Here is a 278898-nt window from a genome sequence, read left to right as displayed (position 1 = left end):
TCTCTCTCAAAAAAACAAAACAAAACAAAACAAAAAACCTTAAACAAAAAGTCACGTTGTTTCTAGAAATTGAATGCCTTTAGTCTCTAACCTGAGTCTGAATGCTTGGTCTCTCCATGACCTGCACCCCGGGCAAAGCCACTGACATGAATACGGATCCATACTGTTGATACACTCAACGGACTGGTTTGGTCTTAATCCTTTGGTGAGTAGGGGGACCTCCTCAGTCTTACCTGCTGCTGCACGCCCAGTGCACAGCGCTAGGCCTGCCAAATAGCAGCCACCCAATAAATAGCTGGGAGTGAATGAACTCCCGCCCTCATGGAGCTCCCCTTCTAGTAAATGTGGAGGGAACACCCCAGGCATTGAGGCTGTGTTGGGCACTCTGGGTCCCACTATAAGAGACCCTCCCCACTTCACTGATTACTTACTGATAGTAAGGGCATTACTATTTTGTTCTAGGAAACTATACCCCTTCACTCCATCCTCAAGAGCTGTTAGCCGCACATGATATACGGATCATTATTCCCACTTGCAGCGAGTTATATGGGGGACTAGGGTCCTCCTGCTCAGCATTCGTGCCCACCAGAACCTCAGCATGTGACCTTACTTGGAACAGGGTCATTGTAGGATCTTTTACTCTAAGAACCATGAAGTTGGCTCTGTGTACCACTCAGAGTCTGCTTGAGATTCTCTCCCTCTTCCTCTGCCCCTTCCCCAACTTGCACTCATTCTCTCTCTCTCTCTTTTTTTTAAAATCTTTTTTCTTATTTATTTATTTATTTATTTATTTATTTGACAGAGAGAGAGAGAGAGAGAGATCACAAGTAGGCAAAAGCAGGCAGAGAGAGAGAGAGAGGAGGAAGCAGGCTCCCCGCTGAGCAGAGAGCCCGATGCGGACTTGATCCCAGGATCCCGAGATCATGACCTGAGCCGAAGGCAGTGGCTTACCCACTGAGCCACCCAGGCGCCCTCAAATAAATAAATAAATAAATAAATAAAGTCTTTAAGAAAACCATCTGAAGCAAATCTATGTTCACATCTGTTAAATCTGTCTGGAGGGGAGAAAGATGTCCATGATATTTATTCTGTGTGTATGAAATACTTAATCATCAAAACTAGTAAAAACAAGAGTCCCCCTGGAAAGCCAATAGGCAAGAGGGACATGATGTTCATCACACAGGGTTCCACCAGCCTCCTATCAGATCCTGACCACCTGCTCCCTCTCTGATGGTCATGATCAGAGGTCCAGGAGCAGAAGGTGGGCAGTGGGGAACCATGCTATATCCTACTGGAGAACCTAGCAAAAGGTTCTGGAAGGCTCTTAAAAAAATCATGTTCACGGGGCATCTGGGTGGCTCAGTGGGTTAAAGCCTCTGCCTTCAGCTTAGGTCATGATCTTGGGGTCCTGGGATCAAGCCCCACATGGGGCTCTCTGCTCAGTGGGGAGCACCTTCTTCCCCCTCCCTGCCCCCACCCACCTCTCTGCCTACTTGAGATCTCTCTCTGTCAAATAAATAAATAAAATCTTTTTTAAAAAATCGTGTTCATGGTAGCACTATCTACAATTTGCCAAAAGGTGGAAACAACCCAAGTGTCCCCCAATAGATGAATGGTTAAACAAGATGTGGTAGAGTCACACAATGGAATATCATTCCGCCTTAAAGGGGAATGAAGTCCTACAACATGAAAACAAATCTTGCAAACATGCTAAGTGAAAGAAGTCAGACACAAAGGGTCCCACAGTGTGTGAGGTCATCTGTATGAAATGTTCAGAACAGGCAAATCCACAAAAACAGAAAGTAGACTGGTGACTTCGAGGGGGGGCGCTGGGGGAGGAGAGGGTGGGGACTTACTGCTCATGGGGCTGGGGTTTCCTTTTGGAGGAAGGAAAATGTTCTGAACTTACATACTTCATTTGGTGGAATCATATAACATAGTCTTTTACCTCTCGCTCTTTCACGGAGCACAATATTTTCAAGTGCCATATTTATTTTTCTCTGCTGTAAGACATGCTAACATAGGAATAGAACCCAAGTTATCTATCCATTCTCTTGCACAAACTACATTTTATAATCAGGAAACTTGCTTAATAAAAGTCTGAAAGAAAGTTGTAAGCACACTCCCCTTTCTCTTTGCCATCCCCAACTAACCATGAGACCTTGGACAAACCATTTTTCCTCTGTGTCCCACTCCTTCTGCCAGGTGCGAACCCCAGTCCCTTCTTTGCCCAGCTCCTGACAAGGGCAGGAATTGAAATTTCCCTCCTCGATCTCACTCTGGAGTTACAAGCCCACAGCACATCTTCTCCCTGCCCTCGAGGTTGTCCTAAGTCTCAGCATTGACAAAGGTCCTACAGTATTAGGCAGAATGTTCTCTTCTCTTCCCTGGGGTGTCTATTTAAAAATGCTGCCAGCTGAGAGTTAATCCTTTGGAGCAGCTGGTGGGTCCTCCAAGGGCTTGGGTCAGGTGAGGCACCCATGTTTTGCAGAAATGGATACCTCTGCATCTAAAAATAACCGTTAGGGGTTGAATTCTTTCCAGGGTCACTCTGGTGCCCTCTGGGACCATCCCAGGGACTGAGTCCAGGGAGCAGGGGGTGGGGGTGGGGCCGCAGGTAGTGGGAGTAAAGCAGGCTCCCGTGTCTGCACCATGGGTGAGTCCTGGTAGAAAAGTCACAGACCAAGGTTTGCCCCTGCTGCTCACTCTCTCTGGTGTGGCCTTGGACAAATGACTGTTCCCTGCCAGCCTCAGCTTCCTCTGCTTTCCAAAGAAGAGGATGAGAGAACCCTCTTCCCAAGTTGTATTGGTGATTCAAGGCGGTGTGGGTGATTATCAAGATGATTCTTAGCATTATCAAACTTATTTGTCTCAGCAACCCAGAAGACCAAGGTCAGTCTCCTCATTGCCACACTGGAGAAGACGGAGGCTGATGGGGGATGGGCCTGCCCTGAAGATCACACAGCAAGGCAGTGCCGAGAACCTTCTCTTTGGCTCGTTCCCTTTGTCATACTCCTTCCTGGTTTCTCTTGCTGGGTTCTGGGGGAGCATCAGGAGCCACGAGAAAGTGGGCTGCAATCCCAGGTTTGCCACCAAAGCCCTCCCCTATCGCCGGGTGAGCTTGGTTAGTCACTCCTCTCTCCGGGTTTCAATGGGTGCGTTTGTGCATAATGGGGGTGCTGTCTAGAGGGACCAGTCAGCCTGATTTGCCTGGGACTGAGGGGTTCCCGGGACATGGGGCTTCTGGTGCTTGTCTTAACAGAACCTGGGTCAGGTGGTCACACCGGTGCTATTACCCATTTCAAAGGGCGCCGGTGAGAACAAAAAGAAATTGCTTAGAGCTTAGCAATTATGCACGAGTTATTCCTGGAGCTGAACTGAAATGGAAAGTACCTGTGGGTGGAAATTTTAGCTGATGGATTTATAAAAATCAGCTCTGCCTGAGGAGGGAGGAGGAAACCCTGATCACGTCCCTAGCTCTGGCCTGGGATGGGCATCCCAGCATTCCCTCTCTGGGGGTTAGAGTCCTGTCTATGGAAGGCAGGGAAGCACTAGAAGGTTCCCCAGAGCACTTTCAGCAAAGCCATGGCTCTGCACTATTTAGTCTGAGGTCCAAACATGGGAGGTGTATTTACAGAACTTCTCAGTGACTTGAAGGAGCTCAGCTGTCTGCCTTGGTTTCTTCCCCTGTGACAGATTTTTGGAAGGTTGGAGGAAAGGCAGCCCTTCACCCTCAAAAAGCTTAGAGTTCGTGCCAGAGGTCTCAAAACAGGGCTCAAGGAGCTGTCTTGTTAGTCCCACAGTATTTTAGATGTTCAACCTGCAACCTAGATGTCTTTCAGTAGGTGAATAAGTAACTATGGTGCATACGTACCCTGGGAGATTACTCAGCAATGAAAAGAAATGAGCTTTCCAGCCACGAAAAGACATGGAAGAACCTTAAATGCATACCGCTCAGTGAAAGAGGCCAGACTAAAAAGGCTACACACTGGTTGCAATTCTATGACATTCTGCAAAAGGCAAAACTATGGAGATGATGAAAAGATCAGGGGTTGTCCAGGACTTGAGGGAGGGAGGGGGCAGGATGCTCATGGGGAGCTTGGGGGATTTTTAGGTTAGTGAAATTATCTGTAGGATAACCTACCTAACAGTGGATACACATTATACAATTGGTGAAATCCACAAAACGTACAACACCAAGTAGCCCTAATGTAAATTCTAGACTTTGGTTGATGATATGTGATAGTGATATTATAATAATAATGAAACGGGCTCCTGGATTATGACAAAGGTACTCCTCTGTGCAGAATGTTGATGGAGAGGAAGTCAAAGAGTACACGAAAATCATACTTGCAGCTTAATTTTGCTGTGGATCTAACTGCTCTAGAAAATAGCCCATTAACTTCTTAAAAAGAAAAAAAATGTTAATTGTTTTATTTAAAACAATTTTTTTAAATTTTTTTAAACAAATTAAAAAAAAATGTCTGAACAGCCGAATATATACACATAGGGAACTGCATATCGCACTTCCAGCTTCCCTTGAAACATCACTTCTGGTGGTTCTTGCTGCAATCAGGCGAAGATGTGCACAACTGGGTCTCACCTGGGAACAGTCCTCACGTGGCTGGCAGACCGCTTCCCAGACATCACCTGCCTGGTCCTTGAAAGCACTGGGCGTTTGGGACTTGGTCTAGATCACTGCTTCTCAACTGGGGGCAACTACATCTGGGGACATTTCTGGTTCTCACAACTGGCTGTCACATTCTGGTCGTCACAACTACATGCTACCAGCATCTAGTAGGCTGAGCCACAGGGATGCTGTGATATATCTTGAAATGCCTGTGATGGCCTCCACCACAGAGAATGATCTGGCCCTGTCACTTGTGCAGAGACCTGGGCAGCACTGTTTACACAGAACTGGTTCGCATCTGGGGAACTTAAAAAAGACATACTGACACTGGTAACGTGCACAGCGATTCTAATTTAAGTGGAAGGGTGCTGCGGGAACAAGAGGGTTCTGAAAAGCTCCCCAGGTGAGTTTAATGTGGAGGTATATTTGAGAACCACTGGTCTGGAAGGTTCTTGGGACAGGTCAAGGCTTAAAAGGATCCAGGACTGTCATTCATTCGTTCAACCATGCAGCCGACATCCACTGCTTTTTCTTCTCTTCTTGGATAGAACTAGGGAACCGGGAGGTGAGCCAGATCTTCTCCTCCCTGCTGTATTAAGGAGCTCCAGGTTCTAATAAGGAGCTCCTGCCTCTTTTAGTCCATCCTTCCTTAAATATTATGCAGATTCTGATTCAGCGGGTCTGAGGGTGGGGGGGAGGGTGGGCTGGCATTCTGCATTTCTTAACCAGCTCCCAGGGGCCACAGATGCTGTTCATCTGAGGACCACACTCTAAGATCTGTCCTCATTCAGGATTCTCACGAAAGCCTGACCCAGAAAATGCCTGCATCTCGGGAAACACATCCTCCTACGTCCTTACAAATAATTGTAACTACCTCTCCCAAGTGCCTTAGACCCTACTATGGAGAAAGTTCTCAATACATCTTTACAATAGCCTGGCAGAAGAGTTTGGGATTATGTTCCGACGAGCCTGTTTAACAGATGAGTGAGCTGAACCTCACCGAGGTGCAGACACCAGCCTGGTGTTCAGTGGTAGAGGCTGACTCCTAATTCAGAGATTTTCCCTAAAAGCCAGCATGGCTCTCAGCTCCACAGGTGTGCTACCTGTGCCATTGCCCAGGCCCCTGTGTTCAGAAAGGTCCCACATACACTTTAGCGCTGCTGTCACCATCTTGAAATTCTACTTTCTGAGTGGGGAGGCCCCCGCAGATTCTGTGGCTGCTCCTGTAGTCAGTACACAGATTCTAAGAAACATTCGTAGAGGCTCAGCAGGAACAACAAACAGGATGGGGTGGGGTGGGGGGCTAACAGCTAAGCCCAACCCCTCCCTTTTCTAAAGGGAAGCAAGTATCTCAGCAATTGGAGTGAGTCTTGGGGTCCAGCAGACCTGGGTTTGAGTCCCAAGGCTGCATTTACCAGCCATGGGACCACAGGTTGGGCATGTAAATTAGCTTAGCCACTATTTCCTACTTCCTCAATTGCAAACCGAGGGCATTTGAACTGGGCAGGGGTTTCTCAATCTTGAAGGCATGCAGGAATCACTGGGGAGGGGACCCTGAAACATAAGCATGCAGGGATGGCCCTATCCCAAATATTCTGATTCAGTTTGTCTGGAGTGGAGGTGAGATGGGGGTTTAAGAGCCCCCATGAGCCTTTAATATAAGCAGGTTATGAACCACTGGACTCCCCCCCCCCCCCACATACTCCCGGCCAGCCTGAAGACCTCTTTCCTCCAGACATTTGTGTCCTACATCCCTCTGAAGTGCCAGCCCTCCACAGTTTAAGATTTCCCAAGGTGTGCTAGGTTCTGTACTTGCCCAGGAATCGGCATGACCCACCAAAATCTGTCTTGGACAGGAAATGCAGTCCTGGCCCGTGCTAAGACAACACAAAGCTTATTTTGCTTTGCAAAGTAACTGATCTGCAGAATAGCTTTTAAAGAATAGGCTCTGGCTTGTGGACGGGCAAAAATAAAACAGAACAAAAACACTTGGCAAGCAGAATATGATCCTATTTGCATAAAATCGTGCTTTACCATCTCTAACTACAGGGTTATAAACGCATGGAATAGAGGTCTAGAAGGGCCTGCAATACCTCAACTGTAAGGATCTTTTTTCCTTTCTGTTTCTCAGCTTGATTTTTAAAAACAAAGAAGCACCTATTTTTACAATCTGGAAAAAAAAAAAAAAAAAGCTATTTCAGTCCTGAGAGAAGAATATAGAGGAATTTACATCTAAGTGTGAGAAACAGTCAAAAAGTTTCCAGATGATCGATCCCTTTTCTAAAGCTAAATTCTTTAGTCCCTGTAGTTGGCTGGTGTGCTATAACAGTTAAAACGCTAGGAGATGAACAAGAAATACTCAGTGAGGCTTATCTAAAAATAGACCACACTCTAAGGAGGCTATTTACCATCATCTAAAAAAAAATGCTTTTAAAAAACCCCAAGATGCAGAGTCTTTCTTCCTTTCTGAGATTCTCTGCGGGGGGTGGAGGGGGCGGTCTGGGGCTGGCTGGGTTAGCTAACCCCAAATCACCCTGCCCTAGGGCAGATTCTGCTCAGTAAGTGGAAAGGATCCGCGCCACCGCTGGAAGAATTCCCGCCGGGCGCGGGAGACCCAGCTTCGCTCTGTCGGAGGAGGAGGGGAGATTGCCCGAGGGCTGAGGGCCGCAGAGCAGCGGGGGCACCGGTGTCACTTTCTCTGAACCGGATTACTGCCCCCAGCACTGCCGGTCCTTATATAGACACTGAGCCGCTCCGGCTCTGCGCGCCAAGGGCAAGGAGGGAGGTCACGGCTGCGGGCGGCCAGGACATCTGGACTGACGGGCAGCACCGACCCCAGTCTGCGCTTTCACCGCGACCTATGCCGCTTGCCAAAATTCATGCGACCCCGCCGGGACCCCTGACCTTCTCTTCCAGCCCCCTCCCGAGCACCTGTTCCCCCTCTTCTATATAATTGCATTCCTCTCCTGCCATCCAGCCCTCATCCGCTCCTACTCCCCCAACCCCACAATCCCGAGGGCTTCTCTCCTTGCCCTCCCTCGTCTTCCCCCCGCCGCCCCCCGCCCACTCCTTGTGGAAGAACAGCACGATCCCAGCACCTGCTGCTCCCCCGAAGCAGTCCCTGGTACTGTGCCCCGCCATGATCTAAGGCTTCCCCCTCCCCGCGACCCGCAGGTTTACCCCCACCCCCCGCCCCGCGATGCCAGCCCCCGCGGACTGCTGGCTCTGGCTCACCTGGCTCATACTTGAGGTAGAGAATGGAGACGATGAAGTAGCTGAGGTCGAAGACTGGAAAGAGCGGCACCCGCGAGAAGCTGAGCGCCAGCTCACCGAGGCTCAGCGCCGAGAGCAGCTCCATGGCGCCCACCGGGTTCCACCCCAGCCCCCGGCCCCGTACGTCCCGCAGCCAGCCGCCGGGTGACTGCGCCCCCGCCGCAGGACCCGCCCCCGCCCGCCAGGCACCGCCCCCACCCGGCCCCCGCGGGAGAGGAGGGACGACCGCTGGCCCCGGGGCGGGTCGTGGGACCGTCCTGTCCCATAAAGCCCAGTAGGGTGTCCCATACTCTGTGCCTCGGGCCATCACGACCCCCTTCAGCCCAGCGAGGTAGGGGGCAGGGGTGTCCCTGTGGTGTGAGTTGGACAGGGTAGGTCTCCATGGCGGGGGGGGGGGTGTCCTTCCCGCACAGAACTCACCCAGAAGGGACGGGTCGGTCAGGACCCTGTCCTGGTGGGACTCAATTAGGACCCATGTCCTCTGGAGCCTTGGATCGGGACCTGCATCCTCTGTGGGTCTCGACAAGTGGTGAACCCCATCTTCCCGTGCCCTAGAGTGTCAAGACCCCCGTCCTCTATGGAGCTTTCATGACCCTAGTCCTCTGTGGGGCTCTGTAAGTCATGACCTCCATTCCCCACCAGGAACTCTGTTCTCCAAAGGGACAGCTCGGTCGGACCTCCGCACCCTCGTTAACTCTAGCCTAGGGGGGAATCCCTGCCTTCCATTGGGCTCAGGAGGAACCTCCTCCCCGCGGGAAACCATGCCCGGGAGAGTCCACTACAGCAGCACCCATTCCTCTGCGCAGCTCAGTGGTCAGGAGGCCGGGTTTCTCCAGAAGCCGCCTGGGAGACCCCAGCCCAGAAGGAAAAGCTATGGCACTAATTCTGCAGCGCGCAGGGGTCTCACGGCTGCGCCGCACGCCTCCAGTGCGTAACCCAACCTCGCCCGGGTTGGTGCCAGTTTTGGGTGACGTCACACTCTCGCCCCGCCCTTTCTTCGCTACCCCTGGGCCTCCCTAGCGAGAAGGGGCGCTAGTTTTTTCCTAAAGGGGCCTGGCCTGTAGGGGGCGGGAGCCTACCTGCCTTGGCCTTCGATTGGACCAGCCCTCGCCTGCGAGGCTTCGCGATTGGTCGGCTCGTGGTCTTCTCTCCTCCCCCTCCAGGACTTCCGCTTCCGGTTCTGACGGACGCTTCGGCCGTAACGATGATCGGGGACATCCTGCTGTTTGGGTAATTAGGGGGGGCCAGAAGCTGGGGTGAGAAGGGTGAGAGGGACGAGGGGCAGCCCAGGTAACCTAATTCTCCTTCGCAGGACGCTGCTGATGAACGCAGGGGCAGTGCTCAACTTTAAGCTGTGAGTAGGCCGCTTTGGGTCGCGGCTCCACCCAGGGGACCCGTAGCCCCGCCCCCGCGAGCGTGAGCCCGCCCCACGCCGAAGGCCCCGCCCCTAAGCCCAAGCTCTCCCTCTGGCCACGCCTCCAGCCTGGTCCATCCTCCTTTGACACTTTTGCTGCACGTGGGCTTGAAATAGAGACTGCCTCGTTTCCCGGGGAATCTCTCTTCTCGCATCCCTTAGAGCCTCCGGCCCGTCCCCTCGCTCCCCCCCTCCCCATATTTAGCCCAATTCTTTACCCACGGACCAACTCTACACCTTGGTGGCTGCAGGCTTGAGACTGGCAGGTAGATGATGGCTCAGAAAGGGGCCTTCAACCACCTGAGGTCACACAGCAGCTCAGCTAGAGAGCTAGAGCTGAAACTGTCTGAGGCCCTCTGAGCTGGGGTTCAGAGCCAGGGGATCAAGTGGTCTTTATGTCCCACGGAGAGTGGACACTGTCTGTTCCTCTTTGTAGGAAAAAGAAGGACACGCAGGGCTTTGGGGAGGAGTCGAGGGAGCCCAGCACAGGTAAGGCCTCCTTTCTGGACTCGGAAATTGGTCCTGTTCAGAGAGGACAATTTTTTCTCAGCCAAGCCCTACCTTAGTTTTCTTTCCAGTAGTGTGTGTGTGGGTTGGGGGTTGTTGAGAGAGAGAGAGAGAGAGAGAAAAGTGGGCCTGAAGGTATGCTATTCCTTCTGCTCACTTTTGTCATCCGCTTTCTCCTGTCAAACCTCCCTGCGTAGGTCACCACCCATATAACTTCCTACAGTCATGATTTTCCTTTATGTATGCTATTATCTGGCTAATATTTGCCCCGCACACTTGCTCTTGCTTGTTTGGGCCCATTTCTGTGTCCTTGTGGGCCCGTCCTCCAGCATGAGTGAATGAATGAACAACTAGCCATGGCTTTCAAAGTGCTGCAGACCTCTTTTAATTAGAGGCCAACGTTAGCGTTCAGATAAATCAGATGTCACATAAAAATTCAGGTGTCTGATTTATCAAGAAAAATTTGAACATTCTACAGCTCAAGGTTTAGGCAACCTCTTGGCATCTATTGGATAAAATGAAGAAAAACAGGACCCCGTTTAGGCAGGGGTCTGTGGCCTCTGCCTCATCCCAGCCCCTACCTCCTCATCTTTATATCATCTCACTGTCCTGGGAGCGCTGGAATTTATTCATATAACTGTTTGAAACCTGGTGGGACCCGCACATGACTTCTGTGTCCATGCATCATTCATCACGCATTTATTGAGCACCTGCCACATGGTGGCCACTGTCCTGAATGCTGCAGACACAGCAGAGAACAAGACAGATGCAATTCCTGCCTTGTGGGTTGTATTGTTCTGGGGTGGACAGGCAGTTCCTAAACAAGGAACAAATGGTGATGGAGGAGATGAGAGGCGAGGACAGGGATGGGATTGCTGCTCCAGCTGCCACGTGTGGAGAGAAGGACCCGTGAGAGGGTGGCATTGCAGCCAAGGTGGTGGGTGCCGTGTTGGAGCATTGCATGGGAATGATAGGAACCCCAAGGAGCAGTGAATTCGATGCCGATCAGACCACTCCCTTTTATTGGGGGCCCAGCCAGTGGTAGCTGCCTTGTTAGGTGCTTCCTGTAGGTGTGGGGCTCTGCCTCCATCCTGAAAGGTAAAGGGCATTTTCCCCATTTTATAGAGACGGAAAATGAAGTTCAGGGCTGTGGCTTGACTTGCTTGTGGCCACGTAGGAAATCCTGATTGAACCTGAGTTTTTCTGACCCTGGAGACTGTTCGCTCTCAGTCACTAGACCATTCATCCATTCATTCTTTCCTCCATATGTTCATTCAGCAGCTGTTTATATCACTTACTCACTCTCTAGAAGGTACTATACCAACTCTTGGGGCTGTGTTCTAGAGATCTAAATTGGAGGTGTGGGGGGGTGGGTGGGAGAATAGAGGAAGGGCTTGGTGGCAGTGGGGGTGACAAGGACAGTTACAACAGTGGCTTCCTTCTGATCAGGGCCTCTCTGCATGTCTCCTTCCAGCCCGTATTCTGTTCTTACTGTTGCCACTACAGAGAGTGCTGCTCTCCCTGTGCTTGGCTCACCCCAGTACTGTAGTGGGTGCATTTGTTGAGAACCATCTGCGTGCCAGGCACTGGTGTGAGGTCTTCTTAGTTGCTTGTCACCTCCATTTACACAGGAGGAAACTGGGGCATATGTAGGCTGGGGACTGAGCAAAGTCATTCTGCGTGGAAGGGCAGTAAACTCCTGCCCGTATTTAAGGTCGGAGCTTACGCAGTTGCTCACAGCTTTCTGACCTCCGATCCCCCACATGGACTAGGCTGGCACCCCACCCCCCCATTGTATGCTCCCATGGCACTGGCCATGGTGAGTAACAGTTGTCATTACTTGCTTACTATTTGTCCCGTTTTGAACTTTTTAGGAACTTGCCCTGTTCCTCCTTGTATCCTCTGCACTTGGCTGTTGCCTGGGACAAGTGGCCTTCACTTAACATCTCTTGATGGCAGGAGAGCCTGTTTTTGTGATGCTGGACCCAGAGAAGGGCCTCATCAAGCAGTGCCTCTCAGACATCCTGGGGCTGGGCCTGTGTTTGACATTTGCACTCTGGGCTGGGCTGCACATGGCTCTCCCAGTGGGTTGGATAATATCAAACTCATCTAAACTGTGTTCAGCAAGACTCTGTGTGCCCGTTGCATGCTTGGTTGGTGCAGTGGTGCCAGTAACTGTAAATTCCTGAGCTCCCGCCTCGTATTCTGTACTTAGGGGACAGCCCTGGTCTAGAGAGGACACTTTGGGTAGCTCCCTTGTAGATTACCCCACGTGGACCCATTCATTTCATTCTGGAGGATTAGAGAGGTGAGTGACTTAAAACTCTGGAGGAAGGTTCTGGAACCCATGCCTCTGGAGTCTCAACGTACCAAGTTGCTTCCTCTTGGAAGGGTTCTGTTCTGTGGCATCTGGGGACTAGAGTAAGTAACCATCAAAGCAGAACCTCCCTTTTACTTGCCTGAATTAGTATGCTTTCTCAGGTGCCAGCACTGAAAACCCAACCCAAAATGGTTGGAGCAAATGGAAACCTCAAAGGATTAGACTGTTTTCAGGCACATCTGGCCTCAGGGCTCTCTGTGTGTGACCCTCTCCAGCTCTCTTTTTCCTTCTGGGTTGGTTTTACTGTCAGGCTGACTTGTGTTGGCAAAAGATTATTCTAGAGCAGGGCTGGGCCCAGTGTTCTGTAAAGGGTCAGGTAATAAACATTTTCGGCTTTTTGGGTCGTATATTGTCTGGTCCCATTTCGGTAATTCTCGCAGCTTTTCACTTTTTCATTATTGTTGTTTTTGTGGTGATCTGTGATCAGTGAACAGGACTTGCTGAAAGCTCAGATAGTGGTCAGCATTTGTTAGCCATAGTTTTGTAATTCACGTGTTGACATTGTTTTTTAGACGTAATGCTATTGCACACTTAATAGGCTCCAGTATAATGTAAATGTAACTTTTATAAGCACAGGGAAACCAGAACATTCATTTGACTTGCTTTATTGCGGTGTTCTAGAACTGAACCCACAATATCTCCAAGGTATTCCTGTATATAAATGAGCGGGCATGGGTGTATTTTGGTTAAACTTTATTTGTAGACCCTGAAATGTGAATTTCATGTAATTTCTGAGTCTCACAAGGTATTCTGAGTATTCTTTGTAACTATTAAAACGTTTTTTGTCCCAGTAGTTGGGACAAAAGTCCCAGGACGGAGTCTCATTGGGCAGACTTGGGTCACGTGCTCCTCCCTGAGCCAGTCAGAGACTGAGTGCTTTTAGGGGTTGGTCAGTGGCAGCCACTGCTCGAGTACCAAGAGTTGGGGAGCAGAGGTGACCCACAGGAAAAGCCCCTGGAACGTGGGGCGGTGGGGTCGGGGTGGTTGGAAACTGGAAGCACCCTGCGGCCGTGACAACAGAAATGTCGGCAGTGCTTGTAAAAACACGTTCTGACTTTCCAGGTGACAACATCCGGGAGTTCCTGCTAAGCCTCAGATACTTCCGGATCTTCATCGCCCTGTGGAATGTCTTCATGATGTTCTGCATGATCGTGTAAGTCCGGCCGGCCTGTCCCTTCATTGTCCTGTTCTCGGTGGTGTTCTCTAGAATGACCCACCGGAAGCTCGTCTTCTGTCTTCTCACTCTACACTTTCATGTCACGCTTCCTGCTTTCAGAATAAGAACTCTCTCAGGCTAGAGAGGGAAGCAGGGTCTACAAAGGTTAGACTGTGTCACTGTGGTCTAGGCTGGAGCTTTGATTGGAACACGGTGTTCTCCAAGTCCTAGCTGTTCCTGGTGCCTCAGTAGAGGCTGCCAAGAGATGCCTTCCCTCGAGCCCATGGCCCTGTTCACCTTTTGCCAGCTGTGCTGTGTTTAGCCTATCCTTGGTATCTGCCAAGGTAGAAAATGTGGCTTAATGGCCAGCGTGCTGCTGGGTCCTGCTCCTGCCCTGCGGATAGCCCTCAGAAGTGTCTTCAGACTCTTCTGTTTTCATGCCCGTTTTTCATTTTCTCATTAGGCTTTAAAAAATCTAATTGGCTTGGTTTTCCTTCCAGTGTCAGGGCCTTAATGATTCTCATGAACTGTGAGACTCAAGAGTAAACAGGCTCAAGGAAAACGCTGTAGGAGAACCTGGTGTGTTATCATCTGGGCTAACCGTGCTGGGCTGGTCCCGTTCTTCCCCTAAAGAGGAAGAGAATGAAAAGTCTGCTCTCCTGAGTAATCATGGTGCTGAATTTGGGGTTGCTGGGTGGTCCTTGTGCCAGCCCAGTGGCTGTGTGAGGGGATGATTCCCGGACTTAGGAGTTTCACTGTGCCACTGGGAAGTGTTAGAGCCCTGAATGAGGACTGTGATGTGTGCCAAGAGAACCCCTTTTGGAGAGCTCGGAAGAGGCCTGTGCAGGTGCTGAAAGGGCTGGTGGAGTGATCAGGGAGTTTGCAGAGGAGGATATGGGCATAGCTAGGATTCACAGGAAGTAGAACAGTGTTGGTCTTTCCAGGTTCCGGCCTGTCTTTTCCTTCCTTCATTTACTGATTTATAACTATCCAGTGTGGGCTGTGCCTTGCGTTGATAGCTGAGACCGAGACAGCCATCGTCGTTGCCATCAGCAAATGTACAGTATAGCCCGTGGGACAGGGACAGAAAAATAAGTAGGGAAAAATCACTGATGAGGCCAATGGGAGGATCTCAGTTTAGGTGATGGTCAGGAAGAGGCTCACAGAGAAGTGCTATGTAAATCAAAACCTAAAGAACAGGAGGAAGCCTTGCCATTTTTAGAGCTGAAGAGAGGCATGGTAGCATGTGCAGAGGTCCTGGGGCAGGGAAGAACTCCTGTGTTTTCATTATCCTTTTCTGTCCATCAGCTTCATTCATGCTCTCACCCGCCTAGCTTCCTTTATGGCTCACCTGTTGGCCTATTACTGAGAGGGTTGCGTTAGGCTCTGTGACCTCCTAGCTCAGCTCAAGGCTATCATTGTTTGTAGCCTGGTGTTCTGATTTTGCTTCCTGGGAGCAGAGCCTGCTTGACTTAGCTAGGTGTGACCTAGGTCCAGTTAGATGGGGGTTATGCCGATTCCAGCATAATCCCTGAGGTCGAGTCAGCAAGCCACAGCCTGTGAGCCATATTTAACTGTTTCCTGTTTTCATGCATGAAGTTTGGCACACCCATTTCTGTACTACGGCAGAGGGGTTGAAGCCCTGAGACAGAAACTGCCGGGCGTGCAAAGCTCAGACTACTTACTGTGTGGCTTTTTTGCCAACACCTGACCTGGGCCATCCTTTTCAGTAGGTGCCGTGAGTGAGGGAAGATCTCATCAGAAAAGGCTCTGTCAGGGAGGCTGTGACTGGCTTTCCCAGGATATTAAAAAAAATCCGGAAATCACCTAAATGTCCAAGAACAGGGGAAGAGTCGGGTAACTCAGACGGACGCCCACACGAGCAGCTGTCGCAATCTATCACTGACGACGTGCTGCAGGTTCTGTCTGCACAGGGGAATGTTTCGAAAGCAAAAAAGGCTGGAGGTCGCTTACATATGCCCTCTAGCCCCGGCTGTGATGTGCTTGCAGTAAACACTGAATAAATGCCTGAAGTCTGTGGAGAAAATACTTCCAGGGGGCCTCTGGGTGGCTCAGTGGGTTAAGCCTTTGCTTTAGGCTCAGGTTATGATCCCAGGGTCCTGGGGTCGAGCCCCACATCGGGCTTTCGCTCCGCAGGGAGCCTGCTTCCCCCACTCTCTCTCTGCCTACTTGTGATCTCTGTCAAATGAATAAATAAAAAACAAACAAACAAACAAACAAAAAACAACAAAAAAACCCCCAAAAAACAAAAAAAATGACTTCCAGCCAGGGAGTTGGAAAGATCTGCTCCAGGCCATCCACAGAGGTGACCCTGTTTGGATCGCTGAGGGAGAGTCACGGGGGCCAAGGGAATGGTTTGCAGTTCCCCTACACCCACTTTTACGTTGCTTGAGCTGAGCTACTTGGGAAATTTTTGAAAAGCCACAAAAAACTTGAAACATGGAGAGAAACATGCCCGAGTGTTTAGGAACTGAGTATAGATACCTGCAAGTTAACAGTGAAATATATCAAAAATAAGGTAGCTGGATAAATGGATAGGTACACTGTAAGGCAAAGTTATTTATTATTATTTATTTATTTGAGAGAGCTTGTGCAGGGGGAGGAGCAGAGGCAGAAACAAACTCCCCACTGAGCAGTGAGTCTGATGCAGGAGGTTCATGACCTGAGCTGAAGGCAGACGCCTGACAGACTGAGCCACCCAGGCATCCCAAGCACAGTTTTTTGTTGTTTTTTAATTTGAGAGAGACAGAGAAAGAGAGAGCATGTCCACGGGGAGGAGCAGACAGAAAGGGAGAGAAAATCCCAAGCAGATTCGCCACTGAGCCTGGAACTTGATGTGGGGCTTGATCCCACCACCCTGAGATCATGACCTGAGCCAAAATCAAGAGTCGGAGGTCCAACTGACTGAGCCACCCGGGCACCCATGTAAAGCAAAGTGTTAATTACAGAATGGAGGTATATATGCTGGGGTTCACGGAACTGCTCTTGTAACTCTTTTATATGTAAAAATCTTCGTAATAAAATACTGGGTGGGAAGACACGGAGAAGATGAGGGTGTCAAATCACGGAGCAGGATTAATAAGTAAAAGCAGAAGTCAGTCTTCACAGTTAAGTATTTTGTATTATATTCCCAGGGTTGTGAAACCACCCACAATGCAATTCTAGAACATTTTCATCACCCCAAAGGAAAACCTTATACCCATTAAGCAATGACTGCCTCTTCTACCAGCCTTTGGGAGCCACTTAGCTACTTTCTGTCATTATGGATTTGCTAGTTCTGGGTATTTCCTGTAAACAGAATCGTAATGATGTATGGCCCCGTTTGTGTCTGGCTTCTTTCGTGTAGCGTGATGTCTTAAAGGTTCCAGCATGTTGTAGCGTGTATCAGCACTGCATTCCTTTCTGTGCCTGAAGAATAGGCCATTGTGTGTCTGTGCCACTGCCTGTTTATCTGCTCATCAGTTGATGGATATCTGGAATGTTTCCACTTTTTTTTTTTTTTTAAAGATTTTATTTATTTATTTGACAGAGAGAGATCACAAGTAGATGGAGAGGCAGGCAGAGAGAGAGAGAGAGGGAAGCAGGCTCCCTGCTTAGCAGAGAGCCCAATGCGGGACTCGATCCCAGGACCCCAGGATCATGACCTGAGCCGAAGGCAGAGGCTTTAACCCACTGAGCCACCCAGGCGCCCCTGTTTCCACATTTTGACTGTTGATGAACACTGTTGACACAGACGCTGGTGTTCAAGTTTTTGTGCAGACAGACTTAAGTTTTCGGTCCTCTCTGGTACATACCCAGGAGTGAAATTGCTGGGTTATATGGTTACTATATTTATCTGTTTGAGGTTCTGCCAGACTATTTTTTAAAAGTAGCTGCCATAATTTGCCTTCCCACCAGTAGTGTATGATGGTTCCAATTTCCCCCACATCTTTGCCAACACTTGTTATTGTCAGTCTTTTTCATTAGAGCCATCCTAGTGGATGTGCAGGTTGAGTAGCATTTCCCCAGTGGTTAATGACATTGAGCCTCTCTCTTCATGTACTTATTGGTCATTTGTATGTCTTCTTTGGAAGAATGTCTGTTTAGGTCCTCTGTCTTTTTTTTTTTAATAAACTGGATTATAACTGAGTTATAAGAGCTCTTTTTATATTCTAGAAACCAATCCCTTATCAGATACATGATTTGCAAATATTTTCTCCTATTCTCTGGGTTGTCTTTTCACTTTCTTGGTGGTGTCCTTTAAAGCACAAAAAACCTTAATTTTGATAAAGTCTATTCTGTCTGTTTCTCCTTTTGTCACCTGCACTTTTTTGTATTGTAGCAAAAAGTCATTGCCCAGCCCATGGTCGTGAAGATTTGGGCCTAAGTTTTCTTTTAAGAGTTCTGTAGTTTTAATTTTAATAGTTAGGTCTGTGATCAACTTTGAGGTTATTTTTGTATATGGTGTGAGATAGAGAACCAACTTCATTCTTTTGCATGTGGTGGTCCTGCACAATCTGTTGTTCTTTTTATCTTAGAAAGAGTTTAGATTTATAGAAATGTTGCAAAGATAACAGAGTTCCCATATATATATCTTTTTAATAGCTCTGTGGTCTTCCCCCTGGAAACCTCTGTCATAACTTAACAGACCCATTCTCAATTTCATGGGCATTTTTATATTTTCCAGGCCTTTCCCATTCAGATTTTCGTCAATGACCAGAGTTAACTGTAATCATCTGTTCACTCAGAAAAATAATCTTTTTTTTTCAAATTGTGAAAGTCATCATCGACTTGTAGTAATGAAGAATGGGCTAAAATAAAATGTTACAGATTCTGATGAAGTACTTTCTTAAATAGATTTTATTCTTTTTAAAATGTACCATTTATGGGGCACCTGGGTGGCTCAGTGGGTTGAGCTTCTGCCTTCGGCTCAGGTCATGATTTCAGGGTCCTGGGATTGAGTCCCACATCGGGCTCTCTGCTCAGGGGGGAGCCTGCTTCCCCCTCTCTCTCTGCTTGCCTCTCTGCCTACCTGTGATCTCTTTCTCTCTCTCTGTCAAATAAATAAATAAAATCTTTAAAATAAAATAAAATGTACCATTTTGGGGGCACCCGTGTGGCTCAGTCAGTTAAGCATCTGACTCTTGCTATCAGCTCAGGTCTTGATCTCAAGGTCATGAGTTCAAGCCCTGCTTTATAAATAAGATAAAATATACAGTTCAGTAGTGTTAAGTATATTCGTGTTGTGTAACAGAAGAGTTATTTATAGAGTCATAAGTAATATAAAATAATCTTAATAATAGTAACAAAATATTTTCTGAAAGTGTTTTCTGAGTTATAGCTTTACATCCTTCCCATCCTTATGGACATCTCTGCCCTCTGACTTTTCCAGGCTCTTCGGCTCCTGAGCCCCAGACACACACCTTCCTGGGAACCAGGAACCACCTTCCCAGATGCCGAGTCTCCCTTCCTCCGTTCCTGACAACTTCAAGAATGGTTTTGACCGGAAAACCAGCGACCTTCCCAGAAAGCCCAAGTTCGTGGTGGGTGGAAAAAAAATGTTCGCCAAGCTACACACGGCTTCCCAGCCACGTCCTTGTTTTCTTTTCAAAGATATTTTCACTTTGGTTTCTGCGTTGAAATGCTGTCTACTTAAGGAGTTTCAGGAGGGTTTATGGAAGGGGATGTAATAACATTGCATTCCCCACAGATAAAAGAACGTTGTGTAGATTGCTTTTTTAGACTGAATTTCTCATCTAGCAAGCTTTTACTAGAAACTCATTTCTGGATGTTTCTTGGTTTATTTTTTAATAACCCTTCTTTTTTGGTTCAAATTATACAGATTTTTCAAAATAATTTTTTATCCAGGGATCTGAAACAGAAGGGTTGGCTTTTAAGATTGATGCAGCCTCTTTACTGGACTGTGTTTAGGAATAACAGGCAAGTTCATTGTTGCTGGGCTTGTGTCCAAATTCCTTTCCTGTCTCGATGGGCTCTGCTCGGCCACTCAGTGCCTCTGAGGTCATGCCCAGGACTTTAAGGGTAAAGCCTCACTGATTACCGTGGAAGAGAGGTACAGAACAGTTGGCAGAGGCAGATGTGGGTGTTACGAGAAATTTTGCCCTGCCTTGCAGCCCTCTGTTAAAGTAACCCTTGGGGCCATTAAATGTGTAGTTTTTAAGAATGAGTGACTTACATGATGATAATCAGGTCCAGGTCTGAAAGCTTGGAATTTGGGGTGGTCTTTTCAAGTGAGTGATTTCAAGGTTGAAAAGCAGTGAGCCTCATTTGAGGAAATACAGCATTTTGCATAGACTCTCCTTTGGAAGGCAGGTCCTTTTTTGCCAGGATGAAATGCCGGTTGTCAACACCCAGATCCTGTTGGTGTCTGATCTGTTGGTTGTGGGTTTTGAATTCCTGATTTGGAGGTAAACCTGGTGGGAGGAGAAACTAAATATGCAGACTTTTCAGAACTAAGTAGCACTGGAAATAAAGCTCATTTCCAAAAAGGATCTTTTGTTTATACATTTTTTTTAACTAAGAACTTCCAACTGGCGTTGTTTCGAATTACACTGTGGGAGACACCAAGGAGTCATTTTGGAGGCTGTCAGAAAGTCAGAAGAGAGGCAATGTTCAATTTCCCATTTTGGATTCTCCTTAATACTTATGTCAGGCCAGAATGGGGCAAATGGGCTTTGGAACTGGCTGCTTTGGGGAGTGTTGAAAGAGTCAGGGAAAAACAGCGGGGTTTTGCAAGACCAGGGCCAAATCTACTTTTATGGCTGCTCAGCTGATGTCATTCTCCTCCACCGCTTCTGTAATTTATTCCCTTGTCAAACCCAGGCATATGGTTTGTCAGTGGCCAGGAACGTAGCTGCTGAATCGAGCTTCGCACAGGCCTGTGTCCTTGTCAGCAAGAACAGATGTGCCGAGATCTTGGCTGGTCACTCCTCAGGTCGTGTCAGTGGTGCGGGGAAACCTCACTGCGTTATTCAGACTGGTGCTGAAGTTTCAGTGAAGCGAGGCATTCGTACGTTACAGGGATAAATCATTCTCTGAGAAGAGAATGCTGTCATTGAGAATTTGTTTCAATAGTTGTATTTTTTCCCAGAGAACTGTTATCTCATTGTTAAGCCCTCTGCAAGCAGTGTGGCTTTGGAGGCTGCTGTCCGTTTTAAAAGTTGCATCTCATGGACGTGCACCTTTAGGAAGCTTTTTGAGAACTCTCGTTAACATCAAAGGTTTTCAACGTTTGAGTTTCGGGTGCCAAGGGTTCCCCAGCATTTAAGCGCTCACGATCTGGGCCAGTTAGTTGTGGGTTCAAGTCCCATCTCTGCTCCTTGCCAGCGGGACCTTGGCTGTCTGCTTCCCCATTCTCTGCCTCAGTTTCCGATCTCCAAAGTGGGTCTGGAAGTCCCACCTGCCTGGGGTTGTTGTGAGGTTCAGCACGCTCAGATGTGGGCCGAGTGGTTGACCAAGTGCACCTGGCACCCAGGAAGCGCTCAAAACCTGGAAGTCCTCCCTGCCTGCCTCTTCTGTGCTCTGCCTGCGTTCATGCGCAGAGTCTGCACACATGCCATGAAAGAGAGATGGCATTCTTTAAAAACTATAGAAATAGTTTTCCAACATGGAAAACCTTTTCTCGCCTTCCTCCTTCCTTTCCAGCATTTTCCTTATCTGTATCAGTAAACAGGCATACCTTAGAGATCCTACAGGTTTGGGTCCAGACCACCCCAATCAAGCGAATATTGCAATAAGGCAAGTTAAATGTGTGTTTTGGCTTCCTGGTGCATATAAAAGTTATGTTTTCACTGCATCGTGGAGTTGGGCCATAGCCTCACGTCTGAAAAACTGGCGTGTGTGCTGTGATTAAAAAATACTTTATTGCTGACAAATGCTTAGTGGTCATCTGACTGATCAGACGTGAGTCAGAATCACTGATCACAGATCACTAAAGCAAATACAGTAATCATGAAGAAGTCTGAAATATGGTGAGAATTACCAAAATGTGACTGAGGGACATGAGGCGATCAGACGGTGTTGGGAAAATGGCGGCAGGAGACTGGTTGCCGCAAACCTTGGGTTTGTCAAAAACTCGAGGTCTGCCTGGATGTGACATAGTTTGATCATGGTTAAGACAGCTTGGTTTCTTTTTTTTTTTTTTTAAAGATTTTATTTATTTATTTGACAGAGAGAGATCACAAGTAGACAGAGAGGCAGGCAGAGAGAGAGAGGGAAGCAGACTCCCTGCTGAGCAGAGAGCCCTATGCGGGGCTCGATCCCAGGACCCTGAGATCATGACCTGAGCTGAAGGTAGCGGCTTAACCCACTGAGCCACCCAGGTGCCCCAAGACAGCTTGGTTTCTACTGTGTTCATTTTGGCATCGTTTCCTTCATATCTTCGGCCTGCCTGACAGGCTTCGTGATGCTGGGTTTTAATTACTGCGCGGTGTCCATAGAGCTCTCTTTAACCGTGGCCCTCTTGCTGGTCCTTTCCTGTGTGCTTTGAACTTGTACTTTGCCCACAGTTATCCATGCCCCTGCATCCCCATTGTTGCGACCTTTGTTGGCGCCCTTCATGGGTGCTTCTGCAGTTCCTAGGAAGGCCACATTGGTATGTGCCGCCGTTGTAGCTTTAGTGGTTTTTGTTTTGTTTTCACGTTTCTTACTATCCGTGCATGTTCCTTATAGAAAAATTATACAGCTTTGCCTTAAGGGATAGAACCACCAATAATCACCTTCCCTCAGAGAGCATCACTCAAGGTACAGACATATCCTTCTGGCTCTTTCTCTGTGCGTGTGCACTAGGTATGGTGCACGTGTTTTCATTACGTAAATTGTCTTTGTGCCTTCTAGCCTGCTTTTCTATCCGAGAATAAATTTCTGTATTTTTTCCTACAATTACCGTTCTTAATAACATTATAATGATGTGCCATGATTAACTCCTCCCCAGGTGATGGAGACTTGCATTGTCTCCAGTGTTTGTCTATTATAAATAACACTGTGATGAACATCTCAGTATGTCATCCCTAATGAATTTTTGTAGTCCCATTTTTTTTCTTTAAAGATTTTATTTATTTATTTGAGAGGGAGAGCATGTGCGCACAAATGTGGCAAGGGGCAGAGGGAGAGTGAGAAGCAAACTCCCCACTGAGCCTGGAGCCCCGATGCAGGGCTTGGTCCCAGGGCCCGAGATTACAATCTGAGCCCAAGTCTGATGCTTAACCAGCTGAGCCACCCAGGCTCCCCTTGGGGTCACTTTTATTTATTTATTTTTTAATTAATTAAAAAAATTTTTTATAAACATAATATATATTTTTATCCCCAGGGGTACAGGTCTGTGAATCGCCAGGTTTACACATTTCACAGCACCCACCATAGCACATACACTCCCCAATGTCCATTGGGGGTCATTTTTAAAAAGAGATTCATCTTGACAGCTTTGGGCTAAGGATCCCAAAGAAAAATGCATCTGGACGACTTGAATCTGTGTATGTATGTTCATGTGTACAAGAACTGGGCTCTATATCCCCATCAGCTTTGACTGAGAGTGGTATTAGGCTATTTCGGTTTGTTTAACCTGTTAGTAAGGATGAGAATTCCAGGCTCCACCCAGATAACTGTTTTGTTCTGTAAGTAACTGCAGTTGACATCATGCCAGCTGGCTTTCGCTTGATCCTGATGGTTAGGGACCTCAACCACTGTCTAAGTACTAAATGCCCACTGCTGCTTGCCCTGGAGCACGTTACATGGAGTTGCTGCCAAGGTGAGAAGCTGCACGTTGAGAATGAACACAAGGCCACAGATTGCAGTACCTGCCCTTTGGGATTCCTGTTAGAAATCCCCTTTCGCTTCCTCCCCCTTGGCATCTCGAGAGGTGGAACATGTCCCTCCTTTGGTGGGTTTCTCATTGAACTTCAGTTCCAGCTATTCTAGAGCAGAAGTCGGAAACTATGGTTCCCAGGCAGAGCCTGGCCTGCCACCTGTTTTTGTAAATAAAGTTTTATTGGCATCCAGCCATGCGTCTTCAAATACGTATTATCTAAGCCTGCTTTAGTTGCATTCCTGCTACAGTGGCAGTGTTGTGACAGAGACCATCTGGCCCACCAAACTGAAAATGTTGTCTTTCTGGTCCATATATGTGATGCATTTGCTGACCGCTGAGCTAGGGGGTGATAGAGAATCTCGAGGGGCCCTTTCCCCGCAAAGGCACTCAAGTGAAGTCATTGGCACACCTTGTCTACATTTTAATAAACACATTCGAATTTGCTGAAAAATCAAGCCAGCTATTTTCAAGCGTGAGCTTAATAGACCAAAACGTAATTTTATTTCTCTTGATAGTTAGGGGAGAGATCTCTTCTGGGCTCCCTGTGATTCTCCTGAGTGGGAGTTCCTCTGCGTCGGCAGCACAGTGTGATAATGAGATCGGCTCTCCTCTGAAGTGGTTGGATTTGAAAAGCCAGCGTGGCTGTCATTAGTGAGGCATTTTCTTTTCATTTCAACTGTTTCATTATCTCCTTCTTAACCACATTTGTGTTTATGAAATATTTGACAAACCTCCCGATGTTTTCCCATGTTGATGAAAGACGTATGCCGTTTGTGTATAAAGCAAAAGGCCTGGTCTTTTTAAAAGGAAGATGTAAATTCTACTTGGGTATTTGTTTTCATCATTCCCTTGATTTCCATTATGGCAGAGAGAAAAGTACTTGATCTGCTTTGAGCCCCTTTCTGAGAGTTGCTGGAAATGAGAGTTTGGTAATAGTGAGCATTCCTACATGGGAAATTGGGTGGGGGAGTCTAGAGCAAGTTAGAAATGCAAAGTCCGTGTTTTTCAATAAGAAAACAGCAAGAACTAGTTCAGAGTATGGCTCTGTGGTTTTCTTTTGACCGGTGGATGATTTCGGATCAGACCAGGGGTTAACAGATTGCTGCCCACATCTGACTTGCCACCTGTGTTCATGGTCCACAAGATAGAATGGTTTTCCCATTTTTAAATGGTTGAAAAAGGATTAAGAAGAAAATGAGAGGAAACTCCAATTTCTTTGTCCATAAATAAAGTTTTATTGGAAAGCTTCCACGCCCTTTCATTTACATACCATCAGTGGCTCCAAAGGGAGCTACAAGGACAAAATTGAGTCCTTGTGACAGAGACCATCTGGCCTGCAAAACTGAACATATTTGCTGTCTGACTCTAGAGGAGTATGTGCTGACCCCTAGATTAAACAGCATTTTATTTTATTTTATTTTATTTTATTTTATTTTAAGAAATCTCATGGGTGGGTCCTGTTCATCTGTGGTTAGTTCACATTGTTGAGACCATTAGTGATAAATGTGGGCCACAAGGGTATTGGTCCGCTGGGGAAGTTGTAGAAGTTATTTTAAAGGGAATAAAGCGTTGGCGCATTTAATTCGAGTTTATTGTGTGAATCAGAGAAAATCATGGAGAAGATGGTTGTGGTAGAAACTAGCAAGATGGAGGTCTGAGCCAGATTACAAACACCTCTGTCCTTTATGGAGAGTGATCTGGAGCAGCAGTTGGCATCGCTGCCCCTCCATGTTCTCATCTGTGAAAAGGGGACAGTGAGGAAGAGAGCCTTGACACGTACCTACCGCCTGCGTAACACACAGCGGGCACTCAGTAAGTGGTAGTATTTTCGCGGCTGTCATTACTTCTATTAAAAAAATCTCCTGGATGGGGATTTGTGAACCTTAAATGAGGTAGCGTCTTAGTCTGCTCAGGCCGCCCTAACAAAGTGCCCCAGACTGGGCTGCCTAAACAACAGAACGTTTATTTTCTCATGGCTCTGGGGGCTTGGTGGACCAAGATCAAGGTGCCAGGAACGCTGGTTCCTGGTGAGGCCTTTCTGCGTGACTGACCAATGGCTGCTTCTTGCTGTGTGCTCACGTGACCTTCCTCTGTGCGTGCGCGCGCGCATGGGCTGCCTTCTTGTGCGCTCACGTGGCCTTCTGCTTGCGCATGCGCATCTCTCTTCGCGTGAGGACACCGCCATATTGTGTCGGGGCCCACCGTTTTGACCTCTGTAGAGTTACCGCTCTACAGACCTTATCAGCACGTATGTTCACTTTGGGAGTTAAAGCTTTAACATAAGAATTTTTAGGGGACACCATTCAGCCCATAATGTATGGTCAAAGATCTGTCCCGTAGCAGAGATTCCGGAGGTGTGAGTTCATGTCCTTGGCTAATAGTATGCTTCGAGGCATTAAAAACTTTAGAGATCTCCCTGTGGTCTAGCAAAGCTGATCCTGACACCTGGTACAGAGGGGTTTTGCCTCCCGATGTTCCGTAGTGCAGTATTTGCCTGGAAGTGGGGTGACGGCTTTGACCATGGTGTCCCCATGAATCCCCCAGGCAAAGTGGGGATTTGACAGGACAGGGTGGGGCACAGCCGGCAGTTCTGCATTTCTGTCAGCTCTCAGGTGATGTCCATGCTGCCGCTGGTCTCCGGACCACACTTTGAGTAATGAGACTGTCTGTTCAGTGGCCACTAGCCACACGTGGCTATTTCACTTTCCCTGTCAGGGAAATACCCTTACCAATCCCCTGAAATTAAAACTCTAGCCCCCAAGTCACAAGTCCATTTTCAAGTGCCTTTCATGGCCGAAACCTCGAATTGGGCAGCACTGCCTCTAAAAGAGAGTGGTAAGTTTTCCTTGTCCAGAGCCTGCATGAGTTAGTTGTCCTTGGCTACTGTGGCAAATGGCCACAAGCTTTGTGGCTTAAAATAACACAGATTGATAATCTTACAGTTCTGGAGGTCAGAGGTCCAACATGGGTCTCATTGGGCTAAAATCAAGGTGTTGGCAGAGCCGGTTTCTTCTGGAGGCTCTAGAGGAGAATCTTGTTTCCTTGCGTTTTGCTATTCTAGAAGCTGTCTACATTCTTGATTTGTGGCCCCACCCTCTACCTTCCAAGCTAGCAGTGGCTGTGCAGATCTTTGTCATGATGCCATCTGATTCTTCTTCTGCTTCCTTCTCCATTTAAGGACCCTTGTGATCACATTGGGCCCACCTGCTAGGAGCATCCAGAATCATCTCCTGTCTTAAGGTCAGCTGACTAGCACCCTTACTTCCATCTGCAACCTTAATTCTCTCTTGCCATGTATCATCATTTATATACAGGTTCTGGGACATCTTTTGGGATGGGCTGATGTTATCTGGCCCAACACAAGGACGGACAGTAATCACTTTTGGCTTTGTGGACCACACAGCCTTTTACTCAGCCGTGCATTTCTGCTGTTGAAGGGTGAAAACAGCCAGAGACCGCACACACCTGACAAGGCCTTGCTTGCTGTGTGACTCTTTTTCCTTTTTTTTTTTTTTAAGATTTTATTAGAGAGAGAGAAAGAGAGCAGGTGAGCACGAGCAGGGGAGCAGCAGAGGGAGAGGGAGAAGCAGACTTCCTGCTGAGCAGATAACCCGATGCAAGGCTCGATCCTGGGACGCTGGGATCATGAGCTGAGCCAAAGGCAGACGCTTAACCAACTGAGCCCCCCCGGTGCCCCATCTTTAGCTTTCTTATGGTAAATTGTAAACACACAAAAAGGGTTGTGTGTTGTGCTGTGATTGCCCATGTACCCATCAGGCGGTGGTTTTTTTTTTTTTTTTTAAAGATTTTATTTATTTACTTGAGAGAGAGACAGTGAGAGAGAGCATGAACGAGGAGAAGGTCAGAGAGAGAAGCAGACTCCCCATGGAGCTGGGAGTCCGATGCGGGACTCGATCCCGGGACTCCAGGATCATGACCTGAGCCGAAGGCAGTCGTCCAACCAACTGAGCCACCCAGGCGTCCCTCAGGCGGTGGTTTTTAAATCTTATTTTATGCGTTGCTATACTTGACTGATGGTCTGCACCAAACATCTTATTACTCTTGTAATCAGGAAGGACAAAAAACACACAAAGATGGGAGCATCAGAGCATCTAGGAAATGTGAGGAAAACCACCACCACCACGTCTTGAGGTTAAAAAGGAAAAAGCCACAAATAGAGCTTCCGGAACATGTGTGCTTTTCTGGACTCCTCTTCCATGAGCCTGGGAATTTGGCAAAGCTTGGGATGTTCTCAGGGCAAGCAGCAGCTCCAGTTAAATGGGCTGCCTTTTGGATTACCCTTTCCAAATAGGACATTTGCTTGCTCATGTCTCCTGAACTCTCTTTGTGACACTTCATTGAGAGAAGAAAATCTTGTCCAAGCAGTTCGGTGCCATCATCCAGTTCTGAGATTCATGTTAAGACAAATGATCTATGTAGTTGCCAGGACAACATGGGAGGGAGTTCCGGCCAGGGTTGGGGTGGCAGGGCTGCAGTTGGGGGATACATGGTTCCCCCCTGAGTAGGGAGCCCGACGCGGGACTCAATCTCGGGACCCTGAGATCATGACCTGAGCCGAAAGCAGATGCCTAACCGACTGAGCCACCCAGGTGCCCCTGGGGTTCTTTCTCCAACTGCCCTTTATATCTGACTACATGAACAGAAGTCAGAGTCATCATGCCAGGGCTTTACACGCATAACCTTTATGCTTTGGCACAACAGGGGGTGACCATAGTATTGCCATTATCCCGATGAGGAAATTGAAGCCAATCCAGGGAGGTGACTTTGCCCAAAGTTGCTGGGGTCATCAGCTAAGCTGGCACGAGGAGGTCCCTGACCCTCATCTCCTCTGATGCTGCCGCCCTCCCACCTGAACACCTTTATTTGGGCTCTGCTACCTCTTTGTGGACGTGGATTAGGAAAGCACATGGCTTGTGCCCAGCCCACCTGAGAGACCGGTCCAGAAGCTGGGGCACCAGAGCCAGTTCCAAATTCAGAACTTCTCTTGCTTTCCAGCAGCACGTGCTGTATATGCCACGAAGCCCCGAGGCATCTGGGCTATTCGCTCACTCTTCAAAGTGTAATAATTCTGCAGCAAAACAGCTTGACATTCACACACAACTGGGCCAGTGGAGATTTCAGATGAGCTTTGCCAACCAAATGGGTCTGATGCAAAGTGAAAGAAATTCTTCGGACTTTCCAAGCCATGGGGTTTGGGAATGGTGGGGAGGGGGTCATGGGCCTGCATGCTGAGTCCCCGCCTTGTCCCTTACTTGCCAGCGATGTTGGGGACAGGTCATCGCTCCTATTTGTGTGTCCATTTCTCTGTCTGTGACCCCGATGGCTCTAGACCCAGTGTTGCCAGGGCTTGACACTGTAGGAAATACTTTCTAGATCATCTCCCCTCTCATCACGTTGCAGAACAACACAGCCTGTTTCTGGGATTTCCATGGATGAGTTAGGGACCTTTTACTGTGGCCCCTGTCTGCTTCTGTTGGTGCCTGGTGGCTTTGGTCTTTTGGCCCTGGTCTGCTCCATGGGGGCATGGCTTGTAACCTGACTGGGTTCACGTATTTTCTCTGCCAGTCTGGGAAATCTAAGCTCTGGGCCGGGGGTTGTCATCCTGTCTAAAATCCAGTCACATGACTTGTTCCTCCTCCTCTGAGGAACAAGGACGAGGTCACCTGGTTGGCTAGTGAGATGAGCAATGTGACAGGAGGGGAGGAAACGAACTGCTAGGGTTGGGGATGAATAAGGCTGGCCAGGAACATAGGCAGCATGTATGAGTGTGACGAGCGGTGTGAGACAAAGGGGCTTCCCAAGGCCAAGGGCTTAAGTGAGATGAAGTTGGGGGGCCCCTGAGTTTTTAGAGCAGGGGGCAAGAAGATCCAGACCCATGTTAGCAAGAGCTGTCTAGAGCAGAAAAAGCTATGAGACTGATACTCTATCCTGCAGTTCTTTACTGAGGAAGAAGGGATTATCTTACCTTATTGCTATAGACTCTTAAATAAAGTGTTTATCAAAGTCATTCACTAGAGAGTTAAAAACAGTTTCTGATTTTCTATCTTTGCTTCATAAGGGTTACTGAGAGAACATAACGCTGCGCTAAGCAAAACGATACCCTCTAATCTAACAATGATTTAGATCACTTGATTGAATGATGAGATTATTGGAACATTTCAAAAAACCACTTTAGCAAGTTTTTGGAGGTCTTTTTTAAAAAAGAGGCAAGAAGAATAATTTTATGACTACAAACCAAAAACAGACAAAATTGCTTTTATAGTTTCTAACCATACTATCTGATCTGTGTTCTGAAGAATTAAGTGTAAATGAAAGAGATCCATAGGTGTGTTCCCATAGCTACTAGGAAAAAAAAAGCATGGGCTGCAGTAGGAAAGGTGGAATCAAAAGAGAGAGTGATCCTTTATTTCCTTCATGGGTATGTGTGTGTGTTAAGATGAAATGTGCTGTGTTGTCTTTATGTGTGATAATTCGTTACCCGGTACTTACCTGAAGGTCAGCGTGATAAAGGAGATAATTAAAGCTTATAAGGAAATAAGCTGTCTGGACATGTGTGGCACAGATCAGAGGAGAGAACTGTCAGCAGGCGAGATGATTGGGACAGGGCACGGGTTCAGGGGAGGACAGAAACACAGGGGACACGTGGCCAAAGACAAATGCCTGGCAGGAGGGGCCCAGGAGTTAAGGAGCCATGAGGGCTGGAGAGCATTGTCCAGACTCAGAAAGATCCAGCCTGGAATCCCAGCCGTGCCACTGTGGGTGAAGGGGCTGTGTGTGTCTCTCACTGTCTGAGACTGAGACATTAGCAGCTGTGTCTCGGTTAGCTAGCACTGAGTAACAAATGCCCCCAGTACTAAGTGGCTTAAAACCTGTATTATTGAGTCACAGTTCTGTGGGCAGGTAATTGGATGGGGCACAGTGGGGCTGGCTCTGAGCCCCAAGGGCTTCTCAGCTCACATGCCTGACACCTCCCCCAGGGCATCCCAGCCTCCTGGGGTTAGACATAGGGGGCTCCATGTTCTCTGTCATCAGGAACTGTGTTCTCCTTCACAGAGGCCTGTGGCTACTACCTCTTGCTGAGTGGCCCTCTAGCGTAGTCACTGGATTCTTCCATGGCAGCTCCCTGCTCCCAGGTCTGGAAAGGACTGCTGCTTCCTCTTTTTCATTTCTTCTCATTCCTTTTTTTTTTTTTAAAAGATTTTATTTATTTATTTGAGAGAGAGAGAGCATGAGACATGGGGAGCATTAGAGGGGAGAGGTCAGAGGGAGAAGCAGACTCCCCACTGAGCAGGGAGCCTGATGGTGGGACTTGATCCTGGGACTTCAGGATCATGACCTGAGCCGAAGGCAGTTGCTTAACCAACTGAGTCACCCAGGCACCTTCTTCTCATTCCTTCTTACGGCCGAGTGATATTCCAGCCCGTGGGTGTTTATTTCATTCATCTATTCACCAGTTGATAGACATCCGGTGTGTTGTACTTTACACCCATTAATAGTCCTGCTGTGGACATTTACCTGTACACGTCTCTGAGTGTAGTTTTCAGTTTTTGATAGGAGCGGATTTGGTGAATTGGGTGGTAACTGCTAGGCCTTGAAGCTTTAGCTTGGACCGGGCAGAACATGGTTCCACTGCATTCTCTAAAGCAAACTGTAGCCCCCTCCTTTCCCCCCACCGAGTTAAGAGGAGAGGCTGACACAAGAACCTGACTGCCCAGAGGGGTTCGCCTGGGTCCTTAGGTAAAACCCTCAGCGTGCAACCTGACACTTCGTAGGTACTCAATAAATGTTACTCTTTTTGTCACTAAGAATAATACAGAACTGGGGCAGTAGGCACAACACTGGCTGTTAGGACTTAGATGGACAGCTATCAGCAGGCCTGATAGTAAACCCCTGCTCAGGATTTTGGAGATTATGGGCACGCTTCAAATTAGCGGTATCTGAGTCCGAAGGTGACAGCTAGAGGCTACTAGAGGTCAGAATAACCCCAGCAATGAATGAGATGAGGGTAGGCACCGCGCGTTCATTCTAGAAAATGTGGAACTTTAGGGACGAGTATTAGAAGTAAAATCACCTGTTATCCTGCCTGTCAGCGATAACCACTGTAAATATTTTGGCTGCTTTCCTTCCAGTATTTTTTCAGGTGCATTGAGTAGACGTACTTGTATAAAACCAAAATTAAGATGATAATGTATATGGTTTATATACTGCATTTTAACATTTTAATATGAAATATGGGAGCATTCCATGTTGTTCAATACTGATTTCAATAGTTAAGATGATCTATCATCTGTCTCTATCTAGGTCCTTTATTTTTATACTTTTAAAGCATAGTGTCCAGCTTTGTGAATTTCTACATGTTGCATACACCCATAAGACAAGACCACTACCCAGGTGGAATTATAAAATCCCGTGGTCCCTTCCAATCCATAACCTTCCAATTTGCAGGAATCGACCCCTAATTTATTTACATACTCTCCTTTTACTGAACACTTGGGTTACTTCTGATCATTTGCCCTTATATTATAAATGATGCTGCCGTCAACTTCCCCTTATGTACATGTTTGTCTACAGTGATTGCTTTCTTTGGATAAATTTCTAGAAGGTGGGAAATACTGGGGCAAAGGATATGAACATATGGAAATGCTGTCAGACATCTTTCTTGATACTCCTGGCTTTGTCCAGGAGTGGCTTTGTCCCCCCTTTGGGGCACCTACCTGCTCGGACAATACAGTTAGAGCATTGTCTTCTTGGGTCCCCAACCTGTTTCCAGTGCTTGGAAACTTCAAAACTAGATCCTCAGGAGTAGGCTTTGTGCTTCTTTTTTTTTTTTTTTTAAGATTTTATTTATTTATTTGACAGAGATTACAAGTAGACAGAGAGGCAGGCAGAGAGAGAGAGAGAGAGAGAGAGAGAGAAGCAGGCTCCCTGCTGAGCAGAGAGCCCGATGCAGGACTTGATCCCAGGACCCTGAGATCATGACCTGAGCCGAAGGCAGCAGCTTAACCCACTGAGCCACCCAGGCGCCCCTTGGCTTTGTGCTTCTTAATGTGCATTTGTATCCCCTTACTTGAAGACATAGTAAAATTATTTTGAGTTCTCTTGTTTGTCTTTGGAGCCCCTTCATAAAAGCAGTGACGTTTCAGGGGCTATTCAAAACCAATTGAATTTTTTTTCGCATTTAAAATCAGTCGGCCTTGCTGCAAGGAAAGCCACGCGGAACTCTGAAACCCGTCTCTGGGTGCTGCTGAGCTCATCAGTAGGGTTGAATGAGTTAATTCATGAGAGTGTTTTTTAAAAATTCCCATCAGATGTTAAATTCAGAGTGAACAGATTGGTCAGAGTGAGGTGGTGGTTTCTTCGCGTTCATTTTTCCTATTAGTCATCGAAGCCCTCACATACTTTATTGGGGTAAGTCCAGTTACTTTCTCGCCTTTGAATTGCCCAACTCCCAGGGGTGTGGGTGTCTTAAGGGGTCACAGCTGCCTTTCACTTTATGAATGATTGAGTCCGCCTGGTGGGTCCCTGCTGTTGCTTCTTGCAACATATGGTGTCGCTGTTGAAGATTGGTCCTAAGCAGTTGTGGGAGCTGGCTTGCCCACAGCTTCCTCCATGATGCCCTTGCCTATCCCGCTCGAGCAACTGCCGTTCATGGAGGGAGAATGAGCCCACACCCTCACTGCCAAGTCTGGCTGAGGATGCTCTGCACCCAGGCTCTTAAAGCTACCTTTCTGCCACTTACCATGGCAAGAGCCAAGTCATGGACTCAGTGCCTCTTACTTTTTGAGGGGCCACCTCACTAGGAAGTAAGGCAGCATTGTCAGGGGCATCACAGGCACAAAATATCTTGTCCTTTCAGAACAGGGTGGGGTGGATGTTCTCTGGACCTAACTAATTTATTTATTTATTTATTTATTTTTTTTAAAGATTTTATTTATTTATTTGACAGAGAAATCACAAGTAGATGGAGAGGCAGACAGAGAGAGAGAGAGGGAAGCAGGCTCCCTGCGGAGCAGAGAGCCCGATGCGGGACTCGATCCCAGGACCCTGAGATCATGACCTTAGCCGAAGGCAGCGGCTTAACCCACTGAGCCACCCAGGCGCCCTGGACCTAACTAATTTAAAGGGCACATTGCTGGGAAAGAACCATTACAACAAGAGGATTTACCTTGAGCCCCCCACCTTTGTATAACTGATAGGAGCCATTTCAAGTATGTCCTCCTTGAAACAGAAGGTCTTGCTAGGTGAACTTCAGTATCTATCCTGGACCTAATAGAAGCTAACGTTTTCAAAACTCAAGACTCTCATTGAATGGCCATCTGATTTAATTTTTACCACTATATCTATGTTAAATGTGAAATAAAACTATATCTATATATATCTCTATAGCTCTGTGTCTATGTGCATCCTAAAGTGTATACAGTACATTTAATATTCATTTGTTAAATATTTATGGAGCCCCACTTTGTGCCAGATCTATGGAGATGAACTGCATACCTATGTCTGGGTGTGTGTGTATACAGCTGGCCATGCAGAACTCAGTCATCTTAATGTTGCTTCTTAGTTTAAAAAGAGCAGGTAAGTTGAGTGCTTTCCGAACCTTTGTCGAATGTGCTTCTATGTGATCCTTGATTAAAAAAATAAGATCTTGAACATCTGAGTTAGAAATTGAAAGAAAGGCAGGAGCAGACTATGCTTGGGGAGAGCTTGTTTATTTTGCTTATCTAAAATGAGATATCAAAAATGAGTATCTCCAAATGGGTTGGTTTCCAACCTGGACCACATACACAAAGCATCTCATTCTAGGAGAAAAAGTAAATTTAAGTATTTTGCCCGTGTTTATTTTCTGCTACAAGTGTGATGTAAAACTTTTCACATGTCCAGAAGGAAGCAGCCACAACCACGTGCAGAAACAGCCGTTTCTGCAAATAAAAATGCTTCCCAGAAGCATGACAAATGTAAGACTAACAGGTGTAGCACAGATCCAAGGCGCGCGTGTGGTTCTCATCAGCTAGCTGCCTCCCTCCTGTTTTAAATCTAGGTCTTCCTATAACAACAAAAAAGGTTATTTCTCCGGAGCTGCAGCTAATAATCTACTCAGCCTTCCTTCTCACCCCTTCCCATAACAGTGTTCCTAACAGGGCTTCCAGAGTGAGCAGAGAGCAGTAGAAGGCAGTAAGGTGGGGGTGGGGAAGGAAACTCCTTAGACTTGACCTTTAACAATTATGGGTTTGACCTAGAACTCTGTCTGAACTTGGGCCTCAGTTTCCTCCTTTGTGAAAGGTTTTGTTCAGAGAAGGAGGGTTTCATTTTTCCTGCACCTCCATGCCGAGCAGGGTGGGTCTTTTAAACCAGTGGTTCTCAACAGGGGACATTGGCAATGACTGGACATTTTTGGTTCATCTGACTAGTGGGGAGAGTGCTACTGGCGTTTAGTGGGTAGAGACCCAGGATGCTGAATATCCCCAAATGCTCAAGACTGCCCCTGCAACAGTGATCCAGCTCCAAATGTCATTGGTGCCCAAGATGAGAAACCTTGGCGTTGACACAGGTTTGCAACCCTGGGGTCGGTGGGCTCACAGGGCTGGCTTTGGGGCTTTCCTAGCTGGCGTGACGGCTCCCCCGAGAGGCGCTTTGCAGTCATGTTTTCGTGATCCCAGCACGCGAAGCGCTGCAGACCCCCCGCCTGCACCCACTCCATCTGGAAGGGTGGGGCGGTCTTCGGCGCTCCTGAGGTGACCCTTCCGCACACATTATCACAGGGCGGTCTTGTCTCCCTCGCCCCCAGGAACAGCGATCAAGGAGCTGAGAACCCTCGGCTCGGAAAACTTAGCAGCTTCTCCCGCCCGCGATTCCCGTCACCTCCGTCCGTACGGGGAAGGCTTTCCTCCTCAATGAGGAGTCCTTCCGCCGCTCCTCCCCCAACTCCCCCCACAGAGGCGGCCTCCTGGAGCGCCCAGGTTCAAGGACTCGGCGCGCACCGCGCGTTTCCGTCGGAAACCTCAGTTCCCCATGGCCCAGCCGAGGGCGGGGACTCGTAGCAGCGGCCGTTGCCCCGCCCAACCGCCTCCCAACGGCTCCCTCCGCCGGGTGGTGGGCGGAGCGTGGTGACGGACCAGCGCGCCTGCGCGCGCATGCGTGGGAGCTACAGGGCGGGGCTCGCGCGCGGCCCCGCCCAGGCCCGGCGTCTCCGCCCGCCCCATCTCCCAACCTCCTCAGCGTGGCGCCGACGCTGCGTGCGGCGCGGGTTACCCAGAGTGCTCCGCGCGGGGGCAGCTCACTGGAGTTTGGTTCTCGAGGCGGCGGCAGCAGCGGCGGCGGCTCCGGTGGCTCCTCCTCCTCCTCTGGTGGCGGTGGCGCCCCGGGCCCGAGCCCCGGCTCCCCTCTCCGCCACCCCGCGCGCCCCCTCCTCCCCCGGCGCCGCGGGGAACATGAGGCTCCGCTCCCGGAGGCCGGCGAGTGAGTGACCCCCGTCCCCCGCCTCAGCCCGCCCGCCCGCTGGCCCGGCCGCTCCCCCCCGCCTCGCCCAGGCAATGACAGCGGCTCCGGCGTCTCCGCAGCAGATCAGGGACCGGCTGCTGCAGGCCATCGACCCCCAGAGCAACGTAAGTACCCGCTGCGCGGGCCGGGACGGAGGCCGCGTGGGCCCGGGACCCTCCCCCTCCCCAGTGTCCCTCGCCCGCCGGGCTTCAGGGTACCCGCCTGACGCCCACCTACCACCGAGGGCCGCTGCCATCTCGGTCTCTCGCCGCACGGGCCCGAGCCGGGGGCAGGTCGGGCACTCTGGCGGCGCTCGGTACGTGAGGCCGAGGCTTCCGTGCGGCCTGGGCGGAGGGAGCAGACGGGAGCTGAGGCCAGAGCTTTCCCTTCTTTCTCGCTCCAGCTCTACGACCCTTGTTGCTTCTGACGGAGCTCACCCGCTTTGCTCTTCCCCGGGGACTCGCGACCCCCTGGAAGTCCTCCTGGCGTGGGGGAGGGGAGGGAGAAAGGCTGTGGAGCAACTGGTGTCCGGGGTATGACTCGGGAGCCTGTGCCGCCTGTGTCTTGGCCTTCTGGGTGATCAGGGAAGTTCTCCTCCCCTCTTCTCCCGGCTGGAAGCACCTTTCCGGTTTCAGAGGGAACCCCCCCAGGTTACTTTGCCCTTAGCCAGGTGCCCAGGACGCGTGGAGAGTCCCCCTCCTTGGTTCTGCGAGTGGACATGCCTTTGCTGGATCCCTCTTGGGATCGCTGCTGACCGTAGATGATCTTGGGAAGGGTGGGCTATTACCTTTTTGGCCCTAAATGCCCATTGCGTCTCTAATCAAGCCAGAGCCCCGCTTTTTGGTGTGAATTAGAGGTGATTATTTTGTCTCCAGTTTCTTCAAGAGCTCTCCTTTGGCTATCCCTTCCCCTGCCCGAGGGTCCCAGCTTGGTGGTTTGTCACCTAGATGGTCAGGGTTAACCCCAGAGTGTTGCTTTCTCAGATGGCCTTCCACCGAGGCTACTGTTTGCAGAGGGATCTCCTCTGCCCCCCTTCGTGTGTGTAGGGGAAGACTCACAGTGTTCTCATATTTTCTCCAAGGGATTGTTGGCAGTAGGGGTCATTTTCCTCTGTGGCAGGAGCAGGTTGAGCAATAGGAAGATGTTGTGGCATCCAGGTATGAAGTGAGCCCCTGCATTTGCTGGGAGACCAGGAAGTGGCCATTGAGATCACTTTTTAATATGTTGGGGACCGAAGAAAAACTGTCTTGGGCCAGGTAACTCAGGTTTCTCTCACTGTAGGGTTTTTGTTTTCCCATATGTGAGTTTGACTAATTAATTACTTTTAGCACTAAGCTTTAAACTTGGTGTTTTTGGAGTAATTCACATTGGCTTGTACAATTTTGGTAGAAATTCAGGAGTTATGGTCTTTGTAACACTGATTTTTGTATCATAAGTAATCCTCTTATCCCTAGTCTTGAGGCCCCATTAAGATTAACTTGATGGTAATTGTTTTTGACAAATGTTGTATACATTTTTGTTATGACTTTGGGGGTGGAGTAGGCACAAGCTATATAAAACCTTCCAGAATTTTTTGCAGTAACTGGTGCTGCTGTGGTTCCGAAGATTGAAATGTTAGAGGATAAAGCAAGTGATGTGAGAAATGGAACCTGGTGACTTTCGCATCTTTTGTCCAGAGTATAATTTCTTGAATTCTACGTGCTTGTTTGCCTTTGGGAGAATCTGAGAGGTTGCTGAGTTATTAGCACTGATCCTTAATGCCACCTAGGAGAGCTTTGGGATCAGGAGGCACTTTGACAGGCAGTAACGATGTTGTAGATTAGGTGGAGCAGTGACCTCAGGGGTTCCAGTGTTGTGTAAGGCTGTAATCTAAAGGGTTCCTGGTGGGGGAGGAGGGAGAGGAGGGAGAGGGGTTAGCCAGAAGAGGGAGAAGGAAACAAATCTCAGGTTTTTGTGTTTTAGTGTATGCAGATATTTTGCATTCGTAGAAGCCCATGGTGGTTTCCATGGGTTGGGCTTCACATTTCTTATGGTTTGTTTTGAGGAACTCCATCACTAATGGGGGTGCATGGAGTTCTGATATAAGTGTGGTGGATGGAATTGGGAAACTGTCTCTGAGATGAGGGATGAAAAAAGTGCCTCCTTTAAATGCCGCCATTGCCAGTGACCATCCGTGAGCATTGTTAGAACGTTTTGACAGGAGCCTGGCTTGGAGCAAACCACATACAGAAACTGGAGCCATGGCAGAATAGGCTACCGGCAGAGATGGTGCAGCCCTAATTCTGCAGGTTCTCTGGATTGGCCTGGACTCATGGGAGAGCAAGGTAGCTCCAAGAAGGCATTGCTGGTGCACAGCTGGTTTTCTCTACTTTGCCCAATTATGAACTCCACTTTGGGATAGTTAGTTGACACATATTTAAGATGCTCATGAAAAAAAAAATGGGGACAGTGTTGAAGAGCCAACACTAAAATTAAACCTCTTCTGAGAGAAGCGACAGAGAATTGTGTCATGTAATGCTTACCTTTATGGGCATGCAATTATGGTTAATAAACTTAGCTTTTGCTTGAAAAATCAATGTCAGGCAACTGACCTAATATCCACAAGTATCTGAGAAGTTAGTGAAGTAACAAATTGACCATCTCCTTGACAGAGGAGTTCTTGAAAGGAAAGTTGTCTCTGTTCACAATTCTAGCCTCTAGGGTATTTGAATTTCAACAGGCTCTGAGTTAATAATTTCTGCCAGCTCAGTAATAAAGTAAATCCTCTACACTCTTTTTTAAAAAGCAGCGAATAGTTTTTTCAGAACAATCTAAGCCTTACTCTCCTTGTGGCGTGTGTCCACCAAGGTGTTAGAAATCCCTGAAGCGCAGTGTGTGCCTTTGTCCCAGCTTAATCTTGGTGGATAGAGTTGAGGGCCTTGTCTTCCTGCTGCTCAGAAGTTGGAGTCTGTCCACCCAAGCACAGTCTTCCTCAGCAGGTGATTAGATTTTCATCTCTATTGGACACACTATTTCATGAAAGTTCGGGTTGTCTTCCTGACCAGAATGTGGGCTTCAGGAACATGGTTTGTTTGTTCTTACTCTAGAGCAGAAGCGCTAGGTGCTTTAGAGTGCTAAGTGCTGGTTAAAATGATGGAACCCTAGAATCTTCCTTTGGCCTAGGAAGCCCGTGTGACTTTAATAGGTGCTGAAGTTCAGTCTTGGAGTATTCTAATTCAGAACTCTCTAGAACTGTGAAGAATACAGATGTTAGTCTGGCATCTGAGAATAGGTCTGACAGACGGTGGCGTGGGTACTGCATCCTCATAACGAGTTGAATAATGGCACAAGGCAGGCCTTGCTCAGAGCAGGTGAGCATCTCTGTAATCAGACCAGAGAGAGGCCAGAGAAGGCACTGAGGGGGAAGAAGGGACTTGAACTTGCGGAAGATGTCTGTGTAAAGAAAGGCCTCCCAGTGGTCAGGATCTCCAGCAGGAAACTTCAAAAACTACATTCTTTCTCACAGTTACGAAGACATCAGGTGCCAGTGGGAGGTGGTCATAGACCAAGAGGCCTCTACGGAGAGATACACAAGGAATGATAATTTTCCTACCTGGGCATTTGAAGATTTAAGATGTTACCTAGCTTCTTTGGGCTGCAGGGTCCTTGTCTATAAAGTGGGACTGGGAACTGGTATATGCACCCATAAAACTTTCCAGAATGTGAACCAGGGTGCATGTTCTAACATGAATTGTTTTAAAAGTTTTTTCTTTTAATGCAAGGTGCATTCTGTGAACTTCTTAAAATAGCAAAATTCTAACAGAACTCGGCATAGAGATACATACTGTATATGATTTTGCAGCACTTCCACAGGGTCTTCTGCTTCCCTGCGGCTTCCCTGTAAGGGAGGTGGAGGGAGCAGCCGGTCTCCCCTTCCTGCAGGTGCGGAAGCCAATGGCATGGTGACAGTCAGTGCTGTTTAGTGGGGGCCTCCTGTGACCAGGAGAGGACAAGCTGCTTTTGTTTCTGTTGACTTCATTTGAGGTGACTGCCCTAAAGTTGGGGACTTACCCATAGTTTAACTGACAGTGTTTCTAATTCTTAATGTCACCACACTGCTCTCAAAGGTGAAGAGATGACTTCTGAAGAGGCCCGAGAGGGTATTGTTCTTGAGCTGGCAAAAAAAGATGTGGGGAGCCTTTTCTGTCCCATGTAAGTTTATATGAGATTACAAATTGGTTTAGATTTACCTGTGATAGATCTAACAGGTTGATGATATTAGCCTGTTTTGGAAACATCTAAAGGTTTCTGGCAGGGACGGAATCCTGGGCCAGAGCATACCGTGGTGTGTCAACTGCCAGCTGATAATGGAACTTTTCATAAGTCTTGCATGCCAGTTTTGTTTTTTGCTTCAAGGTTATAGCACTTATGTTAACTTGAAACACTGTTGATCCTGCTGAAAGGAGGATTGCTAAAAATTGTAAAAGGGAAGGCTGTAGGTTCTGATTCTCCCCAACACGGTAGGGGTATAAAAGCTAAATGTGTTGGTGCTGTCTCATCATTCTGGTTGCCCAGGTGCAATGACATTTCTGTCTTTGCTCTTTATATGTGGCCAGGGTGTCTGAAGAGAGCAGTGTGGCATTTTATGACTTTGGGACAGGCAAGTAACAAGTGTGACTTGTGAAGCAGGTGTAAGTCCTTGTTCTGACTCACTCTGTCCCTCAGAAGAAGTTGGATTTTACAGTCTGTCTCCGCAGAGGTCTCCTGGTGGTCCTCAGAAGTGACTTTAGTTGTCATCAGAGTATGTTGTCCTGGCTGGAAGTCACAGAGGCCTGGAGGACTGTCCCAAGATCAGCTTGTGGGAAGGGGCCTTTGTCTTGATACAGATGTGAAAAGGCTCCATGGTCACCTGGGCTCCTGGGCTCAGGATGTTGCCGTGTGTGGCAGGACGTGCACCTAAAAGGGTGCAAGCCTTGGGGTTAGGTGAAGGAGAGGTGCCTCAGTTTTGGTGTCTGTATAAGCATCTTCTCAGAGCTCCAGTTTAGCCAGAACCAGAACTCGGTTCAGTTCCTAGGGATGGGCAGTTCTATGGGCAGGTCTCTGCCCAGCCCCCACTCTGAATTGTCTTCTTGAAGCTGTGGTTTTGTCTCTGTTTGTAGAAGTTGTACCTTCCCCCACCCTCGCCCCCTGCCCTGTGCTGTCTTGAGTCTGTTTGGTCCCTTTGGGACCCCTCAGCTGGCTGTTGGAATGGGTGACTGACTTTGTGGCTTGGTGAGTGACTGCATAGGCCGTGCATTTTCAGCCTGGCCACTTGGAGCCCCCATCTGAAGCTCCTCCTGTTGACTGTCAGGGCACACATGTAGAACTGAGCAAGCATCGACGCGGTAAGTCCGTGAACTGGAGGGAATTTCCTGCGGGAGGAAGACATACCAGTATTCTGCATGTGATGCTTAAAAGTCGTCTCCAAATTCTAGGTCTGGGGAGGCCGTACACTAACATCTTAGTCACCAACTGGTACACACTGTTTATAGAGAAATACGGTAAAACTGAAAAAGGTGGCAGCAGTTGAATAAACATTTCTAGCAATTGCTTATGCTATTGGGTGTGGGGGGGTTGAACCTGGAGATGCCCAGCCCCTGACCCAGAGGGACCTGGAACAGGAAGAGAATGTGCACATGGGCAGTCTGAGGTGAGGTGGGACTTGGGGGGGTGCAGAGGTGGTCTTAGAGGGCTACAGCTCTTCAGTCCAAATGGGACAGTTCTTCGTGTGTCTTATTCAGAGGTAGTTCAGAGTTTTGAAGAGTATGAAATGACTTCTAGAACACATCATAATTTGAGTTTTCAGAATGAAAACTTTTAGAGTCAGATACAGGAAGTCTATTCTTGGTTTGTCTCTGACCTGAGGGAAACAGAATTTGGAGGGATGGCTGGCAGATCCTCAACAATTTGCCTTCTCAGCAGTGGAATGGGAAAGGGGCAAGTGTCAGGCTCTGTGAAGGGCCTGGGGTCTGCCTTCAAGTATTTGAAGAGCTGTTGTACCTTGGGGTTTGGTTTGCTTTGTCTGGCTTTCTGAGGCAAACCTAGAAGAGGAAGGCAGGAGGTCCTGGGAGACAGGCCCAGCTGCCCTTGGGGGACCCTTGATTATTGTCAGAGCTGGCTTGCGACAGTCCGGAACCACTGTGCCAGGTGGCTGTGCAGACATGCCTGGGCCTTCCATCTGGACCCCCAGACTTCTACCCAAGAGTTCCTGGAGATTATGTTCTGTGATTGTGTGAGAGGCCACTAAAAAAGGAGAAGGGTCACATCAGGTATGTGCCACTGCCAGGCAGGTGGGGCTGAAAGCCTTTGAACACTCCTGGGACTGCAGTGAGGTTTCCCTTGTCCATCCACTGGAGGCTGTAGAGTGGACAGCCGCAGCCTGCAGAGTACCTGCTGCGTGCCAGGTACCGCGTGGAACACCTTGCTTCCTGGTTTGCTCTCTGAGCTAGTCCTACACGTAGATGCTCTGTCTTCATTTTAGGGGAGGGTAGAGATTAGTGACCTCTCCGGTGTTGCAGAGGACCCTATGGGCCTATACCTGGCTCAGAGGTGGTGGGTTTAATGACAATCTCCTGCCTCCCACTTAAGCCGTGCCCAGCAGGGAATTTGGACTGCTGTGTCTTCTGAGGTTTAACCTCGTAAATACAAAGTGTTTTTAAATGTTAAGTTTTCGTGTTTCTATTTCCTTCGCAGTTCCCACAACCTTTCTCCCTTTGATATCTTCTAGCCTCGTGGCTCCTACCTTTTTGCCTGTCAGGATCCATTCCTATGATCAGAAATACGCAGTTTCCACATAATGGCAGATGTATTTCCAATAGCTGCTTTATGAGAAAATTCAAGGAAAGAAGCTACTCTTAATCTAGTCATGCTTTGAAGTGAAGTTGTGTCTTATCATCAGAGCAGCATCTACTTAAATCTGTAAGCCAACCTTTCTTGTGCGTGGCACCTGGGATGGGACCCTCGGTGGCTCACATGTGTGGCCTTCTGTCATTCCTTCCGCTCTCCTTTTCCAGAAAACATTCCCGCTTTCATCCCAGACAGTTGCCCTCGGGCACTCTACATAACTTAAAAACCCTACATTCCTGCTGATAATAGGTCTTGTTGATTATGTTTTCCTGGGATTGCAGGCTCCTTGGTAGTGGAGCCTGAGATAATCCCCATGTTTCTATGACTTCCATAGTGAGCTGGTGCTTAGAAGCTTGTTGATCTTCCTGTGAGAAGGGCTGGTCTTGGGAGCAAGACTTACCGAGCAGGTACTAGGGGACAGTACTTTCCAGCACTTTTCACGAATTGAAAACATTCACTCTGTATAGCAGCACAGGGAGGGAGGTACTACTGGTGCATAGACTGAGGCCCAGTAGACACACAGCTAGAAGGGATCACACTGGAGTTGGGAATCCTTCTCTCCCTACCCCCCACCAGGCCTCACCCACCTGCTGCCGTCGCCTCTGGCACCTGAGAGAGCATAGTCGGTACAAGGTAGGCATTCCACTTTCCTACCCGAGTGTGGATCCTCATGCTGGATTTGTCTATGGTATGTTTTTATGTCAGGCTGGGAGAAAAGTTGTACCTGAAATGCTTTGTGCTGTCTCTTGAACTGGCTGAGGAAAAGGTATGAGGCGTTTTTTTCCTTCCTGTCTCTTGGCTGGCATTTTTCACCTCTGACAGAAAAGATGACTGTTAATCTTCAATTCCTGCCTGTCTGTGGACCCTGGAGATCCTGTTCAACTGCTACCTTGGGACTCTTTTAAAAAGTCTCATGACAAACCAGACCCTTTCTGGACACCCCCTTCCCTGGGTTTCATCGGGGCCAGGAAGTGGGTGATGCTTCTTCCAGGTCGTACCCTGTGATGGGTCAGCTTGACTGCTGTGGAGATCATGATCACCTGTCCACAGTGAGCAGAATGATTTCATAGGTGGCTGGCTGTGGCTGGCCTTGACTCTGTGGCGGTGGTGGTGGTAGAGGGTGGTTCTGTGGTCCTCTCATGGAAGACTCACGTGTATGTGACCATGGCTCACACCGAGAGCGCAGCCCTCTCCCAGGCTCTAGTAGCCCCAGTGCCCTGCCCATACTTATACATAACTTCGGCTCCATCCCCTACCCACACCTCTGGTCACACTTGGTTCTGGCCAAGCTGGCTGTAGCTCTTCTTGCACAGATGGCGTCTGGGTTCTTCTTGTCCCCCCCACGCCCTCTTCCGTTCCATTAGCTCTCTTGACCCCTCTTGCGATGAGGACCCTGGGCCAGCTCAGGTTGGGGTATGGGGACTGTGGCCACGTTCTGTTTCTCCAGGTATGGGGACTGTGGCCATGTTCTGTTTCTCCAGGTGATCCCCAGGGTAGCTAACTGCCCTCCTCTTAAGGCCAGCCCTTTTGGAAACCACTTCAGGTAGACACTTTCCAACTTTATTTACCCTGTGCATCTTGCAGCTGTGCCATGCGCGCGGTTGGCAAGCCGGCCTTTTAGTGCTGTCTGTGGAGGAGCAACACTGATGTGTAGGTTATAAAATAGGAACAGTTTGCCCTCTTTCCTCCAGTTGTTTCACATTATTTCCTTCAAGTGTTCAGCTGGATAGATGCCAGCAGAGCACTCGTCTTCTGCTTTTACTACTTCTTTTGGCCAAGCCGCCCCTGGGGAGGGTCGCGCTGTGCTCGTGACAGGAACGTAAGTGCAGAAGCGCTGGTTGCCTTGTGCCGCTCAGAGGCTCGGAAGTGAGTCTGTTCTCAGGTGAGGACCTGGTTTCGCTCTATCTCTTTTGTCATGTTTCCTTCACACAGTGGGGTGTCTTCTTCCCAGCTCCCCCAGTTGGGGTTTCACCTTCTTTGACCATCATCCAGAAGAAGGAAGAGAAGGTGATGCTTTCCCAGAAGTTTCAGCAGACATTTCGTTGATGCTTTTTCTGGGCTTTGATGGAATTAGTGTTAATTGGTGCACCCCTAACTCTGGGCATGGTGTTACTTCATCCAGACCATCCCAGAATAGAGGGGAGGCCTCCAGGAAGCATCAGGGTCCTGTTGGTGGGAGGGATTAAGGGGTGGGAAACAGGCTGACAATGTTCCCTGAATGCATGCAGTTTAATCATCTCTCTCTCTCTCTCTCTTTTTTTTTTTTTTTAAAGATTTTTATTTATTTATTTGACGTACAGAGATCCCAAGTAGGCAGAGAGGCAGGCAGAGAGAGAGGAGGAAGCAGGCTCCCTGCTGAGCAGAGAGCCGGATGCGGGGCTCGATCCCAGGACCCTGGAATCACGACCTGAGCTGAAGGCAGAGGCTTGACCCACTAGCCACCCAGGCACCCCAATCGTCTCTTTGATGTGATAATACCATCAAATAGTTGGCCGTGGTACTGGCCTGGGAGACTTGGGTCCAGGCACAGAAATGTGAGTCACTGAAATGTAAGGTCTGAAGTAAGTGAAGGAGTGATTTGGATATTATGAGGTCACAGCACGAGGTTCTGAGTACCCACTCCTGGTTGAACCTGCAAACTCTGAGTTGCCTGTAGTCACACTTGGGTACTTTGCTGTTACCTTGTGTTAGTGCCTATGCTGGGGTGCAGCTTCTGACCCTATGCTAGGCTGAGGAGTACTTTGGAAGTCTAGGAGAGCCTGCCACAGTGCTGCTTATTCCCCTGTCCCCATCATTTCTCCTGGTGCTGCGTCCAGCGCAGCCAGGGGGAGGTGGTGCAGTCCCAGAGGCCCAGACTCACACAGGCCTCCTGTCCCCGTAAAGCAATCCCTTTGACTAGGTGAGAGCTGAGTTCTCCGGACTTCTTTCCCCTTGGCTCAGAGGCATGGATGGACACTGGATGGTCTGTTGAAAGCTGATCATCCTGCCCATTTCCTCTTGCCCTTGGTTAGCCTGGGTAACCGGAAACTGGTACCTGCACTTCCGGGCCTGGCTTTTCTTCCCCTTAGGTTAACTGAGAAGGGTGGGGTCAGATGATCTTTCACAGCCTTCTCCATTTTTCATTCTCTTTGTGTGTTGGGGTAGGGGTGGCTCTCAGCAAGCTCCTGAAGTTGATGATGTCTGCACCCCCCTTGCTGGATGCTGGTAGCCTAGCAGCAGTAGAAGTGGGCCACATGTTAGGTTTTAGGCATGCTCAAAGGAGGAAAGGTTTGCGAATGGGTATTTCACTTTCACTTCTATTTTAGAGGAGCTTCTCAAGCATTTACAATTCAGTTTGAAGGTTGGTGACAAGGCAGTGCTGCCACTGAATGCAGGAACTTAACTTCTTGCCAAAGGGCAGAAATAGCACCTTTCCAGGTGTTGTGTGAGCTTGTCCTGCCTTTGCTTGTAACTTCTCTCACCCCATCACTGAATCAGAATGGGGCATGTGTGTCTGTCTGTCTTTCTTATGTACAGACATCTTCTATGTGGTGGGAAATGCAGCAGGTCAAGTGTGACCTCTTGACAGGTAGGCCATTGAAGAAGAGGGGATTCACTCTCTTGTTTCCAGTTTGAAAAGTGCAGAATAACTCTGGTTTTGCATGGGGGTGAAGGAGCCCTTATAAGAAAATGGTAGTGTTGGGGCGCCTGGTGGGTGGCTCAGTGGGTTAAAGCCTCTGCTTTCCATTTGGGTCATGGTCCCGGGGTCCTGGGATTGAGTCCCGCATCGGGCTCTCTACTTGGGGTGGGAGGGACTTGCTTCCCCTCCACCCCCGCCTGCTTTTCTGCCTACTTGTGATCTCTGTCAAGTAAATAAATAAAATCTTAAAAAAAAGAAAGAAAGAAAATGGTAGTGTCCACAGGAAGTCAGGGAGGAGCATGTAGAAGCAGGGCCTGTGCTTCGGACAAAAACAGTAGGGGCCCCCAGCCTGCGTCATTCTCCCCTATGGCAGGACAGAAATGGTAAGGACACTGGTCTGGGGTGGGGGTGGTGCTGCCTTAGGGTTTCTGGTGGATTGCCTGTCAGCTCCACTTAGAGGGGAGTGGGCACCTGCTTGTCACCCTGGTGATGACACTCCGGTTAGGATTGCAGTGAACATGGTGGGGGTGGGCTTCCCCAAGTTGGGAAATAGGAAGTGGCATCATTTGCTTTGTGAGATGAGCTGACCCTGGGCACAAGAGTGTGCTTGTGTTTGTCCCTCCAGGCTGTCTTCCTGGGTCATCGTGCTGTCTCCAGTTCCCTGCTATAGCGTTGGTGCTGAGTGCACCTCTGCAGGAGTGAATGAGGCCTGATGTCTGATGTCTGACACAGATTGGTGCCCATCGTCCCCTATTCCCCTTGCACCTCGCTGTGGTAGCCATTCCATTCTCTCCAAACTCTCTGCCCACACTGCCTCCTTATCCCCAAGTGCGTTGGCTTTGCCTAGCACTGCCAAGGCCCTGTCTGCTTCTAAGGCTTTTCCCAGATACACTTAGAGCCACAGCTTCCAGGGGCACCTGAATCCCCTCTCTGCAGCTGACAGTTGTCCTGGATGTGCAAGCAGTCCATTCTAGAAGGGAGGCGCCTTCTTTCCTCTTGCCCTTGGTATGCTGTGCTGTGGTGGTTGGCAGTGCCACCACTCTGCAGGCGACCTCAGAGCTGTCCTGGGGTCCCCCTCCTGTGGCAGCTCCTTTCCTGCAATATGGGATCTCCAGGGAGGTCTGCCTCCTGCTCTCCTCTCCACACCAGCTGAAGAGTGAATGTCCCAAAACCGACATCACATCCTCTCTCTCGGGGCTGTGTGGCTGACTGAATAAAGGCTGAGTTCTTCAGGTAGCATATGGTGGAGAAGACCGTCTTTCTCTGGGTGGAAAACTGAGGCTTTGTCATTAGACATGACCGAGCTGGAATCTTGATTCTGCTATTCACCTTGCAGCCTTGGATGAGGTCCGGTTTTCAGCCTTCATTTTCTCAGGAGGATGTACATACGCAGCTTCAGAAGGCTCATGAGAATGGGATGTGGTCCCAATCCTGATGTGCCCCGGTTATCGACATACATGGCAGCTCACAGTTCCCAGGCCTGGGAGTGGGCAGCTCCCACCCTCCCCCCACCCCCAAGCTGCCAGTTCCTGTCCTTACCCTCGGGTCAATGCCGATTGGATGATTCATGACTGGGAACTAGCCAATCACGGGGCTGTATCTTCCTGGCCAGTGGTTGGTTTGAGGATGGGCCTGTGACCCATTCAGAGCCTGTGAATGTTTTAGCACTTTGCTGGGGTGAATTGGGGGGGAGACATGAATGGGAGAGGATATGAGCGGGTTGCTGCTAGGGTCTCCCACTTGGGGACGACCTGCCCAGGAGTGACACCAGGCCAGAGAGTTGAGGGAGGATTAAGACATCATGGCCTGACCAGCCCAAGGTGAGCCCTGCCTGAATTTTTCAGTTGTGTGAGCCAGTGGCTTCTTTTCTGGGTGATGAGGTCCTTTTGAAAGCTGACTTTTCTGTTACTTGTAATCAAGTCTAGAGAGAATCCAGACAGAATCAGCCAAGCACCTTATGCTCCGGTCTCTGGCTCAGGTGTCTTCGCTTCTCCTCTGCTCCAGCTGTGCTCCGGTGCACATCCGTCAGCTCCTGACCTGCTAGTGTACCCACACCTGCATGGTCCACCCTTCCTCTTTTACCCCCTCCCTCTTCACTTCCTACCTGCCTCTCTGGGCTCTGGGCTCAGGGTGCCTCCCTCAGCAAGGCCAGTGGCAGCTATACAGGAGCCCTGTATTCTGGCTGTTCTGGTGCCCTGGTCTGATCATCCCCATACTTTTAACCTGTCTGACATGACTGTATTACACACACCCCCACCCCCACCCCCACCCCAGCAACCTTGGTTCTTCTGCTAGTGCATAGTGAGCCTCTTCATTCTGTTAAGGTCAGTGGCCAGTTTATGAAACAGAGTGGGTTCATCTCTGGTTTCAAACTACAGATGAGCGCAAGCAGTGCCTGTTTGGGGAGGGTTGAGGGTAAGAGTTTAGGTTTGGTGGGCCTCGACAAGACAGCTGCTCAGCTCATGATTATTGGGGTTGGGGTGGCTGGTTCCCTGGAAGACTCTTCATTCCTGTTAGGACTTCTTGGCCTTCTTTAGACTTCTTGGCCTTCTTTAGATCTCACTCCTGGTGTCCTCCTGTGTACGTGGGTTCTCTGGGAACCCTAGTGGCATAGTTAGCACTCAGGTACCGAGCCTGTCCTCTGTGTGTCCCATAGTTCTGGGGAGTGTGGGGATTCTGGAGGCAAGTGGCAGGACCGGGGGAAGGGGGAGGGCGCCCTAGGTGTTGCTGTACTGGTCCAGCCCCTTCTATGGGTTGTGAGCCCTTCAGGTCCAGCCCGCAGGAGGGCACTAGCCTCCTCCCTCTCGTTGGGTGAGGCCCCGCCCAGGATGACTTCCCTTGTAGGGGCTTCGTTGTGAGAGCAGCACCTTCAGGTCCTTCTCCTGCTTTTGTCTGTCTGGACTTGGGGCAGATCACTTCCTGTTTCTGAGGCTCAGTTTCTCTATTTGTGGCTCGGGGCTGTTGGAGCCATTACCTGGTGGTGGTGTCCTAAGAGGCTGAGCATGTCAGTGCCTGGTATGGTGCCCAGCTTCTGTTGTCACCAAGGTGACCATGAAGGAATGAGTACTATCTGTGTGATAGGTGAACAAAAGAGGGAGGGAGGTTGTCCTTGCTGGAGGCCATGCACAGAAGGGGGAATAATCCTATCAGTGACCACAGGCCTGCAGATGGAGTTCATAAGGTTATTTTTTAATCTTCGGCCTTAATAGATATAGGAGAACCAAAGCAGCAGCTCTTAAGGTGCCCTCACTCTCTGCTAGGTATTATCCCATTTCATAGAGGAGTGGAAGGCTAAGCCAGGTGACGTAGCCAGTCACCTGGCCACTGCGTAAGTGACCTTGGAGTGCTAGCTTTCACCACGAGACAACACGGAGAGCCTGCAGAGAGAAGGGTGTGAGAATCCCTGCAGAGGTCTTTCCTTCCAGAGAACTGCTCGCTGATGGAGATGGTCTCTGTCTGTGCTGTCCCATGTGGTAGCTCTGAGCCATGCATGGGTGGTGACTAACAGGTGGCTGGTTAAGATCAAGGAACTGACTTCTAAATTCTATTTAATTTTAATGACCACCTGAATTGGACAGCACACTTCTGGGGCCTCAGATTACTTGTGCTTTGGGTAAGGTCCTGGGACTGTGTTGTTTTTTTCCACATGGGAAATAGGGGAGGGGGTTGCACCTAGGTTGGCAGAGGGGTGCAGAATGGGGCTCTTGTCCTTTCCTTGCCACCCACTCGTCTTAACCCCTCCCCAGCCAGACAGCTCTGGTTATTCCAGTGTCTCTAGAGCCTCTGAGCCATATCTGCTCCACTTGTGAGGTCTTGTCTTATGGGGAAGAAAGCCTACTTTCTTAAGTCTGGATTGATGAATGCAGTTAACAATCAAATAGAAATCCTTTGAGCCTCCCAGATGGACAGAGATGGACAGATGGGAGGACAATGAATAAAAGAAAGAAAAGTATTTAATGTGCAAGGGTTTTGGAGTGAGGCGTGGGTTCAAATCTCTACTGCTCTGTCTCTGTCTCTGTCATTGGACAAATCGCATCAGATATTTGCTGTCAGTCTCCAGTTTGCTGTTGTCTATAAGGGGAGAACCAAACAAGTCCTGCCCTACTAAAGGGCGCATCATGGGCGCTGAGCACGTCCAAGCCCTTCCCTGCCTTTCTGGGAATGGGGACAGGAGCACTCATTCCCCTGGATGAGTTTGTAGATATTTAACTTTGGTTTTCACAGATGCTGTTCTTTCTCAAAGATCGTCTTCCCTTTAGTGTGAGCAGTGAGCAGTTACCAGACAACATTGCATAATTTTACACATTTCTGAAAGCTCCCTGGGGGTGGGAAACCGGAAGAAATAGGTTGTAGAATAAAATCTCAGACTTGTAGAATGAAAGGCGCACTACTTTGGAAGAGGGGTTTTGGTTGGGACTCCCAGTCAGGATGAAAACCTGCCTGGACTTTTCTGAATCCCTTTGTACTGCATTTGCAGAGGGGGGTGATCAGAATCTGATTTTGTGAGTGAAATCACCTTTAGGAAGCAACGTCCTTTCAGTCTGGAGAGGGTTTTTACAATTAACTGTCCCAAGATCTTAGAGACATCACGGGACAGAAATGTTGATGTGATTAATAACCAGAAAGTATACCTTGTCCTTAAACGTGGGAAGAAGGCATTGGCAGGAAATCAAGACTTGAGTTAAAACTACCCTGTTGCTATTTTCTGCTTCCAAGTCTGTCTCCCACCTTGCCCGCCTCATCCCACACCGCCCTGCTGGCAGGATCCAGGAGCTACTTCATACCTCACCGTTTTGGAAAGTTTTTGTGTAGGGAGAGGCATAGCCACGTTGGTGTCCTTTGAATCTAGTCCTTTTACTCCTAGGAATCTATTAACAGGTACAGGCTGAATTTTAATAACAATGTTAATATATTCACTTAATAATGATTGTTGATGTCATTAATTTAACGGTATGGGAGAAGCTTAGGAAACACGTGCATCTCCAGAGTCAAGTAGCATAGAGCTGTGAAGAACAGTCCTGAAAGCTCTGTGGAAAAACAGACAAGTCTTGCCATGATGAAGAAAAGGAGTATTTTTGTTGGCCAAGCACAACTAGGAAAGGCACAAAAACTGGAGCTTTGGATAAAATGAGAACCACTTGCGTTGGGGCAGTAGGAACACTTTTTGTTTTTGTTTTTGTTTTTCTGTGCTCCATTGTCTTTTTAATTAAACAGTGAAAAAAAGAAAATAAAAGTAGACTACTTTAGCCTGAAGAGCACTCAAGAGCTATTGAGAGCAATCGGATATGGAGGGGGCGCAGACTGGTGTGTGCTGCCGCTCGCAGGAGAGGGTAGCATTCTTCCTCACACGCATGTGGGAAGCTCAGAGCAGCAGCGTGCGATGCTTTGCCCTAGTCGGGGCTATCAGGACAAAGAGGACGTGCGTGGACTCATGGGTTTTATTCATCGCAGTCAGTGACGCCATGGCTGTGGTTGTGTTAAACTCCTGGTGTCATCTGTGCTTCCTGCTTTTTGCCACCTTACTATTTCCGGTCCATCTCTAAGTCCTAGTGGCTGTACCGCCAGAATGTCTCTTCTCCGTCTCTGGTGTATGCCTGACCATCTCCCTGTTGGGAAACTTCCTTCTTTCTCCTTCCAAAGCAATATCAGATCTCATCATTCTGCCAGTTAAGATCCTGTGCACTCAGAACAGACATCCCATTCATTATTATCATAATCTACAGGTGTTCTGTGACTTGAACCTTTCTTTCTTTCTCCTCAATGTGTAATACTTCCCTGTCCCTCATTCATGTCCAGGCCTCCTCCCCAGGTCCGTGAGCATCAGACTCCTTCAGGTCTCTCCTGGTCACTCATTGTAAAGAGTCCCATCCCCTCCCTGCTGTGTCACACTGCCGCCAGATGCTTTCATGTCAGGGTACATGTAGGAAATGACGCTGTGCCCACAGTGCACTGGGGGAGCGGTTGAACTGGGACTGGAGGGAAAACCTCAAGCATGACATTTTTTCAGTGTGATTATAAGAGAAATGAAGTATATAGTGTTAGGGAATGTGTAAAATAATTAACTTGTTTTGACTTTCTGAATAATATTAACGTTAACTTTTATAAGAGGGAGTGCTATGTCCGTGAACCTTTTATTATGTTAGGTTGGATTTTTTTCGCTTGACTCTAACAGTTACTATAGAGAAATTCTGTTTGCATGTGCAGGTGATGAAACTTAGAGCCAATTTTTAGTAAACATTCAATAATTGGCAAGAATTGCTATATCTAATGAATCCAAGTTCTTCCCTCTTTTCCGTTTGCAGGTAATGTTGAAATACAGTAATTATGCAAATGGATTTTCATTTCATTCGAACTTTATTTCAGGTTCTTTGAAGTAATGTACTCTAATTTACTCTGTGGTGTGCCAGTAAATGTTTGGCAACTAGCTTTTCTGGAAAAAAAAAGTATGCATGCACATACACGTGTAGGTTTATACATTTTACTGATATAGAGGATGGGTAGTATACAGTTTACAAATAATAAAATACATAGCCCTCTTTGTTGTCAATTCTGTGTACCAGTTGTTTCACAGATTGCGTTCCTTGATTTTTGCTGAACTTTTTAAACTGTAGTCAGCTTAAGAGTGTAGTTCTGACATGAATGTCGATTGATAGTTTTGTTTATGTAATGTTGAATGACACAAAAGTTTTCAAATACTGGAAGGCTATTTCCTTGTTCGTTTGTTATTCTTAATGTAATGACTACAGGCATGACACACTTTTAAATTTAATCTGCATTATTAACATTTTCGCCATCACTTTCTTAAATCTAAATCCCAGGGGTTGGCAAACTATTTCTGTAAAGGGCCAGGTGGTAAATATTTTGAGCCATAGAGTCTGTCACAACTCTGCCTTTATTTATAGCACAGAAGCAGCCATAGACAGTATAGAAATGGATTGTTATAACTGTGTTCTGATAAAACTTTATTTATATAGCTAAGTTTATGTTGTTTCATCTTGATAAAAAAAAATATAAAATGAAAAAACCCTTTTATTTACAAAAACAGACATTGGACTGGGTATGGCCCAGGAGTGAATGAAGCCCTAATTTTTAGCATTTGCCAATTTTGGTGGTGGAAGTACTTCCACTGTGGCTGGTTCCCATGTCATTCCATGACAATACCACACGTGGAGTTGGGAAGAGATGCCTCAGTAGCACACCATTTACCTAGACAGTAGTAGCGGGGCAAAATGAGTAGGAAGAGATGAGTTGTGAGTATTTCATTGCCTTTGTTTTCAGTACAACTTGTGAGCCGCTATGATTGCATTTTTTACAGTGGCTGTGTTTAACAGCCGGTCCCTAAGATTCCTAAAAGTTTTACCCCAGGCTCTCATGGGTTGATGTGAGCTGGCTCCAGCACAGTCCTGGGTAGAGTCCCTCCTCCTAGCTAGTGTGGACCCTGGCTGCAGGCCACAGGTTCTTTGTCCAAGATGGCATCACTGCCTTTGCAGCCAGCTGCCAGCATGGTTCTCTTGGTTTGGAGGCTGTGGTGGGAGCCCCTCAGGGGCATGTGGTGAGCCAACTGCCTGAGGGTGGGGCGGGGCCAGAACTCTCCAGATTCTGCTCGGGTTCTGATTCTCTGTAGCCTCTGGGGCTGAGGTGCCCACTTCTCCGGGCCCAGAGGTCAGAGGAGGATTTCCTGTAACATGCCGTGTGGTTATTTTTTCATAGTTTTTGGTACACTGACATTGTCTTGTTTGCCTGTCTGCTGTCTGCCTTCCCTGACATGTGTGGAAGCCCCACAAGCTCTGTCTGCTCCCTGACTTCCTCCTTCCTCACCATGTGCGTGATATGTTTTTATTTTCCCCGTAAATAGATCACTGCTGAAGGAACGCTCATGTCTGTTCTCGCGGGCTGCAGCAGTTGGCAGTGCGCAGTCCAGATGGGTTTGGGCTCCTGCGTCCAAGGTTTTCCTGTTGTTAGAGACAAGTGTTCCTTCTCGGTGTGTGCAGGGTGCCCTCCCCATTGGAAAGGAGCAGCTCCCATCTTCTAGCTACTTTCTCCCATATCAAGAAACCACTGTTGCTAACCTCACCACCGGGCCATGGAAGTTGCTCTAGGTTTCAGCGTGGCTAATGCTGTGTTTGTTTCCACTCCCTCAAAAAAGGAAAGAGTGAAACCTAAACCCAGTGCATCTTGAGACTGCTCTGTGCGGAGGGTGTGGGCCTCGTTGACAGGGCCAGACGGCTTCAGAGTCCAGAGGCTCAGTGGGCTCTCCCCTGCTGGTCGTGGGGTGCCCCCGCATCCCTGCTTTACAGAGAGTCGCACTGCCACATCTGTGAGATGACGGGACTGGCCCAGCCTGCAAACTGTGTCATTCCTAATTAGATGAAGGTGTTTGTGCTTTTGGGGACCCAGTTCCAAAGCCATCATAGCCCTGGTCTTGTAGGGAGGAGAGCGATAGCAGCTCCAGAGAAACCAGTCCACTGCAGTATCCAGGCGGGCCCAGGCCTGTAGAACCCCAGTGACCCCCCTGAGGATGAGGTGGAGTCACCCGTATGCTCTGTCAAGCTGCCTAGGATGCTGGTGATCTGACACCCATCCCTTTGCAGGGAGATGGAAGTGAAGAAGTGTGTATGTGAGTTAGGGGAGTGAAGGAGGAGGAGAGCTTGCCCCACTGAATGACAGATTTGCTAAGGGTTGGATAAGAAGACAAATGTGAAAGGTGATTTGTTACCAAGAGCCCTGTGCAGCCTTCAGCTGTTTCTTTCCTAGGGGCTTTCATTGGCAGGGTGAGCCCTGTAGCTCCCTCCCTCCCAGCACTGTGGAATCTGGGCCGACCCCTTCTTCTGTCACACCGGGGGTTTCCCCCGCCCACTGCTCCTCTGAGCCTCTTACCTGTCCGGGAGTGCTGCCTGGCACCAGCATGGAGACTCCACTCCTGGGCTGCCTCGGCATCTTGGAGGTGCCATCTCTCAGCTGGGTGCCCCATACCAGTCCCGTCTGCAGCTGCTCTCGCTATCTCGGGGGGATGTGTGGACATGGACTGCAGGTGGCAAAGACCAGTGGAATTTCCTGGGCCGCCTCCTGTGGAGGCAGCCTCCTGGGTCTCTTTTATATCCATGTCTTTTTTTTATTCACCTGGTCGTTGTGGCCTTTAGGCTGCCTCTCCATCCGAGAACCCCAGGGCTTCACCCAAGTCCTGCCCATGCTGGTGTCTCACACTCTACATGGGCTGTCACTTTGGGTAGGAATCTTGTTTCTGCATCTCCGTTTCTGAATCTGTAAAATGCTCTATGCCAGTGCAGCTCTGGGACTTGTGGGACTGTGCCCTTATGGTGGTGGCACCGTGGGGAGCCTTCAGTAGACACAGGAGGCGGTGGTGGACAGTGTGTCAGGAGACCTAGCTGTGATTCCTTCCCTGTCCCTACAGCCAGAGCAACTGTATTTCTTATCCTCCACACCAGGACACTTTTAAAGGGAATGAGGCACTATTAAAAGTTACACTGGACTACAGGTGTAAATATGTATTCTGGCAAACCAGGTCTAGGGTCACTTTCCACACTCTGCTGTCTCTGTTTGAAAGCTGCTGTCCTTATGTGCAGTCCCTCAGATCCAGAATATCCCCTCTGCAGAACCGGCTCTGGCGACTCACAGCCCCCTGAACTTCCCCAGCCTGCACACCAGGTGTGGCCTGTGCTCTTGGGCCTTCCTTTGCCCCATCCTCTGCCTGAAATGTTGTTTTCTTTTCTTTTTATTGATCTGTTAGTACACAAGCAGTAAATACATTTATCTTTTTAAAATGTTAGGTGTTTGAGTTACAGCTGAGGCCACTTTGGCCTCTGTCACTGGTGCAGTTTTTCCTGTCACTGTGGAGGGGACCACTGTCGTGAGTCTGGAGTACGTCTTTGTGTGTCAAGATACATCCTAGAACACCATGCGTGGTTTTTAAATAAGTGCTGGCACGCGAGTCTGTCATTTTGAAGGCAGCTCATTTCCCTCAGCATGTCCTGGCTCTCTGTCTTTGTTACATATGAGTATAATTCATTTCTTTAACTGCAGCGTAATATTCTGTGATTGTATCTGTTTCATTGTCATGGAGCTGGCTCCCAGAATTTATTAATAAAACAGTGTATTTGAATATTTATGTGCATACCTGCACCGAATCTGTCGGACAGTAAAAGCGAGGAGTGCTGGCTTTCACCGTGGCAGAAGTGGTGGGGCAACTTCTGTGGGGGCCCTCCACGGGCAGGGCAGACCCAGCATCCTCCTCCATCGCTCTGCTCTGAGCTGGTGCTGAGGGGGTGGGAATGGGGAGGGGCAGCCTCCCGCACTAGCACAGGGCCCTGTGAGCACTGCCTGGAGCCTGCTGGGCCTGAGACCCTCCCTGAAGCCGGGCACCCCTCCTCCCTACTCCCTTTTTCTAAAGCCAGGGTTAGGTGCCATAGGGCAGGTGAGGGCAGAGCTGGCATTGGCTCTAGGAGGCAGGCTGGGCGGGGCCCGAGGGCATGTCTGTCCCTGACACACAAAAGCAGCCAATGTAGGGCCTCACTCTTTATCCACCTGGAGACAGCTGAAGTCTGTTGCCCTGGATCTTCTGTGGCTCCCCTCAGATGTCACTAGCATTCAGGAAAACCCTCAAGCACTCAGGAGCACACCTGGTTTAGCAGGAGTCCGGAGAGGCGGTGACTGCATTGATTCCCACTGCGCAAATCAGGACCCCCAGCTGGCCAGCACTTGAACCGTGTGCCTGGCAGATTCTCACACAATCCCATGGGAATGCGATTGCTTCCCCCGCCCCCACCCTCCCGCCCTCCTTAGAGACACAGAGGCCGATGACGTTCCAGTAGAAGGCTCTGGGTTCCATGCCCGCTTCTTCACTCCTTCGGCTGCCCCATCCAGTCGCATATGCGGCACTTGTCAGCCACAGTGCTCTGTGAGCTTGAACAGGGTGACAGGATATAGTGCTCAGTGCAGAAGAGGAGCAGAGGGATGCGGGGGGTGAGGAGGGTGGGGCCAACTGGAGGGAGGGCAGGCCCGGCAGAAGGACTTCCAGGAGCTCAGGTGTGCTGATGCTGCTTTCACTAGCGCCCTGGAGCTGTTTCTGAACGGAGCATGGAAAGATTGCTGGTGAGCTGTGGGTGGGCTGGGCTGGGAGATGTGGCATCCAGGTGTGGCAGCTGGTGCCCAGCCCCGGCAGGAGGAGAGAAGCTGTATGCCAGCCTTGGCATCTGTCTGTTCAGACATGGTTGAGGGGAGGGGGTGATTGGGGATGGCACTGGGTCCCAGATGTTACGTTGGGTGTGAGGGAGATGGCGTACCTCTGCCCGCCTCTGGGCACTCAGGGTATGGGGAGTAAGGTGTGAACCTTTCAGTCACATTTTAATGTTTCTGGGGTCAGGCCATGTTTTCCAGTTGGCACCATTTGTCTCTTAGTGGTTGGTGATACACCGGTGCATCTCAGGGTAGGTGAAACGTGCTGACCCATGAGCAGTCTGTGCTCAGAACCTCGGGCAGTGATCGAGCTAAGGGACACCTGTCACTGCGACAGTGCCAAAGTAGTTCCCTGGCATCAAGCTGCAGGCCCTCCCTTCCTGCCCTGTCCCTCTCTTCAGACAAGCCCCAAGCCCCTGGGTCCTGCCTCACTGTCCCCTTCATCTCACATCCACCCCATCTTGCCTGTCACCATCTCACTCCAGGGGGCTGGCCCACACCTACAGATTTTCTCTCTGGTTCAGCTCTGAGCTCTCTGTCAGACGGTCGGATCCAGCGATTTAAAACCGTGTTGCTTGCTGCTCTGAGCATGGGCTGGGTCCATTATGTGACCTGCCGTGGCCCCCTCTCCTTCCCATCTGGTGTTCTCTGTGCTTGTGCTACTGTGTGCCCCTGGCCCTTTGCTCCCAACTTGACGAGCCCTCACCTTCCTGGTCTGGCCTACAGACTGCGGCTCACTCTTCAGGTCTCCTCAGAGAGCCCTTCCTCCATCCTGCTCCTTGGAGGCCTCAGAATACCCTGAGCGCCCCGCAGCCCAGCCTGCCCACTGGCCCAGCCACACGGGGAGTGCCTTCAAGGCCGCGCTGTGCTTTATCTGTGTGTCTTTCTGGGAGAGGCGGTGGAGCCTGTGGTGAAGAGCCAGGTTTTGGTTGCGGGGCTGCAGGGGCCCCAAACCCAGCTGTGTGACCTCGGTGGAATAGGCGACCTTGTTGTGCCTTAACTTCCTCTTCGTGAAAAGGGACTGATAGAGCCTGACCCGTTTGGACAATAATTTGTAGAGCTATGTGTAAGAATTTGTTTTCTTTCTTTCTTTCTTCTTCTTCTTCTTTTTCTTTTTTCTTTTTTTTTTTTTACTTTTACTTTTAGTTTTTTTGTGTGTAGTAAGAATTTCTTAATCAAGTAGTGCCTAATTTGCCTTATTGAGGCCCTTCATAGTACATCTTCCAGGCAAAGCTCCCACTTTAAGCAGCGCCTGCCTGTAGGCTTATCATTGAGAGTGACAGACTGGCAGGGGGAGGGGGACCCAGAGACTGCCTCATGCTTGGTGGGGGAGCACTATCAGAGTTACAGTGAGAAGGAGGCCTTGGAAGCAAGAAACCTGGGGAGCTGATCAGGCTTTAAAAAGCTGGGCCAAGACTTCTTGACAGGGCCTCTGGGGTCTGGTGGGTGTGTGTGGGGGGGGGGGCATGTGTGGTTTTGAGTGTTTGTGTGTCTCAGAGTCTTGACCAGACACTCAGAGAGGCAGGGTCCCCTTTGGGTGTTGTTGGCAGAGGTGCTGTTAGAGGAACTCAGGTTAGGGGAGTGGGAGATTGCTGGGTATAACCCAAGAGGATAGGCCAGGCTACCCCTGCACCCCAGTGCTCATAGGTCTGTCTGCCCTGAGCTCTGGGTTAAAGACGATTGTGAGGCCAGATCCAGTTCCAGGAGCAAGGGGCATTGGTCAGAGATCAGCAAAGGGGAGGTAGGGTATATCTGCTATTCCTTCCCTCAGCCTGTTTGGAATTCACTGTTATGCCAAGAGGGAGGCAGAAGCAGCACTGGTGCCCCTTTGCAAGTGGTGGTTAGTGCCCTTTGGTGGAGAGACTCCCGCATAGGGCCCCAGGGCGTGGGTTTTGCACACAGTGCAGTTAGTTCTCAGAGCACCTGTGAGCTGGATGGCATTGTCCCCCCAGGACACAGATGAGGCCTGGGGGGACTGACCCTGCCCCATGGCAGGGTGCTACAGCAGAACCCCAGTTCCAGCCCAAGGCTGAGAGGGGGAGAGGGCAGTGCCAGCAACATGTTGGTGAGGCCTTGGACACGGATGGGCAGTAGGGACTTCAGCCAGGGGACTCAGATGTGCTCAGAACACTCTTCAGTGGTGATGGGAACTGCAACTCATTCCCCTCTACTGCACACCCTTGAAGGCACTCCAGCTTCTACAAGGCAGGCTGAGCTTGGTTTTCCCAAACCAATGTCTGGCCCAGTAGGCTTCTTCCTGCCTCTTTCTCCTGGCCTCACAGTCCTCCCTATCTCCCCCTATTCCATGTCTGTGCATGCCTATGGCTCTGCACCCCCACCGCCCCACTCTTCCCTCCCGAGCCTCATGCTCGTGAAAGACCTGCAGGCCTTCCCCGGAGCCCTGCTGCTGCTACACTCACCTGTCTCCTCCACCAGGATGGACTGTTCGAGCCAGGGCGGCTTGAGGACAGTTCCCACCCAGAATCTGGCACATAGCAGCCACTGAGTGGAGATCAGATGAATGCCTCCCATGCCTGAGGAGGCCCCGTCCAAAGTCCTCGTGAAACAGGGAGGACCGAGAAGATCCCCCGGGCAGGAGTTTGGCAGAAGCAGAAGTGCAGCGTTGTCTGAATGGTTCTTCTCTGGCTCTCCTCACCTTAATGGGTTCAGGGTTAGAAAAAGTGTTCAGTATGAGCATGGTCTTTCTCTTCCCTCCCCTGGCTGCTGCAGTCCCACTCTTCTGCTTCCGCAGGGCCGAGAGATACTTTGCATCGTATTTCCAGTCTTTTTTGTGATATGCGTTGCATCTGTTTTCAGGGGACAGAGATTCAAGCTCATCTGTGAGCTGATGAGGCCACCAGTAAATAAAGCAGAGGCTGTGGGCTGGGGCTGGGGGCAGTATTGCCCACCATGGAGAAGGGCTTTATGGGTTTGTTGGAGGTGAACATGTTTTATTTTGATAGCTGTGCATTTATTGTAGTGGTACTAGGAAAAATATAACCTGCTTCCCAAAGCCCAGGTACTGTTGTTCAGGACAAGAGTGAAGTGGGAAAAGTGTAAAGGGCAGACCTTCAAGTGGCAGTTGGAACCCTGGCCTGACTAGTAATCTCTCTCCAGGGCAGCTTCCTGCTGCAGGGTTCAGAGGGGCACAGACCCCTTCCAGGAGCTCTCTAGGGATATGTGTGGGGCTCCAGAAGTTTGAGTGAGACCCAGGATTTGGTATCAGTTGTTGTCGCAGTTGATGTACTCTATTTTTTTATTACCTCTGTTTGTTTATTGCAGTTATTAAGATTTCTGTTCATCAACAGTGTCCTGAGTTTCAGCTACTGCTCTACTATCCGATAGAAGTAGTTCTATCTGATATGTTTTGTCATCTTAGCACATTTTCTCCTTTCTAGTTAATCCTAGTGCTTATTACAGATGATCAGCATAGCTAGGCAAGCCTGATGTGCCGGTGTCGGAAGTGATGTCGTGTTCATCATTTATGTTGCAGGTGGCCTGGGGTCTGCGGACCCATGGGGCTGCAGGGTGCCAAGCTAGGGGCCTAGCTCTGGAACAGCCCAGGAGCCTGGGACTGTTGTGCCATGCAACTTGCACAATTCAGAAGGTGTGCAGAGGATGCTAATTGTTGATGTGAATTCTCAGCGGTAACAAGTTTTGTGAATTTTATTTGCTGTGTTGGGAGAGAGAAAAACAAGGGTTCTAGTGTGGGTTGTGCTGTCAGCGGGTGCTGCTGAATTAATGAAGACTGTGAGGCAGGCAGGGCCCCCTTACCATTGTGTCCCCAGATCCCACATGGGACCTAGATCAAAGGGGATAGATTGTGTTTGAATTGGCCTGGGTCTGGTATGGGCCTGGGGTCTGGTTGCTCCAAGGAGGCAGCTTGAAAACAGTCCCAGAAAGAGGCCACGTGGTGACACTGCAGGACTATGGGACAGACCATGGCTGCAAGGTCCCAAGTAGCCCATGGAGTCAGGTGGGAGAGGGCAGACTGAGGGGAGGCAGTTTCAGTGTGTTTTCTCTAGTGTTTTCCGGTGTCACTTTCTGAAAAGGAACTTGTCCTAATGCTTGCGTACTCATGATTGTCTTAGCTGGTTGCTTCCAATTTCTAATCATAAATATATGGACATTAAACAACAGCGGGAAGTCGACTTCTTGCTTCCAAAGAAATAAGTTGCCAAGACAGACTTTAAAAAGTAGAAAGGTTAGACCTTCCACAAACATCTAGCCATCTAAAATGGAGAGGTGAATCCTTCTGCCTATACAAACAAGCTAGCTGTTAGAGGGTGGTCGGGGTATGCTACTTGTAGGATTTCAGAGGGTCTTCAAACTGAAATCTCAATGTTCTCAGTATGAAAAACCTGAGATCAGATGCTTATGTAAGGAAAGTGCTATTCACCCAGTAAACCCAAAAAGCCAAATGGATAATGCTGGCCGTATTTTGCCTTTCTGACATTTCCTTGGGAATCTACAAGAACCTCCCCTTTCCCCTCCCCCCAATAAGACCATTTAAGTGTGTGTTAAGCAACTACAGAATACTAAATAAAAAGTTTGGCCAAAACAACAACAAAAAAAGTAGAAAGGTTAGAGAATTTGTTACACCAGGATGCAGTATATAGGGTAGCAGCACCAGCGAGAGCCCTTGGTTTTGGAGTCAGCTGGGTGAGGTTTAGATCTTGCTTCACCTCATCTGGCCTTGGGCAAGTTCTTCTATTTCTCTGAGCCTCTGTCTCCTCATCTGTGAAATGAGCCTTCGAGGCTGCTCTGAATTGAGATTGTGGTCACCAGCTGGTAGTTCTGGGCACAAAGACAGGCATGGCGTCTGGGGGTTGTCTTTCCAGGCTCTGGCTCACCTGTAGTATGCAGTTCCTGAAAGTACCCAGAGCTCCTGGACAGTGGGGAGCCAGATGCTGCCACCATCTGGGTGATGTCTGGTGGATGTGCTCAAGGGCTTATGCTTGCTGTTTTCATGGGTCTGGGGGTGCTTGTTACCTCTGACACTCTCCATCATGTGGGCACGAAAGGACCAGCCTCTTGGTGCGCGGTGTACCGATGCAGACCGCGTGGTGGGTTTCCATCCTCTTGTGGGGTTTGAATCTGCATTGTCTTAGACTGGTTCAGTTCATGGCCGGTTGTTTTCAGGTTTGGGCTTGTAGCATGGTGTGCCACACAAGGGTCACAGGCTGAGATGGTGGGTAGACAGGAAGGGACAGTGAGCTGTCATACCCTGTTCAGGGCCTCACTTTGCCCAAGACACCCAGTCTCTAGAAATCCCACACCAGATCCTATTGGAGGGGTACAAGAAGGTGATGTCAGGGTGGGCCGAGATCTACTCTTGTCACTTTGACTTCAAGCCTCCTGGCCTGTCCAGATGCCCAGGGTTGTCCCCAGATCTGTGCCATCACGTCTGTGCAGGTATGTCATTGTCTACCTGGGTAGAGTAATAGTTTCATTGATAATGTGTCTGTCTCCCCAGCAGCTGGGGGGGGGGGGGAAGAGTCCAGTTCTCTATGTCTGTGCAAGGAGGTGGCTTTAGTGCCAGACCTAGAGGATTGCCTGCACTGGGTCCTCTTTCCTTCCCCTGCAGTTAGTCGCATCTGGAGACACACAGCCATACTCAGCAGAGTCTGTGGAGAGATGGCAAGAGCAGGTTAGCAGCCCTGACAGCCTGTGTGCTGCTTTGCCAGGCAGGTGGGCCCACATCTCTGGGACCCTTTGCTTTCTTCCTCCCCTTGGCAATGGGGTCATTGCAATGTGTAAGCTGAGGGTCAGAAACAGTTGGGACAATACCAGTTGGCATTGAAGTATTTGGACCCTTGGAACAAATTTTAATACCTGGGAGTTTATTCCTAAGGAAAAAAATGAGAGAAGGAAGTTGCATGTGTGAAGATGTTCGCTTGAACGTTGATTACAGTAGGAGAACCCAAAAGGAGATGATGTGTCCAGCAGTTGGAGAAGGTCAAGGGAATTATGATGCATCGATGTAACATTGAGCTGTTGAACATGATCTTTATAAAGATTATATAGGAGAGGGATGCCTGGGTTGCTCAGTAGGTTAAAGCCTCTGCCTTCGGCTTAGGTCATGATCTCAGGGTCCTGGGATCGAGCCCCGCATCAGGCTCTCTGTTCAGCCGGGAACCTGCTTCCTCCTCTCTCTCTGCCTGCTTCTCTGCCTACTTGTGATGTCTGTCAAATGAATAAATGAAATCTTAAAAAAAAAAAGTTATGTAGGAGGAAGTAAGGGTTAAATGAAAAGAGAAAATAGCATCTATAATGCAGTTTCAACTGCATAATTGTCACTTGCTTGGGACAAGCATGGGAAAGTCACTCACAGAAATGTTGCCATGGCGTGGGTCATGGGAGTGCCAGGGGCTCAGGGAGACAGTGCTGCAGTTTGGCCTTTGGGGTCAGACCTGAACCATGTTGGTATCTACCTCTTGGGCTGTTGGGAGTTCGAGGACACACATGTGATGGGGACTCGGAAGGTGCTCTCAGAGGAGAGGAAAACCAAAGAGGTTGAGGAGACTGGACGTGAAAGGTTATGGAGCCAGATGCAGGCGGGCTCAGACAGCACCTGCCTCAGCTGGCTTAAAGAGGTGGGCTCAGGACCACTGTATCTGGGGCTTGAAATGAGAGTATAAGGAAGACACACTTAGGGGTTAGTGTGGGTGGGTTGGTTTGGAGGTGCAGTGCCTGCCCTGAGGGAAGGTAGAGGGGGCTGGCTAATGGGCTTCCAGCTCCCCTCCTCCGCCCGTGCCGCTGCTCCCAGAACCTAGCCTTGCAGGAGCAGAGTCAGTTGTGGGGCAGGGGCGTTGGCCAGTGGCCCATGGGCATGCTGAGTACCTCGGAGATGCGGAAGAAAGCTGTCGGGTGGGTGCATGGGGCCCAGAGGCGGCACCTGGGCTTGCAGTGCAGATTTGGAGCTGCCTGAATTGGGACTGTCCGGGAATCCCTGAGAAGTGGAGACGGAAGGAAAGGCTGTGGGGTTGGGGCTCAGGGATGGCGGGGTGGAGGGCGAGGAAGCTGCGGAGGGGCTGCCTGGAAGAACTAGTGTGAGAGATGAGAGGAGGCCAGGCTGACGGCTCCTTGGCTTTGGGCTTTGGTGACCGGTCACCCAGGCAGAGCCGTTATGGTGCAGTGACAGGTAGAGATCCTTTTTAATGTTCTCGAAGGTTGTAGTAAAATCCTGCCTTCTGTTTCCTCCCCCTGCTTGCACTACTGCCTTTTTCTTGCTGTGGCTGACTGTGTTTGGTTACCCAACAGTACGATGAGGATGAAAAGGGGAAGAAACAGACTCAAGACCACACGTCAAAAAACAGGTTTAAGATATTGAGGAAGCAACGTTAGCGAATGACGTGTAGATGGAAATCCAGTGAGAAGCGAAATCCTCTCTGTTCCCAGAGCTGCTCAGTGTTCTTTGCACGCATTTGAGACAAGGAAAAGCGGCCGTGGTGCTTCTGAGGAGCCCAGCTGAGACCTTGCCTGCCTTGGACCTTGGTAAACAAGACCTTGAGGCTCACTGCAGGGCTTTGCCAGCCGACACTCAGCCGTGGGGCAGACTCCTGGCCTATGGTCATTTTGCTGCCGCTTCCCCTCCTGTGAGAGGCAGGTAGTTTGGAGTGAGACAGGAAGTGCCACGGGAGTGCATTTCAGCCCTGTGGGCCGTTGCTGGGTGGTGAGGCTTCCCCCTTTGAGCCCTCCAGCCGGGAAGGTTGGGAGGAAGCAGTTGATTTGGCTCCTGGTCGCAAGTGGCCTCGGTAGCTGTGGTGACTCTGAACTGTGCCCTCATCCTCCGCCAGCAACCTTCCACTCATCTGCCATGCCACGGAAGGCTGCCACCTCGCAGATAATGCTGTCACTGATGTCCCCATTTGCCGTGGTGGATTGTGATGTTTGGTTTCCATGTTCTTTTTATGTCTGGCTTTGCAAAACCTCACATGGCTTCTCTTCTTCTTCCTTATGTAGCCCTTTGCGGAATAATTTCAGGGTTGCCAAGAAGGTAAGTTGGAGAAAATATTTGTGGTTATAGTACTTCCAGGTCAGTGCATTGAAAATGAAAGACTCTTCCCAAAACCATGGAGTGTCCTGCTGAGCAAATATGTTTGCCTGAAGACGTAACAAAGTGTGCCACCCCAGCCACAGCCTCAGGGGACAAGAACAGCCAGCGTCCTGCTCTTGCCTTGGCTTTCCCTCTCCCTGCCACCCTCCCCCAAACCCCTACCCCATTCCCAGACAATGGTGCCTTTTGCCCTGTTCTTTGTAGGATGTGTGAAGACCACTGAGAGTTCAGGAGGTGGGTGGCTAGTGCAGGTGACAGCTAGAAATGGGACAAGGCATGTTTGCTTTCTGGACACCCAGCTTGGTGGCAGCAGATTCCGACTTGCCCCAGAAAGAGACCTTCGAGATACTTGTAATATTGGAATAAACATGGTGCCTCTTGACCGAGGATAGTAGGACCTGGCAGTAGGTCAAGTTTGGATGGGTGGGAAGCTGCGGCAGAGGCAGCACGAGGTTGGCGTGGGCTGACTGGTCGGGTCCTGTGAGGGGTTCAGCTGTGAGAGTGAGGTGTGTGTGAATTTTTATTTTAGTTGACTTGTGTTTTCAGAACTGAGGGTTTCGTGATGTTCTCATGGCTGCTAACTTTTTTTTTTTTTTTAAGATTTTATTTATTTATTTGACAGATAGAGATCACAAGTAGGCAGTGAGGCAGGCAGAGAGAGAGGGGGAAGCAGGCTCCCCGCTGAGCAGAGAGCCTGATGTGGGGCTCCATCCCAGGACCCTGAGATCATGACCTGAGCCGAAGGCAGAGGCTTAACCCACTGAGCCACCCAGGCACCCCACGGCTGCTAACTTTTGAAACTGGTATGTTCCTCCAAGGCAGTGGTAGGGAAGGCAGTTGACTGTAACCTGGAAGGTGTCTGAAAAGTGCAACCTTAGAAAACGTCACGATGTTGCAGTTGGTTATCAGCCCAGGCCACAGAAGCTACTTGCTCCTTGTTAGAGCTAAAACAGAATTATTTCAGAAACCTGGAAGGTTGCTGGCGGAGGATGAGGGCACAGTTCAGAGTCACCACAGCTACCGAGGCCACTTGCGACCAGGAGCCAAATCAACTGCTTCCTCCCAACCTTCCCAGCTGGCTTTGTGGTTTAGAAGAGGGGAGGTGCCTTTTGGGGTAGGAGCTCTGGGAGTGGATGAGGTCTGAGCGCTGGCAGCGCTTGGGGATAGTGGGGACTGCCACAGATTGTGGTGCTGGTGGTGACACGTTCCATGTGTCCTGTGGGGCGAGTGGGCATGGTTTGCTGCTTTGGGGCTCCTGTTTAGAAGGGGCATGTGTGGTAGGATTTGCTGATGTTCGCTGAGGGGGACTACCTGTGCACAGGGGTCTGCGGCCCCCCAGCCTACACTTGCCGCGTGCCATCGTCTCTGACAACGGGCCCCACTACTGGCTGGTGGTGACACATTCTCTCCTCCCCTCAGCCTGGCCATTCACTGTCCTTCCGTTCCGTGTGGTTCATCTGGACCCTGTCACACTGCCTCTGGGCAGGGCTATCTCTGGGGTTGGCGTGGGATCTGCGAGGTGGGCTCTGTGGATTCTGCAGCCCACCACAGGGACAGTGACCTGTCTGGCCTGCAGATACGGGGATGCGGGCATATCACATCCTTGTCCAAATTTAGGGTTGTCGTCAGGATTGGAAGAGTGTTCTGCTCTGGAAAGCACAATGCCAGTGCTGTCAGTGGCATTATTGTTGGGAGGACCTGAATGGGCTGGGCATGAGGTGCCAAGCAGAACCTTCTGCCTTGGGAAGGATGGTTCCGTCCTCTATCTCTCTGTGCGTGAATCTTCTCAGGGGCTTGTTCAAATGCATCTCTGGTCTGGGAGGACTGGGCTGGACCCAGATTGTGCCCATCCACGCAGCTCCAGTGACCCCAGGGCTACTGAGCCCCAGGTCACACTTGAGAGTAGTAAAGGTCTAGCTCAGCTGTCTGGAGGGCAAGTCAGGATTTCAGACATTCGGTCACAGGAGCTGACGTCCGGTTGGAGAAAATATGCAGATCTAGGAGGGAAAAGCAGCTCTCAGACGCGTGGAAGCTGTTTTCCTGTCAGGAGGGTGGGTGCACGCTGTTGCGGTGGGTGCCGGAACTGTTACATGCAACACTGAATTTGTTGTTCCGTCTTTATGATACTGCTGGGATGCCGAGGCACGACTGTCCTCTTCATTTTACTGAGGGGAGAAGGAACTTTCGGTGTTATCCTCTGCTCCCAGGTGGGCTGAGCCCAGGTGAGGGTCTGACGCCTCCCCTGCAACAAAGAAGTGTCCTAATCCCTGAGTACCAGCCCTTCCTTCCTGGGCTCTTGTCGCATGTGCATGTATGGTCGGCCTCACAGTTGTTTACAGCTCTGGTCTAATCAACATGGAGTAAGCTACGCACAAGAAAGTGTACAGTGAGAGACCCTCACCAGAGTCAGGCTAATAAACATACACGTCATTTCCAGAAGTTTCTTTTTGCCCCTCTGTAATCTTCCCTCCAGGCCTAACCCAGTCCCCAGGCAACTGCTGATCTGCTTTCTGTCACTGTAGAATTTGCTTGTCTTTTCTAGAATTTTGTGAAATCACACACTATGTACTATTTTTGTTGTTGTTGTTTTATTTTGGCCTGAGCTCTTCTCTCATTCAGCCTATTTATTTTCAGATTTCATGCATGTTATGTGTATCAGAAGTTCATTCTTCTTTGTTGCTGAGTTTTAGTTCCATTTCATGGATATACTATGATTCATTTATCATCCCATGTGTTGATGGACTTTCAGGTTAAGAATCTGCCAAAATAGTCTTCCAAGGTGATTATACTATGTTATATTCCCATCAGCAGTGAGTGAGAATTCCTTTTGCTCCACATCTTGGCCGGCACTTGGTATGGTCAGTCTTTTTAATTTTGGCCATTTTAATATGTATGTAGTGATATTTCATGTTGGTTGTAAGCATTTTCCTAGTGACTAATAATGCTCTGCATCTCTTGATATGTTTATTTGCTGTGCATCTCTCTCTTCTTTGATGAAAGATTTGAATATCCTTTAGACCATTTTCCCCATTATTTTCCCTTGGATTCCTTGCCTAATCATTGAGTTGAAGAGTTTTTTAATGTATTCTCAATGCAAGTCCATTCTTAGATATATGATTCATATATATTTTCTTTCTGTGGCTTGCCTTTTTTTCCCATAAGTGTCACGTTTTAAAGAGCAAAGATTTTCAATTTTGATGAAATCCAATTTTATGTTTTTCTAAATTTTGTTCTTTTTCTCTCCTATTTTTAGTCTTTCCCAAACTCAAGGTCACTAAGGTTTTCCTCCTGTGTTTTCTTCTTAGATGGTCTATAGTTTTAACTAATTCTTACATTTAGGTTTATGATCTATCTGGTGTTAATATTTGTGTATTTTGTGAGGCAGAAGTCAAGGATTTTGTTTCTTGTTGTTTGCATATGGCTGTCCAATTATTCTAGCACTATTTGTTGAAAGATTATTCATTCCTGATTGAATTGCCTCAACACCTTTAGGAATCAGTTGACCATGAATGTGTGGGTCTATAATGGACTCTCTTCTATTCCATTGATCTGTTTATCTGTCTTTACTCTAATACCAGATTGTCTTGATTATAATATTCTGGTTTTCTTTTTTTCCAAGTTTGTTGGCTATTCTAGGGCCTATGTGTGACTCCATACACATTTTATAACAACTTGTCAATTTCTCTGAAAGAACCTGCCAGAATTTTCATTGGGATTGCTCTGAAGCTATATAGATCAATCTGGGGGAGAAATTTAACACTATTATTGACTCTTCCAATCCATTTATTCGGCATATCTCTCCATTAATTGATGCCTCTTTTAATTTTTCTCAGTCATGTTTTGCACTTTCAGTGTTGCACATTTCATTGTTGACCTTTTCAAATCTTTTGTCAAACGTATCCGTAAGTACTTAATATTTTTAATTGCTATTATAAATGGAGTTGGGTTTTTTTTTTTTTTTTTAAATTTCATTTTCTGAGTATTTGTTGCCTGCATATAGAAATAGTCAGATTTCCAATGAGCTTGTATCCTGCCACCTTGCTGAACTCATTTATTCTGGTAGCTTTTTAAAAATAGGCATTATATGATTTTCTGCAGGGACTATACTGTTGTTTGTGAATACAGTTTTACTTCCTTTTTTCCAATCTGGATGCCCCATGCCCACCTTTTTCTTGCCTTATAGCATTGCCTGGAGCCTCCTGACAAGACTGACTACAAGTGGTAAGCACCTATCCTTTCCGGCACATGTGAGGGGGAAACATGGAACCATTCACCATCAAGTATGATGTCAGCTGTGGGCATTGTTGAAGCACTTACCAGGCCACGGAGGTTCTCTTCTATTCCTAGTTTGCTGAAAGTTTTTATCAGGAAGAAATGCCCAGTTCTGTCAAACATTTTTTCTCTATCTTTTGGAACACTCATAAGGCTTTTTTCATTTTCAGCCTTCATAATAAGACAAATTACATTGATTTTTCAAATGTTATCTTTCTCCCCCACTTTAATTTCTAGTCTCCTTTTCTTATGATAGCTTCTTTCCTGGGTTAGGCATGAAGATTTTCCTTATTCTAATTGTTCTGTTGCCCTCCTTCAAGCCAGCTGTTTCTGCCCAGGTCACCAGTAGGACTTGTTAATGGCCTGTTGCGTGGAGTCAGGCATGGGCTGACTGCGCAAGATTAGCAGCTTAGGTCAGTAGTGAACCTGTGGCCAGATGTTTAATGGGTGCCCTGGTTTCCATGCTGGAGAAACAGCATAATACCTCCTGTGGGGATCTGTGGTCTCAGAAGAGACTGTGGTACGGTAAGGGACAGATGCCCAGCACAGTGCTGGCCAGGCAGTGGGTACTGCCTGCCTGCCTCTCCAGGAAGTTTGGAGCTTACATCTTCTTGAGGACACTGAGCTGTTGAGCTCATTTTCCTTAGAACCTACAGAACACCCACCTCCTCCCAGACCTGACAGGGTAGGAGTGTGTGGGCATGTTTCCCTGTGAGCTTTGAAGCACAGCGCGTGCTGCTTGTCTTGGAGATAGCCTGGCCTTATGCAGCCCTCTCTGTGGGACCCTGAGAGGGTCTGTGCCACTGTGTGGGAGCCGCAGTGCCTCACCACTGTCTTGTCCTCTTCAACCCCAGTGGCTCTGGCATCTGTTTCTGGGACAGGATGGCCTCATCCAGAAAAGTGCACAAGTTGTGAGTGTTACATTTATGGAATGCTTACGAAGTGAACATGCCTGAGTGCCCCCCCACCCCCACCACCTGCCATCCAGGGCAAGGAATAGAGCATTTCCCCAGAAGCTGCTCTTGCTCCCTCTCCTAGCAGCTCGCCACCCCCAGTTTGCCCTGACTTCAGTCATCACTGAGAAGTCTGACCTGCTCGTGAGCTTTCGCTCCAATACAGAATGTATTCTTTAGTGCCTGGCTTTATCACCAGATGCTGTTTTGAGATTTATCTCTGATGTTTTGTTCATTCCATGCTGAATGGATAGAGCATGATTTAGTCACCCATGATGCTGGTGATGGCCTTTCAGGTGGTTTTTAGTTGGCGCTGTTCTGAATATGTTCTCCATGCACGGGTGACTGTTGTTATGTACCTCAGAGTGGAGTTGTTGGTTCGTGGGGTATGAGTGTCTATCCTTACACGACGTTTGACACAGAATGTACACTCTACTTCCTGCTCTGTGAGTGTGTGCTTGGTTCTCTCCATGGCAGCGCCCGTTACAGGAATGCCCACTGAGAAAGTCCCTGTGCCCACTGTGGTTCCTCCAGCTCCACACACAGCCCTTGAGTTGCAGGGCAGCAGGTGAGGGGAGGGGTGGCCTCGGGCCTGATCCCTCCCAGGTGTAGGAGGCGACTCCTTTCTGGAGTGCATTCAGGCAGCATTTTGGGTGTTCCTGTGTGTCTCTTTTTCCCCTTGCAGGAGCCTGTAGGAAGCCTCTGTCCATCCTCCCACTTAGTGGCCGAGGGAACAGTTGAATGGGCTGGGTGGTTGGGCTCCGAGCCATCTGCTGATCTCTGGAGCTTTAGGCCCTGGAACACTCAGTATGGAGATCATGGCCTAGCAGGAGGCCTTCACCCTGTGTAGGACAGGCACACCCATCCTTAACTATGTTTAGGGCCTGGTGAATTTGTCTATCTGTCAGGTTCTCATTTAAAAGGGAGGGCGCCTGGGTGGCTCAGTGGGTTAAGCCGCTGCCTTCGGCTCAGGTCATGATCTCAGGGTCCTGGGATCGAGTCCTGTATCAGGCTCTCTGCTCAGCAGGGAGCCTGCTTCCCTCTCTCTCTCTCTGCCTGCCTCTCCATCTACTTGTGATTTCTCTCTGTCAAATAAATAAATAAAATCTTTAAAAAAAAAAAATAAAAAATAAAAGGGAGACAGTTCCTTGATACTTTGAACCCTGAGACTTGCCAAATGACTGCGGCCCACACCTAGGTTCTGGCAGTTCTTTTGCTCTTTTCATGTCCACCCAACTCAGAAGGTTTGTGGTGACCCCGTGGGAGTGCTCAGGACAGTGAGGGCTGCCAGACCCTGCACGTCATTTACCTGTCAGTAACATATTCTTGCTGCTTATCAGGGGCGCCCTGGATTTTACCCCATGTCGCATGGCAGCCTCGGGAGTGGGGCCAGTTCTCGGCTTGTGTTCCCTCCGAGAAGGGGTGTGTCTTTGGTTCCGTACCCTGTAATCCTTCTCTTCTAAAAGAGCTTTCTGGATGTTGCCATGGTTCTGGGCTGCTTGTACCAGGGTTCCCGGCAGCTCAGCTGAGCCTCAGTTTTGATGTACCCCCTATATTGTGTCTGTCCTTGCCTTTGGCCGTCTCCACCCATCCCTCAGGACTGGGCCATACATGCCTTCCTGTGTACTCCAGGCCTGCAGTAGGTGCTCAGAAAGCATTTGGTGACTTGTTGAGGGGAATTCTGGAATATCCTTGGCTCCCAGGATCTTACAGCAGCGCAGGTTGGCGGACTGGAGGCTGGCTCCATGCTGGGCACTGCAGTGCCTCAAGGGCTCTTAGAGAGCACAGAGCAGGCTGCTGGTGAACTTGCAGTGCCCACCTGACCTGGCCCCCATGAGCACAGAGTCTCTCAAGATGGTGGTCAGCGTGCTATTCAGGATCTACAGAGATGATCTGTGATTTTCCCAACATTCCGCCCGGGCTTCCCCTCTCTTGGAGGAGGAACTGGGCTGATTAGTGGCTGGTCTTGCTTAAGTCTTAGTTGGACAGCATTAGAGGGCTAGGTTGGGCCCCACTGTTTCTTTGACAGGTCCACTTCCTGGCCCTTCTCTGTCCAGCCCCACCACTGGGTGTTTGACTTGGGGGCACAGGAATGCACTGTCAATCTGTATTTTACTTCACAGTCCCTCAGAGGTTGGTCCGTATCAGTTCCTAAAAAGCTGGCCAGTTCTCTCTTTGGATTGCCTATATTCTGCATGCATGTGGGTCAAGCACTGTGTGTGCCCCTCCCATTGGCATTAGGCCCTTCTGTCTTGCACAGCTGGTGTTCTTACTGGCTGTTCCTACAGGAGTGTGAGGATGGGAGGGGGAAACCCTGACCTGACCACGAGTGCTGTCATCAGATGCTCTGCTAGCCAGCCCTTCTGGGAGCATGTGTGGCAGAAAAGAAAATGCTCTGCCCGGCTTTCTGACTTTATAGTTGTATCAGTGCAGGAATGAACCAGCTCACAGATGACATATTGAGAGCTCTTGTGCTCTCAGAAGGGGCTGGATTATAATGAGAACTGTGTGTGTGCTGTTGACCTGACTCTGAGGTCAGGAAAGTTTAAGTACATAGTTCTGTTGGGAAGAGCTGCTGTGATAAAAAGCAGGAGGGAGAGAGGGAGAGTTTGGGAGCTGGGGATGCAGGGGGAGTGCTGCCTCTTCCCCTCCCGTGTTCCTCTCCTCCATGTCCTCCTCCGTATCTGTTAGCCTCTTGGTAGCAAGCTGGATGGATGGCTGCCTCACTGCTCGCTTGTACTGCTTCTGTTTGCATGCTGATGGGGAGCTCCAGCTGCTGCTGTGGGATATAGGCCCTGCTCTGCCTGCTCCCGGGGCTCAGGCTGGGGTTTCCGTCCCCTGGGCCGAGTTGCAGCTGTAGTTATGTGCTCTAGCTGGCCCCAGGTGCTCTGTGGGCTGTGAGTGTGACAGGGCCATGCAGGCAGTGGCCCTGCTCCAATTGTGGACGCTCCAAGGGAGCATATGGGCCCCTCTGATGAGGAAGTGCTTTTGTGCTTTTGCAAGTGGTGAGCTTGGCAGCTGCAGCTGGGACATGGCACTCACTGCTGCCCGCCTCCTCCCCGCCAGCTGTGTCATTCTCCCTCTAAGAAGCCATGTGTGAGTGAGATTTCACCCTGTGGGTGTGAGACTCCCACTGGGGTCCTGGCAGTGGAAGGCACCTCGGCCAGGCCGAATGCAGACAACCTGAGGGAGCTTCCTCTTGCTCCTGCCTGGCTGTGGAACCAGCCAAAGCAGAGCAGGGCCAGGAGGATGCACCTTCCAGAGCCAAGAGGGAGGCTCAAGACACACTGACCTCTCGGGAAACAGGGGGACACGGGCTGGGCTCAGCCAGGATCACTGGGGGAGGCAGGGGCTGCCATTTCTTGTGCCATCTTGCGCCAGAGCAGGTTGAGCCACAGAAAGAATGGCGCCCACCTGGGAACACATGTGCCGCTCATCAGAGGCAGGAAGACTTTTGGTGTGCGCCGCTACCGCTGTTGCTGTTTACCCAGTGGCCTCTTGCTTAGGATGAGTGCTGGGTGGACCGAAGCCCCGGCTGTGGTGGGTATGTGCGCGGGTCTCCCTAGCTCGAGGCTGCCCTGGAGGGAAGGGAGAGGCAGCCCAGAAATCTGGGCACAAAGCCACAGGCCCTCTGTGGCTTCAAGAAACTCTGTAACCTGTGCACTTAACCTGCTGTGGCAGGTCAGGAAGAGTATGTGGGCGGGGTGCCAGCATCACCAGCTGGGTGGCATCTCGCCCCACCTGATAAAGGACCAGCTGGACTGTGTGTGATGAGCAGACCTGTGCCAGGCTAATGTAAGACTGTTCTCTGCCACCTTCTAGCTGTGTGCTGAGCCCTGGATCCCCAGGACCTTCCCAGACCCTCGGCTTCCTCACCTGTAAAGTGGGCTTGCAAGGACAAAAAGTTAGAGAGCTTAGCCCCTGGAGGAAGCCAACAGGTGGTGGTCCTGTGAGAGTCAGGCTGCGGTGGGCCTGCCCCAGCTCACTGACCGTGGGCCCCATCAGTGCTCAGACCTCAAGGAGCACTGGGTTTCCCCTGTGTCAGCATGGCTGCACACATCCAGCTTCATTCCTGAGAGAATGGGGATTTAAGGCAGGGCGGGAACCCTTGAAGTATGGAGGAAAGAACAGTGAGCAGCGGGCCTCACGGACTCTGCAGCTCAGTGTTTTGGTTCCTTGTTTCACGTGGAGTTGGAAATCCCCCACAGAGTGGTAATTACTCAGGGCCTGGGATTTACCTACATCGCCCCTGAAATAGGGGAGGAGGGGGCTGGTCGATGGCAGGTGTACCCCACTGTGCTCGCCCCAGCTCTTAACACGGATCCAGGATCAGACCAGTGATCTGATTCACAGAGCAACTTTCAGACGTGTGATGTGGGCCGGTTAAAATGCTTTTTCCGATGGGGTTTGGTGTTAAAAATGATTCCATGTGCCCTGTTGCAGGCAGGTTTTCTGAAGCTGGTCTAGTGTCCTGGACTCTGGAGGAGCCAGTGATGTCACTAGGCTTCAGAGGGCTGCCACAGGGCGGAATTGGTGGGCTGTCCCTTTGCTGGGTTACTGTTGCTCTTTACCATGTTTCACCCTCCCCGGATGGGGTGACCTGAACTGGGACCACTGTGAGATGCCCCTAGACTCTGACCGACCTTCCCCTGGCTTCTGACCTCATGCATGTGTGAACACGTACATGCCAGCCTCCAAAGACGGGTAAGGGCTTTGGTGTGTCCTGGGGCTTATTGTCATGTCAGAAGCCTGGGTGCTGGCTCTCCCTCCCTGGCCTCAGCACTCTGGGAACCCAGCCACAGAACCTGCCCTCTCCGTGGGTGTAGCCACCCCCAGCTCTGGAGAGCCCTTCAGGAAGCTGTTTGGCCCCTATCTTGATGGGTGCCCTCCTAGACCTGAGGCATCCTCCCTATTTGAGGGCAACGAGCTGGTCTCAGAAGCATGAGGAATCAGGCATGGCCGGGGTTCCAGATGTCTGTGGGCTCTGTGCAAGGAGGCACGGACCCGCCTCAGAGAGCAGATCCCAGATCCCCTTCGCCGCCGGGGGTGTGGGCAGTCTTTACACCGAGTCTGTTGAGCTGCATCTGAGCTACTTGCAAGGCGCTCGGTGAGAAAATCCAAAGGTTGCACCAAATAGAAGGTGCCCTATAGTTTGAATCAGAGGTTGAGGGGGCCAGCATCCCACCAGCCCTCGGCCTCCCTCCCTGTGCAGGTACCACATGGTGTAGGGAGAAGCCACCGTGTGGGACTGGAAAGCAGGGATTTCCTCACTTCACCTCCATGCGGCTACCAGCGGCCATCTCATTCCACCTCCAGTGACAGTCGTGTCCCATCCCCATGTGAGGAAATACGTGTACTTTGTAACGCTTTAGATTTGTGGCCAGTTTTTTCTTTTTTCTTTTTTTTTCTTTTTTTTTTTTTTTTTTGAAAGATTTTATTTATTTGAGAGCAAGAGAGCAGGCACGAACTGGGGAAAAGCAGAGGGAGAGGAGAAGCCGACTCTCTGCTGAGCAGGGAGCCTGACATGGGGTTCGATCCCAGGACCCTTCAGTCATGACCCGAGCTGAAGGCAGATGCTTAACTGACCGAGCCACCCAGGCATCCCGATTTGTGGCCAATTTCAAACGTAGAAGTAGAGAGAATAATGTAGCCGTGCCCCAGCTTCAGTAGAAATCAGTTTAGAGCCAGTTGGCATCGCTGCATCCATCCCCTTTCTGCTGTCCACACCCAAGTTTATCGTTTCTCCAGTGAACATTGAGAAACGGGTCATGAAATGCTGGGGGGTGAGCGGTGCCCCTTTAGTGGCTTCCACAGAGCGCAGTGTGCATGGAGGGCTCCTCGCTGCTCCTGCGTGGCCTGGCAGAGTGAGGAGACCGGGATGTCACCAGCCTCCCGCGCGAGTGGTGCGCTCGCGCTCTGGCTTAGCTCAGGCTGCTTCTGCGGGTGCCATCCCCTCCTGTGTGCATCCAGCCCCCTTCTTGCCGTGCAGCAAATACCGCTGGTTAGCCAGCCTGGCTGGAGCAGCTACTGAGCCTGTGCTGAGGGTCTCCCCAGGAGGAAAGGCCTTTCTGCTTCTTAGTGCCTGCTCTTGGTTCTCATGTTGTGGGAAGACCCCAGAAAAGCCCTGGGAACTGGGGTTGGTGGTGAGGAGCATGTATCCCTGGGGTGTCCCACAGGTGTCCCATAGGTGTGAGCGCGAATGTGCTTTCTCTCTCCCTGTCCCGGAGCTGGGAGGTGCCTTGTTTAGGGATGCCAGAGACACTGGCTGGTGGAGCTGCCCCTGTGATGCTGACTTTCCTGTCTTATGGAGTGGACGTGATTATGGCCCTTGAGCCTCCAGTCTAGGATCTGCAAGCGCTCAGTGAGGTAGTTAAGGAGTCTTCTGGCCCTGCCTGCTCCCTGCACTTCCAGAGTGGCCCTCCCCCTCTCCTGATACCTCCGTGCCCAGCTGCCTTGGGCACACCACCACCCTGCGGGCTCCTTGGCTAGGTGAGTAATTACTTCCACTAAAGAGGGCAGTCCGCTAGAGAATAAGTGGGCCGAGATGGTGAGCGGTTCACATGGGACATCCTCATTGGTAGAAAGGGGAGGTGACATTTGGCTTTGTTAACTGTTACATATATACAAATTAACTTGCATCTACTGAAGGAGCCCTATGGAGAAAATGAGAGACTCTGGGTGCTCAGGCATTCTTCATTTGTGAGTTCTGTCCCTTTTGGGAAAACCCTTTGGTTTTGAGAGGTATTCTTGGTTTTGTTCTTGTTGAGAACAAATCCTGAGGGAGATAGCCAATGCACCTGGCTCCTCCTGACAGCAGGAGGCTTGTATGTGGCCCCGGAACTCTGGCCACCAGAAGTGCCCAAAGGCCCCCACTGCGGGCAGTGCCGGGGGCTGCCCAGAAGCTTCTTCCCTATACAGGAACAGAACAGCGTCTGTGCTGTGATTGTGGCACCTGCAGCCGGGTGCCAGGAGGGACCCAGGACGGGCCGAAGACAAGTGGTCTGTGGGTGTCGCAGCAGCAGTTTAGGTCCCATACAGTGGCTGAAGCTGAAAGGCGGGTCGTATAGGAGCCTGCTCACTTCCCCGCCATCTGCTTTTCCTCCGGGTGTCCTTGCTCATTCCACTGTCTTCACTCTGGTCCTCTCTCTCCCCTCCAGAGCTTTGGGGCCATGTCACCATCTCCCTAGGTGCTAGGACGTCTGTGGACACCCTGGGACAGGCCCACTCGGGTCCTGCCCTCTCTGTACGCATGCCTGGTCTGCCTTCCACTTGACACTGACTTCCCTGGCCCGAGGGCCTCGTACTGGGGCTTTGCAGGCCTGGAACCTGGTTGGGAGCCTCCTGATGGACATCTCATCCTAAGAGGCCTGGCTGCTTCTGTGTGGGTGGGTGTGTTGGGGAGGCTGGTTCAGGAGCTTCCATCTTAGAGTGTCCAACCCAGGCAGAGCTACAGGCTGGCTGGGGTGACACTGCATATTAGGTCTGAGACCAGAGGCCAGGCTGGGCCTGGCGCTGCACAGACTCCTGCCTGTCGGGTGTGGTGAGCGTCAGGGCACAGGGCCAGACTCCTTGGAGCATTTATCGGGGTCCGCTTCCTGGTCCTCAGGAGACTGGCGGCACTTGGAATGCCCAGGTAGTGCTTCCCACTCAGTGCTCCATGCCCTCACCATCATCCCTTCAGGGTGGGGCAGAGCCAGAGGACTGAGCCCCCGGGACAGTCCTGAACTTGCAGGTAGACAGGGCAGAAAGAGGTTAGGCAGAGGTAGCATTTTCCACAGGGCTGGGAGCCAGAGAGCCTGCTCCAAGCCAGACTGCACATGGCCTCAAGTGTGGGAGCTGCTCAGGCAGGACGGCGGGGCCTGCAGACGTCCCCTTGCCCACTCCGGCACAGCTCCCAGGGGCGGCTCCAACTGCGCCAGGTCTCTGGTGCTAGCTGGCTACCAACCTCCGGGGTTGCCCAGGTGTTCTGCCTCCCCCCTCCTGTCTGGCAGCGGGACAGTGTCTGCCCAAGGACAAGGACAGTCTGTGCTGCCGAGCTCGCTCTGCAGGGACTGTGGTTCAGGAGTGTGTGGGTCCCAGGGCTCTAAATATACCCGGGTGAGGTCACTGGGGTGGAGACAGGCCATGTGGCAGGCTCAGGACCCCATCAGGGCTGGAATCCCAGGGCTGGGGACAGGGAGTGGGTGGCCTTGCTGTCCCTGTGGTACTGGCCTCCTCACTGTGCGGTCTCCTCTTGCGCCAAGTCCCTGTCCGTGGCACGTCAAAGGTATGTGAAAGAAGGATGAAGAGTGTCTCCTCTCCGACCCCTTCCTTCAGTATAGCTTGGGGTAGATTTTGGGGGCCATCTAGATGTGTGCATTCGCGGGCACAGCCCTGAATGAGAACACTGTGAGGGGAGACCTTTGTTGCCAAGGGGTGGCTTGGGCCCCCTGGCAGAGGGGCAGCCTTGTGGGAGCTCTGTCTGGCACAGTGAGGGTCACTGGCATGCTCTGTGGTCACTGCAGTTCACACTCAGAAAAGACAGAGAACCTGAGGCGGGTGGAGGGGACAGCTGCCTTCAGCTGGAAATAAGGCAGATAAGCTGGGAATCCACATGGTCGGCAGAGTCACAGCCAGCCCCCACGGATATCTACATCCTAGTCCCCGGAAGCTGGCCATGTGGTACCTTACATGGCAGGAGGGTGCACATGTGAGTGAGGGTGCAGACCTGCATGGCACAGGTGGACCCAGCCGCAGCCCGTCATTAGAAGCGGACCCTTTCCTGGCTGGCTCAGAGGTGCAGTGGGAGGACTTGGGCCTGTTGCTGGCTTGGGAGGTGGACTGAGGTGCCATGAGCTGGGGAATGCAGCGCCCTCCTGAAGCTGGAAATGGCCTTCACGTGACAGCTGGCCAGCAGGAAAAGGGGGCCCTCGCTACAGCAAGGAGGATTAAGTCTTTCAGCACCGAAGGAGTAAGAAACCGCTCTCGAGAGCTTCCTGAAAGGAGGGCGGCATGCCTGCACCTGGATCTCAGCCTGGGGGGACCCAAACCACACTCCTGCCCTCCGGAACTTAACTGATCTATACATGCATGGTGTTGGAGCCACTCAGCTTGGGATCCTGTGGGATCATTCTGGCAGCAGAGGAAACCAGCGCATCAGTACTGGCAAGGATGTGGGAAACAGGCTTCCCCACCTTCCTCTCCTGCAGTGGGCGTGGAACGGGGGGGCCTCCCCGGCGGCTCACTACAGTCATTCATGGCCACAGTGCCAGGAGCCCCTCTAGCAGCTCATGTGTTAGCCCAGATTTGCCTCGAGTAAAGTTGAGCGTTGCAGCCTTGTTTGTGACAGTAAGTGGAAAAGGAGGGACACAGCACTGCTCAGTGGGGCCCTCCCTCCCCTGAGCCCATCCTGGAAGGAAGAGCTAAGGAGGTCTGTGGTGTTGGGTGTTTCTGATGTTAGTGAGAAAAAGTAAGGCATAGAGTCATGTTTTGCTTTTTTTTTTTTTTTTTTTAAGTGTGTGTTAAGTATATACACAAGCTTCTATATGCAAGGAGTATTTTGGGGAAAGATACAGGGCAATACCACAGTGGCTGGGGGGGAGATGTGCCTTTCCTTGTGCCCTTTCGCATGCCTGCATAGCTTCGTTCCAGTGTGTGTGGGCGTGTGATGTGCTCACTGTGCAGTCTTGGGGCGGGGGGGCTTGCTCAAGGCAAGGGCTCCCCTGTCTCGCCAGCCCACCAAAACCTGCAGCTGCTTGGGGCGGGGGTGGTGGTGGTGGTGGTGGTGGTGTTGAGCCGCAGGAGCTCGCTTTCTCTTCTGGAGCCGAGCCCCTCACTGGGCATGCTCCGTCGGCTTGCGCTTTCGGGCTGAGGTTTGCTTCTTGTGGTAAGCAGAAGTTCTTAATCTTCGTGAAGCCTAGTTTGTCAGTATTTTTTCTTGGGCAGTTACTGCTTTGGGGGTTCTGAGAAATCTTTGTCTGCCCCAAGGTTGCAGAGATAACTGCCCTGTGTCTTCTAAAAGACTGAGTTCTTGCTTTCATATTTAGGTCTGTGATTGGCTAGTGGCCAAGTCCATGACTGATCTTAAACTAAGTTTTGAGTATGCTCTGATGATCGGTGTGGCCGGATCACGGAGTGTGTTTTTTTCTGTGACTCCACTCCCTGTGGTCTGAGCTTCGTCTGTCGGTGCACTGAGGCCACAAGTGGCTCGTTTCTGTTACTCTTGAATTTTTCTTTCTGCTCCTTTGACTCTTGGAAGGCACTGGTGTCATTCTAACATTTGACTACATGACCTGCACCTTTGTGTGCCATCCCCTCTTTGTACAATGTGATGATAGTACCTTCCCCATGGGGTCGTTTGATTCCACAGAGCAGTGCCACGTGGAAACGTGGTGTGAGGGCCTGGCCTACAGCAAACAGCAGACAAAGGATGGAATGGCTTGTCAGCAGGTGTGCACCTGTGAGACTACCAGAGGCCATCACACCCTAGACTTGGCGGGACCCAGAATTCCCTGGTACTCTCAGATGCCACTTCTGCCGGTTGGTGGCCATGTCCACAGGGTAGCCTCTCCTGGCTTCCGTCTGCATTCCCGCATGCCTGCAAGAGCTGAGCACAGGGGCTGTCCTCTTCTCTTGCACCTGGTGCCTGTTCTTGTGTGCTGGCCCAGGGTTTCTGTGTTCAGATACATACAGATCCTCGGGGCCATGTGGTATCCGTCTTCTCCCACTCTGTTGCATCTTGGCATCTTGGGATAAGCTTATACAAAGAGTCTTTTAATGTAGCCAAATTGATTGGATTACTGCGTGCAGTCATTCCTCGGAGATACTGTGGGTTGGGCTCCAGACCACCAACTATCACAGTAAATGGAGGCAAATGAAGTTTCTGGTTTCCCAGTGCACATAAGAATGGTGTTTTCACTATACTGTAGTCTGTTAAGTATGTAATAGTATTATATCTAAAAAGCCAATGAATATACCTTAATTAAAAAATACTTTATTATTGGGGCATTTGGGTGACATAGTTAACTCCAACTCCAACTCTTAATTTCAACCCAGGTCATGGTCTCAGGATCATGAGATTGAGTCCCGCGTTGGGCTCCACGCTGGGCAGGAGCCTGCTCAAGAGTCTCTCTCTTCCTCTCCCTCCCCTGCTCTCTAAAACAAAAAAGCCCCCCAAAATCTCATTACTAAAAAAATGCTAACCATCATCTCATTTTTCAGCAAACCATAATCTTTGCTGATAGAATGTCCTGTCTCCATAGCGATAGCTGCTGACGGCTGAGGTGGCTGTGGCAGTTTCTTAAAATAAGGCAGCAGTGAAGTTTGCTGCATTGATTGGCTCTGCCTTTCACCAACAATTTCTCCACAGCATGCGATGCTGTTTGCTAGCATTTGACACACAGTAGGACTTCTTTCACAATGGGAGTCCGTCCTCTCAAATGCTGCCACTGCTTTATCAGCTCGTTTTTCTACAATACTCTCCGCCCTTTGTGGTCATTTCCAGTCTTCACGGCATCTTCACCACGAGTACATTCCAGCTCAGGAAACCATGCTCTGTGCTCATCCATTAGAAGCAACTCCTCAGCTGTTCAAGTTTCAATGTGAGGTTGGAGCAATTCAGTCCCATCGTCAGGCTCCACTTCTGATTCTAGTTCTTTGGCTGTTTCCATCACACCTGTGGTTACTTCCTCCACTGACGTCTTGAACTCTCAGACATCCGTGAGGGTTGGAATCCACGGCTTCCATACTCCTGTTCATGTTCATATTTTGATCTCTTCCCAGTGGCATCTAGAATGGTAAACCCTTTCCAGAAAGTTTTCAATTTACTTTGCCCAGATGCGTCAGAGGAATGACTTTGTATGGTAGCTATAGCCTTACAAAGTGTACTTCTTAAATAATCAGACTTGAAAGTTGAAATGACTCCTCAGTCCATGGTGTGCAGAATGGGTGTTGTGACAGCAGGTATGAAAATGACATTAATCTCATGGCACATGCCAGAGCTCTAGGGTGACCACGTGCATTGTCAATGAGCAGTAATACTTTGAAAAGAATCTTTCTTCCTGAGCAGTAAGTCTCAACAGACTTAAAGTAGTCTGTAAACCATGTTACAAATTCATGTGCTGTCACCAGGCTTCGTTGTTCCCTTTCTAGAGCACAGACTGAGTAGATTTAGCATAATTCTTAAGGGCCCTAGGATTTTCTAAGTGGTAAATAAGCATTGGCTTCAACTTGGTCCCCAGCTGCATTAGCCCCCAACATGAGAGTCAGCCTGTCCTTTGAAGCTTTGCAGCCGGGCATTGGCTTCTCTCTGAAAGTCCTGGGCGGCATCTTCTTCCAGTAGAAGACTGTCTCATGTGCACTGACAGTTTGCTGAGTAGCGTTGCCACCTTCGTGAATCGTCTCAGCCGCCTCTGCCGGCTCCCTTGCTGCAGCTTCTATATCCGCACCTGCCATTTCACTGGCACTTTCAGCTTATGAAGTTGGTTTCTTTCTTTGAACCTCATGAGCCAACCTCTGCTAGTCTCAGACTTTGCTTCTGCAGCTTCCCCCAGCTCTCTGAGCCTTCACAGAATTGAAGAGAGTTAGGGCCTTGCTCTGGACTAGGCTTTGGATTAAAGGAACGTGGTGGTTTGATCTTCTATCCAGACCACTCAGACTTGGTCCCTATCAGCAAGAAGGCAGTTTCGCTTTCTTATCACCCGTGTTTGTTCACTAGGCTAGCACTTTAATTTCCTTCAAGAACTTTCTTTGCCTTCACAGCTTGGCTAAGTGTTTGGCAGAAGAGGTGTAGCTTTTGGTCTATGTCTTGGTTTTGGATACGCCTTCCTCACTAAGTGTAATCATTTCTAGCTTTTGATTTAAAGTGAGAGATGTGTGACTCTCCCTTCCACTTGAACACGTAGAGGCCATTGTAGCGTGATCATTTGGCTGATTTTCATGACTGTTGTGTCTCAGCAAACAGGGAGGCCAAGGAGAAGAGAGAGAGAGGAGTGGCTGGAGCCACTGTGGAGTGGCTCCACAATGGAGCAGTCAGAACACACACACACAGTGCCAGCGAAGTCTGCCATCTTCTTTGGGTGCAGTTTTTGGCACCAGAAAACAGTCACAGTCGTAACAGCAAGAATCACTGATCACAGATCACCATAGCAGATATAATAGTAAAAAAATCAGAAATATTATGAGAACTATAAAAATGTGACACAGAGATGGACACAGGGTGAGCCAAAGCTGTTGGAAAAGTGGCATCACTAGACTCACTCAAATGCAGGGCTGCCACAGACCTTGGATCGTAGCAAACACAGTATCTGTGAAGTGTAGTGGAGCTAAGAGCAACAACAGGAGATGCGCCTTTACTGATTTTTTAAGCTCCGTGTGTTTTATTGGATAAATCGTTCAGCACCTTGCCCCCATGAGATGCTAGAGTAGAACACCTCTGCCAGCTCAGGAACAGAACTTATCACAAATGTCATGGATCTCAGCCGTGTGACCACCACTTGGGCTGGTGGGCATGGCCATGGACGGGCTCGTGGTCCACTGCACCCCATGCACTAGAGGCCGCGGACGGGAGGGCGGGCACTGGGTGCCTTGTCGGCTTCAGGAGCGGGTAGGAGACGGCATGGGGTGAGAGCTTGGGTGTGGCGACTCCGCTGGCTCTCGGGGAGGGAGAGGCCTGAGCAGCTGGCACTGGGAGAAGAGCAGAGACCTGACAAGTGGCTCTTGTTTCCTAGATCCGGAACATGGTGGCGGTGCTGGAAGTCATCTCCAGCCTGGAGAAATACCCCATTACCAAAGAGGCACTAGAGGTGAGTATCCCCAGACCCAACATTGGGAAGAGAAGGGTAGGCAGGGCCTGGGCTTCCCCAACCCAAGTCCTTCTGGGCTCCTTGGAGCCTTTGCTCTCACTGCCCAAGTGAGGATTTAGTAGTGCTGAGGGAGGGGTGTACGTACCCTCCTGGCCCAGACTGGGGCATCTTCCCATGGGCACTGCAGGAATTGGGTGGTTTTAGTCCTGGGTTGGGAGGCGTGTCTGGCCAGAGGGGACAGGAGTTGGAGGTGCTCCAGTGAGCGATGCTGGCTCAGGCCCTCCGTCTGCCATTGTCTTTGCCATAGTGTGCTCTCACCCAAAGAGCTTCCCTGGCAGAGTGTCCTTGCACTGGCCTTGATGATCCACAGCCTCTAGGTTGCCAGGAGCCTTTGGGATGGTGCTTCTGAAGATGCCGCCTGTGGCCCTGGGACTCTGAAGTTTGAGGACTAGATTTGAGAAGTTAGAGGTCAAAAAGGACCCCAAATCCCCATGGGTTTTGTTATCCATGGGTTTAAGAGGTAGTGGGATTAATCCAGAGGCCCGGGGTCCTCAGCTCCCTTTCCATGGGGGACTTCCTGTCCCAAAAGCATGTCACTGTCTCTCTCTGGTTGTAGGAAACTCGACTTGGGAAGCTCATCAACGACGTCCGCAAGAAAACGAAGAACGAGGAGCTTGCCAAGCGGGCCAAGAAGCTGCTGCGGAGCTGGCAGAAGCTCATCGAGCCTGTGCACCAGAATGAGGCGGCGCTGCGGGGGCTGGCGGGCGGCACCGGCTCTGCCAACGGGGGTGCTCACAACTGCCGGCCAGAGGTGGGGGTGGCCGGCGCTCCCAAGAGCATCCATGACCTGAAGAACCGCAACGACATCCAGAGGCTACCTGGACAGCGGCTGGACAGGCTGGGCAGCCGCAAGCGCCGGGGAGATCAGCGTGACCTTGGCCACCCCGGGCCACCTCCCAAGGTCTCCAAAGCCAGCCATGACTCTCTGGTACCCAACTCATCCCCCCTCCCCACCAACGGGATTGGCGGGAGCCCTGAGAGCTTCTCGGGCACCCTGGACGGCAGTGGGCATGCGGGCCCCGAGGGCGGCCGCCTGGAGCACGGCGAGAGCGACAAGCACAGCAGCAAGATTCCTGTCAACGCCGTGCGGCCGCACACCAGCTCCCCAGGTCTGGGCAAGCCCCCTGGCCCCTGCTTGCAGACCAAGGCTGGGGTGCTGCAGCAGATGGACCGGGTGGATGAGACTCCAGGCCCCCCTCACCCCAAGGGGCCGCTTCGCTGCTCTTTCAGTCCCCGGAACTCACGGCACGAGGGCTCCTTTGCCCGGCAGCGGAGCCCGTACACGCCCAAGGGCTCCATGCCCAGCCCCTCTCCACGGCCCCAGGCGCTTGATGCCACACAGGTGCCATCACCACTTCCACTGGCCCAGCCGTCCACACCACCCGTGAGGCGGCTCGAGCTGCTGTCCAGTGCAGAGAGCCCGGTGCGCTGGCTGGAGCAGCCTGAGGGCCACCAGCGGCTGGCAGGGCAGGGTTGCAAGGTGGGGCTGCCTCCCTCCGAGCCCCACCTTCCCCGGGCAGGCTTTTCCCCAGACTCTTCTAAGGCGGACAGCGATGCTGCCTCATCTGGTGGCTCGGACAGCAAAAAGAAGAAGAGGTACCGGCCTCGTGACTACACAGTGAACTTGGATGGGCAGGTGGCTGAGGCGGGTGTCAAGCCTGTCCGGTTAAAAGAGCGGAAGCTCACCTTTGACCCCATGACCAGACAGATCAAACCTCTGACCCAGAAAGAGCCAGTGCAGGCGGACAGCCCTGTGCACACAGAGCAGCCCAGGACAGAGCTGGACAAACCTGAGGCCAAGGCCAGCGTCCAGAGCCCTTTTGAACAGACGAACTGGAAGGAGCTGTCGCGCAATGAGATCATCCAGTCCTACCTGAGCCGGCAGAGCAGCCTGCTCTCGTCGTCAGGCGCGCAGACCCCAGGGGCTCACCACTTCATGTCTGAGTACCTGAAGCAGGAGGAGAGCACCCGGCGGGGGGCCCGGAAGCCGCACGTGCTGGTGCTTCACAGCGCGCCCACGGACCTCCCAGGGCTGAACCGCGAGGTCACGCAGGACGATCTGGACAGAATCCAGGCCCACCAGTGGCCTGGGGTGAACGGGTGTCAGGACACACAGGGTAACTGGTATGACTGGACGCAGTGCATATCGCTCGACCCGCACGGTGACGACGGGCGGTTGAACATTCTGCCTTATGTCTGCTTGGACTGACCAGCCTGTCGGCCTCTAAGTGCATTCCCACCTCGCAGTTAGCATGGCAGGCGGGCAGCGGGGCGTGGCTGCCTCCGGTGGTTGAGAATCTGAGGAGTCCGGCCCGGGGCAGGAGGGAGGGGGCGGGAGTCTCGAGGTCTCTCCGTGCTCTTCCCTCAAAATTCTCCTTCTTTTGTGAAATGCTGCTACCAGTTTACTAACAAAATTGCAAAGGAAGGACCGTGTGGAAGGCAGGCCGGCAAAGTGAGTTCAGAACTCTATAGCAAACCAGCTATAAAAAGCGTTAGTTCCCCACCCCGGAAGAGGTGCGGACACCTCCTGGCACCCATGAGCTGGGACGTCAGTTGCAGGCAGGCACAGAAAACCTGGGGGAGAGGTTCCCTTTAAACACAGCAACCGAAGCACGCATCTCATCTATTTGCATTTTCCTTTTTTAAATTTGGCCCTGAGTGTCTCAGGCAGTGGGGGTACCTACACCGTGGCCCCTATTTGCACCCCGCTTGGCCAGTCCTTCAGTCCGGACGCCAGAAGCTTGTCCGCTGCGGCGAGCGGCTGGCAGCAGGTGGGCCAGCCGGCCAGCCAGTACAGCCTACCCTCCGTGGGCATCCACACATTTTCATCTGGTTTCGGTTAAAAACCCAGTTTTGAAAAATATGCTGCAAAAATCTAAGTTTTCTAGGAGTTTATTTTATTCCCCTCTTCCATCTGACCACCAGCCAGATAATTTTCCTCTTTCTCCCTTTTCTGTTTCTTTCCCGTTCCTGCGCATATCTTGAAAATGTCACCTTTCTAGAGTCCCCTCCCAAAAAACACAAAAGTAACCGCGGGTGCTACTGGTGTGTAAGCTGTATTGTTGGGCAAGAGGAGACCTGTCTGTACGCTGGAAACACTCATAACCATTCCTTTAGATTCGTTTGCCTTATGGTTATTTGTCATAAACGCGATTTGCAAAAACAAGGAGCCTTAGTGAATGTACAGTACTTAGACTTCTGTGTTGTCAGGACGCAGAAGGGAGCAACTTTGCTATTTGGTCCAGTAAGTGGACACCTTGTGATATAAATGTGGAAATAAAAAAAAAAAACCATTTGCACAAACCAGTCTCAGAATCGTTACTAATTTGATCCTTTACAGTCAAATCCGCCTTTTGCGTCCAAAGTTTGGGCTCCATTGCCAGACTGCAGGGAGATAGGCAGGGCAAAGTGGCCAAGCCCGCCTATTAATGTTCTGCATGAAAACTGACCTCCACCTGCCTTTCACTCATTAGGGCCCTGTTGCCTCTCCCACCTCCGGGGTCACCTGCTCCAGGGAGAGAAGCCCTCTAAAGAGGTTCCATGTCCTACGTCTCAGTAACTTTGTTTTACCCCCACAAAGTATCTAGCTTGGACAGGGCATGGCCCAGAGCCATGTCTGGCAGGGCACCCCTTGGCTCTGGCCCTGGGCTGCTAGCTCCCCATGCAGGCCTGGAGCTGCCTTAGTAACTGGCAGGTGCTATTTTTTAAAAATAACTTTTCTGCCTTGACTATGATAGTATTTCCTTCTCCCTCATCCCTGAAACCAAAAGCTAAAGCTTTGGTTTTCAAAAATTTTCAGTCAAGAATAAGTCATGTTGGATGTACCTACTCATATCACAGATGAAGCAGCAGCTGCCCCTTAAGAGGGACAATCCTGGGGCACCTGGGTGGCTCCGTTGGTTAAGCATCTACCTTCAGCTCAGGTCATAATCCCAGAGTCTTGGTATCAAGCCCCGCACCTACTTCTCCCTCTCCCTAGAAACCCTCTGCATCTGTGCTCATACTTGCTCTGACAAATAAGAGTTCCATTGGGCGAACTATGGGGCCCATGAACACTGAGTCAACCCAAAAACCATTATTTCAGAAGCAGCAGGGATTTCTGACAAGGCCTTGGTTCAAGACACACCCACCCTAAGATAAGGGCAGGGATGAAGCAGATTTGAGGACAGGCTGAGGTTGAATTTTGGACCTGCCATCTCTGTGCTGTACAGCTCTAAGATAATCACTTCACTCCTATACACACATCTCTCTGGAAGATGAAAGTGCTTACCCCAGAGCTGTGAGGAGAAGTTAAAGGATCAGAGTTTAAACCAAAAAAGGGGGGTGGGGAGTGGAGCATGTCAGTAGAATACTTTGTGCTATGGAGTAACTAATTTCCTAAGTCCACTGTACCTGAAATGTGGGCCAGCCCTGCTGCTGTGTGGGTGTCCCCAGGAAGTGACTTATTCTGTGACAAAAGGTCGTAAGCACAGCTGGAAGATATTAGGGTACAGGTTGGCATCTTACGATCATCTCCCTGATCCCTGCCCCCACCTGCAGGACCACTTCTGTCTTGAGTATCCAGTAAGTCCCAGGATAAAGATACTGTCTGCTGTTGAGAACTCACAGTTAAGCTAAGATTTCCCTCCTACATTTTGGAAATGAGTGGGTTGCCACTTTCTAATTTGCCAAGTAAAGGCATTGTAAAATGGCATCTTAACCTCCCCCCTTCTACCCCAAAAGTTGTCAATACATGATTTTTGGAAAAAAGTCAAAGTCCTTTAGAATAAAACCATCTTATTGAAAACCATCTTGTTTTCCTCCGCTGGGGTCTGGGGCTGCTGTATCCGGACTGCCCTTGGGCATGCAGTCGGCCTGGCACTTCTTCCACCTGCAAAAGCCCTGGAGACAAGTGCGGGAGTAGACTACCATGGGCACGAATCTCGAACTAGCCAGGCGAGCTAAGCCAAGTGGCCTCTGTCCGTCTGTGAAATGGAGATGGTCATACCTACCGCACAGCACACGTCGCAGTGGTTCCCAGGACGAGCTCCCAGAGACTGGGCGCTCCGGGCTAGCCCTTCTGTTGGAGCCCGGCCATGGAAGTCGCTCCCGTGCTTTTGCAGAAAAAATTAGCCTATGGAAAGCTTTTAACAATTTGTTTCTTTTCCGGAAAGATCTGGTCTTTTACTCTCTGGTGTCCGCCGTCGCCCGCCCATCAGGGATCAGTTTGGAGGGCGCCGATGTAGCATGGGAATCGAGGTTTGACTCCCGAGCTAGATGACCCGCTCACGGACGCCAACGAGACAGGGCCTTTGCACTCCTTCCCATGCAGCTCGAGCCACGGCTCCTGGGTCCCCGGGCCAACCCACCGCTTGGGAACCCCGCTAGGATGGCGTCCGCTCCCCCAAGTTCCGCTTCCTCGATAGGCACCGCCCCGGCCGGAAGACCACCAGAGGGGCGGGGCCTGTGTCCGCTACGTGGTGCCGGGCGCGTCGGCCGGCGCGAGGCGGTGACGCGAGGCAGCGGTAACCAATGGGGATCGGCGTTGGCCGGCGCTCCCGCCCCTACCCGGCCCCGCCCCCGCCCGGCGTCGGGCCGTCGGACGGGCGGGAAGAGGTGGCCGCTCGGGCAGGATGGCTGCGGCGGCGGCGGTGGGCGCGGGCGCGGGGGCGGGGAGCCCGGGGGCGGCGGGCGGCAGCGGCGGGGCGCGCGAGGGCGCACGGGTAGCGGCGCTGTGCCTACTGTGGTACGCGCTGAGCGCGGGTGGTAACGTGGTCAACAAGGTGATCCTGAGCGCCTTCCCGTTCCCCGTGACCGTGTCGCTGTGCCACATCCTGGCGCTGTGCGCGGGGCTCCCGCCGCTGCTGCGCGCCTGGCGCGTGCCCCCCGCGCCGCCCGTCTCGGGCCCCGGGCCCGGCCCGCATCCGTCTCCCGGCCCGCTGCTGCCGCCGCGCTTCTACCCGCGCTACGTGCTGCCACTCGCCTTCGGCAAGTACTTCGCGTCCGTGTCAGCGCACGTCAGCATCTGGAAGGTGCCAGTGTCCTACGCGCACACCGGTGGGTGCCGGGGCCGGCCTGGGGTGCGGCGGCCGGGACGTGCCACCTGGGGTTTCGGCGCTTGGATGGGAGTGCGCTGGCCCAGTTTCGGCCCGACTGCCTGAGAAGTCAACTTCTATCGGGAAGGCGCTAGGGGCCAACAAGGCTTGTAGCAGGGGAGGGACTCGCACAAGAGTTTTGGGAGGGAAATGGCTGAGAAGAGAACTGGGAGCTGAGCAGGGCGAATCACAACTGTTGGGTTGGGGGGAAGCCGCACAGAAGAAGGGCTGAGAGGGCAGGAAGGGGCTGCCAAACCCTCCCATCGCACCAGTGGAGTTGGGGTTAGGGTACCAGGGTGGGTTCTGGGACTGAGGCGTCTCCCTGAGAGCCCCTTGCCTCTCTTTGCAGTCAAGGCCACCATGCCCATCTGGGTGGTTCTCCTGTCCAGGATCATCATGAAGGAGAAGCAGAGCACCAAGGTAACCCAGAAGGGTTCTGGGCAGGTGGGGGCCTCAAGGGCTTCCTGGCTGGTACCCAGCTGGTGACCTTCCTCTCAAATCAGGAAATCAGCTTAGAGGCATCTAGTGGCCTTTTACTCCTAATGTTCTGTAATCGCTTTGGAGGCAGTAGTGTGTGTTCCTGAGTTGCTTCTGCTTTGTGGTCTCGGGGACGCTCCTGTCCCTCTCAGGTCCAGCTTTCCTCCACGTCTGGATTCCCTACGTGTGGTTGCTGGTAGGCAGTGACTTGGTCCTATCCTGGCCAGCTACCACGTGCCCCTCCAGGGGGACCAGGGATAGAACATCTGACGCCTTGCTGGAGCTCTGACAAGGTTTTGCTTCTTTGCAAGTGACAGCGGTCAGGTTGGGGACTTTTGGGGTCAGAAGTGAGATTGCCAGTCAAAACAGTCTGATTTTGGCAAAACCCAGCAAAGTCTTCAAAATAAAAACCACCAGGAATTGTGAGTGTCTGGGAGTGGAAGTGAAAGCAACACGCAGAGGCTAGGACTGCATAAGGAAGATGCTTTGGGCACAATCCAGAGTCTGTTCAGGATGCCAAGCCAGGGTATTTCCTGCCTTGGGGTGAGAGAAGCTGCGGCTTCAGCCAGAGACAGACTTGCTCCGTGTCCTTAAGTGGAAGTGGGACTCCTGTTGTCCCAGCTGGAATCCATTTCATGCTGGACAGAGCGCTTCTTTTCTACGTGGTTGGTTTCTGGCATCCTGTATTTTATGTAACCCAGGGTGGCAGTGCCCTGGATCGACTTATGGAAATGGGGCCACCCCTGGCTGATTTTTTTGTTTCAGCCTTTTTTTTCTCTGCAAGACCTGGGTGTGCTCTGTAGCCCCCCCCCCCAGGGTGATGTCAGGTGTGACTTGTCTCCATGGGTCGGAGTTGCCTGGAAGGTGTGCAGCTTTGTCAGTCGATAATCACATCGTGTTTATCAGGTTTCCCAGCTGTATGGGACATTGTACCTGGCTTGGGCAAGGAGCCGGTCCCTGACACAGTGCTGAAGGACTGAGGAATGGTCTAGGCCAGGACTAATGATAAAGACAGAATATGTATGGATCCACCCTACGAGATAGATAAGGCAGGTAATTGTCATTCTTGATCTCAGCTGAAGAGATGGGACGTAAAGGGGCGAGTCAAGTGCCTGAGGCCCACAGCCCATAGTGGGGGAGCTAGAATTGAGCAAACCCCCCCAGTCCAGAGCCCTTGCTCTCTCCTCCGGGGGGGATGAGAAGGTTTCACCAACCCCTCCTAAAATGTCTGCAGTGCTTTAAAGTGTCCTTTGTAGGAGGAGGGTGAGCTGGGGAGTCAGAAAAGCTAGGTGTCGAAAATGGATCCTATTTTTCTGGAAGTTTGGAGCCATTTAGCCACCCAAGCTTAGGGACCATTGCATACACTTGGTCTTGGAAAGCTTGGATCTTCTCGAAAGGCTCCTGTCACGGCACTAACTCTTCATTCAGCCAGCACTTACTGGGCGTGTGCTATGTGCTGGGTGCTAGGACAGAGTATTGATTGAGGACCTGCGGAGCAGACGGGCCCTTTTAGTGAGTGGAGAACACTGCCCCAAAACACCAGCACAGGGACCTGATGGGGGCTTGCGGGGGAGCTGAAAGTTCTCCTGGTCTGTGAACTGAGACCTGAGGGGGATGGAGGTTTCTAGCAGGAGAAGGCACAGAGGGAATGTCCCAGCCAAGGGTAACTGCGTGTTGGAAGAGACCAAACTAAGAGGGTACCTGGCCAGCCTCTCTGAGGACCGGGATTTTAGGCCTTGGTGTGTTGGTGGCGGCAGCCGAGTAGAGCTGTTAGGGCCCCTGTTTGTGGCCCTGAGCTGGGGCACTTAGTGGAAATGACCATGTAGGACGTGGGGCCACAGAGTGACACAGCCTGGCCCCAGGGATTCTGCCCCATCTGCACCTCCAGCACCACTATCACAGCGGGGGTAGGTGGAATCCCTTTGCTGAGGGAGGGGAGAGCAGCTAATGCTGCTCCAGGCATCTGTGTCAGGCAGCCTGGCTCAGCTGCTGCCATCAGCCCCTCCTGCCCTCCTCCTGCAGGTGTACCTGTCACTCATCCCCATCATCAGCGGCGTCCTGCTGGCCACTGTCACCGAGTTGTCCTTCGACATGTGGGGGCTCATCAGTGCCCTCGCTGCCACACTGTGCTTCTCGCTTCAGAATATTTTCTCCAAAAAGGTATTTGGGCACTATCTGAGAAATGTCTGATGACTGGGGGAGTGGCACAGGTGAGAGAGTGGGCAATAGGGATCTCTGTGGTGTTGGAACAAGGAAAGAATCCTGGTGTCCTTCTGCTGGTTTTGTATTTGTTTCATTTTTTTTTTTCAAGAGTTTGTTTCCTGTTATAAAATCAGCATATGCTCAGTGTGAAAAAATAAAGGGCCCCCTTCCCCCCGAGATCAGAAAACTTACTGAGCACCTACTACGTGTCAGGCTTTGTAGTGGGTGTGGGAGATGAGTAATCAGTAGAGACCTGCCCCCTGCCCGGGCGGCCCCACACTGAGTAGTCACAGAAGTGTCCCCTAAAGAGAACTACTATTAATGCTAGGGGACTTTTCTGCACAGTGTTTAGAGTTGTAATATTACAGATACGTTTCAGAATTTTGCTTTGTATATTTACTATTTATGACATTCTCCCATATCATTAAAAAATACTGCTCTAACTCCTGTAATACACTCTTTTCTGACACCACAGTCACTGCAGTCAGTTCCCCGACTGCAGTGCAGGCTGTTTCCAACTCTTCGTCATACGTAATGCAGTAATGGGGGGCGCCTGGGTGGCTCAGTCAGTGAAGCATCTGCCTTTGGCTCAGGTCATGATCCCAGGGTCCTGGGATGGATGGATCCCCACATCTGGGTTCGCTGCTCAGCAGGGAGTCTGCTGCTCCCTCTGCCTCTGCCCTTCCCCCTGCTCCTTTTCTCTCTCTCTCTCACTCTTTCAAATAAATGAAATCTTTAAAAAAAAAAGAAAAGAAAAAAAAGTAACACAGTAAACATCTCTGTGCCTAACGTTTTCCTGTCTGTCAATTTAATTTTCTTATGGAGGCTTAGCGTTCCTGGGCTGGAGTGTATGAGATGCTTTTGGGTCCTGATACACTTTGCCTGGTTGTATTCTGGAACAGCTGTATGCCAATTTAGACAAAGAGCAGCAAGATTTCAGAGTGTCTGTTTCACTGCAGCTTCACCAGAACTGGATGTTGCTGGGTTTTTGTTTTTGTTTTTCCATTTCTCAGCCCTTCTTATTTGTTTGGGGTATTTTTGTCTCACTGCAGGTGCATTTGTAGGTTTGGTGGTCAGGGTCAGATGTCAGGGCTAAGGTACAGTCACCGTGTTTGGGACCTGGCTAACAAGCCCTTCTTGGCACGTAGCCTTTAAAAAGGTTTTTCTCTCTTTAGGTATTGAGAGATTCTCGGATCCACCATCTCCGGCTCCTGAACATCTTGGGCTGCCACGCTGTCTTCTTTATGATCCCCACGTGGGTCCTGGTGGACCTTTCAGCTTTCCTGGTCAGCAGCGACCTGGTGAGTTGGCCAGCACAGTGAACACACCCTTTTCTTGATTGGTTTCAGATTAGTTGCTTTGTCGGGGAGTTAAACCTTGTTGACTTTGGAACATCTGGGGCCCCTGGCAGCCAGCCCTCTTAACACTTTGTCATGACTCATTGCTCGTGCAGTCGAGGAAGTCAGCTTCCTTTGCGTTTCCTCCTCCAGCAGGCTAGGTCTCAGGTGTCGACAGCTGCTGCATTTGTGCCAGTGGCATCAGGAACTAAAAAAAATGCCTGCACGGGCAACTCTCCTGTCCTGACAGTCTGTTCAGGTCTCACTTGGACTTGTTAAAACTGCACTTGAATTGCTGGTTTCCTTTCTCGGTGTCCTTTGTCCGTATTCCCGTTTGCTGTGGAGGGATCCACAGCGCTCCGAGTGTGGGCAAGAGGATCTTCCCACCACCCGCCAGGCCAGCCTCCAGACAGTGCATTAGAAACCCAGGGGCAGGGGACAGTGAGGAGAGGTGTGGTTTTTCCAAGCCTGAGTTACAGAGAGGGGAGGGAATGTGTCTCAGGGCTTAATGAGGCCTGCTGGGAGTTCTCGACTTTGGTCTTTCATCCTTAGCTTACCTGTAGGTGTAGTGCTTGCACATTAGCTCCAGGCTCTTGAGGAGACTGGCTCCGTTCTAACCTACTGTCCTTATTGATTATCCATAAGTTAACAGAGAACTTTCCATCATCAACCAAGACTTGTCACCTTGAAGTACATGAAAGTCAGTGCTTCTCTTTTTTTTCAATTACCAATTTTCAGAGGAGAGTTCTAGCGTACTGCAGATGTTAACTAGTGAGTTGTCGGGGAGGAGGGGTTGGTTTGGGGGCAGGGTGGGACAGTGTAGGAAGATCCTTCTGTTTTTGTGGGTTTTTTTGTTTTTTCTTTTTTCCCCCAGTATCATTGTCAGTTGTGTGTCCTGTTCTTTTCATATTCAAAGTCCAGGTGAATGGAGTCCTTCCCATTGGCCCCCTGGCCTTTCGCCATCTCAGGCCAGCTCAGGTCAGCCTTCGGTGGTTTTTGAGCCAGCGGGATGTTCTTTCTTATCTCCCGTCTCGCCTGTCCCAGACCTGCAGTCAGCCACTCCTTCCGGAGCCCAGGTTGCTGCTAATAAGGAGTGCTGTCCAGGGACACGGCCGCCGCGTATGCTTCCCGCTGCGGGGCTGCCCGTGCTTCCGTGTCTCTGCGGCGACAAGCTAGGGAAGTCCCACTGGGCCAGCGGGGAGAGTTCTACCAAATTCATTCCAGTGCTGGTTTAACATTACAGGACTTCCAGCTGCTGGCATTTTTAAATTTATATCTTTTCTGGTACCCTTGGTTCCTTGCCACATTTGTTCTTTATCCTATCCCAACTATTCACGTAGGGATTCTACCAAACACACACATAATCGCAGAGTGAGAATTCCCACGGGACAACAGGTAGGATACTGAGAGAAGCTTAAGGTTTCTTTGCTGCTCTTTCTGTCCTTAGGACATGTTCCATTAAAGATGTACAACTGGAATACCGTGTTTTTTTTGTTTTTTTTTAATTTGGAGTGAGAGAGATTGGGCACAAGCAGGGGGAGGGGCAGAGGGAGAGGGAGAATCCCAGGCAGATTCCACGCTGAGGGCGGCAGAGCCTGACTCGGGGCTCGATCGCAGGACCCTGAGTTCATGATCGGAGTTGAAATCCAGTCCAATGCTTAGCTGACTGTGCCACCCAGGCGCCCTTGGAACACTGTGTTCTAAGGGCAGTGGAAGTAATTGTTTTCACAATGCGTCTCTATCACCAGCTTGCCCAAGTGGGGGCAGGTGGGTTCTTTTCATTCCATTTGTTGTCATTTTTAGGCATGGCTTTTCTTTTCCGTACCCGATTTGTCAGGCCTTTATTATTTCCAAAGCCAGATGGCACGAGAAAGTTTATTCAAAGTCTGGCTTCAGTTCCCGTTACCTGCCCCCTTTCTTGTCCCTCCCCCATAGGCAGTCATGTTTATGCTCTTCGTTTACCCTTTCCGTGTTTCTTTTGGCAAGTATAAGCAAATCTGTATGTATTCCTACCTTTCTGCTCCCTACACAAAAAGTAACTTTTCAGATAGAAGAGAGCACCTGGCGGTTTTCGCTCAGACCTGTTCTGGGCACACCCCCCGTTAACATGTTTGTATTTAGGTCTTTTCTCATTCTTTGCTGATCGCTTTGGTGGCAGTTTTCCGACTCCATCCTGTGTTACAGCTCCTTGGTGTTTACACGGGTGCTCGCTTCGGCAGCACATATACTAAAACTTGGTGTTTACACGGATACGTGCACACAGAAACGTACTTAGAGGTTTTGCTCTGGTCGCTTTACTTCATTTGTATTCAGGGCATTTTTTAGTTTTTTCCAGTGATGACCTTCTTTGGAATACATTTGAGTAACCTGTTCCGTTTCTTGAGGCCACAGATACTTTGTACCTTCATGGGGCCCTCATAACGCTCCAACAGTAGCCCCAGGAGTAGCAGGATTTGAGCTGCCACAGTCTGAAGGCAGGGGGGGCCACCTCTCTGGGCTCCTCCTCTCTGCCCCATGTCTCCCACGCAGATGCCAGGTGACTTAGCTCTGCCCCAGTCCTGCGCTTCATAGCAGCAGGGGGAAGGATCGGACAGGAGAGCACCTCCTGGAGGACGGTGCGCCACGTTACCAAGAATCAAAGGCTCCAGTGGGGGGTCCTGCACACAGGCAGCCCCCCTGCAGACAGCCTGGCTGAAGCCAGACAGGATCGCTAGACTCTGGAGCAGGTGGCCCGGTTTTAAAGCTTGGACAGGATGAGTGAAGCAGCTGTTTGAAAATTGGAAAGTAAAAGGCAGTGGATATGCTGGGGTTGAAGATCCCATTTCAGAGCAGTGCTCAGTCAGCAGTCGGTTTGCCTCTCTTTTGCCTCCTGTATATCCAGCCTGGACTTGAGGCCGCCCGAATGTAGAAGTGGGCACTGGGTGAGGCAGGGCCAGAAGACCTCGCCTCCTGGATCAGGGAATGGGAAAGGGGAGTCCTGACGCTCAGAATAGGGGAAATGCCCTGTTGGGGATTTCTGGAATTGTTGTTTCTTGGTTCTCTTGTGTCCCAAGCCCCTGGCAATCCCGTGGTGGTGGTAGTGGTGGTGGAAGGGTCCCACAGCACCTGAAATGCTGAGTGAGGGCAACCTCCCCCCATGGTTAGAAAGTGGGATCAGTCCCCACTGAGTGTTTTTCTCATTTTCTCTGCCCACTGCTTGGTCCCAGGTGGAGGTGCAGTGGTAGGAAGGACACAGCAGAGTCGGGTAGTTAAGCCCCAGCTCTCTGATGAGAGGACTGAAAAGGGGAACTCTGGGAAGTGGCAAGTACCGAGGTAATCATGGAGAGGGAGGATGTCGGGAAACCATGTCAGAAAGCATCGTACAGGCCTGGGCTTACCCCTGGGCTGCACATGTGGGGATCTGATCCTAAGAGGAGACCAAAGACTTTGAAACTGAACTATGGGGTAGACTGCTGCCCCGATCCCAGACTGACCACTGGGTAGTGCACACTCAGGGTGGAGCCACATACCACCAGAAAGTCTTTGAAAACAGATCTTTTTATTGAAAACAGTATTTTGTTAATGATTTTTGGCTCACTGACCGTGAGGAATACCAGTTTTGTTGTACAGCCCAAAGTGTTCCCTAGTTTTCCATTTCCTAGAAAAGACTGTATAGAATTGGTATTTCTTTTTTCCTTAAGTGTTTGGTGAGTTTCCCAGTGAAATCGTCCAGGCCTGGTCATTTCTTTTCAAAAGATTTTAAATCCAGGGACTCTGCTCAGCAGGGAACCTGCTTCCTCCTCTCTCTCTCTGCCTGCCTTTCTGCCTACTTGTGATCTCTGTCTGTTAAATAAATAAATAAAATCTTAAAAAAAAAATGCAAGGCTAATTCAATATTTGAAGATCAATGTAGTCCGTAACAGTCTAACAGAAAAATCACATATTTATATCAACTGATGCAGAAAAGGCATTTGATACAAAGTCCAACATCGTTCATGAAAACAAAGTCAATAAACTAGAAATAGAAGGAAACTCCTTCAGCCTGATCAAAGGTATTTACAGCTAACATCATAATGATGAAAGACTAGGGGCTTTACTGCTAAATTCAGGAATAAGTTCAGGATGTTCACTCTCAGAATGCCTATTCCATATCATACTTGACATCCTGGCCAGTGCAATAGGACAAGAAAAAGAAATAAAGGAAATAGATTTGAAAGGAAGAAATAAAATTTTCTCTAACCAACAAAATCTTATTCTTTAGCATTAATTATAAATAAATGCTTAAATTTAATTTTTTGCCTTGGAAAAGGTGATGAAAAAATTGAGATACGTTACTCTATACAGGCATACTTTTTTTTAAGAAGATTTTATTTGACAGACAGAGATCACAAGTAGGCAGAGAGGCAGGCAGAGAGGGGGGGTGGGGGGAAGCAGGCTCCCCACTGAGCAGAGAGCCTGATGTGGGGACTCGATCCCAGGACCCTGGGATAGTGATCTGAGCTGAAGGCAGGGGCTTTAACCCACTGAGCCACCCAGGCGCCCCTATACAGGCATACTTTTTATTGGGCTTAGCTTTATCAGACTTCACAGATACTACATTTTTTTTTTTTAATAAATTGAAGGTTTGTGCCAACTCTGCAATCAAAGAAATCAATTGGTGCCATTTTTCCAACAGCATATGCTCACTTTGTGTCTCTGTTGTGTTTTAGTAATTCTCGCAAATCTTTGACTCGCTGAAAGCTCGGATGATAGCATTTTTGAGTAATAAAGTTTTGCACATTTAATTAAGGCATGCACATTTTTTTTTTTTATAAGATTTATGTTTTGTTTTGTTGTTGTTTTTTTTTTTTTATATTTTTTTCTTTAAGATTTTATTTATTTGTCAGAGAGAGCGAGCGAGAGCGAGCACAAGCAGACAGAGTGGAAGGCAGAGTCAGAGGGAGAAGCAGGCTCCCTGCGGAGCAAGGAGCCCGATGTGGGACTCGATCCCAGGACGCTGGGATCACGACCTGAGCCGAAGGCAGCTGCTTAACCAACTGAGCCACCCAGGCGTCCCAAGGCATGCACATTTTTAAGACATAATGATACTGTGCATTTAATAGACGATAGTATAGTGTGAACATAACTCATATATGCACTGAGAAGCAAAAAAATTCATTTGCTTTATTGCAGTATTTCCTTTACTTCAGTGGTCTGGAACCAAACCTGCAATATCGCCAAGGTGTGTGTGTGTGTGTGTGTGTGTGTGTGTGTGTGTGTAGATACATATTACATTTTTTTCTTAACATAGAAAAGCTTATTGGAAAATTTACATAGACAGGCAAAAGAACTGTAATGGTCAAAATATGTCTCAGAAAGAATAAACTTGGAGGAATCACATTACTTAATTGTAAGACTTAGGATAAAAGAACAGATACTGGTGAAGGGAGAGACACAGAAACCAGTGGAGCAGAATTGTGTGCAACAAAACACACAAATCTGCATAACTGATTTTTGACAGGTTTAAAGGCAATCAAAGGGGAAAGGATAAGTCCTTTTAACAAACGGTCTCAGAACAATTAGACATCGACATGCAAAAATCTGAGCCTTGACTTAAGACCTCACACATTACACAAAGCTTATAGTGCATTCTAGACTTAAATATAAGAGTAAAAATGGTAGGGGCACCTGGGTGACTTAGTACGCTGAACATCCGACTCTGGATCTCAGCTCAGGCCTTGATCTCAGGGTCGTGAGTTCAAGCCCTGCACCGGGCTCCGTGCTGAGTGTGGCACCTACTTTAAAAAAGCCTAAAAAATAGCTAAAATGATAACCTTTAGGAAACAAAAAAACAGGAGAGGGACATGTGGGTGGCTCAGTTGGCTGGACCTCTGCCTTTGGTTCAGGTCACCATCTCAGTTTCTTGGGATCGAGTCCTACTGGGCTCCTTGCTCAGAGGGGAGTCTGCTTCTCCCTCTGCCTGCCACTCCCTCTCTCTGACAAATAAATAAATAAAATCTTAAAAACAAACAGGAAAAAGTTCTTCATGACTTAGAACTCATTTTTAGACATTACAACAAAAACAAAGTCCATAAAGAAAAAATTGGTAAATGGAGTTTCATTGGAAAATGAATTGGAGTTTCTTCCAAGTTTAAAACTTTCAATCTGTGAAGACACTGCTAAGTGAAAAAAAAGACAGGCTACCAGCAGGGAGAAAATGTTTACAAGTGATGGAGGACTTGCATTCCGAATATATAAAGAACTCTCAAAACTCGGTAGTAAGACAACAGCTTGCTTAAAAATGGGCAAAAGACTTGAACAGACTTTTTCCCCACTGAGACTGCCCAGATGGCATATAAATAGGCAAGTGGGCCACTTCATACCTGTTAGAACGGCTACAGTAAAAACAAAAAAAACTATGTTGCTCAATAAGGCACAGCTAGAATGCTTATATATTGTTGGAGCAAATCCAAAATGGTACAGCCCCTCTAGAAAACTTGTGGGAGTCTCTTCTGAAGTTCAACACTTCCCATATGACCCAGCAATCTCACTTCTGGGTGTTAATTTTAGAAAAATGAAACTTAGGTTCCCACAAAAGCCTGTACACAAATGTTCATAGCAGTTCTACTCATGACCTCATGACGACGCAAAACCGGACAACCCAAGTGTCCTTCAACAAGTGAGTGGAAACAAAACAAAAAACCCAACCATGGTACATTCATACAATGGAACGTTACTTGGCAGTTAAAAAAAAAAACAAAGTCATCAGCTATTACTCCTTACGACAACTTGGATAGATGGCAGAGGCATTATTGCCGAGTGAAAGAAGCCTATCTGAGAAGTTTCCATTCTGTATCATTCCATGTGTAGGCCAATCTCTAAAAGACAGACCCAAGTTCAGTTGGTCAGGTTGTCTGACCCGATCTCAGCTCAGGTCTTGTGAGTTCAAGCTCCATGTTGGGCTCCAAATAAAATAAAATAAAATGAAAAATAACAGACAGACCTGGAGTGAAGGAGAACATATCAGTAGTTGCTTGGATTTGGGGAGTGGATTCATACAAAGAAGCCTGGGAGAGTGTTTTGGGGTGGTGACAGAGCTGTTCTGAATTCTGATTGTGGTGCTGGCTACGTGAATCAGTGCATGTGTTAAAACACATGGAACTATGTGCTGTGAGGAAGAAACACTTGACTCTATTCCAAGTCAGTTTTTTTTTTTTTTTTTTTTTTAAAGCTGGATTGGCTGGATTCCGTTTCTGAATGGTATCTATGCAAGCTGGCTGACTTGTAAAAATAGCTTCTAAGTCCCTAAGTCCGTATCAGTTGCCTCAGGGAAAGGCTGCGTAGAGAACAGGCCAGCTCACCACAGAAGCGTGCTGGTGGGCTCTTGTGCCTTTCAGAGGTCATTATCCCAACGAGGGGCCAAAGTCAGGGTGGCTTTGAGCAGGTTACCTAAGTGTATCTTGCTCTCCTTTGAGAGGACCTCATGATCCTTCCAGCTCAGAGGGTGGCAGAGATGGATCAGGCCACCATTCTAAGACTTCCAGCTCCCATCCTGGCAGGGCCACTAAGTGCCACCTTCCTGAAGGGATCTGGCCATGTCCTCTGGCCAGTACCGATGCAGCCTGGGAATTGGGATGCAGGTGCCACCGAGCAGCTATGGCTTTGCTCCCTCCACTGAGCCACGCTGGGTCTTGAGGCTTCTCTGTTCTCAGAGGACAGAGGGACATGGGGATTGTCCCAGCACTCCAGCCTATGTCAGACACTGGAGCTGTCCATGTCTGGTGTACTGTCTCCTGAGGTCGTTCCACTGGCCTGGCAGACCTGCCCTAAAGCAGCCTCTCGGTTCCCCAGGATGGGTACTGTGGTGGGACTGGGAGGTGGGGAGGCACGGGTGTGGTGTCGCATGCCTTCTGGTATCCAGCCGTGGAGAGATGGCCACAATGTTCCTGGAGAGATGGCCACAATGTTCCGTGCTGGGAATCCCTGCCACCTGGCCGGGCAGCACCCTCCTGACTGTTGCCTGTTCAGCCCAGACTCTCTGCAGGGGGGTGGGGTTCTGTGGTCAGGGTGCCTGCTAGTTGTGAGTTCTTAACTTCTAGACCCTTTTAATCGGAGTGCTTTATTCTGGTGGGTCACACGGTTACTCGAGTTTTGATAAAATCTCCCTTTTGGGTTGGGGTTGTTTTAACGTACTTTCACAGCCTCTTCTGTGGCAGAGAGGAAGAAGTGTGACCTGAAAGGTCAGGTGGCTTGGGTGTGGGTGGGAGGAGTCTCCCAGTGACAGGGCAGACCCAGGGCTTCTGGCTCCTAGCCTGGGGCTCCTGTGTTACTAGGTTCTTTGCATACTGCCCCGGGGGGCTGCCTCCCAATCCCGTGGAAGGCATCGTGTCTGCCTCCGTCTGAATGTTTGTGTCTGGTGCAGCCCCCCCACCACTGCCAAATTTCTGTGTGAAACTCTCTCTCCCAAGATGATGGTATTCCGGGGTGGGGCCTTTGGGAGGCCCGAAGGGTGGAGTTCTCATCAAACGGGATTTGTGTCCTTATAAAAGGAGACCCCAGTGACCTCTCTTGCCCTTCCACATGAGGGCACTGTGAGTGGACCCCACCTATGAATGGGGAAGCCCACACCAGGCACTGGGTCTCCTTGACCTTGAACTCCCCAGCTTCCAGAACTGTGAGAAACAGCTATTATTTATAAGTACCCCTCATCCAGCCAGCCTGTGGTATTTTGCTCTAGCAGCTCGACTGGACCAGGACAGTGTCCAGTAAGCAGACCTCGCTCTGCTAATCCCGGAGCGCCCAGTCCTCGCTGTCAGAGACAAGGGAGGCTTCAGTTCACATGAGGCCCTCTACCCTTTGGGCACCTGCCTTGGCCTCTTGGAGCCTCCAGATCCTCAGTAGGAATGAAGCTAATTATCGTTGTCATCGTGCAGATGACGCCCCTGCTAGGACTCACCACACCGCTGCATCTGCCCCCCGACAACACTGACCCCGGGCAGCCCCTCTGCGCCCCTCCTCGACCTCTCCTGGGGCCAGTGTGTGACCCCGGTGCTGTTCTTGCTTCCCCGTCTCTACAGACCTATGTGTCCCAGTGGCCCTGGACACTCCTGCTCCTGGCTGTCAGCGGCTTCTGTAACTTCGCGCAGAATGTCATCGCCTTCAGCATCCTCAACCTCATCAGCCCTCTGAGCTACTCTGTCGCAAATGCCACGAAGAGAATCATGGTCATCACGGTGTCCCTGATCATGCTGCAGAACCCGGTCACCAGCACCAATGTCCTGGGCATGATGACAGCCATCCTGGGGGTCTTTCTGTACAACAAAGTGAGTCTGGGGTGGGGGAGGCTGTTCCTTCGATGCCTAGGGAGGCACCAAGATTCGGGGAGGGGGAGAAGAAAGGGACCTCAGCAGGAGCTAAGAGGCTGGAGCCACAACTCCAGCTTTGTCACGGACTGGTTTATGGTGTTGGTGTGGCCCTACCTGGCCCAGCCTTCCTTCCTTTTCCCATGTAGATGATTCTAGGTCTGTGCCCCATTCCAGCCGTGGCTCTTGGGTCTATGCAGGCTTTGTCAGGGATTTCACTGTCTCATGAAGGCTCTGTTGGGTCCAGTGCAGAGACATAGGTGGCTCACAGGGAGGGCTGGCCGTGCCTGGGGCCTGCCTGGGTCACTGCTTCAGTGGGCCTTGAAGGGCTGCTCAGATACAAATTGTTGCCCTCTGTCCTGTGTGCGGGCGCCGGGGAAGGAGCCAGCCGTCTCACTGCTCTCTTGACCTTGCAGACCAAGTACGATGCCAATCAGCAGGCCCGCAAGCACCTCCTCCCAGTCACCACGGGGGACCTGAGCAGTAAGGAGCACCATCGGAGCCCCCTGGAGAAGCCCCACAATGGCATCCTCTTCCCCCAGCACGGGGACTATCAGTCCGGCCGCAACAACGTTTTAACAGATCATTTCCAGTACAGCCGGCAGAGCTACCCGAATTACAGTTTGAACCGTTATGACGTGTAGTCTAGACAACAGGGCGCTACTGTTGTGTGACTCCTTCCCCCACTCCCTAGCAGTACCAGAAACTTCTGACAACCAGTGAATGTACAACCCAGCTGAGGGGACGGTGCGTAACCATCAGCAGACCGCGGGGCTTCCCAGGCCCCCGGCGGCAGCAGGATGCTGCCCCACAGTAAGGACCACTGCCCTCAAGCTCCAGTGTTCCAGGCCCTTTCTTCCTGGAGTCTGTCCTCTGAGGGCTGTGTTGGTATGGAGATCTTGGCCCCGTTTTTACCTTTGTGGACTTACTCCCCAAGTCACATATTTGAGAGTCTAATTCTGCTTTCCAGATATTTCCAGATAACTCTCCGGAAAGGTGGGATCGCTGTGGATGCAGACCTCTGAGCAGGCCAGAGGGTTTCCTGGATGTCAAGGAAGGGACTTGGAGGGTGGTGCTTGAGAGGGACAGATTAGCTGCTTTCATTCCCCTGCTCAGATAGGTCAAGGGCTGAGGCGGGCGTGGAGCAGAGGAGCACGAGAGTTTACTAAAAGCATCTCCAACAACAAAGATGGACCCAGTTTCCGGTCAGCCCCATGGCCATTTGCCGTAGTTACCAGCGAATGTCCCAAAGAGAAAAGCTGCAATTAGCCTTGAATTCTTGGAGCCTACTTCTTTGACCTGCCCGTCAGAGCTGGTGTGTGTCCAGACCCAGAGGGAGGGCAGCCGCATTCTCCTGTTCTCTCACTTCCCTTGCCAGAGCAAGGGCATCTCTCCTCTCTGGGGACAGCAAAGAGGAAGTGACTGGGGGGCTGTCAGAAGGAGCATTAGGAAATCATGTCAGTGTTTCAAGCTCTATTTCTGTAACACTTGTTTTATCTTTTCTGATGAGTCTTCACCACTTCTGTGAAGACTTAGTAGGATATCTGGTGGGGAGATGTTAATTTCACAAGGATCTTGCACTTTTGGGGGGATATTTTGTAGTTGTATTTATGCCTTGGTCCCCTGTATGGGGCAGGGGACGCATGAGGGAGGACTGGGTTATGGATTGAAAACCCTTTTGTTCTTAAATGTTTAAAAACAAGAAAAGCTCCCTACTGGTGATGCCAGTCTTGATACCTTTCAGCATTGAAAGGAAGTGTCTTCAGGCTCCTCTATAACGGCCCCAGCTGCTGAAAGCGGAGTGAATCGAGAACATCATCTCAGTAGTTTGTGTAATAGACAAGACCACAGCACTTTGGATTCCATGACCTGATCTGGTGGTGTCTGCAGTAGGATCTGAATCATGTCCTGGTGAAGGGGAAGAGGGGTGAGCACTGAGCTATGGTTTGGGTTTAGATAAATCTCATCAGGAAAAGTACCTGGCCGCAGCAGGTAGCCCGTGAGCCAAAGTTCAGGTGAGTCTCCCAACTTCCCCAGCCTCACGAAAGGACCCTGCCCTCAGAGGGGACCAGTGCCTTGGCTGGTGGGGTCTTCGGTGATGTCTGCCTTCCTCCTTCAGCACTGTGCCCAACCTCTTGAATAGGCACTTGGAGCGAGAAGACGGGACAGTGGGTCACCCTTCACCTCCTGGTGAGTGAGGCGTTTTCCCATCAGAGGAAGTATCATAGCTTATGATCGACTCCTGGTTTGGTTACTCCGTCAGCTTATGGATGGGCTGTTCCTGGAGAGGTCCCCTGGTCCCCTTCTGGCCTGATTTTATGCACCACTGGCTTCAGGTCCCTGTGCCGTTCATTTGCTTTGTAATTACTCTGGTCCCAAGTTTTGAGACAGCTACTGTGTAAAACGGGAAGGAGACATCCCAAAGGGGATCTGGGAAACAGCTTGCTGAGGGCCTCCACCAGGGGCACTACAGTCCATAGCTGAACTTTTCTCACTGGGGAAGAGCAACAAATGGGGACAATTTTGCACCACAAAGATATTATAGTGGTTGTCTTTGTGATTACAGTAACTGATTCCTTGGACAGACAATTGAACTCCAAAATGAACTTACACGTCTTGTCAGTTTTAATGAAATTCCTGATGTTGCTAAAATTTGTATATTGATTTGTTTTCCCTGTTCCAATGCAAGATCTGCTGGTGAGGGGAAATGACTGGTTTTATTACGGTTTATAAATTAATAAATGGGGTATTTAATTCTGTACATAAATCTACAGCAAGTACATACACTGGAATGAATGAGACAATCATATTAGACCAAATCATATCAAAAAACAAAGACATACTTTTGAGACTTGAAGGTTCAGAGCTGACACTGACCTCCTGAAGGCCAGTTTTCCAGGCGCTTTGGCCCTGGCCCATGACCCGAACCCCACTCCCACAGTCACCTTTGCAGCTCTGTTCCCCTCACCCTCCTCCCGGCTGGGGTTTGTGGTAGCAAATTAGTCTACCCACCCTTGGTATGGTCTGCCTGCGACACTAACTCAAACCCAACTCCTTCATTTTATAGAAGGGGAAACAGGCTCAGAGGGCATTTCTGAATAGTGTTTGTTCACTATTTGAGATTTGGTGTGGACTTTTTAAGCACCTTAAGTCATTCGTTATAGGGAAAATCAAACCCCTATTCAAAGGAGAGAAACCAAGTATGTTGAAGTGAAGCAGCACTTGGGATTTCCGAATTTTGCTGTGTATTTGGCATACGTCATGGAGCAGGCCCTTTTTATTACTGGGACATAACCAGGCCTGGATACCTTAAGGTCTTACAGCCTTAAGGGAACAGAACATTAAATTATTCAAGGAACTGAAAATTGTGAATTCTTTTTTTCAACTGTCACCTATTTTTAAGACTTAAATGCTATAGACTTCTGTGGGAATGATACTGTGTGTATATTCATTGATGGCATTTACCAAAAATAAACAGTGCTCACCAGGGAATCACCATTGGTCTTAATTTGTCAGTGAGGGTCTTTCTGAATGACCCTGTCTTCAGTGTGCCCAGCAAGAAAACTGAGACAAAGAGCAAACCAACTTGATTCTCACATTAGAGCAGACTGCAACCTTTTTTTTTTCCTGAGCCCAAAATTAGGACATGAGATTTGTAAATTCACGAGACGGTAGAATAAAACTAGAGTCACAGCTCAGCAGTTCACGACACGCCTTTATTGAACAGAGTAACATGGAAAACCCAAGAAGAGCTGGCAGCTGTGCTCATGAAGGGTATTTCTGAGGAACAGCAGCTAATACAGAGGCCCTCCTACATGCTCAACGTGCTGGTGGATTTCTCCCCCACAATCCTTGTAAGCACTCTGTTTGCTTTATTAACCACACAGATGAAAATGAGGCTCCCAGAGGTCGTCACTTGTCTAGAGTCACAGTAAGTCTGCCCCCAGAGTCCGTGTCCCCCATGCTGACTCAGAAACGATGTCCCAACAGCATTTCCTTCGGTAGCAGCTGAAGGGTAGGAGTTTCTGCCAAAACAACTGCCCACAGCCTCTTAATTCATAATCCTTTTGTTCAATGATTTACTGACACTTCATACGCGTCAGGTACAGGAAACAGATCCATAAGGCTCAGAGCACGCTTGGCTTCATTTACAATGTGTAACTAAGTGGTACACAGGTGCTATATTGGAGGGAAGTAAAAATACTAAGGGAACTCTGGGGAGGAGTAATTATCTGAGGGGAGCAGAATGTTTTGACTTGCACTTATGATTCTCCGGGATATTTTATCTGCATATTTTGTATTCATCTCATTTAATCATCAGCACCCGAAAGATTAGCCCCATTTTAGAAGAAGCGGAAACAAGGTCCTGCTGGGGCCTCCCAGCAGGGCTGGAAGCCGGGAGTGTCTGACGCCAAGCCAGGGCCCTTCGTCCTGCAGAGCAGCCAAGATAAAGTGAGCGGTTTCATTTAGCCTCACCTTGTCAACTATTCCTAAGATGGGCCAGTGCCATTTGAGGTGTATCTTTTCACTGCAGTTGCCTGGGCCACAATGCCACCGTTTAAGACCCTGAAGGAGCCACCCTGTCTGGGCGACCTGGTGGCTCTAGTTGGCCACTGCAGTTCCAACAAGCCAGGGGCCTGTTCCTGCAGAGTAAGAGGTCGTGCTGTGCTGGGTGTGGCTCCACTGTTCGACACTGGTCTCAACTCCTACCTGGGAGGGTCCTCTCCAAGCACAGGAATTCTATTTGTCTCCCTAGGGCAACTCCTTTGGACCAGAGGTTTGCTCAGTGACGTGATCAGCCCCAAGGAATGCTACCTGCTCCAGGGTGGAACAGGACCTTCTCAATTTCCACATCATTCCTTTTGCCGGGCCTTCGGCTAGGTGACCACAGAGGGTTCTGTTACTTGTAGCAATCAAGACAACAGTCATACCAAGCTTTACCTTGACTGAGATTACAGGTCTGGATGGGCCTGGAATTCTTAGTCACCCACGACTTTTTCTAATAACTTCTGTTGTCTCTTTGTTAAATTTGAAAAAAAAAGTTAAAGCTAAAAGACATCTATACTCTACAAATGTCAAAAAGAATGAGACAGATTTATATATAGAAAGAACAATTTCTAAAATCTATTGATTATATAAATGTGCTTGTGAGTACACAATTTATTTCTGAAAAGACACACAAAACACTGGACAGACAGCAGTTGCCTCTGAGAATATATATACACATTTTTTTTTCACAACTGGCATATACATATTATTTTATAATCTGCCTTTAAAAATATGTTCAGGGGCACCTGGGTGGCCCAGTGGGTTGAGCCACTGCCTTCAGCTCAGGTCATGATCTCAGGGTGCTGGGATCGAGTCCCGCATCGGGCTCTCTGCTCAGCGGGGAGCCTGCTTCCCTCTGTCTCTCTCTGCCTGCCTCTCCATCTTCTTGTGATTTCTCTCTGTCAAATAAGTAAATAAATAAAATCTTTAAAAAAAAAATATGTTCAAAACATTTCCCCTTCTTACTAAATTCTCTCTCTTGATTTTGTGTGTCTGTGTACATGATACCGTATTATTCTACTAAAGGGATATGGTGTAATTAACCAACTCCTATTGCTGCACATTTAAACACCATTTTATTCGATAACTGGGTATGCACAGTGTAGCCCATGCTTCTTGATTTGGGATAAATTCCTCACAGTATGTTTGCAGGTCAAAGCGGGTATGCATATGGCTTTAAACTTCTTTCCATTTTGCCTCCCAAACTTCAGCAAGTTCCCCCTCTTCCAGGAGAGAGCATTTTCCTTAGAGTTTTGTTTCTAGCTTCCTGGAGACCATCTGTGTGACAGTCTCTACTTGTGGCATCTCTACTGCTTTCTATGGACCAGTGGGTTCTAATTTGGCCCACTGAAATGACTCTGGGTGAGGCCACATGATACTTAAATGTTCAGTATCAGATAAACGGTATTTTAAACATTAAGAAACGAATATATGATGGGGCACCTGGGTGGCTCAGTGGTTTAAGCCTCTGCCTTTGGCTCAGGTCACGATCTCAGAGTCCTGGGATCAAGGCCTGCATTTGGCTCTTTGCTCGGCGGGGAGCCTGCTTCCCCTTCTCTCTGCCTGCCTACTTGTGATCGCTCTATCAAATAAATAAAGTCTTCAAAAAAAAAAATGAATATATGAAAGTGGTCACAGGCCTACAGTCTTTTGAAGGGACAGTTGGGAGCATCATCAGTATTAAATGTCCACATTCTACACTAAGACTCTCTTAACAGCAGCCTAAAAATGGGACCAACCCAGAGACTCCACAGAATCTGGCTTCGATGACTTAACTTACTGTACAATCACACTACAGTGTCCCTGCAGTCATTAAAAATGACCATACAGATTCATTAACCTGTTTTGGCTCACAGATCCTGTTAAGAATCTGAAAAATGCTGTGTATCTTTAACTCATGAAAATACATATAGGTACAACAATGTGCTACCTCTGAATTCCACCCAAGGTAGAACACAAATTAAAATCCCGATATAGATCTTCACTGGCAAGGAAAAATAACCACACCATCCAGATACTGAGCTTTGTACTAAACAGACTAAGCCACATGCTCCCTTTGCCTGCAGTATTCCTGTAGCTGGCTCCTGATTAAGATCTCCCCACAACCTCACTTCCCAGGGGCAAACCACACCTTTGCAGTGACGTATTTGTTTACTGATTTACAGGTCTCCACCCCCACTAGACTACAGGCTCAGGAGAGCAGAGTTCAGGCCCAACTCCATTACAAGACACATCCAGCTTGCTTTTCTGTCAAACAAGAATAATCTTCACTAGTGAACATCTGCAATCATTTAATGACAAGGAAAGACCAACTTTGAACCGCAAAAAAAGGCATTCCATTCCTCTCCTCAGTAGACCTGTATTTTAGAAAAACTATTTAATAGATTCTGAATGCCACCAACTAAAGTAACATGGATATTTTTCTCTTTGGCTATGAAGTACCTATATGATATAATCAATTTTGCCTCTTGGCCCACATGGCTTAAATATTTGCTATCTGGGCCTTTATAGAGTAAGTTTGTCGATTCCTGGCCTAAAGCATTACCTTGCATAGAGAAGGCAATCCTTAAGCGTCTTATGGCCAAAAAAGGAAAAAAAAAAAGTTTCTGAAATATATGCACATTTATTTGCATAGGAAAAATAGGGAGGTAGAAAAAATAGGGAGGTATAGCCAACCAAGTGTTAGCAATGGCAATCTCTAGAAGGTCAGATTACGGGGACTTCCGCAGTCTACGCCCGCTAACATTTACTGCTGCTTGTCATCGTTCTTTCCCCACCTCGAGCACACGTTCACGTCGTCATCATTTGAGACGCAATCCGACTGCATCTTTGAGGAAGGCGCCGTGCCCTCTGGGCGCGCAATTTGGAAGGCTGGGCGCCCGCAGGTCGTGGCCGGCGGGGGTGGGGGTGGGGTCCCCCTGCTACAAAGTCTTCCTTACCAAAGCGCTGGGTCGAGGGAAAGACACAGAGCGGGAGGATCTTGGGAACCTCAATAAGCCCAGTCCCATCCCCTCCCAAGCCCATCACCTCCTAGTTCTACGCCCCGGCGTCGCCGCCCGGGACCCTCCCGGACGCACCTCACCTCGTAGTCTTCTCACCGCAGCCCCGCGGGAAGGAACTCCCCAGAGCCCTGGCCCAGCGGAAAACGGGGCCTGCCAAGCCCGCCGGCTGCGACGCGAGCCGGGGAAGACGCCGGCGCCGTGGCTAACGGTAGTCTGCGCCGTTCCAGCCGTTCCGGGGCGTAGCGCGACAGCGGCTCAACCCGCGCAAGCGCGGGAAAGCCCCTGCGCGTGCGTATTACCAGCCCCTACCGCGCGCTCGGCCACGCGCGGCTTCTTCCCGCCCGCCTTCTGCCCTCACTTCCGCGGTTTCCCGGCGACGGCCGTAAGTGAAGGGCGGAAGCAGCCCGCGAGACGAGCCGTAAACGGCTCCCTCGCGCCACTTCCGGCCGGCTTCCGCAGACGGGGCTGGTGGGCGATCGTGAGGCGCCGGAGGACGTTCCCTGCGGCCGGAGCCATGGAGATGCCTCTGCCGCCCGACGGTGAGGCCCAGCCTGGGCTCGGGGACCGTTTCTTTCTCCCTGGAATCCCTTCTCGGTCCGCCCCGCCTTCCGGGGTTTCCGGGCCTAGGAGGGGGCGGGGCTCGGCCTCCCGGGTTCGCCTGCGGCCTCTCCCGCGGGTCCCCGCATCCCCGGCGCGTGTGTGGCCCCTATCGGGACCCGTACAAGGGCGGCCTCTCCGGAGCCCAGCCCTAGGGACCCCGGCCCGGCGGACGGGGGCTGCGACGCCAGGGCCCCCGGATTTGGGCGGTCCTCGCTGACGCCCCGCGTGGCCTTTTCTCCGTCCTCCAGACCAGGAGCTTCGAAATGTCATCGACAAGCTGGCCCAGTTCGTGGCTCGCAACGGGCCCGAGTTTGAGAAGATGACGATGGAGAAGCAAAAGGACAACCCGAAATTCTCGTTTCTGTTCGGAGGCGAGTTCTACAGTTACTACAAGTGCAAGCTGGCGCTGGAGCAGCAGCAGCGTGAGTTCTCTCCAGCTCTCAGGCCGTCCCTTCCAGCTATTCCCTTCTCTGACTCCAGTTCGGGCTCCGCCACAAACCGCCTTCCTGTGGGCCGCATGCTCTGTCTCTGAAAATGGGGCAGCTGCGCCTTCATGATCCCTTCCCCTGTTCCCAGGGCCCTGCACCGAGCGGCTTCTGGGTCCGAGTGTAATGGAGAACGAGGTTATCGATTCTTTTAGGCTCCGGATCAGGGATTTTTCTGTTGTTCTTGAAGATGTGATGACTTAAGTCAGCAGGAGTAGAGTGGCTATTTCAGTGTTTTTCCGGGGTAGAAGTGAGAGAAGCTGGACAGGGACCTTCCTGGCAGGCACGGTCCAGGACCCTTTGTGAGCTCTGTGGGTCTAGCAAGATTTTTGTGCATTTCAGGTGTTTGCAGTCCAGATCCAAAAGACTTGTTTGCGTTTTAGTTTTTGGGAGATATTTGTCGATGTTCACTGGGGCTGGGTATCAGGATTCCAGCCCTGCCCTCAGAAGAGTTTAAGATGGGTTTAAGAACCCCACCGGGCTTTTAAATAATAGATAGTCACCTGGGGGTAGGGTCCCTGAGGGCAGAGCCCACCTCTGTCTTGTTCCGTGTCACATTTCTAGATGCATTGTTTGAATGAATGAAGTTGAGGCTGCCAAGTACTTGGGCATTGACTACAGGCTCCCTGAGGCCAACCAGATCCTGTTTGGGTCTTGTGCCCTGGTACGTGGTACTTAGTAGGTGTTCTATAAAAAGCTTGTGGGAAACAGCAAAGGTGCAGTGGCATGAGTAAATACAATGTTTAGGGAACGGTAAGAGAGACCATGAGAGGCCCAGCACAGCTGGAGCATGGAATGTATATAGAGGAGGGAAGGGTTTGATCTGGAGTGGTAAATGCCAGGAAGAAGGTTTGGGTTTTCTCCTGCAGTCTAGGGGTTCATCTGGTGCCCAGTTAGGTTTGAGTGGGGGTACGGGTGATTTGCCTAAAACCGTAGGCAAATTGTTGTGTTACAAAAACATGTTTTTGGAGCAGCCATTCCTTGGCCCCAGCATATCACTTTGGAAACTGCTGCTATAGGCGGCGAAAAGCTACAAGAGAGTTTGAAAGAAGGGAGAGGTGGGTCAGGTGTGTGTGGCCAGGCTGGAGGGGCCATGAGTGGAGGCTGCAGACTAGTGAGGTTAGTTGATGGTAAGGTCTGAATTCGGTCAGCAGGTTGAGTCAGATTGGGCATGGGAGCAAGTGGGGTTAAGGGGTAGAGTTCACGAACTGGGACACCATTTGGATATTGACGAGGGTGGCATAACCAGGCAGAGGACAGTGCTTTGATTCATGTGACTGTGAGGGGACCCCACTCCCTCCCTGGAAGGTCAGAAATCAGAAGCCACTTGGGACTTGGTAATGTAATGGGGGGGGAAGGATAGGGTGTTTCTAACAGGAAGATGGGAGTTCAAGAAATGCCTTCTGCAGGCAGCAGCATTTCAGCTGAGATTAGAGGATGTTTGACAGTTAGCCAGCTGGAAACAAAGAAAAGTTCACAGAGGGAAGAGCCTTGGGAGGGGCTGGGAGTGGAGGGGGCAGTAGCTCAGAGTGGGTAAAGCCCAGGGAAACGGGGATGCTTGGAATGGGCAGAGACCGGGATGCAGAAGAGGGGAGGGCTGGCTGGCCAGGGACTTAGGGATTCTCTCCGAAACTTCTGGGGAGGTCTTGGAGGATTTCAGGTCTGTGTTGCAGAGCAGGCTTAGCCATGGTGTAGCTGGCACTCCACCTTGGTAGTTTGAGGAGTGAGCCCCAAGGCTCTCCTAGAAGGGCGCTTTACAAAGTCTGCTGAAGGCCTAGTTTTTTATTTTTTGTTTTGTAAAACTTCCAATCTGTTGTGGAAAGTACACTTTTGCAAAATACAATAAAACATGATCTGTGAAACGTCAAGTTGCTATGAAGGTGCCAGGAGGCTCCCTTGGCATTTCTAGACTCGTCCAGTTCAGGTTCCACCCGGGGCTGGTGAACAGCAGCTCTCCAGCCGTGCTGTGAAGTACACGGGGCAGGAGGGGACCCAGGGAGATCAGTTCCAACGGTGATGCAAGTGACAGCAGAGTCATAGTGGTGATGGCAGGGACACGGGCTGGTGTCATCTAGGAGCATGCCTTTACCACCCAGGGTGGCTTGTTACTGCGGGATGAGGGAGAAAGATATGCCGGGACCTTCTGGGCTTCGGTTAAGGGCATAGCTATGCCGGCCACGGAGGCCGGGAGGGGCCCTGGGGAGGTGGAGCACAGGGCAAGAGGACACGCGGGCCTGTTTGAGGTTCCTTTGGAAAGTCCTTGATCAGATCATCATGCGAGGATTCCAGGATGGAGAGGGTAGAGGAAGGAGCAATGGCTCACAGCTCCTGTGTCCCACTACCCTGTGGACTGGCCCAGAGGAGCGGGCAGAACCAGGCACCCCTGCATTCAGGGGTCCGACGGAGGAAGACACAGGGGCCTGGGGGTGGCCACACAGGGCTATGTGAGACAAGGACCTGAGACAGGGCGGAGTGGCTGAGGAACAATGTCCGTGGCTTCCCTGGGGTGGGGGGTGCGCAGCCAGACTGCTGGGGGGCGACAGAAACGGGAGCAAAGAATTGAAGATGAGTCTCAGTGGTAAGATCGGTGGCAGAGGGACATGGGGCAAAGGTGTTTTTAAAGACGGGAGCTGCTCAGGAGGTGGCAGGGTTGGGACTCGAGAGATCCCATTGGGGAGGGCTGTTTGTCTACCAGCAGCCATGATCTGGGTTCAGCAGGGGCCTGGGTGAAGGGTCTAGGGGGATGTGTGTGGTCGCAGCTGGAAGGCCGGTGGGCCAGGCCAGATGGTGGGTGGGAAAGGGGGCAAGGTAACGTCACACTGAAAAGTGTCCAGGGCTAGGACCCTGTCAGTGGGGGGCAGGGCAGGAGGGGCCGGGCACAGAGTGAGGGGTCTGCAGCACCTCACAGGGGTTCTTGTGGGTGGGAGTCTAGGCAGGGGTTGGAGCTGCCAGAGCGGCAGCCGAGGGATTGCCTTCTCATGGGGGCCACCTTTCCTCCTCTCCCACCAGTCATCTGCAAGCAGCAGGCCCCAGAGTTGGAGCCAGCCGCGGCCCTGCCCCCCCTGCCCCAGCCCCCGCTGGCCCCGGCGGCGCCCATCCCGTCAGCCCAGGGAGCCCCATCCATGGACGAGCTCATCCAGCAGAGCCAGTGGAACCTGCAGCAGCAGGAGCAGCACCTGTTAGCCCTCCGACAGGTACGGGGCCTGCTCCTCCCCACCCCCTCACCGCCTCCCCTCTGGCCCAAGCTACGTGCCAGGAACTCAGCCTGTGCCTCTAGGTTTGCATAGCAGCAGGCAGAAGAATGCTTCACCACACACGGGCTGTGTCTCCCCGGGGCTGCCACCACCTGTGGTGTTTTAGCTCAACCCCTGACACCGGACAAACTGTTGCTGCTCCTTGTGGGTGAAATGATTCCACAAGCTCTCTGCTCAGACACCCTTTGTGCGGGGCGGACGCCCACAGGTGGGGCCACGTTAGGAACCGTGAAGTAACTGTGCAGGCCAGGTGGCCTCTAGTGCCCTTGGCTCCAGCTCCTACTCACTAGGTCACCCCAGGCTATTGTAGGGAAAGACCCTTTTGTCCTGGTTAGTCATCATCTGATTTTTTGGCCAAAGTACAATAGGATGAAATGTTTGAAAAACAAGACAAGTAAGAAACAAGAGCTCTGAAGCACTAGCCCCGCTTTTATTACTGGATGCAAGATGTAAAGTTACCATCATTCTGCTGAAAACAACTCTAGAATGTTCCCCCTTAGTTTCCACACAGTGCTTGTCAGGGATTGGGGGACCTGACTGCCCAAGCCCGCAGCAGCTCTGGGCCTCAGCGGATCTAGTCGGTGAGGCCCCGCGTCCCAATTTAATTCCCATTTCCCTGACTGCCTGTGTGGTTGCTCACCTTTCCCTTGACTGGCGACCGTTTGGACATCTTCTCAGTGTTGTCGTCTGTCCACCCCGTCCCTCCGTTTTCTTTCTGTTTTTGTTGATTTGCTGAGGTTCCTTGTTCTTTTGGGTGTTCGTTCTTCCATCTGTCACCTCGGGGCAGACATCGTCTCCTGCTGTGTCCTGGTTTGTTTTATCCTGAGTCTGCTGCGGTAATGGCTGTGACCATGACTGCCCCAGGAGCCTGTCTCGGGGTTTGAGGGTGACATCCTGGCACCAGGAGTAGGGCACCGAGAAGCCAGGCTCTCCCTAGGCCGAGGTCCTCCTCACGCAGTCTCCATCCTGCTCGGCTTCCTAGGAGCAGGTGACCGCGGCTGTGGCCCACGCCGTAGAGCAGCAGATGCAGAAGCTCCTGGAGGAGACCCAGCTGGACATGAATGAGTTTGACAACCTGCTGCAACCTATCATCGACACCTGCACCAAAGATGCCATCTCGGTGAGGGCAGGTGGCAGGGGGGTGCTTCCAAAACAGGTGCTCCCGATGAGGGGGACACTCCCAGGCTGGGCTGCTCCAGAGGAGGCCTGTCTCTCCCTAGCCTTTCCTCTTGAGCACGGGGTGGGGTGGGGAGAGGGGGTGGGACAGCCTGTGGGCAAGGTGTGCTGCTCCCAGGCGGAAGGCAGGTGGCAGCTCAGCGTGCCCCTGAGCCCCGGGACGCCGTGCCCCCGGGCTATGCCCTCGCACCCCCGTGCCCCTGCATGCGCCCTGACTCAACCGCCAGCCTGGCTCTTGCAGGCTGGGAAGAACTGGATGTTCAGCAATGCCAAGTCCCCGCCACACTGTGAGCTGATGGCGGGCCACCTCCGGAACCGCATCACGGCCGACGGGGCGCACTTCGAGCTGCGGCTGCACCTCATCTACCTGATCAACGACGTCCTGCACCACTGGTAAGGGCCCCGCTGGACTGCGCCTCTCCACTGGCGTCTGCCGGCCCTCCGCGGGGCTGCGCTCATAGCCTGGCCTGCCCGGGGACTGGTGGGGGGGGTAACTTGTCCAGAGACCCCAGAGGAGGGTTGGTCTGAGCCATGAGCTCACCATCGGAGGACACCCCGCGCCCCTACATCTTGGCCTCGTCACGGGCCACTGTCTCTTCCTCGCTGTCCTCGGGGAAGCATCTGGGTGTCTTTCCATGTCCGTCTCTCTCCAGCGCCAGCTTCTCTGCGCGTGATCTACACACAGACACAGCCCTGTCCCCTGACTGCGCTGCTACAGGATCCCTCCCAGGGGTCCTCTCTGCTGCCCTCTCTCCCGCCCCTTCCCCCGGCCCTCCCGAGGCCAGGCCGGTGTTTGCAGCGTCTGCTACCCTGATGCTAGAGGGTCACTTGACAGACCCCGACAGCTGGGCCAGAGCAGGCCCGGGGAGGGGATCGGCGGAAGCACACGTTGGTGGCGAGACCAGTCCTTAGCCGTCCAGACTGGCTGCCAAGTTTGGCTTTGAGCTTGGCCTGGCTGAAGGGGACAGTTCCCGTGAGAGCAGCAGAAATGGATTCTGCCTCTCCCCGACCCTTCCCCCGTCTTGCCCCATCGCCTACTGCGTTCGTGCAGCCTGGGTCCCTGCCCCTCCACTCCCTGTTTCCTGGGCCACACAGGTGGCTCTGTTGCCACTTGGCCACTCCCTGCCTCGTCACTCCTTTATTCCTTTGCTGTTGGGAGACCGGCAGCTGCTCAGAACCTTCTTTGCTCTTCTGCTTCCACCAGCCGCTGTGCTGACCAGGGCAGCTCTGCAGAGACACAGCCCATGGCTGGCGGTCGTCCTGCCGGGCTCCTCTTGAGTTGTGCTCTGTCTAGGAGCCCTGTGCGCTCACCCTGTCCTCCCCTCCCCTCTCTTCCCATTCCCGCCCCTCCCCTCCTCTTCCCTGCCCTCCCCATCCCCAGCTGACTCTGAGCACCTCCGGTGAGCTTGGTGATGGGAGGGCTTCTGGCTGCTCGCCTCCTGCCCTGCTTCCTCCTCTAGGAGACACCACATGTGCCATCAGCCTCTGCCGCCCTCCATGCCCATTCACATGTGCAGCGCCCCGGGAGGATGGGAGGGCAGGCTGCCTCATGTCCCTAGATGCCTGGCCTGTCTGGCACCCTCCCTCTGGTTCCTAGAAGTGGGGCTCAAGCTGAGGTCTTGTGCGTAGGGGGTGACAGGGCTGAGTGAGGCCGTGTGGACAGCTGGGGCTCCTACGGGTCTTGGGTCTGTGGGTCCGTGTGTCCTTGTGCCACCCCTGGAGGGAGGCTTATTTTACTGATCAGGAGACCAAGGTGACAGGCTCTTCTTTTCCTCCTTCCACTGCTGTCCGTCTGTCCCTTGGGCCCAGTTGCCAGCACAGGTCTTAGAGGGAGCCCAGCCCTTGTCCCAGCTGGGTTGGGGGCCCACGTCCCAAGAAGGCAGAGGGTGCTGTGGCTGGAGCCGCAATGGTAACGGGCGCGTGGCCGGGTCCCGCCCCAGGGCCCTGACGCGCGGAAGGTCTCTCCCTCACAGCCAGCGCAAGCAGGCCAGGGAGCTGCTGGCCGCCCTGCAGAAAGTCGTGGTGCCCATCTACTGCACCAGCTTCTTGGCCGTGGAGGAGGACAAGCAGCAGAAGATCGCCCGGGTATGTGGGGCAGCTGGGAGAGGCGGGGGCCAGGGGGCGGAGAGGGACAGGGTGGTGGAGATGCTAGGTTTCCTGCTGACGCAGCCTCTCCCTCCTCCCCTGCATCCAGCTCCTGCAGCTCTGGGAGAAGAATGGCTATTTTGACGACTCCATCATCCAGCAGCTACAGAGCCCGGCCCTGGGGCTCGGCCAGTACCAGGTGGGTGCTCTCTCCACCCACACGGCGCTCTGGCTGCCACCGCATGTTCCCAGAAGTCATGTGGCCCCCAGCTCCCTCCTGGGGAACTGGCGATTTCAAAGGCCAGGTAGCACTTTCCAAACGGGGCTCCCGCCTGTGTCTCTGGAATGGTGGTGAGCAGCAGCCTCTGGAGAACCCCGTCCCATCCACTGTGACCACTGAGCCCCTCCCAGGTGAGCCCGCCTGACATTTCCTGGTGCCCTTGTGGCCAGCTTCCCCTGTCCACCAGGCACGGCTCCTGGTGGTGTCTTTGGCTTGTCGGCTCTGGTCCTCAGGGCCAGCTTCTGCATGTCGGAAGCATAAGCAAGCCTCGGTGTCGTCTGGGCTGCCGTGGTCTGATTATGTAGGCAGCGTTCCCTGTGTGTATGTCTGTCTTCTCGCCGGGGAGGCGTCTGCTCAGAGGATGGGGTGGGGGTTGCACAAGGCGGGCTGGGAGGGCCGCCCAGGTCTCCTTGGCCACCTCTGCTGTGACGCCGGCATCACAGCCCTATCCGCAGCTGCTAGAAGAAAAGGCAGAGCTCACGCCCCTTTTTCTCAGGTGGAAAGCTGTCGTTGTTCTGAAAAGATTTGGTTGAATGTCAGAAGCTGTGTTGGCTGCGTCCTCTGATGGTCTTGAGGGCCACCCCGCTGCTGGGCAGCTTTCATACTCAGCCCAAGTGAGGAACGCGGGTGTCATGCTTTTAAAATTTCTCCCGCTTGTTCTGTTAAGTAAAGCAGCAGACTTACTGCACCTTGTCACAGTGACGTGAACTGCTTTGTTTCTCCTGATTTTCTTCTTTCACTGCAGCTCACATTTACTCAGCTGCCCTGGTCCGTGTCCCTGTTATCTCACCAAGTTCTCCCCCGAAATCCTTGGAGGATAGGTCCTGTTGCTCTGTTTTATAGCTGAGGAAGTCGAGGCTCAGCAGGGTTGTGACTTCCTCAAAGCTGGGCAGCGAGTGAGCAGCACAGCCCGTGACAGCGGGCTGGAACACTCGTCCAGGTCGTGTCTGTAACGGTTGTGCCAGAGGACAGGGTGTGGCTCTTCTTGCCCCTTCCTGGGATCAGTGAATCACGGACTTCGCTGCAGCCAGCATCCTTGTCACCGGTTTGGGGCTAGATTTAGATGATCTGTGCTTGTTGGGACTGCATTTTTCGTTTTACGGGACCATCCCCTCCCTGCCTGCTCACCCGAGGGACTGCCTTGAATTCCTCCGGCTTTCCAGGGCTCGTCCCGAGTGGCTCCGGAAGGGCTGGGACTCGGCAGCAGGCTCCGAGGCATCTGTCGTGAGTGTCGGCCACTCTCCTCTCTCTCTGCCAGGCGACACTTATCAACGAGTATTCCTCGGTGGTCCAGCCGGTGCAGCTCGCCTTCCAGCAGCAGATCCAGACCCTCAAGACGCAGCACGAGGAGTTTGTCAACAGCCTGGCCCAGCAGCAGCAGCAGCAGCAGCAGCAACAGCAACAGCAGATTCAGATGCCGCAAATGGAGGCCGAGGTCAAGGCCACCCCGCCGCCGCCCGCCCCGCCGCCGGCCCCCACGCCCGCCCCTACCATCCCACCAACCACCCAACCTGGTACGGAGCTCCCTGGGGGGGCCGCTCCTAGAAAGCAGCCTTCTCCCCCAGGGAAGGGCTCTGGTTCTAGGATCTGTTTCCAAATGCCAAGCCTGGGGGGTTCACAGGCAGATGCCCCCAAACCTTACCACTCAGGTGATTACTCCCAGGGAACAGGGGAAAAGCTGCCCAAATGAGTTTCTGAGACCAGGCTTTTACACCGGATGGGCAAAGAGAAGGAATTACGGATATCAGGCATCATCCCTTGCAAACAAAGATGCAGAAATACTTCCCATCTGAAATCTAACCAAGTATTAAAAAAATAAAATAATGATGCGGTAATAGGCTTTCCCCCAGGCATGTGTAAGGATGGTTTAGCACTTAGAAGTCTCATCAGACAACAGATGAGGTGGGAAACGATCTTTCAAGTGATTGAAGAAGAGATTTTTAATAAAATTCAGTGATGAAAATTTTGGAGCAAACTAGGTACAGAATAAGTTAAGGTATTTATCTGAAAGCTCTCAAAGGGGTGTGTCCCCGGTGAGGGCAGCCTCCCCGCCTCTCGCCGCCTTCCTGGAGGCCATCGGTTTCGGGCGGCTTCACGCAGCCAGGATTTCCCGAGAGGTAAAGGCCCAGCCTGAGTTGGTCCCGGGTGTTACTGAACATGGTTTCAGGAGGCGCCCGCTGACCATTGCCACCACCAACCAACTTCTTGTCTGGCTCTAGATGACAGCAAGCCTCCCATCCAAATGCCCGGCTCCTCCGACTATGACGCCTCAGGAGGAGTCCAGGATCCTGCCGCGGCCGGCCCCCGGGGTCCAGGGCCCCACGATCAGATCCCGCCCAACAAACCTCCGTGGTTTGACCAGCCTCATCCTGTCGCTCCTTGGGGCCAACAGCAGGTATTTTCCTAGACTTGTGGTAGGGGTGGGCAGGCGGTCCCCTGTGCGGGTCTGGGGGCTGGGCTGGGCTGGCTTGCTGGGGAAACAGGTTCTGCAGTGGCTGGGTGGGGGGGCAGGGCAGGACAGTCTGGGCCTCACACCCATGCCCCATGCCAACATCCGGGCCTCTTAGGAGCAGTGGTCCCTGTGTTCCTGTGAGGGCTGGGCAGTTTCGAATGGTCCATTACAGCAGGGTGAGCGGGGTTCTGTTCCTTCTCTAATTCAGCCAGCATGGCGCCAACATTCTGTCTCCCTGGAAAGAACACTACTCACGTAAGGAAAGGGAAGGTCAGACGTGTAGGACTGGCAGTGTTTTCTGGGGCAGAGGTGCTGGTCACTCCCTCTGGTTCTTTGAGCTCAGAAACTTCTAGGCCAGGGCAGGGGTCATCTTATCCAGTGTAGCATGACTGGAAAACACCAGAAACATCCACTTGCTCTCTGGCCACTGGATCTGATCTCATGGAGCCTTTGGGTGCAGCCCTGGCCTCTCCTGGACATCCACCTTCCCCTTGACAGGACCCAGTGATTGCGGCCCTGCTAGGTGACTCTGTGGTGAGGACGGGAGGGAAACGGCTCTAGACTGATAAGAGGGGCTTGTGGCTTTGAGTTACCTGTTGCACCTGTGCCCCCCCACCCCCCCGCCCCAGAACCTGAGGTTTAGGAGAATAGATTTAATTTCACAGAAGATTGGGCCTCCCCGTAAAGACAGCTCCCACTTACGAGCGCCCAGTGATATCACGCATCTTATGGGTACCCTCTGATGGTACACCATCGTGTAGGTGTCTCAGGGTCACTTCTGGGGACTGGTAGGTTGGGCTTAGGACAACAAGGGTCCCCTTGCTGAGGGTCTGCTTTGGGACACAGGTACACTTGGTCTGGCCTGCCCACGTGGGATCTTAACACATTTTGAAATAACATTTTTTAAATATTAGTTTACTGATTGATGTATTGATTTGATTTGATTTTTGGTATGTGGGGCTTGAACTCAATGGCCCCGAGATGATGATCTGAGCCGAGATCAAGAGTCGGATGTCACCGATGGAGCCACCCAGGTGCTCTGAAGTAATAACTGTATTTAGAATGTGGCTTCTAACCTCTTGAAAGACCTGAGGGTGTGGTGTGGCCCAGGTCCACCTCTGCTGGCAGTCAGCAGGGCCAAGCAGCTGTAACCCTAAAGATGGGCCCCCTGGTCATCCAGTCCTCGGTACATCCCACTGTGGCCATGAGTTTGGGGTTAAAATCCCGGTTTCAAGTCTCATAGCCGCTGGGTGAGATCTAGAGCTCATGTTGTCTCCCACTACAGAAAGAGCGACCTTTCCTGAGATGGGGTTTGAGGGCAAGTAGTTACTATGGGAGCTGACCCAAAAGACTACCCAGAGCAGAGGTTAAGTGACACGGAGGGGGCTGTCATCAGGGCAGGTGTCTACCATGGGCCCCCGGGGTGCAGCTCCTCCTTGCACTCCGCAGGCCGTGGGGGATGCACCCTTGCATGAGCCACCAAGGGGTACAGGAACTGGGACGCGTCTGCCGGCTTCCAGGTCAGGCTGCCAAGCTGGGAGTGTTGGCATCCCTGGCACTTGGGGCCCACCCAGCTCCAATGCAGACATAGGAAACCCTCAGCGGAGGTGTAGGTCTGAGCCTAGGAGCGCGCACAGGCACCCCAACCCTCACTGCACGGCTGAGCAGAGGAGGCCGCACCACCTCAGGGCCGGGTCGCCTCCATGGCTGGAGAGCCACACTGCCGAGGTGTGCCCGGTGTAGGCCAGGCCTCGGGAGGGGCTCACGTCCATTCTTTGCCTTGCAGCCTCCCGAGCAGCCGCCCTACCCGCATCATCAGGGTGGGCCGCCCCACTGTCCCCCCTGGAACAACAGCCACGAGGGCATGTGGGGCGAGCAGCGTGGGGACCCCGGCTGGAATGGCCAGCGTGACGCGCCCTGGAACAGCCAGCCCGACCCCAACTGGAACAGCCAGTTTGAGGGCCCCTGGAACAGCCAGCACGAGCAGCCGCCCTGGGGTGGGGGCCAGCGTGAGCCACCCTTCCGCATGCAGCGGCCGCCGCACTTCCGAGGGCCCTTCCCGCCCCACCAGCAGCATCCGCAGTTCAACCAGCCGCCGCACCCCCACAACTTCAACCGCTTCCCGCCCCGCTTCATGCAGGACGACTTCCCCCCACGGCACCCCTTCGAGCGGCCACCCTACCCTCACCGCTTCGACTATCCCCAGGGGGACTTCCCTGCCGGTGAGTGCGAGGGTGCCCTCTGTGGGGACTGTCCTGTGTCCGGGAAGCGCTTCCCTCTCCTGCTTCTTGTTTCCTGAGGCGGTGCTGGCAGCTGTTTGCGGGAAACCCCCCCGCAGTGGCCACCCCCCCACCCCCCCATGGCCAGGAGGGTCCTACTTGACATCAGTTGCAGGACCTGGGAGGTCCCCTGAGTCAGGGTGACAAGCCGGGGGTCATGGGATGGTGTAGAAGTCCCGTCTGGGCCCTCAGGCACATGACACACTGGGCTGGCAATAGAGCTGAAGTCTCATTCTGCTGCCCACACACCTGGGGAGGAGGAAAGGCATGAGCCTTCTGGAAGGACAGTTGCAAGCTCCGCAGCAGACAGGCAGGCAGGGCAGGGAGTCTAGGGGCCTTCCCTGTTCCCTGTCCCGCTGTTTTAACAGCTTTTTTCATTGCCTTTCTTGGAAGAATCTATAGAGTTGTTGGGTTTTTTTTCTTTTCAAAAAAAAATTATTTCTACTCTGTCGCCTCTTTTATTTTTGCTTTAAACTCCATTCTCGGCTACAAGTTTAGCCGAGACCAAGGAGCACATGTATTCGCCGGTCCACGCTTCCCGGGGCCATGGTAACAAAGTGCATGTGGCAGGCGCTTCCACCAGCTCCGGGGGCTGGAAGTCAGAGACCACCGGGTCTTCTTCCCGTCATCGTGTCCTCCTCCCTCTGGGCGCATTGGTGTCCTGCCAGTTGTGTCGGATCGGGGTCCACCTGCGGGATCTCCCCTCAAGTGAATCACCTTTTAGAAATGCCCTGTCTCCAAAGACAGTGGTAGTGATCGGCCCATAATGTTGCTCCTTTAAGGTTTTGTGATTGCCCTGGTTTTCCCTTCCCCCTTGAGTGGTGGTATGGGTGCAGGCCAGGTCGCCCCCATTCCGGCTCCTCCCCAACTAGCTACACAACCCCGGGCAGCGCGAACAGGAGAGGAGGTTCTGGGCAGCACTGCCCAGCAGTGGGTGGTGGGCCCTCTGTGAACGCCTCCCACGGGCACCTGTCCCCTTGCAGATCATGGCCGCATTGTCCTCACTGCCCTGCTCACAGCTGCCCGGTAGGCCTGAAAGGAGTTTTTGTTTTGCAGAGATGGGACCCCCTCACCACCACCCCGGCCACCGCATGCCTCATCCTGGGATCAACGAGCACCCACCCTGGGGTGGGCCCCAGCACCCTGACTTCGGCCCTCCTCCCCATGGCTTCAATGGGCAGCCCCCCCACATGCGGCGACAGGGCCCTCCCCACATCAACCATGATGACCCTAGCCTGGTCCCCAACGTGCCCTACTTCGATCTGCCTGCAGGGCTTATGGCCCCCCTCGTGAAGGTAACATCACCACGGCGAGCGCCCAGCTTCATAGCACACGCTGGTGCCGGCTTCTGGGCCTCCGTGTAACAATCTCAGACGTGGAGCCCAGTTCCCAGCAGGGGACAGACAGACACTGCTTCTCGGGGTCCCTTCCCGCTCGTTGCTATGCCCAGCAGACATGACTAGTCAGTGGGAACGTGTCCGAGCCAACGCCTCTTCCTCAGGCGAAAACGAGCAAGGCCTGTGTCCCGTCTGCTCGCTCTCCACGCGTCCCTCCCGGTGCTACACGCTTTGCGGCCGTGAGTGGGCTGGGCCGGGCCGGGCACGAGGTGCGGGTCCTCTTGATCCCGGCCCTGGGAAGCTGCCTTGTTCAGGGGCTGACAGTGAAGACCTTTCTTAGAGAAGGGGTGGCCTCCGAGCTGGGCCTGCAGGGAACACAGGGAGGGGCAACGCTGAGGGTGTGCGGGGAGCAAGGCTAGGTTGGGAGCAGCTCCGGAGATGTGCTGGCGGGGCAGGGCGCTTCCCGTGGCTCCTGAGGCCCCATGGGACTAGAAGTTGAGAGGGGCCACACGGGGGTAGCAAGGGGTGCAAGCTGAGCTGGCTTCTGGCGACGGGGTTCCCTGGATTGGGCGGAGGCTGCTATGACCTGGGAGGCGGCCCCGGGATAGGACTTGGGAGCACAGGGCAGAAGTCTCCAGGTGGCAGCATCTGGGATCCCCGTCATGTCTCAGTAAACCAAGGGGTCTTACTGTCACCTCAGCTTGGAGTGTGTGTGTCATGTCTGGAGAGAGTACTTGGTGTGTGGTGTGTGTCTGGAGAGGGAACTTGGCCCCAAAGCACTCTTCCGCCACCTCGCCTAAGAGTCAGATCATTGATGTGGCTGCGGCCTTGGTGGGATTCCCCAGGAAGGGCAGCAGGAGGAGCTAGTGTCCAGGGTAACCCTGTATCCCCCGACCCTGCTCCCCCAGTCACCACAGCACCCTGGGTGGGCATGAGGGGGGTTCTGGCAGGGCGTGTCTGAGAATTGTGTTTTCCTCTACAGCTGGAAGACCATGAGTACAAGCCTTTGGACCCAAAAGACATCCGCCTCCCACCCCCCATGCCGCCCAGCGAGAGGCTCTTGGCAGCCGTGGAGGCCTTTTATAGTCCCCCTTCCCATGACAGGCCCAGAAACAGGTATGGCGCTTGGGGACCAGGGATGGGGCTGGGCTGGGCTTGGGGTCCTCTGTCCCCTTCTTCTGGCCTGACTTCTGCCTGGATTGGCTTCGTGAGAAGGACTGCTAATGAGCACGCCTTCTGCCCCAGGTGGTATGAGGCCCAGCTGAGGATCAGGGCAGGCTGTACAGTGCTAGGCCGGGTTACGGCCCGTCTCGCCCTTGGCTGTGGTAATAAGTGTCACACATATGGTGTCTCTCAACCAAGGGCCTCTCTAGTGGGGACACATTAGAACAAATTGGCCTCTCAGGTGTGGCGTATTTCAGACTATGTGCTTATGTGCCCCAAGCTTTGTCACGAGAACACCCCACCACCACCACCAGGACACCCTCCAACGGACTCGTCACCAGTCCAGCTAAAACTGTCTCCTGCCCTGTTCTGGGTCACAGGCCTGTCCATCTAGGAGTCAGAGCTCCTTTGTCCCCAGCTAGATAAAGGCCATAAGAGCCACCTGAGCTATTTCGGGAAACATTGATGTGGAAAAGGCATGCGAGCCAGGCCTGTGCCCAGCCTCTCTGCTTCCCCGTGTGAGGAAGGGCTGCCCGTGGTGCCGGACCCGGCTCAGCGTCCAAGGGAATGAGGGAGGGGAGGAAAGCCTGGTGGGCTTCACTACTGCCGACTTGCACGAGTTCCCTGCGGGAGGGAGGCTGGCAGAGTCACACAGGAACTGCCCGTGTCTTACAGTGAAGGCTGGGAACAGAACGGCCTCTACGAGTTCTTCCGAGCGAAGATGCGGGCACGGCGGCGGAAGGGCCAGGAAAAGCGCAACAGGTGAGGGCCCAGGTGCCCATGCATGGTCAGCCTGCGTTGCGAGCTAGAGCAGGCCCGAGGCACTGTTAGATACCCCGGCAGACCCGCCATCCAGTCACGCCCTCGGCCATCCTGGCTCCCCTGACGGGCAGACGGAGGGAGGACCGGTCTCTGCTTGGTTCTGGGGTGGGTTTTCCCCACAAGGCCCCAGTGAACACCTAAGACGCCAGCCCCAGAGGAGTTTGCCGTCATGTGTGATCAGCTGTGACCTGGAGTCCTCTGAGGGGAATGGGCAGGTCTGGGTGCAGGGTGCACCCAAAGGTGCAGCCTGGGGTCTTCCAGAAAGTTCGAGGTGCACCACTCACCAGGCCTCTCTCTGCAGTGGCCCCTCCCGGTCTCGGAGCAGATCCAAAAGCCGAGGGCGCTCTTCTTCCCGCTCCAACTCAAGGTCGTCCAAGTCCTCTGGCTCGTACTCCAGGTCCAGATCGCGCTCCTGCTCCCGCTCCTACTCCCGCTCCCGCTCCAGGTAGGCTGGGGGCCGTGCGCGTGGACTGGGGCCCCTCGGTGGCACCCGTGGCCGCGCCCACCGCCCGCTCTGTCCTCCCTGCAGGAGTCGCAGCCGCTCCCGCTCCTCCCGCAGCCGCTCCCGCTCCCGCTCGCGCTCCCGCTCCAAGTCCTACTCCCCAGGAAGGAGACGTCGGTCACGGTCCCGGAGCCCCACCCCGCCGTAAGATTTCTGTCTTAACTGTCCAGCGACCGCTGGTAGCGCTGGACGCCTCTGATGCTTTGCTGTGAATGTTGAAAGCTGTCGCTAGAAGATGTGCCCCCGGTGGTCCGTGCCGAGGCGGCCCCTCAGGGACCGCGAATTCTAGCGCAGTGACAGTGGCACCTCACCTCTCACCTCGCTCGTACCTCCCGTGGTAACGTTGTAAAGCCTGAGGTAGCGGCGGGCTGTCTCTCAGCCGTTGGGGGTTCCGTGCGACCTGCCCTTGCCACTCAGTGTGGGGCAGGGCCCGGGGTAGGAGCTCCCCTAGCCGGCTGGCGAAGATGACGAAGAAGAATGCTAGAGACCCAGGATGTGTGTGTGTGTCCCTCTAACACTGGTGAATGTTCACACGCGCCACACGCTGTAATATTCTAAGAGTTTTCATTCCAATAAATGTATCGACTTTTTTTTAAAAAACGTAACCTGTCTTAATTTTAGTTCCTCGGCTGGTCTGGGTTCTAATTCAGCACCTCCTATACCTGATTCAAGGCTCGGGGAAGAGAACAAAGGACATCAGATGCTGGTGAAAATGGGTAAGGTTCCTGGGAAGGACCACCACCCGCTTTGGGCTTTCGGGGCTGGGGAGCCAGAGACGGTTCCGGCTCGCTCAGAACGAGAGAGGGCGAAGCCGCACGCTTCTCGCTGGGCGTTCTTTCTAACCACAGCAGCCTCACGTGTGTAAAGCACACGGGCGCATGTCATGCAGCTCTGCACAGGAAGTCTTGTTTAAATTCATGGATAAAGGGGCCAGATTTCGACTTCCGTGCATTGTAACCGCCCTCCCCCCTTTCTTCTTAAGGCTGGAGTGGATCTGGTGGCCTCGGCGTGAAAGAGCAAGGGATTCAGGACCCCATCAAGGGGGGGGACGTCCGGGACAAGTGGGACCAGTACAAGGGTGTGGGCGTGGCCCTGGACGACCCCTACGAGAACTACCGCAGGAACAAGAGCTACTCCTTCATCGCCCGCATGAAGGCCAGAGATGAGTGCAAGTAGGCGCTCCGCGGGCAGGAGCCGCGCCTCGGCTACTGCGTTGGGCCGTTGGGAACTTCCTGGCTCCCTGGCAGTGACAGACTGTAGGGACAGCTCGGGGGAGCGACAGAAGAGAAGGAAGACACTAGCTTGCCTAGGGAGAGTACCATGCTCCAGAGTGTGGGCCCCGCCTGCAAACCAGCTCCCTGCAGAAGCCAGAACCCGCCCGGAGATGCCCCGGCCACCCAGCCACGAGCCTCCTTCCCTCACCAGAGAAGCAAGAAACACGAGAGCCTCCAACCCTGGATACGAAGCCCCCTCGCCTGAAGGCACGGCCGTTCCGCACCTCCCCGCAGTCCGCTCTTAGGCCTGGAGGAGCGCGGAGGACCGGCCCCAGGCCGGGCGCCGCTGACACACAGAAAAAGACTTACACAGGGCTTTCATTTTTACTCCAGATGTTTAGTGGTAGAGAAGGGAATGTTGCTCTAAGAGGATCCCAGTGAGAATTTGGAACCTGATTCCTCTTAGGGCGTGCTCATGGCCCGTAGTTCAGTTAACTTTAGTTGTTTGAGTTGAAATTTTTTCCCCAAACATTAGCCACTTACGGTCCCTGCAGAAACGAAGGTTCTAAGGAAGCTGATCTGAGGTATCTTCAGGTCATGGAGTGATGCCCTCAGAGAGCCTGTGTCCTTAGCGTCTCTGCTTGTGTTTGTCACTTAGAGGAACCCAACACCAGCGCTCGCGTGGACGGCCCACCCCGAGCCTGGCTGGGGAAAGCAAGCCCCGCCGTGCCTCGGGCCCGTCCCACCCTGCTGCCGAGGGGGCCTGGCCGGGAGGGTGGTCTGTGGGGACGGGCCGCGCCTGGCGTCTCTGGGCAGCTCGTGCGGTGCCGTCTCTTTGTACAAAACATTTTTCAGAAATTCTTTTCAGTAAGATGCAGAGTCCTCTCCAACTTTTCAACCTGATGTGATAAAATGATTTGATTTTGTTCTAGATTTCTTGTAGCTGTGAATTGTTTAAACGTGTCTGATTCAGGATAAAACGTAAACACGTGCTGTTAACGATTTCTTGTGGATTTTACTGTTTTGCCTTCAAATAAAAACTTTTTTTAAAGACCTTTTTCTCGGCGTGTTCGAGTTAGAAGCGTGCTCTGGCTGAGTCCGGAGGGGGCGTGCCCGGTGGGCCCGTGCTGTCTGAGTTGTGCTGTCTGCTCAGAAGCTGGGCCCTGGCGCGTCCCGCAGGTGTCCCCAGCCTGGATGTCTCGCGTGGGCTCCTCTGGAGCAGACGGGGCTTCTCACCCCTTCCATCTCCTCCACTCACTGGGCAGGCAGCCCCTGGCCCGTCTGGCCGCCTTGCGGGGCTCCAGACAGGCGGGCATCCTCCGTCACCCCAGGAGTAGTGGTGACAGTGCCGCCTGTGGCTCCGTTTCCCCTGGCCGGTGCGTCCTTTCGGGTCTGGCGCCGGGCACCCTGAGGAGGCAGGGGCTGGGAGCGTCAAGCACTCCGGAAAGGCTGGAGCTGGGATTCTGCTTAGGTGAGTCCTCCGTGCCATCTGCCCCCACCACGGTCACCTGGAAAACAACGCGGGTCACAGCCACTGCACTGGACCAGCTCGGCTGAGCCCACACACCCCGCCTCACCTCTGTGAGCTCACAGCTCCTCCTTCACCTCCTGCAGGGCGTCCTCCATGGACAGCGGGGCGGGCCTGTGCTGCCTGATGTACTGTGGGGCAGAGGACAGAGGTGTCACCACAGCAGCCTCAAGTCTCCTGAGGGCTTGGGTGTTGGGAGACGGTGCCTGTCCCCGTGGCTCCAGGACAGGCCGACCGAAAAAAAGGCAGGATGCCACGTGACCATGCCGTGGAAGTGAGGGACGAGCCCAGAAGGCTCGGGTCTGAAAGAAAGAGTGACCATGGCTGGGGGTGAGGCTGGCAAAGGAGGGGTGCTGCCAGGGGAGCCGTCACGAGCACAGGGGGCCTGGGTGCCCCTCCCAGGATGTGGGCCCAGCGCCGGCAGTGAGGAGCCATGGTGGGCTGCAGGCAGGTGACCCAGGCGGATCCCTGGAGCTGTGTCCCATCAACCAATGGGTAGGACCAACCCGAGGAAAAGGACTGCAGGGCTACAAGCGACAGTCTAGAATGGGGCAACCATCGATCAAACAACCCGTTTCCTTGAACAAATAAACTGCAAGGAGACATCAGAGAGATGGGGTGGGGGTGGGGGGGGGAGCAGGGGAAACCTGTGGAGCACAGGTTCTCAAAGTGGGTCCCTCCGTGGGCACGAGAGCCCAGAACCACTGCTCTCTGACCAGAAGACAAATAGACCCCAGACAATCTTGATGTGTCTGCACTTTGGGTTCTGACAGTAACAAAATGTACAACTTGCACGAGATACGTGGAAACCTAACACTGCATATCCAATAAAGGATAAGCTCGTTTGGCTTTGATATTATAATGGTATCCTGACCGTATTTTTCAAAAGTCCTTGTTTTGAGAACTAGGGACTGAAACGTTTGTAGAGAAAAGGACAAAAGTCAGCATGCAAAATAGCTCATAGAGGATGATGCCATTTCTATGTAGACATACTCATTATTAAATAGAATGTTATGCCTATTACATGGTAATACATATTTGATAATATAGGATAACACAATACTGTGTAGACTACACATACTATAGTTCATGTTTACATGGGGAAAATCTGAAGAACATCGAGTTGGTAATAATCATCTCGGAAGTTATGGAGGGCTTTTACAAACTACCTCTCTCTCTAACGCCATCTTCATAAAATGAGAACAAATTTTTTATAACCAGACAAAAATTTGGGGAGAGAATGAGGTGTGACATTCTTGGCACTTCAGCTCCCAGGACTGAGGAGGCCCCTCTGGGCCAGAGCTCGGGAAGGGTCTGCCGAGGGACAGGACCACCCCCTCCACCCCCAAGGAGGCTGCCTTTGCTCCGAGGTCAGAGGCAGGCTCCTTGCGCTGGGACCGTAGGCGGCTGGGTCCACAGCGTCCCCGCAGCCCGCAGCTGAGCGCTGTCCCCTCCGTGTGCCGAGGCCCCTGCCCGCTCTCCCGGGAAGCGCAGCGTGCCATGGTCACCTGTTTGGTTTCCTCCAGGGTGTGGTAGTGGAATGAGTCCCGGTCCAGGGACCGCAGGAGGGACCCGTGCAGATGCCGGCTGGCCTCCACGAACTGCTGCGTCAGGCTCAGCTGCTGCTTCAGCATGTCGTTGAGCGCAAACACGGCTGGGCTGTAGGCTGTCAGGGCTGCACCGGCTCCCGGTCACTGGGGCCGCCTCCCCACCGGTGCACCCCGGAGCAGGGGGAGGGGGCCAGCCGCGTGGGACCCACATGCTCTGCAGAGCCCCTGTGCAGCCACATGGGGATGCTTTCTGGAAGGTACTGTCCCCCGAAGTACCCGAGGCCCCACCGTCCCCCGCCCCAGGTGCCCCTACCCTGGAGTGAGAGAGCTGCTTCCTGCGGGTGGCAGGAAGCAAATTTTTTATAACCATCCCGGGCTCCGGGAGATGCGCAGGTGGGAAGCTCAGCGCCCAGGAAGGAACCAGAGTCTTCATGCCCAACCACAGTGGAAGCCTAGTCAGTCAGGACCCCCTGCCCCACGGGAACCTTCTTCATGCCACTGAACTGCACACTTAGAAATAGCTAAGAGAGGACATCTTATGTGGGGTTGGGTTTTTTTAAATTATTTATTTATTTGGTGGAGACAGAGCGAGCATGAGCAGAGAGAAGGCAGAAGGAGACTCGCCCCCGAGCAGGGAGCCCGATGTGGACTCGATCCCAGGACCCTGAGATCATGACCTGAGCCGAAGGCAGAGGCTTAACCCACTGAGCCACCGGGGCGTCCCATGGTATGTGTTCTTAAACACAAAACTAAAATAATAAAAAATACAACTAAAAAACTTTTCATTAAATTCAAAACACATTGAAAAATGGAAGTTGTGCGACCGTCCAGAAGGCTCATCAGGAGGCTGCGTAACAACAGGGAACAAGCTCTGGAGTGCTAGCTAAGCGGGAGGGTTTTCTGAGAGGATAGAAACAATCCTGTGGTTACAGCCACTATATTTTAGTATCTTCATCTTTTAAAAAATTGAAAGGGGCAAAAACAGAAGAGGTACTAGACAGATGCTAGTTCATGTCTCTCAAGGGGTCAGTGGCCCTGTGGGGACCTGATGCAGTCTGCGCTCCCATCGGCAGCTGCTAGGGCCTCCCCCACCACAGGCCGGGAGGGCTGCCCGGGCCCCTGCCACTCCCCAGACTCAGCAAGGCTCCATGGCCCGGGGCTGCTACCAGCTGAGTGTCTTCGGGGGTTAAACTACTATGGATTCTGGACACAAAGGCACAGGGACAAACACACAGGAATAGCCCAGCTGGGGTAGAGGTGTCACTCGTGACTCTCCTGTTTTATTGGACATGGGTATCCTTTGGCAAGACAGACCAAAGGTTCTCGGACACTCAGTCTGTCATCCGGGACCCTAGGAACCATGGCAGTTGCCTGAGACTGTGACAATCTCACCAATAGATTCCCTGAACCTGGCACTAATGTGGGGCCCGCCCCACCCACGGTGGCCTGGAAGCTGCACCCTCACCGCTGGGACCCACCTCACCAAACTGTTACCTTCTATCGAGTCCGCGCTGACGACATGACTGGCAATGGGCACAGGGTCCACGTAGGTCCCTCCCAGGGCAGGCCCGATGGCCGCCACGCCGGCCCCTATACCAGGGACAAAGGGGGGAGGGGGTGAGTGGGTAGGACACCTGCCATCAGTGGGTGGCACGTGAGACATGAAGCTGATCTTTTCTCCTCTGAACAGGACAGCACCCCTTCTGGCTTTGTTAGCCTCTTCCCCCTTTCAAACTCTGCCCAAGCCGGCCTCCATCCTTCTGCTAGCTTCTCCTGGCACAAGTCAGTTGAGCTGTCCCAAGCGGTCACTACGGTCATGTAGACTGGCAACAGTGGCATCAGGCCCTCCCCTCCCTCGGCCTTCTACGGGCCATCTACAGGGCCACAGGCAGGCTTAGGAATGTGCCCTGCACTTGAAATCCGGTTTATTTAGGCTGTGTTTTCCTTGCCTTTAGATGTTAAGCCTAGCCCAGGAAAATGGTGTCAGCTATGTTTGATGACAAAACAATACAGAAATGCACACATTCGTCCGAGTCAGACAACCGGCTGTGCCGTTGGGCAGCATGAGGCTGTGGAGATGAACATGGTGGTTTCCTGGGCTCCCAGGACCTTGAACGCCTTCTAGCAATCTGACCTGCCACATCTGCCTGACTTTCCTCCCTGAGAAACAAGAGAATGGCCCTGTCCTACCCCGCTGTGCAGCCCAGGCTGATCGATGGCTAAGCAGCCCCAAATCAAAATGAACACCACAGGGGAACCGTACCCTGCCTCACGCAGCCCAGGGATAAGCTCTGGCAACCCTGGGGGTGTCCATCAAGATGAGAAAAGAGAGCGGAGGGAGGCTTAAAAGAAAGGTGGCCAAGATTAAAGCTGGGGCCAAGAGAAACGTCTAGAAGGTCACACTGGGTGTGAAGAGAAATGTTGGCCCGGGGCTACCGCATTTCAACCCTGATGGTGTGAGTGGCATCGCTGGGCACCACAGGACATGGAGCAGTGCCCCTCGCCTCCATCCATGAGACTATCACTCGGCCACGACAGCCAGAGCTGGCTCCAACCTGGCTGAGGTCCCCTGGGAACAGGATCGCCACATTGTGAACCACCGCCTTCGCTGTGGGACCTGAAACCTTTTGGGACATTTTAGAGCTTGGGAGGCAGTGGCCAACCCCCAAGGCAGCTGGCCCTCATCCTCGGAATAGGAAATGTGGCCCTGAGGCACCTCCCAAGCCGGCTAACGACGCCAACCTGATCCCCCAGGCCCTGAAGCTCTGCATCGTTGTTTCCAAGGATGCCTGCGGCATGCACCCCTAGAGTCTGCGCCCCCTCATGGGGCGCATCCGCTTACCCTCTGCCCACTGGTAGGTGAAGGCGGGATCGAGGGTCTGCACGGCTGTCTCCTTCACAAGAACTCTCGTAATGTCCCTGACCTGCTTCTTCCGAGGCTTCAGTGTTGGCAGGGCAAGGTCTGGCTGCAGACTTGCAGAGAATTCTGTCGAAGTGTCCAGTGTCCTGTCGGGAGACTCCTCAGAACAGGCCCTCGACTCGGATGCTGTTTCAAAATCTTCCGAATAAGCCGAGCTCACCGTGCTCGCTGTGGGCTCCTGAGACTTCGGCCTCGGGCTGGGAGCCGATGGCTCACTCAGGCACTCTGAGACCTCGCTTAGAGTGGGGGCTCCCCCGGCCCGGGGGCTTCGGCTGGATGCCTCATCCCGCTGGCCTTCTTTCTAAAATGAAGAATGACAGAGGTAACTGGCATGTGGCTTTGTCCAAGCAGTGTGCTCAGAATACTGCTGCGTTGGAATGGGTCCCCAGGGGGCCCAGCAGGTGAGGGTCCGCACTGGCCCTTCAGTGGCTTTGGGCAGGCCCAGGACTGGGAGCAGAACCCGTGAGCCACTCTGGCACAGGGCTGCCGCATTTGAGCACTGATGGCGTGAGCCTGTGTCGGTGGCACGTGCACAAACTCTGCCAAAATGTCATCATTCCGTATTATTACAACGTGCGTTCGGGAGTGAGGAGGTTACTAACACGGCAAGAATCATGACGGGGCACTGGGACGAGTATAGGTCAGCGTGGCGTCGTTACGGAGCGGTTTAAGGGGGACCTGCTTTGATCACCTGCTACGTTAAGCAGCCTTGTCCCGTTACCACCCAAATCAGGATCTTTCACCGGGGTGTTCCTGACGTTCCAAACTCAAACACTGTCTGCAGCGGGGCCATCCTGTGCAGTGCAGGACCCTGAGCAGTGTCCCTGGCCGCCACCCCCAGATGCAAGCAGCGCCCTCTACCCCAGTCATGACTAAAAATGTCTCCAGATGTGCTAAGAGTCCCCTGGGGGTTAAGAACCATGGGCCTCAATGAAGCACCACCATTACAAACCTTTCCACATCACCAACGATGAAAAGTGACGGCTGTACTTACTCTCTGTTCCAGGTCTGAGTTCTCGCTGACAGCTGGAGCCAGATCTTCAAGGGATAAAAGATTGATTCGAAAATCTGGAATCAAAAATGCAACAGGCAACATTGACTCATCTGTTTCCTTCTGAGGTAGTGCGGAGTGCTAGGATAGAAATGCAGGAAGCCGGCACAGGAATCCACACGCCTCTTCCCAAAGTCCTAAATATTTTCCACTTTGTACCCTCGACTGTATCACAGTTACTCAGTGTAAACAAATGGATGTGGCTGTGTTCTAATAAAACTTTATTTATAAAAACAGACACGGGGCCAGATGACTGGATGACCGCAACGCAGTGAAGGACACATGGTGTCAAACGTGCTCAAGATATGGGGGGTGGGGTGGGGGCTACCTCAGGCAGATACAAGACTAGACCCAAAGTGTCCAAGTTCCCATTTAGAGCCAGTGAAGGGCACAGGAGCCTAAAGTGAACCACCACTGGGCACGCCAAATGGCCTGTCACCAGCTCCTGAACTCATGGGTGCTGGAGACTTGGCAGTAGAGGATCCTGTGTGGAATTCTGATATTCCAGGTACCTCTGGACCCAACAAATGAGCCCGCACCTCCAGGCGGAAGGGCAGCGAACATCACCCAACACTGGCAGGAGCTCTACGACGTGGTTCAGTTCAGGCCCTGAAGCCCGGGAAGCGGGCGGGTGTGGTGAGAGAGGGAGAACGTGTGTGGCAGTGGCACAGGGCTGGAGGCGAGGGGACGAGGCCCACACTGCCTGCCCCCCAACACTGACAGCCCGAAGCCCCAGAATGAATCCCCCTCATCACCGCAATCCTGGGGGCTCACCCGTCCCCCAAGCTGACTCCGCCACTTGCTACAGTTCACACGGAGGGCAGGTGCAAAGACAACTCCAGAAGAGCATCTGCGCAGGAAGGTGCCCCGGCTGGCCTGAGCAAAGGCACTGGGGTGATTTTGGACTTGGGCACTCTAGAATAGCGCTGGCACAGGCTGAGGAACAACATCCTCATCGTGTCGGGCAACCCTGACACGCACATGTTGCTGTGGAGGACCAGCCCGTGCTTTGCATGCACAGTCTCAAAAGCATGGCTCTGTCCCCACCTTGCAGATGAGGAAACTGAGGCACAGAGAGCCCAAGACTGCACAGCCAGTAAGAGGTGAGGCCAGGACGTCCATGCCAGCTATGTCAGACCCTAAACTCAGAATGTATTCACCGCTCCGAGCTTGCCTCCTTCTCTGAGGCTACATCTGGATGACGGAGGGCAGGGACCGGCCACCAGGAGAGCGCCCTGCAGGCCGGCATGAGGGCATAGAGGCAGTGGGACTGGCCGTACATGGGGCTGGGGGGCAAGGACACTTACTTACCAGCCCCTCGGGCCCAAGGATCAAAACCACGGTTAGCGAGGTGTCACACGTTATCCTGTAGATGGCAGCCACTGAGGGTGTCCCAAGGGGCTTCTCACACCCCTAAGAAGGGCACCTGTGTTGGCAATACCCCCCTACCCCCGTCTCAGCAGAGCTGCTGCGGCCCCACTGCGGCATTCACACCCACATTAATCTGTGATGGGGTTCAGGACACACCACCCCGAGACTCGGCCACCCCGGCATCCTGAGTATTTCAGGCTGAAGGAACTTGACCCATGGCAGGTGCTTCGAGAATTCTCTGTCCTTCTGCCCTGAAGCAGCTCATGAGACCCTCCCGTGAGAAGTGCCCTCCCTCCCCCTGCAGGAAAGGAGCCTCCTCTTTCCAAGATGGGGGGATGCCAAGAGGAACCCCAGCAGGCCTCTAAGTTTGCCCGTTTCCTGCCCCTAGCTCACTGCCTTTTGTCCGATCACGCTTTTCCACAGCTTCCCACTCCTCCTCGAGCCTAGCATAAAGTGTTCACACACAGCTGTTTCTCCGGGAGTCCGTTTCCTTGGGAAGGCTTCTATGTCACGTGTAAAACTTAACACTGGATATTTACTTAACATCTATATGCTTTTCTCCTCTGAATCTGTCTTTTGTGGCAGGGCCCCGGCTGAGACCATGGAAGAGCCATTTTTCCTCCCTTACTGCTGAGTCATGAGTTCCGGGTCCCCCAGCACGCAGGGGGCAAGGCGCTCGTGGGCCTGTTGGCCATCAAGCTCCCGCTACACAACACTTGGCACAAGCCGGTGCCCACTGGGCCCTCAAGACACAGTTTAACTTGGATCTCACAATGACACGCCCCAGACGGAAGACGTAAGTGTTGGCTACACATCTTTTTCCTTTCTTCTTTTTTTTTTTTGAAAGATTTTGTTTATTTATTTGACAGACAGAGATAACAAGTAGGCAGAGGCAGGCAGAGAGAGAGGGGGAAGCAGGCTGCCCACTGAGCAGAGAGCCTGATGCAGGACTCGATCCCAGGACCCTGAGATCATGACCAGAGCCAAAGACAGAGGCTTCAACCCACTGAGCCACCCAGGCGCCCCTCCTTTCTTTTTAAAATACATGTAATATCAAGATAAAAATAATGTTGGCGCACATGGGTGGCACAGTTGGTTAAGCATCTGACTCTTGGTTTCAGCTCAGATCATGACCCCAGAGTTGTGGGATTAAGCCCTGTATGGAGCTCTGAGCTCGGTGGGGAGTCAGCCTGGGATTCGCGCTCTCTCTCTCTCTGCCCTCCCCCTGCTCATGCTCTCTCCCTCTTTCAAATAAATAAAATCTTTTTTTGAAAAAAGATAAAAACAATGTTGAATAACATTGAAATAACAGAAATTTCTAATTTGACTGGTTAGAGATTTCCTTTTCCGACTTTAAAAAAGAAAGGAGGTAAGCTTCTCTTTTGCCGGAAGGAGCACTGAGTCGCCCTCCTGCTGTACCGCCTTCTGTGCTTCTAGGACTTTGTTCTCGGCTCATTGCTCTCACTGGTCAGGGTCGCTGAAGACATTGGAGATGGAACAAAAATCTGACTTGGCCCCTCCACCAAGAAAGGAGGTCAGGGAGCAGAGGCTGTAGCGTAAGCCACGCACTCCCCGTGGCAATGCCCAGTGACCCCACCTCCCCTGCCAGGGACCCTCCAGATGGGACTCGCCCTTCCCACCCAGGGTGACGGCTGGGCCCAGGGCCGTGGGTTACCGTTCAGGCTGTCATCGGCAGCTTCTGAGAATGACTCTTCACAAGGCCCAGCCTTACTACGTCCGGGGGAGGAGGACAGCTTCTCCTGCCGCACCACGGAGGCCGCCTTTGGAGGGGGGCCGGCAGTGGGACGCGATGCCGTGCGGGTGCCTGTGTCCCCCGAAGCGTGAGTCTGTGAGGAGCGAGCTCTAGAACGCGTGCTGCAGAGGGTCCCGTCTGCAGACTGTGAGCCCGGCAGACGTGATGTCCGAAATGACTTTGGGCTGGAAAGTTCCTCGCTGGGTGGCGAAAGGATTCTGCGCGGAGTTGGGATCGGATCCTACTTTGGCAGAAATAAGTGATATTACTTACCGAACAGGTAACAATGAACAATGTGGCTGGAGTGGGGCATGAGGCCAAGGATCAGTGATCAAATAGTTCTCATTCCGTGCCCCCTTTCTCTCCCTCATTTCTAGAGGTCAAGCTACAACCTCTAAAGAAGGTAATACTGGGACCAGAAATATTCCACAAATAATCAGAAATATCACGGCTTTCGAACAAATTTTGTTAGTTACACCTTTTCTAAATTAAGGCCCCTGAAGGGCACCTGGGTGGCTCAAGCAGTTAAGCATCTGTCTTGGGACCAGGTCATGACCTCAGGGTCCCACTTCGGGCTCTGTGTGCAGCTCAGAGTCTGCTTACGGATGGTCTCCCTCTTCTTCTGCCCCTCCCCCAACTTGTGCTCTCTTCCTCCCTCTCTCTCAAATGAATAAATATTTTTTTAAAATAAGTAAATAAAATTAGTTCATGAATAAGGCCCCTGAGTATATGATCTATGGTAGCCTGGACCTTCAACAGAATCAAAATGTATATACAGATATTTTTCCCCCTTAAAATGCAGTTTTCCCATCATTTCACACCCACGAATATGGCTCTAGTCGCCAGTGTTAGCTCTGATCACAAGGGCTGGTGACGCTGTGGAGAAAGTGGAATCCCCGTGCACCGGTGGCGGGAAGGCAAATAGCGCAGCTGCTGTGGAAGACAGCTTGGCCCTGCTTCAGTACGTTACACACAGAACGACCGGAGGGCCCAGTATCTGCACTCACAAGGAAAGCCCCAGAAAATGGAAGACAGGGACTCAAACAGGTATGTGTACCCCAGGTTCATAACAGCACTACTGACAAACAGCGAGAAGGTGGAAAAGACCCAACCGCCCAACATGGACGGCGGATAGGTAAGCCGTAGTATATTCATGCAGTGAAGTCTTACTCGGCTGTGAAAAGGCATGAAGGTCTGCCACGTGCTACAGTGTGGAGGAACCTCGAAAACATTACACGGAGCAGAAGTGGCCAGTCACAGAAGGCCACATACTGGACGAATCCACGTCTACGAAAAGGCCCCACCAGGCAAATCCATAGAGACTGAAAGCCGACTAGAAGTTGCCAGGGGCTGGGGGAGGGGAAGATGAGAAGTGATTATTTAACGGGTACAGGGTTTGGGCTGCTGAAGATGTTCTGGAACCAGACAGAGGCGGTGGTTGTACAACATCCGGACGGACTAAATGGCGCTGACTTGTTCATCTCGCAAATGTTACTTTTAGGTGATGTGAATTTCATCTCAACTCAAAAAAATCCAAGTGCAGCGAAGCCACATCTCCTGTGTGGGGCCGCTGATGTGGGGCCACTGGCGAGCAGTCACACGCAGTGCTGAACCGAGGTGCGCACACTTCCTCCAGATACGGTAAACTGCCTAAACTGCCTCAAACCCCGTCACCCGCAGAGCAGGCCCCACAACAGGGAGCCAGGATTGCCTGGAGCCCAACAGTTCCTTGTCAAACTCCTTCCTTGGCAGACGCACCACAATACAAAGAGCAGACGCAAGGCTTCATTAAGAATAAGGACACGTGGGGCACCTGAGGGTCAGTTAAGTTTCTAACTCTTGATTTTCACTCAGGTCATGATCTCGGTGTCCTGAGATCAAACCCCACATCAAGCTCCACAGGGGGCATGGAGCCTGCTAAAGATTCTCTCTCTCTACCCCTCTGTCCCTACCCCTGCTTGTGCCCTCTCTAAAATAAATAAAATCTTAAAAAGGAGGAGGAGGGGGAGGGGGAGAGGGAGAAGAAGAAGAAGAAGATAGTAGTAGTAGTAGTAGTAGTAGTAGCGGTAGTAGTAGCAGCATCCGACTCCTGGTTTCAGCACAGGTCATGATCTGAGGGTCGTGGATCGAGCCCTGTCTCCGGCTCCACACTCAGCAGGGAGTCTGGTTAAAGTTTCTCTCTCCCTTTGCCCCATTCCCCCCAAATAAATAAATCAATCTTAAAATAATAATAATAATAATAATAATAATAAGTACATGCAAACCTTACCAAGAATAGTTTTGTCTGTTCTTTTTCACTGACTCTGGGGCCTCTGAAAAGTTGACTCGTGTATGTTTCTTTTTCTCTAGAAGATTCCATCAAGCTTCCAAGCAACTCTTTCATTTCCTCCTCATCGCTGTCTGGAGAAGCTAGTTTTCTAGCAGGTTTTTTCTCTTTGGGTGTTTGAAAATTCCTCTCTTTTCCAAAATGTGCTTCAGGGAAAGTATTTTCAACAGGTGGTTCCCTCCTCTTTAGAAACCTACTGACCTTCCCATTCTGCGCGCCGCTCTCAGCCACAGGAATTTCATGGGCTTGTTTCTGGGAGGTTTTGTCCAGGCTGTGTGAAGAAAGTTTGACTGTACTCCTGGGAAGGACTGTGTCTGTGCTCTTTGGAAGACTCTCCTCAGAGGTCTTCAGGTCAGATTCCATGTCTGACAAAACCATCTGCGCCTTCCTGTTCATAATCTTGGTTTCTATCTGAGCCAGTTTTGTGAGCACGGCGCTGGCCCTGAGCTTCGAGGCAGTGGTCAGGGGTCTCCCTGAGGAGAGCTTGTGCCCACCATCCACAACAGCCTTCTCTTTCAGGAGTGAGTGTTTTACACCCATGGTTTGGTTTCCTTTTAGAAATCTGCTATGAGCAGGTCCTGTCTTGGTAAGACTTCTACTGATTTTCAAGTTTCTGATTTCTTCCATTTTTGAATCTTCTAAGGAAGTATCACTAAAATCACCAAAAATATTGCGCGCGGGATGGCTGGCTCTTCTTATGGAAGCCATTCTAGGGAGTAAAGAAAGAAAATAGAGAGTAAGTTCAGGGGCGCCTGGGTGGTTCAGTCAGTTAAGCATCTGCCTTCAGCTCAGGTCACGATCCTGGGGTCCTGGGATCAAGCCCCGCCATTGGGCTCCCTGATCAGTAAGCCTGCTTCTCCTTCTCCCTCTGCCTGTCGCTCCTGCCTGCTATGTTCCCTCTCTCTGTCAAATAAATAAATACATAAATCTTAAAAAAAAAAAAAAAAAAAGGATGGAGCGCCTGGGTGGCTCAGTGGGTTGGGCCTCTGCCTTCAGCTCAGGTTGTGATCTCAGGTCCTGGAATCGTGCACCGCATTGGGCTCTCTGCTTGGTGGAGGGCCTGCCTCCCCCCCTCTCTCTGCGCCTCTCTGCCTACTTGTGATCTCTCTCTGTTAAATAAATAAATAAATTCTTTAAAAAAAAAAAGAATAGCTGACATTCCTATCGTGATTTTATATATTTCAATATCTCCCATTTGAGAGCTCAGACTCCTCCTCGCAGTCGGCTAGAGCCTTCCCTTCAAGCCCCAGGATGACAATGAAAACATCAACACCCAGCAGCACCAAGTGAATTACCGTTCTATGCCAGGTCTTCAATGAGACATGTTAAATGTTAAAGAGAAGAGCCAGTGCTTCTCAGGCTCCAGTGGTGTCCCCAGCACTCTGCTCAGAGCTGTATTATCTCATTTAATCTTCATGTAACCCTAAGTCAGTTACTGTCATCCCCTTTTACAGAAGAGACCAAGAAAAGCCCCTAAAGGGGGGGTCACCAGTCAAGGTCACCAGCTGAGGTCACCTGGCTGGTGGAGCAGCAGAGCCGAATTCAAAGCTCAGGTCTGGTACCAAAGGCCCCCTTCTTCCCCACCACACTTCACAGCCTGGCCAGTTACACCACCACTTGCTTCCCATATCAGGGCTCCTCCTTTACCCAACTGTCCCCAGCTTTCTCACAAAGAATGGCTCGAATACAATCTGTATATTTAAGGAGCCCCCCAGAATATCATACTTTTAAGTGTGAAAACCACTGCCCTGGAAGGATACAGAGGCTACAGACAGACACACCACCACCCACCAAAAGTCGGCTGCATGCTATGTGTACCTGCTGGTGTACGTTCTTTGGGGGAGGGAGGCTAGTGCTTTCAGTATATTCTCAGAGTTCCCATGTGTCCCTAAGAGAATAAAAATGACGTACTCCAAGATTTCCAAAGGTTTTCAAAAAGTTTAAAATCTTGCAAAGTGGGAAAATACAAAACAAGTGGGTGTGTGTTTGCTGCAGCCCCTTTAGTAAAGAACACAGCAACAGCAAGAAGAGTGGGAAATGCAGAGACCCCACGCCCTGGAGATTCCATGTCTGGAAATTTACCTACAATTACTCTCGGAAACATACACACAGATGCATGTTCAAGGAATGCCACAGCAGTATTGTTTGTACTCGTCAAAAACCTGAACCCATCCATAGAGAACTGGTGCGATCCAGAAGAGTGCATGCAGATAACGGTACACAATACAGCTGTTAAAAGGAATAAGGGAGATCTGCCTGCATAATAAGGTCGCCAGCATGATATTATGTGAGGCAGAAAAGACAAGATGGGCAACCATTGGTTGTTCCCATACTGTCTGAATGTCTTAGCAAGACCATGCATTATTACTATTTTTTTAATTCACTGTGAGACCTAAAAAAGCCTTTTTTCCCCTCCCTGTCCACTTGGAAAATGAGCTTACTGGGATTTCCAGATTAAATACAGGACACCTGGTGATTTGAATTGATGATAAACAGTAAATAATTTCTAGAATATAAGTATGACCCCAATTATTTTTTTTTTTTAAGCTAGGCTCCACTCGTAGTGCGGAGCCCAACATGGGCCTAAACTCACAACTCTGAGACCAAGACCTGAGCAGAGATCGAGAGTTGATGCTTAACTGACCAAGCCACCCAGGCATCCGACGCAAATATCTTTACACTAAAAAGTAGTATGTTCCAACATTTTCGGACTAAAAATTTGTTGGTTACCTGAAATTCAAATTCAACTGGTGTCCCATATTTTTGTTAAATCTGGCAACCTTATGTCCTCTGCGCCTTTCAAACCTGAACTCAATTATTTTGTGCAAGGAAAAGTATTTAACCCAGACCTAAGATTCCATGTAAGTGTGAATTATTTTTCTTTTTATTCTCTGTTTCTCTGCCTGGTGAGCTTGCCTACTTGTCCCCATCTTAATCACCTGGGTACTAAGGCCTGAGCTGGGTACCAGCAGTACTAACTAACCTAGCACCAGCCTGACTACAGAGATCAGTGAATATAAAACCACACCCAAGGGGCGCCTGGGTGGCTCAGTGGGTTAAGCCGCTGCCTTCGGCTCAGGTCGTGATCTCAGAGTCCTGGGATCGAGTCCCGCATTAGGCTCTCTGCTCAGCAGAGAGCCTGCTTCCCTCTCTCTCTCTGCCTGCCTCTCCATCTACTTGTGATTTCTCTCTGTCAAATAAATAAATAAAATCTTTAAAAATAATAATAATAAAACCACACCCAAGAGAAACAGTGGAGAATTCCTAGCCTGTGTGACACTGGGCAAGTTACTTAACCACTTTGTGCTTCAGCTTGCTCATCTGTAGAAAGGTGGTAATAACTATGACCTTCATAGGATTCCTATGTTTATTGTAGGGCATGGAATAGATAGATTTAGATAGTAATATTTAGAATACCTGCTTTTAACGGGCTTTTAGCTGGAAGGACGTGGTAAAGAGGAAGCAGAGGCACATCGACAGCTGCCTTTATTAATATTTTTGTAACTGAAGCTCAAGGAGAAGATTTGGCCCCGGCCATTCTGCGGGTCAGAGGGAAAGCCCGACCACCACACCAGGTTTTTCGGCATCTCGCTCTTCTGAAAGTTTCCCTAGGTTTAAAAATAAGTCAATAATGGTTAAAGAGGCAAATTTTGTGTTATATCCATTTCATCACAGGCTGATGTATTTTTAAAACACACAATTAAAAATAAACCAATAGGCTAAAAATATGGACAGACACTGCCCTGAACAAAAAAAAAAAAAAAAAAAGAAAGAAAGAAAGAAAGAAAGAAATTAAGAAAAAGAAAAAGAGGTGAATGGCCAGCAAACACATGTAAAGACCTTCAGCGCCACTAGCCATTAGGCAAATGCAAATCGATACCACCAGATCCCACTTCACAGCCACTAAAATGCCTACAATCAAAACTACAGATAACAAGACTGGGGGAGGATGTGAAAAAACTGGAACGCTCATACACTGTCATGGGGGATTGTAAAATGGTACAGGGGCCAATTCAGAAAACAGTATGACAGCTCCCACCTAGTCCAAGATGACTGAAATGTATGCAAACGTTCATAAGAGTAGACAAGAAGTGGAAACAACACAAAAGTCCATTAACTAATGAATGCATGAGAAGTGAGGTCCATCCATAAACGAAATACTATCCCGCAAGAAGAAAAGAACAAATACAGACACACACAACAACGTGCTTGCATCTCGGACACATCATGCAAAGGGAAAGTAACCAGATGCAAAACAAACAAACAAACAAACAAAAACCAAAACCAAACAAAAAAACCCCACACACCGTATAATCCCATTCATAAGGATCATCCAGAAAAGACAAATCTGCACAGTCGCGAAGAACCACAGTGGTTGCCTGGGGCTGGGAGTGGGAGTGAGGAGGGCCTGCAAAGGGCCAGGAGGGATATCCTTGGGGCGACGGGAAAGTCCTAAAGCTGGATCGTGGTGATGGCCGCACCACTCAGTAAACTTATAAATCAAAGTAACTGAGTTGTACACCGAAGAGGGGTGAATTGTATGGTACGCAAACGAATCTTCAGTCAAATTGTTAAAAATAAGTAAACCTACCCCTGAAAACACGGGCCCCGTCAGGCCATCGGGCTCTTCCCTACCGCCGGGAGCTACCCACTCCCGACCACGCTCCTCTAAGTGGGCCCGACAGGGAAACAGGGTGAGGCGCCGGGCCGCCCTCCCGCCGCCCTCCCAGCCCAGCCTCAGAACACTCCCCTTTCCCCGCAACTCCTGTCCGGAGTCCAGCCGCCAAGCCCGGCGGGAGCCCAGTCAACCCTGCCAACCTCCTCCCACGATGTCCATCCGCAGAGGCCGCCACCGGGCTTCGGCCACACACTGCGGCCAGATGGGACCGTTGCCCCCGGCAACAGCGCTAGGTTAGGAAAGAGACTACACATCCCGGCGCGCGCCGCGTTCCGAGGACCAATGGGGCCCCAGGTCACAATCGCGGGGCGTCATGGGAGTGATGGTGCCGGGGCGGGTCCGGCGTGCACTGCGCGCTGAGGACCAATGGAGCCTCAGATCACAATCGCGAGGAGTGACGGGAGTTGTAGTTCCAGGGCGGCCCGGCACGCCGCGGAGACAGCTGGGAGCAAAGAAGCGGTTATGATAAGAAGTGCCGCGCGCCTTTCTTGGCTATGGCTCACGTTCCGCTTTGGGCGGTCTGCATGCTGAGGGTGGTGCTAGCCACTGTCTACTTCCAAGAGGAATTTCTAGACGGAGGTGAAGAGGCGATACCCGTCGTGGTGGAGTGGGGGCGTAAGCTGCCCAGCCAACAGCCCGAGTCACCAGTGGCCCCCCCCCCCCATCACCGCGGGATTGGTGGTGGTGAAGCCTCGAAGCTTCGAAGCCTCAAACCTCCCTCTTCTTCCCCTCCGCCCAATACACCTTTCATGACTTAAGTGAACACTTTCAGCCCTAACCGCTGTTGTTTCCCCCCACAGAGCGCTGGAGGAACCGATGGGTGCAATCCACCAATGACTCTCAATTTGGGCATTTTAGACTCTCGTCGGGGAAATTTTATGGTCATAAAGAGAAAGACAAAGGTTAGTGTAGGAATGGTGAGAACGTCGAGCTAAGGGTCACCCCACCACCACCACCACCACCGTAGCAGCCTTGCAGGGTAGGTGTGGCACACCCTTAACACCTCTTACAGCCCCGTTCACTGGCGGGAAAACTAAGGCTTGGATATAGTCTGGCATTATTTTTTCTCTTTCCTTTCTTTACTTGCCCAAGATCGCCCCATTGTATCCCAGCTGGTCTCATGAGTTTGGAGACCCCAGGCCTCTGACCTGCAAAGGGAAAAGGGTTAAGAGATATTTCTCATTTTTGTTTTCACTTTAAGAAGAAAAAAAAAATTGAGGTTAAAAGGTACATGTTGTCAGGTGCATAGATCTTAAGGGTACAGAAGGAGGAGTGTTTACATCTATACACCCTGGTCAAGATAGGGAATATTTTCAGAGGTCCCCCTTGCACCCCCCACCTACCCACCCCCCAAGTCAGTACCTTTCTGGTGGCAAGGATGACTTCTGTCTTCTCATTCCTGTTGATCAAAGGTGGACACACCACAACTTGTTTACCACCTGTTTTTTGCATTGCTGGTGAGATAAGAATGATTTTTTTACATTTTTAATTGTTGGGGGAATATGAAAAGGGGAGTAGTATTTGTGCCATATAAAAATTATATAAAATTCAGTGAAATATATGAAATTTCAGGGTCTATAAGTAAAGTATGAATGGAACACAGTCATGCCCATTCATTTACATAGAGCTATGGCTTTTGTGTGTGTGTGTGTGTGCTGCAAAGGCAGTAAGTTGGGACAGAGATCATATGGCCCAGAAAGTCTAAAATATTTGTTCTCTGGCTTTGCAGAAAAGGTTTGCAGACCCCTGATTTAGATGAAAAGTTTCCCTCTTCACCAACCTTCCGCTCAACCTCCATCTTGAGTCTGTTATTGCAGGGTTGTCCTGTCAGCAGCTTCCAGTTTGCTACTATATATGCCTTGTTTTCTATATTACATGTTGGTCCAGTGAGTTGATCAAAATTCAGCCAAGGGACACCTGGGTGGCTCAGTCGGTTAAGCTGCTGCCTTCGGCTCAGGTCATGATCCCAGGGCCTCTGAGATCTAGTCTCTCTCTGCCTCTGCCTGCCACTCTGCCTGCTTGTGCGTGCTCGCTCTCTCAATCTCTCTCTCTCTCTCTGACAAATAAATAAATAAAATCTTTTTTTAAAAAAAATCCAGCCCAAGGTCAAAAGTAGAGTGAAATTAGCAGGTGGTTCCATCAGGCTTATCCAAGGATAAGGGTGTCCGCTTAGAGTCATTTGTGTTTTCCTCCGTGGTGTTTTTTTTTTCTTGTCCGGTCTGGGATCCCGAGGCTCTATGTTTCCTTCACTCTGGCACACATCTCCTGAGAGCACACATGGTCAAGGCACTGGGGATACTGGTTAATTTGCCTCCTTTCACTGTGGTCTCCCAGGACCTTCACACACAAGTTGTGGATGGGAAGATAAATAGAATTTAGTTGGACAGAGATGAGAAGTGGTGAGGCATGATGGGGGTGGCTGAGGAGGGTGAGAGAGAGGGAGGTGGTGATTCTTAGCCATAGGAATTGCTTGGTTGGTAAGAGGGTAGAGGATGGGGGTGAGCCTATAAATTCTTTGAGAAAGAGGGGGTTGGGCAGAGAACGGAAGAGAGAGAGAGGAGTGTGGTAGTGAGCAGTTAGCCATGAGTTCAGGCTTGGACATATTGATAGAAAATGAAAATGCCAAGGGCATTTATAATGGATCTCAAGGTTGGCAGGTACGGGGGCAGGAATGTGGAGCAGGGGAGACTAGGCTATAGGAAGACTGCCTCTTTTCAACTTTGTCTTCTACTCCAGTGTATGATAAGGATTTGGCATAGAGCCTAATGGTACTGAAAAGGGGGGGGGGGATTAGTCTTGAAGTGAACACCTAAACGTATAAAATATGAGATGATTCATGTGACAAAAGGGTGGTATTTTTGTAAAAAGAGGACAGCTGTGGGCCAGCACATCCCATGCAGTGAAGCACTTTTTCCAGGACAGCGCTCTGTCCTCCATCTACTGTGGTGTGTCTTAAGCAACTATATATATATTTTTATTTGAAACAGAGAGATAGACAGTGAGAGAGAGAACACAAGCAGAGGGAGTGGAAGAGGAAGAAGCAGGCTTCCCGCTGAGCGGAGAGTCTGATGCTGGGTTTGATCCTAGGACCCTGGGATTATGACCTGAGCTGAAGGCAGCCGCTTAAAACTGAGCCACCCAGGCACCCCTTAAGCAACTATTTTAAGATAGAATTCAAGAAAAGATGTGGGATGCTCTGTTGTTGTTGTTGTTTTTAATTAAGTTGCTACACAAGCTTTATTGTATATTCCCACCGTTTCTTTGGAAAATGAAGCAAAATTAACTTTTCATCCATAATTAAGTTGCATATTTGTCATTTAGAGCTGAAGTGTCTCTTTAACTTAGGTCATGACAGTGGTGTATTGAGCACAAAAGCAACAGAGCGTGGAAAGTTCTGTGGCAGCAGAGAGCGTGGTACTGGTATACCTGTGTGTTATTGTGAAAATATGTTTCAGCCTCCAGAGTGACAGAAGTTATTGAGGGTGGGGAATGGACAACCATTTAATTCCCTGCAGCACTGAGCACAGTGTCATTCCCAGTCCTTCATGAATATTTGTTTGTTTCTTTGTTTGTTTGTTTAAAGGTCTGCAAACCACTCAAAATGGCCGATTCTATGCCATCTCTGCACGATTCAAACCGTTTAGCAACAAAGGGAAGACTCTGGTCATTCAGTACACAGTAAAACACGAGCAGAAGATGGACTGTGGAGGGGGCTACGTTAAGATCTTCCCTGCAGACGTGGATCAGAAGAACCTGAACGGAAAATCCCAGTACTATATTATGTTTGGTGAGCTTAGATAGTACAAAACAACCATTTCTGGGGACTTTGAATCCTTCCACTTCATAAAATCCTGACTAAGACTTTTCCAAAATAGTAGTATTGAGTATATCTGACCAAAGGTTTTTAGTACTGTTTAACCTAATTAATATGAAAAGGCAACTATACCATTTTATTGTATTAATTAATTAATTAATTTGACAGACAAAGAGACAGGGAGAGAAGGAACACAAGCAGAGGGAGAAGGGAGGGAACAGGGAGGAGGGAGGAAACAGAGGGAGAAGCAGACTCCCTGCTGAGCAGGCAACCCAATGTGGGACTCGATCCCAGGACCCTGAGATCATGACCCGAGCTGAAGGCAGATGGTTAACTGACTGAGCCACCCAGACATCCCTCTATTGTAACTTCTTTTTAAAAAATTATTTATTTATTTGAGAGAGAAAGTGTGTGAGTTGGGGAGAGGGGCAGAGAGAGAGAGAGAGAGAGAATCCTGAAACAGACTCCCTGCTGAGCGTGGAGCCAGACATGGACTCAATCCCAGGACCCTGAGACCGTGACCTGAGCTGAAATCAAGAGTTGGCCACTTAATCAACTGAGCCCCCAGGTACCCCCTCTTATACTTTTGAGAAAGTTGGTTATTTAATATTAATGTAGCCCCTGGTACTTGGAATATATCAGGACTCAGAAGACCTTGGCCAAGGGCCACATCAGCCCCTGGCCTCTGTTTGTTATGCCCCATGGACTGAGAATGGGTTTTAACATTTTTAATGATTTTTAAAAAACTGAAGGATAATGTTTTCAACACATGAAAATGATAGGAAGGCCAAAATGTTTCCTCTCTAGCCCCTGCTGGCCCCTGGAGCACTTTAAATATCTCCTGATAGCAGAAGTAATTGATAAAAAGTTGTGCTAAAATTGGGATGGGACCGCTTTGGGCCATAGGAACGAGACATAGCTGAAGGGCATGGATTCAAAAAACTTTCAGAATGAAGAGGATTCTGGAAAAAGAGTAGGAAACTTCAGAAATCCATCTCCCTACCTAGATAAGAATCATAAAAGGATCTGATGTAACTGTTTTGAAACTCTGAAGTCTATGGAAAGATTGCTCCTTCCAGGGGAAGAATGGGGAGTTTAATTTTAGTCAATTTCAGCTCTTAGCAGAGTGGATATACCCATCTCCCATTTCAAGCCACAAGGCAGACAGCTATGCCTTGTATGTGTATGTGTAGGAGCAGCCTACACACGGCTTGCCACAGAAATGGTGGGCCAAAAGGACCCTGTCCTCCAAATATCAGGAAACTGAGCTCTCATTGAGGATTGCTGCTGCTGATCACAGAGTTGCAAAGAGGTGAGCAGCAGTTTTGTGTGTTATTGAAGTTAAACTGGTATAAACTCAAATTAGAGCATTATAACTTTAGGGTGTTAAATGTAATCCCTATGATAACCACAAAGAAATAGCTGTAGGATATACACAAAAGGAAATTAAAAAGGAATTTAAACATTTCCCTACAAAAACTCAACTAAAGAGAAGACAGCATTGAAGGAAATGAGGAACAAAAAGCTGTAGGGCATATAGAAAACAAATAGAGTGACAGAAGTGAGTCCCTTCTTATCAGTAATTAAATGCAAATGGATGAAAATCTCCAGTTAAAAGACAGGGATTGGCAGAATGGATAAAAACACAAAAGCCAGAGGGGCCCTGGGTGGCTCAGCTGGTTAAGCATCTGCCTTTGGTTCAGATCATGACCCCAGGATCCTGGGATTGAGTCCCACAACAGGCTCCTCGCTCAGTGGGGAGCCTGCTTCTTCATCTGCGGCACCTGGGTGGCTCAGTGGGTTAAGTCTCTGCCTTCAGCTCAGGCCATGATCCCAGGGATCAAGCCCTCGTATCGGTCTCTCTGCTCAGCAGGGAGCTCTCTGCCTGTCTCTCTGCCTACTTCTGCCTACTTATTATTTCTCTCTCTGTCAAATAAATACATAAGAAGTCTTAAAAAAAAAAAAAAAAAAAAAAAACAAACCATGAGCCAACCATATGCATTCTACAAAACACTCACTTGAGATCCAAAGAAACAGGTTGAAAGTAAACAGAAGGGAAAAGATATTCCAGGCAAATAACACCCAAAAGAAAGCAGAGTGGCTATATTAATATATATTTATATACTAGTATAAATAGAGTTTAAATAAATCATAAAGGTTATAAGCGACAAAGGACATTGCATATTAGTAAGAAGGTCAATATAGCAAGAGGATGTAACAATTACAAACATCTACACTCCTAATGAGCATCAAAATATGTAAAACAAAAACTGGTAGAATTGAATGGAGAAGTGGACAGGGATGGTAAAGGTTAGAGCAGAGATAAATGAAATCATGACTAGAAGAACAGAGAAAATCAGTGAAATCAAAAGTTCTCCAAAAAGATCAACAAAATTGACAAAACCTTTAGGTGATGGATTTAGCTAAATGGAAAAGGAGACTCAAATTACTAAAACCAGAAATGGGTTGTTACTACCAATTCTACAGAAATAAAAAGAATTATAAGATAGTGCTAAGAACAGGGTGCCTGGGTGGCTCTGGGTTAAGCCGCTGCCTTCAGCTCAGGTCATGATCTCGGGGTCCTGGGATTGAGTCCTGCATTGGACTCTCTGCTCAGCAGGGAGTCTGCTCCCGCTCTCTCTGCCTGCCTCTCTGCCTGCTTGTGATCTCTGTCTCTATCAAATAAATAAAATCTTTTTTAAAAAATAGTGCTAAGAACAGTTGTATACTGCAAAATTGGATTACCTTGATGAAATGGACAAATTCCTAGAAACACAAACCCTGCCAAGACTCCATCATAAAGAAATAGAAAATCCAGAGAGACCTGTAAATAGTAAAGAGAGCAGTAAGCCAATCTCTCCAAAGAAAAGTCCTGAATCTGATTAATCTCTCATGAATTCTACCAAACATTTAAAGGAGAACTAATACTAATCCTTTTCAAACTTCACGAAAAAAAAAATTGAAGAGGGAACGTGTATTCCTCAACTCATTCTGTGAAGCCAGCATTATCCTGACACCAAACCAGACACTACAAGAAAAGAAAACTACAGAACAGTAGTTTATGGACACTGTTTATGGACACTGATGCAAAAATTCTCGACAAAATACCGCAAAAGAATTCAGCAGCATATTGACTGATGAAAATCAGTCAATATTATATGATACCTCAACAGAATGAAAGAAAAACACATGATCATCAAAAATTTTATCATTTGAAGATAAAAAGTCGACAAACTAGGAATAGCAAGAAACTACTTCAATATAATAAAAGCCATCTACAAAAAAACCCACAGAAAACATACTCTGGTGAAAGAGAAAGCTTTTCCTGTAAGATCTGAAACAAGGCAAGGATGACCACTCTTACCACTTCTATTCAACATTGTACTAGAAGCTCTAGCCAGAGCAATTAGGCAGGAAAAATAAATACAAATCATCCAAATTGGAAAGGAAGAAATAAAATGATCTTTATTTGCAGATGATATGATCTTATACATAGAAGACCATAGAGATTACACACACACATACACACACACCATCTATTAGAACTGATGAATGAATTCAGCAAAGTAGCAGGATACAAAGTCAACACACAAAAAAACAGTTACATCCTATATATGAACAAAGAACAATCTGAAAGTGAAATTACAAACGCAATTCTATTTATAATAGCATCCAAGATAGTAAAATACTTAGGAATTAAGCAAGGGGGTGAAAAACTTGTACAGTGATAACTACAAAGTATTGCTGAAGGAAATTAAAGAAAATAGAAATAAATGAAAACATATCCCATGTTTATAGGATTGGAAGACTCAATAGTGTTAAAATGTCTACACTAGACAAAGTAATCTACAGATTCTACAGCAATATATAGATTCAGTCTAGTTCCTATTAAAATTTCAATGACTTTTTTTTTTTTGCAGAAATGGAAATACCCATTCTAAAATTCATATGGAATCTCAAGAGACCTTGAATAGCCAAAACAGTCTCAAAAAAGAAGACCAAGGGGGTGCCTAGGTGGCTCAGTTGATGGGGTAACTGACTTTTGATTTCAGCTCAGGTCATGATCGCAGGGCCCTGGGATGGAGCCCTGTTTTGGGCTCCTCGTTCAGTGGGGAGTCTGCTTCAGGATTCTCTCTTTTCCTCTGTCCCTTCCCCCATTTTTACATGTGCGCATGCGCGCTCTCTCTCTCTCTCTTAAATGAATAAATATTAAAAAAAAAAAATAAGAAGACCGAAACTAGAGGACTCGAGTGTCCATCAGCAGATGAGTGGATAAACAAATGTAGTGTCCATACAATGAAACATTATTTCGCTTCATAAAGGAGGACAGTGCTACACCTACTACAATATGGATGAACCTCGAGGACATTATTCTAAGTGAAATAAGACACAAAAAGACAAGTACTGGGGCGCCTGGGTGGCTCAGTGGGTTAAGCCGCTGCCTTCGGCTCAGGTCATGATCTCAGGGTTCTGGGATCGAGTCCCGCATCGGGCTCTCTGCTCAGCAGGGAGCCTGCTTCCTCCTCTCTCTCTCTCTGCCTGCCTCTCTGCCTACTTGTGATCAAATGGATGAATAAAAAATCTTAAAAAAAAAAAAAAAGACAAGTACTACACAATTCCACTTATTGGGTCCTTAGAGTAGTCAAAATTCTAGAGATAGAACATAGAATGGTGGCTGCCAGGGGATGGGGGCGGGTGAGAATGAGGGTTATTCATGGGTGTAGAGTTTCAGTTTTATAAGGTGAAAAGAGTTGGGGGGTGGATGGTGGTGATGACTGCAAAATGATGTGAAGGTATTTAATGCCATTGGAAGGTACACTTAAAAATGGTTAAGGTGATAGATTTTTTTTAAAGATTTTATTTATTTATCAGAGAGAGAGAGAGAGAGAGGGAGAGCAAGCACAGGCAGACAGAATGGCAGGCAGAGACAGAGGGAGAGGCAGGCTCCCCGCTGAGCAAGGAGCCCGATGTGGGACTCGATCCCAGGACGCCGGGATCATGACCTGAGCCGAAGGCAGCTGCTTAACCAACTGAGCCACCCAGGCGTCCCAAGGTGATAGATTTTATGCATATTTTACCACAGTTTTCAAAAGTGAAGAAAAAGTTAGGAATGGAAATACGGTTTTAGAATATCCATCGATCATTCAAATGTGGAGAATCATTTTTTAAAATTCTCTTCTCGTGATGTGGATGTCTTGTAGAGGTTTTCTCTGTCATCATTTTTCCATGCTTCTCTGTGAATTTATCATGATCAGCAGCAGGCTTCAGACACCCGTTATACTGTCCTCACGTTTGTGTACACTGCTGGTCATAGTGTGACACAGAAGTAGAGAGAATAGGGGTGCCTGGGTGGCTCAGTCGGTTAAGCGTCTGGCTTGGGCTCAGGTCATGATCCCAGGGGCCTGGGATCCTGCATCCCCTGCTAAGCAGGAAGCCTGCTTCTCCCTCTCCTGCTCTGCCTGCTTGTGCACACACACACTCTCTCTCTGTCAAATAATATAAAATATAATCTTTTAAAACAAAAAAGAAATAGAGAGAATAGATATATTAGATTATTTATTGGATTTGGATGTATTCCTGCCTTGTCTTTAGAGGGTAAGGAGACTTTTCCAAGGCCACAGAATTACATAGACCCAGTTTCCACCAACTGCACAGTCCCCAACCTCTCCCCACTTCTTTCTCCTCTGCCATGCCTCCCATTTACTCTTGAATTTAAAATCTGGGATGGAGAAAGTCTTTATTTTGATTAAAAAGGAAATCAAAGTGGCTTGGTTTGGGTTATTATTATTCTCTTAAAATGGGATGGCAGAGATATCTGGCAAAAAATATATATATATTACCTGTGGAATCAGAGATGCTTTCACAAGTATTTCATTTAGTTGGGTTTGGTAAACAAAATCACTACAAACACTAGCTAGAAACCCCATTTTCTAATTATATATAACGTGTCTTCTACATCTGAATTGTGAAGCAACTTACTTTGGAGGAAAAAAGAAAAGCCAAGTAAATTATCTGTATTATTTTTGCTTTTAATTCAGTTGCATTTTTTTTTAAGATTTTATCTATTTATTTGAGAGAGAGAGAGAGACAGTGAGAGAGAGCATGAGAGGTGAGAAGGTCAGAGGGAGAAGCAGACTCCCCGTGGAGATGGGATCCCCACAAGGGACTCAGTCCCAGGACTTCAGGATCGTGACCTGAGCTGAAGGCAATTGCTTAACCAACTGAGCCACCCAGGCGCCCTCAGTTGCATTTTAGTTAAACCCATTGTGTCACTGTTAGAACACTTCCCCGTGATGCCTCAGCTCTCCTCTTTGACATGAGAGCAGCTTGCTAAGGCTTGTGAGGTTGAAGGGAAAAAGAGAAGTTGGGCCATTGCCAGGGGCCTTACAAATGCAATCTTAGATTATGTCTAAACCCTAGGAAATCAGTAAACGGGCTTCCATTTTGCAAATAAAAAAACGGAGGCGGGCTCCTAGGTGGCTTAGTCATTTAAGCATCTCCCTTCTGCTCAGGTCTTGATCTGAGGGTCCTGGGATCCCGTCTCCCTGCTCAGTGGGGAATCTGCTTCTCCCCCTCTCTGCTCATGTTCTCTCTCTGTGTCTCCATCAAATAAATAAATAAGATCTTGAAAAACAAAAACAACAACTAAGGCTCGGGGAGGGAGGGGGGCTGGGGGGCTCAGTAGGTTAAGCATTTAAGCTTCCGGCTTGGGCTCAGGTCCTGGTGTTGCGATGTGAGCCCTGTGTCCGGTGTGAGCCCTGTGTCCGGCTCCCTGCTCAGTGGGGAGTCTGCTTCTCCCTCTCCCTCTCCCTCTGAATCTCCCCCTGCTTATTGCCCCCCCTCCTCCACTCCCCCCACCCCCGCCCGCGCTTAATCTACCTCAAACAAATTAATATCTCAAAAAAAAAAAAACCAAAACAAAATCTGAAGCTCACAAAGATTAAACTTCCTTGCCCAAAGGCAGGTCAGCCTGTTTAGAGTCCTTCTGTCTACCCCATTTTCTCATAAAAATACATTATGCACATAAATATTTTATGATCGCTGTTAACGGAAAATGTCCAGATTTTCCGGTCATGTCTGGGCATGTTCCGAAGCTTAATTTAATATTTAAAATATGTAGGTGCTTAGAAATAGGAGGATTCTGACCAGTTTTGAGGGAAGAACTTCATCTTTTAATCCCCAGGTAATAGCTTTTCATACAAATAGTTCGCATACCATAGCGTTTGTTTTAAAAATTGAACTGGGATCTTTTCCAGTGATTAGAAGAAAAGGAAATTATATAAACAAGCATCCTCTGAGAACTCAGGGCAATAGACATCGATGCTGCTTCCAAGTTCAATGTCACATCCACTCTGGCAAATTGATAATATCCTTCAAGTAATTATGTGCAGCCTGGATCTCTCTTATTCTGAAGGTTCATCACTGCAAGTTCTAGAAAAAAAAATTGCAGTCATCTGCTTGTGTTTACACAGCTTCACAGAATCCCTGGGGGCGGATGCAGTCCCGGGTTAGTGGATGTGGTGGAATTTGATTTGAGATAGACGGATGCTCTAGTACATTCCTAAGGCTTAAGGTCAATAAAGCAGCAGTGGGGTAATTCCAAACATCCCCGGAAGGTTATCCCTGGAAGGTTTGACAAATTTTCCAGATCCCTCCTGCAAACCTTGTTTAGTATGTTCAGAAAACCTTAATCTGAATATGTGCGTGTTGTCTTGGGACATAATAGGAACAAATACTGAGCTTTGCTATATTAAATGCTTTATACCCTTTAGCTCATCTAATTGGCAAAAAATAGCCGTGGTTGATTCACATCCCCATTTTAGAGAATAGGACACAGGCATGAGGATTGCAAATATGTTTTCCCACAGCGAAAGAGAGCAGGAATCCCAGCCAGCTAGTCCATCCCTGAAGCCCTCACCTGGGCACAGGGCACCTCTCAGAGCTTCCAAGTGAACCCAAGCCTCGGACAGCACATCGGGAATGCTTCCTTGACTGTTAAATCCTTTTCTTACTCACGTGCTGCCTTTCACTTGAGTCCAAAGGTGTCGCTGTCCATTTCAGTATCCATGCCAAAGTCTGATGACTCCTGCACACGCAAGCTTCTGGTCCTCGCACCTTACTTCAGGGGAATGGTTGCGGATTTCCTGTGGTGACGCATGAGCGAAGGAAATTGAGTGCAGCTTGTACTTTTTTTTTTTTTTTTGTAGGACCTGATATTTGTGGATTTGATATCAAGAAAGTTCATGTTATTTTACATTTCAAGAATCAGTATCACTCAAACAAGAAATCAATCAGGTGTAAGGTAAATGCTTTCGTATTCAAATCTGTAATTATGTTAGCTCTTCTGATAACCTAAATTTAGAGAAAATAGTTTTGGTCTTAAGATACTGAACTGAGCCAGGAATGGATCTTAGCAACACACCCCCGCCCCTTGGTTTCCAGTTTACCAGGCTCATTAGAGACACTTACATACCCTGTTGGCTTGTTTTCTGAAGTTTATACCCATCAGGAGGGCAAATGCACTTTTTACTGCGAGCTGCACTGTAACTTGCCTTGTAAGGGTTACAGCAGTAGAGTCACATTTCTGCAGTATCCATCCTCACTAAGGAATGAAATAAATATTCAGCGTGGAGGGAAAAAGTCTTAGAGAAATTAATCTTCAAAATACCAAAGCATTTAGAAACAGGAATGTTTTGAAATGAAAGCATACTTTCTTACTTTCTATCCATGGATCCTGTGAAAATAACACTTTCTGCCTTGGGGCCAATTATGACTCCACAGCCCAGCCCAGGACTTCTCCAAAGACACAACTTGCGTCAAGTCCCCTGGCGCTGGGCCCATGGAGGGAGGGTACACTCCCTGAAGCAGCCCCTCCATTTGAATGTAGCGGCCAGGAAACAGGGACCTGTCCCGTGGGGTCCCCCCAGCGCCCAGAGCTCCAACATGGGAAGCCTCCACCAATCTGCGTGAATTTGGGCAGGAGGCCAGAGTGTGTTTCGAGAGCACGTTGATGGCACAGAGGGAAAGTGTCCATAACCACCCCTTCTTCAGTCCTGACCCAAGCTGGGGGGTGTTTGGTCTCCCCACGGAGCCCCAGTGACTCTCCATCAGCAACATGGTTCCCACCCACTAACTTGGTGGCTACATAGGATCATCGGGTCCCCTCTGCATGGAGAGGCCCGACATCCTCCTAGGGGGCGTGAGAGAGAGCTTGAAACCCATCTTAGTGCACAGGTTTTACACCTGATTCCCAATAAATTGTTCACTTGTGCATCAGGTATGTGGGAGAGAGCGGGGTGACGCCAACATAGGTTGTGAAGCCTGGCCTGGACTGTGCTGGGGAGGTTAGAGCAGGATTTGCTCAGGTCAGCCACCCTAGGAGGCCCCCTGAGTGGCACCTGCAGGCTGATGATGCTCTCAGACAGGTGCTATTTCAGCTACCTGTTAGAAGAATAAAATGCGGGCGCCTGGGTGGCTCAGTGGGTTAAGCCGCTGCCTTTGGCTCAGGTCATGATCTCAGAGTCCTGGGATCGAGTCCCGCATCGGGCTGTCTGCTGAGCAGAGAGCCTGCTTCCCTCTCTCTCTCTCTCTCTGGCTGCCTCTCCGTCTACTTGTGATTTCTCTTTGTCAAATTAATTTTTAAAAAAATCGTTTAAAAAAAAAAAAGAAGAATAAAATGCTTCTGTTGAAGGAGCACTGACTCACAGCAGGTAGTCGGCATTCTGTGACGCTGTGAGAGAACGGCTGGGGACCTCCTCTGCAGCCCTCATCAGTCTTCGAGGAGGGAGTCAGATCTGCATGTTAGAAAAATACCTTGGAGGGGCACCTGGGTAGCTCAGTGGTTTAAAGCCTCTTCCTTCGGCTCAGGTCATGATCTTGGGGTCCTGGGATCAAGCCCCACATCCGGCTCTCTGCTCTGCAGGGAGCCTGCTTCCTCCTCTCTCTCTCCCTGCCTGCCCCTTTTGCCTACTTGTGATCTCTGTCTGTCAAATAAATAAATTAAATCTTAAAAAAAAAAAAAAGAAAGAAAGAAAAATGCCTTGGAGACTCTCTCTGGGGAGGAGCGGTGAAGGGACAGGGTGATCAGTAGGAGGGAGAAGGCTGAAGGCTAAGGCTTCAGCGGGATGCAGTACAGGGGACTGTTTGGGCAGATAATTCAGGGGCAGGACCTAGAGGACTCCACAGTATTGGGAATGTGAGTCCTGAAGATGTGGACCATGACTCTCAGCTGCCTGCTCTTCATCATTAGGAAAAGCAAAGACCAATAAGGAGGCCAGGGCACACTCGGGAGTTTTGATTGGAACTACCGGTTGTGAAATCCCAGCAGACATCCAGGTAGAGGTGTCCAGTAAGTTGTTGGAAACTGTGGTCTGAAGCTCAGGCCGATGGTCGGGATTAAAGATTCTGCTTTGGATCCATTGCATATGTGTGGGAGTGGATATTATCCCTCAGGGGGCCCAGCACTTGTGGTTAGATCCTGGAAGGTACCAACAACCTGGCCAATGAGCCCAAAGTCGAATTTAGGAAAGGTGAGTAGAGACTAAGAGGGGTAGAGAGCATTGGGAGAAGCATGTCCTCAGCTGTCCCAGCAAACTACAGAGGTTGGGAGGGACACTGAGCAGACAGCGCCATCAGCCGTGGTGTGGACAGCAGCACCCTGTCCCTCAGGGCAGAGCAGAGAGGTACCAGACAAGCTTTTACCTTTGGCTCTTAGCAGAGGGAGGGGCCTCCTGACAGAGCCTTTAAGCTGCTGGGGCAGTGGTACCCAAAGCTGAGCAGCGTCAGCATCTCTGAATACAGAAGGTTAGGCTGATCTGAGAATGGATGTTTCCCAGGCCTTTCCCCAATGATACTGATGCCGCCCAGCCTCACTTTGAGAACTGACTACTGCTGGACCATGGTGCAGGAGACCCCTTTGCTGCCCACAGGCAGGCACGTCCTGGACACCCCTAACCTCCCCGGCACCCACCATCCACCCTCCCTCTCTCACTTATTGGATGCTTGCTGAGTGCTTCCCTTGGGTCTGGCCTGAGGCCTTAACTATGACCAAGAGAGGCACCAGGCCTGCCCTTGCAGAGCCTAAACCACTGGACAGCTCAGAACATTAGAAAGTTCTCTCCTGTTTTGAAAAATAAACTGGGCTTCACTTGGTGTCTTTCGGAGTACAGAAGAGGAAGCTGTTTCCCACATAATTTTTCATAAACAGAGCAGTGGTCCCTCGGTGTGTACCCACCACCCTGTCATAACCGCCTGTGGGCATCTAGGGGGGAGCCATCATCTACACAAAAGGAAGCAAGCCACTCAGGTCTGCTTGGTAGCGAGGAAGTTTTGTACAAAGGGGGGATTTCTTCCGCAGGACCCATTTTTTAGTCAAGTTGACCCCTGTCCCTAGAACCTCTCTCCTTGCTCTTTATAACAAGGCTTTGAAGACTTAAACCATGTAGGTAGACCTTCCCCGAGACATCAAGGGTCTCATCATTATCCTTTCTCCCCTTAAAATGTGCAGGTTGATGGCTTTACACACCTCTATGCTCTGGTTTTAAGACCAGACCTCACTTATGAAGTGAAGATCGATGGTCAGTCGATTGAATCCGGCAACATCGAGTATGACTGGAACTTAACGTCACTTAAGAAGATGGAGAAGTCCTCTGCAGAGTCCAAGGATTGGGACCAGGCTGACGGCGACAAATCCCAGGTATGGATTTATCCCAAACAGCTCTAGAGAGGGTGCCAGCGAAGTGTGTATGTACTTGGGTAGGATTGCTACATGGCTGGTGATCGTGAGGTCAACATTATCACACTCAAAGGGTCCTCACCCAGAGGGCTTCTGGGTGGCTCAGTCTGTTAAGTGTCTGACTCTTGATTTCAGCTCAGGTGGTGGTCTCAAGGTTGTGGGACTGAACCCTGCATCAGGCTCCACGCTGGGCATGGAGCCTGCTTCAGATTCTCTCTCCCTCTACTCCCCTCCCCCTGTCCCCAGCTCTCTCTCTCTCTCTCTCTGTTAAAATAAATAAATAAATCTTAAAAATCGATCTTTCAAAAAAAAAAAAAGCGTCCTCTCTGGAACATTTGCCACTGAAACCAGCCACACAGATATTGTGGAAGAGTTTTATAATATTTGAGGTGAAAGCAAGTAAGTTTTTTTTTTAACCAATTTTTTATTCTATAAAAAGGATAATACATCAGCAACGATTTATAAAAATGATTTTTTTTTTGGTTATTCTGAACCTGAACATAAAGTATTTTTTGAGCCTCACACTTGTGACTGACAAGCAAGAATCTGTTAACGTAACCTCTATGCATTAAGTTCCTAGGGCTGCCGTAACAAGATACCACAAGGTGGGTGGCTTAAGGCGAGAGAAATGTATTCTCACATAGTTCTTGAAGGCAGAAGGCAGAAATCCAGGTGTCGTCAGGGTCACACTCCCTCTGAAGTATCCAGGGAACAATCCTTTCCTTGTTTCTTCTAGCTTCTGTTGCCTCCCAAGCTCCTGGGCTGGTAGACATCTGGCTCTGCCTCTGCACTCCCGTGGCCTTCTCGTGTCCTCTCTCTCTCTCTCTTAAAGATGTTTGCCCTTGGATGTAGGGCCCTCTGGATAATCCTCACCTGAATTATATCTGCAGAGATCTTTGTCTCAATAGAAGCTTGCTTTCCCAGATTCCAAGGTTTAGGATGCATACAAACCGTCCCTGGGAACTACCACTCAACCCACCATGAGCTCCCTTCTGTCTTGTTTTGTTTTCAATTTATGTTTATTTGTTGTTGAAGCATTTTGTTTTTTTTTTAAATATTTAATTTATTTATTTGACAGAGAAAGAGATCACAAGTAGGCAGAGGCAGGCAGAGAGAGAGGGGGAAGCAGGCTCCCTGCCGAGCAGAGAGCCCAATGCGGGGCTGGATCCCAGGACCCTGGGATCATGACCTGAGCCGAAGGCAGAGGCTTTAACCCACTGAGCCACCCAGGCACCCCGAAGCATTTTGTTTTGAATATCAAACCTCCGCACCAAACCCATGAGCCATTTGTCTTACGACAGTTGTCTTTGCCATCACTGAAAGTTCTGGACTCAGTGTGTGTGTGTGTGTGTGTGTGTGTGTGTGTGTGTTAAAGATTTATTCATTTATTTGACAGAAAGAGAGCATGAGTGGGAGGGGCAGAGGGAGAGGGAGAGAGAATCTGAGGCAGACTCCCTCCCGGGCACAGAGCCTGACTCGGGCTCTATCTCATGATCCTGAGATCACGACCTGAGCTGAAACCAAGAGTCAGTCCCTTAACTGTCTGCACCCCTGGCGCCCCTGGACTGTGTTTACAATTAATTTCTGGCAACTAAAACTGACCCATGGCCCTGCTGTCTGACCATCAAATCCATCATCATAGACAGTGTAATCAGGAAAACAAAAGAACAAAGTTTCTCCCTCTCCTCCTTACCTTCAAAACAGACCAGAGCAGTAGTTTTCACCTGGAAAGAAGGCTTACTGTAACAAGGCACAGGATGGCAAAGAAAATTGATCTGGCTGCTCAGAAGACACCGGTATTGGGATGAAAGTCCCGGCCACCTGGGTGCCGGCTAGCCTCTCTGCGTGTCTGAGGGCCGAGTGTCTGTGAGCCGGCTCCCTCGTGGGGCCTAATCAGCTTCCCAGAAGGGGCCTCCAGGCTGGCTGTTTGGTCCAGATGTCTGGGTCCGTGTGAGTTCCTCAACAAATGAGTTTGTGGTGGGTTAATGATTTTGCCACCTGCAATGTAGGGAGCCAACTGCCCAGATGGGATTGTAGCCATTTCTTGGTCCCAGCACAAGAGCGAGCAGCTCAGCATTGCTGGTGGGGTTGGGGGCAAAATGCTATAGGAGAGGCGACCAAATCCTCAGTCACTGAGAGGTCAGTCATTGAGAAGTAGTGTGTAATACAGAAAAGCCACACTCTAAATGCAAAATGTTACTATTTTTCCATTGTTCTGAAAGAGAAAGCATCATTGCAGATAACTTTTATGCATTTATATTGATATTTTATATTTAAATCAATATTTTTTTAAAGAATTTATTTACTTATTTGACAGAGAGAGATCACAAGTAGGCAGAGAGGCAGGCAGAGAGAGAGAGGAGGAAGCAGGCTCCCTGCTGAGCAGACAGCCCGATGCAGGACTCGATCCCAGGACCCTGGGATCATGACCCAAGCCGAAGGCAGTGGCTTAACCCACTGAGCCACCCAGGCGCTCCATATCAATATTTATTTATATATTTTATATATAATATATTATATATAATATATATTTATATATCTTATATTATATATTAATATTTACTCACATTTTAATAATATATGAATATTTATAAGATAATGAATAATTTATAAATATTTATAATAATTAATGTATTAATATGTTAATATTTAGATAAACACAAATTCATAGCACCTTTTCCTCATCCATTTATTCAACAAATATTTGTTCAACATCTACTAAGCCACATATATATGTAGAGATGTGTATATATATGTATATATGAGTACATATGTGACTATATATGAGTACATATATGATATGTGTTTATTATATAAGCATTGTATGCATGTGTGTTCATTATGCATTGTACACATGCATATGTGCGTGTATGTATCATGCGTATCTGTGTATAGTGTGACTATTCATATATATAGAAGGTCTATACACCATAACTGCTTTCCTCCTGCTACCCAGCAGTCCTCAGGTAAGTTCTGGAAACTTTCCTGGTTGTCCAGCCTCTCTCTCTGGAACATTCTGCATATGACTGCTATGTAGAAGGTCAGACTACCTAAACAGCAATGACTGTGTGCCCCTTCTCCCCCATTGTCACTTTTGTCCTATCATTTTTTTTTTAAGATTTATTTGAGAGAGAGAGAGAGAGAGCATGCACATGAGTCAGGGGAGGGACAGAGGGAAAAGGAGAGAGAGAAGTTGCTTCCTCACTGAGTACAGAGCCCAACACAGGACTCAATCCCCGGACCCTTAGATCATGACCACAGCTGAAACCAACCGTCAGCTGCTTAACCGACGAAGCCGCACAGGGTCGGTCCCCTTGCCCCCTCATTTAACTTTAGCCACTATTTCAAGTTTTGTTCACTCTTGTTCCTCTCACCAGCTTGGGGAGTGGGGTGCAATCACGCCAAGGCTTAGGGAGAAAATCCCAGCTGTGTGTGGCCCCAAAACCCTCGGTGGGACTGGCAACCCCGAGCACTTGGCCCTATGGCCACCAAAGTGATGGGGAAATTGTGACCAGGGCCACGGGCCTGCTCCTGCCTCTTGGTAGCTTCTTTTCTCAAATCTGGGAATCTATTTTTTTTCCCTTACATCTTAGGACTGGGAGAAGCATTTTTTGGATGCCAGTGCCAGCAAGCCAAGCGACTGGAACAGCGAGCTAGAGGGGGACTGGCAGGGGCCAATGCTGCAAAAGCCTCCATACCAGGTGCGTGACATCCTCTCCCTGTGACTCCCTGGAATGCCCCTCCCACCCTCCTGCACCACTTAAAAGAGTTTGTTGTTGCAGGACGGCCTGAAACCAGAGGGTATAGACAAAGACGTTTGGCTGCATCAGAAGATGAAAAACAGCTATCTAACAGAATACGACCTCTCCGAATTTGAGAACATTGGTGCCATTGGCCTGGAACTTTGGCAGGTCACGTGGCTTTTAATTTGCTATAGTTTGAGAACTCTGAGCTTCAGCCTAAACTCCTTTGTTCACATAGCTAGTACTCCTTGAGCTCCTACTATGTGCCTGGCCCCTGGCCCCAGACCCAAGACACATAGCCGGGGACAAAATAGACATCCTTTCTGCCCTCTGGACACCTCCTATCTCCCTCCCTGGGAACCTGTCACTCCTCTGCTTGGGCAGGGCTACTGCTGCTGGCTGAGCCCCACTTTGCACAGTAAGGTTTTCAGGCAGCGGTTGGCAACCATCATGGAATGCTCGAGTCTCTTGGGTGCTCTTCCAAGTCTTCATGCCCAGGTAGCACCGGGGACCAGTTAAATCATCATCATGTGAGTGAGGCCAGGCATCTGGAGTTTCTAAAATATTGTTGGTGACCCCAGTATGCACCTAAGTTTGAGAACCAATGCCTTGGAGGGAATGGACGTTTTAGAAATGGGTTTAAGCACCTGCTACTGTCGAGAGCACTGAGCCAAATGCAACCGTTTCTTGGTGGAAAGCTGCCGTATTCCTCACATCAGTAAGAAAGGCCTCATTTTCATCCACAGGTGAGATCAGGAACCATCTTCGATAATTTCCTGATCACAGATGATGAGGAGTATGCTGAGAATTTTGGCAAGGCTACTTGGGGGGAAACAAAGGTAAGGTAAACACAGTGAACTTCTCGTTCATTATTCACTTATTTCTGTAGTTGAGTTGAACATATATGAAAGGGCTCAATGGGTTTTCAGTAGAAAACCCACCCAGATCAGGATGTAGATACAGAATGTTAGCCAGGTTCCAGGAACAACCTCCCACCCACTCCCAGCCGCCATCAACCCCCAAAGGAACGACCACCATATGTCCAATTAACCTCCTTTTGAAATTCATATAAATGGAGCCATCCAGTGTTTACTCATTCAGGCAGTGCCGTGGGGCTCATATTATCAAATACGGCAGCGGCTCGTTTTTAGTGGGTGAATATTTCAGAACATAGGTCTCTGTTCTCTGTTGATGCAGCTTTGGATTGTTTCCAGCTTGTGGCCTCGTAAATAAAGCTGTTACCATCATTCCTGTGCATGCCCAGGAGAGGGACAGCCTGGGTCACCAGGGGCCACACAGCCAAACAGTTTTCAAGGTGTCCCTATTTTCTGTTCCTTTGTGCCGTAGATGAGAGTCTTGGTTTATGCCATAGCTTTGGCTATACTGGGTATCACTGTCAGTTGCTGACAAGTCAGATTTCCTGAAGTATAATTTATATACCATAAGAATTAACCCTTTCCTGGTGGAGAGGCCCGTGAGTTTTGACAAACGAATACAGTTGTGAAACCACCAACAGAAATCCAAATGCAGAAGAGTGTCACCACTCCCCAAAGTCTCCTTGGGCCTTTTGTAGCCAAACCTTCTCCCACTCAGAGCCTGCCACTGATCCGGTATCTGTCCCTACCATCTTGCCTTTTTCAGACTGTCCTATAAATGGATTCATCAAGTGCAGTCTTTTTTTTTTTTTTTTAAGATTTTATTTATTTATTTGTCAGAGAGAAAGAAAAAGAGAGCACCAGCAGGGGGAGATGCAGGCGGAGGGCTGAAGCAGGCTCCCTGCTGAGCGACTGGATCCCCAGACCCTGGGCTCATAACCCGAGCTGAAAGCAGACACTCAACCAACTGAGCCACCCAGGCTTCCGTGGCATGCAGTCTTTTTGAGCCTGCTTCTCAAGCATGATGTGTCTGGGGTCTGTGGTGTTGCTGGGGTATCAGTGAGCAGTTGGTTTCTTCGAACTGCTGAGTCCTTTTATCTGTTCAGGCAACAGACAACTGGGTTGTTTCCAGTTTTTGACATATGAACAAAGCTCTTATAAATATTTGCTTACGGTTTTTGAGTGTGGATGTGTGCTTTCAGTTCTCTGAGATAAATAGCCAGGAATAGCTGAGTCCTACACTAGAAGTGTAGCCCCATTAGAAACTGCCCGGCTGTTCCCAGAGGGGCTGCTCTTTCTCGAATCCTCACCGGCACTGGGGATTGTGGGTTACTCTAGGTGTGTAGTGCTATCTCCGGTTTTAGTTCTGTTGCCCTGATGGCAAATGAAGGTTGGCACTGTTTTATGGCTTTTGTGGCCATTTGGACATCCTCTTTTTCACAATGCCTGTGTTTTATTGCTTTAATTGAAGTAGAGTTGGCATACAGTATTATATTGGTTTTGAGTGTACAACAGCGATTCAATATGTATATACATTAGGAAACGCTTGCCATGATAAATCTAGCTACCATCTGCCACCATATGAAGTTATTACAATATTGTTGACTGTATTCTCTATGCTGCACATGATATCCCCATGACGTATTTCTTTTATAACTGCAAGCTTGTACCTTTTGACCCCCTTCACGCATGTCACCCACCCCTCCACCCTGCCTCTGGCAACCATCCATGTGTTCTCTGTTTCTCTGAATTCATTAAAAAAAAAAAAAAAAAAAAAAAAAAAAAAAAAACAGGGGCACCTGGGTGGCTCAGTGGGTTAAGCCTCTGCCTTCGGCTCAGGTCATGATCCCAGGGTCCTGGGAATGGGCCCCACATCGGGCTCTCTGCTTTGCAGGGAGCCTGCTTCCTCCTCTCTCTCTCTGCCTGCCTCTCTGCCTACTTGTGATCTCTGTCTGTCAAATAAATAAATAAGATCTTAAAAAAAAAAAAAAAAAACATTCCAGGGGCACCTGGGTGGCTTAGTGGATTAAGCCTCAGCCTTTGGCTCAGGTCATGGTCTCAGGGTCCTGGGATCGAGCCCCACATCGGGCTCTCTGCTCAGCAGGGAACCTGCTTCCCTCTATCTCTCTCTGCCTGCCTCTCTGCCTACTTGTGATCTCTGTCTGTCAAATAAATAAATAAATAAATAATATGATTAAAAAAGAAAATAAAAACTATAAAGAGAGATCGTTTGGTATTTTTCTTTGTCTTATATCATTGAGCATAATGCTCTCAAGGTCCATCTACGTTGTTGCAGATGGCAAGATTTCATTCTTTTTTATGGCTGAGTAATATTCCTGTGTGTGTGTGTGTGTGTGTGTAGACACACATATACATAATGTATCACATTTTCTTTATTCATCTGGACAATTAGGTTGCTCTCATGTCTTGGCTGTTGTAAATAATGCTGCACTAAACATGGGGGTGCAGATGTCTTTATTTTTTTATTCTTTAAGACATTATTTATTGAGAGAGAGTGAAAGTGAGAGAGAGATCACAGAGGGAAAGGGAGAAGCAGACTTGCCACGGAGTGGAGATCCCCTCTTGGGGCTTGATCCCAGGACCCTGAGATCAGGACCTGAGCCGAAGGCAGATGCTTAACCAACTGAGCCACACAGGCGCCCCACAGATATCGTTTTGAGAGAATGTTTTCATGTTCTTCAGATAAATAGCTGGAAGTGGCATTACCAGATTATATGGTATTCATCTAGTGTGCTATTTTTAATTTTGGAGGAGGTGTCATACTGTTTTCTGTAGTGATCGCACTGATTTCTGTTCCAACCAACAGTGTACGAGGGATCCCTCTTCTCTACATCCTTGGCCGGTGCTGCTTACGTAGTGTTTTTTTGGATACTAGTCATTCCAACAGTAGTAAAGTGATAGCTCATTGAGGTTTTAATTCACATTTCCCTGATGATGAGAGATGTTGAGCATCTTTTCCTGTGCTGTTGGCCTTCTGTATATCTTCTTTGGAAAATGTCTATTCAGATTCTCTGCACATTTTTTTTTTAATTTTTAAAAAGATTTTATTTATTTATTTGTCAGAGAGGTAGAGAGAGTACAGGCAGGCAGAGTAGCAGGTAGAGGCAGAGGGAGAAGCAGGCTTCCTGTGGAGCCAGGAACCCAATGTGGGACTTGATCCCAGGACCCTGAGATCATGACCTGAGCTGAAGGCAGCTGCTTAACTGACTGAGCCACCCAGGAATCCCTGCCTATTTTTGAATCAGACTTTTTTTTTTTTTTGCTATTAAGTTATGTAAGTTCTTTATTTATGTTGGATATTAATCCCTTATCAGATATAATTTACAAATATTTTCTCTGATTCAGTAGGGTACCTTTTCATTGTAATGGTGAACCATTTCTTTTTGAATCTGATTTCTGCCACAAAGCCTTACTAAAACTCTTCTTCGATAATGACTACGGAAACCTCCTTGATGTATTTGCCCTCCTAGTCCTTCTGTTGATGTACCTGGATTTTCTCACTTAGTCTCAGAGGACTCATTTCATTGCATGTTCACCGCTCAGTTGAGAAGGACCGGGGCCCAGGTACTCTGGGAATAGAAAGAAGTAGAGGAGGGGTTGTATTTATTTCCTATGGCCATTGTAACAGATTACCACAAACTGGCTGGTTTGAAACAACACAGATTTATCATCTCACTGTTCTGGAGGCCAGAAGTCCAAAATCAATATCACTGGGCTGAAATCAAGGCATCAGCAGGGCCACACTCCCTCCAAAGGCTCTAGGGGAACATCCTTCCTTCGCCTCTTGCGGCCTCTGGTGGTTTCTGGTGTTCGTTGGTTTGTGGCCACGTGGCTCTAAATTCTGCCTCTGCCTTCATATGGTCTTCTCCTCTTGTGTCTGTGCGTATGTCAAATCTCTCTCTCCGTCTCCTATGAGGACACCTGTGATGGAATTTAGGGCCCAGGGTAATCCTCGCATCTCAACATGCTTAACTTAATCATATTTGCAAAGACCCCTTTCCCAGAGAAGGTCACACTTATAGATTTCAGTGATAAGGGCCTGGCATCCTTGGGGGCTCTTCCAAGCCATGTCCAGTCAGTGCAGAGGCCTGAAAAAAGGCAGGAGCAGGCAGACATCCCTGCGGCTAGAAATATAACCCCAGCGGCTAATGTCTCATGTCTCTGTTTCTTTCTCCAAGGGCCCAGAAAGGGAGATGGACGCCATACAGGCCAAGGAGGAAGTGAAGAAGGCCCGTGAGGAAGACGAGCAGGAGCTGCTGATGGGCAGGTTTGGTGGGCAAGAAAACACTTTCCAGAGATTTCACAGGAAGGATGAACTTTAATCATTCCCACCCCAGATAAAGATGACTGGTAAAACCTTGTTTCTACTTTAATCTCCATGTAAAAGTGCAAATGTCAACATATGTGGTAATTTGTCCAGTTTTCTTTGAGAATGTTCCTACGCTTCTCGGTGGGGTTGGTCTGGTGTTCCCTGAGGCCCCACCCCTGGGCACCGAGATGTCTTATCTTGACAAACCTGAGTGCTAGAAGCCAGAGGAGGCCAGTGAGAGTCTGGCCAAAAATATGAAGATCTTTGCTTAGCCCCCAGAATGTTTTATAAATAAAAGTTGGGAAAACTTATCCTGAAAAAGGAGAAATGATGCCTTATTTCCTCGGGCTGCAAATTACTAACAGCATATGCTAACCTTTTCCAACATGAAACCTTTACACACGTCATTCATGTAGAAAGGTTCAGCAGGCTTCACTGGAATACTGGTTATTTTGGAGAACCCAGGTCTGTGTGCACAGACTTTTGTTGTGCCATAAAGAAGCCGCTGCTTCTTTTTCCTCACTCTGTGACCCACTTCTGTGGCCTTTTGTTCTGTGTAAGAGAGAGGAATGAAATGCATTTTCTCAAGTGAAAACAGTCATTACTTCTCAGCTCAGTTTTTTTGCCTTGACCAAATAATTTGCTTTTTAAAAGTCATACTTAAGAGTCTTCTCATTTGAAGATGGCTTTTTGCACATAGAAAGTTGTGTTGGAAGTAATAAAATTTAGAACACCAAGAATCTAGAATCCAGTGATACTACAAATAAGCTGGATATGTTAGAAATTATATGTGGCACATTGCTAGGTGATCCATGTGAAAAGTCTGCCCATGAAGTGAAATTCTAGCAGTTTTGTTCTCACTTTGGCTGAAGTTGGCAGACTTTCAAATGTGGACTTAAAAATATATATATATTATGTATTTATTTTTAGAGAGAGAACACATGTGAAGGGGGGGGAGGTAGAGGGAGAAGGAGAGAGAGAATCTCAAGCAGGCCCCACACCCAGTGCAGAGCCCCAAGATCATGACATGAGTCAAAATCAAGAGTCAGATGCCCAACTGACTGAGCCACCCAGGTGCCCCTAAATGTGGGCTTTTTGACCGATGGTTAGTGGTTTATTGGGGGTTGGTTATCATTCTCAGAAATGAAAGACTCACTTCCACATAGCAGGGATGGGACTGAAGAGTCTACCCTTTAGTCTCTGAATGATAGAAGAAGTTACTGAGGAAAGAAGCAGAGCCAGGCTTAGGCAGAAAATGCTGGAAAGAGTTGTATGAAGACGGGTCCAACCAGCTCAGATCCTGCAGAGCTCATCTTCGGAGCAGTGCCATCCTGAGAACTTTCTGTGAAGAGGGGATGTTCCCCATTTGCAATGGCCACACATGCTCCCTTGAAATATGGGTGGTGGGACTGAGGAATGATTTTTTAAATAATTCATAATAATAAGTTTAAGACTAGTTTTAGGTTCCCTGCAAAGCTGCGCAGAAAGCACAGAGTTTCCCTATACCCCCACTCCTATACCCACACATCCTCCGTCACTATCAATATCCCACAACATAGTGGTACATTTGTCACAGTTGATGAAGCTGACATATCATTATCTCCCAGAGTCCATAGTTTACATTAGGATTCATTCTTGGTGTTGTATGTTCTATGGAGGAATGAGTTTTTAATCTTATTTAATTGTAATTCAAATTGAAACTTACTTGGCCACACATGATGTGTGGCTGCCATGTTGGACAGTGCAGCTCTGGACTCTGGCAAGACAGGTTACTGAATGGTGGCTCACTGCCCAGTGTGGTGGCTATAGGAGTAGGAGGTAACGCCAGGCTGCTAGCTGGGTGGGACTCACAGCACCAAGCCTCTGTTTCCAGTCAAAAGGATGCAGGAGGGTCTCCGTGGTCATTGCCTCTGTAGGCTCTGACACTAAGGCTGGAAGCTTGTATATAACATTTCACAGACACCCTTACCCATTGGTTTTCCATCATGTTCTGTCAGAAATGGGAAGGCAGGCAGAGAGGAGTAGCCATTTTTTCAGGTTTCCAGTGGCCCCTTAGACAGTGAGAAAAACAGCAGGGACTTGTGCGATGGCAAAACAGTAGTGGCTGCTGAGAGTGGACATCTGGGTTCCGGCTCAGGGCCCAGTGATGATGGATTTTGGGTAACACCTTTTCCCTTTTTGGCCTTTAGCCCTAGAAGGGCTAGCAGTTTCCTACAGTTACTAATCTTTAGGTAACCGTATATTCCTGTTCTGTTTTTGCCATACTTTCATATTCATTCTTCTATATCAAATGTCCTCAGCTGGATATCTAAGAATGACTTGACTTTGCCTTGTGGAACACAGATGGATAAAGCATGCAAGATAGCTAAAAACCTCCATCTCCGCACGTGGACCACCGTTCCGGTTTTCCAGCCGGCCCACTCCTGTCCATCCATCGGTGCTCAGACTACTTGGCCTGCTGCATTGAGAGTTGCCATCATAGGACACAAATCTGATCATGTTCAAAACCCTCTGGTGGCTTCCCCTTACTTTTTTTTACAGGGAACTGAGGGGTGAAGGAGGCATAACCAGACTGAAAACTTGGAGCTCAGACGTCAAAACGGTCCAAGACCAGACCAGATGATACATGGTCTTATCTTGTTGCTCTTGGTTCTGAGGTGTCTCATGAGACCAGCAGCAGTTTGACTGCAAAATGGAAGACATGAACAGGAAGCTGTGCCCACCCCTGAAATCACATGGCCTTCTAGCTTGCCTGCCTGGGGCAGGGCTCCTGGCCAGACTCTGTATGTGGCCATCACAGGAGACCAGGTAAAGGAGGCCCACTTGCCCCAAGAAAACCTTGCGCCACTGTGATCAGCTGCCTGGCTGGACCGTTCTTACTCGCCCTGTTAGTGGAAACTGGCCACAGATGAGTGTGTGGACCTAGCCAATGGAAGATAAGACGTCTAAACAAATAAAAGCCCCCTCCAGTACCCGTTCTCCAGCAAACACATCAGGCACCTGTTCTGGGCCAGGCGTAGTGTGAGATGTGGAGGTAGGACAGCAAACCATATTACCATCCCTCTTCTCAGAAGGGGACTGGGGGTTCAGAGAAAGTACATAAGTGACTTGCCAAGGTCACCCTGCTAGAAAGTGGCAGTTGGGAAATTATCATACAGACATAAGCACCCGCCAGCCACCGCCCCCCGACAACACGCACCCTATCCTAGAAACAGGGAGCGTTGCTGAGCACGGCGAGGTTGCTGACCCTCTGCGAGGTGGGAAATAACCCTCCACAGGTGTTTGCCAGGAATGATTTGCTGTCATTCCGCCAGGTGCCCGCCAGGAAGGCGGGCCCGGGTGGAAAAGGGGCAGAGAAGCTTGGCGCACACTCGGAGGCACGCCCTCCACCCCGGCCCCGCCCCCTCTCGGCCAGGGCTAGGTGAGCACGGCCCCGCCCTCGACCCCGCCCCTTTAGGTTGAGTTGCGCGTGCGCAGCACTGCCTCAGCCCTGCCCTCGCCCGGACTCCGCTGCGCGCGCACCGCCCCCCCCCGCACCCGTGCGCACGCGCGGCCCCGCCCCCGTCTCCCCGGCGCTCGGAACCCGAGTCCGCGGGAAGATGGCGGCCCCGCTCATCCCGCTCTCTCAGCAGGTACGGGCCGGCGGGCGGAGGTGCAGCGCCAGGGCGCGGGGCGCGAGGTGGACACTGCGGTGAGGCGGCTGTGCAGGGAGGCCCAGCCGGGCAGCGGCGGCTCGCGCTGAGCGGCCCCCGCGGAGGGCGGGCGAGTGGGCGGGCGGTCCTGAAGGTGACAGGCCGGCCCGGCTCGCGGCCTCCCGCGCCCTGACGACCCTCTGCGGGCGGTGTACAAGCGGGGTCGCTGCTTGTGTCTGCACAGTCCGGAGCCCAGCTACGGCTCCACGCCCGGCCTTCGCCGCCGCTCCCAGGCCGGGCGATGCGCGGTGGCACTGGGCTCTCATTCGGAGAGGTGGGCGAGGGGAGTGATCATTTCTGCCGGTGCGTCGGCCCCGCGAGTCTTTGTTTCCTGCCGGGTCCCAGTCCCCCCGGCGAAGGCAGAGCCCTGCCAGAGCCAGGATCCTTCAGCAGTGCGATCCTGGACTCATCCCTCAATTCCTTGGGAGCTGTTGCCGCCACCCTTGAATCGAGAAAGGGGAGATCGCACGTCTCTGGGTCAAGTCTGTGCCCTCAAATACGCCTGGTGGTCTTACTAAGGGGCAGTAACAGTGGCGCCACACATACGTGCAAAAAAGAGCCTTGCGCAGGCAGCCCTGCTTTCTGGGAGGGACGTTCATTCATTTATCCGTCAAATGTGCTTTGGTCCAGGTGCTAGGAGCGCAGCCGTGGCCCAGACAAGGTCGCTGCTCTCTCGGAGGTGACACTCTCATGGGAGCTAGAAACTACCTGTGCCCTGCTAATAACAGCTGCTGTTATTGACTGAATACCTATCTACATTGTACCAAGCACAATATTATAGACGTTTTGTCTGAATTATCTAGCACAGAGTTGGGATTAAGAGTGAGAACACAGGGTCATATCATCTTGTGTTTAGTTCTTGGCTCTATCATTCTTCTTAGTGTCCTTGGGTAAGGCGCTTAGAACTCATTTGGAAAATGGGAATATAAAAAAAAAAATTAGGAAAGTGTGAAGATTAAGCATGTGAAAGCACTTAGAACAGTGCCTGGCATATGAGAGCACTCTGTGATACTGTAATTACTATCGTCACTTAATTCTCTGGAAGATTGGGACATATGGGAATGTAGACCTCAGCAGTAAGAATGCTAAACCTTAAGAGAGCGGATAGGGAGGTTGGCATGACTGGCCGGCTGTTCCAAGGAGAGAGACATGCATACCTGGTAAATCTTACAAGAACTAGCCAGTTTGTTACACTGTCACTAAATTAAAAGTATTAAAGACCAGTGGTTATTAATTAACATGTTCTTCCAAAGATACAAAAGTGCTGTATAAACTAGGTGCCATGCAGACGTGGGTATTATTGCTAATAGCCAGTTGCTACAGTTTAGGGTGTGTTTGTGTGTGTGTGTGGGGGGGGGGTGGTGGTGAAACTCACTTAGGCTCACTTAATGAGAAAGTGCTGCTGGGTTTCGGGGGGAATCTTTTTAAAACTTACAAAATTTTGACAGTAGCCCTTATCTGAACTTTGATGATGACATTGGCTAATGTTTATTGAGTACTTTAGAGTTTTAGTGCTTTCTACCACCTTGGCGCTTAAGCACACAACAAGGAGAGGGGAATTCTTATTTTACTGATGAAGGATTAGCTTTGGAGGAAGGCAGTGGTTTGCCACTGTTAAGGTATGAAAACATAAATCGGGTCGTGTGATTCATCTGCTCAGCACCTTTTTTTTTTTTTTTTAAATTTTATTTATTTGACAGAGAGAGATCACAAGTAGGCAGAGAGGCAGACAGAGAGGAGGAAGCAGGCTCCAAGCTGAGCAGAGAGCCTGATGCGGGGCTCAATCCCAGGACTCTGGGATCATGACCTGAGCCAAAGGCAGAGGCTTTAACCAACTGAGCCACCCAGGAGCCCCTGCTCAGCACCTTTTGAAATAAAAATCCCGGTTCCTCCTCAGTAAGCCTTGCTGGTCTGGTGCCTGCCTGCCTGCCCTCTCCTGCCTCATGCTTTCCCCTGTACCCACGCTACAGCCATACTTGCTGATTTTCTGCTCCTCCCATAGTCCAAACTTTCTCTGTCCTCGGGGTGTCCCTACTGGCTGCTCCTCCTGTTTCTTCCCTTTGTGCTTTTGGTACCTGGTTCTTTTGCCTTCTTCAGGTGTTAGCTCAGATGTCATTCCTTCCCAGAGGCCTTTGCTGATCACTTGTCCTACGTGGGGCCCCCTCTTCCATGCCACTGGCAATGTGTCTCCTCCACACACCCCTCAGCACCATTCATGGTCTGCAGATGTCTGTTTCTGCGTGAGACCAGGCACCCAGTCAGAGCAGGTGCAAACTCTTGCTCCTGTGACCAGCACCCAGGAGGCATCAAGTAAACTCATGAAGCAGGAACCAGCGAATTACACCTACCAGTGCCATTTACAGGTGGCTCTTCCCTACGTGCGGGATAGGGCTAGGGGTGGGAGCAAAATTGAAGGAGGAGTTGCAAGAGACTGATAGCCAGGAGCCTGTGACAACTTTAGGTTGCTCACTTCTGTTTTTTGTGTTCATTTCTATGCTTGTTGAAAGAAACCAGGTTTTCTTCCTTTACGTAGTTATGGCATCATTTCACTATATTATTCTTATGTGAAGTTTGGCACCAGGTGTTCCTATGGAGCTAGGTGAGAGGCAGAGCCCTTCCAGGTGTTTTCAGTCTAGCTGAGATCACACGGGTTCACAGATTATTACCGGGAAGCGTGGATATGATTCCAGGATGATATCTGGTTGGGGGCAGTCATGGAGCCCCCAGAGCATGAGGCTGTGTTCTGGTTGGACTGAGGTGTGGGGTGCACTTGGAACATGGATGGCCCATTTAAGGTGAATAAAAGCGGTTGCCAGCAGGTTTGCAGAGGGGAGTGGGACAGCATGTTTCCCCTCTGTCTGCAGCACTTTTCAGCATCTTTCCTGATCTGCTCCGTGCTCCCCAGTATCTATGGCACCTCTTTCCCTGTACAGTCTCTTCTGACCCTGAATACAAATCTTGCCCATTTGAAGAGTCAGGAGTCTAGGGTTGATTTTTCCCTCCATTGGTGTCTCAGTGATTTCTGTTTCTCAGAAATTCACCTGTTTCCCTCACCTGCTTTGTACCATGTGGTCTCGTAAGTTATTGGTCACCATGCCATCCTTATCCCCAGTGGCCTATCGTTGGTTGTCCTTGAACCCCACAACACTGGTCATTGTAACCCACCAGCTGGCCTTCACTCTGTCTTCTGTCTTCTTTCTCTCTGTCTCCTTCCATCGTAGGGTCTCCCCACAGAGTGTGCCCTTCCCCCACTGAGACCCTTCTGGAGTCCAGCCTCCTGTTTCTCCCTTACCAGCCCCCTATTCCACCCCTGACGGCTGCCTGCTGGAATTGGCCACCTCCTTACCACATCCACAGGTTCACAGGGCAGGGGCTGTCCCCCTTCCTGCTTAGCCTCTTCCTCATAGTTCATTCTGCACAACCACCCCCCCGTCCCCCCTCCAGAAACCTCCAGCTGCTCCCCATTTCACTCCGCTCCCTATGTCCAGCTTGACTGCTCCTGGTTCAGCATTCCCACGCCCCCTGGGCCTGTCCTCCTGACCTTGCCCGCTTGCTCTCCCACGCTGCCACCATTTCCATGTAAGCCCCTGCTCTGCCCAGTGTTCCCCACCACATCCCTCCACCTCATGCTGTGATCTCCTGCTGCAGCCTGCCCTACCTCCTGCCCACTGGAGGCCACTCTCAGAGGGCTTCCTTGGTGGTGTCCTCCCTCAGTCCCACCTCAATGACAATTCTCCCTCCTGTCCCTTCTGTGGGTCCCTTGTGTGGCCCTTGTCCCAGGAAGCACACGGAAAGCACTGGGCTCATTGATGAAGAGAGTGCCCTGTGCCCAGGGAGTTCCGTCCCCTCCCCCTTGCCACTGGGATCCTCCTCCTTTGTCACCGGCTTCCTCTGCCGGCGCACTTGAGATACGTCGTCTTTTTAATGGGTCCCAGGTTCTAAGGTTTTTATTCCCATTTTGCAAACGGGAGACTGAAACCCACAGAGATTTAAGTCACTTGTCGAAGTCCTGTAGTTAGTGGGTTGACCCCACATCCGTCCGCCTGCAGAGCCCTGCTCTTTCCCCTCTTCCAGGCAGCCTGCTGGGCGCCTCGCCCAGAACAACACCCGGTGAACGGTGAACGTGTCTGCAGTGAATGTCAAGTGCTTGGAGCACTTGTTTGTCCTTTCGTCCCTTGTTTTTTTCTCTAAAATAATTGCTACTTGCTCTGTCTTACTAGAATGCTAATGGTAGGGGCGCCTGGGTGGCTCAGTTGGTTAAGCGTCTGCCTTCAGCTCAAGTCATGATTCGACGGGCCTGGGATTGAGCCCCACATAAGGTTCCCTGCTCAGCAAAGAGCCTGCTTCTCTCTTCCTCTGCCTGCCGCTCTGCTTACTTGTGCTCTCTCTCTGTCAAATAAATAAAATCTTAAAAAAAAAAAAAAATGCTAATGTTGATGTGGTATAAGTTGGTGAGTGAGAGTCAGGTTTTAGGGTAAAGACTGGCCCTACCCTGTAAGATCCAGAATTCCCTGGCTCTTTATGTTATTGAGGTGCATTGGTCTGGTTTGTGGACTGAGTAGCTCCCAGTTAAGCAAGAACATGTAAATTTTGCTCCCTCCGCCCCATTTTGAACTTTATTATTATTTTTTAAAGATTTTTATTTATTTTTATTAGAGCACAGAGGGAGAGGGAGAAGCAGACTCCCCGCTGAGCTGAGAGCCCAACGTGGGGCCGGATCCCAGGACCCTGAGATCATGACCTGAGCCGAAGGCAGATGCTTAACCAACTGAGCCATTCAGGTGCCCCAATTTTGAACTTTAAAGCAACTTTCCCATGCCTGGTTCTTCACTTGATCAACTGATCTGGGAAGTGAACTGTCTTTGATCAGACGGTATCCAAGAGCTGAGTGTCTGCTCTCTGGTGCCTCAGGCCCCTTCACGTTATTATGCTGACGGACAGACACGACTGCCACCACCCCAATGAGAGGCATCTCCACAGCCACGCAGGGGGTGCTCTCAGGGTCTCCCCACTCAGACTTCACCTGAGCAGCCAATGTCCTCTTGGCAAACTACTTCACATTCTTCCTCAAAGATGCCTCCCCCACCTCATTATCATTTGAGGTCTGTTCAGGGTGTGTTTTTTCAATGTTAGGGTCCCCAGATGTCCTTTCAGTGCCCTCAGCTGTTCGGTATTTTCTGTCTCTCCGTTTCTCCATGTGCAAATTGGGAGTAACTCTGTATCCCATATCTGCCTCCTGACAGCGGAGGGTCCACACCCCGTGCACACCGTTCATTCAGCAGGCCTGTATTAGGCATCTTCTCTCTCTCCTCCCGGGCAGTGGGATGTAGCAGTGAACCTGAAGACAGCCCCGTCTCATGGAGCCAAGGTTCTCAAGAGCGGGGCACAGATGGAAGGAAATGAGCAGATACGTGGTGTGTCCCAGGGCAAAGTGATCTCGGCGGTGAGAAGTGAAGTGGAGTTTATGGTCCCATGTGTGAGGTCGGGGAGGCCTCAGGAGCCATGGACTGAGTAGGAAAGGCATTTTGCATTGCTCACCGTATCCTCCCGGGCCATCCTGGTCAGTCATAGCCTCACTTTATGAAGGGGTTAACTGAGGGCCGGAGGCCTATGATAGGTCACAGCCAGCAAGCTCGCTGACACTGCCTATCTAAAGCAGGCCGGGGGCTCTGTGTTGCCTCGTAGGTTCTGTTTGTTTTATTTTTTAAGTAGGCTCCATGCCCAGCATGGAGCCCAGTGTAGGCTTGAACTCACTTGAGTTCAAGACCTGAGCTGAAATCAAAAGGTGGATGCTTAACTGAGCCACCCAGGCACCCCTTTTGATTTTTTTTTTTTTAACTGCCAAGCATACAATAGTGTGAGATCTCATTTGGTTTTAAACAGTGGTTGTGCCACCTAACCCTGGTCTGATGGAGAGAAGATCACTTGTTTAAATTCTTATTTTACTGTTTTAATCTCCTCTTTCTGGAAAGTCACGGGAGAAACAGAAGTTGCCTTACTGTCTTTATAGGTTCCCCTGCTCGAGTGGGTGTTTGGTGCTTCATGGCTGATGCGGCAATGAGTGAGCCATGCCCAGCCACGAGGAGGGTGGCTTGGTCCAGGCCATGGTGGAGGCGCAGGCCCTGGGTGGTCTGAACTGCATGAGGGCTGGATAACTTGCTTCCACTTGGGAGAGGGCTGCGTGGAGAAGGGGCATTTCGGCTGGGATGTGGGAGGCTGGGAAGAGAGGAAGGAATGCTTTCTCAGACAGGCAAAGCAGAATAAACAGAAGCCAAGACACTGGAATTCCAGCTCAAAGGGCCTAAATGTGAGGCCAGGGCTGGGGACCCTGGGGTCCATAGCCTTCTTTTAACTAGGGTGACTTAGGGATTAAAGGAAGAAGGTCGTTTGGTAAATGGGACACAGTTTGTGCCTGGCCTACAGATTGGCCTGAGACAAAAGGGACTGACAGGGTGTCTGCTTGCCTAGAGAGTGGCCGCTGCTGGTGGTGGTGGGAGGGGTAGTGGGAAGGAGACCTGCCTGCTGGGTGGCCCAGAGGGCTGCTCCAGCTTAGAATGCTCTGTCCGTCGTCGTAGTTGTAGGCCCAGCCCTCACTGTCACAAGCTGCTAGAGGGAAGTAGAGGTTGTAGATGACCACAAACAGCCATGTCCTTAGACTTCCGTCTGGCCCTGCCTTCTGGGTGGGATTGCTGTACTCTTGATGGCAGAGCCGATTTACTGATTACATTTCAGATCGGCTGACACAAAGTTATTTCTCCTTTTGTATACATGGGTGGAAAGCTGGGAAGGGTGGTGCCAGGAAGGCTGACCGGCACTGTCTGCAGACTGGAATCTGGCTTCTGCCCCATCCAGTGTGTTGCTCACCTGCATCCCTTGCTTCTCAGTTCTGCCTTCCCTGTTTGCTCTGCCCTGCGGCCCCTGGGCCCTTTTTGTTTGTTTGTTTCTTTTTTAAAAGATTTTATTTATTTGAGAGGTGAGCATGCACATGAGGTGAGCATGCACATGAGTAGGGGCAGAGGGAGACAGAGAAGCAAACTCCTTGCTGAGCAGGGAGCCTGATGTGGGATTCGATCCCATCCTCATGACCTACATGAAGGCAGATACTTAACTGTCTGAGGTACCCATGTGCCCCAGCCCCTGGGCCTTTCTTTCAGTTGCTTGCTCAGGTGACATTCCCTCTTGCCTCAGGGCCTTTGCACATGCTTTTTATTGCCCCCTTTCTGGGATGTTCTCCCCCCCGCCCACTTTATTTCTGGGTTAACCTCTACTCCTCTTCATATCTCAGCTGGCACATCACTTCCTCGGGTAAAGCCTTCCCTGACAGGTTGGCCCACTTCTCTGTTGTTGCCTGTGGGAATATTCTGTACTTTTCCACATGCTGGTCTGTAATTTTCTGTTGGTGGGATTATTAAATTGATGGTCAGTCTCCCCCACCACATAGAGTAGGTCCACAGAGGCCTGTTTTAATTCATCCTTGTTCCTCAGGTACTCAGTAATCCTCTGTCCTCTGAATGGCAGAATGGTAGGGCCGGTGCACAGTATGTGAGGCAGGGAGGAGCTGTGGCAGGTTCTCGGGGAGTGGAGTGACACGTCCAGATCTGAATGCTTACACAGAGAATGGGCAGAGCCGGGGACTAGCTCAGAGACATTTGTTGTGATGTGGGCATGCAGTGAGAAAGAGCAGCCTGGCCTGAGGTCATTTCCAGAAGAGCAGAAGGGGTTGGTGATCGGAGGAGTGAAGGAGCGTGTGGGATGGTTATTTGTGCAGGGCAGCCTTCTGAGTTTGGAAAGGAGGCAGGTCCGGTCAGTCCAGCCAGCAGGGCAAGCAAGACCAGCCTTCCTGGGCGGTGCCAGGTGGGTGGTTGGGTCGGGTGAGACAAGACCTGTCACCTTGCAGCGGGTCCTCCAGGCCTGGTGGGAGCCCACATTTAGGAGCAGTTGAGAAGTAGCCTAGCTCCTGGGGGCAGCATCAGGTACCGTGCCCTGAGCACCTACCCCATGCTGGTCTGGGACCAAGAAGAAAAAAACTGAGCCCCTGGCCTTCAGATGGCACAGCTGGAGCTGGGCTCCCAGGTACAGATAAGTAGGAGCGCAAGGACAACACCTGGGGGAGGTCGGGTGGCAGCCTGCAGAAGTGGAGTGAATTGCCTCCGCTGGCTTGGAATTGAGAGTGCCAGCAGGGGGACTGGGTCTTCCTGCCTCTTTTCCCTCTTCTGTTCTAGCAGGACTGGAGAAGCAGGTGCTTGCAGCCTTTCAGACTGGCTGCTCAGCACTCCCTCCCGTCCCGTGGGAGCCCCCCTTCCCTGACCCAGCACCTGCTAACCCAGGTGCTGGGGAGAGATTTGGGCTGTAAGTCTTACACAGAAGAAAGGAGGGAGGTTGGACACTCACTTTGTGCCCATTCACCACTGACTTCCCATTAAGAAAGTGTCATTGTCACTGTCCCTGAGCTCGTTTCTGAACAAGGAAACTGAGGAGGACAGTGCTAAAATCAAAGGTCTTAGGCCTCCCAGGGAACTGGGGAGCTTGGGTCAGACTGCAGTTCCAATGGCCGTGTTCTCTGCTGTGGATACCACACCATGGGCTCCTGGGAGGACAGGAGCAGCTCTGTCCCTGCTGTGTCCCGAGCCCCTGCTGTGGGCAGGCAGTGGCTGCATGCTCCAGAGAGCAGCCAGGAGCAGTCTCTCTAGCTGCCGGTAGTCAATGAGTGGAAATGTTCTGTCTCCTGGGTGGAGAAGCAGGCATCCAGGGCACTGGTGAGGGAGTCCTTGAGGGCCAGCATCCTGACAGCCAGACCCCCACCCTTTTGCAGGGCTCCCCAAGTCTCTTTACTTGTGCTGTGAGGTTTGGAGAGGGCTTCTCTGATTTACTAGTAACAGGAACAAGCATGCCTGTCGAGCCACAGAAAATTGGCTTTTCTTAATCCACAACGGATGTTTTCAGTTTTACGTACCCAGTGGGAAAAGGAAACGATCTTCTTTTGGACTGCTTTTAAAGGGGCAAAGAATAAACAGGGAAAAAAGAGGGAGAGAGAACAGGCCTGTTGAGGGTGAGGTCCTCACGGAGATTGTTAAGCCAGGACTGGGAAGTTTGGGCATGGATTCGCCCTCTAAATTCGCTGGCACCCTAGAAACGGCGCTGTTTGTGGCTGGAGGTGCCCGGACTCGGCAGACTTGGATGTGTGCTGTGAAGAACCTTTCTCCTGTTGGGAGTTTTCTTGATCAAGACCCTGAACGGTCTCTGGGCCTGCAGTATCGGACCCCTGTGTCTACTGGGGACACTTTCTCTGCGGAGAAGAGGACTCTGCAGGGGCGGAGCAGACGCGGTGGTTGCTGAGTGCCTGCGGGTTGGTGCTGTTGTTTCTCACCCACACAGGACCCCAGGGGATCGGCGTTTCCTTACAAGCCAAGCTGGTCCTATTGGCATTCGGCCTCTTGACTTAATTTTGCCTTTTAGCCCCTGGGAATTATCCTTTAATTCACAGCTACTAAGCACTTAACCTGCTGTGTGTGCGATTGCCTATTTAAAAGAAAATAAGACTGCGAACTAGTAAAGGACTGTTGGGAGCGACTCAGCCAACTAGTTGAACGCGAAAATGAGTACAATACGTACTGCAGTGTAGCCAACATTTGGTAAAGCATTTTCTCATTTTTTGGCAAAGACCATTTGGTGTGGCGAGCTGTCAGGACTGTGATCTGATGCTTGCCAAACAGGCCCTGATTAGTAGCCTTGCCTGACTTCCCTTCCCAGCCCCCATGATTCTCTGTAAATAAAGCCAGCTCCTCCGTCTCTGTGACAGCAGTAAGAAGGGCAGTAATGGAGACAGTCGCATTTTGGAGTTATAGGCAGTGCTTTACCGGCACCTAAAGTAATCCTCAGGGCCGGCACTGTATTAGTCCCATTCCTTGGCTGGGGAACTTAGGCCGTGGGAGGCATTGTAGCTTGTCTTCACTCTGCTGCTGAGTGGCGGAGCTGTGTCGACCTAAGCATCAGCCTCTCTGTGGCCGTCTCACCCACTCCCTCCTGAGGCTCCATCAAAATCTTACCTATTCTGTAAACAAACAAACAAGGAAATAAGTTTATTAAAAAAAAAAAAAGTTTATGGAAGGCCTGCTTACGGAGCCAGCATTGTAAGAAGTAGAATAAATGTGAGACTTCTGCCTCACCCCCTACTCCCAGAATTAAAAATATAGGAAGGAGGGGACCCCAGGCATGAGAGTAGCCTTGACAAAATTTGGACATGAAGAAATGTCCCATTTGTAGGTTTGGGGCTATGGGAATGTGGAGGAGAGAGAGAGTCATTTCAGTTGGGGGGAATTTGGGGAGGTTTTTAAAGTTGGGGAGTCAGTTGTGGGGCTGGGAGGTAATTGGTCTTGAGTGGGCACAGCCCCCCCCGCCCCGCCCATTTCAGGCATAGGGACTGATTTGTGCCCAGACAAGGAGCATACAGTGCACAGTGTGTAGAGAATCTGCCAGAGCAGGAGGGAGAGCAGGGATAGAGCACTGTGTGCTCGCGAGCGTGTGCAAGTGTCTCTGTCCTGGTGAATGCATGTGTGGTGGAGAGGGAAGGAGTAGTGAAATTAGCCCAGCAGGGGCAGGGGATGGCTGTGGGGCACCTCAAGAGCCAGGCTGAGGCTTGGAACGTTGCACTCTTCGCCATACAGTCTTTTCCGAGCAAGGGACTGACCATGTGACTTCCTCTCCCTGCTTCTCTCAGCAGGGCTGCTCTTCTGTATTTCTTCCCTGAGCAGAGCACGAAGCCCCTCCTTGGTAGTGGTGAGTGTCTTTTGCTCATCATGGAATCCGGGAGCCTGCTGAGTCCCTGGTGCCTAGAGGACCCAGGCTCTATAGAGGAGCAGTGGGTGCCGGGAGGCTGCTGAGGCCACCCTCAGAGAACAGGGGAGGGGCATGGAGAGCTGCTGACCCGATCGGCCTGGGGATCCCTGAGTCCTGGGCAGCGTGCCCGCATAAGGTATGGCAAAATATTGGGCAGGGGCTCAGCACATGGCAGAGACATTGGAGCCCCTGGGTGACTGATCTAGGAAAGGAATTTTGGGAAGATTCAGGGCACACTTAGGGCAAGTTGGGGGCACTGTGAGAAATGGTCATTCTCAAGGAAGGTGGTCGGTGCCCTGCTGCTTAGGGGCCCCTGCTGCTGAGTTGTCCCCCTGTGGGTCTGTTCAGGGCCTGGTCTACTGTGCGGGAGAAAGGAAGGACAGAATGGCTGGGGGCTGTTCTCTGAGAGGCTGGGAGGAGTGATAGCCGATAGCCGCAGGGGCTCTGGGGAGGCCAGGGCCTCTTTTGATCTTGAGCGGCATTTGTGGGAGATCGGGCTAGAATCTGCACCCTGCTGTGCTCAGGCTGTCTGAGTTCCCTGTTGTCTGACCCTTTCCAGTCCCATCCACCTGCCCTCTGTGTGGCTGCACTCAACCCCGTGCCCCTCCCTACATGCCCATCACCTGGTCCCTCCAGGACCCCGCCTCCTTGGTGTGTCCCCACCAGTGGTGCCTCTCTCCGTCGGTGTTGCAGACCCGTCTGTCCCCAGAGCTTCAGTGCGGGTACTTCTAGGCATGCTTGTCTCATATCCCTTCTGGCAGGCTCAGCTGGGGCTGCGGTGGTGTCTCCGCCCTCACAGGAGTGTGTCTGGGGTGCCGAGTCTCCCCGCCACCCCTGTCTCTTCCTCCCAGCACTTGGCAGCTCTCCGTGTGCATTGTCATGTGTAATAACTTTCTCCTCCAGACTTGGAGCTCTGCACAACTCGGTAGAAACTGCTTGAATGAGAATGAGATTTCCGCCTCCACATCAGAGAAACACGTTTAAAGGTGAACAGCCCCCTTTCTTTGTGTTTGCGCACAGTGAGTGGCCTCATTCTCCTGGAGGCTTACTGGCATCTCCCCGGTCTCCCACTCCGCATAGCTAAATGCATATTCAGGTCACTGGTCATGTGCACATCTGCTCAGGTCGCCGCGGGGATCACGTTCCAGGCTTCTCAGCTGGGTGGGCGCAGACCCTCTTACCTCACTGTGTCCCTCCTTCCTGGCTGGCTGAAACTGTGCTGAAGGGCCCCAAGTCCCTGCCAGCCCCCTCTGCCCCAGAGTCCACTGTGCCCATCCCTGACCCCTGGCTCAGGCTCTGGAGGCTTCGGCAGTGCCTCCTGCTGTCTTCTCCTTCATATCCCATGGCACCTTGTACTGTAGTCATGCGCTCACTTGGCCTGCCTGGTCTCCTCGTCTTGAGCCCTAGAGTTCTGTCTCACACCCTGTTATATCCTGGATTCCGCCTCATTGTGTGGACTTAACGTGTGTTTGTTGAATGAGTGAATGAATGAATTTCCAAGACCCAAGTGCAGACACTTTTTCAGGAAGTTTTCTGTGAAGAGTAGGTGGAAGGTCAGTAGTTTGAAGTGCAGTGGGCTGGGGGACCTTTCTAGGCATGGGATACATTTTCACATGGGAGCCGGTGGAAGGAGAGGACTAGGAGGAAAATGGGACTGTAAACAGCCAGGATTGGAGGACTGCTCAACCCGTGCCCGTCTCTGGTGGTGGGAATGCTCATCCCTATTTCCCAAATGAGGAAACCGAGGCACAGAGAGGCTGCTCACCTTCCCCAGGGTTGCACAGTACTCTAGTGGTGGGGTGGGACTTTATTTCATTTTATTTTTTTATAAAAGATTTTATTTATCTGAGAGAGAGAGAGTGAGTAAGAGCATGAGAGGGTAGAAGTTCAGAGGGAGAAGCAGACGCCTTGTGGAGCTGGGAGCCCAACGTGGGACTAGATCCCAGAACTCTGGGATCATGACCTGAGCTGAAGGCATTTGCTTAACCAACTGAGCCACCCTAGGCTCCCTGGATGGGACTTGAATCCACATCTATCTGGTGGCGTTGTTGACCTCTGTGTGGTTCTGCTTCTCCCTTGGTGCTGGGAGCACCAGGCTAAGAGGTGTGGGTAGAGACCTTCAGGACTCCCTGCAGGTCCTGTCTCCTGCACAAGGTGGCATGTCAGGGTGGGAAGGTTGCCTCAAGTGACCTTGGTTTCTCTTTTATTTCCGTTTCTGGTAGATGGGGCCAAGAGCAGGAGGAGTCTTTTGGGAGGGCTGAAGCTTGAGTCTGCATTCCCTCTAGTAGATCCTGGCCTTGAACTCCCTCTGGCTGTCGTGCTTACCTTGACACTTCACTGTGTGTCTGAACTTTCAGGCATGGTTCTTGCTCTTTGGTTCTCCTTGTAGGTGGAGACTGCAGGCCTTGAGTTCTGAGTGGGTTAGACGGGGGCCATGTGTGCTGTGCTGAATGGCAGTGCACATCTTCACCTAGTCCTTTGTCATGGTAGTCATTTGGGTCCCCAGGGAGAATCATGTGTCTTCAGAGCCCTCTTCTCGTATATGGCTCTTTTCCTTTTCTGTCTTGTTTACAAGAGCAATGTGTGCTAATGTAGAACACTGGCGAACTCAGAAAGCCTCGGTGGGGGCAGTGGGGTAGGACACACGGGTAGGAATCTGTGTTAGCATGTGGTGTCCGTCCTGCCACACTCAAGTCCATGTGCATATGTAATCGCTGGGGGCTTACCAGCCAGGTCATCACTATCTATGCTGGTTTGGGCCCTTCCTTTGCACTTAGAAAATACCTGATGATCATACCCGGATTGTAAATGTTCTGCTTGTGCTGTTTTGCTGCTGCGTGAGATCCTCGCCCATTTTCAACCTCTTCTGTCACCCATAGTCCTCGCCCTCCAGCAGGATGAACTAATACAATGCTCTTGCCTTTCCCCACCTCCTGCATAGTTGGTTACTTCCTTGGGGAGTAACCTTACAGTAGCAGAAGGGGGTGTGTATTGTGTGTTAAAGAAGTGCTAGTTTGGGGGCACCTGGGTGGCTCAGTCGGTTAAGCAGCTGCCTTTGGCTCGGGTTATGATCCCAGGATCCTGGGATCGAGCCCCACATCGGGCTCCCTGCTCAGCAGGGAGCCTGCTTCTCCCTCTGCCTGCCATTCCTCCTGCTTGTGCATGCGTGCTCTCTCTCTTTGACAAATAAGTAAAAACCTTAAAAAGAAAAAGGGTAAAAAAAAGTGCTAGTTTTTATTGTTTGTCAAAAGTATGATGCTGCTAGTGACAAAGCTGCTCTTTTTTTTTTTATCGCTCTTCACACGTGAAGCGGCTTTTATACCGCTAGGATCCTTGCCAGAGCAGAAATGTATCAGATGTTGGTCTTGAATTATGTAAGATTTTACATACACTCAAAAGAGAGGAAAGAGTTTAATGAACTCCCATGTGTGCACTGTCCGTTTACAACAAGCGCCTTTTTTTTTTTTTTTTCTTTTTTTAAAGTGGCTCAATGCCCAACGTGGGGCTTGAACTCATGCTGTTGAGACTGAGAGTCGTACGCTCTACCAACTGAGCCAGCCGGGCACCCAAACAAACACTGTTTTGCAAATCTCTGTGCTTGTCTACCATCCCTTGACCTCTGCCATGTACATTTTTATTTCTGAGGTTTTTTTGTTTTAAATCTCAGAAATCGAGGTGCCTAGGTGGCTCAGTCGGTTTGGTGTCCTAACTCTTGATTTGGGCTTAGGTTGTGATCTCAGGACTGTGAGGTCAAGCCCTAGGTCAGGTTCCCCATTCAGCAGGGAGTCTGCTTGAGATTCTCTCCCTCCTCCCTTTGCCCCTCTCCCCCAAGAGAAAGCTCTTGCCGCACTCTCTCTCTCAAAATAAATAAATCTTAAAAAAGTAAGTCTCAGAAATCATATCTCAGTTTGCATCTCTGACAAGAAGACCATTTTTCTTTACATACCCATGGTACCATATCAACACCTTACACATTTAATCATTCCTTAGTACTATTCCATTGATACCCAATCCATATTCCACAGTGTCTCTGGAGGTAACCTTGTTATTCGATTGTGAGGTCTCCTGTCTCTCGTACTCTCTTTTTAAAATTTATTTTGAGATAATTACAGATTTATGTTGTTTGAGAATTTAATTTTAGAAATTTAGAAATTTCAATTTACATAGTTGAGAAAAATAATGCAGAGAGCTTGTGTCTTCACTGGGTTTCCTGTAGTGGTAACACTCGGCAAATCTGTAGTTCACCATCACAGCCAAAATTGTGACATCAATGCAGTCAGATGCAGACCAGTTCCATCCCATGCAGGGATCCTTCCTCTTGGCCCTTTTAGCCACTCTCATGCCTTCCTTCACCTCTGGCACTCACTAATCTATTCATTTCCAGAATTCCAGCATTATAGTGATGTTATATAATAGAGTCATTCAGCACATAACCTGTGGAGATTGGCCTTTTTTACTTAGTATCAATTCTTCTAGGCTGTTGTGCATATTAGTTCATTCCTTGGCATTTTTCATTGCCAAGTGGTATTCCACAGGGTGGGGGGTGGTCACAGTTCATGTAACCAGTCCCCCATGGAAGGACATCGGGTGTGTTTCCGGTCTGTGAGTACAGGATGTTATGCAAACCCAAGTCTTCATTTGTCTGGATCAATGCCCAGGACAACTGCTGGGTCTTGTGACAGTTGCAGGCTTAGTTCTCTTTAAGAAACTGCTGAACTGTTTTCCAGAGCTGTACATTTTTACCTCCCCACCGTCAAAGTGCAGGTTATCCAGTTTCTCTGTGTGCTCACTGGTATCATTGTTTGTTATTTTCACCATTGTCATGGATGTGGGGGGGCATCTCCCTGTGGTTCTGATTTGCATTTCCCTAATGACTAACGTATGCTGACCATCTTTTCATGGGCTTACTTGCCATCTGTGTGTCCTCTTGGGTGAAATGTCTCTTCATGTCTTTGGCTCATGTCCTCACTTGATCATTTGCCTTTTTTTTTTTTTTTTTTTAAATAAGCAAACTCTGCCCATCATGGGGCTTGAACTCACAACCCCAAGACTGAGTCGTGTGCTCTACCACAGAGCCAGCCAGGCACCACCCTGCCCCCCCCCCCCATTGTTTGCTTTTGTGCCATTGAGTTTTGAGAGTTCTTTGTATATTTCAGATACTTTATGTATTTCATATCCTTTCTCAGATCTGTGATTTGCAAATATTTCTGTGACTTGGCTTGTCATCTTCCCAGGGTCTTTGACAGAGCAAATTTTTTTAATTTTGATGAGGTCCAATTTATCAGTTTTTCTTTTTATGAGTCAGTCTTTTGGTATCAAGTCTAAGAACTCCTTCCCCAGCCCTTGTTTCTGAATATTTTATTCTGTTTTTTTTTTTTTGTTTGTTTGTTTTGTTTTCCCAAAAGTGTTATTCCGTTTAAGTTTTTCCATTTAAGCCTGTGATCCATGTGGAATGAATTTTTGTAGAAAGTGTGAGACTTGGGTTGAGGGTCATTTTCTCCCTCTGGATGTCCGGTTGCTTCACCATAGGCCAGGCAGGCCTCTTTCCTCCTGAATGGCCCTGCACGTCTGTCAGCAGTTGGTTGGGTTCACCCAGTGTATGTCTGTTTCTGGGCTGTCCTTTGTGTTCCGTGGCTGTGTGTGTCTGCCCCTTCATCACCGCCATGCTGCTTATAGCGGGACTTGAAATCAGGTAGACTGATGCCTCCTACTTTATTTTTCTTCTTCCAAATTGTTTTAGCTATTTTGGTTCCTTTGCCTGTCTCTATACATTTTAGAATAGTCTTATATTTATCTACAAAAACTCTTGCTGGAGTTTGGCAGGAATGAAGTGGAACCCGCATGTCAAGGGTGTGCACGGTAACTGTGCAGTATTGCAGCGCCCTCTAGAAAAGCTCGTTTCCCCCTCTCCTGACTCTGCCAACCTGATAGCAAATGCTGGTTTTTAGCAAATGTTTAGCAGATGTTTTGCAATTTGGAAATTAAACGTTCCCCCCAACGTTGCTATGTCTTTTCTTTCTGAATTTTTTTTTGCTCATTTATTTTTTACTTTTTTAAAAGATTTTATTTATTTATTTATTTGACAGAGATTACGAGTAGGCGGAGAGGCAGGCAGAGAGAGGAGGAAGCAGGTTCCCCGGGGAGCAGAGAGCCCAGGACTCTGGGATCATGACTTGAGCAGAGGCTTTAAACCACTGAGCCACCCAGGCACCCTCTTTTTGCAGAGGCAGGCGGGGCGGGGGGGCAGGGGGGGTGGTTGGGTGGGTGGGAAGCAGGCTCCCAGCTGAGCAGAGAGCCCGATGCGTGGCTCAATCCCAGGACCCTGAGATCATGACCTGAGCCGAAGGCAGAGGCTTAACCCACTGAGCCAGCCAGGTGCCCTTGCTTTGCTCATTTTAAAATTAGGATATCTTTTTTCTTGTGGTTTTATAAAAGCTCTCTCTCACGTCACTGTTCTCCTTCTCTCAGCAAGGTTTGCCCTAGCTCAGGTTTAGAAACCTCTGATGGGGCATTTGGAGAGAGCTGTCAGTTCCTGGGAGGTCAGAGAGGCCCCAGTGTTTTCTGATGTTTTTGAGCGCTGCTGAGCTAAATCCCAGTTTCCTCAGCTGCAGAATATGACTGTGCACATAGCCAAGATAATGGCTTTGCAAGCAGTGGGGGCAGCCAATGCTAAGTGGAAGGCAGAAACGTAAGGACTATTAAGTGAGCACTTCTTTGGGCTGTTTTTTTTTTTTTAATTATTATTATTTAAGTTTTATTTATTTAAGTCATCTCTACACCCAGTGTGGGGCTTGAAGTCACGATCCTGAGGTCGAGAGTTGCACACTCTCGTGACTGAGCCAGCCAGGTGCCCCGTGGGCTGCAAGTTTATATCAGCACCTGGTTTTCCAAGTAGAAACTCAGACCAGGATGTCTTTGAGTGTTACCTGCCTAATTCCTGTAAAACTTGGCAACTTAATTGAAAAATACACCATTTGCATTCCCCTGATGATGAGTGATGTTGAGCATCTTTTCATGTGTCTGTTGGCCATCTGGATGTCTTCTTTGGAGAAATGTCTGTTCATGTCTTCTGCCCATTTTTTAATTGGATTATTTAGTTCTTTGGTGTTGAGTTGTATAAGTTATTTATATATTTTGGATACTAACCCTTTATCAGATATGTCATTTGCAAATATCTTTTCTCATTCAGTGGGTTGTCTTCTAGTTTTGTTGGTTTTTTTCCTTTGCCATCAAAAAGCCTTTTATTTATTTGTTTTCAAAGATCCTTTATTCATTATCTTTATTTTTTTAAGATTAAATTTTTTTTTTTTAAGATTTTATTTATTTGTCAGAGAGAGAGAGCGCACCAGCAGGTAGAGTGGCAGGCAGAGGCAGAGAGAGAAGTAGGCTCCCCCCTGAGCAAGGAGCCTGATGTGGGACTTGATCCCAGGACCCTGACATCAGCTTAACCAACTGAGCCACCCAGGCGTCCCTTTTTAAAAGATTTTATTTATTTGAGAGTGAGAGAAAGAGCGTGAGCACAAGTAGGGGGAGAAGCAGGCAGAGGGAGAGGGAGAAGCAAACTCCCTGCTGAGCAGAGAGCCCAATGTGGGGCTCCATCCCAGGACCCTGGCATCATGACCTGAGCCGAAGGCAGACGCTTAACAGACTGAGCCACCCAGGCACCCCAGAAGCCTTTTATTTTTGATGGAGTCTGAATAGGTTATTTTTGCTTTTGTTTCCCTTGCCTCAGGAGACCTGTCTAGAAGGATGCTGCTGCTATGACCAGTGTCAGAGAAATTACTGCCTGTGCTCTCTTATGTGATCTTTATGGTTTTAGGTCTCACATTTAGGTCCTCAATCCATTTTGAGTTTTTTTTGTGTAGGGTGTAAGAAAGTGGTCCAATTTCATTTCTGTGTGTTGCTGTCCAGTTTTCCCAGCACCTTTTGTTAAAGATAATGTCTATTCCCTATTGAATATTCTTTCCTGCTTGGTCAAAGATTAATTGACCATAAAATTGTGGGTTTATTTCTGGACTTTCTGTTCTGTTTCCATTGATCTATGTACACATGATGTCTTTTATGCCAGCACCATACTGTTCTGATTGCTACAGTTTTGTAATATACCTTAAGTCTTAAGTTGTGATACCTCCAGTTTTTTTTTTTTTTTTTTTTTTCTTTTTCAAGATTGCTTTGGCTATTCAGGGTCTTTGTGGTTCCATACAAATTGTAGGATTGTTTGTTTTAGTTCTGTGAAGAATACTATTGGTATTTTGATAGGGATTGCCTGAAATGTGGAGATTGCTTGGGAGTGGTGGGGATATTTTGGCAATATTTGTTCTTCCAACTGCACTCTGCATTGGGGAAATGCAAATCAAAACCTCAATCAGATTATCTCGTTGCACCCATCAGAATAGCTAAAATAAAAAACACAAGAAACAACAAGTGTGGGTGAGGATGTGGAGAAAGTGGAGCCCTTGTACACTGTTGGTGGGAATGCAAACTGGCGCAGCCATTCTGGAAAACAGTTATTGAGGTTCCTCAAAAAATTTAAAGTAGAACTACCCTGCAATCTAGTAATCACACTGTTTACCCAAAGAGATCAAAAACACTAACTTGAAGGGATATATGCACCCCTATGTTCATTGCCGCCTTATTACACAAGTCAGACTATGGAAACAGCCTAGTCTGTCGGTAGATGAATGGATAAAGAAGAGGAAGGGTATATATACAATGGAATATTGCTCAGCCATAAGGAAGAGTGAAATCTTGCCTTTTGCATTGACATGGATGGAGCTAGAGGATATTATGCTAAGCGAAATAGTCTCTCTCAGTCAGAGAAAGACCAATACCACATGATTTCATTCGAATGTGGAATTTAAGAAATAGAACAAACAAACAAAGGAAAAAAGAGACAAACAAAAAAACAGACTCAACTACAGAGAACAAACAGATGGTGACCAGAGGGGAGCTGGGTGGGGGGTGGGGAAAACAGGCAGTGGGGATTAAACAATGCAGTTATCTTGAGGAGCACTGAGTAATATATGGAAGTGTAGAATCACTGTATGGTACATCTGATACTAATATGACACTGTGTGCTGACTACAGTGCATTTGAAAAAAATAAAAAAGGAAGGGCGCCTGGGTGGCACAGTCGTTAAGCATCTCACTTTGGCTTGTGTCGTGATTCTGGGATCGAACCCCGCATCAGGCTCCCTGCTTAGCGGGAGGCCTACTTCTCCCTCTCTTGCTCCCCCTGCTTGTATTCCCTCTCTCACTGTCTCTTTCTCTCTCTCTGTCAAGTAAATAAATAAAATCTTAAAAAAAAAAAAAAAAAGCTGAAAATACAGCGTAATGGGGTCTTAGCTTCCTGGGGGAAATGACAGGCTGCACTGGTTTTTAAGTCATTTTATATACTTGAATTGAGTGTTGCAGTCTGACCTCTTGGGTTGAATAAAATGCATCAGCACGTAATCATGGGCGTGCATTTTCCCAAGGCTACCATGCATGGGAGGCTGTGCTGGGGCCCAGTGCCCAGCTCTGTCATGCCTGGGCTGTTTTTGCAGTGTGCAGAGTAAGATAGGGCCGCATAATCTGGGTGCTCCTCTGCTTTGTCACTCACTGGCTCTGTGACCATGTGTATGGTACCCCAGTCTGAGCACCTGCAGTCTGGGACTAATGTCTGTATACCTGTGCTGTACTGTTGTTGGAGCGTTAAATGAGGTACTGGATAGGAAACCGGGAGTGCTCCGTGAATGTGATCCTCTTTATCAGAGCAACGGATTAAATTTTTTTCCAAAAGTCTTAAAAACTGGTTTGCTTTAAAGAAATGCCATTTTTGAAATGAGCAAGGCTGGCAGTCATTGCTTTGTCTGGCACAAAGGAAAAGACACAGCCTTTCCCGGAAGACTGGGAATTCTCCTGGTTCTAGGCATAAAGATTTAGGAAGGGTCCTGCCTTTGGACAAAAGCGGGGATCAGAGCTGGATGGGCTCAATCCTAGAGGTTTTGGAATGGCTAGAACCCCAATCTTCAGAGGATTTCCCCTCCAAAGTAGTTCCACTGTGTTCTTCATCTCAAGCTGCTTTTCTCCAGCATTAAAATTGCATGTGTTCACACGAACTGTGGTGTTTTAAAGCCCTCTCCACAAAAGGGTGTCAGCTTGTCCTTGGTATGCTCCCCTTCCTTGTCACCCCTGCTTGTAAATTGCATGGAGGCTGGAGGACAGATCAAAGAGGCGACAGGAACTTTCCAGGTTATCTCTGAGTATTTTAAGCTCTGACGAGCAACTGAATGGTCACACTGAAAGTGATGATTGAACCGCACAGTAATTCAGTCACTGCAAGTTGAAGGTGGCCCCTTGGCAGAGTGGGTTGGCGAAGGATGTCTCCATCCCGGGCTGGTTTGTCCTTCCATTTTGAAAGACCTTCCATTCTCTGCCGCCTCTTACTTTCTGCAGCTTTCTTACACTGAAAGCCTCATCTCCTGGCCCGTTCCCTTTCTGCCTGTGCCGCAGGCTTGGCCTTGGGCTCTCTTTGGGGTCAGACAGAGAGGAAGAGCTCTGGTGTCCGCTCTCAGCGTGCTCTGTCTCCGCAGCTGTATCACTCCCTCTGGGAGCCGCTGCCGGCACCGGCGAGCCGGTTGTGACGGAGGTCTCTGCCCAGGAGCTGACCATATAGGTGGCCGGTCATTGGGGGATTCATGGTGTTAGTTGGCAGCAGGTGTCTTCAGGTCCATCTCAGTGGCATATCAGGCAGCTTGCAGACGTGATTCCACCATCCCTGGGATGAGGTGGAGTGGGGAGGGGAAGTGCCAGCTAGATCTGGTGTTTTCCCCTTTCCCCCCTTCTGCTTTTGCAGTAACTGAGGTATGAGTAATGACATTGAAGCTTCTAACTGCGGTCATTGTCCCAGCCTAACTATAGTGATTCCCGGAGAGAGGAAGAGTGGAAGCACACTCTTGTGGTTTCTCCTCACTTGTGGCTCATGTGGGATTGAAAGCTGGCCATAGGCCATCGGGGGATGAACCCTTCTTAGACTGTTGGAGTTTTGGGTCTGGTGCTTCCGAGGCTTTTCCAGGTTATTGAATCTTGTTTTTCTTGATCGTGGATCTAATAGCTCAGAAGCATTTGGGAAGTTCGAAACAGTTGTTAACTCTGTATGCCCCAAATACCCTTTTTTTTCCACTGGAATTACTGTAGGCTGGAAACCCCTTTTCTTGGCTATCCTGAGATCTTTAAAAAAAAAAAATCCCACTGGAAGTGTATTTCAGACCCGAGCCTCTCTGATTGTTGGTGGGAAGGGGACCTTTGCCATCAGGGTGGAGGCCTCTGGGGCTTGTGCATTCCATTCCTGTGAGCCAGTGGCAGGCCATGTGCTGTCTGGACCCGGCACCATCACCTTGACAAACAGCCTAGCCTGACTTTGCTTCCTCTGTCCGCCTTACTCCTTTGAGGAGATGTGCTTTGGAAGCATGCCAGAGCTTTAAACCCAGGAGGTCACGCGATGTGTCATGGTGGGCACTGTGATCTAAGGTCTGAAGGAGCTGAGAGTGGCAGACCCCCCCAGTGACTGTTGTTGGGCCAGCACGCCAGGCAGGAGGAAGCAGCCAGCCAGGGAGGCACGGTAGCTGTGTATTTACCTCTCGATCCTTCTCCTGGGTGTTGTCCCCTTTCCTTTCTCAAGCAATGGCTCCTTGTCGCCCAGTCTTGCTTTCCTTTTCATGCTGCTCTGTGTTTAGTTTTCTCTTTTTCAAGATCTTCCCCTTTCTTTTTGTTTTGACTTTCCTCTCTCCCCTTTCAGGTCTTCATGCTCTTTTCCTTCTGTTTTCATTCTGTCTTGGTGGCGTTCTCTGTACTTTCGCTTCTTTATATGCTCGCAGGTGTTGGCATCCCCCAGAGAAGCTGACCGTAACCTCGGCATTATTTTTAACCTGAAGCGAGTCTCTTTGTGCCACCGGAGTATGCAAGTGTTGGGCTGGTTCCAATCCAGTGATTGTAACTGCAAGGAACCCACCTCTGCCAGTTTTATTCATTATGAAAAATCACAAGACAGCATTCAAAGACTTTAAAATAGACACGGTACTCCACCTCTCATTCGGTCCTTGCCTTCCCTGTCCTTGTCTTTAGTGGTTCCCATGCCCGTTCTTCTGTATGATGAAGCGTAATTGTGTGTTCTTCACTTTGCTCACTAAGTCAGTGGCAGGTGTGTGGACTGCTGTTTCCCTTCACGTGGCAAAACAGCATGTGTAAGCCTGTAGAGCTGACAGTTCAGTGGCTGCTTACTCCTTTCCCAGCTGACACCTCCCTTGGGGGCTGGCTCGCTGAGGTCGGGAAGAGAGGCTGTAGGACAGGGTGCAAAGTGTGAGGGCTTGGCCGCCAACCAGGCCAGCTGCAGACATGGCTTCAGTGAGCCATGTGACCTGAGAGCAGGCATTTACCTTCTTTGAACAGTGATGTCTTGGATCTGATGGCTGGAATGTGGAGTGTCTTCTGTGCTGGGCTGAGGACTTTGAACTTCCTGCCTGCCACAGTAGGAGTGGTCACTGGCCAGCTCTCTCCCTGCAGGGGCCAGTCAGTGTGCAACCCTTGGTGACTGGTGGAGCACAGGATGGGTGGGGATGAGATCTGGGGCAGGGAAACCAGTCTGAAGCTTGCCTGTCTGCTGATTTTGTGATGACATGCAGAAACTTCTGTTCAGATTCTGGAACCAGAGAGCAGTCTCAAGAGAGGTTTCTTTTCCCTCTGACCTCCTGGGTACATTGAAATCTCCTCATTCGGTGAATGGAAGTCAGCTTGGCTGCTGCTGCTTTCTGAGTACCAAGTTGTGTGTGTAGGAATGAGACCTTGCGAAAGAGCATTCACACTTCTCCTTCCCAGACTGAGTAAGTATGTGAGATCTGTGTCTAACAGCAAGCGGCAGTCTGTGAAGAGAGGACCTTTAAAGTGCACACATTTCGGTTTTCCCTATTGTACATTTTGGTAACAGCACTTGGAGGGGATGATTTTTTTTTTTTCTTTAGGGTGGGGTGTGTCTACTTTTGACCAGTGTCTGTGGTTTTGTTTACAGATTCCCACTGGAAATCCATTATATGAATCCTATTATAAGCAGGTAAGTTTCACTGGTGTCTTTTTGATTGAATTCGAGAGGGTCTGTCTCAGCAGACACAAACCTGAGTAGAAGCTCAGTTTAGTCCCTTTCCGTTCTCCGAGTTAACAGCCAATAACCAGTGCGGTATGTGCTGCTTTATCTGTTGTGTGGTTTGCTGAGGGCTTGTCTCAAGAGTTCTTCCCCCATTCTAGGTAGACCCGGCATACACAGGGCGAGTTGGGGCGAGCGAAGCTGCGCTTTTTCTAAAGAAGTCCGGGCTCTCAGACATTATTCTTGGGAAGGTACGTGACAATGGATAATGACCTCTCTTCTGAGACTGCCTTCTGTGCTGCCCCGGCAGGTGAAGGCTGGATCCCTCTTCCAGGGGACGTGCCTCCTAAGGAGTGGGCTGGCCATTGTGAGTCTCTCAGGCTATAACCGGTGGCTATTCCACTTCTGGCTTGGGCAGCAGACAGGAGGCTTGAGTGCCTTTGGGATCTTGACAGCTTATGGCTTCGGAGCCGAGTAGACCTGGGTATTCTCTAGGCTCTGCCGCTGACCAGCTGTGTGCCCATGGGGGCAGGGGGAGGGGCAGGTCATTCAGCTGGTCCAGACTTGCTTCCTCACCCACAGCTCAGGAATGCCCACTCCAGCTGACACATAAGGCCCGCACGCAGTTGTGGCGGCTCCTGTTCTGTGAATAGATGGACAGTGATGGGCAGTTGCACTCATGAACATTTTTATGTTTCCACAGATATGGGACTTGGCCGACCCAGAAGGTAAAGGGTTCTTGGACAAACAGGTATATAAACACACACACACAGAGCAAGTGGAGGGGCTTGGCCCAGAGCCCCGCAGGCAGGGTGACCTCTGCACGTCCTTCCTTGTCATTGCCGTGGACAAGTATTACTAAACCTGAGCGCGGCCATCAGACTATTAACATGGGAAGGTTTTGTTTTGAAATACGGGTCTTCTGAACACTTGGGAGCCATCTTTCATGGTTAGCGTATCTTTTTTTCAAAATTTGCGTGCTTAAAAGTGATGAAAATGTTTTCAGACTGATCTATTTTGAAATAACTTAAAACTCATGGAAGTTGCAAAAATAGTTCAGAGAGTTCCAGCGTATCCTTTCTCAGTTTCCCAAAGCAAGAGCGGCTTATGTCACCGTAGCATGTTGCTCAGAGGCTGGCACAGTGCTAACCTGGAGACCTTACTCTGGGCTGGCCAGTTTTACATGGACTTTTTTGTGGGGGTTTTAGTGTGTATAATTCTGTGTAATTTTATCACGCGCACAGATTCATGTAATGACCACCATCGTCAGGACACAGGACTACCTGGCCCCCAGAAGAATCTTGTGTTGTCCCGCAGCAGTCACACCCTAACCCCTGGCAACCCACTGGTTCCTTCTCCAGCATGATTTTGTCATTTTGAGAATGTTCTGTAAATGGAAATTTATAGTACTTACAAATGATTTTAAACGGTTGTGTGTTTTTTTTTTTTTAAAGGTTTTTTATTTTATTTATCAGAGAGAGAGGGGGAGAGAGCGAGCACAGGCAGACAGAATGGCAGGCAGAGGCAGAGGGAGAAGCAGGCTCCCTGCTGAGCAAGGAGCCCGATGTGGGACTTGATCCCAGGACGCTGGGATCATGACCTGAGCCGAAGGCAGCTGCTTAACCAACTGAGCCACCCAGGCGTCCCAAACGGTTGTGTTTTAATTATGTTCAGTTTTTCCCCAAACTGTGTCCCAAGAGATGTCATTCCTGGTGTTCCACTGTCCATGATCTGATCCATTGGGAAAACAATATCAACTCTTCCTCCCTTCGTTGAGGTTTGCACTTTATGTCTGCATGTTGAAAGATTCTGAGGATCCTTGCGGACGAGAAATCTGTTAACTTGGCCTAATGCAGTTCCCAGAAACTTTCTTACATCCCCTTTTCTGTGAAACTTTCTTACAGCCCCCACCCCGGGCATTTGGACATCTGTCTGAGAAAGGCTGATCCAGCGCTTGTCTCTTTGAAGATGTTTTTAAGCTGTAATTGTGTTTATAGCTTTAAAACAGTTCATGTGTCAGGCTATTTGATCAATTAAGAAAATTAGATGATGCTTTGTGAGTCCACTAAGCCCGTGGGATGGCTGGCTCTGGGTTAAGAGGAGGGTGAGAGGCACAAAGGCCCCTTATGGCCTAGTTCAGGTCCCTTGTCCTGGCAGCGTGGGAGGTGAGATCCACATCAGACCATGGGGGTGGGGGGGCAAGTGGGAGAGGCTGTCTTCAGCAAGGCTAAGGGGAGCACAGTGAATTGTATTGGTTCCCAAACAACTGTGTCTTTTTCAAACCATTTTTTAAAAAGTCAGTACATATCTGAATCATCATTTATTAAAATCTTAAACTCCAGTCTGCTACTTATCTAATCCAGCATTTTCCTAAATATTGGGAGCTTATTGTTGCTTAAAATACATTTATTTGGGGGCCTCCTGGCTGGGTCAGTTGGTAGAGCATGTGGCTCTTGTTCTTAGGGTCATGAGTTCAAGCCCCATGTTGAACATAAAGCTTACTTAAAAAATAATAAAGGTAAAATAAATAAATAAAATCTTAAAAAAAATAATAAAGGTAAAAAAAATACATTTATTTGAAATTTGGTAGTGTCCAGAGTGCAGTGGACTGAGTCCCCTTGGCATATTCTTGGAATCAGTACTCCCAGGGGGAGATGTGTTTAACTCAACACTCTCAGTGACTTTCGCACATTGAGTCTTCATTGTTGCAGTGATGTGAAATCCCTGTGTCCCGAAGCCTGTGGCTGCAGACAGCTCTCCCTGTCATCACCAGCCAGCAAGAGTTTACCCCTCCCTCCTTTTTGGATTTGCAGGGTTTCTATGTTGCACTGAGACTAGTGGCCTGTGCACAGAGTGGCCACGAAGTTACCTTGAGCAATCTGAGTTTGAACATGCCGCCACCTAAATTCGTAAGTGTCAGAATCCTTCTGTTCTTTGTGCTCGTCTGATATCATCTGTCCATCTGTGCATTTTCTCTCTCTCTTTTTTAATTGAGGTGGAATTCATATAACCTAAAACTCACCATTTGAAAGTGAACAACTTACTAACATTTAGTACAGTCACCGTGTTTTTTTTTTTTTTTTTTAAACAACCAGCCCCTCCCTCTAGTTCCAGAGCGTTTTCATCACCCCAAAAGGAAGCCCTTTACCTGCTAAGTAATCCCTCAGGGGATCCCTGCCTCCCAGCCCCCGACAGCCATTCATCTTTCTGTCTGAATGGATTTGCCTGTTGTGGGCACTTTACGGAATCATGGATCGCCTGCTTTCCCCTCTGCAGTGCTCCATAGTGGGTGTCATGCTTGGTTCCTGTTCACTGAGTCGGACCACATTTTATGGTCTGTCCCTTCCTCTGCTGGTGGACATGATGATTCATGTTTTGGGATTTTGTTTGCGTGCCTGTTTTCAGTTCTCTTGGGTCCGTACTTTGGAGTGAAATTGCTGGGGCATATAGTAATTCTGTGTTTGACTTTTTGAGGTCTTTCCCCATTCTGAAAGCACTTTGAAATGTGTGTCCTTTACACAAACGTGTCCTCCGTAGTTGAATTCCTTGCCAGCCACAGTGGAGTGTTTCTCTTCCTTTACAGCACGATACCAGCAGCCCTCTGATGGTCACACCACCCTCTGCGGAGGCCCATTGGGCTGTGAGGGTAAGTGACCCGGCGGCGTCTCTCAGCTGTCCTTCACGTGCAGTTGTTTTAGCCATTTATGGTGTTCAAAACATGGCATGAGACGATTGTATCTGTTCTGTTTCAGAGTGAGTTTGCCACAGAATTTAGGCAGGACACTCTTTCAGATTAAAATCTTCTGAAATAGCTGTGACCTTTTTTGGGTGTTGCCCTGCTAAGGCAGTTAGAGTTTCAGGTGATGGAGTCTTAAAATTTTACAGTTACAGTTACAGTTAGCACTTCTGGGTCACAGTCTGTGGTTTTTGCTGTCTGGGTTCGTTAATCAAGATAGAAGGGCCAGTTGTGAGAACTTGCAAGCATGAAAGCCTCCAAGATGTCTTTGTAACTCCCAGTTTTTCTTTCTAGCCATTTTCTGTGTTATTATCCCTTTCGGATGCTCTCATTGCTTTTTGGAAAGCTTCTCTCAGTCCCTGGGGGAATGGTCTCCATGTCCCAAGTCTTTCTAGAAGCAGCAAAGACAGATAGGAGTGGTGACCTCTAAGAGGTACAGAGTTAGTCCTAAAGGAAGTGTGTGCTGTGCTTCCATCGCCTTGGGGCAGTGTCTGTGTGTGCTCGCCTTTCTGTTTTGTTTTCTTTGTAATTGTGGTAGAGTATATGTGATATGAAGTTCACCATCTTGGCCTTTTTTTTTTTTTTTTTAGAGATTTATTTATTTTAGAGAGAACACACTCATGCACGTGCATAAGACGTGTGCACGTGGAAGGGAAGGGCAGGGAGAGGGAGAGAGAGAATCTCAAGTAGACACCATGCTGAGCAGGGAGCCCGGTATAGGGCTTAATCCCACAACCCTGAGGTCATGACCTGATTTGAAACCAAGAGTCAGATGCTCAACTGACTGGGCCACCTGGGTGCCCCCACCATCTTGACCATTTTTAAGTGTATAGTCCAGTACCGTTAGGTATGTTTGCACTGTTGTGCAGCTGTCTCCACCAGGGGTCTCTAGAACTTTCTTTTCACTCCAAACTGAGACTCTGTCCCCATTAAGCACAACTCCCTCCTCCCCGCCCCAGTCCCTGGCACCCACCAGTCTCCTTCCGTCTCTGAGAATGTGAATCCTCTAGGGACCTCATAGAAGTGGAGTGATACAGTACCTGTCCTGTGGTGGCTGGCTTCTTTCAATCAGCATAATGTCCTCAGGCTTCATCCATGTTGTCGCCTGGGTCAGAAGCTCCTGTTTTGAGGCTGAGGAATATTCCAGTGTGTGAAGGCACCACATTTTGGTTATCCATTCTGTCTACAGATGCTTGTGAGGGTTTCTTAGTGCTCCCTGTGGCTCCAGTTCTTGGGTAGAGCGGGTGGTGAGGGGTCTGGCACCCCTCCCCCCCACCGGCTCTAGTCACTGGGGGGTTTCATTTCTGGAGGAGAGCAGACTGGCCCTGCCCAGACTGGCCTCACCGACGGCGCCTGGGACATACTGCCCGCGTTTCCTATTTCACAGCGGCTGCAGCTGCCGCTCTGCGCTGTACGTCCTGTTCAGACCTCTCTGTCCATGAGGAGCTTTTAGAATTTAGTTTTGTACTCTGAGAGGACTTCCAGTACTTAAAGTTGATTTTGATAATTGGTTGCTTAAGTTTTGGTTTATTTTTTTCTTTGATTCTTTAGCTCTTTTAGTTTTGTAGGTTGATATCCAGATTTAGTTGTCTTAAAGAACGAAAACCCATCTTCACTTTCATCTCTCCCGTCCTAGCGAGTTCCTAGGAGTGGGTAGGGGCGATCTTTGTCTCCTAGGCAGCTCCTGTGGTGGCGAGCGAGGCCCACGGCCAGGTCCTGTCTCCCCATTGACCTTGGCCACCAGATTCATAGTTGCTAGGGAGCTCTTTCCTTCAGGGCAGATGTTCACTTTGAAACTGCTGTAAGGCCTCCTGTGCTTTTAGGTGAGGCCAGTAGCAGGTCCTTGCCTGTTTTCATTCAGCTTCGGGCCAGAGCTCATTTTGGATTCTCCCCCAGATGCACTTTTTTTTTTTACTAACTCAGGCTATTCTTTCCAACTAGGTGGAAGAAAAGGCAAAATTCGATGGAATTTTTGAAAGCCTCTTACCCATCAATGGTTTGCTCTCTGGAGACAAAGTCAAGCCAGTTCTTATGAACTCAAAGCTGCCTCTTGATGTCCTGGGCCGGGTAAGTGGTTCTCCCATGTCCTGCACTGCTGCTGACTTCTGTCCACCCCATGCTTGCTCCCCACACACACTTATGAGGCTTTACACATGGCTATGACCATTGGGGCTTTTGTAAGAGCCAGTGTGCATGGAGAATTTGCTATGGTCAAGTTGGCTTAGGGCCTCATGGATGTGGCTCACAGATGCTCCCCAGCCTGTGGGAAGATGCTGGTGGGTCTTTTGCATGCCTAGGGAGGCAACCTCAGAATGAACTTGCTGCCCAGGGACCAGAGATGGGCAGAGGTGAGATTTGAACCCAGATCTGGGAATTTCACTGCTCCGTGTGCTTCTGGGAGAAGTATGGGAGTGTATGTCTAGAACTCTTTGCTTCTTCTCTATTTTTTTTTTTTAAAGATTTATTTATTTTAGAGAGAGAGAGAGTATGAGCGGGAAGGACAGAGAGGGGGGAGAGAGACTCTCAGACGGACTCTGCACCAAGCGTAGAGCCCAACACGGGGCTCAGTCAGACCTGAGACGACACTGAGAGTTGGATGCTCAACCGACTGTGCCACCCAGGCGCCCCTCTTTTCTATTTTTAATTACTTCTTCTCTGCCTGTGAGCTTAAGATAAAGGTACTTTAAATTTTGCTGCAGGTTTAGAGAAAAATTTATGCATTCTCTTAAGAAAAAGCTTTTACTTTTGTTCCTATTAAATCCAAGTTTTTCAAATGCAGCTTTCTATGCCAGACTGTCTTCCCTCCAGTGAGGTTTGCATCGTGGCCCCATGGGTTTGCTCTGTGCACAGAGCTCAGTTCCACAGGGCTGTCCGTACTGAGTTCCCTGCTCTATACGGAGAAGGGATGGATGTTGTTGTCTCTCCGGACTGGATCACGGCGACGTGGCAGGCACAGACCCAGAGCAGGGGACTGAGCATAGTCCCTGATGCCCCAGGCAACACCTGTGGGTCTAGGTCATGACATTGAGTAAAACTTTTTGGGAAAGATGCAAATTCCTGTCCCTTGGATTCACCTAATAAGGTTTCCGTTTGAGTGTGACTTTTGTGGACACTGGCCCATTTGATAGGACCCAGGTAGAGTCCATCTTAATACTTTGTTTTTGGAAAGAAGGCCACTAAGAAAGGGGAATCTTTCAGACTGCTTTGTTCCCTCTTGGCTGTGGCATGGTGTAGGCGGAGCTCTGTGATGGGGACTGAGTGTCTTTACAAGGCATGAGTTTTAACTGCAGCAGGATGGGGCCACCCTGTCTTGCCCATTGTGTGCATTTATTTGGCAGTCCTTGAAGAATCCCTGACACCTGGATATAATCCTGTTCTGAAGCCAGATCACGGGCGCAGCAGAGAGACTGGCAGAGGTGGAGTGGGCTTCCTTAGAAAGGGAGTGTGGCTGGGAGAGGTGCATTCTGTAGATCTGCCCGGGCTCCAGGTCTTGTGGCACACAGGTCACTTCTCATCTGCTGCGCTCTCCTTCCTTCCTTTTCCACACACATCAGCCTTATGTGCACCCATTCGAGCATGTACACATGTACCCATCCGTTCACTTCGCCATATCCGCGCACACATGTGTTCGTAACCATGCACCCGTCCATCCGCGCAGCCGTCTGTCCCTGATGTGCACATCAGTGCGCTTGCGCGCCCAGGCCGCTGTGCTGGTGCTCGTCCATCTGTGCTTCTTGCGCCAACTGTTCATTTAGTCGTTCAGGAAGTTTGGAGTCTGCTTGGGGCCAGGCCTTGTGCTGAGCACTACGAGAATGGGGATGCAATTAGAGTTAGGAGGTCAAGGAAATCGATGGTTGTATTTATTTATCAGGGGCTTACTATATGCCAAGCCCCATTATAGCACTTTGCATGAATGAAGTCCTTCAGGACTTGCAACCACCTTGTTGTGGACGGCGTCCCTTCTGTGTTCTAGATGAGGAAAAGGGGGCCTTCAGGGTGGCCAGTAAGCCTCTCAGGGTTTCATGGTGAGGGGAATGAGAGCCTAGGTGGTTCCCAGAGCCTTCACTTTTCCCTGGTGACCCCCTGCTGCCCATTGCCTCCCTGATAATTGTGATTCTGCCCGGTAAGGGCAGTGGCAGAGGGGAGGTGCCTGACATGCCAGAGCAGAAGGGTAGAGGGCAGGCACGGAAGGCTTCCTAGCGTAGCCACTTCAGGGCTGTGTCCTCCAGAGTGAAGAGATGGTGGCTAACGATGGCATGAGAAGGCCAGACGCATGACAGCGTGAGCAGAGGCTGCTGGTAATCTTACCAGGTCCTTCCTCCCCCACGCATGTTGAGCAGCATCTGGAGACAGTTCTGGTTGTCCCACCTGGGCTGGATGTTGTTGGCATCAGGCGGAGGCCGGGGATGCTGCTCAGCACTGCGCGGTGCCCAGGTCAGCCCCACCACAGGGTGATGCGGTCCCGAATGTCAGTGGTGCTGAGGTAGAGAGGCCCTGGGCAGGGAGAGGCATGGAGCCAGGAAGTCTTATTCTAGTCCTAGTTCCCTGAGCAAGTACCATAGCTTTGGAAAAGTTATTCTTTTTTTTTCCCTTAAGATTTTATTTATTTATTTAATTTTTCTTTTTTTTCCTTTAAGATTTTATTTATTTATTTTATTTATTTATTTAACACAGAGATCACAAGTAGGTAGAGACGCAGCAGAGGGTGGGGGGAAGCAGGCTCCCCACTAAGCAGAGAGCCCAATGCGGGGCTCGATCCCAGGACCCTGAGATCATGACCCGAGTTGAAGGCAGAGGCTTAACCCCCTGAGCCACCCAAGCGCTCCTGGAAAAATTATTCTTTGTGAACTTCTGCTTCCTAAAGTGAAACCGGACACATAAAGCACTCAGCCTGATGCAAAATGCCTCTGCAAGGGCATCTCTGGGCTTGAAGGGACTATCAACATCTTGCGCTCCCTAAAGATCAAGGTGGGGTTCCTGGAAGCTGGGCTGCAGTGCAGGGACCTGTGTAGGGCACAGGGGGTCCATATGCCAATCTAGGGGACAGACACAGACTGTATTCTAGAACAGTCCCCATAGTAACCCTGGGGAAAGAATTAGAGGCAAAGAGGCCAGCTGAAGGCTGTGGCCTTTGTGGAGTACCAAAGAGGCCCAAGTCAAGGACAGCAGCAGGGCTGGGGAGAAGGACCTACACATGAGAGATGTCCCTGGGCTGATGTCGCTCACAATTGACTGAGAAGGGACCAGCACATGAAGCACCACGTTTGGATGCCAAGGTGTCTGCTTACCTCTGGGCACTGGCACCATGCCCAGTGTTGTCAAAGTCAGGCAGGCCTGCTGGTTCGGGGTGGGGCTGACGTGGGTCAGGGAGGCTAGTGCTTTGATTGTGCTTTAGAAAAATCTGGCACCTGGCCTTTGACCCAGTAGAGGAATCTGTACCTGTCTGCCTCATCTTCAGGGTGCTAGGTGGGCGAAGCATACTTGGAAACACCTGCCTCCCCATCCATCAGTAGTGAATACATGCCCATGGCCCTGCACGGTGTGAATGGCGGTGGGGGGGCTTGTGTTCAGAGCCACACCTGTGCCAGAACCAAAACACGTTTTCTATCTGAGAATTCCTTGTAAGGTGATAAAAATCCAAGGTGGACAGGGTTATAATTATGATCATTTGTTAGAGAAAACAAACATGATATAACAAAAAGGATCTTGGAATTGATGATACTGCATCAGCTGATGGCTTTTCACAGAACCCATCGACTGGTTCTTGACTGCATTGTGATTGCCTTGTCTCAACTTTGCTCTGTACCGGGCTCTCAGAATGCAAGTTCTAGCAGGTGTTCTTCCTTCCCCAGTAAGCCTTGCTCTCTTTCCCTTTCAGGTCTGGGACCTCAGTGACATCGACAAGGATGGGCACCTGGACAGAGATGAGTTTGCTGTGGTAAGTCCCTGCTGTGACTCTCTTTTCCCACTCTGCCGAGGAAGGAAAAGTTTCTCGAGTCGTGGGTTTTTTTCCCCCTCTGATTTTTAAAAAGTGTTTATTTTGATGTACTTTGGATTTAAAGAAAAAGTGACAGTAATACAGAGTTCTTCTGAGTACCCTTTGGTCACATTCCCTAGTGATATTTTTTTCCCACATTGCTTTATCCAACCGCTCCCTCTCTCCCTCTCTCACCACACGCGTATGTACACACACACGGGAGACTTTCCTTTGAGCCATTTTGGAGTCAGTTGCAGACATCATACCTTTTTGTCCCAGAATACTTGTGTGTATTTCCCCAAACCAGGGATTTAACATAACCCATGTCCAATTCAAAATGAGAAAATTAACATTGACAGTGACTGGTTTATCAGAGTGTCTGTTACATGTCTTATCGTATAGCATCTGTGTTAATATGTCATTATGTATTACCTAAGGATATCATTCAGACCTTGCCCTTTGCCCCCAAACATCCTTTGCAGCAAAGAAGTCCCAGCCTCCTGTGTTACATTACTCAGCTCCGTCTCTATCGTGACTTCTGATCTGGAGCGACTCCGTGTGTCTCTGTGTCTTGTGGGCATTTTAAAGAGAGCCGGTCAGCAGTCTGTAGAGCGTCCCTCAGCCTCGGGATTTTGGCTGTTTCCTCATGATGATCCAGGTCGTGCACTCGTGTGGTGATCCCACCGAGGTGATGCTTGTCTTTCTCAGGGTCCACCATCAACAGGACTTGTGATTCCTTACCCCACGGTGTCAGCCTTGACTGACGTTGGTGGAGGCTGCAGGTTTCTCCCTGCAGAGTTACTCTCTTCCTGTGTGCTCAGTCTCTTGTGGGAGACACATGGGGACCGGACCACCCCATTACCCTTCCACCTCTCACCTGCTGGTTCTCGCATTGTCCCAGGAGTCTCGCCTGCTTGACGAGTGTGATGGTTGGCAGATGAATTTCTCATTCTGGCACTTGCATGTTTTCTGCTTAGCCTACTATAAGGAGTTTGTATCAGTGGACTCGGGACTGCATCCTCTGTTCCACGGTTTATAATCATTTAGTGGTGTGACTTAACTTTGCCCATTTGGAGCTCCTCCCCGCTGGCTCTTTGTCCTTTGGGCACATCCCATCATTGTCTGAGCGCTTTCTTCCTTTTGGCATGGTGGGATGCTCCTGGCTCCTCCTGTGTATTTCCTGTCCCAGCCCTGTACCTCCAGGGAGCCCCAGTTCCATGTAGTGGACAGTGGTGTCAGAAACCAGGATGTAGGCTCTGGGGTGCTCAGTGCCCCTGGGGTGCCACTGCTTTCAGGACCTCTTAGCAGATAGAGCTGGAAGTAGGTGTGTATAGATGCGCCCAGCAGGTGCCCTGAGGCTCCACCATCTGCTTTCAGGTCTGCTTATGTCTGGGCCCTGGCACCCCGGCCCTCTTCTCCTTTTGATAGCAGTGATGTGTCTGTGTTGGTCAGGGCTCTCCTGTCCTATAGGCTGCCTTTCCACGCAGCTGCTCCCTCCACACCCCTGTAGCTCCCTGCCTTCCTCTTCAGCTGCCCAGCGGTCAGGCTCACGTCCTCACATGCCAGCTCTCTTCACCCTGGGCCTGTGCCATTCTGTCTCTCCTCTCATTCCTCCCTTTCCTCCACCTCTTATCTCGGACCTTTCCCATTCACGGGACTTAGTCACTCACTTGTTCCCTTAAATCTCAAACAAAGTAGAACAAAGTAGCTTCTTGTAGGGCAGTGTGGTTTTTTGTTTTTAAAGATTTGTTTATTAGAGCATAAGCAAGTGAGCTCAAGCAGGGGGAAGGACACAGGGAGATGGAGAGAGAGAATTGCAGGCAGACTGCACACTAAACCTGGAGTCCAACACAGGGCTCTGTCTCATGACCCTGAGGTGACAACCTGAGCCAAAAGCAGGAGTTGGGCACTTAAGCCACCAAGCTATCCCAGGAGTCCCTATTATTATTATTATTTTTTTTATTGTGGCAAAATAAATAGAACATAAAATTTTACTGTCATAGTCATTTTCAAGTGTGTGGTTCGCTGGCATTAATACTTCCACGTGGCTGTGCAGCTGTTACCACCTTCCATCTCCAGGAACCTTCATCTTGCAAAACTGAAACTCTGTCCCCAGTGGACACTAGCTTTCCCATCCCCCAGTCCCTGATTATTTAGTTTTTGTATTTTGTCTGATCGCACTGTCATCAAACTGCTCTTGGGGTGATTCCCAGGAATGGGATGGCTGGCCCAGAGTGAACCCGGGCCTGTGCCCCTCTCTTCATGGCCTCGGGAGCCCTGAGTTTCGTTCTTGTTATGTTTTTATCATTTCCCATCATTTCAGCTGAGATATATAGTGTTCTATAAATGGGTCTTAAAATTGTATCATTTGGGTTTCTTTTAATCACTTGCTGGGTTTAACATTCTGTAGTAGTTTTAAGTGATGGTAAATTTTATGTATGTCAGTGATCTGGTCTATATTCAAATAGCAACTTAAGGAATTTTTTTTTTTTTTTAAAGATTTTTTTATTTGTTTATTTGACAGACAGAGATCACAGGTAGACAGAGAGGCAGGCAGAGAGAGAGAGGGAGGGAAGCAGGCTCCCTGCTGAGCAGAGAGCCCAATGCGGGACTCGATCCCAGGACCCTGAGATCATGACCTGAGCCGAAGGCAGCGGCTTAACCCACTGAGCCACCCAGGCGCCCTTAAGGAAGATTTTTAAGTGGGAAGGGTTATAATTTTGGTTTGATTATTGTTACTTTTTTTTTTTGAGAGAGGGTTGGGGGAGAGGGGCAGAAGGAAGAGGGAGAGAGAGAATCTTAAGCAGGCTCTATTCCCAGTGTGGACATGACCTCATCCAAAATCAAGAGTCAGAGGCTGAACTGACTCAGCACCCATGGACCCCTGGTTTTGTTACGCTTTAAAACAGACTTAAATCTATGTATTAGACAAAGTTTCTTTTCTTTGCCCACCTGAAACAGGAAGTACACACATGTGGCTCTCAGTGTGTCTTTAGACTTCCAAATTCCAGTATTTGGGGACTCCTCAGCCCTGGGGCTGTGTGGTGAAGGGACATGTGCAGAGTCTGGTGTGATTGAATTCCTTTCGGGCTCATGTTCTTATGTGATTAAACACATCTTGGAAAAATGATGCTTTAGAATGCATTAGGAAAGGTTTATTTTATTATTATTATTTTTAAAGATTTTCTTCATTTATTTGACAGAGAGAGAGAGATCACAAGTAGGCAGAGAGGCAGGCAGAGAGAGAGGGGGAAGCAGGCTCCCTGCTGAGCAGAGAGCCCGATGCAGGGCTCGATTCCAGTACTCCGAGATCATGACTTGAGCTAAAGGCAGAGGCTTAACCCACTGAGCCACCCAGGCACCCCAGGAAAGGTTTATTTTTTACTCTGTTAAGCTTGGGAGTGACCTCAGAAAGAGCCATCCTTGTCACATCACTGCAGTCCTGGAAAGAGATGCGCGTTCCCCACCCATGGCCTGTGCCTGGCCACCTGAACGGAATCGTCTTTCACACCCACAGGCGATGCACTTGGTGTACCGAGCCCTCGAGAAGGAGCCTGTGCCCTCTGTCCTGCCCCCGTCCCTCATCCCACCTTCCAAGAGGAAGAAGACGGTCTTCCCAGGTGCTGTGCCTGTCCTGCCCGCCAGCCCCCCGCCGAAAGACAGCCTCCGTTCCACACCTTCCCACGGCAGCGTCAGTAGCCTGAACAGCACGGGAAGCTTGTCTCCCAAGCACAGCATCAAGCAAACACAGGTACGGGTGCTCTCTGTGTGTGGCCCCTCTTCAGAGTCCCAGCCAGATCCTGGGGAGCAGGTAATTTGGGACCCCAGAAAGGTAACATTGATGATTACAGTTTTTGTTTTTTATTATTTATTTTTTTAAAAATATATTTTTAAAAAGATTTTATTTATTTGTCAGAGAGAGAGAGAGAGAGCGCACACACCGCCAGGGGAGCGGCAGGCAGAGGGAGAAGCAGGCTCCCCACTGATCGAGTAGCCTGAGGTGGGGCTCAGTCCCCTGCCCCTGGGATCATGACCTGAGCTGAAGGCAGTTGCTTAACTGACTGAGCCACCCAGGCGCCCCATGATTATGTTTTTTAGAACAATATTTATGGTCAGTATCTTACTCTGAGTGTAATGGAATACCATAGACTAGGTGACTGACAAACATTTATTTCTCAGAGAAAATCAGGTTGTTGGGAAGCCAAGATCAGGCACTGGCAGATTCTGTGTCTGAAGAGAGCCCGATTCCGGGCTCACAGATGGTTTTCTTGCCGTGTCCTCATGTGGTGCAAAGGACAAGGGAGCTCTCTGGGGTCCTTTATGAGGGCAGTGATCTCATTCATGGAGCTCCGCCCTCATGACCTAATCACCTCCCAGAGGCCCCACTTCCCAGCACCATCACATCAGGATTAGGGTTTTAACATACGAACTCTGGGGTTGGGGGGAGCAGCACAGTCATCAAGTCTGTAGCCACAGGGATTCAGAGTTAGGTTTCTCATTCATTTGCACACAAGTACCACTGTTCCTCAGACACTCCGCTTCCTCCCACCCCTTGGGCTCTGTCCTCTCGCCTCTGTCCCTCCTGCCTCAGGAAGCGCCTCTGCTGGGCAGGCGCAGTTCCAGATCGTACCCCAGCACTTTGTGGGGAGGTCATGAGGCCTCCGCTCGTGTGGGGCACCTTACCAGGGGGCCGGGGCATGACTGCAGCCAGCATGCCCTGGGCTCTGTCCACCCTGTGTTCTAGGTTCCCCCTGCCTGGCCTGTTACGCAGTTAGTTATGTGTCATCTCTCTTCCTCCCATGCCCCTCCCCCTTAGCTTTTGAGAGCGGAGTTAGTTCATGCTTCTGCTCTCAGTGTCACAGCAATCCCAGGTGCCCTGGTGCTCAGTAAACACGCTGAGTGTCACGTGAGTGAGGGAGGCGTCCATCTCGTGTTTGGAAAACAGTGTGGGGCTCTGACTCCCAGCGGGCAGTGTCTTATGTATCAGAAAGACATTTCTTGTTCTGGTAAATGTAGCACACCATAAAGGGCTCTTTTATAAAAAGGCACACCTTTGAGATGATCTAAAACGTGCAAGAATGTGACATCCTGAGTTCCATGCTGAGTCAGGCTTTGCATTCTGCCTCATTTGTGGTGTAAGGGGGAAAGCAATGCAGGTGACATGAAGAGTGCCAGCCCGGACTGCCATGCAGGTTCGGATATGCACCATAAGAGGAGAAACGGGAAACCATCTTGTGTTGGTCAGTAAGTGACAAAGTCTGCTAGGAATGGCTGTGGCGCTCACTTGGGACCCCATGACTTGTCGTGAGCCCCCGCCGGCGCTTCCCCAACCCAAGCAAATGTCTTTGTGGATCTTGTTCGGATTGCAAAATGCACCTCATCAGGAACCAGCAGGAAAATTAAAAAAACCAAGGTTGATGACTCACAGGTCCTGCAGAAAGTGCGTCACACCCAGGGCCTCCCCACCAGCAAGGCCAGGGCTAGAGAGAGAGCAAGCTTGGCCATGGGGCTCTGGCTTTTTGGGGTTGAGGATGGGGGCCTAGGGTTTCTCGGGTTCACTCTTCGCTGGTGAGTTTAAAACGTAAGAGTGGGAATGAAAGCATGGGAAGGGAAAAGTGGGACCACTTAGACGGCCAGCTACCTAGGCCACCCCGGCTTTCCCAGGGGACCGTCATGGGCCGGCCTGGCTCTTTCTCTAGTTGTGTGGCTGGCAATGTGTTCATCTGAAATGGATTTTTTTGAAATGGGTGCCTCAGCAACCAAAAGCTTAATGGCGGGCACTTAAATTACAATCAGAAAACGAATTGTCAGGCACTTAACGCTCCAGAAATACATGATCAGATGGTGATATCCTCCTGCATGTGACATAGTTATAAAGTTAAGCATTCCACTTGGTGTTGGCAGGGAGGGAGCTCATTTTCCAGGAGCCTGCGGCACCATAGAGTGAGAGTCCTCTCCGAGAGGGTCGAAGTGGTTTGGTCAGGGGGACAGTACAGCCCCCCTCAGTGCCCCAGCCGCTGGGAGAGGCACAGCCGACAGGGCTTCCCCTCTGGTGGGTGGGTGTCTCTTAACAAGCCCCGCGTCCGGCTGGCCTAGTCTGGGCATCTCCAGCAGCTCAGCAGCCCACCAACCGTGCCCACACTTCCTGGGGTTGCCGCCGTGGCCATGGGACTGGCCTCTGCCCTCGGGGAGATTGACAGTAAGCGTATCCGTGAACTAAGGACGATCAGATAGCTGTGAGGAGCAGAGCAGCCTGGCCCCGGCGTTGTGGGGTAAGGAGGCGGGGGTGCTCCTGCAGATGGCGGTCAGCTGGAAGGTCACTAAGGAACTGATACCTGGGCTGATACCTGAATGACAAAAAAGCCATCGGAGGACTAGCCTGTGCCAAGGCTCCTTCGTGGGAACCTCTAGAAACAGGAAGGAGGGTGGAATGGAGTCTGAGAGGGGGCCAAGGCTGGTAACTTAGACTGCACGAGCTGTTTTCCAGGACCACCAGCACCTGTGTCTGCAAAATTCTTGTCGAGCATTCTTACTAAGTACTGGAGGTTAGGTTAGTGGTGACAGGTTTTACTGACAAAGAAGCAAGTGGGGCCAAGGCTGCTGACAGGTACAGGCCAACCAGCCTTATAATTCCTGTCCTTGGTGATCTGGTGGCTCTCACCAGATCCTGAGAGTACGCTGCTGATTACAACTAGACCTGTTTTACCAGGGACCTCTATCTGGGTTGGGGTGGAAAGAAGCAGATGTGCTCCCTTCCCCAAGGGTGAGGACAGCTAGTGGAGTCACATGAGAACGAGTAGATCTGGAGACCCATAGTCACCAAGCTGTCCCCTCCCCTACTTCTCTCCCCACCAGCTTGGGGCCACCAGGTCCTGTCTTCACAGCTGGCTGTGGGGTGCAGCTCCTGCCAGCCACCAGGCCCTGTTGTCATGTATTGGTGGCCTGTGGCTTAAACCAGCCCTTTCTGGGAGACCCAGCTCCAAGGAGAAGGCTGTCCCACGTGGGATTTGTAGTGAAGTAGGCTTCAGAGTGTCACTGCCGACCTCCTGTGAGACCCCAGAAATCAGGCAGCGAGCTCATTCCATGTGCATGTTGAATGTTAGGATTTTTGTCATCTCAGGGTTGTAATCTCTTTGGACTTGTGGAGCACAGAAACCATTGTCTCCCTCAGCTTAGCTTGTCTGGTCTGCTGTTACTTCCTCCTCAGGTTTCTTGGCATCTGGGGCTTAGCTTACCCCCAGCCACTGAGCTTAGAGGCAGCCGGCCTCTTTGTTAGAGGTCCTTCACGTGCCTCTCCGTGACCACTCTGAGACAGCTTACTAGATCCACAGAATGAGACAAGTGAAGTGCAGGTCTTTCTCCTTATCTGAATTCCTGCTCCCTGAGCCCTTGCTATTTGAATTTGTTCCATAGATTCTGATAACTCCTTGCTGGACTAACTCATTCTCCCTCTCCAGAATCCTGGAACTGAAATGATCCGGGTAACGTGGTATCTCCTGCTTCCCACCTTTGCTTTCTGGAGTCCTAGTGCTCACGCTGCATTTGGGTAACAAGGGAGACCTGTTCAGAAAGAGCAGATGAGGAAAAACATGTCTAGAAAAAGGGGCAGAGGCGCCGTGGAACTTGGTTCCATAAGTATGCCAAAGGTCAGAGGTGACATGTCCAGAATTAGCAGTTGAAGGGGCCCCGATACCCCTGAATTAGGAGGTGCGTGGGCTCTGGTGGGCCCTCAGTGGCATTTGCCCCTTCATGTAGACTTGAGCAGGCCATGGGAGGGGTCACACATGCAGCAGGCAGCCAAGCCGTGGTTGCCGAAATGGCCCTATGTGGGGTTCACAGATCCGTTTAGCTCCATGTCCTGGGGCGGTGCCCTCGAGGGTGGGGGGCCCTTGCGGGTGGCAGGCATGCTTATCTGGGTTCCGGGTTCCCCTGCCAGCACCAGAGGGCCCAGGGCACCTGTCAATCCAGCAGACACCGTTTTCACGTCCGCCTCATTCACTCCCCGTCAGTGTCAGGTATGTGCTGACACCCCATTGGGGACACTGCTGTGTCACAAGGAATGGAGTCAGGGACAAGGACAGAGTACAGGCTCCTGAGCGGTGGGCACGAGAACTCCTCTGGCAGCTGCAGAGAATTGTTTGCAGACAGAAGATGAGAGGACCAGGAGGGCTGGCTCGGGGGCGGGGCTGGTTGGTTCTCAGGAGACCGTCCTTCTGATGTGGGCCATCAGGAGGGTCTACCCGGCACACTTGAACCCCCGCCTGGAAGGAGGTCAGCGGCTTCCCTCCGAGTCCCTTCAGACCTGCTGGGGCTTTGCCTCCCTCTGAATACAAGGGGCAGGGCGTGCCACGATGGCATGGGAGAGGCGCACTGTGGCTACTGGGGGAAGCTGACTGAGTGCTGTCCACTGCTCTCAGCCTCGGTTTCCCCACTCACAGAATGGGGCTCCTGTCTGCCCTCTGGGTTCGTGGAGTCATGCTACCCACGTGCGCGGAGAAGTGCTTTACTAGTCCTCCCGGCAGGAGCGCACGGAGGAGCTTTACACGCACTGTGTGTGGTGGTGAGAAGCTAGGGACCAACCATCTGCAACCCCTTTCAGCCCACGGTGAGCTGGGTGGTGCCGGTTGCAGATAAGATGCGATTTGACGAGATATTCCTGAAGACCGACCTAGACCTGGATGGCTATGTGAGCGGCCAGGAGGTGAAGGAGATCTTCATGCACTCTGGCCTCAACCAGAACCTTCTAGCACACATATGGTAAGGACGGGTAGGTGGCATCTGCTCATCCAGGCCTCCTGTGTGGAGGTCCTGGTTGTGGGTGACTCCGAGGGGCCCCGAGGGTGTGAGGCTTATGCCGAAGGAAGGGCAGGTGGCCGGCAGGGCGCCGTGGTTGAGGCCTGTCCAGCCTCGCAGCAGACCACCACACCTGCCAGGTGGATGGGGGCTGAGTGAGAAAGGAGCGCCAAGGTCCCTTGCCCTGTGCCCTGGGCATGGCAGCCCACTCTCCACCCGTGTGGTCCGTCTGGACGGCTCTGTGGCACTGTCCTTGAGTGGCTGGGGCGAGTTCTTGCTGGTGGTTGTGCGGGTTCTAGCGGGAGGCCCCGCCTTCCCACAGCCAGCTGGGGTGCAGATGTTTGGCCCTGCCCCTGGGAGGGGAGGGCAGCTCGGGGAGAGCCACCCTGGGCAGTGGGGGCTGCGGCTGCCTCCCCGGGGAGGCCTGTGAAGGTCAGTGACACGGCTCCCATCAGGAGAGTGAGCGGTCAGCAAGACCCCAGTCCGCACCTCAGGGCCAGCCAGGGAGCCGGCCTCAGCCCTCCTTCCTGCAGGGTGGACCAGGGCGATGTCCCAGCGCCGGGGTGACTCCCTTTGCAGCTGACCAGTGGTGAAAGTCACTGTCTAACTTTGTCCTCAGGCCTTATAGGGCCTCACTTGGGAGTCACAGGGAGAGAATTTCCATATAATTCTGGAGAGGTGAACATTTCCAAAGAAGAGCAGTGAAATTTAGCACGTTACTGAGTAGCTTGGGGAAATAACTGTCCTTGGTCGTAATTCGTAGATGCCCACGTTGTGAGGGGAGGCCGCAACCTGAGAAAGCAGGCTGTCCCTTCTGAAGGAGTGTGTGACAGACACCCAGAGTCAGTCACCAAATAGCTGGGGGAGGCCAGCTGCTTAGGGCCAGTCATCCTCCGCCCCTTCAGCCCCGGTGCCCGCTTTTAGAGGCCGAGGAAATGCAGTGTCCCCTTTATCACCTTGAAGTGTGTGTGTGTGTGTGTTTCAAAGGTTGCAAGCCACATCCTGATCACAGCGTGGGGACGGTCCCTCAACCTGCGAGTGGCGCAGGGGCGGGGAGGGGACGGGGATGTTGCCAGCATGCTTGGGTTAAAAGAAGGAATGCAGAAAACGTTGCGTGGGAGGGGAAAGGCAGGATGAACATGCTCTAGAAGAGTACCATGATGGCCTGGGTTTGTCTGCAGGTGGCAGGTGGCAGGGGGCAGGGGGCATCCCTGAGGCCGGATAACACGCCTGCCCGGAGGCCGGCAGGGAGGCCTCGTGCGCCCCGCCCCGGAGCCAGACTGCGTGTGTGCTGCTGTGGGTAGAGGCTGGCCGAGCACCCCGCATGTGGGCCTTGGAGCCCGCATTCTGTCAGAGACGGGGAGCAGCAGAGGGCCCGAGGGAAGAGGCCTCGCGCCCGGGAACCGCTGTGGGCTGGGTGTGCAGCAGGACCAGCCCTGGCAGGCAGAATCTGCACACCTCATCACTCAAACTGCAACAAGAATAAAGATATTTTATATCAGCCTTTATCAGCGACATTCAGTGGGGTCTCTGTGCCCCCCATAGCCCTGGTCACTGGCTGTTTGGGCCCGACTCAGTTCACCGTTCCCAGCTCCCTGCTACGAGTTAGAGAGTGGTGACCTTGCAGTCACTGTGCACAGTGGGAAGTGAGGCCGCCCGTGGAGCGGCCGGGGTGAGACATCACTGATGTAGAGGCCTCGTCTGGCTGTGTGAGGCTTTCCTCCCCATACCAGGCAGCTCCGTGGTTACTGGGCTGGCTGCAGAGCTGCTCCCCCAGGCGCTGCGGGAGCTCCATGTGCCACGGCCTTACGTGCTGCCTTGTCCATCAGCCAGGAGGACAGGAGGCCACATGAGCAGGCACCCCTTGGCCGTGAGGCACTGTTCTGTGTAGCACGGTCAGACGAGGCTTTCTGGGCCCCATTGCCTCAGGGCGACAACCCAGAATGCTGCGGCTGTCATCCCCGTTGAAAGCCAGCAGCTCAGGCTGCTCAGATAACCCAGGCTGGCTAAAGACCCGAGGGGGCAGGCTCGGGCCCTGCTTCACAGCCCCCAGAATGGCTGTTCTGTCCTGGACTGTCGCAGTGCCCCCCCCCCCCCCCCACGCCATCAAGAGCTGGTGGCATTTCTGGGAATTGCTGCTGAGGTCTTCCCAAAGGCCTGCCACCTCAGCCTGTGGGGTGGGGTTTGGTGGTTCTCCAGCCAGGTGAGGCCCCCACTTCCTGTCCTGATGATGTCCTCTTTTTTTTTTTTTTTTGAAGATTTTTTGTTTATTAGAGTCAGGGAGTGAGAGAACACGAGTGGGGTGAGGGATAGAGGTAAGTAGACTCGCACTGAGCAGGGAGCTCGATATGGGGCTCAATTCCGGGACTCCGGGATCATGACCTAAGCTGAAGTCAGATGCTTAACCCACTGAGCCACCCAGGTGCCTCCTTAACCAGACTTTGGGCATGGTGCTCCGGTGGGGGCGTCGGGACTGCTGTCCGGGAGCGGCATGTTCAGTAGGAAAGGAGTTGCCATTGTGCCTCATTGTTTGTATTGTCACCGTTCATTTCCTCAAAGGATGGGTTCTGTGATTTGTTTAGTTAGCATGCTGGGCCAAATTCTTGCTTCTGATGTGTAATTAGCATCTGCGCGTTTCTCCCAGGGCCCTGGCTGATACGAGGCAAACGGGGAAGTTAAGTAAAGACCAGTTTGCATTAGCTATGTACTTCATTCAGCAGAAGGTCAGTAAAGGCATCGACCCCCCTCAAGTCCTGTCACCGGACATGGTCCCGCCCTCAGAGAGAGGCACTCCCATCCCGGTGAGTACTGCCCCTCAAACCGGGTCCTGTTCCTGTGGTTTCCCACAGCCTGCCACCAGGTGGCGGCAGTGGCCCGTGTGAGCCTGCCAGTGCTCTGCTGTCCCTGCTTACCTTGATCTGGCCCCAGCTTTCACCAGGGGCCTGGGGTGGGTCTAGGAGGTGTGTTTGGGCCACTGGGATAGTTTTCCAGGCTGGGTACTGGCCCTTTTGCTGCTGTGAATTGGAGATACCATGATCGTATCCCTCATACTAGGACCTACTAGTACATGCTGGGCAGTGAGGTCAGTTTGTCAAATTTTTTTAAAGATTTTATCTTTAAGTAATCTGTATACCCGGTGTGGGACTTGAACTCACAACCCCAAGATCCAGAGTCACATACTCTACAGTTGAGCCAGCCAGGCGCCCCTCGGTTTTGTCAGCCCCTTTTTTTTTTTTTTTTTTAAAGGGAGGGAAGGGTCAGAGGGAGAGGAAGAAAGAGAATCTTGAGCAGGCTCCACGCTCAATGTGGAACATGACGTTGAGCTCAATCTCGCAACACCGAGATCATGACCTGAGTCTAAATCAAGTCAGATGCTTAACCGACTGAGCCCCCCAGGTGCCCCTCAGCTTGACAATTTTTAATTCTCTATCTGAATTTGGTTCCAGGACGGTTCAAGTTCTCTTGGATCAGGAGAATTTACTGGTGTGAAGGAACTTGATGATATCAGTCAAGAGATTGCCCAGTTACAAAGGTGTGTTAAAGCTCCTTCTCCTGAGAATCTGAGTCTCACACCAGCCCTATGCCTGCTTGTACCACAAGTACCAGAGACTTGTGAGACATGCGGCAAGTTGGCCATTACAGGTCCGTACAGCAGAGATGAGGGGCTGTACACTCCCCTGAGTTCCTGAATTGACTTAATGAGCTCGAGCGATGATGCCTGCAGTAATCCGTGTGGGCTGGGGGGGGTCTCAGGCAGGTTGTTGATCGGCAGCCCCAGGCCATGCCCCCTGACCTCAGGAAGGCCTTGCTCTCCCTCAGCACACAAAGTGGCTGAGTCTCAGGTGGCAAGTTAATGGCTTAGGACTGACAGCTAAACTGAGAGAGTCACAGGGCACCAGCTGAGCTGGGTTCTGTGGGTAAGGACGGAATTGGGCGCTGAGAAGTCGGTGACAAGAGAATGCACCATGGCCATAGTCATGCTGTCACTCATCTGTGCTTTCCTGAAATCTTTTCAATGGCCAGAGAGAAGTACTCCCTGGAACAAGACATTAGAGAAAAGGAAGAGGCAATCAAACAGAAAAGCAACGAAGTACAGGTAAGCACAGTGCTCACCCTGGGCAAATGAGCTGTGTCCCACACAGCGACTGCCAGGCCCATCAGTGGGGGTGGGGCAAGGGAAAGCTAGCTTCTGGGGGGCTTCCACCTGAGACTTTTAAGCTTACTTTAACCTCAGACAGGGCTTGCTTGCTTTCTCTCTTTCAGCTGAGCTATCGATTCACATCACTGAAAATTTGCTCCTTTAGAGCATACAATTCAGTGATTTTTAGCATATTCAGTATGTTGCTTAACTGTCCCCTCCATCTAGTTTCCATCACCCCAAAAGGAAACCCTCACGTGACCATGAGCCCTCACGTCACCATTGCCTCTCCCCCCTATTGCCCCTTCCCAGTCCTGGGCAACCACTAATCTGCTGTCTCTCTAGATAATGCCTGTTCTGGATGTTAGACGTGAGGCCTTTTGTGTCTGACTTTTTCCACTCAAGTCTCAGTGTTAGAGGTTCAGACAGTGGTTGCTAACTTATTCTCAGGACAGTCCTGCTTCCTGGAGTGTCTCCTAGCAGGTGGTGGTGATGCAGAGACCAGGAGTCTGACTGCTGGGCTCAAATCTAGTTCTCCTTAGCTGTGTGACCTTGGGCAAGTTACTTAACATCTCTGGGTTTCGTATGACACTGTTCTGCTTTCCCGATAATGACTGTTCTGCTTTCCCGAGCTGTGGGGCTGGAAAATGGGGTCTGGCCTTTGCTCAGCATGCACTCAGGCTCCTCCCTGCTCTTCTCATCATTGGAGCAGAGGGGAGTCTGCACCAGGAGCAGGGGGTCCCACAGTGTCTCGGATCTGAGTGGATAGAGAAGGTGCTGCCCCTCTGAGGACACAAGAGGTGGCTGTGGCACCCTGAGAGGGAACGCTAGAAGTGCCGCTGGGACTGGTGGTCTCTGTGAGGACCTTGAGTGTCCTGAGCTCAGAGCTGGGTGTGGGAGAGGAGCATGGCTCAGTGGTCAGGGTCCGGCTCCACTTTAGTAACCTCACCTGAGTGACCTGGAGTGGTGGCTCAGCCTCCTAGCTTCCATCTCTCCTGCCGGCACCAAGGGTTGGTGTATGGGCTGTTCACAGGGCCTAGAGCAGTGGCTGGCTGCTGTGTGTGCTGAGAGAGTGGCCAGTTCTTTCTGGGCCACCTCCAAGGGCGTGGACTGGAGCCAGGGGAAGTAAGTAGCGTTGACTCCGTTGGGCTCTCGAGGCACTGGGCGGCCCTCCCCTGCACCACCCACACAGGGACTGGGACAGACACAGGTACTAGGAGGATGGCACGTTCTGCCCATCTGTGGGACATGTCACATCTGTCATGGCTGTGGTCTGCAGGTGAGGTGGGGTGGATGTGCCCGCCCTGCTTCGGGACACTCACTGGTTCACGCTGTGCAGTGTCCAGACCCTTCTTTCCTTCCCTGGCTTCTCACTCTCTGCCTGTCAGCAGTGAGGACTGGGCTGTCAGTGGTCTCCTGGAATGTTTCAGATTGGAAAGCAAGGACCAGGCCTCCTCTGACAGGAAGCGCTTTTTGCTCAAATGAGCTGCTTCAGCAGCTTACCTTACCTCTTCTATAAGACCACCTTGTAGGCGAAGTGACTGTATTTCTCTGAAAGCCCCCACAGTACTTTCCTCCTGTCATTTTATTCTCTCTGAGGCCTCTGATTTCCACCCGTGTCCTGGAATTGATCCCTCAGACGCAGGTGGCAGAGAGGCGGGAGTGGGCTCTGCATCTGAGCCTCCATCCCCTTAGTCCTGTGGTGTGGCGGAGCTGGCCTCCTCTTTCCTTGTGCCTGGGCTGGGCCCAGCCAGCGACACGGGTGTGTGGCCGGTTCTCCCTTCCTATTGTGTCAGGGTTGCTTTGAACATGCTGTGGTTTACATTCTGGTCCCTGGAGATCTGGGTGCTCTGATGGCATTTAATTGCCCAGGAAGCCAGTCACCAGGTCTCTGGTGCCTGCTCTGGGTGATTCTGAGGAAGATGTCAGGTCTTTGCAGTGACTCGTTCTGACATCTGAAGGTACTGTCCCTCTGGTCTGCGGCAGGCGCAGCCAGGCCGCCTGCAGCCCTGACTGGTGGGCTCTGATGGCACATACCTGCAGCCTTGGAGGTACTGGCATCTTTGTGTGCCCCGACAACCCCCCAAAGCTGGGAGGGAGCCACATGCCAGCCAGACTGGCCCCTGTTCGGGGTGGGGGGGTGCTCATCTGCAAGCAGGCCAGGCTGGGGCTCTGCTGGAGTGCTTGATGGCAGCTTTTTGGTCCTAGACTGAACGCTCTATTTTTTTAAAGTTCCTTTGTGAAAACCAGGTTTGGCTTTGGTTCCTTTCCCCACGTGGGTCTCGCTGGGAGATCACTTGGTACAGTTTGTGGGTCAGGGCTCCGTGTGCGGTACAAGTCCTTTGTCCTCAGGTCTGTTTATGTTTGGTTTTAGGCAGTGGAAGCTTCAGCTTCAGCCCCTCTGGTCCTGTTCCCAGGGCGCCCCTTCCCTGTCCCCCCTGGGGGTCTCTCGCTTCTGTTTCCATTGCTGTCGATCTGGTGAGCACCTGTAGCGCCTTTTCCTAGTTTTTTGTTTTGTTTTGTTTTGTTTTGTGACAACAGCTTTTACTGAGCTAGAACTCACAGACCACACCATCCATCCACTTAAAGTGCATAATTAATGGTGTTTAGTGTCAGCGCCCATCACCACTGCCAGTTTGTCAACATTTCCCTCTGAAAGGAAGCCCCGTCCCCGTTAGCAGTCCCCATTTCCCTCCCCAGCCCCTGCGACCACTTACCTGCTTCCTGTCTCTGGATTTACCTGATCTGCACCTTGCGTGGTGATGGAGTCCTACATGGTGTGGCCTCTGTGTGTGGCTTCCTTCACTCCTCCAGTGTTTTCAAGGTTCATCCACGTTGTAGTGTGCATGTCAGTGTGTCATTCGTTTTCGGGGCTGAGTGAGGCTCTATGGTGTGGCCGGACCACATTCTGTTTGTCTTCAGCTGTTGATGGATATTTGGGTTCTTTGACTTTGAGGCTATTGCAAATGACGTCACTATGAACGTTCATGTACAGGTCACACGGACATACGATCTCACTTCCGTTGGGTCTGTTACCCAGGAGTGGAATGGCTGGATCATATGGTAACTCTGTGTAACCTTTTGAGGAACCGTCATACAGTTTTCCAGTGTGGCTGCACCATTTTACATTCCAGCCTTAATGTATGAGGTTTCCTGTGTCTCCATATCCTCGCCAACACTTCTTTCCCATTTTTTATTTTGGCTTTCTAGTGAGTATGGAGTGGTATCTCATTACCCTTAATGCTTTCCCTAATGATGTTGAGTGTCTTTTCATGTGTTTATTGGCCATTTTTGTAGCTTCTTTGTAGAAATGTCAATTTGGACCCTTTGACCATTTTTTTTTTTTTTTTTTTTTTTTTTTTTTTTTTTTTTTATTTATTTGACAGAGAGAGACCACAAGTAAGCAGAGAGGCAGGCAGAGAGAGAGAGAGAAGGAAGCAAGCTCCCCGCCGAGCAGAGAGCCTGATGCAGGGCTCGATCCCAGGACCCTGAGATCATGACCCGAGCCGAAGGCAGCGGCCCAACCCACTGAGCCACCCAGGCGTCCCTGACCATTTTTTTTTTTTAAGATTTTATTTATCTATTCGACAGAGAGATCACAAGCAGGCAGAGAGGCAAGCAGAGAGAGAGAGGGGGAAGCAGGCTCCCTGCTGAGCAGAGAGCCCGATGCAGGGCTCGATCCCAGGACCCTGAGCCGAAGGTAGCAGCTTAATCCACTGAGTTACCCAGGTGCCTCCCCTTTGACTATTTTTAACTTGGCTTGTTTTTCAATAGGTGAGTTGTAAGAGTTCTTGATAGTTTCTAGATACAAGTTCTTCATCAGATATGTGATTTGCAAATAGTGTGAGTTGTCTTTACTTTCTTGATGGTGTCCTTTGAAGCACAAGAGTTTTAAATTTTAGTGAAGTTCAGTTTATTCCTTTTTTTCCCCTGCTCTTGCCTTTGATGTCCTATCTTGGAACTCATTGCCAAATTCAGGGTCATAAAGATGAATACTCTGTGTTTTCTTCTAAAATTTTACCATTTTAGCTCTTACATTTACATCTTTGATCTGTTTTCAGTTAATTTTTGCCTATGCTGTGAGGCAGGGGTCTGACTTCATTCTTCCGCATGTGGAGATCCGTTGTCGCAGCACCGTTTGTTGAAGAAACTGTTCTTTCTCCATCGAATGGTCTTGGCACCCCTGTTGGATATCACTTGGCCACCGATGTGTGTGGCCTTGTTTCTGGACTCTCCATTCTATCCCGCTGATCTACCTACATTTCTCCTTATGTCAGTACCACACTGTCTTGATGGCTGTAGCTTCTTAGAAAAACACCTCATTTTCTTGGGCTTCACTTGATTGTGCTTTGCGGATATGGTGTGGTTTTCTGTTTTTGTTTTACAAATCGAAGGTTTGTGGCAACCCTGTGTCAAGCAAATTTACCAGCGCCATTTTCCTGATAGCATTTGCTCACTTTGTGTCTCTGTGTCCCATTTTGGTATTTTTTTCAATCTTCCAAACTTTCTCATTATTGTTCCGTGCGCTATGGTGATCTGTGGTGAGAGATTATGACTCACTGAAAGCTCAGATGATGGTTAGCAATTTTTAGCAATAAAGTATGATTTTATTTTAGGTGTACACATGTATTTTTAGACATAATGCTGGTGTATACTTAATAGGTTGTAGTACAGTATAAACAATTATATGCACTGGGAAACTAAAAGCTTCTTTTGACTTGCTTTATCGTGATACTTGCTTATTGCAGTGATTTGGAACCAAACCCACGACATATCTGAGATATGTCCAATATAAATTTTGAAATTGAAAAGCACGAGTCCTACTTTTTTCTTCTTTTTCAAGATTGTTTTGGCTATTCCGAGGCCCTTGTGTTCCCTAATGAATTTTGGCATCACCATGTCAGTTTCTGCACAGAAGGCAGCTGGGGATTCCAGTGGTCAAGTTTGCATTGTGTTTGTAGGTTGTCTGGGTTATTTCTGTGTTATCTTTGCTCAGATACCTCCCCCATTCTGAGCCAGCTCCCATCCTAACCATGAGTTGGTGGGTCTTTGTCCCTGTGGAGCTCTTTGATTCCTCCTTTTTCTTTATAAAATGAGGCTCAAGATTCCTTGATACCCTAGGCTGTTGGCCACCCGGTGTCCCAGGCTGCCACACCGGGCCTGACCCTCCTCCCTGCTTCATCTCCTTCTCCTCCGTCAGCTGTTCTTCCCTCAGATGTGGTAGACCCATGTCCTAGACTCCCTGCCACCAGTCTCTTCTCTTCCCCAGACTTGTCAGACTGAGGATCTGCTTCCTGAATTAAAGGTCAAGGGCAGGGAGACTGGGGAGCTGTCTAGAGAGGAGAGAGCCATGACATTGTTATCCTCAAGGTAGAGAGGAGATGCTGTGTCTGCTTTGGGTTTTTTCCTAAAGTGGCACCAGCAATCCATAGCCCAGGCCTGACCTGGGATCGGCCTCACCATCTTCGTGTTCCTGTACCCTCAGGGTCCCCTCAGATCTTTCCCTTACATTGGTTCCCATGGCCACCATCTCACCTAGTTCCGGGTCTCCTCCCTGCTCCCTTGGTCAGCACCCCGAGGCTTCCATATCCTCTGCCCCACCCATCTGTGATTTCAGCTTTAGTTAAAAGACATTTGATAAGACCTTTGCCTGGTTGAAAATCAAAAGGCGTGAAGCTTCTTGCCCTCCTCTTCACCCCCTCAGAGATGCAGTTCATTAGCTCCCATGAGGCCTTCCAGGAAGGTCATGCGCATGTTTCAGGAGAGAGATTTGTGCATATTCTCTCCTTCCTGTTTGCACAAACACCAGAATGTGAAGCACACGTGCGCTCTGTCACGTGCTTTGTTTGCTTCACGCTGTAACTCAGAGCATGAGCTTAGGGAAAGGGTGCACTGCAGTTGTCAGCCAGGCCTGCCTGGTGGAAATTTACATGGTTTACAGGTTTTGCTGTCACACACTGCGCGTGGTCACACCTGTCGTACACCTCTAAGGTGCTTTTCCTAGAGGTGTCATAGTCGGGTCTCAGGTACCTGCTGGGTCCACTTGAGCGACACTGCCAGTTTGGAGGAGCTTTAGCGGTGGAGAATTGTTGTGTCCCAAGCCCATACTTGAATGTCCTGCCCCAGAAGCAAGTGCAGTCTCTTTGGCTTGGCCCTCCTTCCTTTGGCTCGAGTTGGAGCCCAGTACCGCCTTCCCCACCTTGAGCCCCCTGCTGCCTCCCCACTGCCCCTGCTCCCTGTACCACTGGGCTCCTTTCCTCCTGGCTCTTCCCCTGGCTGCTGCCTGCTTGTCCTTTGGGTCCACCCTAAGTGGTGCTCCCGCGGGGCTCCCCTCTGCCCTTGCAGCGTCAGTCTGGTCTCCCCGTGCCCCTGAGTCCACCCAGCAGCACCCATGCATTCTGTTGGTTTCATTCCTTCCAGTTTATTTGGGTTTGGGTGATGCCTCTCCTCTCTCCACCCCTGACTATATCACTGGGCAGCTCTTCTTGCTGGGACGCAGCCACTATCCTGGCCCCTGGCCTCTCCTAGGCCATCGGTATGTATTTGCCGAGGAAGTCAGTGAGAGACCTCAAGCCACAGGCGCCAAGCTGAGGTGCACACATTCCAGCAGGTGCACACAGGGTGCCTGCCAAGCGCAGACTTGGGGCACCGGCGCTGCTGTAGGACGTCCTGGGGGCTCCAGCTCAAGCTGAGCCCCCGTGACCTGGATGTGCCCCCTTCTCCTTCATCTCAAGTAAAGTGATGTTACCTTTCCCTAGGAGTTACAAAATGATTTAGACCGGGAAACAAGCAGTTTGCAAGAGCTAGAAGCTCAGAAACAGGACGCCCAAGACCGCCTTGATGAAATGGATCAGCAGAAGGCCAAGCTCCGAGACATGCTGAGCGACGTGAGGCAGAAGTGCCAGGACGAGACTCAGATGGTGAGTCTCACCCCCAGCACTGCAGGGGGGTGCTTCCTGTAGCCCTCTTGGAGCTCACCATGCCCTTGAAACACAGGGCTGAGGCACCTTCCTGTGCTAATAGAGCTGCTGGACATACCACTTGAAAAAGCAACCAAGCATTTGTGGCCTGACCTCAATCTCGCCCTCTAAGCCACAGGGTGAACAACCTTGGTCCCCACTAACCTGTGTGTATGGACCCCTCACCCTGACCCATGCCCCCCAGCACAGGGGACAGGCACGTCCTCTCCCTGCTCTGTCATCTTCGCTGCTTGTTACAGACCCGGGGGCTTCAACCTCCATGGATTGCAAAGCCCCGTGTCCCCCTCTGAGGCCTCGTACAGGGATGTTTAGCCCCTGGGGGCAGATGGCCTGTGTTTACCCCAGGTCTCATTTTTCCTTACCCCAAATTGACTTTCTGCCCGTTACATGGCCATGAGCATGTCTTCCTTGTTGTTTCTCTCCGTCTTTCGAGTGGAGAGAGGGCCCTAGAAGGAGGCCAGGTGTCCGGTCATTGGGCTAGTGTCTGCCTCACTGGGCTAGCTCCTTCCAACAGTGTGAATTAAGAATTCTCCCTCAAGGCACCTGGGTGGCTCAGTTGATTGAGTGTCCAACTCTTTGTTTCAGCTCAGATTGTGACCTTGGGGCCGTGACATCGAGCCCCACATTGGGCTCTGTGCTCAGCGTGGAGTCTGCTTGTCCCTCTCCCTCAGCTCCTCCCCGACACTTGTGCACATGCTCTCACTCTCAAATAAATAAATAAAATCTTTAAAAAAAAAAAAAAGAATTCTCCCTCAATCATATTTCATCTCATTCCAGATTTCCTCATTGAAGACCCAAATCCAGTCTCAAGAATCTGACCTCAAGTCCCAGGAAGATGACTTGAACCGGGCCAAATCTGAGCTGAACCGATTGCAGCAGGAAGAAACCCAGCTGGAGCAGAGCATTCAGGCCGGGAAAGTTCAGCTGGAAACCATCATCAAGTCCCTGAAATCGACACAAGACGAAATCAACCAGGTACCTTGCTGAGGGCAGGTCCCCGCCTCTGCTGGCTGTGGCCAGGTTTTCTGGCATGTGGAGTACCTCCAGTGACTGGTCCTGTCACTGTATGTGGCCAGCCTGTGTTGGTCTGCATCTGAGCCGAGGCCACTTGTTTCCTTTACTGTCACCCACTTCGTTTATGTCGTCCTGGCCTGGAGGGTAAGCACGTGCCACCATCGTGCTGTCTTCGGCCCAGTGGCAGTTTGCGTTGCCTCGCCATCCTTCCACTTCCCCACCTGAGCGAGTGCCATTTTGGGGGGAGTGGGCAGGGCCTGCATGAGGACTTGTAAAGCTCCTTTGAAGAGAGTCTTGGGTATAGAAATGCCTTCACCATTGTTGTTCTCGGACAAGCAAGAGGGACAGAGCGTGAGACTGGTTTGAGCACCTCTCCATCCCAATGTAGATTGCGGACTGGCACATGGAGGAGGCCCCACGCTGTGACGAGCCTCACCCCATGCGGGTCCTTTTCCAGTTCTTCAAGCTGTCTGAGCACCCCATCCTTCTCCCATGCCAGTGTGAAGGCCCTGAGGCCTGCAGAGGGAGGGCTCCTCTCCCACTCCCCTGTGCACGGTGACCCCTGGGTGTCCCACCTGTGGGGTGGGGGTGATGCTCACGCTCAGCAGTGTCGGAATGGCTGGTCGTGCTTCCTTTCTTGACTGGCTCCATCTCTCGTTCCTTTTGCCAGGTTACAGACAAAAGTTGATCACACTCACATGCTGGGGGTTTAGTACCCTCTGTTGTATTTCATTCTTAAAGATTTTTTTTTTTTTAATTTATTTGACAGACAGAGATTGCAAGTAGGCAGAAAGGCAGGCAGAGAGAGAGGGGGAAGCAGGCTCCCTGCTGAGCAGAGAGCCCAATGCGGGGCTCCATCTCAGGACCCCAGGATCACGAACTGAGCCGAAGGCAGAGGCTTAACCCACTGAGCCACCCAGGCGTCCCTCATTCTTAATGAATAGGTTTAGTATTGTTTTAAGACCTTTTTCCTCTGAGCAGTAAGAGTTTGTATAAGGTAGTTAGGAACCAAGACGTGAGTGTGTGTTAGTAATAATAACAGTGACGTTCACTGCTGCTTATTAACACAGATGGGTTAATAAAAACCCCATAAAGGAAAATGTCAGCCATCTCTGGGAACAGATTGTGAATCTGGATTTTACCAATTTCAGTTTGTTCAGAATTGACAAACATCTGTTTGCACACAGGCCTCTCTCAGGGGCTGGGGATACAGAGAGGCCTCATAGGGTGGCGGAAAGGACCTCATTCTGGTTTACAAGTGGTCTCGCTTCTTGTAAACTCTGTAGGCGAGTAATTCAGTTTCCCATTTGAATCACTTGGGTTTGGGCATTAGGAGAAAAAAAATGTGTCTTGCCTGACACTTTCCCCCTAAACCCCGTGTGATGTCAGCCATCTTTGTTGTGTAGGCAAGAAACAAGCTTTCCCAGCTGCACGAGAGCCACCAGGAAGCCCACAGGACCCTGGAGCAGTACGACGAGGCACTCGACGGGACCCACGGCACCAGCCTGACCAACTTAGCCGACCTGAGCGAGGGGGTCTCCCTGACAGAGAGGGGCGGTTTTGGAGCCATGGTAAAGGTCGAATAAATGTATTCCAGTCCTGGGATTAGGTCCCACGTTGAGGTCAGAGAATGTCCGGCCTGCCGGATCCGGCGCTGGCCAGCCTCGAGTCTTCCCAAATGCAGGGTGTTTCTTGTGTCTGCTGCTGCTTTGTGTGTCCCACAGGCCCTGCAGCCTAGTGTACGTGGCTGTGCTCCAGCCTTGCTTCCGAGACAAAGCAAAGGATAGGCCCGAATCCTTTGTAAACCAGTGTTTAAAGACCTTCGTCTCTGGTGGGCCGACAGCCCACATTCGGAGGGCTTCCCAAACTTAACCAAAATTGAATCAAGCTCTCACATGTTGAGAAACCCTATATCCTACTAGTTGAGGAGATCAGAGGGTGTGTGTGTGTGTGTGTGTGTGTGTGTATTCGCACAAGGAGTACCTTGAAAATCAAATGTATTGCTGAAGATCAAGAAGTGACAACCCATTCGAGGGACTGCTGTTTGACCTATGAACTGGCCTCTCTCTTGCAATTTCATTTATGCTGAAAACCTCGGCACCTTACGACCCTAGGGGTCCTGGTCAAGGGCCAAAGGGCTGATGGCCTATTAGGTTTCTGCGGACTCAACTCCAGCCAGTGTTACTGTTTCTCAGATTGTCCCATCCCCCGTTCCTGCCAGAGCCTGCTGTTGTGGCCCTGAGCCCCAGCGTTTCCACTTTTGTCTGGCTGAGAAGAGCATCTTTGCGCTCCTGAGGGAGCCCGTGGCACGCGGTTGGTCTTCATGGTGTGGTTGTGCTGTGCTTCCAAAGCCTTTCACTGCTCGGCCTGCACTGCTGCCTCTGCGTTCAGGACTCCTCCTCTGAGCCCTCCTTCTGCTCCTGGCCCCGTTGGCTTTGTGGATTCCTTTTCCTTCCTGTAATAACACAGCTCTTCTCTCTCTCAACTAAGACTTAGCCCTTCGTGTTCATTTCCTGACGCGTTTCTTTCCTCAGTAGCTGAGTGCTCAGTCCCAGGAATTTATGGGGAAGCTTAGGCCTCCTTCCCTGCAGCACTTAGAAGATGCTGTTGGTGCTCTCCTCTGTCTCCTGTCTCTGGCCCTTGCTCCTTCCCTCTGCTGTTCACACGTTCCGGGGGAATTCCGTATCTGCCCTGGGGCCAATCGTCAGCTTGATTGTCCACAGTTAGACGACAAATGTCCAGTCTTGTTAAATGTGTGAGGCAGAGCTGCCCGTTTGGCTGTCCGGCTGTCTCCGTCTCCGCGTGTGCATTTCAGCTTCGTGACCCTGCTTTCCCTTTCCGCATCTGGCCTTGGTCCCTTGCACAGCTTGGGCTTGTCCCGTTTCATCTTAGTTCACGGCACAGCTCACTCTCCAGCCCTTCTGTAGGTTCGAATAAGATCGGTTTCCTTGGATAGAAAGTTGGCAGCGAAGCAGCCGTTTGCAAGGGTCAGGGATTCCCCTCCTCTCCCCTCCCCTCCCTGATTTTTAATCTTTTCCTCATTTTCATTCATCTTGTAAGCGGGGCGAAGTTTACATGATAGTCAACTCATCCTGGAATGTCGACATCAGATATGTTACATAGAAACTTGCAACCAGTGTCTGAAAGAAAATCTATATTTATCTTGTACAAATACAGTTTTTAAAGCATTTTTCGGTTTGTTTCCTTTTTTAAATAAACACTTCGAAGAGGGCTTTTTGTTTACTCTTGAATATTTCAGGACTGCTTCACAGAGCTCTTAGTTCTCTTGGAGGTGGGCACGAGTGAGGGGTTTGATCCCCTGAAAGTAGTGTAACCAGAGAGGTGCATCTAGAACTTTCTAAGGCTGCACAGTTCTACTAAAGTTACTAACTTTAGTGTTAAGCTCATACCATGTTACTTTGTCTAAGAGACTGACTTAAAAAGTCAGATTTATTTCATGTCTGTCATCTGTTGTTGAGAATACTGGCCTTGCCCTTGAAGACAGCACCCCACCCTCCTGTGTAGTAGAGAGAAGGCAGTAAATCATCCCAGACTTCAGCCTCGCCGAGAACTCATCATTGGGTCATCTGTTGCATCCAGCTCTGCTGGCATGCTGGAGCCATATTTTCTTGACTTTCCAGAGCTGATTATTAAATAGGAATTTTGTAACCTGATTGTACAACTTTTGGTAACTTGGATTCAGCTATGGTGGAAGTATTTACACCGTGGGAAATGGCAGAAGCTACCAATCATTTTTTAATTTTTTCTCAGCTGGTTCACCAGCATACCACTGCCTAGCTCCCATGCAAAGGGAAGGAAAGTCACAGAAACTCCTTTCAGGGTGTCACATCTATATTTTAACAAGTGGAGAATTAAGACTAGTTACTGAACTCCATGTTTGAAGTGTTTTACTTCTGCGGAGGGATCGGTCTTCTGCCCCAGAGCTTGTCTGCCGCACTTGTGTCTCCCAAGTGGCAGATGGCCCAGTTCTCGTTGGTAAGTGGTCAGTGGGTGGTGGAGTTTATGGCATCTGTGCACCAGGGGAAATCTCATTTTCTGCTCTGAATCCGTGAAGTGGCATCAGAACCACTGGTGGTTACCTTCCGTACACAAGTCCTCCCAGGGTCTCTTAGGCTTCTCCTTTGAAGCAGAGGGAACGACTGCTGCCTTAGGCAAATCATTGCTCCTGGGATGAGATTGCAGACCTGGCTTTCAGTTCAGGGGGCTCGCAGCCAGAGCCCCTAGAATCACAGGCTACTCTCTGCCATCCTCTCCTTTTATTTGGCAGGCTTCCAAGTGAGGATCGAAACCATTAAAAAAAAAAAAAAAAAAAAAAACCAACCCAACAAAACCCACCAACTTGTAAATCAATGCTATTAAAAACTAAGGAGAAGCCTCCAGTCTGAGACCAAGCTGTCGTTCTTAATGCACACCTATATCCAAGTCATCATCTCTCTCTGTTCTTCTTCCGGAACCGATACATTCCACCCCTCATGGTACAGGGTGAGGGGTTGATTATCCATCTTGGCCTCCCAGCTCCTTTAGATTAGGACCTCTCCCTCACCTTTCTGTGTGTCTGAGAGCCCCATCAGACACTCGCTGGTGCAGGCGTTGTGCAGGTGTCGGCACCGAGCTGTCCTTAACGAACTGCATGCTTCCGCCAGCCGCGGTGCTTGCCGACACCTGTGCTTACTTGCCTAAGAGCCCTGCTTGGTTTCCCCACCTTGGGAAGCCCTTTGGTTGGAAGCCGCAGATAGTCTTTCCCGGGTAAGAAAAACCCTTCCGTATTCAATCAGAGGGCAGGGGTGTTGGTCATCCCCAGCCCAGGGCTTCCCATTGGCTCAGTGCCTCTGAGAGCCACCCTGCCTCCCAGAGTCACCCAGCCCAGAGTGCTAGGAGCCTTGTTCAGGAGTCTTCTTTTGGCACCTTTGACGTCATTGCCCTGCAACCATTGTCTGTATTTTTACGGAAGCCCCAGCTCTTTAATTATTTGGCTTTGGAATAATGGATGTTTGCCAGCCCCACGGGTGCCAACACATCTGCCAGATTCAGTGAGGATGTTGTGCTTGTTCATATCACAGCGAAACCTTCGTGTTTTCACTGAGGGTGTGTCTTTATTAACCAAAATACACTCACTGTTTCTAAACGAAGTACATTGTTCCCGTGCCTTGTCCCCTCCCCCCCGCAACATTTGGGCCATTTTCCACTATAAAAATGTGGTCTTCAAAAGCAAATCTTTTTTTTTCCTTCTGGTTTAAACATGCCTGTTTGTTTCTAGAAATAAGCACTTTTTAAAATACATGCAAAGTGCCAAGCGTGTATGCTCTAGTAGTTCCCACTGCAAGAGCGGCCCATTTCCTCCCGAGATGCAAGCAGCCAGCATGCTTCTTGGTGCAGAAAGAGCATTTTAAAACATGCCCACATAGGTAGACGTTCTGTGAGAAGATGACTGAGAGAAGCCACACTTTTGAACGAGGTCCATGCTGTCATTATTGAATGGCTTGTTAGGTTTTCTTTCTGACGTTTCCAAAAATGCCACTGTTTTGACTTAGTGATTTTTTTTCTTTAAGAAAAACTTATCATTGTAATAAAATACACATAACATTGAATTGATCATCTGGACCATGCCTCGGTATAGTCACATCATGCAGCTAAACTCCAGAACATTCTTATACCTACTAAATGCCCCTTCCTGCTGCCCCGGCCCCTGGCACCCACCGCTCTACTCTCTGTCTCTGTAATCTGACTCCCCTGGGGACCTCCTATAAAGTGACCCTGTCACACAGCACTTGTCTTTTCATGATGGGCTTGTTTCACTCAGCATGATGTCGTCAAGGGTCAGTGATACTCCCTTGTGTGTTTACATACTACATCCGGTGTATCTGTTCGTCCATCTGTGGGCGAGTTTGTTCGAGTTGCTTCCACTCAAGTTTTAAATAAACTTCTATTTTGCAAGAGTGGTGGACTTACAGGAAAACTTAAAAGTAGTACAGTAAGTTCCCACATGCCTCACACCCAGCTTCCCCTATCATTAACACCTTGTCCTCGCGAATGAACATTTGTCACCACAAATAAACTAGTGTCGACATGTCACTATGAACCAACGTCCACATTTCTTCGATGGCTTTTTAAATTGTTCTCTGTAGGGTCCCACTACTTGAAGGAGAAATATGCAGGTTGGGTAGGGAATTCTGTACTTTGCTTTAAATTTGAAATAATACAATTCCTGTCCTGTCTCTTCACAAAATTACAGGACGATCCTTTCAAAAATAAAGCCTTGTTATTTAGCAACAATGCCCAAGAGTTGCATCCGGATCCTTTCCAGGCGGAAGACCCCTTCAAATCCGACCCATTTAAAGGAGCTGATCCCTTCAAAGGTATCTCACTTGGTGCACACTCGGTCATTGGAGGGCTGTTTGCTTTATGTCCGATGGCTAGAACGGTTGCAAGGTAGCACCTTCTGGAATGGAGGGGGAAGGGAGTTCTTGGAGCCTTCGGGCCACCTGAGCGTTTGGCCTCAGCCGGTTCACTACAGAGCTGAGGCGTTAGCATGTGGTGGAAGAGCGAGCTCCCAACTCCCAGTGAGGTGTGCCCACGTTCAAGGGCAGATGGCTCTGCCCTTAGCCTCTGCATGCCTCCGTTCCCAGCCTCTGCTAGGGGTGGTAAGTTCAACCCCCCTCTGCTGGCGGGATCCCTAAGACAATCAGATGGGAACTACTCAGTGAAGGACAGATCCCCACGTAAGTCTGAGGTCTTCATGTGACACGTTTACCCAGAGCCACGCACAAGGTGAGAATAACTAAGAAGACTTCTAGAAATAAGTTTTCCTCAGTTTCTCTGTTTTTTCGGAGTAGGAAGCCCGAAAGCCTTCCAGAAGGACTGTACATTCCCAAGCAAAGTGCTGGGGCAGGGGGAGGGCAGTGGGGTGTACCTTTCCAGTGTCATGTCAAATGCGGAGTCGAAGCTCCGCCGGTATGAGAATGGAATCGGCAGCCCTCAGCTTGGCTGTGGGGACCTCACCGTCGCTCCGGGCTGCCTGTGGCTTGAGGCCTAGGGCCACCTGCGGGAGGTGAGAGGGAGATGAGACACAAGTGTCAAGCCTGGCGAGGAGGAGGGGGTGAATTCTGGCTCGCTCCACATTTTCCCTGCCTCCAGCCCATGTCGAGCGCCAACAATACCCCATTTCTATTTGAACGCCTCAACTCAGAAAAGCTGCCTTGGCCAGTGGCTGCTCCCATTTGGATTATGCCAGAGCCCTTTCTGCCATAGAGCTAAACATTCCTCTCTCCTCTAACCTAGGTGACCCATTCCAGAATGACCTCTTTGCAGAACAACAGACAGCTTCGGCAGGTAAAAGCCTTTGTTGGAAAGACTTTTTATTTTCTCACCTTCAGGCTATTTCCAGCCCTAATTCAAGTTGAGGGAAACGGAAAAGCAGCCGCCTGCCAGGCCTCCTATGACAGGACAGCAGGGGGCTTAGAGTCTGAGTGACATTCCGCTCCCCTTCATGGTCAGGCGCCCCTTCTTGCCAACCACACAGCGGCAAGAGAGGGAGAACTAGAAAAGGAGCCCCCCGGGGCCAGGCAGTTCTTTTAGATGTGCCCACAGCAGCTTGGTCCCTTGTGCCCACTTGTGTTGCACGTGGTAGCGTCAGAGGTCCCTGTGTAGCGCCTGCCTGCAACGGGGCTTCAGTTTACGGGTGCCAGAAGTGGTGACGGCGGCCGCATCGTGTTCTGGGAAGGACGGCCATCTGCACTGCCTGGAAGCCTAGTGTCTCGTTCCCTCCTGGTGACGGCAGCTTTGCCCCGTGTCCATTCACTGTGCCTATACTCGCACTTCAGGGGAAGGAACACACTGGGTGCGGTGTTGCGATCCTGCTACCTGGTTATTTATCGACTTCTGAATTTCTCTTTATTTTTTGACTGAGGTGAAATTCATACAAACACAAAATTCACCATTTTAAAGTGACAATTCATTGGCATTTGGTACATTTATAACATACAGTCACCACCTCTGTGTAGTTCTAGAACATTTCCATGCCATAAACAGAAGCCTCATCCCATGAGTAGTCACGCCTTTTTCCCCCTCCCCCAGTCCCTGGCAACCACCAACCTGCTTTTTGTCTCTGGATTTAGCCATGTTTTTATTATTAAAATCAGCTTGGTTGGCAGGTGTAATTTACACACAACAAAATTCACCAATTTTAAGTATATAATTAGATAAGTTTTAGTAAATGTGTGCACTTGTGTAAGAGAACATCTCCATCATCCCAGAAGGTTCCCTTGGGCCTCCTACCCCCACCCCCAGGCCCCGGGCAGTCACTGACCTTTTTGCATTATGGTTTTTTCCTTTTGTAGATTTTCATATAAAAGGCATCAGCCATGTGTTCTTTTGTATTTGGGCTCTTTCACAAAGCATAATACTGTTTATTCATGGGGCGTATTTTCCTTCACTTTCCAAAACACCCTCTAGATCCATTCGGAGGGGATCCTTTCAAAGAAAGCGACCCATTCCGTGGCTCTGCACCTGACGACTTCTTTAAGAAACAGACAAAGAATGACCCATTTACCTCAGACCCATTCACGAAAAACCCTTCCTTACCCTCAAAGGTGAGTGACGCTGGGGAGGTATAGAGCTAATTGTGTGTGCTTGTCCCTGTGAGGCTTGTCCCATGGCTCAGGCTGTCACATGCAGTGGGCCGGTGAGCCCATGTCAGGAATACTTGGGTCCCAAAGAGCTCTCTTTTCTGTGCCCCTGTCAATTCAGCTCAGGCCCACTGGATGGCTTCTCTCTTCTATCACCTAACCCCATTGCTGCCCTGTCTCCCACAAAACTGAAACAAGACAAAGCATCATGGGCTCCCCATGTGCTCCCCACAGCCGCCCTGCCATCTTCCTGGCAGCACTGAAAGTGTGTGAGGCCTTCGCGTGCCTCCTCTACCCCTAGCATCCAGCAAACCGTGTGTCTTGCACGGTGTTAGGCCCAGCGCACTGCACAAAAAAGCGACTCTGTGATTGAGCAGAGAATTCTCATGTCTAGTGAGGGCAGGGTATAGCCTCCCTTCATGTTCCAGGCTGCATCTCTCCCTCCTGCCCGCACATTCCCTGGTTTTCCTCTTCTCCACAGACCAACTGGTCTTTTGCACTAGACCCAGAGCTCCTTGAAGGCAAGGATTAATTTGTAACGTTTCTGTTGATAGTCCCGTCGTGGGATCCCCCTTTCATTTCTGCTACTGATCTATGTGTGTGATCTGTGCTCTTACTTTCTGTTGATCAATTTTGTTGAGCTTGTCCATGAACCAGCTTTTGGCTGTGTTAATTTCCTCTCTTGTTTGCTTCTATTTCACTGATTTCTGCTTTTTTATTATTTCCTTCCTTCTATTTATTTTGGGTTAGTACTTGCTCTTCCATTTCTAACATCTTAAGATTCAACCTTAAGCCACTGACTTTAGACCATCATTTCTAATATAAATATTTTAAAACTACACATTTCACTCTAAGCACTACCTAGCTGCATTCCACACATTTTCCTATGTTGTATCTTCATTGCCCTTTAGTTTGAGATATTTTCTAGTTTCCCTTGTGATTTCTCTGTTGAAGCATGAATCGTTGAAAGTATTGTTTTGTTTCCAGGTGTTTGTTCTTTCCTTCCTTTACATATCTTATAATACTGATTTTTATTAATTAAATTGGTCATTAGAGAACACATTTTGTATGTCTGCAGTCCTTTTGAATTTATTGATATCCATTTTATGGTTTGTGTTGGTGTCCATACCATGTACAATTGAGAAGAATGTTGCTCGTTGTTGTTGGGTGTCAGCATTCTGTAAATGCCACTTACGTCAATGTGGTTGGTAGTACTTTTTGGATTGTTTGTGTCCTTACGGGTTTTGTTTGCTTGTTTTGTAGCTCTACCACTGTACCCGTTGCTGAGAGGGAAATGTTAAAGTCTGTGTTTGTGGAATTGTCAATGTCCCTGCTCACTGTGTCAAGTTTTGCTTCATGTGTTTTGAAGCTCTTGTCAGGTGCCTACACATTTATGCTTCTTGTATCACCCTGATGCAGTAACCTTTTTATCATTATAAAAGCTTCCTTTTTTCCTCTGGCAATACCTCCGTCTTGAGATCTGTTTTATCACCTGTTGAAATAGCCTTCCTTCATCCTTCTTATGCTTACTCTTTGCTTCCTATATCTTTTTTTATCCATTTACTTTCAGTCTCCCTGGGTCTTTCTACACAAAGGGTTTTCTATAGCGAGCATATAGTTGGGACTGCTTTTCTTTCCAGCCTGGAAATTTCTGCCTTCAAAATAGAGTGTCTAGTCCATTAACATTTAATGTAGTTATTGATATGGTTAGATTTAAGGCTGCTCTTTTATTATTTCCTTGCTTTTTATCCCCTGTGTTTATTCCTCTGTTCCCTCTCTGCCTTCTTTTAGATTATTTAAATGTTTTCTAAAATTCCATTTTCTAGTATCTTCTGGCTTCTTTTAACTATACCTATTCCTGTTATTTTTTGAAGGTTCCTTTAAGGATTACCATATACACTCTTAAATTTTCGTAGGCGACCTGGAGTTAATATTACATCAGTTCATTTCCAATGTAGAGAATGTGCAACCCTGTAGGTCCATTTGTTCACCTCCCCCCCAGCCAGCAGTGTCTTCTCTCATGTTCTAGTTGTCATAGGAATATATCTAAATATGTCATAAACTCCCTAACACCATCTTGCTTTAATCCATTGTTAAAAGAGATTGTTTTTTAAAGACTTATTTTTACCCAGGTATTTGCCACATCTGTTGTTCTTCATCCTTTTCCTTAAGCCTAAAGAACTTTCTTTGGCATTTCTTATAATATAGGTCTACTTTGTTGTCATTCTTTTTTTTTTTTTTTTTGTTAAGATTTTATTTATTTATTTGTCTGAGAGTGAGAGAGAGAGAGAGAGAGAGAGAGTGCACACAAGCAGTGGGAGTTGCAGGCAGAGGGAGAAGCAAGCTCCCCATTGAACAGGGAGCCTGATGAGGGGCTTGATCCCCAGACCCTGGGATGATGACCTGAGCTGAAGGCAGCCGCTTAATGACTGAGCCTTCCAGGTGTCCCTTTGTTGTCATTCTAGAAGGGTATCTGTGCCCGATCTAGTATTATTTTTTTTTCCATCCAGCACTTTTAGAATGTTACTCCACTGCCTTCTGGCCTCCCTGTCCTTGAGAAGTCGTGAGTCTCTCAGGCAGTTGTTCCTGCATAGGTATCATGCTGTTTTCCTCTGGCTGCTTTAGCTCTTTATCACTGCTTTTCGATAGTTTGACTGTGAAGCATGTGTATGTGGTTTTCTTCGTATTTAAGCTGTTTGGGGTTTGCCGAGGTCCTTAAATTTGTAAATCAGGTCTTTTACTTGATAAGTTTTTGGCCATTACTTCTTAGACATTTTCTCTCTCTGCCCTGTTCTCTCCTTTCTTGGTGGAATTACAGTTACTTTTCTTTCTTTTTTTTTTTTTTAAATAAACACTCTATGAATTGTACACTTTAAGCAGATGAGGTTTTTTTTTTTTTTTTAAGATTTTATCTATTTATTTGACAGAGAGAGATCACAAATAGGCAGAGAGGCAGGCAGAGAGGGGGGGCGGGGAAGCAGGCTCCCCACTGAGCAGAGAGCCCGATGTGGGACTTGATCCCAGGACCCTGAGGTCATGACCCGAGCTGAAGGCAGCGGCTTAACCCACTGAGCCACCCAGGTACCCCGGATTAAAGTTACTTTTATTTGGAGGTTTTACTACTGGCTCCACAAATCCCTGAGACTCTGTTTTCTCTTCATTCTTTTTTCTTCTTTTTCTGTAGATTGGGTACTTTCTACTGATCTATCTTCAACCTCGCTTACTTTTTTCTTGATCATCTGTCATTTAGCTGACCTAGTGACATTTTTTATTCTAGATACTATACTTTTTTCAGTTTTTGAATTTCCATTTGTTTCTTTGTATAGTTTCTATTTTTTTCTAAGATCTTCTATCTGTTCCTCCTCTTCTTTTTTTTTTTTTTTTTTTAAAGATTTTTTAATTTATTTATGACAGAGATAGCAAGAGAGGGAAGACAAGCACGGGGGAGCTGGAGAGGGAGAAGCAGGCTCCCCACTGAGCAGAGAGCCCGACATGGGGCTGGGCTCATAACCTGAGCTGAAGGCAGACCCCTGAAGCCTGAGCCACCCAGGCGCCCCACCTATCCATTCCTCTCGAGTGTACTTCCCTTTACTTCATTAAACACAGTCATTCCTGCTTCAAAGTCATCCTCATCAAAGAATTCTAAAACATCTGGGTCCTCTTGCGATTGGTTCTATTGATTGTCTTTTCCCTTGAGAACTGGCTGCAGGTTTTTCTGGTTTTTGTTATGTTGCATGATTTGAAGACATATCCTGTGAACCGTGAGTGCTCCCTCATGGTGACGGGCTGCTGCTGTGTGCCTAGAGCCCAGGTGGTTCAGTTTCAGCAGGCAGTTGACTCTGTGAGGCTCCACTGCACACTCACTTTCTCTCACCTGTAGTGGCATGCCTGTGACCTTAGCTATAGCTGCGTTCAGTCTCCCCTCCCTCACATGGTACTGGGGTCAGCCCTTCCCTTGGGCAGAGCTTATCATGAAATTTTGGACTCCTAGTCTCTGCCTCTCCCTTTCCCATGACTGTGGTTGTCCCAGACCACCATCCTCTGGTCTTTAGCCAGAAAGACAGGGAGTCTTTTGTTGGGGTCTAGCCTTCCGAAACCCTCAGATTATAGCTGTTGAGACAGAAGGCTCAACCTGTGCTGTTGGCCCCTGCCAACTTGGACTTCTGGGCTAGTCTTCCTGCTCTGGCTCACTTCTGAACCTTCAGGTGGTTGCTTAAGTTTACTTTTTTTTTTTTTTTTTTTGCATTTGTCCAGAGTTTATAGGTCTGCTCAGCAGAGGGGGTTGGTCTGTTGGGATTTTACTCCACCAGCATTTAGCCAGAGTCATCTTCTCGTCCTCACGGCCAGCACCAGATTCCGTGTACACAGATGGCGGGAAAGTCCGTGGTTGGACGACGGCTGGGTGAACATGTGAACTGCTTCTTACTCTTCCCTCTCTCCTTTCACTCAGCTCGACCCCTTTGAATCCAGTGATCCTTTTTCGTCCTCCAGTGTCTCCTCAAAAGGATCAGGTGAGACTGATGACTTATTTTCCTTCTGCCTCTCCCCCAGCCAGACCCAGTTCCTGCTTTTGTTTCCAAAGCTGTGTGTCCTCAGAGTTCATGTCATTAGTCAGTGGCACCCATACCCTCGCCTGAGGCACTGTGACCAAAGCCAGCTCCCCCAGCTGCTCATCTTTCCAAAAATGAAGGTTGGGGGCAGGAATTCAGTCAATGATAACACCAGTGTTCCTGGTTACTCTTTACTCATTTCTTTGTACAGATCTTTGATTTGTACCTTCAGATCTTTTTTCCTAAAAGAATCCAAGTTTGACTGAGGGTCTTGGCTTGTGCATTAAATGAAGGGGGAGCATTTGGGTCCCCCCCTTGCTTTGGGGGAACAGGCCCCACTTGGACCTGCTGCCTTGACTAGCAGCTCGTGCTCGTTGGTGATAGAGTTTGGGTTCATAGGTGGGCGCGGGGGTTATGCAGGCAAGCCGTCCCACTGAAGGAGAAATCTTCACAAAACGCGCCTGCAGACAACCTCCCTGCATGCATGGCATGGGTGGTGGGTCGCTGCGGACCTGCACCTCTCTCCCCGACCTAGGACAGCAGCCCACTGCCCGTGAGCAGTGCTGGCTAAAAATACAGATAGGGGGCACAGTCGCTGTGGCTCAGCCTGAGGTGGCCATCGTGGTGAGAGGCTTCTAGCCGGGCCGCACCAGCCACGAGCCAAAGTGGGTTGGGGGCAGGGAGGCCATGTTGAGGAACCGCATCCAGGTGTACAACCCTGGCCAGCAAATCCTACCTCCTGGGATGTCCCGTGCTGGGGGCCGTGCACTACTGAGAGGCTGCACTCCCCTGCCCCTGGGTGTGTTCCGTGGATGCCCCGTAACTCTGCCTCTGTTGGTGCTACTTGCAGGTCCCTTTGGAACCTTAGATCCCTTCGGAAGTGGGTCCTTCAATAATGCTGAGGGCTTTGCCGACTTCAGCCAGATGTCCAAGGTAAAGCCCCTCCTACAGAGCACGCGTGTCTCTGCCAGTGTCTTTGTGCCTCTTGTCGTGGTCGTGTCGTGAGTGGCCAGGTGTGATTGTTAGCACCACGTGTGTATCTCCTGGCACCTGTCAGATGCATCCTCATGTGCGGTCATGAGCCGGCAGGCGGGGTCTAGAAAATGTGTGTGGTTGTGATCAGTTCCATTTCCCTTCCTCTGAGTGAAACTACCAGGGCTCTGCATCCCTTCACGAGGCCCACATGTCGCTCCCCCAGCCCTCCTGGTATTGCCAGATCTCAGGCAGTAGAGCTGTGACTGCGCGGTCTCAGAGGAGGTGGCAGGCACAGGGGTCTCAGGAGGGGCACTGGGGGGCAGGCCCGGTGTGCCGGTAGCTGAGGCTGGAACTGTCTTCCCCAGGTTGGAGGCGGGAGGCGTCCATAGAAAGTGGGCCGGTTATGTAAGTGGGAGCTGCCCAAGACAACCGGAGAAGGGTTTGGAAAGCAAGGGCTAGGTTCTGTGAACAGATATATGGGTGTAAAGGGAGCTGTCCAAGACAGATGGTGTTCCCGCAGTTGTTGGGCTGGGCAGTATCGGTGTGGCCACTGTTGTAAATACAGCCTCAGATGGAGTTGAGGTCCTTTTGGGTGGAGGGGCTGGGGGAAGTATGGCTAGAAAGCTAAATCTTCAACATAGCAAGAGGTCAGTCAGTAGATCTTGTCCAAAATGGACAGGTCAGGAAATAACAGTAGAAGCCCAAGATTGCAGAGGTAAATCCCAGAAGAAACTGCTGAGAAGTCTAAGGCGTCGGCCGTGGTGAGTGGGAAAGGCAGTGGTCTAAGAGTCTGCTGCTCTTTGTTACAATCTTTAGTGTCCTCTGCTTTTGAGCATGAGTACGTATTTCTTTGATAAGTATTTTTTGATAAGTACGTATTCCTTTGCTTTAAAGGAATGCAACCTTAGGTGTGCCCCATGTTGGCCTCCGGCCCGTCCCCAGGACCTATTCGTGCTCTGCGGCTTCTTGGCTACCCCTGAGGCAGGTGAGAGCCTCATGGAGCACAGCCTGTGGCCAGTGTCCTTCTTTCTTTACTCACCCCACCAGGATTCAGTATCCACTGCGCTGGCCTGGGTACCATCAGCATGGTGGGCGTGGCCACAGGCAGGAAACAGTCCCCATCCCTCATCTCACCTCTCAGGGAGGCTCAGAAGCCAGATGTTGGAGAGGGAGCTGGGGAGGGACTCTCCTAAGCATATGGGAACTGAGCGTCCGCGACAAGGAGTCACTTGCTTCTGGCCCCCTGCCAGCCCCTGCTGGACGTCCCCACCCTGCCATCTCCTTGATGCATCCTGCCTGCTGGCTCTGTATTCACTCAGCCTGATGGGCACACACTTGTCTGGGCCCTCGGCACTTGTGGTGAACCGGGGTGATTGTGGCGCACGGCTTTGAGCAACATGTGAGATTCTGTTTAGGTTTTCAAAGAAGCACGTGAGCGTACATTGTCAAGGTAGCAAATCCAGCTTCTGGCCAGAGAATGTTTGCCTTTCAGCTGTGGTAGGAGGGAGTCCAGAGGGGCTGGTATAGCCACCTCTCTGATTCCAGTGTCTGCAGGGAACGAGCCTGCCTCCTCGGTGCGGGCACACTGTGACTCAGATGGTCGGGACTCGGTCTGGGATTGGCCCGAAGGCACCAGGGCGGGAGGTCTGCTCACACGTTTGCCTATTGCTTGGTGGCTGTTACACGTGCTGTTGCTCCTCGAGTGGAGCTGTGTGTCCTCTGCTTCCGTCCCTGCTTAGCAGGCAGGAAATCAACTCCTGAAATCAGAGAACTTGTGCCACATGGTGGCAGCAGTCCCCAAATGAAGGGGTCTGCATGGGCTGCCCCAGCCACGAGTGGGCCCTCTTCCCTCTGCCCTCTCCTTTCAGGAGGCTGGCTCCAGCGGCAGAGCCTGGGAGAGTTGCCAGGGGCCAGGGCTGAGCCCAGGACAATGGTATGGGCGCAGCCCTGGTTTTGAGAGGTGCGCTAGTACAGGCTGCCTGGGCTGGTGGAGGCCTGCGCGGGGCAGCCAGTCTTGGGGGGCTCCGCACAGCAGAATGGCCAGGCCTCTCTCTTCCAGGCAGTCTCTGAGTGTCCTGGGGCTGCCGCGACCCCCGGAACTAGGTGGTTCAAAGCCCAGCCCTGCCGTCTTTCTGCCTGTTCTAAGCTAACATCGTGCTTTTCCTCTGACTCGGCTTCCCTCTCCTTGTCCGCGTGTCCCTCGATCAGACTGCACACACATGTGCACTTATGACTTAAGAGCTGGTGGCCCCTTCCTGTTCGCGGCGCCGGGCGGGACAGAGCTGGATGGGGCCGTGGAAAATTTGTCTCGGGCGCTCCTTTGTTTGGTTTCCACGCTCCTGTCAGCGCCTGATGTGCCACTTGTCCGGTGGAACACCGAGCCCTAACCTTGTCGGTCTGTTTTTCCCTTTGGTTCCCTTTCTGTTTTTCAAGAAAAACACCATGTGTATAAATAAAATGCTGAAGGAAATGAAAGTAAAGAGGCAAGAAGGCTTTCTTTCTTTCTTTTTTCTTTTCTTTTTTTTTGGGGGGGGGGCCTTCTTGGTTCTATGTTTTCTTTTGCTAATGTTTTTTACATCACCAGCTTTTCCCCATCAGAGTGGAGTAGCAAGGTCATGCACACTGCGCCCTTTCTTTTTTTTTTTTTTTTTTTTTTTTTTTTTTTTTTTAAATTTTTTTTTCTTTAAGATTTTATTTATTTATTTGACAGAGAGAGATCACAGTAGGAGAGAGGAAGGGAAGAGATCACAGAGAGAGGAAGGGAAGCAGGCCCCCCGCTGAGCAGAGAGCCCGATGTGGGACTCGATCCCAGGACCCTGAGATCATGACCCGAGCCGAAGGCAGCGGCTTAACCCACTGAGCCACCCAGGCGCCCCAGACTGCGCCCTTTCTTAACTCCAGCCTAAACCGGGGTCCTCCTCTGCCTGGCGGTGCTGCTTGTTTCTGACAGCCAGTGAGCTGGTTCGGGAGCTTCTTTGGGCTTGTGCTCGAAGTGGAGGTCCCCCCATACCTGCAAGAGAGGTTTTGTTTGTTTGTTTTTTGTTTTTAAAGACCCTATTAATCTGTCACCTTGCTTTAGGAACAAATTCTGAACATCTGAGAATAAAAACAAGACTCAAACATAAGGATTCCACCCCTGTCCCATGAAAAAAAGCTATCTCTGCTCTATCTCCTTGGCCGGTTGGCAGGGCCTTTCCAGTTGTTTCTCCAATGGTGTTTAAAGCTATGCATTCCCATTGAGGGCTGTTTCTTAAAAGTGGAGAGTTGCTTGCTTTAAACCAGCTCTTCAAACTGTGAACCCCAAACATGTTCCTCTTAGAGCTGCTTCTTATAGTGGCTTTTCTCATATTTTTTTCTTTTTCTTCTTCTTCCTTTCTTTTTTTTTTTTTTTTTTTTTTTTGAGCACACTTGACGCTGTGCCAGCCCAGAGAGCCCCTGCCGGCTTTACTGAAACCCTTCTAAAAATAGCCACTTTCCCTGAAGCTGTAGCCTGAGGAGGAACGAGTCAGGTCCCAGAGGAGGCCTCTTGGGAAACCTGGAGTCATGAAAAGTGGGATTCGGAAATGACGTGGGCTTGGCGGTCAGAAGGGCTACAGCTCCCAGTCACGGGGAGAGTGGCCTTTATGGTTGGAGCCCTGTCACATCGGAGCGAGCCCACCAGCTCAGTGGGTTTGAGCACAAGAGAGGGGCAGAGAGTCAGCCTGGCGGTATGTGGTCCAGGCTGCAGCCTGTGGGCTATGGGGACTCTATGTGGGGTATGTCCAGAGGGCTCTGGGCGCCACTCTGCACCCCTTCCCCAGAGCTGGTGTGTTCCTGAGCCCTAAGACAAAGACTGGCATCCGTGGGGGGCCTTCGGGCTGGTCGCGCATCGTCTTGGCTAAGAAATGGGTTTTGATTCCTGCCTGCTTGTCTCAGGTCCGGCGGGAGATACGTGAGCCCGTCTTCTGGTCCGAGAGTGGCAGAGGCAGGAGCAGAGCTCACATGCCCTCGTTTGTGCACTGCCTCGTCCCCATTCTTCCCCAAACTGCAGACCCTCAACCACCATTCTAAAGCTAAGCTGTGACTCCAAACTTTGTCTCTGCTCCCACGCCATCTCCCCCTGGGGTAAAGTCTGTGGATAACAGCAAGCAGCGGGCATAAAAGATCGGTAGCTGTCGGTGGCATCTGCGGATTTTTACAGGCATCTAAAGGAATTCCGGTCATGTCCACATCCTTGGCATGATAATAATCGGGCCATCTTTGTGCTCTGCAGTCGGGGTGCCCTTTGGAGCAGTTTACATGTGACTTGGTTGCATTTTTGCGGCAGCCCAAGGGCTATGGTGTGTCATTAATGGTCATTTCACAGATGAGGACCCGGAGGTATGGAGCGGTTAGTAGTTCTGGGGCTGGGACTCCAGACCCTAACCCTGACCACTGTGCTCTGCAGCCTGGCTGGGCAGATGTTCCAGAAACTGGAGCTGCAGGATTTTCAGAGACTCCCTGAGTTTTGTACCTTAAAGGACAAGTGTCCACAGAGCCCAGAGGAGGGAAGCAGTAGCCATGGAGGGAGGCGCCTCCTTGTCCTACCACGGTCGTGCCAGCCCCATTGGCCTCTCTTCCTCAGAGCTTCCTGGGGGACAGCATGGTCTTGGCAGGGAAACGAGTCTTGCTCATCTGTCCCGCATCTTCCTCGCAGCTTTCTCTGGCCCGCTGAGCCCTCGGCCGGCTCTGCCTGGAAAAGGCCCCAGACCTACCTCGGGGGGTGGGCTGCCAGCGGCAGAGGGCAGGGCCCAGGAGCCTTAACCCTGGAGGCAGACAACGTGGGTTCCTACCCTGACTCTACCACTGAGGTGCTGTATGACTACAGGCTGCATCTCATCTCTGTGCCTCAGTTTCCTTGTGTGTAAAATGGCGGTGTTGTTGGAACAGAGGTGAGATCAGCTCAGAGCCAGCATTTCCTGCCCTAGAGGTCCTGGGCGCTGCTAGAGTTGAATCAGGGTGCCCAGTAGGATGCCCAGCTGCCTCTCCAGGCCCCCTCCCTCTCACTGAGGGCTGGCCCCCTTGTCCCCACCTGAGATTAGTATCTACAGCTGTAACTGAGGCATAGTTTGCCACATGCATGCCCTGGTAACCAGATTCCGGGGGGTGGGGGGCGCATCCTGTGACCGGATCCTAGTGGAGGGGGGCCTGAGCTGGCATATCTGTGGCTTATCTCCCTGCCAGTGGGGGTTTGTCGTGCCCAGCGCTGTGCTGGCTTTCAGGGTGGGGGGTGCCCATGGAGACCAGTCACAGCCCGCCACAGGCCCAGCCAGCAACTGTGCTGACCCGTCACCTGGGCCCATTCACGGCAGACCCAGCCAGGTTGGGGGGGCATGTGCTTGCCTACGGTGACCTGTGTCCTATGGAGTCTCATCAGGATGTCAAGTGGGCACAGTTAGCAGGAAGGGGTGTCAGAGCTCTAGGGGGTGGGAGTGAGATCTGGTCTGAGGAAAAGAGGGGGCTTCGGGAGGATGGGGTAGACTGAGCTCCCCAGCCAGAGATGCTGTGTCCGTGGGGCCCTGGAGACCAGGGTGCAAGGGGTTCCAGGGACTGGGGAATTGTTGAGGATATGGGGCAGCTACAGAGATGAGATGGGAGAATTGGGTAGTGAGGGCTCTGATGAAGGCCCTGTGTGCCTTGAAGAGTGCTCCAGAGGTTAGCTGTGGGTGCTGGGGCTCTCGAGTGCTATGCACCCGCCTGTCCTCTCTGCCCGTACAGCTGCCCTGCATCTGTCTCTTGCTGGGGTGACATGGGTCTGATTTGCACTTGGTGGGAGCAAGGGTGGAAGGTCCAGGCTGGAGGAGCCCAATGGAGGCAGCCAAGGGTGTGCCGACAGGACTGGGAGTGGGCTCCAGCCGGAGTCATGTGTAGCGGCAGCACCCGTGGACCACGTGGGGGTGCGGAGGTGATCTGCTGCCATTCTGACCCAGTGCCCGGACCCGCCCGTCACTGACTGGGGGCAGCAGCCACATGGGCTGGTGCTCAGCCCAGAGGTGGCACAGAGAGGGGTCTGTGACCAGCGCGAGGGTGAGGGTGGGGCCCCTCTCTGAGGCGTGGACAGGAGGCCCAGGGAATTCTGGGGTCAGGAAAGACTTGCGATCCCTGTGTGGCAGTGGCGCATGTGGGAGGGGACGCCCCTCACGTGACAGAAGCCTGTTGAGGTGCAGGGCGGCTCTCGCCTGCTCTGTGTTTGCTGGCTTGTCCCTCCCAGGCCAGAGGACCCTGGTGTTGAGGGTAGAGGAAAGCAGGGTCTTGTGAGAGACCCGGGCCTCCCTGGGGGCCCCGCCGTGGAGCCCAGAGGGTTGGGGGCCTCACTGAGGCTCTCGGTACTTGAACGTTGGCTGAATGGACATCCGTTGCCTCCATTTTAATGATTATTTTTGCCTCTCTTTCGTGTCCTCTTTTACAGCCCCCAACTTCTGGTCCTTTCACCTCCTCCTTTGGAGGGGCAGGATTCTCAGATGACCCCTTTAAAAGTAAACAGGACACTCCCGCTCTGCCTCCGAAGAAACCTGCTCCTCCACGGCCTAAACCGCCCAGTGGTCAGTACGCTTTCTTCTCTCGCAGCCGCCCACCCACCGCCAAAGGACGGCGCGGGGAGGGGGACTCAGGGCTTCTCTGTTTACCAGCCCAGAGTGGAGCAGATGCCGGGGGGCCCGCACTCCGAGCACAGGATCTCCCTACTGCATAGTGACCTGGGTCCTCATGTGGTGTGTGCCGGGGGCACGCCTCCCATCCCACCCACCTTCACCCAGTCCTGGGGGCCCCGTGGCTTCTGGCTCAGTGAGGGCCTCCAGGGTGGTCTCCAGAAGGCCCAGGGCTTGGCCCTTGTGGCAGTGAGAGCTGCTGCATGGCCTCTGGCGGGGTGTGTAGTCAGGACCCTGTGACCCTTCTGGCCTCCCCTAACCTGAGCTTTTTCCCAAGTTGGCTGAGGCTACCCTCTCAATCCTGTGCCTCCCTACTGGTTAAGGACTCAGAATGGGCTTGGGAGTGGGGGTCTTCTTTGGCTGTGTTTGCTGTAAGAGGAGGCAGATGGCTCTGGGCTACCTTCTGCTTGGCTCCTACTGGGTGTCTCTCCAGAGAGCTCCAAGCAGGGGGCTCACTGCAGACCTCACTTCTCCTAGCTGTGTCTGGTGCCACCCGATCTCTCTTGATCTTGGCCCTGGGGCCCTGCTCTGAGGAGAGGGCCCAGGTGTCCCCCTGAGGATGCTGAGTACTTCAAGCTTTTGCAGGGCCTCCTATGATGGCCACAAGCTGACAAGCCGGGCTGCCAGGCTCGAAAGGAGAAAGCTGTCGCTTTAAGTGGGCCCGGGATTCATCGCAGTTTCCCAGCTCCTTGATCCGCTCCTGCTCACTGTTTTCTTGGTTCCCCAGCTCCAGGCAGTCTGACCCGTGCTGTCTTGAGACTAGGGGTGGCCATAGAAGATGCACATGCTCTCTTGAAACCTTGGTCCCGCCTGAGCTAGCTTCTGCCCTTCAGTTGGCCTAGGGCTCCACTTGGTGGCCCATGGAACTCTCTAGTCATAGGGTGTCATGGGTTCTAGGCCCTCCGGTCATCCTACATGAGGTCCACCTGTGGAAGTCCTCTTAGTAGAGATGAATGGAGGGGAAGTTATTTTTTAGAGGCTGCCTACTCTATCCTGTCGGCTGGGCCAGCCAGGGCTTTCTTTCAGGAGGATGGGAGCCCTGCCTTCGGTGCCCACTCTGGCAGCTCTAAGGGGACACCCCTGACAGTCTCCTAATGGAAGGGCATCAGGCCTCCACACTCTGCCTGAAAGATGGGGGCCGAAGCATGTGCACATGTGCCTGCATACCCACGCACACTTGGGGCGTGGGTTCATGCTTATGTGCAGATGTGTGTGCACACGTGCTCAGGCAGTGCTCACATGTGCAGACGTGTGCACACATGTGCACATGTTCCCATGCATCCTCGCATGCACACACTCTCACAGTGCTTACATGCACCTGTATGCACACTGCACGTGCCCACACGTTGTTGTGTAAAGTACACACACACACATGCGCATACACAGAGCGACATAGTCATTGTCAGGCCTCGGGGAAGTTCTCCCCACGCCAGCCAGCAGGTGCAGAGCTTCATGCTCAGGGTTTCTTGGAAACTCTTACTTGAGCTTCCTCCCCTTCCTTGAACCAGTGTTGAGTCTGCTTTTGAACTTGCCTGTCACCATCCCCTCTGCCTTGTATTGCCCTCTGCAAGCCTCCCAACCACATTTTCGCTGCTGCTTTTAGGGTATCATGGACTTACAAAGCAGAAAAGCTATCCTAGTCTTGGAAGTCTTGGGCCTGTACCCTGGGGAGTCTTGGGCTGCTTTGCTCTTGGCTTTGGGCCGCTGCACCCTTGCTCTGCCATGGCTGCTGAGGTGCCAGGTGCCCCAACTCTCCTTGTCATATCCACGGACCTAAAGGGTTTCCTAGCCAGACCTAGTAAGACCCACAAGGTAGGACAGGCACTGGGATGCTCTCCTCAGAAGAGGAAAGGGAAGTGAGAGAGGTCGCATGGGCCACCCACTGTCACACAGCACAGTGCAGCAGGGCCAGCCCTGGACTTCTCCACCCCCATCTAAGCTGTGACGAGAATCAAACCAAGAGGTTCAGAGTTCTCACAGGTTCTGGAAGAATGGTGGGTGCATGTGCAGTGTGTAATCTGTAAGTGACCACAACATACCTGCATTGAGGTCTAAATGTGTCTCGTCTGATTCTCTTACCTAGAAGCAATGGCTGATCAGAAAAACTCTGCGCTGTACACACTGCTGGGTGGTAGGTACAGACGGTGTGGTGACTGTCGTTTGAGCAGCTTCCAGTGGTGGCTCTGCTGTGATTTCATACTAACCTCTAACAACATGGAAATGCTGGCCATTCAGACGCGCACCCCACGCGTGATGTCTGACCCAGCAGTTGACCTTTTAATGAGTTGCATCTGGCGGGGAGGCATTCAGTTCTCTGGGGGATGCACAGGAAGGATCTGCCCCACACTCTGCTCTGATGGAGGGAATCGAGGCCCAGCTGTGCATGCTGCCCTCCCCCTCTGCGTCCACGCCGCACAGAGCGAGACTGCTTAGGCCCCGGACTCGGCCAGGAGTTAGCTGGTTGTTTGCAGGATGGGTCAGCAGGTGAGCTCGGGAGGAAGTCCTGCTCAGGGTTCAACTCTTATTTTCCGGGCTGCTTAAGATAGGAAACAACCAGGTATGGATGTCCACATTGTGTTGTTTTGTTGTTTTGCTTTTTAAGAAAGTGAAGTCCAACAGTTTGAAAGTGAGAGAATGGATTGTGCTTCTTTGCTCTTCTCACTAACCTGGCCTTTTCCCACATGGAGAGGCCCCGTGGCCAGCATGCCGTGGGGGCCGTCACCACCTGGGACTGCCACCTGATCACACTCGGGCTTTCCTGGCATGCAGAGGGAGCTGTGGCCCCCGTGTGGCTGAGTGGGGAGAAGGCAAAGTGGGTACCCTGCTGCCAGGGGCCCCGTGGCCCCCATGATGGAACCATGATCCCATGGAGCTCTGAAGTGGATGGTCCAGACTGCTTGGTGGTAAAGGGTTTTTTCCTAGACCAAACATGCAACTCCTACTGGCACTCACAGAAACCAAGAGGGAGGGATGGCTCTCCTGGAGTCTCTAGAATGCTGCCAGGAGCCAGTGCCTGGAGGTGGCTCCGATGTGTGAGGCCACTAGAACCCAGGAAGGTTGCTGGATCTGGTTCAGTCCACATCTCTGGATGCTGGAGCCAGGGCCTCCTGGTCTGGCGCTGCCACCATCTCCTTGAGGGGCTCTAGGCAGGCGTCTCAACCTCACCAAGCTCGGTTTCCCGGACTGAACATGGGACCAGCTCTGGCCTAGCAGCTGGGCGTGTGGGCAGAGCGCCTTGCATGGTGGCTACTCGTGATACGGTGTGTGTGACTTGTGTCCCCATCCCGTCCCTCGGGTCCCGGGACTAAGACATGGGTCCTCCTTCCGCAAGTGTCTTTCCCAGGGGCAGACAGAGGCTGGGTCCAAGGCAGCCACGTGCATGCAGGGAGTTACCAGGGGGCCCTTTTCCCCATGAGATGGCAGTTTGGCAGACATCTTTGCAGTTGAGAAAGTCAGAGCATAGGTAGTTGGCCCTCAGAGAGGGCTCCAGGGTCCTCGTTGGGGAAGCTCAGCTTGTCTCAGCATGTCTGGGACCACATGCACGTTTGGGATGAGTCCCGCATGGTTTCTTCCATCCTACTTCTCGTACACTGCGGCCTGCCGTTTTCACATTCTCTAGGCACTGTTTCTGTTTGTTTTTAAAAACATGACTGAGGTTTACTTGATGTGTGATAAACTCACGTGTGTTAAACGTTAGCCTGTGCAGTCCCGGTGGGGAACCCTTCCCCTGGGAACCTCACCAAGCGTCCCTGTTGCAAGAGTTCTGGTGGCGTGCCTGGGGGACCAGAGTAGCCCTCTGCTGGCCCTCTGTTTTTAGTGCTCAAGATGGGGTTTTCTCTTGCTCCGAGCCAGAATGTGTACCCTCAGGGACCATCTGGGACCACCCTCTGGGGACATACCCGGAGCTCCAATGTCTGCACTGTTGTCTGTGCTTGGAGCTGTTTTCTAGAAAGGTCTATCAAGGTATTTGGTCACCAGCAGGTGCCTATTCAGGGTTGAGAGAATTGCAGATGCAAAACAGGCCCCACTCACAGCCTCCGAAACCTGTCAGTTGAAGCTGGCCCTGGCACACCTCCCCCAGGTAAACAATGGTGTATTTTCTGCAACGGAACAGAGACCGAGATCAGTCAGAGCTCACCGCTGAAGAGTTTCTAGGTAAAAGTTGTTGATTTGCAAAGGGAGAAACAGATTTTTTTTAAGGGCAGGAAATGGCTGTGTGGGTGTCAGTGATTGGGCGTCCGCACCCTGGCGACAGATAGCGGGATCCTGCGCCCGGCCCCACCCTTGCCACTTCCTGCGAGTGCAGCCCTGCGTTCGGGCCCTGCAGCGCCCGGGTGACACCAGCTAGCGGGCCTTCACCGCTAACCAGCTAGTCACCTTTAACCTCTCCGCAATTTATTACCCTTTTATTACTGCTAATGACCTTTTCACCTCCAGAATAAAGCCATGCACAGGCCTGGGGTGTCTTTTTTGCCCCTCTGCTCCCTCCCCTCCGCACTTCCAACGAGCACAGGTAAACAAGATAGCATTTAATCCATGTCCTGTTTGTGTCAAAAGATTTAAAAAAAAAATTTTTTTCTGTATCCCCTAGAACGTGAGTCCCCTCCCACACCTGAGTGTGGATGCGCACAGGGTGACCGCGGCTTCTGGCTTCGGGCGCTTTTCTGGTTGCCGCCCACCCACAAGCTGGCCGTTGTGGGGGAGCTGCCCTGCGGAACCTGGGCTTGGAGGGAGCCTGGCGGCCCCCCCGCAGCCCCCGCCCATGTTCATGCTCAGCGCTGCGGGGCCAGGCTGAAGGCGAGACGGGGCTGGCGGACCTTCGCCCGTGTGGGTCCCGATCTCTTGTTTGTGCTCAGGATCCACTTTTAAAATGGCTTCTCCAGTTGAGCCGTGCGGTTAGCACCTCAGCCTTAAACTTAACTACTTTAATTCCGTTCCCACGATGATTTCAAAGAGATAATTCGGTGGGTACATGTGAAGCTCTAGAACGGGACAAGAGCAGTTCACCACCATCTCAAGAAGCCTGGAAAATCCCAGTACTTGCTGGCCAGCCAGGGTTGGGGTGCTCCAGCGGAGTCCCTGGTGCCCAGCCCGGTAGAGGCCGCCTTTCCTGCCCGCCGCCCCCACCAGCTGGGAGGGGAGAGGTGGGTCTGTGTCTGGCCTGGCGGTGATGCCCTGACAGCACTAGCTCGCTGCCGGAGCTGCTCCCAGCAGAGGGAGAAACACCCCTTTCCTCTCGGCTTCTTCCTTTTGAAATGCCTGGAGGCAGACTGTTCTTTGGGCTACATTTCTACTGCACAAAGTCGGTGGAGTTTGAAAATAGAAGCATTTGCTTATCTTAGCACACGCCCACCCTCCTGCACCTAGGAGGAAAGATTGAGTGGGAGTTTGGTGACACAATTGTTACCTGGCGTTCAGTGGCTTAGGGTCCTAGAGCAGAAGAATCAGAGCTTGGCCAGCCAGGCTCCTGGGGGGCTGTGGGGCCTCAGGGTGGGGTGCAGGCATCCTGCATCTGCGCACAGCTGTGAAGACACAGGAGCTGCCACCCTGCGCCTGCCTGCGTCCCCTCCCTCGCCATCTCCCGTGCCTCCTGCACCTGCTGCCACACCTCCCCCTTGCCCTTGGTTCCCCCTGTAGCAAGGTGAGGGAGCCGAGGAAGAAGTGCCCAGCATGGCCCCTACTTTTCCACGGTCCCTCATGCCTTCGTTGCTCAGATTTAAAGGCCCTGTCAGCCCCCCTCCCTCCGCCGTTGTCTGCTGAAGAACAGCACGGGCACATGCGTGGGACGGACGTGTGGGGTGTGGGGGCGCAGTCTGGCCACACAGAGAGCAAGAGTGGGGGGGCCCCGCGTTCTGTGACAGGCTCTTCTGACTCCTTCAAAGCTGCCCCCACAACAGGAGGGAGCTCCTGGTGGGCTCTGCAGCCCCTTTGCACGCACGCCTCCTAACGGTCCTTCTGACCCGCCACGTGACACTCTGGTGATCTTGTCAAATGTGGGTACGACGCCTTTGTGCCTGCGCAGAGGTGGCGCGTTGGCAGCCTTGGAGCTCCTCTGTAGGGAGGAACAAAGGCTGGGCCACCATGTCCTGTGGCGCGGACCCAGGGCTCTCCCCATGTGGCTGCCGTATAGCTACATGTGTCTCCCTGTCGCCCCAAGGTGCCCTGAGCCCCCAGGATAGGGGCAGGGCAGGTCGGCACACAGGGCTGCTCTGGCAGAGTGTGTCGAAAGCAAAAATCAAAGAACAAATGAGATTTTTGAAAAAACAGCTGTGAGACCTGCAGTCCATATTGCTTTTGTTGTAACAGCTGATTTGGGATTTGTAAATTCATTCGTAAGTTACGAACTCCCCTCCCAGTTTTCACTCAGACCCCAAAGAGCCTTTTGTTGAAACTTTCAAAATGCTTCATTTCTCATATCCCAAAAGTGATATTTGTCTCTTGAGGACCTACAAGAAAGGCTATTTTTCTCCCCCTTTTTCTCCTCTCTCTCGTAAGGGTGGGATGAGCCCACCACCTCCACGGGGCTCATCACCCAGCTCATTTCCATGACCTTTGACCACCATCGACACCACAGAGGCTGAAAAACATATCCGTGGTGGAGATGCCTGGTGGATAATAGTAAATATTTGTTCAGCTTTTCTCCACAATTCAGTACCAAACCTCATCCTGTTCCCTTAATGCATTAAGCAGATTTTCTTAAAATTCAGTAAATATTTTTAGTGGAAAATCTCAATGCTGTGATGGTGGGGACCTCAGATTTTATCTGCCAGGGCTGTGCTACTTGGCACAGCTTTGATCTGCCGGGTTTGCCTTCCCTCACATGTGCATCAGCAAGAGCGAGCAGGGCGGGCGTCTGCAGGACTCCTCGCTTGCAAGCCGTTAGATGGCCCCGCGCATCGCATTTGGAGAAATTCGCTCCCCTCGCTTGTCTTCCGTGGCCCACCGTAGGCGAGAGCCGGAGGGAAGCACCGATAACGTGTTGGTGAAAAGTAGTCTCTTTCAGTAAAAGATTCCCAAGTGATTATGAGTTTGAAAGGTTGTTCTCTGGACAGCCTGCTCTCTCTCTCTCCCCGTGTCCCCCCTCGCTCCCCCCAGTTAAACTTTTCTTCCAAGGGCAGGGGGGCAGCAGGGTGGGAAGGGAGAAGCCCAGGAAACATGGAGTGCCCCCTCCCCAGCCGCAGTTCTCCTGTGTGATGTGACAGTCCGAAACCTGGCAGTCGCGTGGGTGTCCCCTGTTGTGGAGCGCGAGTGACAGCTGCGTGGGTGTTCCACGCTGGGATAAATGGCAGTTGTGCGAACGAGCATCCTATGCTGTGTAGGGTAATCGCTAAGGTGGGGCAGCTGTCCTGACCACAAGCCCTTTGTTTTTTATTTTTTTGTTGTGTTTTGTTGTTTTCGTATTTATCTCTCTTCTACAGAAATGGAGTTGCATTTTTCAACTTCAGCCCTGAATTTTATAAATAGAACCCAGCAAGTGACCAGTTGGGATGAAAACAAACTCACGCTTGGGCGTGTTTTTGATAGCTTTACCCATCGGATTTACTGAGACCCTGAGTCACACAAAAAACCTCTTCGTCTCCTCCTAAGACTTCTGAATGAGGGGAATCTGCCTTCTTGCAGAGTTTTGAGCGTTCACAGCCTTTCAAGTGTGCATTCCGTTGTTTCTTCCATGGGCAGGCCAGGCTCCCAGGGACCCTTCCCAGGCAGCAGTTTCCTGGAAAGCACGTTGGGAAAGGCACAGCGAGGAAGGAGCTCTGCTGCCAGAGACTCACTCAGGAGCACCTGCCCGGGGCCCGGCCGCTTCCCCGACCCTGGGGGTTCATGGCATACGGGGCACAGGGGCACGCATGGCCTCGAAAATTAAATAGAATTAAAGAAATTTCTACCAGGGTGGAGCCGGCCACCGAGGTTTTTTTTTTGTTGTTGTTTCTTTTTTTTTTTTTTTTTTTTTTTTTTTTTTTTTTTTTTTTTTTTTTTTTAACAGCACACACTGTGGTAAACCATCGGGTTCATATTGTTTTTGCTAAAGGCAGTCCTGTGTGCGGTTTCGGCGCACCGCTTGGGTAACTGTTGAAACTGCTGCGGTTTGAAATAAGCCCTATTTTGCCTTTTCTTCAATCTTGCATTCCTCTCCCCTGTTAATGAGGACTCCTCTGAATATTGGAGAGTCACTGTGGGCTGCAGCCCAGCAGCTTCCAGCCCCCGGGGGGTCGTCACTCTACGGGTCCTCCCTCCTCACCTCTGCTCTGTGCCCACATCGAGGAATGGCAGGGTCGCGCCTCCCACCCGGGGCGTGTGTGGAGTCATCCCCCAGGAGCTCTTACAACAGGTTTTAAAAAACCGATGATCACTGCCTTCTCTGAAACGTGCCATGGTCAACATCTTTCCTTACTCATGGTTCCTGGACCCGCGAAAAGGCACAAAACGGCAGTGAGTTTTTTCGCCCCGGGCCCCGGAGGCAACTAAAAATGACTTTGTCACGTTTAAGATAAACTACATCTCAGAAAATCAGCAAAACGATTAAGACGTTAGGAGAAGTGGTTATGTAAAAGCAGGAACTACACCCAGAATGTTTTAAAAGTGCAGCTGCTAAAAATAAATGGGGGTGCGGGGTAGAAAGTTTGGACCGAGGGCAGTTGTGGCGTTGCATTTCTTGGCCGAAAGCCTCTGGTCACCAGCACAGTTGAGTGTCCGGCAAGCCAGGACGCCACCGATTTTGCACGTGTCAGGTCCAGTAATCCAGCCTCTCTGCCAAAGCACAAAAACAGACAACCCAGAGAAAAACCGTTCTGTTTCTTTTTTTTCCCTTCTGAAATCAAGAGCAGTTGCTGTGCCCTGGTTTCATATTAACACAGTCATGATTTCTAAATAACAACGGTTTCGGCAGCGGGGGCAAGACCAGGCCCCAGCAGTTTTGATGTGAACGGCGCTTTTCATCTCCCCGATCACCTCTTGGGTTGTCAGAAACCTCAGCTTGAAATCCTAGCAGGGCTGGATTCTGAACCACCACCCCCAAAAGCAATTTAAAAACCACAACAAACCCAAACCAGGGTGGGGAGATGTTCCCAATTTAAAAGAAGGAAAGAGCAGAAAAGTGGGCGATAGCCTTGCGCTCACTCTGGGGCTGGGCGAGGGTCCGAGACCCCTTATCCCTGCTCAGATAGCTGCCCTCTGCCCCAGACCCTGTAAGAAATGCTCCAAGAAGTCGAGCATTTCTGCTGAGCCGGGAGCTGTGTGTGCCATGCCCTGAGATTTTCAGCCTGTGCCCGGCAACTCTTTATTATTTTCCTGTATTCGAATTGTGCTGTTTGGTCCGTTGTCATTTTAGTTTTTGATTAAAAAAACAAATCAACCAAAGAGTGCACCAGTGAATATTGCTCTTTCTTGCAAGGGAGGGAATCCAGATGCCTTACTTTTTTCTAGCTCACCAGAGGGGTTCCCTGGGTCCCTCGGGACAGTCCTTTGGCTCTCGTATAGCAGCAGCCAGCCCCTGCCCCCCCACACACACACCAGGGAGGGGAGTGGTATTGACTTGCGCTGGTTACTGAGCCCTGCCTACGAGGAACTGACCCTCAGGTGTGCTGGAGGCCAGAGGAAAGGCTGGTGCCATGGGAGGTGGACAAGGCACTGGGAGCCCTGCAGGGGAGGAGTTGAGCCCTGGGGAAGGGTCTGCCAGGGGAAGGGCAAGGCTGTGCCGGCCTGGACACTGTGGGTGGTCAGGAAAGTAGAAGCGGCATGGGAAGGAGGCTGGGGGTGGCAGGCCACGAAGACCAGGCCGTCTGAGGTCAGGTTCCCCATGCAACCTGAGCCTGTGTCCCCAAGCCTGAGGTCTTGAGGGTCCTTGCACGTACTGGCTAACTGCAGATGAGGGCCAGTATTCCTAGGCCCTGGAATGGCTCTGGGTGCTCCAGGAGCCCCCGGAGCGGGCCTCACTTGGGACACGTTTGTCTACCTGCGATTCAGCCTCGGGTGGTGCCGTCGCGTTGGGTGTGGAAAGCGAGGTGGAGTTGGCCTCCTGGTATGCTTCATGGGGGTCTACTTCTGGGGCTGTGTATCTTCTTTTGGGGGTGGCACCTGGCCCAAGGCTGCACTGTGGGAGGGTGGGTAGAGAGGGGGGTTTGAGGCGGTGGGATGGCGGGTGCCCACGGAGGGGTCCAGGGGGACGGTGCCCTCTTCCAGAGGCTGCAAATGCCACCAAGCCGCTCCCAGGGCTTTTGAATGGCTCTGTCAGGGCAGAGAGCAGCAGTCAGGGTCCTCAGTTTCCTTTCTTGGAGCATCCTTCAGTCTCCCAGAAGGGCCTAATCAGCCGGCAGTAGCATGGGATGTACTTACTGGCGGGGCAGGTGCCCGAGCTGGGAGCGCGCTCCACGTCCCCGTTGTGCGGGGGGGTGTCTGTGAAAGGCCAGATTCGCTCTTCCTGTCCCTGCAGGCCTGACGTTTTCCCAGCTGCTCTGCTCTGCTCTCATGGCATGGAAGCCTCCACGGAGGGCACACGAACGAGCTAGCCCAGCTCACCGACATCGGCGAGCCCGTACACCTTGATCCATGAGAGCGGGCAGCCTCATTGTGGGTCGACCCCTCCCCTCGGTGCCTGCTGTGGCAGCCACACAGGGGGTCCTTCTTTTGGCCCCGTGCGAGCCGGCTCGGGCTGCCGGAGTGGGAGCCCAGCCTGGGCGGCATAAACCACAGCAGCGCATCCTCATCTCACAGCTCTGGGGGCTGGAGGTCCAGGATCGGGCTGTTAGCAGGGCTGCTTCCTTCTGGGACCCCTCTTCTGGGCTGGTAGTGGGCCATCTTCACAGCGTTTTCTCTCTGTGCGTGTCTGTGTCCTAGTCTCCTTCTCTTACAAAATCTCCAGTCTTTCTGGACTAGGGCCCACCCACAGGACCTCGTTTTAACTCAGCTACCATTTCCAAGACCCTGTATCCAAACATAGTCGTGTTCTAAGGGCCGGTGGTGAAGATGACACCATGAGTTTGTGGGGGATGCCCTTCAACCCATAACAACTCCTCCTCGTGGATCAGGAGATGGAATCTGGGAACCAGGTTGTGGGGGGGCGGGTTGCTGCTGTGCCGCTCCTGGTTTTCTAGTGGTAGATCTGGCCTGCCTCAGGGCTGACAGGATAGGAGCGCATCCTGGGGAGAGGGACCAGCCAGAAAAAAACCCCGAGTTGGGGGGTTCCCAGGGAAGGAGGTGCCACTTGGGCCCTGGTGGGCTGGTGGGGGTTGGGGGCCTTTGGGAGTCATCACGAGATGGGGGAAGCAGGGCCCAAGGCTGGGCTGGGGGCCAGGGGTCTTGTGCAGTGGAAAGCTTTGTTCAGCAGGGAGTCAGAGGGTCGGGCCCCACGCTGGGCAGGGGGACACAGCTATGGACAGCGGCACCCCGACCTCTCAGAGCTTCCATTCTAGCGAGAGTAAAAAATACGCGTGTGACCAAAAGACAGAATGTGACAGGGACTGCCGAGCGGCAGACAGGGAGACATCTCAGCCAAGAGTGGGGAGGGGCAGCCTCAGAGCGTGTGGCGCCCACAAGAGGAAGGGCCTCCCAAGCCTGGGAACAGCGGGCACGATGGCTTGAGCTGGCCAGGGCGGAAGGTGGCCATGGTGGTGGGGCAGGGGGGCAGGTGGATGAGGCTGGGGAGTATTCCTAGGGCAGCTTCGAGCCTTTGGGAGATCTAAGGAGCATGGGCATCAGCTCTGTGTTAAAAGGCCCCTTTGCCAGGTGGGGATGGCCTTCAGGGCAGGAAGCCGAGAGAAGGAGCAGCCTTTGGAAGGGAGCAGTTCCCAGGGACCCAGGAGAGGTAAGGGCCACATGCGCGGGACAGTGGCTACAGAGAGAAATAGGATGTCTTGAGTTGGTGAGGGCACGTGGACTGGAGCACCCTGGCCCCACACCCACTCTTCCTCCTGCTTGGGGTGCCCCTGGGATATGCCTGGGCCCCCTTTGTTCTTAGGCGGACAGCCTGGAGTTTTGCAAGCTGCTGGGCTGGCCTCGCCTGACAGCCGTCTCCTCTTCCCACAGTTTTGGGGGCCAGGGAGGCCTTGATTCATCTGTTAGTTCATCCCTAAGCTGGGGAGTAGGCTGGCTGTGCATGGTGGCTGTGGGGGAGCAGGTGTTCAAGGCCAGTGGAATAATCCAGGGAAGCTGTGGTGGGCGTCCTGAGCTCCCTGCTCTCTGCAGCCTGGCGGGGGGCTGGGGGGGTGCAGGGCCGAGGACTAGGACGAGGAGGAGGTGGGAGAGCTGCCGTCAGGACGACGACGTGGGGAGGAGCCTTTGATGCTGGACGGCGAGCTTGAAGGCAGGGCTCTGTCATGGATAGGGGAGGAGGTACCCACGGTGGAGACGTGACCAGTACAGAAAGTGGTGGGCGGCTCCCCCAGGCCTCCGCTTTGACAGATCAGTTGCTGTGGGACAGAGAAGTCGTAATTCCTGTTGCATGGTGGACTCAGCACTACCCTTCTGGGGAGTAGTCCTGTGACATGTGTCAGTGGGGCACACCCAGGGGCCTTGGCAGAGGCTTTCTGTGAGGGGACTCTTTGAGCTCATAGGGCCCACCCACCATCGGGCTCCCCGTCTGCCTGTGAATCAACTCGAGGCCCCAGGGAGAGACAGACCTGTGCTCCAGCCTGCCCCTCCCCGCTCCCCGGCCCCTGGGAGTCCTACAGGCACTGCCTGAGGTAGGCAGTGTGCCCGAGAAGGTAGCACCCGCTGTGGAGCCTGGGGCAGCCTCGGGGTGGGGCTCAGAGTCGTGCTGCGTGCGTGCCTGAGGACCACTGTGCGTCAGCCACTCATCTGACCCCTGCCTCTTCACTCACATACTTCACACATGGGAAACTGAGGCCAGCTAGGGCTGAGGGACTTGTCCTTGTTGAGGTCTTAGAGCTAAAAGAAGCAGAGGCAAGCTGTGGCCCCAGACCCCTTAGGGACCTTTGGGGGCCTGTAGAAACATGGCATCAGAGAGGAGGCTTCTGAGAGCTGGGCGTGGAGAGGGGAGGGCAGGTATGCGCTGTGGCTGGCAGGTGGGCTGGCAGAGCCTGGCTGTGTGAGGAGGCAAGTGTCCCAGGCTCAGGTGCTACGTGGGGACACCAGAGGCACCGCTCGGGGCTGGGAGCGTTTTCTGGATGTCAGCTAAATGTCCGTGGTTGTGTGTGGAATGTGGCCCTTGGCTTGTGGGTTCTTGGTGCACACTAGCATAAGCAGCTAGACTGACAAATCAGAATCACGTCGAGTCTCCTCTAGTCTCTAACCTGGGGCTTGGACACAGAGCTGCTTGGATTAAATTGAACATCTCACTCCCGGTGCTTCACTGGGCACATGAGTGGTGTTAGGCAGGAACGAGCCCTACAAAACTGGCAGATCTGAAGGCTCATCAAGTGTCACTAGGCAGGCCTGGTGAGACCCCTGATTCCTGGTGGAACATTCTGGCACATTGGCAGGACTTGTTGGGAGAAGCCACCTGCCCTCAGGCCACAGCCCCAAGCATAGTCTCATGGCCCAGGTTCCCTCTAATTCTGAACACATCTATCCCACACGCAGCTGGTAGAGATTGGCCTTGCTACGACCCCGACATCCTAGCGAGCCCAGGAAGGCCCAAACCCCGGCCCTAGGAGCCACGAGCACAAAGGGCAGAAGCGGGAGCTGAGGACAGGTGTAAACCTCAGGACAGCAGAGGCCAGACCCTCACAGCCAATGCTAACTCTGTCCCATATGGTGAAACTAATCCCTCCCCTTTTTAACTGCAAATACTACCCTCTCCCCATTGTTTTATTGTTAGAAGCTTACAGTGTATTTTTCTGCTCAGCCATGACTTTTTTTTTTTTTTAACTCGGTGTGATAGTAAATGTGTTGCCACTAAAATGAGTCACTTTGAAACATGCCTGCATGTAAATTTGAAGACAGTACATTCTAGCTGTGTGGGGTAGGGCAGGGAGGGGCGTGTCTGAAGTGGTTTTCTTGCATCGCCCACAGACCGGTGAAGCCTCCGGGATAAGGTGAGACTAAAGCGAGATCCGTCCAGGATTCCCCTGGGATCTGTCCCACTGGAGAGTGGCATTCTGGCCCTTTCCGAAGAAGGAGAGGGTGTCCCTGCGAGTGCTCGCCCACCTCCTTAGTCAGGACTCTGTTCTGTCTGTGGTCAGTAACTTGTATTTTTTTTTCTTTTCTTTTCTTTTCTCCCTTTTTTTTTTTTTCTCCTAAACTTTCCAGGTAAAAGTACACCTGTAAGCCAGCTTGGTTCTGCAGACTTTCCCGAGCCCCCTGATCCATTCCAGCCACTCGGGGCTGACAGCAGTGACCCGTTCCAAAATAAAAAGGGGTTTGGGGACCCGTTTAGTGGAAAAGATCCATTTGCTCCCTCCTCTTCAGCTAAACCTTCTAAAGCCTCTTCCTTGGGCTTTGCAGACTTCACCTCTGTAAGTTGAGCTCCCTGTGCGCCAACCCCCGCCCCCCCCCCCGCCCCCGCTTGCAGCTTCTCTGGGGTTCTTTTTTGTCTCTTTGAAACGGCAAACCTGGCTTCTATGTCCTGGTACCTCTACACTGTCCCTTGTGTTATTTATTGTGTACTGCTGCTTTTCTGTAAGAAAAACAGTTTCTCAATAAAAAAAGAAAAAGAGCTGCAGTTTGGGTACTCTGTGACCAAGGCACGCTTGCCCCCAGCAGGGCGGCCACACGTGCCGGTTTCTGTCCTTCCTGGTAGACTCTGTATCGTGCCTGTGGCCTGGAGGCCATGGCGTTCATGGATGTATGGAAGCTGAGATGTCAGACGCTTCCGAAGTATGCACACGAGATCGCGAAGATCCCATTAGAGAGTTCCACTGTCCCCAGAGGGGTCTTTGTGCAGGAGTTGGGCCGGTCCCACCACAGGGCGTTTTGAGCAGCAAGTAAGGATTGAAGGACCCAGGCAGGGCACGCGGAGGAAGAGCAGTGTGATTTTCTAGAACTTATTTCAGTCCCCAGCTACGACGGAAGGAAATCGAGCCTAGAACAACTGCGCTGAAGGCCTTTGCCCTTTGCCAGACCTGAACGCAGACCCTCGCGGAGCCATTTAGCAAAGTGACGTGTCTTTTCTGAAGCTAATCCTGGGCTCTGGAAAGCCCAGCCCTTGTTTTCTCGGGGTACCGAAAAGATTCCAGATTGCAAAACGCAGTCACGTGGGGTGTTTCCAGTACCTTCCTCGGTACCAAGAACCTTGTTCTCAGAGAGCTTCAGATGTTGTCTTCGCAGAATCGGTTGCACCGTCTGTGGCACACTTTTTACGTTCGAATTTACAGAGTGCTTTGTTTCCTGGTTTGGTGGGAGATTCGTTGTCTGCTAGATGCTCCAGCTCCTAGAACATCCGTCCTTAAAACCAGCCCTGCCCTCACGGTGCCCGGAGAGCGCCTGCTTCTCCCCCAAATCTGCCTCGTGCTTAGCTGTCTTGTGGTGGTCCCGGCCCTCGGCGACCTGTAAATGTTTTATGACTCCACTTAGCTCGATTTTGCCGACAGCCGGTGTACGCTGTGGACGGATCCCAACGGCGACGGTATTAATAAAAGCCCGAAACAAAACGCGCTCTATCTACAGTTTCTTGAATAGTACTGCGTTTGTGTTTGGGTGGAAAAATAAATAGAAAACGCTGAGGAGAAAAAGAGAGCTATTCACGCAGGATGCAGGTACTCTTGTTCTGGGTAGGCGAGAGGGGTAAGTAGATGTGGTTGGGAATTTGGAGAAATGGCTGTGCTTTCTGAAATGCGTGATTCTGCTTCTGTGCCCCCTCCCCACCCCTGGGAGCTGTTGGGGGAGAATATCAAAAACAACAACGAGGTTTTAAGCTGTCATTTGGCCAATGTTTCTGGTCATTCCAGAAACAACCTCAGTATCGAATCATCCTAGTTTCCTGGTGAGGGATCAGGTTCTGCCACATTTGTAGCCTTGCTGCTATTTTTTGTTGAAAATCCCTTTTCCTGCTCCGGATGCCCCAGTTTTTCCAGAGGAAGCCCCCGACTGCGGAATTTGGCCCCTCCGAGGGGTTGAGGTGTGGGAGAGGCAGGACACCTGACAGGCTTGGTTCATCCCCTTCGGTCATACAGCGATGCAGAAATGGCCGGCCTCTGCCACCTTAGGGCACCTGGGATGCCTTTGTGTTATTGTGGCGTCTGGGAACCCAGGCCTTGGCCAGTGGTTTCTGGTTTGCCGGACCTCGGAGGCCTGGGGAGAGAGGCGGCGCCTGCAGAGCCCGGGCCCTCAACAGGCTGGACTTTCTCTGGGTCTGGGCCACCTTCAGGCCGTGTGTTTGCGTCATGGAGAGGTCTCTCGCTGCCTGGCGGATCAGCACTGTGACTCCTTCAGTGCCCATGTCCTCCAGTGCTACCAGGACATGCCGGCAGCCATGCACAAGCCGCGTGGCCTGCGCCGGAGTTCAGGGAAGCCAACGGCACACATGTGGGCAGCCCCCCCGTTGGCGCCCTAGCCCTGCCCTTCTGGAAGCCTCTCGTTTACGAGCCCCGAGTTTCCATCAATGGGTCAGTTGTGCTTGTAGCTGTTCACAGGAAATGTTTCCGAGATTTCTTTAAAAACAAGACTTTCTGTCTCAGGCAAATGTGTTTATTAGGAAGTGGCCTTTTTAGGGTAGCAAAATGGCTCCTTTTTCCAGAAGGCTGCGTGAAGAGCAGAGCGACTCTCCAATGGGATGTGCCGCGCCGGGCGTCGTCCGACGGCTCGGTGCGACTCTCCCAGCAGCGGGAGTGAGCCAGCGGGAGGTGGCTGCGAGTGTCCCTGACCCGGAAGCCTCAGGCCCAGTGAGGAGTCGCCCCGGGTGCCCTCGGGTGCACAGCCGTCCGAACCCCAGGTTTCTGCTGAGAGGCTGCTGGAGGAAGACCGCCCAGGAGATGCCATGGGAGGCAGCATTCTGTGCCCTGTATCTCAGCTCCAGGATGGTGCAGGGATGAAGCAGGCATCACCTGCCGTTCCTGGAGGGGTGACTGTGCCGACAGGCACCCCAGGTTCTGGCTGGCACTGTGCATGCGGGTCGGAGGACCAGAGTGGACTAGTCGAGGGGGTCCCCCCCGCCTGGGGCCAGGAGATGCTCTTCTGCTGCTTGGAGGCCCAGAGGGAGCCTCAAGCAACCCTCCTCCTCCAGGTCCTCTCTGTGACACCATGCTCCAGCCTGCTTCTCAAATGTGCACAAATCCCAAGCCTGGGGAGAGTCTCTAGACCTGATCCTGAAGCTGGCCCCACCCCAGTCTGCTCTGAAGGCATCTGGAATGTTCCTGTCAGCACATTTCCTTTCAAATCGGGGACCCCTTGAGCAGGAGGCTCTGCAGGGACATCCCGAGACTCTGGGGCTGGGTGGAATCGGGGCGTGGCCTTGTGGCCTCCCGCTGCGCTCAACCCTTCTGGCCTGGCTTCCAGGCTGTGGCCTGGTGGCCTTGGCCATTACTTATCAGCCCTCACCCTCCCCTCCTCTGCTGATAGAGGGCGAGGTCCCTGTCAGCCCCGCTGTCCCCTCCCGCTGCTGCCCGCCGTACTGGGAAGCTGTTTCTGCCAGTATTTGTGGGTTTTTCCTTGTTTTTCTCCTGATGAGGTGTTGGAAAATCCCCCAGAGAGTGCGGGGGTGGAGGCTTTCTGTGATGGAAACAGGAGGGGCGCGGACCAGATTCCAGGGAGTCCTACCTGGAGACCCATCAGGCCCTGAACGTTTTCCTGGGTAGTTTCTCTAAGAAACTGAGACTGGGCCTTTCTTCCTGGAGACGGCTCCTCTTCATGCTGACCGCATACCCGTCCCTATCTAAGCCCCAAGGCCCGGCGGAGGGAGGCCTCCCCTCCTGCCCCACCTCCTTCTCCAGGCCACATGTGGTCCAGGCCAGGCTCCCTCCAGCGCCCCCACCCCCACCGCACCTCACACAAGCCCCTTGCAGCCCCTCTCACCCCACAGAGCTGCACCCCTCCACCCGGACCCAGACCCAGAGAAAGTCCAGCCTTTTGAGGGCCCGGACTCTGCAGGCGCCGCCTCTCTCCCCAGGCCTCTGTCTGCATCCGCACCTGTCGAAGGAGCTCCCATTCCAGGTTGTCACTCGGGCCCAGTAGGTGTGCAGAAGTAGCCGGGCATTCCTGTCGTGCTTCCTTCCCCAGTGCTCCCGGTGGGGTCTGTTCGGGCCTCTGCGAAGCCTGTGTCAGGTCAGGATTGTCTGTCTGTCTGCTCCCAAGGGGCGCCTTTCAGAGGCTGGCCGCCTCTTTTCTTTGGTGTCACCCAGTGCTTAGCACAGAGCCAGCAGAGCCAGTGCTGGGAGGAGAGGCCCAGGGAGGCTGAGCCCGAGGACAGGCCGCAGCTTTGCTCAGGGGTGTGGGGCGTGTGATTGGGGCCCGTGGGGGAACCAGAGACCTACATGTGGCGAAGAGCATGTGACATCGAGCTTTGCTTTTCTTTCTGTAGAGCTAAGGTAGCTTGAATGGTTTGACACAAACCACCCATCTCGGTATCAAAATGGTTTTCTTCCTTGTTTCAAAAACAAAATGGTTTTCTCCCTTGTTTTGTTTCTTTTTAATTGGACCTTTTGGGAAAAGACGTCAAGAACTGTGGCCACATGGGCAGCATAAATGCCAGGGCGCCTATAAACATCCAAGTACGAGGAGGCTCCTCGCGGGCCCGGAGCTCCCTGGGCCGTGGCTGGGGTGGCGAGGCCACATTTCAAGACTGGCTTGTCCGCGCACATTTGAAACGCAGCGCCATGTGCGTTTCGGAGTTCTCCAGTCCCAGCGTCTGCCACCCGCTGGTGTGATCGGCCTGTCCTCGAGGCCCAGGCCTTGTAGGTTTGCTGTTTGAGCTCCTCGGTTCAGCTGACCTCTGCTCCGCGGCCGCCCTCACAGACACTCCTGCTGTGCCCGGAGAGGAGGCGGAGTGGGGCTCCCCGCTCACACCCCCGCGAAGCCTCAGACTCTGACCCGGGGACGGGCAGGAGCCCTCTGCATCCCCAGATGGATGCCCAGCCTTGCCTGCTTTGGTTCCCTGTGGAGGGCCGGGCGGCTAGCTTCTCTGAGGTCCGAGGCGGTAGCTTGGGACAGACTCAGCCCTGTTTCTTGGTGCATGTGACTGTGGGTCAGGACTCGGCTGTGCGTGTCCCCTCCCCGCTCCCCACCAAGACACGGGCTTCTAGCATTTTCTGGTTTTTCACGTGCACACCGGGCAGCCGCCCTCCCCTTGCCACCCCCCACCCAGTGCACCCCAGCATCGCATTTCCCTGTGCCCGGACAAGCGCGTGCCAGGCGTGCCCCCATGCCCTGGTGCCACCCCAAGCGGCGGGTTGCAGCTCCTGGGCCCAGTAACCCAACCTCCATTTTCCTTTGCAGTTTGGCAATGAGGAGCAGCAGCTGGCCTGGGCCAAGCGGGAGAGCGAGAAGGCAGAGCAGGAGAGGCTGGCGCGGCTGCGGCGGCAGGAGCAGGAGGACCTGGAGCTGGCCATCGCGCTCAGCAAGGCTGACATGCCTGCCGCCTAGGCGCCCGGCACCGGCCACCAGCGCACGGAGGGACGGCCCCAGGGGCGGTTCTGCGGAAGGAGAAAACTCCAGCCAGTCTGCACACACACACACACACACACACACACACACACTCACACGCTCACACAGACACACTCACACACATACACACACACTCAGCAGTCCCCGTTCACATTGTGACCTGTCACAGCCACTGTTAAGTCAAGGACTCGCTGGTCAGAGGGCCTTGGGCTCTGGGGGCTTGCCTGGCAGAGAGGCCCGGAGAGGCGCCGCTGTCGCAGATCCTGCTCTCCGCGGTGATGTCCCCGTCGAGTGACAGCACCGGCTCTTCCTCCATTTGCAGCACAGGACGAGGCGAGGAAGCGCGGTGACTCCTCGCCTCTCATCTCCTGCTCGTACCGGCGCCCGGGCGCTCCCACCCCCGTGTCTCCTCGACCCCCCGCTTCCAAGACAGACATCTGGGCGATGTATGCATTCGTTGTATAAAATTAAGTTTGAATGATTAATATAAAGTATTTTAATACAAAACAATCTATTTCCCCCCCTTTCATTGAAATATTATTTTCCTCGCATTAACACTCACACGTGGCATCAGAGAGGCGAACTGGCCCCGCAGCGGGTGGACCAGCAGATGGAACGTTCTTGTTTCGATCCTAAGTATTTGAGTAGCTTCTAGGGCCACAGAGCCAGTTGGGGGAAGTTTCTAGGGGTCACCCTGGCACCCCAGGATACAGAATGTTTCTGAAATGGTTGGTTGTAGTCTCACTGTCACTAGAGCGGTGGCCCTTTGTCAGGGCCCTGCAGTTTGAAGAAAGATTCCTGCACCGCCCACTGAGGCCTGGTCTACGGAGGGGGCGAGGCCACAGGCAGTCCTCATACCGGGAAACTGTAGTCAGAACCGGGAGGCAGGACAGTTTCCCACCGGGATGCAGCTGAATTCCCCCAGAACATTCCAGAAGCTTGGGCATGACTGTGGGGACGACCTCAGGAGTTGCCCAGGACATTGCAGAGCTGGCCCCAGCCTTCTGTCTCACTAACCCCAGGGAAACTGAGGCACTCCAGGCCAACTTCTCTCCGATAAAGATGGTAAATCTTTCGAACCCAAGCAGCCTGGGAACGGAAGGGCGGCAGAGAGCCTCGGACCCCCAGCCCGTGCAGGTTTGGGAGGGGACGAGATGGGGACGCGAGGACTAAACAGGCCCAGAGGGTTCCCCGTCAGGATCCGCTTTGATGCGAAGTCTCCGGACACAGCCCCAGCCTCGTCTGGTGGGGCTGGACTCCGAGACCCTTCTTTGGGAAAGTTCCTTTTCAGTGTCCTGTGCCTCTGGGTCAAGGTCTGCAGCCCTTTGCCGCCAAGGCCAGCTGCTCACCCCCGCCCCCTGCATGCTGCCTCTCGGCTGCATTGCAGCCAGGGAATCCCAAAACAGGTGTTTATGAACTCCATTTTACATTTTAATAAACTTTGCATTTTAGATGCAGTTTCAGATTTGCAGAAAAAGGTCGCAAAGATAATACAGAGGGGTTCCCACAAACACCGCACAATTTCCCCTGTGTTTAACATCGTAGCGTTACTATGGTACATTTGTCACAATTCGTGAACCAATATCGACAAATTCTTATTAAAGGTCACCCTTTATTCAGTGCTTTTACCTTCGTCTGTCTCAGGACCCCGCTGTGTGTGCAGTGGTCTCGCCTCCCCAGGCTCCTCCCGGCGGGTTTCTCAGACTTGCATTTTTTTGCTGACTGTGACATTGTGGAGGGGGCTGGGCAGGGGTCTCCCAGCATGGCCACGGGTTTGGCTTGTCTGGGACTTGGGGTGACAGGCAGGGGCGGAGCACAGAGGTGACGTGGGTTCCATCATCAATGCTGTCTGTCGCTGACACTGACCATCATCTGAGACGGATGGACTTTAGAAAGGCAGCTTCTCGGGCCCAGGTGTTTTGGGACACACACTCCTGTCAGGGTGCTAACCCGTGAGACCAGGAGAACGCCATGATTGGAGGTTTCATGACGGGGTAGGGAATGTGGGGGCACCCTGGACAGTCAGGGCCCTCGGAAACCTTTCTTTTCCAGGTGATGGACGAGAGGCCTCTGAAGTCCCAGAGGGGCCCCCGGTGCCCACGAGATGGCCTCACTCTGTCATTAGCAGTGATGTAGGCCTGGGGCCTCTCGTGAAGCCTGTGGGCTTCCTGAGCGCTGATGGACCCCCTCATCCTCTCTGGAAAGGTGAGCAGCTTCCAGAACGTGTCTGGAGGCGATTCCTAAGGCTTCCTCCTCCTGAGGGGGGACCATCGTGTGTGTCCCCTGGGGGAGGTCACTGTGCCTCACTCCCCAAGGTGCCCACGGCTGTGCGCTTGAGCATACGGTGAAAACTGTACCATGTCTGTAGGGATTCAACCTCCATCCTTTGGTTATAACCTCAGAGCAACCTTGCGGGTGAGGCGGGCAGGGTGCGGGCACATTGTCCTGATGGGAAAACTGAGTCTCGACGCCGGTACTCATTTGCCCAGAGCCCTGAAGCCCCAAGGGTCAGTGGCTCAGCATTTTGCTGGCCGTCGGAAAGATTTGTTTTTTCTTGCCTGCTGCTTTTTTACATATGCACTGTGCCTAGAAAAGGTACAGAAAGTGTCTCCTGATGTCTTAAATAGGAGGGCTGTGCACTGACTTAGTCCCGGGGTGTGGGGGGAGGGTACCGTGGGCTTTTGGGAACCCTTGAACCCCTGAGGATACATTTGTGGAATTTTCTTGTGTCATTAGGTTTTTTTGGGTTTTGTTTTTTGGGGTTTTTTTGTGTGTTTTGGGTTTTTTTTTTTTCTTTTTTGCGGAGGGTGTCCATGACGTTTTCATTCCGTTCTCAGCAGTTCCCAGACCACCTCCCCTCTCACCCAACCACCCCCAAAAGGTTATAAGCCAGTTTTAAATCCTGTTTTCCTCTTTCCCCAGCCTCATACACACACTCAGGGACACACCCCCCCACACAGACACACACATCTGCTGTGCAAATAATCGGCCTCGAATCCACCGATCCATCCCCACGCCCACAGGCGCTCTCTGCCTCCTCCTTGGCGAGGAACACGCACATCCTTTCCTGAAAAACAGTGTCCAGGTTGAAAGCGCTGATGAGGAAAATCTCCAAACATAACAGCCGCGAGAAGAGAACCACAAATCTCCCCTCCTCCCGCCCCACCCCTACGTGCATCGCTCACTGACAGCTGCCAGCCAGATTCTGCCGCCTTCCCTGCTCCGAGCCCTTGGCAGACAGGCTGGAAGGCAGTTTCGTCCCTATGTCCTTTCAACCTTCCTCATTCAAGTCCACGTCACTCGAAAGGTGGGCACCTTCTCATACAGCGCCAGGCTGCGATCACACCTAGAACTCAGAGTCACACCCCCCTCTTCCCTTTATCATATCCTGCACATGAGTGGTGACATCACTGATGTTAACCCGATGGCTGGAAGCCTTTGTCCCCTTAGGACGTGTCCCCACCCCCACCCCCAGCCCCCACCGCGGCTCCCACTTGTCACAGCTGTTTCCCCACCTCCTCATGGGTCCACGACCCAGCTCCGGGTGCAGCAGGATCAGAACCCAAGGGTCCGGGATACCTGGTCTGAGCAGCCTTTTGCAAAAAGGTGATTGATGGTCTGCAACTTTCTCCTAATAAATGGAATTGCATCTTCAAAGCCAATTTCATTTAAAAGGACATCCTAGTCCTGGAACAGTTGTGGAAAGCTATTTTTAAAACAGGAAGCATCCCAGAAACAAAGAACCTGCCTCTTGAAATAATGGAGTAAATATTTCTGCCCCCTTATCAGATCTGGTTCCTTTGAAACATGGACCTTTTGGTCTTGTTTTGTTTTGTTTTCTTTTTTCCCCAAATTTTCCCCAGTAAAAGTTACCAGGAGCTGTACAAATTGTATCATGAGCTGTTGTTGGAAAAAACATAAAGGGAAATGTGATCCTTATCACCAGCTTATTCCAAAGAAATTACGTGATGTGGGCTTGCATGGCTCGCGTTGTGTTTATGTTTAGTGGGTTTTTAAATATCCCTTTGATTTGCTTTCTGGCGGCTGTGCTGTGTGCATTCTGCTTCATGACCTTGAGCATGCTACCTAAGTGCTCTGGGACTCAACTTTCCTCATTTGGCTGCAGAGATGGGGCCGGACCACTAGTGGAGGACCTTCCCAGCTTTAAAAGTCTGAAGATTATTATTCAAATCTCCAGAAAGACACCCATTTTAGGATTCCGGGTAACATAAAAGAGAAAAATAGAAACCATCCCCTTAGCCTCGTCTTTGCTTAGAATATTTTGTGCACATGTAGACAACAGCGTTGTATTATGATCACCAAACTTGGTAAGAGACTAGAAATTATTCCAGACACTAAAAGCAAATTATGATTAAGTCATGTGAGGGAGGTGCTGTGTATTGGTACAGTGGGAATCATAATATATGTATATCAAGTTAACATGTACACCTTACATTCACACAATGTACAAATGTATGCGATGCTATATGTCAAATGTATGTCAATAAAAATATTTTCCCAAGCATTAAAAAAAATTGAAAAAATATTTTTCCAGTCTTAATAAGTATTTGAAAGCTAAGGGGGAAATGCTTAAATAACTAATGTGTGTGTGTGTGTGTGTGTGTGTGTATTCTTATACATTTATTACACATACATATAATAATATTATTATATAATTAGTAGCCTGACATATAATAGACTTATATATAACAATATTCTTATGACATATAGTATATATAACATTATCAATATCCCATATCAACATTGTGTCGATAATACTTATGAATAATATGTATTGTAATATAAACTTAAAATACCTAGTACATTGCAAGAAAGCCAAGTTTCATATATGACCAAGTTTCTGTGACCTTGTGATGGTTTTCCTACGCTGACCTTCAACCCACGGGTAGAGACCCTTCCTGAGGACTAGAGCATAAGGACTTTTGAGATAGTGGACTGCTGTGATATTGTTTCTTTGTACTAAAGACGAAGGGCAGAGTTTCCATTCCAAGAGCCAAAAAAAGACCCAAGATGAGATGTAGCCATTGTTCAGCCGTAAACACACTTTGTAAAGGAAGCGAGGATCCTGGTTCTAAGGGAACAGCACGGTAGCCCGGAACTCCCGATTCCTTTCCGGTTCTAGATCCTAGGATAAGAGACCTATGGCTCCTCTTCCCCTGAGGGAGACGGGGGAAGACACAGCGGTGTGAAGAGACCCTGGGTGCGCTGGGAAGGACACAGCCTTGAGTCAGACAGACTTGGTGTCCATCCAGCTCCCCTCTTTACAGATCTGGGGAGTCCTTTCTCATTCATCCCTTGGAGTCCTTGCTCCTCCTCCGTAAACTGAGGATAATAACTCTACCTCTCATGGCTGTTGTGAGAATCCAGAGCGAATTCTCCAGCACATTCTAGGTGCTGAAGGTGGCAAGACCCACAGTAGTAGTGGTTGTTTTGTTATCTAGCTAATTGTGGTTTTTAAAAAAAAAAAAAAAAAAAGAACCCCAAGCCCCACCTAACAAAACTTAGCATCTCAACCATTATTCGTGTACAAGTCGGTCGTGTTGACTATCTTTGCGTTGTTGTGCAACAGCTCTCTAGAACGTTTTCATCTTGCAAAACTGAAACTTCATACCCATGGAACAACTCCCCCATCTCCCCCTCCCCGCAGCCAGTAGTAGTGGGTTTTGTTATTACTGGGTCGGATGGTTATGATTGAGGCTCTGGTTGCTACAATTGTGATTGCTTTGCACTTTGAGAGCCGGGCGTATCGTTCCCTGGGAGTGTGCGGAGCAGGGAGTCTGTCTATACTAGCTAACGAGCTACCGCATACGATTGCTTATGAAGGAAGCCTCGTTCTCCATAGAGGACGTTGATCGGAGCTGGGGAGCAGGGACACAAACCCTGAGATTATGTAAAGGTCTTTGAAAGAAGGGGGCTCAAGTGGCCGAGTACCTTGTGCAGACCAAGTCCGTCATCGGCCGACATCCAGGCAATTGGTGCTTTTGTCCGAGTGCTGTCTTCCATGCCGAGGCTTGGCCAGGGGACTTTCCACTCGAGGGGACAGATGCCACTGGCCCTGTGTGGCATGGCTGGACTGAATCATGGGCTTGTCACCACCTCACCCGTGGTTATTTTTATAGCCGACAAGCAGACTTACTGGAAATGGCTTGGCATGCGGGCATAGGACGTTCCTGCAGTTTAAATCCGAGGAGCTGGAGGACACGAGCCCGGGGATGGGGTGTCTCTTCAGGCCCATGACCAAGACATCCCCACGGAGCACATCCCTCCCAGCCCAGGAAGAATTCCTGGGATCCCCGGCCTTCTGGAGGTCTTTCCTGGTTTTTGGGGTCTTTCCAGGCATATATTTGAGGCCCCAGAGCCCTCACCTGTGCCATGGTCCTCTGACCCTCATGGCTTGCCCCAGCCAGCCCAGCCGCCTGCCTCCGCCTGGCCCGCCCAGCGGAGGAGTGCATCTGGCCCGCACAGGGGACGTTCTGTCATTTTCCGGGTCACAGTTTTGAGTTGTCCTTTCTCTCTCTCTCTCTTTCAAGCAGGGACTGGGCCCAAGAAAGTGGTTCAGAGGAGGTAGCAGGAGATTGATGTTGGGCTGGAGGGCCCCCGCCCCTTGGGGACAGTCTCCCTGTCCCCCAGGCCCATGGGCCCCAGTGTGGGAGGAAGCCCTGCGTGGGGCATTTTTGTGTACTTCTTCCTCTGCACATTTGTCACATTTCCAGCAGCTCGTCTTCTTTGTCTTGAGCTGTATGTCTTACATCCAACCGACCGCTCGGAGCCCTGGTTTTACTCCCGTTGTCTTGCCGACATGACACCCCAATTCCTGGGGTAGTGTCACGTGTATTTTCTGAACTACATTTCTTGCTTGGAAGCGTGGTTGAGCCAACAAGCAGGAATTTTCCATCAGGCAACGGCTGGTTGCCTCCCCACGAGACAGGCCATGGGTCCTCCGTGCTGCTGTGGACTGTCTTGGGACCCTCGACAGACTAGAGACTTCGGCAAGGCATCGATCGGGGTTTAAGAAAGGCCGTGAGACTCCTCACCTGGCCTTCCCAGAGGGTCTGCAGCGGCTGTGAAACTTGTTCTAGAAAATTCTTCCCACTTAGAGTCAGTTAAAGGACGTGGAGTCCATTTGCACTGTCCTCTCCCTCCCATTACCTGAGAGTCAGGGACTGACCACTCTGTCTGAGCCCTGGGGCCCGGGGCTCTTTCTTGCTGGGCATCACTTGTCATTTTCTCTTAGGAGCCCCCGTATCAAGTTGATCTGCTGCATTTCCTCAAAAACCAGATGCCCTCAAACGCCGTTGTGTTTTCAGAAACACAAGATGCTGCCAGCAGCCAACATACTTTTAATCAGATTTAATTCTGCAAACGTTTACTGTCACACTGTACTAGACTAGGGGTCAGTAGACTTTTTGTAAGGGGCCAGATAGGAAATCTTTTTGGCTTTTAGGGCCATATGATCACTTAAGTCTGCGATTATTGTATAAAAGTGGCCCGAGACTCTATGTCAACGATTGCACGCGGCTGCCTGCCAATAAAACTTTATTTACAAAAACATATGGGGGGCCAGGTTTGGCCCTCAGGCTATAGTTTGCCACACCAGATCTAGGGCCTGAGCTGGGGCCTGGAGAGGCAGCGGAGAGCCTGACATTCTTTCTGCCCTTACGGGGCTCCAGCTGAGTTTATTTTTATGAGGCCTGAACAGTTTTTGATTTCTATCTTTCTCTGGGGTGCAGGTGACATTCTTTGGAAGAATAAAAATGAAATGCTACATTGTTCGCAACACCATTAAACCAGAGGTCCCCTCCCTGTTTCCCCATAAGTTTTAGAGTCAACATGTTGAAAAGGAAGTTATGTGAAGTAAGAATGGCTCCTTCTGTGAATCCAATGACAATGTCAAGGTCATACCATTGTTTTGATTCCCCGCACTCTCCATATTAGGGACTCTCTTTGCCATCTTGCCCGAAGGCTGGCAAATGCAGGGGCTGAAAGGAATTTTTTTAAACCACAAAATGGAAAATCTATTGTTTTTCTGGCCATCACTCCTATATCCAATGATACACGTCTATATGGAGTTCTATACAGTATTACCTTAATGAAATGGATAAAAGGGCTTTGAACTTACCCTTTCTGTGTGCCTGTTGTCTGTTGTTAAGAGAGGAGTGGAGGTTCCTGTCAGCAAAGCAGAGTTGGAAGCCCTGTCGGGCTTGAGGCTTGTCATGTCTTGTTTTCCATTTATTCATGAAGAGCAGAGACACTGGGTCCAAATTTTATTTTATATTCACAAATGAGGTTTTTAAAAAATGATAGCATTTCACAGTCGAAACCTCTGTTCCCATTTTCTTTCAAAAAATACTTTTGTTTTTCTTGAGGTGAAATAAACAGAACATGAAATTAACCACTGAAAGTGAACAATGAAGAGGCGCTTAGTACATCCAGTGTTGTTCAACCATCACCTCCAGGTCCAGAACATTCCATTCCCCTCCCCGCAGAGGACACCCCATGCCTACGAGCAGTCACCCCTCCAGCCCCCTCCCTGAGCCCCTGATGATCCCCAGCCTGCCTTCTGTCTCTAGGGATCTGCTGGTTCTGGACGTTTCGTGTCGATGGGCTCACGCACCATGACCTTGCGTCTGGCCGTTCGCACTCAGCACGACGTTTCCAAGGTAGCATGTGTCAGGACTTCGGTCCTTTTTATGGCTGAACACGATCCCGCTGCGTGGAGGCCCCACTGTGCGTGTGTATCCATACTTCGATGGGCCCTGGAGCTCTTTCTACTTCTTGGCTGTTACGCACGTCGCTGCAGTGAGGGTCCCGACTGTTTCTTCAGTGAGCAAGCCCACAACTGCCAAACCGTTTGCTCCGGGCAAAGACCTTGCAGGAGACCCTCCCACTTAAGAAGGCACCCCGATGGGGTTCAGAGGCATCTCAGGCTGTCCTCAGAAAGGACCATGCAAGGTCACCCTCACACCCCCTCTGTGTGCTTCCATCGGGACCCTCAGAGTTTTCCCCGCGCAGAAGTCACTCAGGGGTGGGACAGTTGTCTCAGACATTGGGGCAGTTCTCCTCCCCTGGTCCCACGTCCCAGAGACCCCGGAATTAAACAGAACAAATAGGGGTGGGAGTCGCCTCCGTGGCATAGTCGGTTAAGCCTCTGACTCTTGGTTTTGGCTCAGGTCATAGTCTCAGAGTTGTGAGATCGAGCCCTGCATCAGGCTCCAGGCTCAGAAGGCTGTCTGCTTGAGATTTTCTCTCTCTCTCTCTCTCCAAATAAATAAATAAATCTTTAAAAATAAATTAGTGAATAAATAAAATGAGTGGGCTTGCTCCTTTGAAGCTTCCCCATCTCTTTCTTAACAACGGCCCCCATTCCTTCACTGAGCACCTACTATGTGCCTGGCAGGGGCACGCCCTGTCCCACAGAGGGAGCCCCGCCCAGGCAGCTGCTAAGGCCCCTGCTTTGCCAGCGGAGGAGATGAAGACCAAGAGCCACAGGCGACAGGGGTG

At 50.8% G+C, this 278898-nt stretch overlaps 8 protein-coding genes and 1 long non-coding RNA gene across 29 annotated transcripts in view; 6 read left to right on the top strand and 3 right to left on the bottom strand.

Moving 5' to 3' along the window:
- The window catches only part of TMEM38A (transmembrane protein 38A), a 17885-nt gene extending 9039 nt beyond the window's left edge, over positions 1–8846 (bottom strand). Inside the window, exons 1-2 of one of the 2 annotated variants that reach the window (XM_059160381.1) lie at positions 8324–8846; positions 7865–7918 (exon numbers count right to left, since the gene is read on the bottom strand). Coding sequence is in view for 1 of the 2 variants with exons in the window: in XM_059160380.1 (XP_059016363.1) it covers positions 7865–7988 (124 nt within the window). In the remaining variant the exon portion in view is untranslated. Of the gene's footprint in view, positions 1–7864; positions 8081–8323 lie in introns of those variants that run through there. The other variant, XM_059160380.1, reaches the window with a different exon arrangement.
- A 146-nt stretch (positions 8847–8992) lies between these two features.
- SMIM7 (small integral membrane protein 7) lies at positions 8993–19872 on the top strand. The gene is made up of 5 exons (XM_059160382.1): positions 8993–9133; positions 9216–9257; positions 9754–9806; positions 13267–13357; positions 18753–19872. Exons 1-5 carry the CDS (start codon positions 9108–9110, stop codon positions 18766–18768), a joined length of 228 nt encoding a protein of 75 aa, XP_059016365.1. The 5' UTR covers positions 8993–9107; the 3' UTR covers positions 18769–19872.
- A 15570-nt stretch (positions 19873–35442) lies between these two features.
- Positions 35443–87788, top strand: MED26 (mediator complex subunit 26). 3 transcript variants are annotated; one of them, XM_059160376.1, is made up of 3 exons: positions 35443–35809; positions 84351–84425; positions 85042–87788. In XM_059160376.1, exons 1-3 carry the CDS (start codon positions 35738–35740, stop codon positions 86692–86694), a joined length of 1800 nt encoding a protein of 599 aa, XP_059016359.1. In that variant the 5' UTR covers positions 35443–35737; the 3' UTR covers positions 86695–87788. The 3 variants fall into 3 exon arrangements, with proteins under 3 accessions (XP_059016359.1, XP_059016362.1, XP_059016360.1); XM_059160379.1 differs by lacking the exon at positions 35443–35809 and adding an exon at positions 35883–36000; XM_059160377.1 differs by lacking the exon at positions 35443–35809 and adding an exon at positions 69616–69640.
- Positions 87789–90049: 2261 nt separating this feature from the next.
- Positions 90050–107387, top strand: SLC35E1 (solute carrier family 35 member E1). The gene is made up of 6 exons (XM_059160375.1): positions 90050–90521; positions 90909–90979; positions 93059–93196; positions 94414–94539; positions 103611–103856; positions 104312–107387. The coding sequence occupies exons 1-6, from the start codon at positions 90098–90100 to the stop codon at positions 104537–104539; spliced, it is 1233 nt and encodes a 410-aa protein (XP_059016358.1). The 5' UTR covers positions 90050–90097; the 3' UTR covers positions 104540–107387.
- A 1635-nt stretch (positions 107388–109022) lies between these two features.
- On the bottom strand, positions 109023–111783 carry LOC131823703 (uncharacterized). The gene is made up of 2 exons (XR_009350646.1): positions 111526–111783; positions 109023–109342 (listed from the first exon to the last, which is right to left on the bottom strand). It is a non-coding gene; the product is annotated as an uncharacterized LOC131823703 (long non-coding RNA).
- Positions 111784–111853: 70 nt separating this feature from the next.
- On the top strand, positions 111854–129451 carry CHERP (calcium homeostasis endoplasmic reticulum protein). Of its 2 annotated transcripts, none has more exons than XM_059160374.1 (17): positions 111854–111984; positions 112294–112467; positions 115540–115724; positions 116767–116904; positions 117202–117353; positions 118934–119045; positions 119155–119244; positions 120584–120839; positions 121545–121720; positions 123564–123999; positions 125113–125351; positions 126376–126509; positions 127233–127319; positions 127681–127824; positions 127909–128025; positions 128503–128597; positions 128864–129451. In XM_059160374.1, the coding sequence occupies exons 1-17, from the start codon at positions 111960–111962 to the stop codon at positions 129055–129057; spliced, it is 2754 nt and encodes a 917-aa protein (XP_059016357.1). In that variant the 5' UTR covers positions 111854–111959; the 3' UTR covers positions 129058–129451. The 2 variants fall into 2 exon arrangements, with proteins under 2 accessions (XP_059016357.1, XP_059016356.1); XM_059160373.1 differs by having other exon boundaries at positions 118901–119045.
- Positions 129452–129465: 14 nt separating this feature from the next.
- Positions 129466–146559, bottom strand: C2H19orf44 (chromosome 2 C19orf44 homolog). 7 transcript variants are annotated; one of them, XM_059160364.1, is made up of 10 exons: positions 146413–146559; positions 145012–145202; positions 141538–142303; positions 139191–139509; positions 136088–136161; positions 135016–135394; positions 133668–133763; positions 132132–132298; positions 130701–130754; positions 129466–130603 (listed from the first exon to the last, which is right to left on the bottom strand). In XM_059160364.1, exons 3-10 carry the CDS (start codon positions 142300–142302, stop codon positions 130418–130420), a joined length of 2040 nt encoding a protein of 679 aa, XP_059016347.1. In that variant the 5' UTR covers position 142303; positions 145012–145202; positions 146413–146559; the 3' UTR covers positions 129466–130417. The 7 variants fall into 7 exon arrangements, with proteins under 7 accessions (XP_059016347.1, XP_059016350.1, XP_059016348.1 ...); XM_059160367.1 differs by having other exon boundaries at positions 145079–145202; XM_059160365.1 differs by lacking the exon at positions 146413–146559 and adding an exon at positions 146186–146406.
- A 69-nt stretch (positions 146560–146628) lies between these two features.
- CALR3 (calreticulin 3) lies at positions 146629–171080 on the top strand. The gene is made up of 9 exons (XM_059160372.1): positions 146629–146851; positions 147073–147174; positions 149856–150059; positions 158294–158388; positions 161593–161781; positions 165414–165521; positions 165603–165731; positions 166310–166402; positions 170638–171080. The coding sequence occupies exons 1-9, from the start codon at positions 146767–146769 to the stop codon at positions 170779–170781; spliced, it is 1149 nt and encodes a 382-aa protein (XP_059016355.1). The 5' UTR covers positions 146629–146766; the 3' UTR covers positions 170782–171080.
- Positions 171081–174305: 3225 nt separating this feature from the next.
- Positions 174306–269903, top strand: EPS15L1 (epidermal growth factor receptor pathway substrate 15 like 1). Of its 11 annotated transcripts, none has more exons than XM_059160355.1 (26): positions 174313–174400; positions 179117–179241; positions 198341–198382; positions 198574–198663; positions 199116–199163; positions 201226–201321; positions 201996–202058; positions 204090–204215; positions 208027–208086; positions 211643–211876; positions 216725–216882; positions 219563–219719; positions 220365–220450; positions 220942–221014; positions 227815–227976; positions 228814–229011; positions 230457–230621; positions 235304–235427; positions 236350–236400; positions 237523–237659; positions 242146–242206; positions 243096–243178; positions 249648–249780; positions 251969–252016; positions 264091–264296; positions 269209–269903. In XM_059160355.1, exons 6-26 carry the CDS (start codon positions 201304–201306, stop codon positions 269353–269355), a joined length of 2490 nt encoding a protein of 829 aa, XP_059016338.1. In that variant the 5' UTR covers positions 174313–174400; positions 179117–179241; positions 198341–198382; positions 198574–198663; positions 199116–199163; positions 201226–201303; the 3' UTR covers positions 269356–269903. The 11 variants fall into 11 exon arrangements, with proteins under 11 accessions (XP_059016335.1, XP_059016336.1, XP_059016343.1 ...); XM_059160358.1 differs by lacking the exon at positions 179117–179241 and adding an exon at positions 186200–186282 and having other exon boundaries at positions 174339–174400; XM_059160352.1 differs by lacking the exon at positions 179117–179241 and having other exon boundaries at positions 174306–174400.
- The last annotated feature ends 8995 nt before the right edge of the window (positions 269904–278898 follow it).

Source organism: Mustela lutreola, chromosome 2, assembly GCF_030435805.1.
Source record: "Mustela lutreola isolate mMusLut2 chromosome 2, mMusLut2.pri, whole genome shotgun sequence".
Lineage (NCBI taxonomy): Eukaryota > Metazoa > Chordata > Mammalia > Carnivora > Mustelidae > Mustela > Mustela lutreola.
This window is presented reverse-complemented; position numbering and strand designations above follow the sequence as displayed.

Excerpts from the sequence above, each read along its gene's own strand:
- SMIM7 (XM_059160382.1), top strand. The coding sequence starts at position 9,108 with ATGATCGGGGACATCCTGCTGTTTGG. Across the intron at positions 9,134-9,215 it reads GGGGACATCCTGCTGTTTGG|GACGCTGCTGATGAACGCAG; the intron begins GTAATTAGGGGG and ends TCTCCTTCGCAG. Across the intron at positions 9,258-9,753 it reads GCAGTGCTCAACTTTAAGCT|GAAAAAGAAGGACACGCAGG; the intron begins GTGAGTAGGCCG and ends TCCTCTTTGTAG.
- MED26 (XM_059160376.1), top strand. The coding sequence starts at position 35,738 with ATGACAGCGGCTCCGGCGTCTCCGCAGCAGATCAGGGACCGGCTGCTG. Across the intron at positions 35,810-84,350 it reads CCATCGACCCCCAGAGCAAC|ATCCGGAACATGGTGGCGGT; the intron begins GTAAGTACCCGC and ends CTTGTTTCCTAG. Across the intron at positions 84,426-85,041 it reads TTACCAAAGAGGCACTAGAG|GAAACTCGACTTGGGAAGCT; the intron begins GTGAGTATCCCC and ends CTCTGGTTGTAG.
- SLC35E1 (XM_059160375.1), top strand. The coding sequence starts at position 90,098 with ATGGCTGCGGCGGCGGCGGTGGGCGCGGGCGCGGGGGCGGGGAGCCCG. Across the intron at positions 90,522-90,908 it reads AGTGTCCTACGCGCACACCG|TCAAGGCCACCATGCCCATC; the intron begins GTGGGTGCCGGG and ends CTCTCTTTGCAG. Across the intron at positions 103,857-104,311 it reads GGGTCTTTCTGTACAACAAA|ACCAAGTACGATGCCAATCA; the intron begins GTGAGTCTGGGG and ends TTGACCTTGCAG.
- CHERP (XM_059160373.1), top strand. The coding sequence starts at position 111,960 with ATGGAGATGCCTCTGCCGCCCGACG. Across the intron at positions 119,245-120,583 it reads TGGGGCTCGGCCAGTACCAG|GCGACACTTATCAACGAGTA; the intron begins GTGGGTGCTCTC and ends TCTCTCTGCCAG. Across the intron at positions 127,825-127,908 it reads TACTCCCGCTCCCGCTCCAG|GAGTCGCAGCCGCTCCCGCT; the intron begins GTAGGCTGGGGG and ends TCCTCCCTGCAG.
- C2H19orf44 (XM_059160364.1), bottom strand. The coding sequence starts at position 142,302 with ATGGCTTCCATAAGAAGAGCCAGCCATCCCGCGCGCAATATTTTTGGT. Across the intron at positions 132,299-133,667 it reads CAGCGCGGACTCGATAGAAG|CCCTGACAGCCTACAGCCCA; the intron begins GTAACAGTTTGG and ends GAGCCGGTGCAG. Across the intron at positions 130,755-132,131 it reads CCCTGGAGGAAACCAAACAG|TACATCAGGCAGCACAGGCC; the intron begins GTGACCATGGCA and ends TCTGCCCCACAG.
- CALR3 (XM_059160372.1), top strand. The coding sequence starts at position 146,767 with ATGGCTCACGTTCCGCTTTGGGCGGTCTGCATGCTGAGGGTGGTGCTA. Across the intron at positions 158,389-161,592 it reads AGAAATCAATCAGGTGTAAG|GTTGATGGCTTTACACACCT; the intron begins GTAAATGCTTTC and ends TAAAATGTGCAG. Across the intron at positions 165,522-165,602 it reads TGCAAAAGCCTCCATACCAG|GACGGCCTGAAACCAGAGGG; the intron begins GTGCGTGACATC and ends TTGTTGTTGCAG.
- EPS15L1 (XM_059160352.1), top strand. The coding sequence starts at position 174,368 with ATGGCGGCCCCGCTCATCCCGCTCTCTCAGCAG. Across the intron at positions 198,383-198,573 it reads ATGAATCCTATTATAAGCAG|GTAGACCCGGCATACACAGG; the intron begins GTAAGTTTCACT and ends CCCCCATTCTAG. Across the intron at positions 242,207-243,095 it reads TGTCTCCTCAAAAGGATCAG|GTCCCTTTGGAACCTTAGAT; the intron begins GTGAGACTGATG and ends TGCTACTTGCAG.